The sequence below is a fragment of the Xiphophorus maculatus genome, chromosome 12 (genome assembly GCF_002775205.1).
Source record: "Xiphophorus maculatus strain JP 163 A chromosome 12, X_maculatus-5.0-male, whole genome shotgun sequence".
Taxonomy (NCBI): Eukaryota; Metazoa; Chordata; class Actinopteri; order Cyprinodontiformes; family Poeciliidae; genus Xiphophorus; species Xiphophorus maculatus.
Genome location: NC_036454.1, coordinates 4,153,351 through 4,403,780, shown reverse-complemented (window position 1 = coordinate 4,403,780; position 250,430 = coordinate 4,153,351). Strand labels below are relative to the sequence as shown.

The following is a 250,430-nucleotide window of genomic DNA, read 5'->3' as shown; positions in this document are numbered from 1 at the left end:
CACTAGATCACATTAGTTATAAAAACCAATAAAATTCTTCACAATGATTATCTATGTTCTTTTTATGTGGCTTTCTGTAGCAGGACAGAATGGAGAGGGTAGCATCATGCTACGATTTTACTTTATTATTATTTTTATTATTATTATTTTTGCATTAAAACTGCTCATTCATGCCCACAATGAGTGGCTGTAACCATGACCACACTCGATGCACAGCCTCCTTAAATAAAACAATAACCAATTTCATCTATAAGTTTATTTTCTTCTTGGCATATAATTGATATTTATGGCTACAAGAGAGAGGAGCAATCAAATTAAAACAATGTGGACAATGAACACGTTAGTAACAAATAGTGGTGTGAAAAAAAATCTGATTTCTATCGTTTTTGCTTCTTGTCACACCTAAATGTTACAGATCATAAATAAATTTAAATATTTGACAAAAATAAGTAAAACAAATTCAGGTGAAGTTTTGAAACTAGCAACTATTTTTGTCACTTTGCTTTGTTTTTATTAGTCATTCAGAGGTAGACTTGCTGCTGTGATTTGGATTATTCTCTTCATCTTCATGTTTTCTTTTTGGTAAACGTAACATTGAGTTCTTGTTTCTTTTGGGTCAGCAGTGACTTTGGCCAAAACCGAGGTCTGCCGTGGTTAGATGTTGTTCTAGATTGTTTTGTGACCTCCTGGTTGAATCTTTGATGCGTTTTGGAGTAACTTTGGTTGACAGACCTTTCCTGCAAAGCTTCTCCACTGCTGAATGTTTTCTCCATTTGTGGATTATGAATCTCATTTTGGTTCACTCGCATCCCAAACTCTTGGGAATTACTAGTTAATTATTACGTCTACAATAATCATCAAAAATTGTAAAATTGAGCTTGGATGTCTTAAAGGGAATATATTACGCTTCTTTTTAAGCAAGTTAGGATAGGTTTATGGGCTGTATAAAACATGTTAATTCCAAGTTTTTTTTGTAGAAAATTATTCTGAAATAATAACATTTCACCTCCTCAGTTCAGCCTATTTTGAGCTCCTTTCAGAAAGAGTTGTTTTAGGGCTCTGTCCCTTTTATGCAAATAAGCTGCTACTGGCCCCGCCCCTTCAACTCACTATATTTTACTCACTTGTCTTTACACAGTACATACAGTGGAGAAACTGACGAGTAGGGCTGTCGCAATAAGCAATAAATTAATTAATCACATGATAAATTTAAAAAAAGCTCAATTTCTATTTGCATTTATCTATCACTTTTCTCTCTTTCTTTCAAAAACTGGATGACAAAAGTCTTTCTTTCTGATGCTTTGGTCTCAATCAGCCCCTTTTCTGAAGGACAATAATTCATTTGACTGTTTTTGTTGTTTTATTTATTTTGGATATTTAAAATGTCTTTCAGTAAAAAGGGCTTTGAAACAACATTATTGTCCAGAAAAGTTTTTTCTCCATTGTGCGGAACTCTGCTGGCGTTGCTAGGTAACGGGCTGGGCTGGGCTTGGGTTGCTAAGCAACAGGAGACGTCTATATTGTAAAGTTTTTGAAATGGCTCAAACACCAACAAAACATTAAATTATTGCCAGAAAGCGGATGAATTTTTGTTTTATTTAGCGCTTTGACACTAATGAAAGCACAAAAAAGTGAATTTTGCATAAAAAGTCTCCTATAAAAAGGGGGGGTGGAAGTTGTTCAGTCACAGTTTTCCCAATGGAGCAAGTTTTTTATCCTTTAATTAATTAAATTATCACTTAAAAACTGGTTTTCAGATTTACTTATATTTGCTTGATGATCTGAAACATTTAAGGGCGACAAAAAAAGCAAAAACAAAATAAATCAGTTTTTTTTTCGTCACAGCAGCCGCCCACACTCAATTGCTTATTCACACCACCGTATGACGACGAGTAGAAAACTTAGATCTACTATCCGCCTTTCTCTGAAAACAAATACAAAGAATGAAGAAATGATTCAAAAGATGGCTCCCGTCACAAACCGGAATAACTTTTTAAACCAAATTCTTCGTTTTGTGAATAAAGGGAAACTTGAATACCGGGCAGGAACAGCAGCACTGCCTGCATACCTGAGTTACTGCTGGCTTGCATCTCATCAGTTATATCACTCTAAAAGCTAATGGCAGAAAAACCCAGAGTTTGAAACAGTTGAGGGAAAAAACAACAAAAAACTCAACAAAGTATGAATGTTCTCATCCTTGGCACTTTATCTGTCAGGTAGAATCAGAATCTCACCTGTCAGCGGTCACTGACACACATGTTGAAAGAAGAAAGCAGAACAGAGAACAAATTAAGGATAAAAAACAGAAGCATGGAAAACACAAGAGGTTCAGAAGTCCATGAGTCTGATAGTAGTTTGCTTGTTTGGAAAGTGCAATAATATATGAATTTTCAACACAGTTCCTCTTGAGAAGAAAAAAAGTCAAAATAAACGGTAAACGTGGTCGGCGCTTTTCTCAGTACCGTCCAGGAAAATAAAACGAGTGTTTTCAGTTTCTTCCAGTAAAACACGTTCAGTTCGGTTAAACAGTCCTCGAGTGTTCGGGTGGAACCAGAAGATCACCGCAGGTCCATCATGCTCACAGAGTCGTCCGTAATGTTCACATGTCCGGCGTGCTGAAAAGGAGAAACGCATTTAGAGAACGTCTCTCCACCAAGTCAACCTGCTGCACTAACTGCCTTTACATTGAACTGGAATTACAAAAATGAATTATCTTAATGGTAATTTTGATTTTTAAAAAAAAGGTTTTTACAGAAGGATGTGGTGGTTTTTCGCCTCTACTGCACTGCAAATCTGATCTAGTATTTTTGGTCTGGTTTCTAGTACAAACATCTTAATACACTTGAAATAAGACAAAACTAACTAACAAGTAACATTTCTGCAAACATTAGGAGCTTGTTTAATGTAAATAATTTCTTAATATTGATTAAAAAGCGCTAGTTCTATTGGCAGATTGTTTCACTTGTAACAAGACATTTTTGCCTTGTTATAAGTGAAATAATCTGAACCAGGTTCTTTCGCGATTTTAAGGAATTACGTCCAGATTCACCGCGCTTGGCTTCTTCTGGTGCAGAATTCTGACGCTTGTCTCACATTAACGACATAAAAGTCGGATAAAATGCGACATGACTGTTCAGACTACAGACAGTTTGAAAACTATGGGATGCAACTTAGTTCCACATGTAGAAGTGGCACAAATTGGGTGAAAACATTGAAACTGAGCCTCTCAGACTGTCGTAAAAATTTAAATAGAGGTTGTATCGTGATGGAAATGAATAAATAAAATTAAAGTTTACATTTTTATACTCACTGTGAAGAGAGGAGGATCTTTGCTGTGAGGATGGAAGCCCTTCTGTTTACACGAAGAGATCTCGTCAGTTCCTCGATCGGTTAGCCGGAAGTAGCCGATTCTGACCAGGAAAACAATCAGAAAAGGTTTGAAACAATCACAGCGGAAATTACCAGAAAACTCCAGGGTTTTACCCTCGACTCACTCGTTGAATTTAGGCGAGCAGACGATGGCGATGGCCTCGGGCAGCATGATCTGGTAGGAGCAGTGTGTGTGGAGGTCGACGCTGGACAGGAAGGCGGTCTGCGTGGGGTGAGTCTGGGAAAACAAGAACAAATATTACTAAATATTATTAATATAGTAACTTTTAACATTGACAACATAAACTTCCAGAGCATTTAAAGGTATTTATCGCTCAATAATAAACGTGGATTTTCTCTGATTCATAAAACTAACTTTGATGTTTCCCAAACTTTTCGAGTTGCGATCAAAGACACCAAAAATGTTTGATTCAAAAGTGGCAATGAGACTTTTTTTTAAAAATGGAAATAATGTTTGTAGGAGTGGAACTGATAGAAAAAATGATCAGAACAGAGATGCAAACTGTTCAATAATCAAAGTTGAAAGTTGATCTATTTTTGAGGGAGGGAGAGAGAAAACTTAAGAAAACAAGAAGGAAGGAAGGAAGGAAGGAAGGAAGGAAGGAAGGAAGGAAGGAAGGAAGGAAGGAAGGAAGGAAGGAAGGAAGGAAGGAAGGAAGGAAGGAAGGAAGGAAGGAAGGGAGGAAGGAAGGAGCAAAGAAAAAAGAAAAGGAAGAAAGGAAAGAGAAAGGAAGGGAATCAAGCAAAAAGGGAGGAAAGGCAGGAAGACAGGAAAGATGGGAGGAAGAGAGAATGGAAGGAAGGAGGAAGGAAAGAGAAAAGGAGAGGAGAGAAGGAAGGGAGGAAGGAAGGAAGAAAGGATAGAAGAATGGAAGAAAGGAAAGATGGAGGAAAGAAAGGAAAGAGGAATTATGGAACAAAAGAAGGAAGGAAGGGATGAAAGAAGAAAATGAAAGAAAGAGAGGAAGAAAAAAGAAAAGAAAGAAAGAAAGAAAGAAAGAGAAGGAAGGAAGGAAGGAAGGAAGGAAGGAAGGAAGGAAGGAAGGAAGGAAGGAAGGAAAGGAAGGAGGAAGGAAGGAAGGAAGGAAGGAAGGAAGGAAGGAAGGAAGGAAGGAAGGAAGGAAGGAAGGAAGGAAGGAAGGAAGAATCGACAGACAGAAGGACGCTTCAGACGCATCGGTTGGATGGATTGGTTGATGGTTGGATGAGCTTCCTCTCCCTCAGGACAGAGCGTCTGCCCTGAGCAGAGCAGGAAGTGATGCCAGCAGCTTCCTGTCACTCACATGGATCCATCCCAGGGTGATGAGGTCGTGCTGGTCCTGGATCAGGAACAGCTCCTCCTCGTTCTCAGTGTCACAGTAGTCCGGCCCGCCGCACTGCTTCGGCACGATGACGTGAGTCACAGTGAACGCATTTCTGGTCTGGAACGAACACAAACCAGTCAAAGAATGCTGAGTCATGCTTTTGATAAATGACCAGGAACTTTAATGGATTATATATTTAAGATTTTATGAAGTCAACCCACATAGTGACACATAACTGTGAAGAGGAAGAATAATAAAATAAAATCTGAAAAGTGTGGTGTGGATAGGACATGTTATTGTGCACATCAGAAATTTAGCAAAAAGGCTCTCCTTTTACTTTCCATCCATAGCCGTGCTGGAACAATTCGTTAACAAAATGAATCCTGGAGACGTTGGGATTATTAATTTAGTGCAGAGAACCACAGCAAAGGGAAAAATAACACAGAAAAACCTTTGAAGAACAACGCAAAACCACTCGTATTCTTCTTTTTTCTCGCTCTCTGTGTCGGCTACGCTACACACATACTTGTTGTCATAGCAACTGGCAACATCTTGACTACATCAGGATTCGTGGCGCAAATATTTCTTAAAGTACAGAACTTTCAGTCCGTTACAATTTTATATTTTTTAATGCATTTTTTTTTTTTTACAGTTTTGTCTTAATTGGTGCTCTGTTTTGTTTTTTTAGCAAATGACTGAAAATACAATTAACAATTAATTGATTACTAAATTAGTTGGCTGTTATTCCAATAATCAATTAATCATGATTAATCATTTCACCATTCGGTGTATTTGTTTTTAGCCTCTTGAGTCAATACTTTGTACTTTGTTTCTCTAGAGGACATACCAACAGATTTGGCCTTACAACAGATTTTTTTTTAACGGCTATAAATACCTTCGCAAAGTTCTGTAAACTTTTAAGATGTGCAAATTTTATAGAGAAATTTAATAAAACAAATTGTGTGAGCTGCTGCGTTCCAAAGATTTACCAGTTTTCCACACAGGATGCCGCAGGTTTCCACAGCGCGGCTGGTGTTGGCCTCGGCCAGCCTCAGGAAGCTGCGGCACAGCTCAGCAGGAACGGCCAGCTGCCGCAGGGCATCCACCATTGTACCTGCAAAAAACCACACAGAGGAGGAAAACAGCAGCTGAATGGAGAAGTCTGTCCATTTTGTCCATTTCCAATACCAATATCTGAGGTTCTGCATCGATCAATACCGATCCGATACAGAAAAGCAGCGCTGAATTGACTGAAAACATTTCTTTTTTCTAAACACATACATAAATTACAAATTTATTGACAACGTTGCACCAGTACAGGACATTTTAATACACCAATAGCTTCATCTGCCCTAATGGATCAGGCACATTGTCACAGACACCCGGACTCAAGGCCGGACAATAAATCAATAACAATGTATATTGCGATAGATATGTGATCAATACCAGTAGATAATACAGCTTATAATTCAATATTTAATGGATAGAATATCCACTGAACTCTGACCAAAGGGGAGTTGGTGGAATCTGTGGTTCCCTAGCAACAACCTGCTGGGTAACAAGCAGTTCCCCCCCAACTTCGGTTACCTAGCAACGACTTGTGGAGTAACTGGCGCAGAAGCGGTTTTTAGGTTTTGCTACATTGCCTCATAAATGCTTAAAAATAAAAACGACAACGTGGAGAGAAAACTGGATGAAACAGGAAAGGTCACGCCATCAGATTGGTAGTATTTCAGATATTTAAAACAAAGAACTGATCAATAATTCTCGCTACACCTGTTGCAATAAATCAATTAATCGCATGATAAATCAAAACAAGCTCAATAATTAACATTTTCATGAATTATTGTTTTTCTCTTACTGCCAAAAACTGGATGACAAAAATTTTCAGTTTGCTGCTTTGGTTTCAACTATCATTTTTCAGAAAGATAATTTTGTGTACAGAGACTCCATAATTAATTTCATTTGTTGTTTCTGTTGTTTTGTTTATTTATTTTGGATATTTAAAATGTTTTCCAGTTCCAGTGTCAAAAGGTCATTAGAATTGAAAGTTTATTGGTCTTTGAGAATGTGTTCTTGCACTATTATTCCTTTCATTATATTACTAAAAAATAGTCTCCAAACAACAATATTATTGTTAATCACAATAACTTCTGGGACAATTTATTGTCCAGCAAAATTTGTCACAGTGTCAGGTCTAATTATAGATCTATATGGGACCCTTTAATTGTGAAGCTCGTTCTATAATTTTTTTTCTTGTCAGGACCTCTACAGATATTAATATCAGATCAGTGCATCTTTAGTTTAAACAGGAACTAAAGATGCAAAGCAGCTCAGGGAAAAGAAATGATTAACTCACTGTTGTTCCCGGGGCTGACCAGAGACCCGGGTTTGAGCGAGCGGTCAAAGCTGGGTGGGCCGGCCACTGGCGTGCCCGGCGTAGCAGCGGGCCGATGGTGCTGATAGTCGTTGGCGCCGAAATCGCCGGGGCTCAGCGGGGCGGTGGGGGGCACCAACGGCGGGCCCTGGATGCCAGGAATGAGGGGCGTGTCGGCGGGAGGCGCGGACGGCGTGGCGAACTCCAGAAGCACTCGCTGGCGCTCCTTCTCCAGCTCCTGGCGACGGATCATCTCCTCGAAGGCACTGAACTGCTCCTGCTCCCGCTGCCGCCGTTGCATTACGGCGACGCGTTCCCGCTCGGCGTCCAGCGCACGCTGCCTGGACTGCTCCAGCGCCAGGGCCTCCTCCTCCGCTTTCTGCAGGTATGACAGACCACAGCTGAGTGAAAGGTCTGGTCTCTTAGTTTGTAGTACTGAAATGATTCATCTTATTAATCTGATTAATCACAATTAATCATAATTAATGTACACATTTTGAGTCTGACTATACACACTCAAAAATGGCCTTTTTTTGAGTTTGTATACTAAATAAGTTGAGTATTATTTCAATAATCAATTAATCATGATTAATCATGGTTAATCCTAATTAATTGATTACTGAAATCCTAATTAATCACAATTAGCTGGCTGAATTAGTTGAGAATTATTTCAATAGCTGATTATTCCAATAATTGATTAATAACAATTGATCGTGATTAATCATATTTGAAATCACAATTATTATAACTGATCTATTATTGACAAATAATAGATCTAATTTAGATGTATTATCTAAATTAACTCATTTAGTAATCGATTAATCATTAACTGGAGTATGCAGACTCTCAGAAGGGCCATTTGCTGAAAGAACATCACACTCAGAGCTCTTAGTGGGCCATATGGACTTAAACGTTTTATCACAATATTTTGCTGTATTACTGTGATAAGAATAAAAGTGACACAAGAGTAATTTATTATTTCTTCTTAGGCGATTGTGTGCCACAGCAATTATTAGCCCCACAAACACAAATACTGCTCCTGAAAAGTTCCCATTTGTAATTTGTTTCTTAAGGACACCAGTGTGATTTGTATCACTAAACTGCTCAGAGTAACTGAATTTTCAAGTGTATTGGTGATTATTGATGCTTTCATTCAACACTCAATGGAGAAAATGGTAAAACTATCAATCCTGATGATAAGGACGGTTTGTTTTTTTTAAAAACGCCATTAATTGGAACTTATTGTGACAATGATTAATCAATATTCTTATTATGATAACAAATTAATCATGATAAAGAATACAATAAATGCCCACCCCTACTTAGAGCAGTTGTTAAGACAAAACTAGTCCTGTCACAATAAGCAATAAATCAATTAATCGCATGATAAATTAAAAAGAGCTCAATAATTTCCATTTGCTTTATTTATTGTTTTTTCTGTTTTCTCTCCCCGTTTCTACCAAAAACTGGATGACAGAAGTTAGTTTTTATGTTCCTCTAATCTGGCACAAACTTCCAGAAAACTTCAAAATTACAGAAACACTGAGTTCCTTAAATCAAGGTTAAAACCCCATTTGTTTTCCAGTAGACTGCTTCCAACTGGTACGGTCCCAGTATACCGCAGCCAGATTCATTTTCCATTTGATTCATAATAACTATAACATCTTAAAGTGTAGTTATCTTTTAACTTGGTGTCATTTTCCCTTATTTTGCCACTGGATGTAAAGTTGTTGCTCGTTTGCTATATCGCCATTCTGATAATGTAACGCACTTCGAATGACCCCATTTATTAAAATATGCTATACAAATAAAATGGTAAAATGTAAAACAAAGTTTCAGGGGAATGAACACTTTTGTAATAGACTGGTGCTTCATCTTACCTTTTTGACCAGATACTGTGCATATTCTTGTTCAAATCTTTTTAAAAGAGCCTGTTTGAGAACTTCTGCTTGCGGAAACGCCACATCTTTGAGTTTCTGTTGAGGAATCACAAAGTTAAGCTGTGAGTTTTCCACAAAAAAATTAAAGAAAAGAAAAAAAGACACAATCAGATAAATGGTAAAACACCAAACTCTTTGGGTACCTTTACTGTGTCCTTTTTCTCTGGGATGTTTGCCGTCTTGTAATCCCGATGTTTGGGAAGTTTTTCAATAAAAAGCCTTAAAATAGACATAAGAATCAGGTTAACATCTTTATTTTTAAATAAAACAATCAACAAAATTATGGCGATTGCTGGATGTGGTCTAAGCGACAAGTCTTGGACTTAATTTTTTTATTAAAAACTCACGTAATATATTTATTGTAAAGTACAAAGGCGCGTTCGAGGTTTCCCTCTTCTGTGTAGATGTGGGCCATTCGGATCATCTCCATGCCAGAGCGGAAGTAACGTCGCGGCGGCACGTCGTCGTTGACTTCCACCGAGCTGCCTCGTTGGGTCAGAGCGCGGACTCGCTCTTCCGGCGGCAAGTTGACATCCATGTGATCCGCCATGTCAGCTAACGGCTCAACCTGACAGACTGAAGAAACAGGGCAGCTGCTTGACACAAATATGCACTGATAACGCTGGTTCATATCGACTTACTATTAATGGTTTGTTAGACTAAAATTAGTTCCAATCGATTAATTGATACAGTCTTTTAGTGTTGTAGAAGAGGGCGCCGCCGGTCATCCTGAACCGGAGCCAGTTGATAGAGAAACAAAGATGGCGGCCACAACAGAACCGTAAAGAGAAACGACTCAAATGAAGTCTAGTTTGAGACGCAAAATGGACTTAAAGAACTTCTGTTTTGAAATATAAACACTCACACTCAACAAGCCCCTTAAATTTCACCAGGTAAGTGTTTTATATATTTTATTTTTCATTTTTTATTTTTCTATTCAGCAACCTAAGAGGGGTTTGTTTGGTTATATTTTATAAATATGTCTCAGTTTAACAATGTGAGAAATCCAGAATTTTCAGTTTATTCAGTCAGTATTTAATACAACTGACACAAAATGATGTTAAAATTTAATGATAAGCTTTAAAAAAAAACATTAATGCAAAAATGGTTGACACTCTTGATACAAAAGAAAACTCATATTTCTAAGAAAATGGCCGCTTATCAATTAATCATTAGATTAGATCATTGATAACTTGCATCCCTAATAGCTACGCCTAACGAGGTCTGAGAATTAGTCAAATCTGAAATGAAATCCTTGCTTTAAAAAATAAAAATAAAACAAGTTTCTGAATGCCTTTTGTTACTTCTTTTCTTAAAAATCAGGTTATCTGACCCCATGTTGACCATTTTAGACAACACTCTGTGCTTTTGTCTTGCAGTGAATACAAACACTTAAAAAAAGAGAGGTAAAGGGAGCCTGGCTGTAGATTTTCTAACACCTAACTCATCATGACATTGCTGTCTTAGTGAAAACGGTTGCTCATTCATGCAAGACATTCATGTTTAGTGGAAATACTGCTTCAGTTAGAACAAGGAAGCCAATTCCTGCCACAAAACAAAAAATAAAAGCCCAACAGGAAGTCATTAATACTGGTTTTAAAGTCATGATTATGAGAGACAAAGTTATAAACATTACGCTGGAAAGGGTATATGTAAATATTGACCAAAACTGTAGTTGGAAACCTCATGTAAATGATGGTAGGGGAAAACTGGATCTATAGTTCATTATATACTTCATACAACTCCCTTTTACTACTCCCTTAGTCATATTGTGTAGAGATTTCGGGAAATAACTGTTGAACCGACCTCCAACCTATTTATATACCACACCAATATTTTATTTAGACAATGGGGAGTATTAGAGTTTGCAGAGTTAGCAAAACTTGAGATATATATACAAAGCAAAAATAGCCTGCTTCAAAACATATTCAGACAAACGGGCCAACCTCAATTAGGAATTTCTTTTTGTGTGTCTGAAGATCAAAAACAATAATCCTGTTATGTAAATTTGCTTGGAATCAAAGACAGATGTGAGACCACACCTTCTCCACCTTGACTAAGAATCATCACATCATGAATCTGTCATCATGAATCGTCCGTCAGCAGGCGCAGCTTTCATACTCCCAACTGGTTGAAGGGACGGTTAGTTGTAAACGGTTTAGATTAAGAGGGTGTGGCAGAGATAAAAGGAGCAGTAGAGCACCATTAAAAGCATTCTTTGTATTACTAAACATATGTTTTCGCTATTCTTGGCTTGTACTGCGGCGGACAGAAGTGTGTGGACTATTCCCTCCAGGTTGGGGTTTAAATGTTGCCTCAAGGTGGGGAGGAGTTAAAGTGTGTTGATGTTTTCTACCAGAGTGATGAATTCTTGGATCAAGTTCCTGGTCTGTTGACGTTCCAGCTCTCTCCCAAGGTCACAAACGAGAACTAAATACAAGTAGCTACTATAAGTTTGAGCTCAGACTTATAGTAGCTCAAACTACAATAAGTTGCGGCCTTCTAAGATCCAGAACCAAACTTTTATTGAAAAGGCAGAGGGCTGTTAGTTAGTTAGTTAGTTAGGTAGTTAGTTAGGTAGTTAGTTTCTTGAACACACTTCTGACTTGATTGTTTAAAAAAATGTATATGTAGTTTATTTCCATAAAAATATTAACAAAACAATAACTAAAAATCTCTTACAAATTAGATGAAAGTTAAAGTTGACTTAATCTGATGTTACAAGTTCGAAAAGTGCGTTCAAGAAACAAACCACCTGTTGAACAAACCATTAATTAATTACAGATTTTGGCTCTAAACTAACGTAAAGTATATTCTAACTGCCCAAAGAAAAACTAAATTGGCAGAACTTATGATTTACAAAATCCAAGAAAAGTGGCCACAACGCTTACAGTTGGTGTATTATCACTAATTTTCCACATCAAAAACAGTAAACTGAAGTGGCTTTTGGTGGGGACCACATATCCACTTCTATCCCAACTTCCCTCTTCCTTGACAAGACTCCAAAGGTTTGGGTTAGACCAAGTCAAACACAGTTATGCCATATTCTTTAAATTAAGGAAGTGAGGGCAGGTGCCAAGACCTCCTGGTAAATTCATAACCATTAAATTTCTCAGCAGAGGGAAGCTCTAACACTTCCTGAAAGATGATTGTGTTTATCTTGGACTTAATAAAATGCAGCGGACCAACACCAGCAGATGACATGACTCGCAAAATCTTCACCAACTGTGAAAACTTCACAATTAACAATCAAGAGACATTCATCCTGTGCATTTTCCAAATGAATGTTTTACATTTTCATCTAAAAAGAAAAGATTTGACCATTGAGCAACACTCCATTTTTTTTGTGCCTTAGTCCAGACTTAGTCTGCTGAGATTCACTAGGATTGGCAGAAGACCAAAGTTTATGACAAACTATTATTACATCATACTTTTTTCCTTCCACTCAACTTTCCATCATAATGCTCGGAGATGTCCCACTGCTTAAGCAATGAGCTCTCGTGACTTACTCTCCTTGTGGAGGGAATCAATGACTGTCTGCTGAACTGTCAGTATTTTTCTATTAAAAATGTTTTATTTATTGGTCTTATCTATGTTCAGAGAAACTGAGTGTTGATTTTAATTAGTTTGATCTATAATAATTAAATGAACAAAAGCAAACGTTTGTATAGTGACATTACCTATTAACTAATTTCATTTTCAGTGTTTCCTAGTTTATTAACATGCACCTGTACATGTGGGATATCAAGGTTAACATGAGCTTAAGGACAATATATTTTTGTGTAAATAAAACTCTCATCTACTGTCCTGTGATTTGAATCAAATCAGGAAATCAATCATTGTTTTAAATACTTTAAATGAAATTAGATAATGCATTTAGCATTGATACTGTTTTAACTAGTCTAATTTCATTGGGTTTGTTTACACAATTTATATTAGCATACTTGCACTATGAAGTAGTTTAAAATAAAGAACTGTTAGATTTAAAAACAAACACCAAAAAAATGTAAGTTGAAATAAAATTATAACTGAAACAACGCGTTTCTGTTCCTTTCACAAAAGGCGGTGTCAGTGTCACTAAATGTGAATTGCGGATCATAAATGGTTTTAATCCAAACACAATTGTTTTGGAATATGTTTTTGATATTTTGGGATATAAACAACAATCAAATTAAGAAATCAAAGATAATTAAAGAGAAAAATCGAGAAAGTTAACACATTTGGTCAAAAATAAAGCTTGGTTAGTGAAACAACTTTCCAGAACAAAATTCAAACATTTTTCCAGCCCCACTCTCCTTCCCTTCTCCTCTTCTGGAAAATGTTGGTGCAATAACAACAACACGGGGCCATAAATGTACGTTTCAGCCGTGCACAGCCGGTCCTTGTATCAATCCGTGTCCCTGAGGAGGAGGCGATCAATGTTTCCGAAAGACGTCGCATTAGCTGTGCTAACTTAGCTAACGTCAACTTTATCAACGGTTTGATCAGAAAATAAACAATTATAAAAAAGAAACGGTATTTTTTTTATTCTTACCTGGTCTACCCGAGAACGTGAGCCTCTCAGAAACCTACATAAAGCAAAAATAAATAAATAAACCCTGAACGTTGTAAAGAATCCCAAATGTGATCTCTAGTCAGCTTCAACAACAGCACTACTGTACCACTTCACTTCCGCGATTAAAACAACTTCCGTCTCACGACACTACGTCATCGGAAGACGCTGATTATTTTCTAAATATTTTTTTTGTTCATATAAAACGTATATTACGTAATTAGCAAATATTTTTAAACATATTCCGTTTAAAAGTTTGAAAAACAAGTTAATATAATTTTGTCGTTGTATATTTCGTATCACGCATGCGTCACTCACACACTTCGTGTTCCAAATACCTGAGTTGAGGAGCTGAGTGAAGCTGACACCCCACCCACCTCAAAAAATTCAGCAAATAGTCTGAGTGGTTAGTGCTCCGTTAGTGCAGGTTTGTGCCGTTAAAATTTTCGTTTGTGCAGCTTTCGTTTTCGAGATATTAAAAATTATATTTTAGGTCATCCAGAGTTCACCATCCCCCCATGTTGCTCCAAAACAAACCAAACTAGGCTACTTCGTTAGTGCTCCGTTTGTGCAGGTTTGTGCAGTTAAAATTTTCGTTTGTGCAGCTTTCGTTTTCGAGATATTAAAAGTTATAATTTTGGCCGATGACGTCACCATCCCCCCATGTTGCGCCAAAACGAACCAAACTAGGCTACTTCGTTAGTGCTTCGTTAGTGCAGGTTTGTGCAGTTAAAACGGACGTTTGTGCAGCTTTGGTTTCTGAAATATTAAAAGTTATAATTTTGGCCGATGACGTCACCATCCCCCCATGTTGCGCCAAAACGAACCAAACTAGGCTACTTCGTTAGTGCTTCGTTAGTGCAGGTTTGTGCAGTTAAAACGGACGTTTGTGCAGCTTTGGTTTCTGAAATATTAAAAGTTATAATTTTGGCCGATGACGTCACCATCCCCCCATGTTGCGCCAAAACGAACCAAACTAGGCTACTTCGTTAGTGCTTCGTTAGTGCAGGTTTGTGCAGTTAAAACGGACGTTTGTGCAGCTTTGGTTTCTGAAATATTAAAGATTATTTTTTAGGTCATCCGAGTTCACCATCCCCCCATGTTGCTCCGAAACACACCAAACTAGGCTACTTCGTTAGTGCTTCGTTTGTGCAGGTTTGTGCCGTTAAAATTTTCGTTTGTGCAGCTTTCGTTTTCGAGATATTAAAAATTATATTTTAGGTCATCCAGAGTTCACCATCCCCCCATGTTGCTCCAAAACAAACCAAACTAGGCTACTTCGTTAGTGCTCCGTTTGTGCAGGTTTGTGCCGTTAAAATTTTCGTTTGTGCAGCTTTCGTTTTCGAGATATTAAAAGTTATAATTTTGGCCGATGACGTCACCATCCCCCCATGTTGCGCCAAAACGAACCAAACTAGGCTACTTCGTTAGTGCTTCGTTAGTGCAGGTTTGTGCCGTTAAAACGGACGTTTGTGCAGCTTTCGTTTCTGAAATATTAAAAGTTATAATTTTGGCCGATGACGTCACCATCCCCCCATGTTGCGCCAAAACAAACCAAACTAGGCTACTTCGTTAGTGCTCCGTTAGTGCAGGTTTGTGCCGTTAAAACGGACGTTTGTGCAGCTTTGGTTTCTGAAATATTAAAGATTATTTTTTAGGTCATCCGAGTTCACCATCCCCCCATGTTGCTCCAAAACAAACCAAACTGGGCTACTTCGTTAGTGCTCCGTTAGTGCAGGTTTGTGCCGTTAAAACGGACGTTTGTGCAGCTTTGGTTTCTGAAATATTAAAGATTATTTTTTAGGTCATCCGAGTTCACCATCCCCCCATGTTGCGCCAAAACAAAACAAACTGGGCTACTGCTCATCATGAGATATTACATAATTTTCTTTCATACGCCAACTGACTTCACCTAAATTGATGACTGTGGCCTGCTCTGGACATAACCACAAAGCAAGCAGTTATTAATTTCGTATGTTATTGTGTAAGTTAAATTCTGCAGATTTTCAGCTGTTGTACAATGTGTACCTTCTTTTGTTTTGAACTTCAATAAAGATTTCGAACAAGAAGAAATTTGTCTCATTTCAAGAAATGTTTTTAGATAGTAATGTTTTCTCACCAATATAACTTTCTCCACAATAAATGAATCCTGTCAAGACAGGACATGCGGCCGTGACCGTAACGTAATGTGTGTATTTGTACGACTGTTCAACTGTGCTTTGGTTTCGGAGGTGGTTTCAACAATTATATTCACATTGTTGACTTACTTTCTGCTGATTATGCAGCAAAAGGGTAAAAAACGACAACAACAAAAAATCCATAGCTAACATGCTAGTTTCTTGAGCAAATAAAGTTTTTGCAGAGTTAAACCGGAAGTGCATGGCAGGGTCATTGGTTCAACAAAGTTCATCCAAGTAATGTACTTAATATTTAGTAAATATATTTTAAATGCAACGAGTTTCATTTCATCCAATTGCTGACATTAAATGTATATGCGTGATCTTCAAGGATTTTTAAAAGCACGTAAAATGTTTTGCCAACTTTGACAAAGTTCTCACACAACGTCAACTGTGATTGGCTCCACCCACACTGTAGCGAGTGTTGTTTTTGCGGAAGAGCAAGTGTAATTTCAGCCTCTCGTTGAAATTATTCTAGCAGTTTGAAAGAAATCGTTTTGAAAGAGTCATCTTTGGAATTTTTCCAACCCTGATTTTGATTTTTGAACAAGGTAAGTAAATTAATGTTCAGGTTTCATATAAAATGTTGACTCGATGCAAAGCAGAGAGGATGTATGCATGGATAGCTTACGGCACAAACCTGCACTAACGGAGCACTAACGAAGTAGCCTAGTTTGGTTTGTTTTGGAGCAACATGGGGGGATGGTGAACTCTGGATGACCTAAAAAATAATCTTTAATATTTCAGAAACCAAAGCTGCACAAACGTCCGTTTTAACTGCACAAACCTGCACTAACGAAGCACTAACGAAGTAGCCTAGTTTGGTTCGTTTTGGCGCAACATGGGGGGATGGTGACGTCATCGGCCAAAATTATAACTTTTAATATCTCGAAAACGAAAGCTGCACAAACGAAAATTTTAACTGCACAAACCTGCACAAACGGAGCACTAACGAAGTAGCCTAGTTTGGTTTGTTTTGGAGCAACATGGGGGGATGGTGAACTCTGGATGACCTAAAATATAATTTTTAATATCTCGAAAACGAAAGCTGCACAAACGAAAATTTTAACGGCACAAACCTGCACAAACGAAGCACTAACGAAGTAGCCTAGTTTGGTGTGTTTCGGAGCAACATGGGGGGGTGGTGACGTCATCGGCCAAAATTATAACTTTTAATATTTCAGAAACCAAAGCTGCACAAACGTCCGTTTTAACGGCACAAACCTGCACTAACGAAGCACTAACGAAGTAGCCTAGTTTGGTTCGTTTTGGCGCAACATGGGGGGATGGTGACGTCATCGGCCAAAATTATAACTTTTAATATCTCGAAAACGAAAGCTGCACAAACGAAAATTTTAACGGCACAAACCTGCACAAACGGAGCACTAACGAAGTAGCCCAGTTTGGTTTGTTTTGGAGCAACATGGGGGGATGGTGAACTCTGGATGACCTAAAATATAATTTTTAATATCTCGAAAACGAAAGCTGCACAAACGAAAATTTTAACGGCACAAACCTGCACTAACGGAGCACTAACCACTCAGACTATTTGCTGAATTTTTTGAGGTGGGTGGGGTGTCAGCTTCACTCAGCTGAGTTGAGGTTGAGGTTGAGGTTTGGCCTTGTGGACGTGGCTTGTGATTCTTGCTTTGGGCGAGGTGTAACATGCTGGCACTTTGCAAAATGGGGCATAGTGTGTGTTTATATTTCATAAATGTCTTACAATGGTTGCGCTGTTTTGGAGCTGACTTTAATATTATTGTACGGTGACAATAAATTCTATTCTATATGCATAATGTAAATTGCTTTCATATGATGTGCAATTTAGTAAAAACAAGCAAATTTGTTAACATATTGATATTTACTTTGTATTAAAGAAGGAAAACAGTTCAAATACTTAGATATAAAATAATTAGAAATATAAAATTGTAATAATTTTCAAATATAATACATATGTATATAATTTACAAATTATGAAATTAATATAATTTTACAAGATATATTTATATAAAATATAATACAGATTATATCTAATATATGTATATAAATCCTGTACTATGCATCATTATATATGATGTAATATAATCATACATTATATATAGATAAATAAATATTTCCTATAAATATTAGAGAAACGGATTCCAATAGAGCTGTTCAACTCTGTAGCCATGTAATTTTGAGCTTTGACAACCAAATTTCAACAACAGCAATGCACCTGGAACAAGTGTTATTATGTTAGGATGAGTTTTTCTGTGTGTTTATTAGGTTTCTGTGTTCTGTGGAGTCTCTGTGTTGTCCCATCTACCCCTTCATGAGTTACACCTGCCTCTTGTTCCCCCTGATTGTCTCCCTGACTATTTAAACCCACCTGTGTTCCTTGTTGGGTCAAGTCTTTTGTCAGATGTCCATTGTTACCAGTCGCTACCAGTTTTGAGCCTTTGCTTTCTGCTCATTTTGTGCTGCCTGGACTTTGTATTTCTGACTACATCATTAAATTCATAATTTCCTTCACACCTACCTGGGTCCTTTGTGTCTGCCTCACCACTTCTCTACCGCAAATCGTGGCAGACTACAGCCTAACAACAAAAACAAAAACACTACAAAGACAAAACCTGTCATATCAAACTCACAGATTTCAACATGTCAAAATTGGAATTCAAAACATATTTCCACTATAAACCATATGAAAACATCCAGGACTTTCCTGAAAATACCTTCATGTTAAATATTTACATTCAACTTTTTATGTTGAATTTCACACTACCCCAGAAAAATAGAGATTTCTTTTTCCCCATATTTACAATATATTAAGATGTTTTATTTACATAAATATATGAAGACATAGAATAATAATAGAATACCTAAGCATCTCAATAGAACCATGTAATATTTATTTATTTTGTCATCTTTGCCACTCTGACTCATAAAAAGGTGATTTGTAGAATCCCTGCCACGTCATCCAGCCATTCCCTAAGACTTGAACATGGACAGAATCTTAGCAGGACAGTATATGCATTTCCCTGCCTCAACAGGGAACCCAGTGTGGATGTTTGGGCTGTTGGGAAATTGTTTGAGCTCCATGAGGCAGAAAATGTAAACTCGATCAGATTCGCCTCTCAGCCCAGCTTAGCTCCTGCTGCTCAGCATATCAGCTTCTTCCTGGCCGCTGCCGGCTGCGTCCCTCTGCTTTCATTTAACTTATTAAACTTTGGTTGATACAGTACGAGTTTTTAAAGAGAAAGTGACCCAAATCCCGCTGAGAATAGGTGGAATATTTTTTTTTTATTTCTTCTTTTTTTATTTGAGCCCAAAAGCATGTGCAAACTGGATGTTTTTAAATAACATGGAAAACTCAAAAAAGAAACCATAATTCTTTGGTTGTTTAATAAGAGAGCTAATTTATTGATCCCATAGAGAAATTATGTGGCACTTTGTAGCTCTCATTCATACAAACAATAAAAAACAAAGTATAAAAAATAAAAATAATAATTGATTTATTCTATGTTGAGTTTATTGTTGGAAAGTGAATTTATGTAGTTTTAAAAAAATTTTTTGGGTACTTTTGACTTTACAATTTTGGCCCGCCTGACCAAAAGTTTGGACACCCTGTTCTGCACTAATATATAGTTATTGTAATGTCGTATTTCAACCGCTTGGTGGCGACACAGTCACCAAAATCCATCCGGCTGAAAACTATCGACGTCACCACGGAAACTGAGCCTATCAGGACATCCTCCAGTCCTGTTGTGTTTGGTCATGAAACGGAGGTCAGGGGAGAGAGAGCCAGATAAATGAATGAAAGCAGACGAGGTTTGCCCCCACTGGACATGATTTTTGTCTCAAATGTGAGCGTGGATGTTTGGCGTGGACACTGCGGCTGAGTGGAGCTGACGTCAAAGCCTGCTCTCTTCCATCATCACCACCGGGTAAGCTAACTATCATCAAGGCTAACCGGCGCCGACGACCCTGATTCAAGCTTAATACCGATTTATTAAGACGTTTCTTATTATATGTTAACAAGGCAGACATAAAATACCCGCCTAAAGTATAAAATATACGACAGTAGCTAAACCAGATGTGTTGATTTCGAGCTAGCATACCAAAGCATCACCATTTCTTTTACTTCTATTCTACTATCGATGTTTTTTGCTGAAAAGTGTTTTCAGATTAAAAGTACGCACAGATCTACCAGTCACGCACTCTGACGCTTTTTTGCTGGGAATAATATTTGCATAAATTGCATTATTTGGATTGGTTTGGATACACAGAAGAAGAAAAACAGACTGTTTAAAAAAAGAATTGCTACAGAGATAAACAGTAAGTAGAGTTGCACACAATTAGTCAAACGGGATGACATTTAGCAGAAAAGAATAATATGGAAAAATACTTAAAAATACACAGTATAAATTCAGATTTAATTTACGGTAAATATGTTTGATTTGTCCCAAAAAAAAAAAAAAAAAGAAATGTAGTAACTCATATAATCAAAGTATTTTCAAAGAGTGGTTGTAGATGATGATGCTGGATCTCCAGTAGCAGTCAGTCTCCCTACGAATCAAAAGAGGATTCTGACAGAACAATGCTGCTGTATGTAGTATAAATTAAAACTAACTCAGTAATTACCGTTTGTATTTATTGGTTTTTCCCCCCCCTCTCTTTCTACCAAATACTGGATGACAAAGGTCTTCAGTTTGATGCTTTGGTCTCAATTAGCCCTTTTATTGTAAGACAGTTTTGTTTATAGAGAGGTAATAATTCATTTGATGTATTGTTTCAGTTGTGTTTTTCTTTTATTATTATTTTTTATATTTAAAATCTCTTCCTGTTCCATGGTTAAAAGCTAATCAGAATTTAAAGTTTAATGATCTTTGAGAATGTGTTCGTGCAATATTATCATTTATTGGAATAACTTCTGGGACAATTTATCATCCAGCAACATTAGTTATTGTGACAGACGTAGCTGTACAGGCTCATGACTGCCATGGCAGCCTAACATATTTAATATCAGAGATGATATTTCACAGTTAAATGTCCGGGATATAACTATAATTACATAGCAAACACTCCTAATCCATCTCATTTGCTTTTGGCGCTCCTTAAATGTCTGTCGGTCTGCATGATTAGAAATCCGGGCAGAGACACGTCAAAGTTTTTACTGCTCTGCAAACTCTGGATGCCATTAATATATTTAGATCATTGCATGTTAGGGCTGCAGCTAATGGTTATTTTATTAATCTATTATTCTGCCGATTAACTGGATAAAGAAATTGACACATTGTGCACATTTTTTATTTAACCACTCAAGCCTCTTTTTTTAGTATATCATTATTTGGTGTATGCTTTATCACTTGTTTCAAAGGATGCAGCTACAAAAAACACTGTCCGCTAATCTGTTGATTATTTTTTGGATTAATAACTGGTTGCAAAAGGCACCTTTTTTAGACTTTGAACCAGGAGAAGCTAAAACTGTCCCACTTAAGGAGTTCTTGGTAAAACATATTCACAGACAAAGAAGGTTTTTCGTCTTAAAAGCAAAATGTTTATATTTTTTAACAGATTTGGCATAATTGCTGCTCTGATTATGTTGTTCTTTCAGTCAAATATACCCTTTTTTTTGTTTTCAATTTGTAGCATTTTGTCTTTTGCTTCTAATTTCTATGATTGCAACATTTTTCGTTTGCATTAGTTGTGGGTTTTGCATCATTCATGTGTTTGCTTCACATTTATCGGTGTGCACATGTTGGCCACTGTAGAAAATGTATCTTTAAAATAGGAATGCACGATACATCATTACTGACATTGGTATCAACCGATCTTAGTCATTTTTTTAACATATCCGTATCGTCCCATAACTAAAACTAGGTCAAAATCAACAACTGGTATTTGTTTCCACATTGTTTAAAAAATAATTTCTTGATTCTTTCAAGAAATGAAAGAATAATTTCTTGGCAAGAATCAAGAAATGGTTCTTGTCATTTTTATTTCCAAAGATGTCAAAACGGTTGAGAAATATATTGGTAAATATCGTTTATCACCCAAAACATAAATATTATTATTGGATATTTGAGAAGGTGAGGATTTGCTAGAAATTGGCCGAAATTTTCATATTTGTGCCTCCATACTTTAAAACCATTACCTACTTCTCCCTGTCCCTGTTTTAAAGTAGCTGAAGAATTGACTAAAGTACAAATCAGTGGATATTCAGTGGCTGCCATTACCTGGTTTACTGACCTCAGAGCCAGCCCCGGGGTAAAAGTGAGCGCTTCACTTAGCCGCAGTCATTCCTAAAACCTTTAATTTTCAGCTGTACAGGACTTGCTGTGTGCAGGACGTAGACAATGAGCTGACATCATGCCCATAAACACCACTGTCTCATCTAATGATGGGTTTCCAGGTGGAACAGGCTGAGAAATGGGGGAGGCAGTAATTAGGGGTCTCAGGTTTAGGCTGATGAATCAGTCTGCTCTGCCCTCCAGCTGAATATAAATCAAGATGAGAAACGTGAAATCCTCAGAGGACGAGGCTGATCAGTTTGGTGGAGACGACAGCAGGGAGTCAGGAGGTTTCTGGGTTTCTGTTCCTTAAAGGTAAAGTAACATTATGTTAACAATTATTAGAGGCGTCCAAAGTGAGGCTCCCAACTGTAACACTGCAAAACCACAAAATCTTACCAAGTAGTTTTGGTCTAATTTCTATTTCAAATATCTTAGTTCACTTAAAATGAGACTAAATTAACTTAGAGGTAATTTTTCATCAAGAAATATGATCTTGTTTTAAGTCAGTCATTCCAATTCCAGTGGCAGATTATTTCACTTATAAAATGGGAAAAATGTCTTGTTAGATAATAATCTGCCAAAGTGTCTAGTACTTTTTTAAGTTGACTTAAAAAAGTTAAGTTAAGGAATTATTGACTTAAAATAAGCTCTTATTGCTTGCTGAAAAGTTACTTGTAAGTTAGTTTTGTCTTATTTCAAGTGTACTAAGACATTTCCTCTAGACCAAAAATTCTTGGCAGGATTTTGATTTTGCAGTGTAGGTTGGAATGGTACAAACTTGGTCTAATTTTTAGTTGTTTTCTTTAGTGACCGACTTTAATTTTCTTAAATGAAAAATGTTAGGTACAAGATAAATATTTTTTCCTTTTGTTTTTGTCCTATTCATTTTAATATAGACGGGCCATAAACATGCTGCTTGGTGTGGGCATTTGTCATATCATTTATAAGTTATTGTGATGCATTTCTTATCATTCTAAGAATTTTTTAATTTATTGTTTTCACAATAAATTCCAATTAATGCTTAAAATAGTCAGAATTGCTGTTGTCACTATTTTTTCCAAAGTTTTTCCAGTGAGATCAATAAATATAAATACATTTGAAAATATGATGAAATGCAGTTACTTTGTGTTCATTTTGGCATATTACAGATAGAAACAAAGGAGGAATACATTTCTGGCAAAACATCTCTGAGCTTTTCTAGAAATAACAAGGAAATTTCTGAGTTTGAAAAGAAGATTTGCTAGAAAACAAACACTCAGACATTTTGAGGCTACTTTCAGAAACCTTTGAAAAAACATGGACAATTTTTCTAGCATATTTTTGACATTTCAAACTCATAAATTCTCTTGTTTTTTCTCAAAACTGTCTGGTGTTTTTCTAGCAAATTTTCAACCTTTTAAACTTTAAGTTTTTTGGCTGAAATTTACTCCTCTTTTTTTTCTATCTACCGTCCCTATAATACACTGTTGTAAAATTTGGGCCTTGCATTTACTAGGACTAAGAGTTAAGACTGAGAGAACATTTGCAGCTTGTTTCATTTCCTGTACTTATTTTGATTTCTAGTTATTCAGTCTTGGAGGTCTAATTGTTTGACTTTTGGTCATTTTGTTTGTTGAGCAGCCAGATCATAAAAGCAAAACGCTGCAACAAAATGAATGTAATTAATTTACCAAGAACACTGACAGCACTTAAACAGTTTTAAGTGAAGATTAGAGCACTATTATTACCTAAAAGTAAAGCTGTGTGAATCTCCTCTCCAGCCTGTTTAATTGATTCTTAGTCTCAGTGTTGGCACGGTTGTAGCTGAGATTAGAAGACTTAAAGTTCAGTGAGCTGAAATGAAACCCGATGCAGGAGGAGACCTCGTCTGCAGCTGGGGGTTCTCCCGGCTGCTTTTTAGATAATTTTATGAATCTGCACTTTAGGAACAGAGAGATGTTTAAGCTGCAGCTGCAGAAAGAGAGTTGTGACCACAAGCTGGTTATTCTTGTTCCTGCAGAATGCTCTTGAAACTGGAATGCACAATACATCATTCGTGGAATGCACTATACATCATTCGTGGATTCCACGAATGATGGAAAAACACAAAATCTTAAAGTATTTTTGGTCTAGTGTCCAGTGCAAATGTCTTAGTGCTCTAAGACAAAACTGACTTATAAGTAACTTTTCAGCAAGAAACAGGAGCTTGTTTTAAGTAAATAATATTGTACCAGTTACTCTGGCAGATTATTTCACTTATAACATGAGAAAAATGTTTAGTTATAAGTTGAATGATCTGCCAGTGGAGCTACAAATTTGTAAAATCAATGTTAGGCCTGTTGCAATAAAGCAATTAACTGCATGATAAAACAAGCTTAATAATTTCCATTTAAATCATTTAGCATTTTCTTGCTCTTTCTACCAGAAATTGGATGATAAAGTTTTCAGTTTGCTGAGAGAGACTTCATAATTCATCTTATTTGTTGTTTCTGTTGTTTTGTTTGTTTATTTTGGATATTTAAAATGTCTTCCAGTTCCAGTGTTAAATGTTCATTAGAATCTAAAGTTTATTGATCTTTGAGAATGTGTATATTAATTAGAAAATGGTCTCAAAACAATATTATCATTTATCACAAGACACTTCATCATCCAGCAATATTTATCATAACCAGCCTACTTCACTGAAGCTATCAACGATTCTGTCGCCTTAATTCACAATTTAAAGAGTTTTAAACTCTTCCTTTGTGGGGAAACTTAAAAAATGGGAATTTGTTGGATAGTGGGAGTAATTACAAACCTTTTTTATACTGTTCTTTCTGTGTTCTTTGGTTTTCTGCTTGATGTTTGTTGCTGTGCCTGACCTCAGACATCCAGGTTGTTTTTCTGCTTAGTCAGCTGATGAAGCCGATGACGACTGGAGTGAATTCATGCGTGCTTGCATGTGGGAATGTTGGACTATTTATAATTTGTCGGCTCCTCATTCTCGTTTTCTGGCCGATGAAGTTGTCATTTCCTGCTGGGGGCAGCAGATCTAGTCTGACCGCTCATCACAGTCAGTGGCTTCTCTCCGGTTTTATGTGTTTTTCTGAGTCCACAGCTACTCTGGACTCACAGCGCAATAAAATGTCATAATCAAGTGACTTTCTAAGAATAGAGACTTGAAGAGCAGGTTTGCAATCCAGGAAGTGTCACAACTCGGAGCAGCAATTAAATCAAAACTAGGACAGTCGCAGAAAGCAATAAATCAATTAATCGCATGATAAATTGATTTCCATTTGCTTGATTTATTGTTTTTCTCTTTCAACCAAAAACTGGATGGTAAAAGTCTTCAGTCTGATGTTTTGGTCTCAACTAAACCTTTTTGGAAGGACAATTTTGTTTAGAGAGACTTCATAATTCATTTTATTTGTTATTTCTGTTGTTTTGCTTATTTATTTTGGATATTTAAAATGTTTGAAGTGTTTATTATGATTTAATTTATTGACCTTTGCGAACGTGTTCTTGTGTTATTGTGTCATTTCTATTATATCAGTTAAAAATGATCTCAAAACAACAATATAATTGTTTATTGCAATAACTCTTGGGACAATTTATCGCCTCATTGTTACAGGTCTATTTGGATATTTAAAATGTTTTCTAGTTAACGTATTGAATGTTCCTTGGAAATTATAGGGGTTTTTTTTATCTTTGAGAGGTTATGCTAGTGTTACTATGTCATTATTATATTACTTGAAAATGGTATCAAAATTACATTATTATCATTTATTGCAATAATTTTCAGGATTTTTTATCATCCAGCAAAATCCAGCCTGTCATGTTAACATGACAGGCTTAAAAAAATCATTTTTATTTTCTGTTGCCAGTTTCCAATGAAAATCTTTCCCTTTCCAATCATGTTACTTTTGTTAAGAGGCTGAAAACAAAAAGAACCGTATCGCAGAAGTGAAAGAGGAAGTTATCAGAGTTCCTCTGGATTTTATTTCAGACTGAGCCACGTGTTTCTGTGTTTGTCGTTTCTATCAGATTTTATTTTTTCACTCTGAAGCTGTAGTAAATTTAAAAAATCTTTCCCAACGAGTTCTTTGAAAAACAGGAAATGTCTAAATGAGTGCCAACGTTGGAGTCGGTTTGGTACATTTCATATTAACCAAAGTTAACTGGTTGCATTTCTTCGTCTTGATCTACTTTCTGGAACATGAAATATTAAGCCTTGTTAAAATGGAGGACATCTGATTTATGCTCTACTAATTATCTTTGTTTTGCTTTATGATGATGATGATGATGATGATGGTGATAGACTTGAATTCCAGGATGTCCCAGTCTGTTGTGTAACAGACATTAAAAAATGGATGTGGAAGAGGAAGGAGATGTTGCTTCACTTCTGGCAGCTTATATTGGTTATAAAGGCACTTTGTGTTTATTCATATTAGAAACTCAAGACTGTTATATGTTAAACACAGCAAAAACACAAAATATTAACAAGTATTTTTTTAGCTAATCTTTAGTCCAAATATCTTAGTACATTTGAAATAAGACAAAACTAACTTATAAGTAACTTTTAAGATGTAAAAGTTTGTTTTAAGTCAATAATTCCTGAAAAGGTACTAGTTTCATTCTCAGATTATTTCACTTATAACATTGGAAAAATGTCTTGTTATAAATGAAATAATCTGATAATGGAGTAAGTATTTTTTTAATCAATATTAAGGAGTTTTCAGTAAGCTCATATCTTACTGAAAAGTTATGTGCTGGTCAGTTTGTCTCTTTCAAGTGAACTTAGATATTTGCACTAGAAAACATAAATACTTGGTAAGATTTTGTGGTTTTGCAGTCAATGAGTTCAGGCTGCTTGTTAAATCCAGCATTTACTGGTAATGTGGATTATTTCTACGATATTAAATAGTTAAATATTAGCTAATATATAAATTAGCTGTTGGAGACAAAGTCACCCAAAAGATGATGTCATCATGATCGTCACTTTCTCTCGTTTCATTCACTTAGAGGCGATTAAAAACAGGATTTAGACTTTTTACTTTCAAGGTTTAGTTAGTTGTTGAGATTTTATCTTAAGCTTCAACACCCTTGAATCTCTTGCTTAGTGCCAGAAATATTTAGCCTATTACTCACTCAATGTCCTGTTTGCAGTTTTTAGTCTCTAGATAGATCAATTGTTACAGCATAATTCTCCACCCTTGTCCTTCCTGTTCTCCTGAACAACAACAAGAGCTGCCAGTAACGAACCCTCCAACTCTTTGCTCGATTATGAAACCGCAAATACTCGGAGATACAGAAATAGAAAGTAAAGGATAAAGAGGCTTATGGTGTTTTTTTCTTCCTCTTTGAGTTTTTCTCTTTATTCCCTCTTATTACACTAAGCCTCCATTTGATCAACAGGAGCGTAATGATTTTTGCAGACAGGGTATAGTTTGATTCAGAGGGGTGGACTAATCGAAGACGACAGCCTTGTTGTTGCCTTTCAGCCCAGAGAAATGTGGAAAGGAGTTAAGAAAAGGAAACCTTGTTGATCAAACCCAGTGCAGGATTAATATAGATGAAAACGCTCACATTTAAATGTTCAATGGATTCATACGTTTAAATGTATGCATGTGTTTTAAACGCACAGAATTGGATCTGATTTGCATTTTTTTAATGCAACATTTTAATATTTAGTTCAAAATTTGCATGACAATTGCAGGAATGTGTATTAGGGGCATTTTAGATACAAACAAAAGGGAGGAAAAATTTCTGCCAAAAAATGCTTGGAAACTTCTGAGCTCCAAAAGTAGAAAACTCTAAAATTTTGAGTATAATCTTAAAAAATTTCCAGAAAAACTTGGAAATGTCTGAGTGTAAAAGTCAAAAATGTTTGACTTTTGAAACTTTTCTAGAAAATTTTGGAAATTAATCTAAAACATTTTTTAGTTTTTTTTTTCTAACTTTTTAAGCTCAGCAATTTCCAAGTTTTTTTTTTTTTTTAGAACTTTTTGATTTTTGGAGTTTGGACATTTCTGAATTTTTTCTATAAAATTACTGATATTAATCTTAAAAAAGTAGGGTTTTTTTCTCAAAATTTTCCAATCTTTTCTTTTTTGCAAATCTCTAAGATTAATCTAAAAGTGTTTTAGTTTTTTTCTAACAAATTCTTGACTTTTGGAGCTCAGCAATTAACAGTTTTTTGAGAAAAAAAGTTCTGAGATTTATCTAAAAAAAAAGTTTTATTCTTGAAAATGTTCAACTTTTGGAGCTCAGAAATTTCTCCAAAAGTTCTAGAAATTTTTTTTCTAAAGAATTTCTCAGATTAATTTACTCCTCTTTTTATTTCCTATCTACTCTGGCTTTAGTACTCTGTCGTAAAATTGTTACTTGTTGGTTTTCCTAAACTTGGTGATTACTTTCCAGAATGCACAAGGTGCTTCCTGTAATCTGCAGGTAACAAAGTACTTTCTCGAGCTTTCATGTTATACTAGAACGTGCATTTTAAATTGCTATCCAGAGAGAGGGCAGACAGTTAATGTTGTGTTTTGTTTGTAGAAATATGCTAAAAAAAGAAGCTATTTTTGTTAAAGGAGGCTTATTTGATTGTTGCTTTCTTTGCCCTCTGTCACAGAAATGTGATAGTTTTGCAGTTTACTGTGTTTCTTCACTGCAGCTGAACTGCGTTTTTGTGGCTGTAATGTTTCTCTGTCTGGAGTACAACACCAGGAAACTAAGTGACCTTCCCTTTTAAAATTACTGGGTACAAATCAACTCGGAATGCTCACTACAGTTTTGGAAAAGATCAGGAATGGCTTAATGCTTAACTTTGAACGTTATAGAGGAGAAACAAACTGAGTGGGTCGAATCAAACTTCATGTTTCTTACTCTGCTTTTCCTGTCTAACCTTAATGTTTATCTCTTTTATTTACAGTCCAGCTCTATCTTGAAGACACATCCGCTCCCTTCAGGCAGTTTTTCCGTTTTGGCTAGGAGGTAAACGGAGGGCATCGCTCTGCGTGGTCGCAGCCTCGGGCCAGACGGACTGAATCAAGCACTTTACTACCATCAGGGAGTCCAGAGGAGAAAGGTGAGCATTTCATCCCAGGCACAAACATGAATGTTTCTGTTTGTTTAGCCCAGCTTTACATTTACGTCTCCAGGCAACTCTAAAGTGAATCAGGGTCAGAAATGCTGGGCTTGTATTTAATCTCAACGTCAAACTTGGTGTCAGGAAGTGAATAAAACAAGATGGATGCACCCGTTTATGTTCTGTAAAGATATTTTGGGACCCATTTGCTTTCAGAGCCGCCTTAGATTCAGCAGCGCGCCTAAAACTTCCATCAGGGTTCAACGTCCCTTCAAGGCTTTAAGGAGCGTAATTTGAGCTGCTGTTGCCTTTCTAGCTTTACTGAACCCTGATTATCATCAACTGCATGTCCTGACTCGGTTTGAACCTTTCTGTCTTCCAGTTAATCTAATTATGTTCAACATAATTACATGGTGAAAAATATTTAAACAGAAAAGACATCGCTCTTTATCTCTGATCTTAAAAATCTTGTAATATTTGATAAATTAAATTTTGAATGAAGAAAAAAAATAAAATAAACGGATGCACCAATATAAAAATGTGTCATTGCTGATAACTGATATTACTTTGATTACATATAGGCCTGTCACAATGACAAATTTGAAGATAAATTATCCTAGAAATTATTGCGATGAAGGATAATATTGTCATTTTTAACTAATATAACGATAAAGGCAGAATAATGCAACTTGGCCTTCTCAAAGATCAAGAAACTTTAATTTCTAAAGAACATTTAACACTGGAACTTGAAAACATTTCAAATATCCGAAATTTACAAAACAACTGCAACAATAAGTGAAATGGATTGTGAAGTCTCAGCCAAACAAAATGCAATATATTAGTAATAATATATTGAAAACATATTAATGATCAGTCTCAGATGGGCAAAACTGTCAGTTAGGACCTTTGTAAAAAAAAAAAAATAATGCAAACGAACTACTTATCACAATTAATCCAATTAAGCATTTCTGTTGAAATGGAAATGATTGCGTTTATCTATATTTGAACAATGGGGTGAATTCACAGTGTTCTTCTGTGTCGTGACCGGGTTGTTACTTTTTGTGACGTCACAGTCTCTGCTGTTGGACTTTTTCCGTAGTTTGTTAGTTGTTGTTTGTTTTTTTTTCATCTTATTGGTACAACCGACGGTATGGAAATGATTGTCAGTGTTCAATGACTTTCCTGTAGTGGTCGGACGATCATCAGCTGAATGAATCAAACATTGAATGGAACCATTTAAGTTTCCATTTTGTTTATGTAATGCGTTATTGTGTAATTGCTGTGGATGCTTGAATTTCCATTGGTTCTGCAGCAGCGGTGCATGTCTGCAGTACACATGCTGTAATTCATGGAACAAGATAAATGGCAACAAGTCTACGTTTTTTGGTGTCTGGAAATTGAGCCATTTCAAAAACCTCCTGATTGTTGAGTCACGCTGCACTGTTACCTAGCAACCCCAACGGAGTTCTGTTTGTTACCTAGCAACCCAAGCTGAACTCCAGCTTGTTTGGTCAGCTGTTTTTACCACTTTATGTGCTGTACAATGGCTGCTGGAACAGACAATGCAGAGAATGCAGTAGAAACCACTTGCTGCATTTTTGTTAGTTGTGCAGGAGGCCCCACTTCTGCTTTTCAAAGATGTGAAGAGTTGTTTAATGTGTTTCTATTTGCAGCCATGTTCACGTGTGAGTATAAAGGTTGAGTTGGGGGGGAGGTGGCCAGCAGCAGCTTATTTGGATTTAAAGAAGGGCTGTTCAAGCTTTTAGAAACATGAGCCAGAATCCCAACGTTGAAAATAATTAGCGGGCCATATTGTTTTTCTGACTTGAAACCCAAAATAATTTTTAATTTTTTTTTTGTCTTCCTAGCACAAAAAAGACATTGAAGAATAACTCAAAACTACTCTTTTTTTGTTGTTGTTACTCTCTGTGTCCGCTATGCTATACGCAGACTTGTTTCCATGGCAACTGACAGCAACGCTGCTAATGTGTGATTGCTGTGGTAGATTAGCTACTGGTGCTGTTAGCTAATTGATTAGCTAATTTAAACACTTGCTCTACTGACGATCTATCAGAGTTGGCGTTTACTTTGCTGTTTTTAAAAATTTTTAACTGAACTGAAACACCAAATTCCACAGCAAAACTACATGCTACAATTGTCATAGTCAAGCTAGCATAACCAAACTACTTCCCTCTTCTTTGTTATTTTTTTCTTAATTAAAACTTTTTCCTGACCTTGTTATCTCGTTGCCGTAGTGTTGACAATTAGTTGCAAAGCGCTGCGTCAATTTTTCTTTTATGTATTACACATATAAGATTTAGCGCATTAATTTGATAACTTAACAGCTAAAATCAATGCTAGTCATCATTAGCTAGAAACTCTTTGCCCTCCAGCAGGGAGATGGGGGCGGGATCTTGCACTCGTGACAACACACTGCACTGTGCAACCTGTTTAAGGAGCATAATAGGTCACCTTATAACAGAATATATGTACATTTATGTCTTTCAGTTGGACTGACATAGCTTTAAACGTGTGATTCATTGTTTGTTTCCAGCCTGCAGATAACGCCCGCCATCTTTTAAAGAAGTCATGCCCATCTGGTCTCCTCATGGCAGGGTCACTATGACGATCACCTCCCTCCGCTCCCAACCGGTGTTGCTGCTGGCGGTGGCCATGCTGCTCTGCCCGGTCGGCCAGGTGACGTGTCAGGAGAAAAGCGACACACGGTCACCTGCCCAGGTTCTGCAGGACCTCCTGGCCCGCTACGGAGACAACAGTACCATCACGGTGCCTCAGCTGCGCTCGCTCCTGGCGCTGCTGAGTCAGAGCCAAAGTGAAAGCTCAAACGACGGCCGAGATGAGGCAGAGAATACGACAGTTACGCCACCCAAAACAAACAGCTCCAAGGTACGAACTGTTCTTTATATCTGGTCAGCATATTTACTCAGTGAAGTTTTACGATGTGTCAGGATAATGGGTCACAATGACTCAAAAGATACTTAAAAGGAAAATATTAGTAAGCTAAATATTTTTCAGCGTCTTTGGCGAGTCAGCAGGTTTGTTAAATCTGTTGATACATTTCCAAGACAATATAAACAGTTAAACAGATTCAGGGATTCCCCCAGAAAACCTGCTAAGCCTTTTGAGTGAAAAAATGCTTAAAGTTGACAAGAAATTTGAAAATATGACAAAGTAATTATGTGTTTTTGAAAGACATTATTAACAATACCTAAACACAAATTGTAAGGTCTTAAAAGAGGCATAAATAAAAACAAAAATACAATTTAGATAAATATATATTTTTCACTTTAGTTGTTTCATCTGAATTAAAATATCCGATTTTTTCATCTTTTACATAGACAGATGCTGTTAAAATTTTTAACACATTAAAATCTGCATAATTAATTAATCTAAATTATGGCATTAAAGTCCTTGTAAAAATTCCATAAATGTCCAATTTTTTTATTTATAAGCAACAAATAAATTAATTGCGTGATTAAATTAAAACAAACTCAGTCATTTTAATTTGTATGATTTATTGTTTTTCTCTTTTCTCTCCCTTTTCCTACCAAAACCTGGATGATAAAAGTATTTAGTCTGGTGCTTTGGTCTCAATTAAAACTTTTCTGAAGGACAATTTTGTTTATAGAGACTATATAATTCATTTTATTTGTTGTTTCTGTTGTTTTGTTATCGTTTATCACAATAACTTCTGGGACAATTTATCGTCCAGCAAAATGTGTTATCATGACAGGCCTAGTTAAAGTACCATATTGACTTCTAGTGGATGTAATGAGGATATTTGGAGCCTGGAAAACTTTTTGCTTTTGGAAGATTCTGCATTTTTTTCTCCCAACCTGAAGTTCAGTTTTTGCTTCATGTGGTTCTGATCTGATCTCTGCTTGCACCAATAAGACTAAAACTTCTCCTTCATTTTCACATCTCAGAGGCAGAGGAGTGACTTGTTGCCCAGCTTTGTGTCAGAGCAGAATCAGGCATAGTTTTCATACTTCCCATACTTAGTGTCACGGATGCTGATCTGCTTTTGAATTGATTTAGGTTGAGTTCTTGGAAAAAGAGGAAAAGCTTCGTTTTGTTCCCAGCTGGGTGTTGCTGTAATGGAATGAGATAATAAAAATCAGCAGGTCTTTTGTTTGAACAGGTGGGCACCTCAAGGAACAAGACGTAAACCTGTAACCTTTGACCAAGCAACTCTTACTGCTCTCTTCCTGTGGTGACCCGTAATGCAGTCAAATATGAGCCATCTGCATAGAGTTAAAACATCTGCTAGAAACTATTCTTAAACTTGTTTAATAACCTTCCGTCCTTCTAGATTAAATAATATGGTAGGAAATGGGAACATTTAAACAGGTATGTAATGTTGCAGAGGATTCTGACACATAATAAACTGATGCATGCAGATTTTACTCATGGGTCAAATCAGGAGTCTTCTGTTCGTTTCCTAAATTGCTCTCCGAAAGCTGCAGTGATTTTGTAACTGTTCCAGGAAAAAGGCTGTGTTCTCAAAAAGATGAAGCAGACACTGGAAAACATTTAAATATCCAAAATAAATAAACAAAATGACATAAACAACAAATAAGATTAATTATGAAGTCTCTGTAAACAAAGTTGTGCTTGAAAACGGGCCAGTTGAGGGCAAAGCACCGAACTTAAGACTTCTCATCCAGTTTTTGTCAGAAAAAGAGAGAAACACAAGAAAAACAATCATGCACATGGAAATTATCACGCTTGTTTCAGTTAATTTATTGGATTATTGCAACAGGCTTAGCACAGATAGATGTACGATTAGTGGTTGGTACATTAAAAAGAAACAAAAACCTGTATTTACTTTGAAACCTGATTCCCCATTGAATATATCTAAACGACTGTTAAAAGTCGTATTTGATGAAAAGATGTTAATAAATTAGCAGTAGGCAGGTGGTTTTTTTGTTCTGATTGATTGATTGATTGGTTCCAATGTTTGCTTTCCCAGTGCTTGCCTGCAGACACGCTGGCCATTTACAGCATCAGTGAGCAGTCACGGCTGGACGGGCCGGGTCTCCAGGAGCTGTGCCCCACCATGCTGCAGCAGCTGGACGCTGGCACTTGCAAGATGAAAAAGGGGGAGGAGCTAAACACTGACCCCGCCCCCAGGCCTTCAGATGCAGAAGGTGAGAATAATACTGCAGTGTCTTACTGGGAAACATCATAAAAGTTAGCATGCTAATCCCTCAAGTCGTCACAAGCTGAGATGCTACTTTTTTTATTGTGTTTAGTGATTTAGCATTAGCTTCAACTAATTACCTTAATGTTAATGAGGTTAGTGGTTTTGCGTAATCTGCTGATTCTGTCATGGTTTTAGCATCTTAGCAGTATCTTTTGCTAATGTTTTTAATGGTTTGGCGTTGGTTTGTGCTAAGTTGTTCAGTGTGGTTAGTGGCTTAGCGTAGCTTTAGCTAATTCTTTTATGTGTTTAGCAGAAGCTTATGCTAATTTAATGCTTAGTGGTTTAGCAGTAGCTTTGCTATTTTATTAATGCTTTAATATATTTAGCAGTTTAGTGGTAGCTTCTGCTGATGTTTTTTATGTATTTAGCAGTTTAGCCTTAGTTTCAGCTAACTCTTTATGGGTTTAGTGGTTTAGCATGAGCATAGCTATTTTCTTCTTTTCTGTTATATTTTTTACATATTTATGCATAAGTGACTCTTATGACAGCATATACATTTTGTTGTGTTATCTCTAACTTTTTTCTTACATTGTTATTTTTAGACATTTAAGCACATTTAAAGTGAAATTATTCATCCGCCAAATGTTCTACTTTCTAGTTTTAGAGTGTATTTATCAATAACCTTTCAGCTTCATCAATAATGCTTCCCCTGCTTATCCATAGTATGGTATGGATCTAATCCAGATGAAGTGGGAAAGCTCATCTTTCATCAGCAGCTGAGTCACTGTAACTCAATCCGTAGTGCTGCGTGAACACAGCCTGCAGGCCGTCCTTGAAGGACCTGGAAGTAATTTTTCTTGTAGATACTGAAAATAGAGAGGCCTCTGTCGGTTGTTGTTGATCACACAGACTTTATTTTACTTTTTCAACTGCAAAAGATATTGCAGAGGACATCTGTAAGAGTGAAATTACTTAGATGGTTGTAAAACTGGATCTATTTACAGGTGCTTGAGATCCTTGAAAGTAGGTGTTTTCAAGGTTTGGAAAGTGCTTGATTTTATATAAAATCCTTGGAAGTGCTTGATATTCAAACCGCAAAGTTTTTTTTCTAAATAAAGTGCAATCTATTGTTAGATTAAGAGTCTGAATTTGGAAAGATAATAACATTTATTTTCTCACTCTCTGAAGTTAAATCAAACCACACTTCTGTTGTTTTAGGTCCGTTAGAATTACCTAAATTAAATGAAAGAAACCTTAGCGAGAATATCTCTAGAGATTTCTTTGTATCTTTTTCAGACTAATCAGATGAGAAACAGTTGAGACACATTCCAAGACATACAATTTTGTTATATTTTAGTTTAACTTGTCCCTACTGTAGGATACTATCACAAAATATTAGTAATGACTGTAATAAATTATGTCATATTTGTAGTTCATTTGTATTGTTTTTATCTGCAAAGTTTGAAAACTTACCTTTGAAATTTTGCTGTGGGAAAATGTCCTGTATTTATCATTCAGCAGGTGAGAGAATGAGTTTGGCCTCTCTCTCTGTACAGACAGTTTTGTTTTTCCTCCTCAGCCGCTCTCACCTCGCCTCACCCCCTTAGGAGAAGCTTATTTTGGCTCCTCAGCAGTTTCCCCTTTCAGATCCTGCAGAGATTTCCCAGCAGCACCGAGGCAGGTGTCATGGTTAGATACATGCTTCAGCTATCTCTGCTTTAACATGTGAACATTTTAATTTATTTACAGAACTCTATGTGGAAATATTTTTTTTAAATATCATTAGTTATTTTCCTATTTGGTGTCTTCGCTCATGTTTTTCTGCTTTACCATCATGTTTACCTCACCAACTGTCTTGTATTTGAGTGCTTGTTGGTTGAGTTTCAACTCTTTTGAATTACTGAAAATATTTGTTACAGGACATTAAAAATAAAATACATAAATTCAGTTTCCTAATGCTAATTTCTTTATAAAGAAATAAAGCTATGCAAACAAACTTAGCTAAAAAACAGAAAAAAGGAATTTTTTGGAGCATGGACATTATTCTGATTTTAAGTTTCTTTTTTTCTAAACATTTTAGGGTAAAATAAAAAATAATAATGACATGTTAAATCTTGTAATTCAGAGATAATGTTCAGTTTTCTTCAAATCTAGACAAAATTATTTTTTTTCTGGGAATTTTTTATTTTTACTTTTTGGCAAATGTACTCCCAAAAAGTATTCCTCTATGCTGAATATTGATATAAATTTGAATAATTTACAATTCAAACTAGCTAGACAACATTACAAAAACTGTGACTGTGTAAGTTAAAGTTTTAAAGCGACTGTGTACTTTGTCATCTACATAAAATTTTTTTTTATTTTTACAAGAAAATATTTATTTAATGAATTCAGTAACCTACTTAATAAATTATTTAAGTAGCAGCAAAACTCAAACTCCATTTTTAGCAGCTAGTGTTTAGTGCTGGAACGGTTGCTAGGCAACAGGGCACAGGTGGAAAGAGCGGGAAAATGTCTCAACGTATCAAGTGCATTACTAACACTAACAAATGGGCTCTTTGCACATAAGCGAATGAGCGAAATGCGGCTTTCTTGTTTCCGCTTTGAGTTACCATGACAACTAGAAAAGACAAAGTCGTATTTCAGAAGCAAATAAAACAATACTACAAACATTGTTGTCTTCCTAATATAATGACTTTTAAGTTTTCATGGATTTCCAAATGTCCCTGAATTAAGAAGATGGTGGCTTTTAAAAATTAATTGCTACCAGTTGACGCTAACTCCGCACAGCAAAGTTTGCAGCCTTCACTTCATTCCTGATCAGCTTCTTCAGCCTAAGACTACCGTGGGGAGACGGATGGTAAATATACAAACAGTCCTGTGTTGTTTCCATGGAATCACTTCTGTATTCAGCCTGAAAGCGCGAGTCTGTGGGAACGAGAGAGCAGACCAGAGCCAGACAGCCGAGCAACTGATCCGCCTGTACACACTGCTGCAAACACCATCCTGCTTCACCAGAAGCATGCAAAAGTAACAAAACGAAGTAACACGGAGACCTTAAGGAACACGGCCATATTTTTCTAAAAGCAACAACTTTGAACCTGAACAGTCAGCTGAACCAGAACTCTGACACCAGAGCTGCTCTACCAAAAGCCCGAACCGTAATCTCCCCCGTTACTTGGTCTGTTTGACACTAATGACAATAAACACACGTAATATACTTGAAAATAAATACAAAATAAGGTAAAAACATTGTCCGTTAGAATGGATTAAAATGTTTAGATACTTAAGTAGTACATTTTTATAATGAAAATGTCCAAGAATGCTAGTATTGCCTACTAGCATAAGCTAAAGTTAATGTTAGCCACAAAGTTTAAAGAAAGTAAAACTCACCTTCATATCCATGAATGTATAACGAGGCGAACATCTTAAAACCTTCCTCCAGCTTAGTTGTTGGAGCTTCAGATCGATGTACATCATTAATTGTTACCTTGGGAAAGCCCTGCAAGCACCTAAAATGCCATTTTCAATAGACCGAGTCGCTTTTCCCCGAACGCGGAAGCTGACGTGCAAAGAGCCCATTCACATTTTATTTGAGAAACTTTACAGATGCAACAGCTTTGGATAAAAAAAGTTGATTTTTCTTAATATTTTTGTTGTTTTACAGGTTTAATTATTTTTTTGCAGTTTATATTTAATGTTTTCTGTTTGTGACAACTCTTGATTGTTTTTTTTAACCTTTTAGAAATTGTATTATTGGTATTTTATCATGTTTATTTATTTTTCTTCTACATCCTTTATGTTTAACAGCTAATATTCGAAACCATTTTTAAAGTGGAAAAAAGTGGACTTTCTAAAACACATTTCTGAAAACTAGACGTAATTTCAGTTGGTTCTTCCCGGTGTGTTAATGCTCCTCTTTATTCCACATGCAGTGTGGGGTTTTTCTTTTTTGAGTGTGACCGTGATCAATGCCTGCTCTCTCACCGGAGTTGCCATCGTACCTCTGATGAAGACGAATTGCATGAAATATGCGCTGAACTTTTTCATCGCTCTGGCCATTGGCACGCTCTTCTCCACAGCCGTCCTCCAGCTCATACCTGAGGTTTGCTAGCTGGCTGTATTCGTACACCTTTTACACCTTTCTACACATCCAAACCTTTTCAGAGCACAAACAAAAGCAATAAAAGCTGAAAAATATGTCGGAGTCTTATTTCATTTCATTCTTTGAAGAGACAGTTGTTTCCCCTTTGATCAGGTTTCTAATTGGTGGTTTTCCTCTTCCTGCTTTTGTTTGTTGATGGTGGTTTTTCTTAACCTTACCTGGCATTTGACATGCTTTTTGTATCTATGTGTAGATGTTACATAAACATTCAAAATAAAATACATACACTTAAAATTGATCTGGTCTTCATCAGATTTAGTCTGGTGTTTCACTAATCCACTAAAGACCAAATAAATTGTATTTTGCCCCAATATAAACAGAAAAATTTAGTGTTTTCTAGGGAGGCACCAATCTCCCTAGAGATATCCTATATTAATATTCCTGTTATGACCGATAACTGATATTAAATGCAATATATACATTTCTGAAACCTTTAAATTCTGTGACAAAAGGACTCTTTTCACAAACGGCAACAAGAAGGAAATAAACATTGGTTGTTATTATTGTTATTATGTTAAAAGATGACAAACATCGACCGATGCTGATGTTCAGGCCGACAAATCGTGCATCCCTAGTAAAAAACACACATAGATACATGAAGGATTTCCATTGCCGCTGCCTTAGTGTTCTTTGTTAGAAGTGATGCTGCTCAGGTTTTCCCTGTATCCACACAGTGACATCTGAGCAGCCTGGAACAATGACTGTATATGCATAATAATGACTTCCTCTGTGAAGGAAATGGATGGGTTTCAAACTTCCTCACAGGAAGGTAAATAGTTACCCTCAGGGCAGATTCCCACTGGATAACGGGCTCCTTGTTTAATTCTTTCTCCTACAGGAATGTTTGGTGATCCTTACCTTGATAATCAGATAAGATAATCACCGCACTAACCGGCTGTCTTTGTCTTTCCTTTCTGCTCCGTTGATCAGTTTGGGGTTATGGGCTCCTGTGTGTGACACTGATCTCTCTGTGTTCGCTGATCGGGGCCAGCGTGGTGCCCTTCATGAAGAAAACCTTTTACAAGCGGCTGCTGCTCTACTTCATAGCCCTGGCCATTGGCACGCTGTACTCCAACGCCCTGTTTCAGCTCATCCCCGAGGTAGAGTTGCATACCTCAGGGCTGTTTTTCATTTCTCCACAAAGATTCTCGGTGTTGATTTTACATCATTTAATCCACCTGGAAATTTCTTGGGGGTTTTTCTGCTTCAATTACTATTTGATATTGTTTTCTACTTGAGTTTCTACTATAAGAACATATATTTTTAATTTTTTTAGATTAATTAATCACCAAAAAAAACACCAGTATGAGGGTTAAATCACATTAGACACAAAAATGCTTAGGTAGATTACTTTACAACAATGAATTTATAGAAATAGTTTCATTTGTAGAATGCAGTAGGGCTGAAACGATTAATCGGATTAATCATAATTAATTGATTATTGAAATGATCATAAACTAATTTAGCAATCGATTAATCTTTAACTGGAGTATACAAACTCAAGAAAGATCATTTACTGAAAGAATAAGGCACTATGGGCAGTAATTAAGCCAAAACTTTACAAAATATACATACATTTTGAATTTAGAATTTAAAAAAATATTCGTCTGTAAAACTCCTCACGCAGCATAGTTTTAGCTTCACCTGGTTCAAATTCAGCAAAATAATAAAATAAAATCTCCTATTAAGCACCTTTTACTATGCAGTTATTAATTGGTAAACCTAAAAAATAATCAAAAGCTCAGCCGTACGCTGTATTGATGCTAAGTTTTAGTTGCAGATGCATCCTTTGCTACAAATGATCCCGAGTTCATAAAAGGAATGTTCTTATCGCATTTTAAGCAATAAAATATTCATTTTCCCATCTAAAAAGGAATGTAAGTATTAATTTGCATATTTTGGTATATTTTAAATATTGTATAAAAAGATTAAGTTGTTAAATAATAAATCTGCAGAATTTTCCTTTTTTTAGATTGTCAGAATAATTACTAAAATACTCATTAGTATTCACCCACAGCGATTTAAAGACTAGTTGCCAGTTATTGCAAATAGGGATGCAAACAATTATTCGACTATGAATAAATCTCTACTGTTTATTAGATTAAAATTAGTTCCAAACGATTAATTTATAATGTACGTTTGAACTTGGTGTAGTGTTGTTGTTTGGTCGCCGTCCAGCAGAGGGCGCCGCTGACACAAGATGGCGGAACGAAAAAATAAGAGGTCCGATAAGAATCCCGTGTGGGATTAAAAATGAATTTATTGCGGTTCTGTTTTGAAATAAATACTCAACAACCTGCTTAAATATCACTTTAACAGCGCTCATTCAGTCGAGGGGCTGCATGGTTGCCAGGAAGCATTTCGTCGTTCATTATTACTTAAATGCTAATTTAGCGTTAGCTTCACCAAGGTAATAATTGAGCCCTATGGCGTCCTGTGAGTTCAGGGAGTGGTCAGGTAGTAGACTGGTTCACCATGGCTGAGAGCAGATTGTATTCAGACGGCTAAGCTAAACTAGTGCAGATAAAAGTGTCTCAGAAGATCTGTGAAGGTGTTCTGATCCACGCCATCTTCAATCTGCCTTTAGCGCGTTCACACATGTATTTAACCGAGCCTGGGTGTGATCGGATCAAGCGTCTGAACCGCGCCGTTCAAACATGTGTCGGTTATGATGCAATAAACCGAGTAATAAATGTTACTTTTACCGTTTTATTTGGCGATGACACTGGAGGCTAGCGGCCAGTTTAAAGCCTGTTGTAGTTATTTACTGTCTTACATTAAACAAAAGCTAAGTGAAGATGTCAGAGGAAGCCTAATACTCTGAATTCATCCTCTTTTGTGTGAAGCTTCAAAGCCTCTTTATTGGGCTGGCATTATGAGGCTCCTAATCTGCCTTAAATCCAGCTCAGAGCGTAAAACCAAGACACCTTACATTCCTAAAACATAGTTTATTTCTTTAAGCCAAAAATCAATTGTTGGGCCAGAAATTACTCACAGCTCTGGTAGATTTAGATTTAAATTTGTTTCCTTCAACCAAAATGCTTGCTTCTAGTGGGAAATGAGAGCAAAAAATAAATAAATAAAATTGCTTTAATTCATATTTTATTCTAAAAATAAAAAAATCGATCTGTATTAGCATTACAGTAATAAAATCCTTCCTTTTATTAAAAATCAGATTTTAGTACATTTGCTCTCGTGTTTTGATTATTTACCTCTGCTGATGAGCTCAAAGTCTCCCTAATCTTCAGTTCCTCCCACAGATTACCAATCAGATTAAAGTTTGCAGACACTGCAATAATGTGAAAATCACCTCCAGTTATATTTTTTAAAAACATGTTAGTAAAATTAAAAGCTTAATTTAAACCTATATCTGCCTGTGAATAATTACGGGTTTAACTGTAATTTCTATTATTTCTATATTAAGCAATTTCTGTTACAACTTATGGTATTAGAGTACATTCAGTGGGCGGGATTAAGACTCAAATACTGTCAAACATTTTCTCAACTGTACAGACAACCAACATAATAAGCAGTTGTGCAATTCCTTGAATTCATGTACCTTGAATTATCTGAAAAAAGCACACCTTTAAGCTCAAAGGGCGCCAGATAAATGACTCTGAGCTTTGAATCCGTCTTGAAGTGACGGATTCTTATTGGACTTCTGCCCAATAAAACGACTTGTAAAGAGATTAAAAATTAATTTTATGATATTAAATAAACTAGTTTTCACTGAAACACAACCTTGACACACTAAAGTTTACCAGAAACACAATAACTGAATAAACCTAAAGAAAACACACAGCAGTTTTGACTCCTGTTTACAGAATACGCTCCTGAAAATCTCCTCAAACTAACAGATTATTCTCTGTGTCCGTTAGGCCTTCGGTTTCGACCCGTTGGTGGACTTCTACGTATCCAAATCGGCCGTGGTTTTCGGAGGCTTCTACCTCTTCTTCTTCACAGAAAAAGTTCTCAAGGTTCTCCTTAAGCAAAAGCAAGGGGTGAGTTAATATTAATACTGCTTTTGTTCTGTTCAACTACTGGATACTGCAACCTAAGATGGTTCAAATGTGACAAAACTGGTCCTGAAGTGAACATACTCTTCATAAAAAAATGCTTTTTTTCTTTGTTTTTGCTGTTTGAGATTAAGTCTGACTAAATCTTTCTGTTTTACTAAAATTAGGAGGAGGTAAATTGTTTCTATTTGCTAAATCCCATACACAAGTAGGATGCTGACAAAAATCTAGATCAGGTATCAGTGACAATGTAAGAGTGCCACCTACTGCACCACTTTGCAGACTCTACTTACATGAACCTTCAACTAAGCTCTCACAGTTTTACTTGAATATTCACTCATTTTTCCCAACAGAACCAGTAAAAACGGAGCCAGGTTTGTAGCCTGCCATGTCGCCAAATATTCTCCAAGAGTCTTTGAGATTTGACACTTTAACATTTGTCAACTTTAAGCTACATTTAACTACTTTGACTTCTAACTTCTGTCAATTTGACTTAATTACATAGATTTTAGTCCATGAATTGTTTTTGTTTGTTTGTTTGTTTTTTACGTACAATAGTCCCGAGCTGAAACCTTTATATTTGCATGCTTCTGGTACAACAATTCAAACAACAGTGTATAACAAAGCTGCTTCTCTCCGGCCACTGGATGTTAACTTTTGCTTTGAAAAACGATCTGATGAGACGCTGGAAGAGACTATTACTATGTTCAAGTTGTGCAAAAAGGAGTTAGCCTGTTAGGGAAGCTATTCAAGCCTAAAATAGCTTCTCAATGCACTAGCTAATGCTAATGTCAGTGTCTGCAGTCCACATTTCTAAAGAAGATCGATGAATGATCAGGAACTGAAACACTGGAAAGCTGAACTTTGCACCAATCTGATGGGTGAATAAAAACAATAAATATCTTTACATTATTATACATTACATTATCTTGCAATTATCTTGATTAAACATTTTTAAACAATGCTTCAGTGTCTCTACATAACCTAACTTCAAAGTTTTTGTTGCTTTGTCACACAAAATCCCAATAAAATACACTGAAGATTTTTATTATAACAAGACAAATTGTTACTAAAGATCATGAATCAGTTTGTAAGGCTCTGTAGTTTTATATATTTTCATAGCTGAGGTATATCTATCTATCTACCAGACTAAACTTTTGCCCCAACTGGCATTTCTTGCCGACATGCCACAGAGTGAATACCTTGAACTTGTTCTGCTGATCAGCAGCAGGTTTGACTTGCAGGATGGGATGTTTGCTCTCTAATAACTGAAGTGATGAAAAAGTATGTTCAGAATCTCTACAGGCTGTTTGCATTGCCTTTGTTTAAACGGGGCGTTGCTCCGTTTTTCCACGTCAGTCAAAGTCCAAGATGGTGAATCATTGTTTGTAAAAATCCTCTTCATAATGTAGAGCAATAAAACAAATAAAATGTAACTCAATTTCTTCTTCCTGTTTCCGATAAACAAGCTTTTCTAGTAAATATTTAGGAGTGCTCTTGACAATGGTGGCTTGTTTCATGATTCTTCTCCACATTATAATTTTTTTTTAACCCAAACCAAAATAATTTATTACAGGTTTGTGGCCTTGTTGTAATCTGACAATTTTTAAAAAATAAATTCAGTTTTACTTCATTCACAAAATGTAGTGAGAATAAAAGAAAGGAGTTAATTGTGAAACAGCTGCACCATCTAGTGGTTGCTTAAAGTTACATCCATCCATTCATCCATTTTCTAACACCCTTGTCCCTAATGGGGTCGGGAGGGTTGCTGGTTTCTATCTCCAGCTACGTTCCGGGCGAGAGGCGGGGTCACCTGGACAGGTCACCAGTCTGTCGCAGGGCAACACAGAGACACACAGGACACACAACCATGCACACACACACACTCACACTTAGGGAGAATTTAGAGAGACCAATTAACCTGATAGTCATGTTTTAGGACTGTGGGAGGAAGCCGGAGTACCCGGGGAGAACCCACACATGCACAGGGAGAACATGCAAACTCCATGCAGAAAGACCCTTGGCCGGGAATTGAACCCAAGACCTACTTGCTGCACGGCAACAGTTCTACCAGCTGCACCACTGTGCAGCCCCTCCAGTTACATTATTAGCTAAATAATCTGCTACTGGAACTAGTATTTTAATTTTTCAGCAATATTAAGGAATTATTTACTTAAAACAAGCTCTTACATCTTGCTGAAAAATTACTTGTAGGTTATTTTTGTCTTATTTAAAGTTTACTAAGATTTTTGCACTAGAAACTAAGATTTTGTGTTTTTGTTGTGCAGAAAAACCATCGACGTTAAGATAGTGATTGTTTTTTTAAACAAGGCAAAACTGCGTAATTTTCTGATCTATAATAACTTTTCTATGGAAACCAGACTTCTTTACTGTATTAAAATATTTTGCTATGTTAGTTGTGCCGACTTTTTTAACGTTTTTAAATAAAAATAATTAAAAAGCAATCTTTTGTGTCCCTCAATTACTAAGCTGACAGTTTTGGCTCATTAAGTAAGAAGTTCAGACACTCTTAACCTAGAGGGATTATGTAAAGGTGGGTAGTAACTAGTTACATTTACTTGAGTAACTTTTTGGAAGAAATGTACTTTTATGAGTATTTTTGTGCTGTACTGTTTACTCTTATAAACAGCATATAAGCGTTTTGTATAAATTGATATAGATAATTATTGCTTAGTATTTTTGTTTTAAGTCTCTGAAATAATGCCGATCTGGTGGCGTGGCCTCCCTTTTTATCCGCAGTTTTCTCTCAAAGCTGTCATTTTTTAAATTATTTTTATTTTTAAGCAGTTATGAGGCAAAAGGTGGCAAAGTTACTCAACTGGTTGTTGCTAGGTAACCAGAGTTGGAGGGAACTTGAAACTGTTTGTTGCCCAGCAGGTTGTTGCTAGGTAACCAAAGAGTGAGAGAATGAGTTGATTCCACCAACTCATTCAATCGGAGTTAAGAGAATATTCTGTATTTTGAACATTGAATATTCTATCAGATGTATTATTTATTGGTTTAGGTAATGTGTCTATCGCAATATAATATATATTTTTATTTCTTAGATGGGTACTTTTTACTCCTACTTGAGTACAAACATGTTGAAGTGGTGCGACTCTTAGTTGAGTACAACTTGTAAGTGAAGATTTCTCCCTCTGTTTGCTCTGGGATCTTTATCATAAACATGGAGGGCTTATTAAATGTTGCTGTTCATCAGTTTTTGCTGTTTTTGACATCGTTAATCGTTGACCGTGTTTTGTTTTTGCCTCCTCGACCCCAGAACCACGGCCACAGTCACTACAGTGCCGAAGATCGTTACTCGGCCCCGGACAGGGACGCCGAGGAGGGCGAGAAGCTGCAGCAGAACGGAGAGGCCGGCAGCCTGGCGCAGGGGAAAGTGGACGAGGTCGGGGAGGGAGAGCTCATGCTCAGCCCCGGACAAGCGCCACAGGTGGGGGATTGGACATAAAACAAGACGGATTATTTTACTTTACTACAAACTGTTTGAATCCTCCTGCAAAGGTAACACTGCACAGATTTATTCTAGCTTTGCTATGCTGCAAATAACTAGCAATGAATCTGACCTCATTGTGGAGCAATTTATTTTAATTCAGCCTCATTAGAGGGTTTCACAGACGGCCTTTTTTAGGCCACTCTGCAACAGTCTCAGTCCAATCTTTAAACAAGTCGCTTTCTTTGGTCTGTCTGGTCAGAAACGTCTCGATCTCTTGCTTGAGGAGCAAAGCAACTCGATGAATTTGACTAGCAGCCAATCAGAAAAGAAGTTAAATTATTTTAATTTATATTTTCTAGAAAAAAACTGAGTAACAGAAAACAAAAGTTATGATGAAAAATGTAAGATTAAAAAATACTTCTCTATTTTTACTTCATCTTTCTGAGGCTGCCACTTTGAGAAACACTAAATTGATTTCAGACAAGTTTTAATGTTTTGGCGTTGCTACAGTGGAGGCCATTTTCTCTTTATTATTATTACCGAATCAGTAACTCTGACCTCACCTGATTCCTTCAGAGCTTTAGGAGTTGCTTTTGTCGCCTGCTGGATGAGTCGTTAAACCGTCCTGGAGTCATTTCGGTTTGGTTACCCGGCTCTGCTCCCGTCTCTCCAGGAGTCTGAGAGTCCGGAGAGCGCGGCGCGTTCGGGCAGCCGAGGCGGCGGCTGCTACTGGCTGAAGGGAACGACCTACTCTGACATCGGCACGCTGGCCTGGATGATCACGCTGAGCGACGGCCTGCACAACTTCATCGACGGCTTGGCTATCGGCGCCTCCTTCACCGCCTCGGTCTTCCAGGGCATCAGCACCTCCGTGGCCATTCTTTGTGAGGAGTTCCCACACGAACTTGGTGAGTCTGGAAAACTAAAAGTTGCTTCTTAGCTGTGAAGCTTTGCCATCTGTTGTCGGCGTTTTCATAAAAAATGTGAGCAAATCTTTGTCAATATTCTGCTAGTGTTGAAAAATCACAATTTTGCAATTTCCAATAAACAAGAAATGAAATTTAAAATCATAAGTTTGTACACACAACTTTAGATGCGGCTAAAATAACACCTCAAACTAATGCAAAAAACCTTTTACCAAAAACACAAGCTTTTTCGAAATTGCTGTGTTTCCTTTAAGTAAATTAATTTTTATGATTTCAATTCAGCTGATGATGGTTGTTCCTTTCTCTGCAGGAGACTTTGTGATCCTCCTGAATGCCGGCATGAGCATCCAGCAGGCGCTGTTCTTTAACTTCCTGTCGGCCTGCTGCTGCTACCTGGGCATGGGCTTTGGGATCCTGGCCGGCAACAGTTTCTCTCCGAACTGGATCTTCGCTCTGGCTGGAGGAATGTTCCTCTACATCGCTCTGGCAGACATGGTGAGCTAACATGGAAATCCACATCGAGAGTCGCTACATTCTGCTTTTAGAAGGCGTTTAGGAGAAAAGTAAAACATTCAGCTGCTGCCTTTGGGACCATTAGCCAATTTATGACCCACATACCACTTTGCATTATGGGAAAATGTGCATGTGGTGCGATTTGTAAAGCTACATAGTCAAAAACTAACAGCAATAAGCAAATAAATTTGGGTTCACATTTCAAAGTCATTTTGACCATGTTCATTCATTTATACGTCACAGTTTCAAACAAAATATGTCATTAGAAAACTTAGAGTGCAAGCTAAATATTTAATTAATTAGCAGTTTGCAGTTAATGTGCAGTTTGACAGCAAGTCAACTAAATATTTCGTTTACTAACTATTAAGTTATCAACCTAAATATTTAGCTTCAAACTAAATATTCAGTTATCAAGCTAAACTAATAATTAGCAAACTAAATATTTGATTAGCAAGCTAAATATTTAGCCTCACATTAAACATTTAGCTTGCTAACTAGGTCAGTAGTTAGCAAGCTAAATGTTTAGCCTCACATTAAACATTTAGCTTGCTAACTAGGTCAGTAGTTAGCAGGCTAAATATTTAGCCTCACATTAAACATTTAGCTTGCTAACTAGGTCAGTAGTTAGCAAGCTAAATGTTTAGCTTAGCTTCTCACTAAGTATTTGTTTAGCAAGCTAAACTAAATACATGATTAGCAAGCTAAATGTTTAGCTTCAGATTAAATAGCAAGCGTAACGAAATTTTTAGTTAGTTTACTAAATATTTGGTTCACAAGCTTAATAGTTAGCTTCAAACTAAATATTTAGTTATCTTATTTCATCCTTCAACTGTAAAAAAAAAAAGCCGTATTTGTTAATTGAAAAGTTTGACGTTGGAGTTGATTTTTCTGAGGCATTGTTAGAAAACTGTTTGAATAAACATTTTTCCATCAGATGTCAATCAATCAACCAACTTACTGCTTTTTGTTGACTTCAAATATAAATATGATTTATTTCTTTAATTTTTATGAATGGTATTTGTATTTTTGATTTACATTAAAGAATTAGATTGATTTTTTTTTTTCTGTCTCAGTTTCCAGAGATGAACGAGGTGAGTCGTGAGGAAGAGGACGCAGGTGGCAGCAGGTTCATCATCACCTTCGGCATCCAGAACGCGGGACTCCTGACGGGCTTCGCCATCATGCTCCTCCTCACCACGTATTCAGGACAGATCCAGCTGGGCTAGCGCCGGACTCTGGTAGAAACGGGGCACAGTTCTGCTGCTGGGATCCGATTGTGCGGCGGGAACGCACAGTCCTGTATTTAGAAGAACTGGCTGCTTTTGTGCAGCTCTGACATGCAGTAAAGTTCATGACCTTCTAACTTTTTTTCTCTCTTATGACGGTTTTAAAACATCAACCCAGTTCTCCTTTAACCACATTTTCCTTTTGAAAGTCTCTTTGTTTTCCTCTTGCTCGTTTGTCCTCGACGTTCCTCTGATCTGGGATCGGTTAAAGTTCACGCAGGTGAAAATATCAGTGATTCTTTGTGAAAGCAGATCAAAATAACAGCTGCTGTGAACGTTTTACTTTTGTTTGTTTCTTATGCTTTCCCTATACCAAAAAAGCACAAATCCTGAAGGACTTTGAGGTGGAAATATTCCTTCCATTTGAACATTTTTGTGTGAATTTTGTTTATAACATTTAAAAACTAGAGAAAAGTTTGGTGAAGGGCTACACGATGATCCTGGAACATTATTGCTTCTTTGTCTTCTTTATGCAGTGATGGATCCTTCATTGTGAAGATTATGTTTAATGTCTTTTTTTTCCAAGAGGCCCATGCAGTGGCATTTCTCTACAGTTTACCATCTGTGCCCTTCATTTATAAAAGCTGCAAATAGTTTTTTAGATTTTTTTTTCATTATGTGTAATCCAGGGTGCATATCTGTGGTCTCATGCTTTATTTTATTTTATTTTTTTGTCCTCAAATATTCTGTGGATTTCCAATTTTTACGAGTTCATGATCTTATCTGTGTTTACCTTCCTCAACTTATTGATTAGTGATAAGTGATACCCAATCCTCGCTGAAGTTACCCATCAAATATATTCCATTAATGTTTACGTTATGAATCACCAGGTGTTTAAAAAAACTACTAGATAACTTGAAACTTCTCCAAAAATTTAATTATTTTCTGCTAAATACTTGAGCCTGAAAAAGAAGCACCAGATAAAACTTTTTTCTAATCAATTAAATGTTAAATCAAGGCAATTAAAAAAAAACAATCACCAAATTATCTCAAATTTGAGCCTCTTGGTTGAACAAAACAAAACGTTTCTTTGTGGAGGAAAAATCAAGTTTCAGAGAAATGGCACTAAAGTTGCCAGCTGAAAAGTTGCCGTCCAGCAGGGTAGAAAAGAGCCTCTGTCTTTAGAAATTAATTGCGCACATGACAGAAGAACAGCTGAGTACCTGAGTTCAGATGGTGTGATTGAAACAAACTGATACCATCCCAACAAATTATCTACTTTTCTTCAAAATGAACTCATTGCTATCGCTTCATTTCCAGCTTTTAGATCCCAAAAATCTGAAAATTCTCTCAGAAAAGTGTTTCGTTTTTTTTTTAACTAAGAGGACTTTCATGTTTGAAGGCAAAAACTGCTGTGAAGTGTCACATACTGACTATAACTGATTTTAATTATAGACATGAGTGAAGTTGGTTCTCTGTCTTCTTCAAATCTAACAAAATTGGTGTCAAACGTTTGTGCAGCAAAAATTCCCGTTTGTGCCGCAATCATTTAAAATATGATAATAAATGTTTGCAGAGGTCATGGAAGGTCTTCAAATCAAACTCTACATTTGTGCTGCAAACGTTTTTTGTGCTGCTGTGGCTTTGAGGATATCAATGAAAGTTTAAAGGTCAACCAGCCCCCCCCCCTCATTACCCAAATCTGACTATATTGGTGTTAACACAAAATTTTCATTTGTGCCGTTATCATTTTAAAGATACTAATAGAAAAGTTTCTAAGATCACATTTACAAAATCAGACAAATTTGGTATCAACTTAGCTACATTTGTGCTGCAATTTTTTTTTTTAATATTCATGAAAGCTAAAAAGTCTAAAGGTCAACCAGCCTGCCAACACATTAGCCAAGTCTGACAAAACTGGCGTCAAATATTTGTTCAGCCATTTTTTTGTTTGTGCCGCTCTCATTTTGAAGATGTTAATAAAAAACGTTTCCAGAGGTCACGTTTAGATAAGCAAAAAAATTTGGTGTCAATCAACTCGGCTATGTTTGTGCAGCAAAAATTTTATTTGTGCTGCTTTTCATTTGAAGATATTGATGATGACTTCTGGAAACTTTTTTATTAATATCTTTAAAATGATAGTGGCACAAACACAAATTTTTACTGCACAAACGTTTGACGCCAATTTTGTTAGCTATGGGTAATGTGGGAGGGTTTGTTGACCTTTTAACTTTAATTAATATCTTGAAACCAAAAGCAGCGCAAACATTTGACAACAATTTTGTTAGATTTGAAGAATGTAGGAGGGACAACTTCACTCAGGTCATAGTATGGGGCATTGTAGCCCTTTTTAGTTCTCATAAAATACGTTTCAAAGAGTATGTGATTGTTATTAACTCCAGAGATGTGCAATAATGGCAGCATTATTGATTTTAATGCTGCATTTATTTGTTCTATGACAACAGACACATATGGTTATTAAAAACCTTTAAAGAACAAGTTAAAATAAGTGTTAAGTGAAACGTTTGGCTAATTGGTTTTTATGCCGGTTAATGTAACTAAGTTTATTATTAAAGATGACTTTAGTTGCAAATTGCACCATGGGAATATGTTTTGTTTAGTGTTTTTGTAGAAAATGACTCCCAGTTTGGTGCATCGCTGGCCCTTTAAATATTCCGATATCCTAGAAATAGATTTAAAAATCCAGCAAAACCAAAATGATCTGAGATTAAATCCTTCACATCGTTCCTTAGATCCATTCTATATATTTTTATATATAAATATATATAGTATTTGAAAGAACTGTAGAATATTAACTTAAATCAATTCCTGGACGGTGAAGGTGAGATAGCTGAATAGATAGTGCAGAATCACTGCTGACTGAGGAAGTGTGGGAGTATTTAATATTTTTTTCAAGCCATAAAATATTTATTTTATGCTTTACACTTCAAGCCATGGCAGCAGTGACGTTTCCTGGTTTTGTTTCGTTTGTCTTTGCGTTATTGTTTGGAATAAAACTGGAGACCTGAGTTGGCAAATCATGAAAACTTGCTGTATTACATGTTTGAGCTGTATGTTAAATCTATACTGAAAACGAGTGTAAGAACGCTAAACCAGTTCATGAATCTGCAATCATTTAAAGAAAATCTGTCCTGAAGTTTAACGATTCCAACACTCCTTCATATATGAAGATAATTTGCATAGTATTGTATGCAATGTAGTTTATTGTTAGCCTTCTCTGTCATGACAAACTTTTTATAAAACATTTTCTATGAAAGTCGTGTCTGTCTTTGTCCTCATTGAGTCCTGGTTCAAATCTGATATTTAATTCCATAAGTGAAAATGGGAAATTCTTATTTGAAATTGGTATAAAAAAGTATTTTGAGTACCAATTAACTGAGGTGATACAAATTTTATTTAAAAAAAAGGTTTAGTAATCAGTAAACAGAGGAATATAAAGTGGAATGGTGATGCTTGCCAATATTTAGACGTCAGCATGTCTTAAGTCAGAGGCTTTTCAGATCTGTTGTAAGACTGACTGCTACTGGAGAGCCTTTGACAACATCACCATGCACAGCAGGTCTTTGGAGATACTTCTATGATGACATTTAACTTCCAAATGGCTCTCCATAAAATAAAACAGTTTCGAATTTAATAAAAAAAAGTAGAGAAAATCTACACGAATCCATCAGTTGAGTTTGTAAACTGGAAACGGGATGAGCGACCATTTTGGACGACCGTTAGAGCGCTAACCTACGGACTGAAATTTGTATTATTATTACGGATCTCTTAAGGACCCCTAAATAATAGCACAAGATTTAATATTGCTAATAGGTAAATATATAATTTTCACAAATGAAATGAGGTGTTATGCTAAAACAAACAAAAACAAGAGCTAAAGAACATTTTCGGATTAAAAACACAGAAACAGCAGTTGTTCTATCTTGATTGCCACCAGGGGGCGATCAAGACGTTACGTCAAAGAAAAACAGACGACGTCATTTCCTGGCCAGCGCAGATGTCTGTGAGAGAGACGTTTGGAAACAGAAACTGATGAAAACTGTGTCGACTATGTCGAGATGGCTTGACTGAATCACAGAGTGTCGTGTTTAGAGGTAAGCGGCTTCATTTAGCCTCGTTTCCGGGCAGTTATTTCCGCCGAGTTACGGCCGAACCGCCGGTTAGGCAGCCGGTTGGTTAAAACGTTTCTTCATTGATTAGCAGCTGCTATTTAACAGGTTAGCGAAGCTTTAAACGGCAGCAGCTTTTATAATTAAAACTAAACAAAATGACAGTAAAAGTTTATCATTAACAGGTACGTGTTTCAGACAACGTAAGTTTAGATGGTTGTTTGTGTTGATATTATACAAGTTTACTATTAGCTAAGGACTTTAGGACTTAAATAAAACATGACACATTTGTTTACAGGAATATCTATCTATCTATCTATCTATCTATCTATCTATCTATCTATCTATCTATCTATCTATTAGTCCGACAGACAGCAGTTGGATGGTGTACAATATTTCAAAAATAAATATTTGGTGTAAACTTCTATTAATTGAAAATTTTGCATCAATGTCTGGATAAATTTTCAGAATAAAGCAAAAACATTCAAAATGAAACTGTGTGTTTAAAATATTTTCCCGTTTCCTTTCAATTTATCAGAACTGGCGGTGAGTTGTTGTTTTATTTGATGTTTTATGAGGAAAACTGAGGTCAAATAAGCACAAACTAGGAGGCCATTGTTACTGTTTTGACTTCTAGAACCAACCAGACAAAAAATGTGTGTTAATGCAACCATCTGCCTCTCATTTAGTGTAAAAAAAAGTAATTCACAATCAGCTGTAGTTGGTAAAGGTGTACTTTAGAAGAATACTATTTTCACACTGCAGGTAAATGTGACCCAAATCCAACTTATCTTTTGTTATTTTGTCCAAATGCGACCCATATCCTGTTCACAGGAGTCTGAACGGCCCAATTCCAATCTTTTCATCCAAAAAAGTTAAATAAATAAAATTTATGCTTCTTCCATAAGTGGAACTAAATCCGATACATACCCGACCGAGTGTGTGTGCAGTCTGCATGTCTCTTTTTATCCGACTTTTATATGATTGACGTTAGACGTGTTATAATTCTGCACCAGAAGAAGCCAGCAGGGGTAAATCCAGATGGATGGAAATTATAATTATGAAATTATGAAAGACGTTTGTGTCAGTGAAGCTCCGATTACACATCCAGACAGGTTTCTCAACAGAAGATGCAGTCAATGTTCCACAAAATCACCAGAATCTGTTTCCCTTCAGATCAGAGTAAACCTTAGAGGAGCAGCCATGGCCTGCGCTCGAGTGCCGCTGGATGAGCAGCAGGTGACGGAGTTGGGCCCTTTGGGAAAGGAGCGCACTCTGCCTGCACTGGTTGGTTCAGTTTCCTCATGTTTGTTTGAATGACATTTGACCCCAGCAGCATTTTGACAATTTTCTTGAAGGGGCAGCATTATGTTAAATCAACCTTTTTGAGCTTTCCATCTTGTTATAATTTTATTCCCTCATCAAAAACATACCTGGAGTGTTGCTTCGATTCTTTCATGCATGTTTGAGAAATAATTTAATTTCCATGGCAACCACTCAGCTGCACAAAACGCCTGGGTGGACCTAACCCCGCCTTATAGTCGCAGCTCCTCCCCCACTCAGCCAGCAGCAATTAGCAACCACCTCTGCTGAGCTCATTATAGGAGCGGCTTCTCAGTGAAACGCTGATAAAAACATTAAAGGGTCAATAGAGGAGCCATTTTGTGATGACTTCCTGAAGGCGGAGTTTCAGAAAGAGCAGAAGCTTCTTAAAGAGACAGAGGCCCAATTTCAAAGCATTTAATTATGAAGTAAATTTTTTTTAAGTCATATTTGATATAAGCAGCATTATTATAACAACTGAAGGTAACATAGAAGGTAACGTAGATTGTGCATTAAAATGGCACAATGTGGTTGGGAAACACGATTCTGCCCCTTTAAAGTCTTTGTTGTGTTTTCCACCAGCACCCAGACAGGAAGGAGGAGCGCTGCTTCGTGCCTTACAAACCTCCCCCAGAAGACGGCTCTCCGGCCAAGGTGGAGGAGTTTCTGGAGCACGCCAGGTTTATAGCAGAAGACCTGGAGTGGCTGCTGGCGCTGCCTCACGACAAGTTCTGGTGTCAGGTACGGGACTGATGCCGCTTCCGATCGTTGGAAATTAGTCAATAAGTCAAATTTATTGATTTATCATTTATGCCTGTCACAACAAGCAATAAGTCAAATAATCATACGATAAATTAAAATTAGCTTAATTTCCATTTGCCTGATTTATCATTTTTCTCTTTCTACCAAAAACTGGATGATAAAAGTCTTCAGTCTGGTGTTTTGGTCGGAACTAGCTCTTGTTTTGAAGGACAGTTTTGTTTACAGAAACTTTATAATTTATTTTATTTATCGTTTTTGTTGTTTTATTTATTTTGAATATTTAAAATGTCTTCCAATTCCAGTGTTAAACAATAATGTTAGAATTTATTGTAATAACTTCTGGGATAATTTATCATCATACAGTCAGCAGTTGTGAAAACCAGTAACAGGTGTTATAGTTTGCCAATCATCAGTAAACATCAGATATGTTGGTCCATGTTCCATTTATTACGGTTTAAATGAGTCCAGAGTAAACGCTGTGGTGTCTCCACCAGGTGGTGTTTGATGAGTCTCTGCTGCAGTGTCTCGACTCGTACCTGGAGCTGGCTCCGCGCGGCCTTGACCTTTGCACCTTGCCCCTGTCGCCGGCGGTGGCCGACGTGCAGCGCACCGTCCACAAGGCGGTTTTCCTGACCTTCCTCCGGATGGCCACTCATAAAGAGTCCAAGGTCAGGCGGAGGGAATAATGTACGTTACATTTATCTGATGATTCCTTAGAAAATGAACATTTCTTCTTTCTTTCTTTGCGACAGGAACATTTTATCACCCCGGCTGTGTTTGGAGAGATTATCTACAACAACTTCGTGTTCGACATTCCTAAAATTCTGGATTTGTGCGTTCTCTTTGGAAAGGGCAACAGCCAGCTGCTTCATAAGATGATAGGTGAAAATCTACTTCAATCAAAAATAGAGCTGAAACGTTTAATCGAAAATACTCAATAAAACATAGATTCACAGAAAATAATAGCTTAATAATACCAGATATTATTAGCAGAATATGTGGTATAAACCTGAACAACTTAAGGGTGGGAACTTCCCTATTTCAGGAAATAATAGATGTCTATAAGCCGTCACTGTCCAACACGGTGGAGGCGCTATGATGGTTTTAATTCATCCTGAAAATGACAAAACTTGGGGAAATTTAGGAGAATTTTTTTCTTCCTTGAATAAAAAGCATAAATTAAAAATATTAGAACTAGGATATTCTGTGACATCACAAAGAATGAAGAACTGAAACAATTAATCGTGATTAATTGATCTTTTTGAAAAATAGTTATGAACTAATTTAGTCATCAATTAATCATTAACTGGAGCATAAAGCCTAAAGAAATTAGAGCAACATTTACAAAACTGTTCAAAAAAGATACACATTTAACATAAAAAAAAACTTTTTTATCTGTAAATATGTTCTACCCAGAACTCCTCAAGTGGAAGTTTTTGCTTCACCTGGTTCAAATTTTGTAAAAAAAAAAAAATACATCTCCTATATCCGATTAAATTATTAATCAGTTCATCTAAAAACTATTCAACTGGTCAACCCTACATCATATTGATAAGTCGAGCAGAAAGGGCTGAGATTTTCACACGTTTATCTGTCCTAATTATCTGTTAAAAACTCATTTCAGAGAACATTTTTACTCAGCAGCCGGCTTACTACAGCGACCTGGAGGAGACGGTTCCCACAGTGCTACAGGTGAGATTTACAATCACCTGAGAACATCTGTTCAGTTTTCACCTTTTTGTTTTATTTTATTTAAGTTTGTAATTACTGTTATAACCGTCCAGGTGTTTGACACAATCCTGGAGAAATGTGGTCTGCAGTGTGAAGGAGCCACGGCCATGGAGCCGATGAAGCTGAACGCGCAGAAACATCCGACGGCCATGAGCATGAACCTGGAGGTCAGACAGAACAAGTCCGAACGCCACTGACGAACTGCGGCGCCGTTTAGGGAAAAAATCTGCCAGAAAACTCTGAAATTTTTAGATTTTTCCCAGAAATGTTCCAGAAAGAAACAACTTCTGAATTTTTTCTAGCAAATTTTTTACCTTTGAAACTGAAATTTTCTTTTCTTTTCTAGAAAATTTCTGACATTAATCTTAGATTTTCTGAGTTTTTTTCTATAAACGTTTTGACCCTTCAAACTCAGAATTATTTTTGTATTTTTTGTAAATTGTATAAGATAAACTCAAAATTTCAGATTTTTTTTCTAGAAAAGTTTTATTGTTTCTTTTTACTAAAAAAAATTCTGAGATTAATCTCAATATCTCAGATTTTCTTCTGGCAAATTTATAACTCAGAAATGTCCTTTTCTTAAAATGTTTTTAGATTAAGCTCAAAATCTCTTTTCAAGCAAATTTGTAAATTTTCAAACTCATAAATCTCCACGTTTTTTCTAGAAAATTTCTGAGATTAGTCTCATTCTGAGTTTTAACGTAATTAAAGATCACACGTTTTGTGGTAAAAATGGCATTAAAATCGCCACATATTGAAAACCATAAGTAAAACCTGTTTATATGTATTTCTTCTAATGTAATTTAAATATATGGAAGTATGTTAATCTGCTGTTTTGGGTTTTTTTCCATCACAGGAGCTGGTAGATATAGTTTTGTACTTGTGCGACTCGACCACCACCATCCACACCTTCCTGGACATCTTTCCCTCCGCTTGTTCCAGCTTCCACTCCCACGGCTTCCTCAGCAGGTAAACCGGCCGGCTTGGAGCTCACAGTGAGACCTGTCGGCATTAAAGGACAAGGGATGCGAACAATCAGTAGCATTATAGATAATTGTGGTTTAACGTCTGCAGCGCTTACTTAGACCTTCGTTTATGTTGTAATTCTGCCGCCATCCAGCAGAGGGCGCCGCCGCTCATCTTTAAGCAGAGCAGTTTCAAAAAACAAAGATGGCGGTGGTCGTACATAAGGGAAACGGTCCAAACAGAGTCTGGATTGGGATGAAAAATGAACTTTATGCGGTTCGGTTTATGAAATATAGATACTCTACAAGCTCCTTAAGTTTTGAAATATTAACGGCCGACAAGCTCCTTCAGTTTTCACCGTAATTGCGCTCTTTCAGCCAAGCTACATGGCGCAGCTGTCAGTTTCTCAAGCAAAAACTACTGAAGTCCTACGAAGGCGAAGTAATAACTGGAAAAGGCCGAATAATTTTAACACGATGGAAAAACACGTTGTGCCATTAAACACGGTTAGTTTGAGGGCTGTTTCACTTTTTTTTAGCGTTCCTTCAAACGACACTAGAGACTAACTCCTGTATGAATATCTCTGCTCACAGCATAAATCAACTTTAGATGAAGTCATTAATCGATCATTTGCATCCATAATAAGGACTTTCTGTTTTCCTTCCTATGGCCTCAGGCTGCCGCCGTTTTACGAGGCCACCTTTCCGGATTTGGAGAAAGCCATCAGGAAGAGAAACTTTGACGATAAAAGGCGAGCATCCACATCTGGGATTTTATTTTTTAGAAAAAAAGGCATTTTGTGACACGTAATGAGCTGAACTGGTACTCTGCCATAGTCTGCAGGAAGACCTGTGGAAGAGGATGAGCCACTCCCGCAGGAAGATGGTGGAGACGACTCACCTGCTGCTGCACCACACCTGCCTGCAGCCCATCCTGGAGGGGTGAGTCTGTCACAGGCAGCTCAGTCCCAAAAACACACCCCAATTCTGATAGAGTTTTATTCCAATTGATTTTTCTTTTTTTGTTTTGCGCACGACGACTGTAATTTTGTTTTTATGTATTGTCCCAAAACTTTCACACAACAAGTTAAATGTGTTTCAATGTTTTTGTTTCGTTTCAGTCGAGAAAACATGCAAACGTTTGCTGAGGAACTCCTGCAATATTTTACATCTTTTTTACCTGAGAAAAGGTGAGAAACATATTTATTATCTGACTTTTAGAGTGAGAAGAAGAAGAGGTATTTTTAAAAAGATAATTGGTTGTCAAACTCGATGTTTTTTCTGAAAATTTAGCCCATTTTGTGAAGATTTTATGTTTCAAACCTCCATATTTAATCAGGTTTTTGTTATACAGGGTGAAATGAAAAGTTATTTTCTGTTTTATGGGAAATTATTTATTTTTGGGAGTTAAATCAATGTTCTGATTTAACACCTTAATAACTGAAGCTAATTTAAAACGTTTCTTTTTATGATTCGCAGCTTTTATGATTTACTAAATTTAGCTAAATTAAAAATAATAATTTCAGTAATCGGCCCACTCTGGTGCTAAATTTGACCCGGATTTATGTGTGTGTGTGTTTTTCAGGTTTCTAGTTGATTTCGACGAGCAGTTTCCCATCTCAGACGACATCAGCCTCCTGCAGCAAGCTCTCCCTGTCATGCATCCTTTTGTCACTTTCTAACACATTATGTCCATTTAAAGACTCAAAAGCTCCAGGAGTTTTTTTAATGTCGTAAATATCAGTTTTTATTGCAGCCGGTTTCTTCTTTAACTCTCCCTCAGTGACGAGACGAGGACGTCGTATTTGCTTCAGGGTGTGGAAAGCGCCTGGGACGCCACGGGCCGACGAAGATCACAGACTGAAGGCGCTTCCTCGTCGTCGGCCGATCAGGGCGCGGCGGCGGCGGCCTGTTCGGACGGCTTCGGGTCGCCAGAGGTCAAAGAGTCGAGAGGAGAGAGGCTGGTGGGGGCCGAGGCCAAGATGGCCGCCCCACAGAAAGGAGACAACGTGAGAGCTTCGATCTGCAGCTGCATGACGTCTCAGTGTTTGTTTGCGTTTGTTTTTCATGGGTTTAAATGTTAAAATAGAAACTAACTCAGATCCTCGGAAAAGTATTTACACCCCTTAAATTCTTTATGTCGTTTATTTTCCTACTTCAGCCACAAATTTCAGTTTTAGGATTGTATGAGATGGATCAATATGACACAAAAGCTGAAGGATTTGTGTATGTAGTGATGTTTGTGGTTCTACAGTTCTTCCCCTACAGGACAGTAACATGGCATCAAAACGTTTTGGGTTTCCAGGGCGCCGTGTGTCCTGTGAGCGGGCCGGAGCTCGAGTCGCTCCTGTCCTGCATCAGGGATCTGCTTCCTGACCTGGGCGAAGGCTTCCTGCTGGCGTGTCTGCAGGAATACGGCTACAACTCTGAGCTGGTCATCAACAACATCCTGGAGGACCGACTGGCTCCCAGCCTGGACAAACTGGACCGAACCATGCCGAGGTACGGCCTCCTGAGGCTACAACAGCATCCACTAGGGGGCAACACTCCGCCTTACTGACTCTTCAGGCGCCATTTTGCATTAGATATTTATAACTTTGTATTCGGGCCGTTGTAGAAAAAATAAAAGTAGTAGTGGCAGAAATGTACTCCTTGTTTTTCTTTCTAATAGGACTAATACGCTGCCTCAGATTTCTCATGTGGTGTCACTTTCCAGGTTCTGCTGGAGTTGAAGGGTTTCAAACTAACCACATTTTTATGATGTCTCGCAAAAATAGTTCCAAAGAAAAACGTCATAAAACCTGCAGATCTGTTTTACTCAGAGACATTTTAAGATGACAAGGAAGTCGGCATGCTGAACGTTTTTGTTTGTGCCGTTTTGTGTGATTGGAGCTTACTGTTCGTCTGCAGGCCGGTGAAAGAGGATCTCCCAGATGTCCTGAACAACCGATCCAACGTGTTCGACGACGACGAGTTCGACGTCTTCCGCAGGGATCAGGTGGACATGTCCCGCGTCTGGAAGGGCAGGAGGTAGAGGAGCAGAGGAAGCCGCTGTCGTACAAATCAAAATGTCGCACGACTGGGCAATAAATCGCTTTTATCAATTAATCGAATGTTTGGTTTTTGGAGATTTAATTTTTAGAAAATCTGGATTTTTTTGTCCCCACTAATGCTCTTTTTGTTTCTGTAGTTCAGTGTAGCTTTTGAGCAAGAAATAGGAGCTTGTTTTAAGTCAGTAATTCCTTAATATTGATGAAAAGTTTTAGTTCCACTGGCAGATTATTTCACTTGTAATATTTGAAAAATGTCTTGTTATAAGTGAAATAATCTGCCAGTTTAACTAGAAGTTTTTCACTAATATTAAGGAATTAGAGTTAAAACAGGCTCATAATTCTTGCACAAAAGTTACTTGTAAGTTAGTTTTGCCTTAATTGAAATGTACTAAGACATTTCCGATAAACCAGATAAAAATACTTGGTGAGATTTTGTGTTTTTGCAGTGCTCTGGAGGATTTTCTGTTCTCCGCCTACAGGAAAGGCGAGAGCGCCCGAGAGATGCTGAACGACAAGCAGCACATAGCGGAGCAGCGAGCGCGCTACCAGACGTACGAGACGGTGGTGGACGAAGTCGCCGTCGAGCCGGGAGCGTCGGGCGGCGCCGGCGCCGACACCTACGACCTGGACGATTACGACGACGAGTACGACGACACGTACGACATGAACCAGATTGGAGCCAACGACCTGGACGGAGACAGTTTACTCAGCAGGAGGTATGGTGCTGCCCGGCTCCTACGGGTGCTTGAAATCCCTGAAAATGTTTGAATTTCATTGTTCAAGGTTTGGAAAGTGCTTGATGTTCAGAAATCAAAAATCACCATGACATTAATTCTGATTACGAGTGTGTTTTATATTTCTGACTGGAACTTTAACATCCCGACACAATGGAGGAAAACTAGTAACTGGTTGATTGATTTGTTTTTTCTCTCTGCAGGCCGTTCACCGTCCCACAGGTACTGAGGAAAGGAACCAAAGCAGAGGAAGAGGAGCAGGAAGACGATGAAGACAAAGATGCTTCACAGGTCATAAAGTGACTCGCGTTCCGAAATCATGTTTCCAATTAATTTTAGAAAACTTTCACATTGTAACGAGCAAAGGTGGGCGAGTATTACTACTTTAATATATTTTTACTCAAGTAAAAGTAAAAAGTACAGTTACTTCTAAAAGTACATTTCTGTCTAAAAAGTTACTCAAATGTAATTGAGTAAATGTAACTAGTTACTACCGAACTCTGGTAACAAGATGTAAAAATGTTACTCTAAAAATGCAGATTGATTTTAATAAGTTATAGTTTTTAACATCTTATTTAAACGAGAAAACACTCCTGAATGTATTTCCAAACTCTGACAGTTTAACGTTTCTGTAGTTTTGACTCCAAATGTTGATTTGGACTCAGAATCTGACGCGTTAACTGAGAACCAGAACCAAAGCAAATGGAAAAAGTTCTAACATTTGAGCGTTTTTTTTGATGATGCACTGTAACGGAAGAAGTAGACGTCGGTAGCCGTTTGGAAGCTGCGTCATGCGTTGCATGGTTTTGTGTTTCAGAACCCTGTGAACCGGGACCAGTTCGTTCAGGACCCGGCTCTGCTGAGGGAGAGAGCCGAAGCCAAACGAGCTGCCATGCAGCAGAGGAAAGGGTAAGGACCTCCAGGTTCATCCAGGATGGCTTCCCGTGTAAATAAAAGATTATTTTAGGGTCTTTACACTATTCCCTGTTTAGAGTCTTTATATTAGAACATAGAAAGTTAAAAATAATAATCATCCAAGCTTTTTTTTTCTCAGAAAACAACTTTTTTCTCCTAATTTTAAAACGTTTATTTTCGTAATTATGTACCATTGCCCTAATATGCCATCGTGCAACTGATGGAAGGGAGGATTGAAATAAAAGCCACATTTCGAAATTGTTTTCAGTCATTTGCTATTTTTTTTTCCAAAGAAAAGAAATTGCTTTGGTTCGGTTTGAATGCTTATGAGAAAAGCACAGAAGCCAGAAGAGGACCCAAAGCAGGGCATTCTGGTTAAAAAAAACCAAAACAAACGCGCTAACTAGCGCTGGCAGCAGAAACGTCTCGTGGTTTTTTTTTACTGAAGACTAAAGATAAATCCTCCAACCGCTGAAATCCGAAGCCACTCCATTTTTGGGGAAGAAGGAAGTTTTGCTCAGTGTCTTCAGAGGTTTTTGTGTCATTTCCTGTTGTAGTTCTTGGTGCAGCGCCCCCACAGGTGAGGAGGGGAGCAGGTTTTATAATTAGTTTGGTTCATTCAGTTCAGTGAGAAAGCGAACTGCAGCAGCTGGAAATGTTGAGATTTTGTTCTTTCATCGAACCCAATCTGCTGTGAAATCACCCTGAATTATAATCTCTGGTTGATTCTGCGCTCAGTTTGTGGTTGCAGCTTTCTGACCCTCGTCTCCTCCTTTCCCTGTTTCCTCCAGGTTTCGGCCCGAGCGGCCCAGTAACGTGGTGGGTCGACCCAAAGGCCAGGGACAGACAACGGAGACGTTCCTGGACCGACGCAAGAAGGAGGCCAATAAGAGCCGCGTGAGCAACCACAACCGGCGCTCCATGGCGGACCGGAAGAGGAACAAAGGCATGATCCCCTCCTGACCCGCTCCCCGGCGCTGCTGGAGCCAGAGGAGGTCCGGTTGACCCGGTTCTGGTCTATCACCACAACGTTCTCTGTGGATCTTTTTTTCTTTTTTTAAAAACCAAAACGATTTATTTTAGCACTGATTTCCTTCCTCTGCTCATCACAACCACAATTAGACGTTTTATTTTTGCCAAGTAACAAATTGGTTTATTATTACGATCCAAAGATGTAAACAAGTAAGACATCAAAGAGCGTTCCCTCCATCAAAGAGCGTTCCCTCTCCTGGAAGAACATCTGCCGACCAAACAATCAGAGTGGAGGTGAGCGCCCCCTCCTGGCCGCTCTGATCGCGAGAACCGGGTCAGATGGAAACGTCTGGAAGCACAGGCTGCTCATGTCGCCATGCACAAACTATTTTCTACAAGAGAACTCATCTATCTGTCAGAACATTTTGTAACAAGACAAATTATTACTATTTTGGAGTTGACATGACAAAAAAACAACAAAAAAGCAGATAATAAATAATGTAGTTGTTTTGACATCTTTCAAGTTTGAGTCATCTGTGGTCAAATGCATGAACGTGTAACTTATATAAAAATAATTTTTTACATGCTTGTTAAATTGATCACTGCTGTGACAGTATGAGATAATCTGTGAGAAAATGGCGCTCCTTTCCGTTCTAATTGCATAAATAAACCACGCAGAGGAAAGGGGAGGGTCTTAGCGCTGTCAATCACCCTCATGCTCTTTGCTAATCTACAGCTGGTTAGCTAGTTAGCATAGCATGACGGCAGATAGACGGTATTCCAGTAACAATAAGTACATTTAGCAGTGAGTACATGAGTTGATTGACAGCGCTAAGCCCCGCCTCCTGGCTCTGATTGGTTGGTTTTGGTGCATTTCTTCAGACCGCAGTAATGGCTCAGGGAAAATGTGAAGGGGATTGACTTTCTCACAGATTGTCCGTCACAGCATGGAGCAGCTTTAACAAATGTGAAAAACATTTTTGTAATAAAAGTTACAAACTGAGTTAAGTGATTAGATCTGACCCAGATTTATACAAAATAAGTGAAAACGTTGATCCCACCAAGCAGAAACGTCTGTTTGTCTGGAGTCACCAAGAGCTGCATGTTCAGAAGTCACCAGCAGGGGGCGCGCATGACGTCCTAACACTAATTTCTCCTCACTGCACTTTCCTTTTTTTTTTACAGTGTTGTGCAAAAGTCTTCAGCTTTTAGGAGGCGACCTTCTTTGACCTACATCTGTGATTTGTTTGATTTGTTTTGGTTGAACCCAAAAGGTTTTATTTCCACTCAAACATCGACTGTTGGTCTGATTGTATGACAGAGTGTTGGCGCCATTAGAGGAGTAAATTCATGCCAAAAATAAGAAAAACTCAGAAATTTTAGATTAATTTCACATGGATTTTCTATGATGTCAAAAAATATCTAAATTTGCTGTTAAAAAAAAAAGTAAAATCTACATGATTACAGGTATAAATTTACTAGAGCTGCAGCCAACCATCATTTAAATCGGATGAAAAGAAATTGGCACTTTCTGTTGATATTTCATTTAATCACTAAAGTTTATTTTATAAAATATTAAAAATACATTAAAAGGTGCAAATAAATAATTCCGTTTCTTATATAACAAAATAAACATTTTAGTTCCTAAAATGTAATAAAATATAGTTGTAAATAAGCTGTAAATTCCTTAAATTTAATGACGAAGAGGAAAGATAAGATTTGCAAAAAGGAGCCAAAGTTAAGAGAATAACTATAAAATCTTTATAAACTACACTTAAATATACTTTCACAATAAAATTATTTTTAAAGACTTTTGCACAGCACTTTAACTCTCGTCAGGTCAGTTTGGATCTTTGTTTTCCAGGGTGGAAGGATTATAAACAAACAGCTTTAGTGGTTTTTAAATATGAGATTCTGTTTAAATTTAGACCAAAATTTGGACCAACATTTTTCACACAGTCCAGACATCATTAGAAATAAATCTAAATCAACATTTGAATTTCTAATGCCTTCATTTATAAATATTTAAATTGGTTTGATGTCCTGAAACACTGAACTGTGATAAACATGCAAAAATACTAAATGAGGAAGAGGACAAACACTTTTCCACACCACATGTAACCGCTAAAGAAGCAGTTACATGTTTTACAGTCATCTGAAGTCATCTCGGTGGTTTCCAGGCAGCCAACAATAATTGCCTCTAATAAGTTAAAGTACCTCTCTTATGGAAGTTGGTCCACATGGGAGGGGGAGCTCACAAAGGTGAAATATATACGAGTTATATATTTAGGTATTCTGTACGGATAATTTTGAAAGCTAAATAATCTTTTCACCCTGGAAAAAAAACTGCTAATTTTTCAAACAAGAAGCACAAAAGTGATTTTAGCAGGAAATAAATCAGATGAACATGTTTGTTACTGACATCATTCAGGAGCTAAAGTGAACTGCATGTGGAAGAAGAAGTAGAAGTCGTCGTCCATGGAGCGAATAAATAGTTTTTACACGTCAAAATATTTCAGCGGCCGACTTCAGCTGCAGAGTTCCCACATATTTAACGTAACAAACGTCCCAGGAAGAGCTCAGCAGGGATCCATAACGCAGAGTTTCTGCCGCCTGGAGTCCGGATCCGCTCCCAGGGAGGGCGGAGGAGTCGGGACGAGGTCCGGGCGGAGCAGCGGCTGCTAGCTGTCTCTGCGGACGGCGCCTGCAGGGAGAATCGGAAGCTCTTCAGACGGGTCGGATCCGGGCGGCGGTCGGGGAGGAGGTGGGAACTCACCGAGGATGCTGCGTTTGCACAGAGGGCAGGTGTGCTGCAGCAACAGCCAGGGGTCGATGCAATCCCTGTGGTACTCATGGAGACACGGCAGCACCCGCAGACACTGGGGACACAAGAGTCAGAGTAGAGCAGAGATCCTATCCCCTACTCCAACATCCTGCTAATGTTGGAGTAGGGGAGCTAATGAGGTAGTGGAGCAATTTTATTATGAAAATATTTCTAGTGTGGATGGAAGTTGGCCTGTCACAGTAACAAAAGTTGCTGAACGATAAATTGTCCCAGAAGTTAACGATAAACGATAATATTGTTGTTTTGAGACCATTTTGAAGTAATATAATGGTAATAATAGAAGAACACATCCTCAAAATCAATAAACTTAAAATACTAATAAACATTTAACACCAGAACCGAAAAACATTTTAAATATCCAAAATAAAACGGAAACAAATTTTAAAGTCTCTGTAAATAAAATTGTCCATCAGAAAAAGGTTTAGTTGGGGCGCAGGGGTAAGCATAAGCACAACCGTCATGAGGAGGCTTTAGTCCTCGACGCGGCCGTCGCAGGTTCGATTCCCGGCCGTCGCAGGTTCGATTCCCGGCCTGATGACCTTTGCCACATGTCTTCCTCTCTCTCATTTTCTACTTTCCTGTCAGTTCACTTTCCAATAAAGGCCACTAGAAAAAAAGGTTTAGCTGAGACTGAAACACCAGGCTGAAGACTTTTATCATCCAGTTTTTGGTAAAAAGAGAAAAACAATAAATAAATCATGCAAATGAAAATTATTAACTGACTTACAGATTACTGCGACAGGCCTCGATGCAAACATAGAAATTTGTATATTCATCCATATTGTTTTTCATATATCCCCATTAGCAACATGAGTTTCAAGATGGCTGCTGTTTTTGAGCCTTAAAGGCCAATTATTGCCATAAGCCACTGGACACAGACTGACGGTTATCTAAATGGTTAGCAATAGCTTCCGCTAATTCTTTTTGTTTAGCAGTAACTGTCAGATCAGCTTCCTTTAAAGGGCAGCGAGAAACACATTTTTATAAACTTGTTTTTGCTTAAATTTGTGTTGTTGTTTTTTGTGAAGCACTTTTTTATCTTGAAAGTTGCCATATAAGTTTTACTTGCGCATTTCATCGTTAGCTTCTGCTAATGTTTTGTGTTTAGCAGTTAAAGCATTTTTTATGTGCATAGCAGTTAGCTAAACTCTAAGCTGCTCATTCTTCTCATTTTGATGTATTTAGAAAAGTTGAACAAAATATTTTTTGATTAGCTGTTCCCGCCATTGGCAATTGGCCAATTTCAGTGCAAATTTATATCCTCTACCATGGCGGCCATTTTGAAGAATGTCAACAAGAAAAAGAAAATGCAGGATCAAGGAAACGTATTATTGCTACAAAAAGGTATGACATTCATCTAATACTTAATTTCCCTTTGGGATCAATAAAATATTTTAGAATTTGAATTTTGAATTAACAGATGATTTTTAGTGCAAAATTTATTCTCCATAACGACCATCATGGTGGCCATCTTGAAAAATCAAAATATAATCAGTAAATATGATTTCAGTGGGTCCAATTATGTATAATTTGACACAAAAAAGTATTAACGTGATAAATATGAAATAACGTGGTGCAAAACTAATTTGACAAACATGGCGGCCATCTTGAATTGTTTAGTGGCTGCCCCTGCTGCCCATCTATGCCAAGTTAGGGTTTTGTATCCGCATGTCAAGGATTTTGCTGAAATATTAATATGCCTGAATATTGAGCAGCAATGAAAAACAGCAACAGTCTTCAGTCAGAGGCATCTTCTGGTTCGTTTGAACACTGACTGCTACTGGAGATCCTTCTTGCCTACAGCATCGTCCAAAGCGACTCTTTGACACTTGAATGATGAACATTTAGCTTCCGTTTGGGGTAATATATAAAGTTTTGCTGGATTGTTAACACACCTGGTTGTTGTTGAACGGCTCCAGACAGACGGCGCAGTTCTCCGTCTCGGTCTGCTGGGACGGGTCGCACCAGGGTTTGGGCCGACGATACGTTTTGGTTTTCAGCGACGACATTTTCTTCAGAACGTCCTGCTTGGGAAGAAGCTGCAGCAGAAAATATAAAAACAGATCAAATTTATGTCGTAATGTCAGTAGTCTGTAAAATATGTCTGCAAATTTCTAAAACATTAGAGACCAATAATAATAATTCAACTTTTGTAAGAAATATTACTTCAACACAGTGAAAACTAAATGGAAAAACCAACAAGATGGCGCAGAACAAATGGTACTTTATGTAGTTTCTGCAGGTAAAAATAACAACCTGCAGGAGCTGGTCTGTATTTTCATTTACTACGTTCACCAGAAACACACCAGATGGAGGCTTGGTAAGGTAAAGTGCAACTAAATGCCCTGTGAAAGTGAAACTCCACCCAAACAAATTTAGAAAATTTTAAATTTTTATACATTTTAGAGCGTGGCTCTAAAATTTATAAAGCCACACTCTATAAATGTATAGAGTGTGGACAATTGTCACAACAAATTGTTGATATTGTGATTCTCTGAAAGAGTTTTACCGTTTTAGAGTCGGAGAAAATTTTCCACCTTGGAAGACTAAATAGTTTAACCATATTTTTTCCTATATATAAGACTCTACCAACAAAAAGTCTCAGAATAATATATGTGGCACAGTAAAAATAAAAATGTGAATTCTTGCTTGTATCTGTTTAACAACCCTGGTTATTCATCTGTGAAAATAATTAATTTGTTCATTATTGACTTTTGCTCAATTAAATTTCTTATGTATACATTGTAAATTATATTTTTATTATAGTTGATCATGTTGTTTTTCATGTCTTATTTTTTTTGTTCCTCCTATAATTGATAGAGATATATACAGTAGATATTATTTCTAATGTATAAAGGTATTGTTTATGTCACCAAATTAGCTCTACATCCTGAAGAAAATGGAAAAATATGGTGTTTTAAAAAACAACTGATCTTTTACGTTTCCAGTAATGGCAAAATTAATTGTAAATAATAAAGACTTTGTAGTATTCTAGTTTAGTGACGTAATTATATTTGTAGTGTTACCACCCCACGCCACTAGAGGCAGTGGCAGGCCCGAAAAGATGCGTCTAAGGAGCAGGTTTAGAAGTACACAGAAAGCTACGGATTTTGTTGAAAACTGTGAGCTGTGCTGAAGTAAATAAAAGAGAGAAGTTCAAGTACATGCTGAGAGTGAAACTCCTTCCTAAAGATGAAGATATATCACAGATTTCAAAAGAAAATTAAAACGGCAGGCCACGGATAATATCGGAAGTAGCGCCCCCTTCACTTCCGGAGTGCAATGTTCCCATTTCCAAATCAGGTAAGCGACTGACAGTCGCTTTCTGTTTGCTGCAGCGAGGTGTACTTGCAAAATGTTGGAATTTGACTGCAGTAGCCACTGTTCAACCCACAGAGGGCAGCACTGAGATGGTTTTAAAGTAAAATGTTACAGAATCCAACAAAATTTCAATAAATTGTCAAAATTTCTGCAGAAATTCCACCTGTTTAGTCAGTTAATCAGTAAGAAAGATTTAGTTTTGGGGTTTAGTTACACCTTATTTACACAGAATTACTGGATGGAGCGTTGGGAGGACGGGGGAGACATGTTTTATATTTTAGGAGTTTAAATCTGGAAAGAGGAAGTGACTTATCCAGTTAAATCCATATTTTAGGGTTTTAAACTATTGTTGTTCTGGTTATTTTTTTAAAGCTTTTATAATAAAATATAAGCATGTTACAAACTTCCTCTGACTTTGAAGTGATTTCATTTCTGCTGCAGTGCAGAAATAATCAGCTGTACCTCTAGGTTGTCGTTGAGCTGGCGGTCCTGGTACTGCCAGCGGGCCTGAACGATGACGCCTGTGCAGAGGATCAGCGCCACCAGCAGGACGGTGTCCCACAGCTGCTGCAGGTACTTCTGGAAACCACCAGAGAAGAAGAAACGGCGTCTGAAAAGTTCAACGCTTCTAGAACCCGACAGATCAGACAGATCAGGGCGTGTCGGCTCATAATTAAAAATAACCAGTTAATTAAATACAGACATAACAACAAATTCAGGCTTTTCACAGTTTCTCTTTTTTCTGTAACATTTGCTCTGAATTTTACAGAAAAGAATTAGAACTTTTTTTCTTGGAATTTTGAATTTCCAGTATTTTGCTTTTAATCTCAATTTGTAATTTTTTTTTTTCAGAACTTTGATTTTAATCTCAGAATTCTGAATTTTCCTGACAATTTTGACTTTAATTTTAGAATTCTGACCATTTCTGAGATTAAAATTAGATTTTTATTCAGAATTTTGACTTTTTTTCCACAGAATTTTTACCTGGCCCTAATCCTCTTCTGTAGGATTTCCACAAAGAATGAGACTAAAAATATCAGTACTATGCTTTTAAATTTGCTTGATATTATTGCCATTTTCCATGCCAAAGAATAAAAGAATATCCACATTTTTAAGATTGTCTAAGAAAAACAGTCTTCAGTCAGAAGCTTCTTCAAATTCACAGTAATACAGACTTCTACGGGAGCTCTTTCCTGCCCACAACCATTACAATAACTTTTTGAATAATTTTGAATGAATATGAGCCTAATTTTATGTTCTTTTTTCAAAAAGCTATGTGACATTAGCGGCTCTATATCAGTTTTTTTCTTTGGCTATTTAGAAAGCAAAATATCTTTGGCTAATAAAGGTTGGATTAGACAGAGCTTTAGGAATGAACAGCTTTTTTGTTTTGTTTTGTTTTGCCTCTTCCTCCCCACCTGGACCTGAGAGTTGCTCTCGCCGGTGCAGATGACCCCCTGCCACTCTCCGTACAGGCCGCCTCTGGACCGGCCACAGCTGGACCACAGGGTCAGCGTGGCGCCCTGCCCGGAAAACACAGCAGCAGCTCGGTCAGCCTGTCATCTGCTCACTCACCACTGGGGGCGCTGCCAACCTGGAAACACGCGGCCAGCCGCGAGGAAGAGGCTCACCAAGTTGTCCTGTAGGATCGTCTCATATGTGATTTTAGCCGTCGCCCGAAGACCCCTGCAGTCATAACAATAAAGTAAATGCTATTTAATCAAACTACTAAAATAATAAACAACATGAAGACTGAATTAATCGGACAAATTCAGGATTTAGCGGTTTTTTAGTGCTACTTTAGAAATATTAGGAATTATTTGTGTTTACAATATTTGTGTGCATGTATGACCATGAATGCGACTTTTTAGAATAAAAATAAGACATAAATAACATATTTTAATTTAGTTTCTTTTATTTGCACGTGGCTTTCAAAGTTAGAAGAAAAATAAGTAAGACAATTTAAAAAAAAACAGATTTGAAATACTGGAAGAAAAAGCAAGAATTAAAAAAAATAAAAATCAGAATTTCATAATAAATAAAAAAATGTTATATTTTAATCTAGATTTGTTTTAAATCTGCACATGAAAATGAGAAACACTGCAGGCGGCAGTATTTTTATTTTTTTTTTTTAAAAGAAAGACATTTAAAAAATAGAGAATTTAAAAATAAATCCAAATATAAAACATATCTCAAACACTGTGAGTGGCAGTATTTCTTTAAAAAAAGAAAAAAGCAAGATATTTTAAAAATACAAAAATGTGATGTAGATTTTTTTGCACATGATTTTAAAGTCTGAAGAAATAAATAAGAAGTACTGCAAGTGGCAGTATTTCTTTAAAAAAAGCAAGGCATTAAAAAAAATGTAAAATTAATACAGTAGATATATCTTATACATCTGAAATACTGCAAGTTGCAGTGTTTATTTAAAATAGAAAAAAATAAAGTTAGTTCTCATGGGAATATGGTGGTTCCCATGACAAAATGTCAAAAAATTCAATACTTTGGTAAGACATCATTCATCAGGACTTTGACTAGACATTAACTTTACGTTAGGTTGCATAGCATTTCTGTACCTCAGCAGAGCTCCAATCAGCTTGGTCACGTTCTCTGACGTTTGGATCACAATGATGGGCTTGGACAGCAGAACCTGAGACAAATCCATCTGCAACACAGAAACGAGCCGATCCAAAACGGCCAAACATTTCAACAGAACCAGATCCAAAATTAGTGCAAATCAGCACAGATTTCATTCATATTTATTGTAATATTTACAAACTACTCAGAAAGAAAAATAATACTTGCAGCCAAAATAGGAATCAACAGGTCATATATTTGTTAAATATATATTTTCCATATTTATTTAAACTGTCACCATGTCATGACAGTATGAGACAGAACAGGTTCGCTGGACCATAAATTGTCCCAGAACATCACAATAAACGACAATATTGTTGTTTTGAGTTCACATTCAAGTAATATAACGGTAATAATAATGCAGGAACATATTCTGAAAAATCAATAAACTTTAAATTCTAATGAACATTTAACACTGGAAGACATTTTAAATATCCAAAATAAATAAACAAAACAACAAATAAAATTAATTATGAAGTCTCTGAGAACAAAACTGTGCTTTAAAACTGGAGAACATCAGAACCAGTGTGACGTTTCACCTCGCTGGCTGTGTTTTGGTTCAGAGCCAGGATGATCAGCGCTGACGCTCCCAGGACCAACGCCCGCTTCATCTGCGCACCAAAACAACAAAATTCTTAAAAACTAACATCCTCTCACCATCATTGAGAAACAACAGCTGAAACCTCCTGCAGGTTGGTGCAGGCACCCTCTAACTGAGCTGTACTTGGGATGATTTCTCACTTTGTTAACCATTGCATCAGCAAAAGACTCCTGGTTCCCAGTAGAGGCTTTGCTGTCGTCCATCTCCACCGGCACAACGCCGATCCACGGCTCCTGCCAGTCGCCATTTTCCCCGTCTCTTTCTTCGCTCGGCTGCGTTGCGTCATCTCCAACCTGGAGACAGGAAAACAAACAATCGTTTAATCTAAACTATCATTTCTGCAGGTTTATAGGGGCTGAATCAAAGGTTTTTTAATGGAAAGTTTAGTGGAAGGAAAACGTGTGGAAGGAAAATGTTTAGCTAAAGCAACAGGGTTAGATGTGAAGCATCATTTGAAGAGTTTGGGGGAGATTCAGAAGACGTTAACTCGGGTGGAATCAAGAGTCACAACACAGTTATCCAGAACATTTACCACTACGCAATGTTTTGATTTTCTGATAACCTGAATTTTAGGATTAAAGCTGCAGTATGTAACTTTTATTTAAAAAAAAACATTTTCTTTTATATTTGTTGAAACTGTCACTATTGTGACAGTTTAGTGTAAGACATCTAATCTGTGAAAATAATGGAGCTCCTCTGCCTTCTCCCAGTGATGACTAGAAACAACCAATCAGAGCCAAGAGGCGGGTCTTAGTGCTGTCAATCATGCCCATTTGCTAGCCACTTCCCATACCTCCCCTGTTGTTCTCTGCTATATTACGGCTTCTCCAAGACATACTGCAGCTTTAATCATAAAACTTCGAAAGGAAATGTAGAGCTACATTCAATATCCAACTTTTAGATATAGCATATTTTTGTTAATGAGTTTATTCACATTTATATCTATTTCAAAACAAATTTATAATGCAACAAAGAAAAACAAGAAGCTAAACTCAGGAAAATATATTTATTTTTGCACCTTGCCAAATTTAACTTGAATATTTCTGATGCATGTGTAGATTATAATACATAATGCATGTGTAATTAGTCTTTTGACATCATAAATGAACATTTAAAAGTCTCACCAACACCAGGTTCCCCTCCTGCTCCTCGTTCCGGGTCTCTGAGCTCTTGCTACCTCGGCTTGACACCACCTCCCCCTGGAGCAGAGTGCTAACAGCGGGCTGGTGCTCCAGAAAAACCTCCACCAAAGCGACCTGCTTCGCGGCCACCAGCAACCCGGGCCACCGCAGCAGCAGCAGCAGAACAACCGGCGAGGGTAAACAGAGACAACACGGGCGAGCTGAAGCCATGGTCCCCCCCAAAAAACCCTGCAGGAAGCAACAATAAACACACAAAACTCATCAACTGTCAGGCATTTTGTTAGAAATCCTGCAGCCGATTATTTTAGGCTGTTAGCTCGCAGGCTCCTGGATGTAAACAGGAAAAACCAGAAACTTCCGGTTGTAAACGGAAGTCGGGGAGGGATAATCATCTGAGCGCTCAGATGATTAGATGATTACCATCTCTGGTAATAATTTAGTTAACTACCATTGATCTTTAAATGTGTACTTTTAAAAAGGGATTTTCTTCAACGAAATACGGCAATTCTTCTGTCGATAAACGCAAATTGACCGTAAAGTTACCGGCGCTAACGTGCATTGCCCCAAAGAAAATAATCTTCTCATAGTTCCATCTTGATTTTAAAGCCACAGTTCGTTTAATGAAAACTGCAGAACAAAAAATAAAATAGAAAATAAAAAAAATCATATTAAGCACATTTTTTATCCAGTTATTATTGGGTTAATTAAAAATAAATAAATCAGCAGATCAGCCCTACAATGTATTGACGCTAAGTGCAGCAGAAAGAACTGAGCTTTTCATACATTGATGTCGGTAGCACTTTGTAGCTGCAGATTCATCCTTTGCTACAAATAATCAAGTGTACACAAAAGGAATGCTGTTATTGCAAATTAAGCAATAAATATCTACTTTCCTATCCATTGACCTTTTTTTTTGCATTTTTTCATGTATTGTTAATATTATACAAAAAAGTTCTTAAATAAAAAATCTACAGAATGTGTCACTAAAGGAATGCTGTGTTATTGTATGTTAGATAATAACATTTTTATTTTCCTACTCAAAGAAGAAATTAAATTCTGTTTATTTGTATTTTTTGTATTTGTAATATTGCGGTCAAATGAAAAATCTGAAGAATTAACTACTTTATTTATTTATTTATTATATTTGTGCATTTATTTCCCATGTTGAGTTTTGGTCCTTGGTGGCCTCCATACAGAGAGGCGGATCCTCCATGTTATCTAGTTGCACCTTCTTCCTGCGGCGGAGTGACGTCTCTTGTTCCCTCGCAGATCTTTGGCCGAGTCAGTCGGTTAAAGTGATCACCTGCTGGCGTTGCGTCTGTGAGGGTCGTGTTTACATTTTTTCCTCCTCCTTTTCGTTTTCCACCTCCAGGCCGCCGTCAGCGGAGGGTAACAGGAGACTGCGGCCGCACACGAGCATCACGGGGCGGCGTCAGACACGGAGAACCGGCCCGCAGTTAACGGCGCCTGTCTGTGGATTTGACTGTGAATAAGCGCTGCCTGTCCGCCAGCTTCAGGTCTGAGACATGAGCGGAAGAGTTGGAGACCTCAGTCCTAAGCAGGCTGAGGCGCTGGAACAAGTAAGTTTTATTTTTATGAATTAAAAAGCTCTCCATAATGTTTGTCTCTAGTTTTACTCTTTTTTTTTTATCCTGCTTATTTTAGTTAATGTCAATCAAGAAGTGTGGAAAAATTTAATATCTGCTCACATGCAGTTTACCGCTCCCATAATTTTGATCCCTTATATCGGTTTTGGATGCACTTCCACACTATAAAGGCTTTATAGTATGAAAACACTCAATTTACTACTTTTATAAGAGAGTAATAGGAAGCTACTATAAAAAAAAATTATGGGCATATTTACATCAGCTTATCAATTGGTGGCTCTTCTGGAAACGTCAACATCTCTGTTTTGTCATTTACAACCACAAATTTCAGTCTTTTAAATTGACCAATGGACCAACAGAAGGTAGTTCAGAGCTGAGGTGGAGGTTTTCAGTTACAGCTGCAAGTCTTTTTGGGTATCTACTTACCAGCTTTGCACAGCTAGAAACTGAACTTATTGCTAATTTACAAAAAAGGTCAAATATTTAATCTATGAAGATCAATTTTCAACACATCCGCTCTGTATTTAGGTCCATTCATCTACCTATGAACTCAGATCCAGAATCTATGCCATTGCCATTCTTCTATGGCACAAGTTTAGTGCCAAAATCAAGACTATTACACACATTGTAGTGGCTATTTTTTGTCGCTAGAGGCTATATTCATTCTTAAACGTGCTTTGATTAATGATGGGCTGACTCGACCGAAAAGGTGCCTTACTCATTTGTGTTAGCTTTGGAGAGGCTGGTAACTAGCATGTCTAGGCTGGTCACCCTCTGGATAGCCTACTTCCTCTACTGTCCATTAGCATGGATAGCCTAGTGTTAGCATTGGATAGGTTGTTACCTGAATGAGTAGCCAGCCAGTGGGTGACCCCACCAATGACTAGGCTTGCTAATTGTTAGCTTCTCCAGCATTAGCATATCTGCGCTAATGGACAGTAGAGGAAGTAGGGTAATCCAGTGGGGATGCTAGCCTCCCCAAAGCTAACGCAAGTGAGTAGTCGCCTGCTCACTACCAACACGGTCGCTCATTAATTGGTAGCTAGCTCAAGAACAGATGTAGCTTCCTGTAACAAGGATGTAGTCGTCACTGTATGCGCAAAAGTCTTAATTTTGGCTCTAAAGCAGCACCATATATGGCGTGTGTTCAAGTTGATCAACAAAAATTATTTTGCCTACTTTGAGATTGATTTTGCCACTCTTCCTTGAATTCACAGCTTTGTGTTGGTTTAACCCAATAAAACTTGTGGAGGTTTGTTATTGTCAGATGAGAAAATGTGGGGAAACTTCAAGGATCATGAATACTGAATGAGGTAACAACTAAAATAGACTTTTAAATCTCATAAACCATTTAAAATTCCTAACTTTTTACCAGACGAGAGATAAACAAAATCCCCAGCATGTTTCAGCTCCTCAGGGAGTCCAACAGTTCGTCTTAAAGAGACAGTACACCCATAGGAGAAAGCCACACCTGCAAGGGAATCCTCCAAACGGACATCTAAACATGACTGCATCGTTACAAAAGTAACAGGACACGGTAAACATCATGTCCGACAAAAATGCCCAGAGCTTTAGGATGATGGGAATCGGTTCAGTTTTAGCAAACATGGAGGAAAGCTTACAGATCTTCAGAGGCAGCCTGGAGATTTTCTGGAAACTTCCCAAAGTAATTCAAGGTCTTCAGACGCATCGTAAAGCTGCAGCGTGCAACGACATGCATCGGACCTTTGTTCCAGTTTAGGCGAGGCGCAAGATGAATCTCAACGTCACGCCTGGTGTGAGCCTGAAGCCTCGACCCTGAAACAATAGATCAGTGTGGGAAAACCTCACCAGTCCAACCAGTGCTCCCTCCAGCTCCAGACTGGCTGAGACTAAATGCAGTGACGCTCCCAGACATATGAAGAGTAATTTCAATCTGGGGCGTCCAAACGTTTTGAAATGGAAGCCGCAGATTGTATCTGCTTAGTTATGAAAAATGCAAAAACAATTTTATAGTAAAAGCTAATTAAATACACAAAATCCTGATTTAATGTCATAGCCTGATAAAGTAACTCTGCATTAAAAGTGTCATTATTTACAAATAATAATAATAATTAATCCACATTTTAATGCAACTTTTAATACACTTTCAGTACCAATTTAATGTAACTTTGCATTAAAAGTGTTACTTACCAAATAATCCAAAGTTTTAATGAAACTTTTAATGCAACTTTGCATTTAGTTTCATTATTTGCCAAATAATGATAATTAATTCAAAATCTAATGACATCTATAATACAATTTTGCATTAAAAGTAATATTATTTATCAAATGATGCAAAGTTGACACATTTGGTGCACTTTTAATGCAACTTTCCTTTAAAAGTGTAATTATTTACCAAATAATAATAATTAGTCAAAATCTTAATGGAACTTTGCATTAAAATGTAATTATTTACTGAATGACAGTTGTAAACGTTCATAAAGTCTCCTTCATGTACATGTCAGGTGTCATTTCATGTTTATGACAGTATCATGTCAGTCTTCTGCACTCTGTCAAATAAAGCGTCACTTATTTAGCCTCATTTAATGAACGGGTGCGCCCGATTCAGTTAAGAGTTCCTGGATGTTTGTGGTGTGATGTATTTGTAATAAAGTTTTGTTTTATTTAAAATATACTAAGATATTTGCAGAAGCTAAACCCGACAATATTTGGTCAGATTTTGTGTTTTTGCAGTGTTGAAACAATAAATCTCTGCTCTTTATGAAATTGTAACTGTGAGGTTTGGTTTGAGCTAACATCTACTTCTGTTTATCTGTTTTTAGTTTCGATCGAAGGTACAAGACATTCTTCCTCAACTTCCTGCACAGCATGACCACTTCCTGTTGCGCTGGCTCCGAGGTGAGCTAATCACTCCTCCTGCTCTTATTTATTGATTTTTATTTTTAAATCAACCTCTACAGGAACCTCTACCACGGGAGCACCGCAAAAACACAAAGTCTCACAAAGTCTCTTTTGTCTAGTTTCTTAGTTCACTTGAAATAAGACAAAACTAAATTACTAAATTAACTTTTCCAAAAGAAATAACAGCTTGTTTTCTGTAAATAATCCCTTAATATTGATGAAAAAGTTCTAGTTCCACTGGCAGATTATTTCACTTATAACAAGACATTTTCCCCTGTTAAAATTGAATTAATTGTTGTACTTAAATTAAAAAAAAGTCTCTATCTGCATCTGCAACCTGCTTTTCCCTTTTTTGGGGGGGAATTCATAGGGAAAATCAGCGTTGTTGCTCTTTAAGCGGAAAGCAGAAGCTGCTGCAGTTAATTACATGAAACTGAGATGCAACTCAAGTGAGGAGAGTTTGCAGAAGTTGACAGAGAAACTCTTGATTTCAGCTGAACTTATAAACGCTGATCGATTATCTGCTGTTTGACGTCATTTTGCATCAAGTCTTAACCACTAAATTAAAACATGTTGTTCCGCTGTGAGATGTGCATGAAAAATGTCCGTCGCGCCGTTATGTCTTTTCAGATTTGGGATTAAATTAAAGCTGAGAAAACTGCAGATTGCATTCGATGTGTAAATGATGTTTTATTCGTAGATATAAATCCAGGAAATTTGGTTTCTGTCATTTCTTTGAAGTTGCAAGAGAGGATTAAATTAATTTATTTTATGTATTGGCCACATTTTCCTGTGTTTTTTTTATTATTTTATTTGTTATATTACACAGATTCTGAAAAATGTATAAGGTGCACATTGGCAAGGAATTATTCTGATGTTTGTAATTTATAATTGTAATTATTACTACTATTATTATTATGAGTCCATAGATTTTCTTGTCGTGTTACGAGAGTCAGTTTGTAATCATTTTGTTTATGTATTCTAATTTATTTGTTTGTTCTTAACCCAGTAAATTGAACAGGCTCATGAATACCATAACATGCTTATATTACAAATTTCTGATATTTACTGAGTCGGTAAGTAATACATTTCATTAAATTAAGACAAAGAGTGGGATTAAATAAATGTTAACTTCCTCCTGCTCCTTTTCAAACAAACATCGTGGTAAAACTAATTATTTTGTTCTTGGTTATGCTTGTTTTCTTGTTTTTAAAAAGCAGTTTGAAATAAATAAATAAAAGTGGTTGACTGGACGCCAGCAGTGGTTGATTAGCCCGTGAGCGCCAGGCTGCGCCCCTGCTTGAGGCTGAAGCAGCAGATATGAAATCGTCGTTGTGGGAGGAAACGGGAGGCTAAAGCAGAGATCCAACAATCTGAGTATCGATCTAATCCAGAGCTAATCTCATTAGGACTGGACTACGGTGGCTGCAGGAGTCTGCTGCTCTGTTCAGGGGTTAGAAGATATTGAGAAATTGTTTCTTACCAAGAACTCGGCAGCATTGAAGGCTCTTTGTTCTCCTATTTAAGCTTCGTTCAGTTATGAAATGCCAGCTTTGGCCTCTGGGAAACGAGGAGTCGCAGCTCCGAACATGAACAATAAAGCTCTGTTACTGTGATAAATGCGCTAAATAGTTAAAGTTATGTCACCCTGGCACTTACGTAAAGCTAAATTTACAGTTTAATGTTGCATAAAAATAAGATTTAACACAAAAAGCCTGACTGCACTGCAAAAACACAAAATCTCACCAAGTATTTTTGTCTAGTTTTAATCCAAATATCTTGCTTGTCTTATTTCAAATGTACTGACTTACAAGTAGAAAGAAATAGGAGCTCATTTAAAGTAAATAATTCCTTAATATTGATTTAAAAAAGTAGCAAATTATTTAACCTATAACAAGACATGTTTCTCATGTTATAAATAAATTAATCTGCCAACTAGAACTAGAATCTTTTAACCAATAGGAAGCTATTATTTACTTAAAGCTTTTATTTCTTGCTGAAAAGTTACTTGTAAGTTAGTTTTGACTTCTTCCAAGTGTAATAACATTAGACATTTTGTGTTTTTGCAGTGTAATGATGCAATAATTTGGATTTTAACAACACAGTACAATCAAACGGTTAAAAAATAACATTTTAAATGATTTCCAATGCGCGGTGGCAGTTTGTGCATAAAAGACGCACCAGACAATATTCTGAGAATTTAGTTTCTCAGAATATTAGAAAATTAAGACCAATAGAATATTTTTAAATAGAGCTAATATATGTTCGACAAAGTCATGGGGACAGATTTGTACTTCTACCACATTAGGTCATCACTTGTTCATCAAAGCATTATAATGGAAAGTTGAGTGGAAGGAAAAGGAAAATTTTAGCCTGTTTAATAGTTTGGGGAGATTCTCTGAAGTTGGTCTAATGCTCTGAGTTTCCTCAGAATAAAATCAGAAACAGTTGGGATGGACGATAAGGCTGAAATACTTATTACAATATAAACGTTTCATATCAATCAAATATTGATAATTATTGATTAGTTTTTTGTTTTAAATAGGCGGCGTGGCAAGTCCTAGTTTTCATCCCACACCATTGTTGTTTTTGTTTTTAAGCAGTTATGAGGCAAATTGGAGAAACTTAAACTGCTCCTGTGGCAGTTACTCAACAGGCTGTTGCTAGGTAACCAAGAATGACTGAGTTGCTAGGTAACCAGAGAGCAAGTTAGCTGATTCCACCAACTTTGCTTAGCTAGCTATGAGAGGTTGAGAAGTCATTTCCCACAATGCCGTGCGGTTCTGGATCGGAGTTCATTGTTGAATATTGAATTTTCTACCAGATCTATTGACCATCTATTGATATTGATAATGAATTACTAGGCTAAATATGCTAAATAAAAATCATAACGTTTTATTGCTGCTCTGACACAAAGGGATAAAGAAAGTGATTTCAGAGGAAAATTAGTTTGGAGATAGAACATGCAAAGTCTGCTTGGACTTTACTGTACAAAGAATCACAAGCGGGTTCTGTCAGATATAGCCTCTGTTTGGAGGAGGATTGAATTTATAAAATATCTAAATAAATGCAGCAGTGTTAGCCAACAAACAAACGTGTAAATTGGCTCCATCAGCCAGAGAACCAGGTGACGTTTGGTCACATTCCCACTTACCAATGAGAGCAGCGGCTAACGCAGGTGATGTCTTATCAAGGCCAAAGTGTAAGGAAATCAGATCTGTGCCGGCCATAAAGATAATAAGAGCTTTATGATTAATCGTTTGATCAGTTTCTCTGTACTTGAGTAAACTTTTTTCCAAATACTTTTTACTCTCACTTGAGTAAAATATGTTGAGATAGTGCTACTCTTACTTGAGCACCATTTTCAGGTATGCTACTCACCAATGGGAATTTGCTAAAGTCAAAGATTAGCTAGAAAAAACTGTTTGAGATTTCAGTCAGACTCCAGAAAACCTAAAATCTGCTTTTATTTAATTTACTAAACCTTGTTAAAGCATGCTGAGGATAGGTGGAAAATTTTTGTTTATTTTTATTTTTTATTTGAGCCCAAATAAATTTGCTATTATTTTAATGACGTTAAAAAAACTCTTATTCTTTGGTATCTGCAATAACTTTATCCTTCCTTTCCTTCAAAAAAAAGTATTTATTTGTTTAATTAAAATTATTGTTGGTTTATTGTTGGGAACTGAAAACCCCCAACAATTTTAAAAGTTTTTTTACTATTTATTTTTTTTAGGCCCACAATTACTTTTGACTTGATTATTTTGTCCAAAATAACAAAACGTTTGGACGCCCCTCTAAGTTGTTAAAGGAAGCGTGACACGTCGCCTTTAAAGCTAAGGAAGAGGTGTTAGCGACGCCTCCTCGTTTTAACGGTGGGTCAGTGAATGCAGCATAATCCAGCGCTCATCTCGCCGCGCTGCCAGACGGTTAATCACCTTACAGAGAGTCTTAGACATTGAAGTGTCCACTCTGCTCTCCACCGGTGGTTCAATAACTGGTTATAAAAACAGAAAAGTGGATATTTTTAATTCATTGCTACCTTCTCTGAATTACACAAACATCTAAACTCCAGTAGTTGAAGCTGGATTTAATTATTTTTGCTCTGATTCATTAAAGTACAGTTTATTATTTGTGAAATTTAATTTCTGGGATTTTCAGTTTTCCCAAAAATAGAATGAACAGACAAAGGTTTGACAGAGGAAAACTTGGGTAAATAGAAGAATAAAGTCTTAAAGTACATATGTGTCATTTTTTTTCCTGTAAGACATGAAAAACTGCTAATTTCAACACTTTATGAAAACTCTTTCCATTCCAGCGTTAATCTGTAATCTCATAATCTGCATCGTGAAAACGTCTGAGATTGTTACATTTGATTGTTCAGCATCTCAAAACTGTCTTGACTATTTTTCAGTTTTTCCATAATTATTTTTAGAGCTACAGAAAAATTAAAACCGCAGGATGAGAGTGTAATCCCAGATTAAGACATTTTTCACCAGATTAAACCTCTGCCTCTTCTGTTTCAGCGAGGAACTTCAATGTGCAGAAATCAGAGGCCATGCTGCGAAAGGTAACGCATTATTGCTCATTATTAAATAATCTGCAGCAAATTACACAAAGGAGCTAAAAACAAACTCATCGTTTTTATTAATTAATCTGTGGAGGCGCACCTAGCTGCAGGCGAGGCTCCAGATTATAGCGGGTAGAGGGGGGTGAAGGTTCACAAACTGAGTCATCACTGCACCCAGAGGCAGATAAGACACAGACAAGAGATTAAATAAAGACCTGTGGCAGGTTAAGATTACCGGTTGCATCATTTACAGATAATCTGCCTCCACTAATCTGCAGGACATGTGAAAATCCGCCATGCTAATGCTAATGTTTAAGCTAAACACAAATAAATCTTCTGTTTCAGCACCTGGAGTTCAGGAAACACATGAAAGTAGACGCAATAATCACCGACTGGCAACCACCAGAGGTAAAATGCAAAAAGACAAGCACTGGCTGCTGCGTTTCCATCAGAGATAAAACTGTCCAAATCGAAATTATGATAAAGAAATTAGCTTAAACAACGTTGATAAAAAAGTTTTAGTATTAACTGGGATCATTGGAGATGGAAAAAAATAATACGTGGAGCAATGCATGCAAAAACCTTAGAAAGTTTGAGATTAATCCAAGAAAATAGAAATTTCTTTGTTTGAAAAGTTGAAAATTTTGGGAAAAAAATACTAAAATGCTGAGATTGTCATAAATTTTCAAGAGAAAAACTTTCAAGAAAATTGCTTCAATTTGCTCAAAAATTTTGAAATTAATGTCAATAATTTTCAAGAGAAAAACTTTGAAATTTCTGACTTTAACAAGTTGAAAATTTGTTTGAAAATTCCCCAAAGTATCGATATTAGTCTTAGAAATTTTCAAGAAAAAAAATCAAGGACATTTTTGAGTTTCAAAAGTCAAAAATTAATAAAACAAATCTGAAATTTTGAGACTGAAGACGTGGAAATTTTTGACTTTGGAAACTTGAAAAATTGTTAAAAATAATTTTGAAATTTTGAGTTTAATCTCAGAAATGTTCTAGAAAAAATAAGGAATGTTATGAGCTTCAAAAGTCAAAAATGTCCTGGAAACCTCCAACCAAAAGTTTGACATTTTCTCAGGGAAAGAAATTCTGGAAATTTTTTTTTGTAGAACTTCTTTTTTTTTTTTTTGCTATCAAATTTTTGACTTTTCAAACTCTTCAAAATTTTGGGGAGAAATGTACTCCTTTTTTTCTATCTATAATGGCTTCAATATGCCACCATGGTTTTGCGGTACTATGATGTGGTTTTTCTGCCATATCAAAGGAGATATGGCAGAAAAAACATTCATTTAATTTAAACTTAAATTGAGTTTAAGTTTATTTTCATATATTATTGTTTTTTGTTTGATTGTTGTTTTTACATTAGCAGAATATAGACAAAGATTTGTGCACATTTATAATGGAAACGCAGCTTCAGGTCTTCAAAAATCAGCTGTGTGATTCAAAATGGCTTCCCCCTGTAGGTGATAGAGAAGTATCTTTCAGGAGGAATGTGTGGCTACGACCGCGAAGGCAGCCCCATCTGGTACGACGTGATTGGACCCGTGGACCCCAAAGGACTCTTCCTGTCTGCGTCCAAGCAGGACTTCATCAAGTCCAAGATCAGAGACTGCGAGATGCTGCAGAAGGAATGCAACCTGCAGTCAGAGAGAGTAAGAGCAAAGGATGCTAACGCTAAGGCGGACACTCGGTCCGGAAGGCTGCCAGCTTAAAGCATGGAAACTTCCGACAATATATTAGGGCATAGAAGATGGAAAAAATGAGAAATTTCCACCAAAAAAAATCTGAAATTTTGAAATTAATCTGAGAATTTCTTTAGAAGAAATATGGAAATTTTGTAGCTCAAAAAGTCAAACATTTGCTAGATAAACTCAGATGTTTTCAGATTAAATTAAGAAATAATAAAAAAAAAAACTAAAATATTTCTGAGTTTGAAAAGTTGAAAATTTGCTAGAAAAAATCTGAAATTTATTTATTTGAGAAAAAAAACCCCAAGGAGATTTCAGAGCTACGAAAGTAAAATATTTGAGAAAAAAACTCAGAAATTTTAAAATTAATCAGACATTTTTTTGAAAAACATGGAAATTTTCTACATTTGAAACTCTTAAATTTCCATATTTTGTTCTAGAAAATATCTGAGCAAACTCAAAATGTCGTGAGATCCATCCATCCATTTTCTAATCCCAGTGGGGTCGGGAGGTGCTGGTGCCGATCTCCAGATAACGTTCTGGGCGAGAGGCGGGGTACGATGTCGTTCAATTCAATTCAAGATCTTTGAAGCAAATTTTTGACTTTTTAAATTCTGAAATTTCCACACACAAAAAAAATAGAAAATTCTCAAATTAATCTGATAATTTCTTAGTTTTTTGGCAAACGTTTTATTTTTTTCACAAAAAATTACAATTAGTTTTGTTTGTTAATTTGTACTATTTTCTCCACCATTTAGAGTATCAAGAAATGTAAAAAATATTCTTAAATATGGTTATTGTGTGTAGTTTAATGACACAAACCACACTTCTTTATGTGATTGGTGACCTAAAGAACTGCATTACAAATGAGAATATTTGTCAGAGTAGTTTTTTGGATTCATGAAATGAAGTAATAAGTAGCTTAACTTTTCTCGCAATAGTAACACCATGTTATCCCTTTTTCTCCATCATGTAAGTTTTGTTGTTTTTATTATTATTATTCTGTGTTGTGTTTTAGCTGGGCAGGAATATTGAGTCAATCACGATGATCTACGATGTTGAAGGTCTGGGACTGAAGCACTTATGGAAACCGGCGATAGAAACATATGGAGAGGTGCAAAGCGACACAAACTGCGTAATTCTCTCTTAAGATGAACAATTTGCTGATTTTCTGCTGTTTCTCCTCCAGATCCTCCAGATGTTTGAAGATAATTACCCAGAAGGCCTGAAGAGGCTGTTTGTAATTAAGGGTAAACTTATTTTTTTTTTAAATATAAAAAATTATAAATAATGAAACTAACTTCATGTACCCAATTTATAAATAACAATGTATTTAATTTAGTCTTTGTACACTTGATAGTACAGGTTTAACTGTTCATAGTTTAGGGTTGTAAAAAACACATAAGAACCACTTATTGAAAGTTTTTTTTTATTTTAAATATGTGGATATATTTAACTTTGTTAAACCCCAACAAAGGATTTGAGAAAATCCAAAGTAAAGTCAAACCTGTGCTCCATGTATGCTTGCAACATACTTATTATTTTACATTGTTTTCTATGTTTTTCCTCCTTTAGCTCCTAAACTCTTTCCAGTGGCCTATAACCTCGTCAAGCACTTTCTGAGCGAAATCACGCGACAAAAGATCAACATCCTGGGGGGTGAGATGTGGACACGTCACTCCAGAGCTTCTTTAAATTACATTTTAGGATTTGTGCAGTGATGCTATGAAGTTTTATTGTCTTTTAAATTGTTTTATGTTGTTGAAAGCCCATCTGCATTGCAAATTAGCCAAGGCTGTAAATGTTATAGTGTTCTATTTTTGTTAATACTCAACCAATGCAAATAAACAAAGAAAGAAAGAAAGAGCTGTACAGTGTCTCAAAAATATAGCCAACAATAATATTGCTGCTATTTGAAATTCAATTTCATATTGGCTGGGGATGCTAATAATTAATCAACTTACGATTAATCGATGATTAATGATTCATTTAATAAAAATTTGTACCAATAGATTAACTATTAAAGTCGCATAGACCGGTTTTTTAGTGTGGCAGTGTGGCCTCCATCCAGCAGAGGGCGTCGCTGATACAGAAACAAAGATGGCGGCCGTATTAGAACAACGGGGAACACTAACAGAGACCGATGGGAGATGAAAATCTCACCTTAGTTTTGCAATATAAGCAGTCTACAAGCTCCGTAAGTTTCACAATATTTTTTAATACACAAATACAGCATATTTTGAAAAATTTAGCTCTACAGGTTATAAAAAGATGGCCGACTCTCTGTACAAAAGAAAACTCAGGGTTTTAAGAAAATGGCGGCTTATATGTTAACCATTAGACTATTGACCAGATAAATCAACTTCATTAATCAATACCTTTCATCCCTAATCCTGACCGATTTAATACATTTAAGTTTCAGCCCTCCCTCTTACTTTGGAAAATATATAATCTGAAACTGTTTCTAATTAACTGGAGTTAAATTAATCAGCCACGCATCTGCCAGACTGCGCAACATAACACTGAACTATTACACTTGTGCAACAAATACCATAAATCAAAATGGCGCACAGTGTCAAACCACATGGCTTCACTTAACCGTGGTTAAATGATACCAGCATATCGTTCTCACATTTTTACATCTTTTCATAGACTAAACATGGGTGTTTATGTAAAGAGGACCTGGACGTTTATTTATATTGTGCTGTAACTGTAAACACATGCTATACTGTGGGTTTTTTTTCAGGAAACTGGCAGGAGGTTTTACTGAAGTACATCGATGCAGAAGAGCTGCCGGCCATTTATGGAGGGAAGGCGACGGATCCTGATGGAGATCCTCGCTGTCGGACCAGGGTGAGTCAGCAAACCTGCTGCTGCTGATTATTTCATGCAAGAAGTGGCTGATGAGTTGGAAAAGATAAGTATCTAGAGCAACAAAAATAGATCTCTGGCTCATTGATTCTAGGAGCAGCGTTTGCCCTTTTAGTTTCTGACTTTTGATTACATTGTGGCACTTTTTCCCCAGTTGTACTTAAAACATTTTGATCAGTTTTAGGTACATTTATCATAATTGTAGCATAAATGTTGGCCATAATCTAGCCTTTCCTCAGCAGATTCAGCCATTTTAGCCTTTCAGACCTTTGATACCACCTTATGGGTTTTCTGATCCTGATTAAATATCAGTTCTTAATCACACCTGCAGTAAAACGGCTTTCATCAACTTCAGTAAGGTTATCTTGACCTAAGCTGACTGGTGTACTCTGCTCTGTCGTAGTTCAACAAGCAATAAAAGACAAAAAGTAGCAACTAATAAGGCCATGCGAATGCAGAGATTTCCTAGAAACAAACAGAAACTGTGGAGGCAACTGGTACCAATTTGAACGGCGGGGCCAGTCCAGCAGCAGAGCCCTTGATCAGAACTGGTTGGGGAAAAAAACAACTGGGTGCCGTTTCCGCATGTTTGTCACATTGCAACACAAAGTTCAGCAGGTTTTATGGCGCAACACAAAGTGGAGCATAATTGCAAAGTGAGGGGAAAGTATTTCAAATTACTGCCCAATCCCACCAGGATGTCTTCCACTGAGGAGACTTGGTTGGACTCTCCAATCTCTGGTTCTGTGGTCACCACGGTGGTTTACAGGGAACATATTATGCAAACAGTTTAGATGTTTTTGTGCTTCCATTTGGTCTCTGCTGCTTCTAGAAACAGCTGGAGCATTAAAAATAACCCCACCAAGCAGTTTTTAGGCAAAAGTTGATGCTTTTTGGTGTCTGGAAAATGAACCGTTACAAAAGGTTTTGGAATGTCATAAATCAGCAGGCGCTGCCTAGTTACCTAGCAACCCTAGAGCAGAGTTTCACCCATCACCTAGCAACCCATGCAGAGATCCAGTATGTTTGGTCAGCTGGTTTTGAAAATTGGACTAACCTTGTCTGGTGTGAATGCACCAGTAATCTAAGTTGGGTTCTCTGGTCTCCAGGATTCTGTTTGTTCGCTAATAAACCTTTGAGGCTTTCACAGAACAGATGATTTATACTGAGATTAAATCACATACAGGTGGACTCTGTTTACCAGTAAGGTGAATTTAAAGTAAGCTGTACTGGGTCTGTTGCTGGACTGGGTTTTATTTGAGGAATGAGGGTCCAATATAAGCACATTGTTTACTTGTAAACAATTTAGAAAAACTTGTAGCATTTCTCTCACTCCACCATTTGTGCTGATTTTACATAAAATCCCCAAAAACACATTTAACTTTGGCTGCTAAGTGAGAAAATGTTAGAAAGCTTAAGTGTCTCTAATATGTTTGTAAGTAGCTGTAAATGTAATCGATAAAGATGTAATCTTGACACATTTTGCTCTGATATGTTTAATTTAGGTGAGAATAAATGGAGAAAGCTTGTAGAGCTCTTTAGGACTCTGGGTTGTTTTCTGGTCAGTTTATTTGGAAAAACATCTGGAATGCTGACCGACTTTAACGATGTAATCCGAGACGTTTATGAGTTCAGAGAGAAGCAGATGCAAATTTTAAGTGTTTACAGCAGGCTTCCTTTTCAAACATTAACTCAGTGATGCTTTTACTAATGTTAAATCAGGAGCAGGTATCAATGAGATACAATATGTTGCATATAAAACAAGAGAAATGGTTTATCAAATATGTTGTTACTGGATGCCAGTCTGAGTCCAACTTCAGCCACTCAGCCTGCTGTAGATCTAAAAATATGAAATAAATCAAATAGCTGCTTTGAATTGTTCTGGATATGCATTTGCTTTCGTCTTTTGCTCATGTAGTTTATTGCAGCTTTGCTTTACTAAAGACTGCCTGGTGCACATGAAATATTGCATATTTACATTTGACTTGCAAAGTTTGGTTTATGCTAGCTCTGTAACTGCCAGATTTACCTGTTCTGACCAAGCACCTTAAATAAAGAAATAGATTTCCATAAGCCATCCTGGGGACCTAATCTATGTAAATCTCACAGGATCGCTGAATGTTTGGAGAATATTTAGGCTGTTTTAATATACGATACAACAGCGGTGTCCAAACTTTTTGTTATATGAGCCAAAATTGTCAAGTGGAAAAAACTTTTTCTCCTTTTCAAAAATAAAATAAAATAAAGTGGCAGCACTTGAAGTAAACAAATAAAGTGGTCTGTTATTGTAGATACAAAACTTAGTTTTACATGTCCAGCCTGTAACAATAATCAATAAATTAGTTAATTTGTAAGACAAATTAAAACAAACTCAATAATTTCCATTTGCATTATTTATCGTTTTTCATTTTTCTCTCTTTCTACTAGAAACTGGACAGTAAAGCTTTTCAGTCTGGTGGTTTCGCCTCAACAATTTTGCTTAGAGACTTCATAATTCATTTTATTTGTTGTTTCTGTTTATTTATTTTGGAATATTTAAAATGTCTTCCAGTTAAATGTTCATCAGAGTTTAAAGTTTATTGATCCTTAAAAATGTCTTCTTGCATTATTTTGCCATGATCATTGTATTAAATGAAAATGGTCTCAAAACAACAATTCTTATCGTTTATCGCAATAACTTCTGGAATCATTTATCGTCCAGCAAAATGTGTCTTGGCAGCTCTAGCAAAGCCTGTTCCTGCCTGCTGTATAACAGAACTGTTCAGTTCAAAGCCTGTTCCTGCCTGCTCTGTAACAGAACTGTTCAGTTCAAAGCCTGTTCCTGCCTGCTCTGTAACAGAACTGTTCAGTTCAAAGCCTGTTCCTGTCTGCTCTGTAACAGAACTGTTCAGTTCGCCTTCATGCTGCTCCTCTCCTGCCTCGCTTTGCTTCAATAGGAAAAGCAAATCAATAAAAATCTCCCTGCCAGATCAGATTCTCTGTAGCTGCTGCAGTAAAGGCATGGGCCGGTCTGAGATCCTCAACTGTCATGAACATTACACCATTTCATTTTATTTACACAAACATTTAAAGTAAAACAATATGTTGTCTTTCTGCTTTTTGTAGTTACATGTAACCTAAGGCGTGAAGGGCGGCGCAGTTTTAGCTTCTAATTCGCACCTCGCATGTTTTACGTATTCTGAACGGCCGATATTGTGTTTCTTTCGTTTGCTATGCTGAGTTTAAGAAATGTTTAATATAACAATATTATCTGCCAGCTGTACTACGTACTGACTGAATAAATAGGAAAATCATGGTTTTCTCACATTAATAAACTTGGACATATTTATAAAATATAACAAAACAGAAACCTCTGAGGTTGCTAAATACAAAAATATTAAGTGAAATTTAAGGGGCTTGTTGAGTGTTTCCATTTCAAAACAGAACTTCATAAAGTGCAAGTTTCTTTCCAAATTAGGTTTAAAAAAGAGGATTTGTTAGAAGAAAACTCTGAAAGTTTAACAATAATCTCTGAACTCCAAAGGTCGGATATTTGCGAAGAAAAAAAACTTAAAAACTTTTAGATTAATGTCAGAAATTTTCTAGAAAAATTAGAAAGTTGCTGAATTCGAAATCGAACATTTGCTAGAAAACAAACTGAAGTTTTTTTAGATGAATTTCTAAATTTTTGACTTTTCAAATTTTGATATTTCCATTTTTGTTCTATAAAATTTATGAGATTAATCTCTGTTTTAGTGGAAATTTACTCTTGTTTTTTTGTTCTTCTACGCCATCATACAAACCGCACTCTGGTTCTGGCATGACCCCCGCCGTCTTTATTTCTGTATCAACTGGCTCCCCTTAAGGATGGCCAGTGACGCCCTCTGCTGGATGGCGGTCAAACTACAATTCTGAATGAAAGTTTAAGCAGATGCTATAAGTTAATTGACTGGAACTAATTTCAATCTATCAAACCATTGATTGTGGATTATTTGTTTTCATCCTCACTCTGAAATGCGACTCATTGATCAGGTAACTGCCCATGCCTAACGTAGAGCCAACCCAGTAGAAGCTGCTCTATGAACTAATCGTAAAACTGATTCATGTTTGTGGCTGTTTCTTCAGATAAAAAATTGGGCCCAAGACAGATGAAGAACTCGAAGATTCAAATTGATTTTGTCTTCGTTCAGGATGCTTGGGATTAACTCGGCCTCTAAATGTTTTGGGTTTAGCTTCTCGCCGGTCAGCTAGCTGTGTCCATCACATTGTTCCGTGATGTTTTGCTTAGTTTGGGACCTGACCTCTGTTCACATTGTTCTTACATGATAACGCACCAAACGCAGCGTCGTCTAGTCATTGATCTTACAGCACAAGGAGGACATTTATCAGAAAACATTATCTGTCACAAGGGTTAAATTTAACTTTTAGGTCTGTTAAATACATTTTTATTATCATTTTAGATTGCATTATTAAGCAACTGTACTAAATATGTTCTGTTGCTTTGTTGTTTCATTTAGGTTAGCATAAATCACTTGATAAATAATTGTAAACTGCAGAAATCAAAGTGCTAATATTATTTAAAGTAAGTTCACTGCAGACTGACGTGAAACAGGTTTTTTTTGTGTGTTTGGTTGGATAATTGACCCATAAAATATTTAATTATAATAAAAACACCTCATTGGTTTTTAAAAATTGGCAGAATATCTTTTTTAGAGTTTTGTTTTTGTTAATTTAAGAAGCAGAAAAATATTATTTCAAACAACAAACTATATTTTTAATTGGAAAGTTTCTCCCACTCTAAAGATGAAGAAAAAAAAAACATATTTAGCCTAAGAATATATATTTTTGTTTGTTTCTTAGAAAATGTCAACGTTGCAAATGAATCCAGCCATTAACTTCTTCCTCCTGTAATTATTTTTGAACCAAGGATCACAGTTACAAATTGCAAACATCAGAAATCACTATTTATTTATTTATTTATTTTTTTTAACTTGAAAAACTTTGAGTCTTATGGATTTTTGTAAGGTATTTTATTTATTTTTTATTCTCAGTTGGTTTTAATTGTGCACAGTTTATGTAATGTGAGAGTTTTAAACATGAACAGCCTTCAGTCTGCTGTGCTTTGGTCTGTTTTTACATGGTTTTTATTGTTTTCTCTTTGTAAGTTTCTCCAGATTAGGGTTGGCAATACGGACTTAAAGTTTTCTCACAATATTTTGTGATACTGATTAAAAACTATTTGTTTATTTTTTGTGACTGCATGGCACAGCAGTTCTAGCCCCACAAACACAAATATTGTTTTTAAAAATTTTATTTGCTTCTTTAGGAAACCAGTCACATAAATAAATGTAATTTAAATAATTTAACTTCACACAGTAACTTCATTCAATCATATTTTACAGTTTATTGATATTTATTGATGCTTTCATTGAACAGACAGTGGAGAAAATTGTAAAAAAAAAAAAAAAATACAGACTTTTTTTTAAAATATTATGATTGAGGATTTATTGTGACAATAGACCTGACACAATAAATCAATTGTATAATAAATTAAAACTAGATTAATAATTTCCATTTGCATAATTGATCATTTTTCTCTTTTCTCTCTTTCCACCAAAAACTGGATGATAAAAAGTTTTCAGTCTTTGGTCTCAATTAGCCCTTTATTTTGAAGGACAGTTTTATTTGCAGAAACTTTGTAATTGATTTTATTTGTTCTTTCTGTTGTTTTTATTTAGGATATTTTAAAGTACTTCCAGTTCCAGTAGAACTGAATTTAACTTATTAGAATTTAAAGTTAAAGAATGTGTTCTTGCATTATTATTATAATTTTCGTATTACTTGAAAATGATCTCAAAGGAACTGTATTATCGTTTATAGCAATAACTTCTGGGACAATTTATCTTCCAGTAAAATTCATTGTGAAAGGCCCAGACAAAATGATCATAAAATAAAAATGATTGCTGCCCACCTCTAGTCCAGATTACACTTCGTTTTTACTCGCTCTCATGTAATTACATTACAGTAGGCAGAGTTCGCACCAGGAAACAATGGCCTGTCCTTTTAGTTGGGTTTATGTATTATAATACACTATTCTGGTTTTATTTGATTGATTTTTGTGTGAATAAATGGAAAAAAGAACCTTTCTGTGCTTCGTGTGACCTGCTGTTGAATGTCTAAATAACATGGTTACAAGCAGTCAGACAAAACGGCATCGTAAGTCAAGCCTCGATTTCTTCTAACCTTCTACTTCCCAAGTTTTCATCATTCCCTGTATTTTAACCTTTGGTGAATCTTGTGCAGATAAACCATGTTGGCCCAGTTCCTCCTTCCTACTACGTGCGGGATCACGTCAACGTGGATTACGAACACTGCCTGACCGTCAATCGAGGTTCTTCCCAACAGATGGACTTTGAGATCTTGTTCCCGGGCTGCGTCCTCCGGTCAGTGTGCTAATGGGAGGGACGTCCGTCCGTCCGTCCACCCACCCACCCACCTCCCTCCGTCCCATCACCTTGTCCCTAGTGGGGTTGGGAACTAATGGGACACTTAAAGATCAATTTAAAATTACACATGCATAAAGAGAAACAATCTTCCATCCCTTTGGCTTGATACAAACCGAACAAGCAAAACGATGTTGCAAGTAAAACGGGGAACCGCTATTTACTTAACTGAACTATTCAGAAATGATGTTAAATGGATTTATTTTTATTTACTTATTTTAATTTTTATAGTTTGCTATGCTGGAGCAAACAACATCCCACCCCCCCAGGCGATCTACAAAGTATTATCTTAAAACCAGCTGGCCAAATATGCTAAACTCCAGTTGGGTTGCTAGGTAACAGGCTGGGCGTGGCTGGGGTTGCTAGGTAACGGGCAGAGTTCCGCTGGGGTCATTAGGTGGAGGTTAGTGCCTGTTGATTTGCGACTTTACATTTCCATTTTCCAGATTCAATAAAAATGTCAACTTATTGTCAGAATAGAACCAGGTGTTTGTTTTTAGAAGCAGTAGAAACTCAGATGGAAATATAAAAATGTCCAAAATGTGAAGTTAGCACATTACGTCGTCTTTAAATCAGAAATTTTGTGTAGATTTGGAGTTCATGTTCATCTCGAATACTAACACGTTCAAGTTAAAGATGATCTCATTACACAGTTTGTATAAATGTTTCCTATCTGTGACTCTTTAAGGTGGCAGTTCGCCTGCGAGGGCGCAGACATCGGCTTTGGGGTGTTTCTAAAAACCAGAAAGGGTGAGTGGAAGAAAGCGTCTGAAATGCAGGAAGTGATTCCCAGCCAGCGGTACAACGCTCACCTGGTTCCTGAGGACGGGTCGCTGACCTGTGAGCTTCCAGGAGTCTGTGAGTCGTCCGACTGTTTACCCATAATCCCCACAACTCAAGATCCTCCCCTTTAAAAGGCTCCACTTCCTGTTGAACAGATGTGCTGAGGTTTGACAACACGTACAGCATCTTCCAGGCCAAACGGGTCAGCTACACGGTGGAGGTTCTGCTGCCGGACCGGCTCCAGTCCCAGCGGGAAGCCCAGACCAATGGGACCAGTGAGGGGACCGGCGAGAAGTCCAGTGAGGGGACCAGCGAGAAGTCCAGCGACCAGCTGCAAGACGCACAAACTCGGCTCTGAAGATAAGTTCAGGATGGATTAAACGATGAAACAAGCACAGCCTGACGTACTTGATGTAAATAGAACCTTGCTGCTCTCGCATTTTTACTTGAAAGTCCAGTTTAATGCCACGGCTTGGTACCAACTCTGTTTCAAATGTTTTGTTCAACCAAAAATTAAACAAAAATTAGCTCAAATTATAGTTTTTTTTTCTCTCCTTCTATTATTTAAAAAAACAATCAAAAATGAATCATGAAGTCAGGAGTAACAGTGGGCAATAAATATGCAAAGATAAGCTTTGATTTAAAATCAGAAATGAATTGTTTCAAATCAAATTTGAACTAATAACATTCCTGTTGGTTTGCTAAGAGAAATCAGACTGAATCCAGAAATTGTAGAGCTCTGATTTTTTTTCTTTATGCAGTTCTTCAAACTTTTCACTCCAGTTCAAAGCATAAGATGCATTCAAACCACCCGGCGTTTAAAGCATCGGCTCCTACCAGGACTAGTGGAGGGGTGGCAACAACATTTACATTTCCAGGTAGAAAAACACATTTGTGCTAAACTATATTCCTAGAAAAATATTTACACAATTACAATTAACTAACAACTTCAAAACTAAAACAATCTGGGCCCAAACAAAATCCAAAAACATCCCCCTCCCTCTCAATCTCAACAACGGATTTTCCCAGTGAGGCTGATTGAAAACACCAGGTCATTTCCATGGCAACGCATGACCAGGTGACCTCAAAGAGACGAGAGAACGATTAAAACAAATATTAAATAAAGGTATTTACTTCCTCCAAACAAAAGCAACACATTTACCAGATAAATTAGAATATAGGAAGCAAAAAACAGCAACTGTTGGGGAGGAGATCAATTCCACAGCCACATGTCAAAACGTTCAGTTTGAAGGATTAAATTTGAGATAAAGTGAATTTATTTCATACGTCGGCCATACAAAGAAAATAATAAAATAAAATTACAGGAATAAAGTCATAAACTTACAACTTTATTCTCATGACTTGTATTTTTATTTTCTTAGTGTAGCTCTATTTTGGTGTATCAATTTCAAGAATGCTAATAAATGAAGTTTTTCTTTGTAATAAAATATAATAAGACTTGGTAACATTTATTTAGTGTCTGTTATGTTTATAAACTCCCTGATGTCAAATTTAACTGCATTGATAGACAATCAGTGACATAATATTATGCAATATTCATCTATTTGCCTAAAACTTTTGCAAACTGTTTTTGCAAATTAGATGTAGAGAAATGCAATCGCTGTTAAGAGAATTAAATGTTATTTTCACAAGAATTGATCATTTAATAACAATAAGCTAATTAATATTATTTTTAAGCATCAATTTGACAGAATGGCTGTTTGAACGAATCTTCCCCGTTCCACCAGAGCATCAAAATGTATTAATATATTTGAAGATATGATTCAATGTCATTATTTCATAAGTTTTATATTGAAAGTCAGTCAAGCTCAACCCGGCTACGGACGATGTGATTGGTCTGCAGCTAAATGTCTGTGCATGTTAACCAATCAAATGTCAGGATCTATAAAAGCACAGCTTTCTGATAGCTAAATTATTTAACAATTACCGGTAAAATAACTTGGTTATGTTACGATGGTAATGAAATAATTATAAGATTGTTTTATTATTTAAAAGATATTTTATGTTACACCTCTTATTAAATTTTCACTTGCAGGAAATTTAAAAAAAAAATTTGTAGAAAATTTCTGAGATGTCATAATTTCAGACTTTTTCTACCAAACTTTTGACTCTTTAAACTCAAATTTCTTTGTTTTTTTTGTGAAAATGTATTGTTCCCTTTTTTGTACTCAAGCCAAAAAACTCAAATTTTCTAGAATTATTTAAGTGAAATACATTTAATTAAAATGTATTTTAATTATTTGAGTAATTAATTACTGAAGTTAATTCTAGTTTTAATTATAGGTTTTCATGTTTAATTTGTGTTTCATAAATTTTTCATATTAATATAAATATATTTTTATTTAAAGGTATTATTTTTATATAAACTATTAATTCTATAAATATTTGATAATCATATCTGAATATTCAGACACACTTTAATCATCTCCATTTGAGACATTTTAATTTATTTTGGAGTTTTAATCATCTAACTGTTTTAAAATAAATACGTTTGTTCTGTGGTCTTATTGGAATTGATTTCAAAGTTAGTATAAATATGATTTATGGGTATTTTCCTCTAATTAATGAATAACTAAATATGTTTTCTATGTATAAAGTAAATATTGATTTCTTACCATGTAGCATTCTAGCATTTATCACGACGTGGACAAAGTTAGATTTATTTTTTGTGTACAATGGCAAAGATATTTAAAACAAAAACACTGCAACGATGTTTACATCTTGTCTGAAGTTCCTTAAATCAGCATCTTGATGATTTTTAATTCCTGGACTTCAAGTCAACGGTGACTAACCAACTTTCACAAACATTTCCATAAATACTCAGTATAATCAACAGTTTGTGAGAAAAATAATCTTATTTATGCAACATACAGTAGTATTATACATTCATGTCTTGCCTGTTGAGGTAAATGAGTTTTGTTTCACAATGTTTATGCAGTCAAATAATTGCTGGATGTTGACTGAGGTCAAGATAAAATCCATGTTTCTCAGTAATAATTTATTCCAAATGATTCCTGTCTTTGGCTTTATGTATGTTTATTTTTGCATAGTAATTCAGGTGTTACTGTTTGATTCTGTGTGTGTAATTAAAGCTGGATTCAGATCTTTATACTGGACTGGTCATCATTACTTAAGAAAAAAAACTAATATTGCTCTGAAGAAAAAACTAAATGTTTCATTTCATCACCAGTATTATCCCCCCGAAACCAAAAAGATATTTTTGCTCTCCAAGAGTAAATAAAAAAAATTCTGAAATTTTCTAGAAAATAGAAATTTCTGAGCTCCAAAAATTCAAAATTTGCTAGAAAAGAAACACAAAAATTTGGACATTTTCTCTAGAGAATTTCTGAAATTAATCTCAAAATTTCAGATTTTGTGGGGGGAAATTTTTGACTTTTCAAACTGAAATTTCCTCATTTTTTGGTGGAAATGTAATCTTCCTTTAATTTTTCCGCTTACACAAGCCAAAAAATTAGATTCTCTAATGTTCTAGAAAATTTGGTACCGCAAACAGAAACTGAGATTAATCTCACGTTTCAACAGGCACATTTTTGACCTTTGGAAATTTTCTGAGTTTGAAAAGTCAAAACATTTCAGACTTTTGAAACCCAAATCACCATGTTTTGTTTTTTTTTAAAGAAAACTTCTTAAATCTCTAAATTTTAGTTTTAACAAATTTTTGGCAGAAAACATTTGATGGCGTCACATATTCCCAACAGTTTCATTCCCTTAATTGTCTGGTCAGAATGAGGGAAGCTGTGAGCTTTAGGATTACAAGCAAAATAATTGAATGCAAAGTGAAAGTAGACTTAATAAAAATAAGTCAAAACAATAAAGTCTTTTTGATTCATAAATATTTTATGTACAAAATGTTGTTACAAGTATATTCAACATATGTCACATTGGGAGATTTATAATTACATAAATTTACTCGGTTTCACAGTACATACAGGAAAAGAAAATCACAAATCTAGTGGATCTTGTGTGCAATAAATACATGCTTTTATATTTTTATAATTTTGCTCTAAGCAGAGTGCAAGTGTTCAGCTGTCACTCCAGATGTGGCCAGTAGGTCTTCAACTCACTGCAGACTGTTCGGTTTAATAAGGGCTAGGCGGATTTCGGCAAAATGAGACTGTAGAAAGGCCACATTTGTCTCAGAAAGAAACTGAAACAGAAAAAATGCGACTCGCCATCCTTGGCACGTAGTCAGTGCACAGGATCGCAGAACTAAACGATGTACGTCATTCGGTTTGATCAATGTTTGTTTAGAGAGACCGCAGTGGTAGGCACCGCTACCTAAAAAGCTAGCTGCGCTAACCACAAAGCTAAAATCCTATGATAACATGACGTTTAGCAGAAGCTAATGCTAAACGCTAAATTCAACCATGTTTACGCTCACTCTGTAACATGTTATGTAACCCTGAACAGTCAAATTTATTACACAACTAGGACAGGAAACGGAACTGCTGCCGAAACAGTCTTGACTCGCTTCAAAATAAAAGCATGAATAAAAACCTCTAACTACCTGATCAATTCTTAAGTTGAGAACCAAAAAATTGACCCAGATGTTGAACAACTAAAAGTTTACAAAACAGCCATGGAAATTAGCAAATATACTAAAACGCTAAATGAAAAGTTAGCACTTCTATTAGCAGGTTAGCCAAAGTGTGCCCACCACCGCATGAATACATTTTAAGGTTACACCATCTGAATCGTTCCTCAGTTTGTGGAAACTGTAAATGCAGTTAAAAAAAAAAGCTAAAAGTCTTTCAATGGTGAATCAAACAAACAGCAGTTTACTGTAATCTTTCAAAGTAAACTGAGCTAACCATCTGTTTAAGGCTTTGTCAGAAATGAGAACTTGCTACATCATCATAGTCCTGTATGATTTTCGCACCAGCCATTCAATGATTAAAAGCAACAACGATTGGAGATGACACACTTCCTGTTGGGAACAGAATTAAAACATCTACTTCCTTTAAGACACATCTGGTGCTACGAATGTTGATCGGTGGATTTAAGCTGTAAAATCAGGCTTGAACCCAACAGGGGGAAGAAGAAGAAACCATTTGCTACTGAATTTTCAGACTAATTTCTGGAGATTTTTCTTTCATTATCCCCTCATATTGAGTCCAGTGTCAGAATAAATGGTGGTACTGATGGCACAAGAGATATTTATGAGGACTCTTAAAGCCTCAAAGTAGTCAAAAGGTGCATTCACACTAGCCCTGTTCACTTCGATTGAATCCCACTCCAGTCCATTTGTCTAGATAGTCCGGTTCAGTTGGGAGGTGTGAATGCTAACCGACCAAAAAAAGCGAACTCTGGTCCGCTGAAAAACTTCGGTCTCAGTTCGGTTGAAGTGAACTGTAGTGCGGTTCGAATGCATGTGTGGATGCGAAGCGGACCAGAGACTGCTCCAAAAGCAGGAAGTGGACTGCAGTGCAATGCATTCTGGGTAAATGCAACCAAAACAAATACATTTGTTATTCCAAAAATCAATCATTTGTTGTAGGATTTTAAGATCTTTGAAAATGCGCCCTATAAATTGTGTTTTATAAGTAGCAGGTTGAATTGCCATATACAATCAGTAGCTGCATTTGTATTACAAATGTGTGCAAATCTCTGTCAATTCACAAACAAAATATGAAATTGAAATCACCTGTGAATAAGCCCGTTCAGACGATAAATCATTAAAAAATCACGGATGTAGACAGTAACATGAGATTTGTCGTTTCTGCCAGTAGTAACATCCGGTTGTTGATCATGTGACTCGTGATGCAAAATAAACCAATTTTGATGAAACACCATCTTAGTGCTAAAACCTTTTCATCAAAAATGTGTTGTTTTTTTCCAAAGTTGGCGTGTTTCCATTAAGATAATCTATTTTCATAATTTCAATTTGCACAATTTCATGGTTAATGGAAACAGAGTTGGTGAATATTTTCAAGGGGAAACAGAACAAACCATTGGAAACTTTCCTGGTTTAAGGGGAAATGATTTCTTTTAAAACCGCATCAGTTCTGCATCAGATATTTAGGAACATTAGTAGCCGATGTTTTTTAAATAAATTGGCGTGTTTCCATTAAGCAAATTATTTTTCATAATTTCAATTTGTGCATTTTTCAATGGAAACGCAGCGATCACTCAGTCCTGAGTCAGAATCGGCTCATCTGCCCTCCTCCGCCGGCCGAGTTTCGGACTTCAGCTTCACAAACTCCTTGGCCACCTCGTCGGCCGGCCGCTGGGACAGGATACGCATCACCGTCAGGCCCGTGTCATCGGTGTGGACGCGCGGCCCGAGGGGACACCAGCACACGCAGCTCTTCCTGTCGGCCACGTCTCTCAGCTGCAGCACGGCCAAGCCGACCACGCGGTCCGCCCGGCCGAAGCAGTAGTCCTTCACCGTCGCCTGGAGCTCGTAGCAGTCCGGGGACTCCTTACCCAAAACGCTGCAGAAGCAGAAAAACCAGCAAATAACCAGAAACTAACGTGACGCGTTCATGAACTCTTGGCGGTACTTACAACTGGAACGTCTCGTTGAACTTTGCGGTCCAGCTGTTGTTCTTAGATTTTGTGGTGAACTTTCGCTTCTTGTCGGCCAAAAAGGGGCCGACCATGGAGACCTCGACAAACGGACGAAACATCCCGGAGGTCTGCCACTTCATGTCGTTCACCGCAATGACTGATGGGACAGATTTGAACGCAGAAACAGGAAATTAACAACAAGAAAGCAAACGAGGGAAAGAACTTTAACATCCAGTCCATTGGACTGATGATAAATTATTATTCATGAACCAACGTAACAGCTAGACAAGAACAAATGAGAATTACAATCGTTTTCTCCATCTGTCGTTATGCTGAGCTCATTACATCTTTACAATTCTTTTCATTAATCAAATTTTTTTCATGAGCATTTCAAATAAACTCCAATCGCTGTTACTGAGCTTGTTCCTTATTGACTGAAGCTAAAATTTAGTTGCTTTTTATCCTTTTTTTCTGTTTTGCTGTTAACCTTATCAGGCAGAACTGCAGTCCGTTACCATAGCTACCTCAACAAGAAAGTTACCAAAATAAAAGCATAGAACCTTAATGGTAGTTACAATTAACTTTCTCTACTGTCCATTAGTACATATATGCTAGTGTTAGCATTGGATAAGCTAGCAATTGGCAAGCCGGTCGCCCACTGGGTTGCCTATTTCCTCTACCGTTCATTAGCAGAAATATGCTAATCTTTTATTTAGTTTTATTTAGTCTTTGCTGCTTCCTTCGTTTCAGAGACTTTTCATGTAGTCTGAACTTCAGTAAATACGTTTAAAGTTTCAGCAGGATAAGTTCTCACCCCTGACGTTGATCTTGCGTTCCTTTCCAAGCAGCATGTCGATCTGCAGAACAGCCTCTCCGATTGGCTTCTCCACCCCAGAGCCTGTATCACCACCAACAATATCAATATGAGTCACAACACCTCACAAACTTCATCACAGTTTCAATAATTTCTTATCATGTTTATCATAGCTTCCGGAACCCATTTTATCATCTTCAGTTCCCACTTTAAACTTATTAAATATCCTGTAGTCTCAACAGAAGTTGGTAAAAACAATGGAAAACGATAAAGAAACGCTCCATTTTGAGTTAAAGCTGGAAACTGTTAACCAACTGAACAAAACAAACCCTATGAATCCCCAACACCAATAAGTTGCAGAAAGCCTCACCTCTGTCGGGTTTAATCTTCTCATTACCAGTGATTCTGATGCCAATCCCATCATGCACTGAGACAACAACAAATTAAACAAATAGATGATTTTAAGACAAATAAACCACACAACCAGCATCAGACACATGTGGAGTATGTGTGGGATCACCTTGGGAATGCTGCGTGGTGACGAAGGTTTTGATTAGTGCGTCGGTGCTCTGGGAGTAGAGAGAGAGAGCGTAGCGCAGAGAAGCTAGCTCAGGACTTTTCTCAACGAATGCCTTCTTGAGCCCGTTTCCTCCAGCGTGGAAGTATTGCTGATTTTCAACAGAGGAAGGAAACGTTTCATTATCTTACGCCATTCTGTCAAATACTGTAAATTAGTCTATAGTGGCAGAAAGTTACACAAATAAGCTGGCTATGTTGAGTGGGTAAAAGTATACACATCTCATTTCATTGTATTTTTCTATTGGAATTTCATGTAAAACACCAACTGTGAATACTTTTGTAAGGCACTGTGATTTCATTTTAATAATGTAAAATTTTAGTTTCTACAGTGGCGGTTTTTATTAATAAGGCCAATTTTGTTTTATTTTTGCACTTTTTATTTGTTAAAAAGTTACATCAATAATTGCATGAATAAATTCATGTTAAAAATGGGTGAAAAAAAACTGGGTTTGAAATGTGATCAGAGTGAGACATCTCTGATCACATTTCAGAGATGTCTCACTCAAAGATGTCAGTGAAGAGTCAGAAAAAGGTAAGGTGGACGGCTGCTGCTGGACAACTGGTTTCTCCATCTTTCCTCACTGGTGGTCGAGTTCAGAATGAGGATTTGTGTTACAAAATATCTTTGGCATGTAGAAACTCGACCGAGTGAGTGCTCTTAGCATCAAACTATCTTTGATGTGTACTTGTCCAGTAACCATGTCAACAAGAATTCTGGCAGTTAGGAGAAAGTAAACGGCTCTAGAACATTCTGAATGGACTTTATGGCTTTTTACCTTGAAAACTTTCGACTATTTGAGCATTTATGTGTTTGAAAAACACTTAGACATGTAGTTTATTATTTAGCTAGTGTCAAAAACCCCCGAGACCATCCCATTCCCCCATGATGGAGATTTTAGTTAAACAGTAACAATAAATAAAGTTACCTTTAAAATTAATCACACAAGTGACATCTAGACCCAACAGTAGACTTAAACTTCAATAAAATCAATCTGGTTGTGTGTGTTGTTTTTGTCTCATGCAAACTTTGCTTTAATTCTACGTCTTTTTTCTATCTAATCATAAGAAATCATAATCAGACAGACAGACAGAGACATGAAACAGGAAGAGCAGGTTTCCTGGAAAAAGAGGAAGTAAGTTACCAGCCTGCAGATTTCTAAAAATAGTTGAGATTATTCCTTATTTCAAAGCATGAAAGTTTTAAAGAATTAAATCTAAACATTTTGAGTAATTGGAAAAGACCCAAAGTAAAATACTTGCATTAATATTGGTTTACTTATAATAACACTTACACTTGTGGGAACACTTACAAGTAAAACAAGTAACTGTAACTTTGGTGTCAAATAATTAGAATCATGGATTATTCTTGTTTTTTTTCAGAAAACATCTGTAATAACTCACATTAAGATTATAATAAGAGTAACTAATAAGCTATGGTTATATTATAAATGCATGCTAAATCAAAGAAACTAAAAAAGGGTATGAATGTGATTTTGACATTGAACTTGAGATGGTGTAAAACGGGTAACTGCAATTAAAGATCACTGATATGTTGGAGGTGGATGGTGGGCGAAAGGTTAGGGGAAAAAGGAGAACTAACAGGAGAGCAGAGATGATCAATGCTTCACTTGGAAACAGATTGCTGAACAACTTAAACTTTTCAAAGAAAAGGTTGTGTAGGCAACGGACGTAGGAGGAGCAACCCAGAGCCGAAGACTGTCCTGTGCATGAAGACCAACCCGTCAGCCCCGCAACATGTGGCTTCAAATCGCACTTCTTTTATCAGCTCGGTTCAGACCCCAAAGATGAAGACCAAGACCAAGACAAAGAACTGTGGCCTTCCTTCCAGGAAGTCAGCTCGTCTACATCTCAACGGACCAGAAAGATTGTGAGACAAGATGAAGGGAGCTTCAGAGCCGCAAGACAAGAAGCTGAGGAACGCTACACACATGAGGAAGTCACCCTAAGACTCAAGGCCTGCCGCTCTAAATCAGTACTGTTCCTGCAAGCACCCAAGTCCTGTGTGACCTCACCATCCATGCGGAGAAGAAGCTCATCAGACCTACAGAGATCCCTGCCTTCATCGATCAACTTCTCCTCCTGCTGCAGCACCTTCATCATCATCAGGCCAGGTCTGGGGTTTGAAAAGCCATGCTCCGTCCGTCTCTCTCAAAGGTTCCCTTTTTAGTTCTCGGTGTCAGCATTAGGGAAAGACAGACTAGATGATTGATTTTACTTATTTGATTATTTCTGCTACTGAATTAAGCTGTACTGACCCTTGCAAAAATGCCTTACTAATAAAATATTTAGCATAAAGAAAATCTAAAAGATGTTGACATTCAGTTAATGAGTCACCTTAAAGTTCTTTGATGGTTGTAAAATAGCTCTGATGTTTGATTCTGGAGAGGAAAAAGTGGAAAATATTTTATAGTTTGCTTTTAATCCAAAACTATATGTAAAACAACATCCTTGGGACTCATCCGAGTCACTAAAACTAACCTGGTTCTGTACCAAGTGCAAGTTGTCATAAAGAGAAGAGCGGCCGTTAACAGGTGTGCTCTGTGAAACTAGTTGGCTGTAGGCTGCTCAGTCTGGCTAATTCACAGGGGGAAGAAGGTTGGGACACCTGGATGTAGTTTGTCAGGAACCAGGCGAATCTTTTCTCGAAACCAGCTTAAACAGAGTTTACTTCAGTTCTGGACAGGATAAATCCCAGCAGATTTAGGAAACTCATTTCACCCGTTAGATGGAGAGCTGGTAGCACCTCAGAAGAGGAAGTAGAGAGTGAGAAGTAGAGAGAGAAGTAGAGAGAGAAGGGGGATGTGCAGCTACAACATTATTTAGCTAGTAATTACTTTTCTAATATTTCAGTTTCAAAATTGTTTTTGAGTGCAACAATAAAATGAGTGTATTGATTCACTTTTTCCTCAGCATTTTAAAATAACAATAATAGATGGATAAATAACTAAATTAAATTGTGAACCCTATCTTAGTTACTTAGGAGTGCATGTTAAACCTACCTTGATGGTCTCTAGTCCTGCATCAATAATCACACATTGTTTAGGAGTCAGAGTTTTAGCTTCAGCTCCTCCCTGAAAGAACAAAGGCAAAACGTAAATAAAGCAACATTCAAGATAAAATCACCAGATCTACAAGTTAGAAATGCAGTCAGCAAATTATTTACCAGCGCACAGAATGAGGATTAACAACAGAGGTGTTCAAAGTGTGGCCCGGGGGCCACTTGCAGTCCCTGAACTGATTGTTTCTGGCCCCTCATTTCAGTTCAAGAATGATACAAATTTACTCCAGGTGGTTGACGTAGATGGAGACTTTTTATTTTTAGTTGGGGCAAATTAACACAGACAAATTGAAATGTTACAATAGAAAATGTTAGCAACAGCAATTATTTCTCTGTCCCACATGTGGAAGAACCACATTGAGTTACTTTAACTCAAACAGCTGACTTTGCTGCCCAAATCTGCTTTTACAAGTTATTAAACTTGGCTAAAGCAAACTTTTTTTTTCCAGAAAATTTTTAGGATTAGTGTAAAAATTTATTATTTCTAGCAGGTGTTTGAAAAAAGAGTTGATTTTATTGCTCAGAAATGACTAAATTTTGTTCCAAAGGTTTGAACACCACTGCTAAAGTATTCACACTCCATTTATTGCATTTTAGTTTCTAGCCAATCCAAGAAAATCAGTGTGAATTAAAAATGCCTATTTTGAGGCTTTTTAATTTTACTAATTTTACAGCAATTTATTTTTATACATAATCAGTAATTATTAATAAGGTCTAATTAGGCCCCAGAAACCTGAGAAATAAATGCCTCTGATTGAAGCTTTGCTACCTTGAGATTAGAAAGTCCTTTGGCTGCTGTGAGGAGCTGAGCTCCCTGAAAATAAACAGAGAAAAAGATTTAATCTGAAAGTAATTCATCCCAAACACACAAACAGACACACAAACAACAGAGAGAAAATACTTAGAAAACCTTTGAAATATCCTGGAAAAGCAAAACAGAGATTGAAAGCCACCAGCAGGGGGCAGCACAGCCTATGATTTACACGTCATGCAGGTAAAATGCTACAAAATAGGAAAAGAAACATTACATTTTACTTTTTTACTCACTTTTAATTACTGTTGATAAATTATTACATTCATTTAGCATAAAGCAACTTGATACATTTGACTGGCAGCATGGAAAATAAAGTTTTCCTGAATCTTCGTTTCTGTTGTCATGATGCGTCATTATATAGACATTTTTAATGCAAAGTTGCATTAAAAGTGTAGACTTTGCAATAATTGTCCTTATTTACCAAACAGTCAAACCTTCATGAAGACTTCTTCATGTTCAGAGTCTTCAATAAAGTGTTACCATTTCAACTTATGTTTTATAATAATGACTGAAAAAAGAGATTACATTAATAAAAAACAATCTGATTGATTTTTTCCCCCATTTTTTTCTCATCCTCCCTCCAACGCTCCACTTTGAAAAACAGAGTCTTACAATAAAAACTAATTTTACTGTAAAATTATGAGTTTCATTTAGCTAAACATGGTTCTAACCTGACTTTTATTGTCGTTGTATGAAACCTTTTCTCCTCTTCCTCTACTCTTATAATTGGCAATTTTCCTGGTGCATTGTAGATAACAAGGGAGAAAATTACAGTCCTGCTGCTTTGATTCTGGAGGTTTTTATGTATAATTTTTAAAATAAACCCCATTATCTGAGTGGTTTTGTGACTCTAATTTTCTCCAGGCCAGAGTTTGTCTCACCAGGCTGTCGTTGCTCTGAGGAAGGACGACGATCCGCTCCAGGCTGCTCAGGACGATCTTCCACAGATCCTTCAGGATCCTCTTCAGCACCGTTTTCTCACAGAGGTCAGCAAAAATGCTGAGGCTGGATCACAAAAGAAAAAACATGGGAGTTTAAAATACGAAATATTAAACAGGTCAGCCTGAGAAAATATGCCAAACTAACACAAATTAACAGTCTACATTTTATTTGAAGATATTTAACCTTCATTTTCAATTATGAATGAAATTATTTGCTGTTTTGTCTGTAAGGCAGATGTACGACAACCTACTAGAAAAATCACAGAAATTTTCTAGAAAAATCTCAGAAATTTCTTAGCTTGAAAAGTAGAAATTTTCCTTGAAAATTGTGAGATTATCCTCAAAATAATTTTAGTTTGAGAATTTGCTAGAAAAAAACTCAAATTTTGAAGGTAATATCAGAAATGTTCTAGAAAAACAAAGATTTTTGACTTGAGTCTCAGAAATGTCCTAGTTGTTTTTCTAGAAAATGTTTAGGTCTTTTTCTGAAAATTCACTCCCTTTTTTTAATCTACAATGGCCGTCATAATGAAATGAGCAGGGCCGGAGATAGGAGATTAAGGGCCTGAAGGCTGAGCCAGTTTTGGTGCCGTATCAAAAAAAAAAAGCAAAACAAACCCAAACAAGCAAAAGATTATTTTACTCAGGAAAATTACTGTACATTATTAGTTAGCATACACATCAGCAGGTTTAAAGTGTCACATGTGAAATGGTTCCATCTTGGTCCCAAAAAGAAGTTTAATAAGTTCAGAATTTTCAAATATTTTAGTATTTTATATATCCATGAAAATGGTCCTACTCTACGGTAGATGGTGAGCATCTTGATGACTTACTTCCCATCCAGAAACTCCATTAGGGGCCTCAGCGTTGTGTCGGCGTCCGCCTCTGCAGTGTTGTGGTTGGGTGGGCCTTTCATCTGGTAGAGGATCTCCGCCATCTGTCGCATGCAGCTGTTTATACGAGTCTGGAAACTGGAGTGGATTGAGTTAGCAAAACAGATTTTTATTTTTTTATTTTTACATCGTTCACATTAATTTGGGTTTAGATCCGAACCAGGTCCTGAGGGTTGTTACCTTTTGGCAAACACGGCACTAAAGTTGTCCAGGACGGTGTTGAGCTTCACTTGGAGTTCGTTGAGGATGTTGGCGGCTTCAGTATCCAACTGCAACATGGTTAGAAACAAAAAGGATTAAAGAGATAAGCTAACAGGGCCGACGCAGTTTGGAGTCGGTACCTGCACCCAGAACCAGGCTGCAATGTCACATTCAATGTTGCTCAGTTGCCCCGTTAAGGAGACACTCCGGTGTCAGTTTTCATGGTTTCAATCGTTTTTCCATTTTCAGCTCATACCAACGTCTTTTTTGCTCTTCAGAACATAAATATTGTTGAAAAAGAGCAGAGAGGAGCTACAAGCTAATGTTAGCACAGCACTACAGCTAGCTGCTACAAAGAATTAGCAAGGAGTCTCTTCTAAATTATTAATCGTTGACAATTTTTAAAATGTGACATTTAACCTGGCTTATGATTATTGTACAATGTAGATAGTTATAGCCTTGATAGATAGTTCCTCAGCCTTGTTTCTGTACAAGCTAGCAATGCAGCAATGCTAACTGCTACAGAAAGTTAGTTTATAAATGGTAGGATTGTTGTGATTAGCTTGGCAAACTTTAAAATAAAATGTGCCACTTATTTTGGTATATGATTACCGTTTTTAAACATTGGTTTTGTAAATCTCCTTCTGTTTTTTCTGTTTATGTAAAGCTAGCAATGCAGCAACGCTAACTGCTACAGAAAGTTAGTTTCTTCTTGTTCTTTTCTGTATAGAAACAAATATAGAAGCCAAAACGGGCCAAAAATCGTGGGCACAACATGAAGCTTCTTCATGGAAAAAACCCTTCAACGTTAAACTTGGCCTTGAGCTGCTTGGTAGAAAACCAATAAAATAAATCTAGGAGTAAGAAAACTGCAGCTCATTTGGATGCTTTGCGTTCTCTCTGTGTTACACCAGTCAAAGCAGCAGCAGCTGGACGAATACAAGGCGAATGTCCTAATCAGTCTTTATTAAAAAGCTCCATCAATAACGCAGAAGAGCGTTATTAGCTAGCAGACACTGGGCACGCTGCCACAGAGTCTATATAAGCGGACTAAAGCTTTACCTTCTTGCATTATAATTGATAAATGTTGGAGGTGAAAGGTCGGTCAACAAAACTGTGACCGACAGAACTGTGACTTTGTGTTTATGCAAAGTCACGTAAAACATATTTATGGGCATGTAAACATCAAACTGAAGGTCATGTACAGTTTTTACATCCTATGATAAGATATTTAGGATTTAAACTAGTATATTCTGTTTACCTTCACTGCTGGAAGTTTACTAAATTTAAAGCAGCAGATAATAAGGGCAAAACTGACACTGTCACCCTGCAGCTTCCCTTAAAGGGCAAAATGAACAGGAAAGAAGCTTTTTTAGCATTTACACAAGGGCTGAAACAATTAATCAGATTAATCACAATTAAACGATAATTGTCCACTGCTTTAGTAATCGATTAATCAAAAACTGGGGTATACAAACTCTATACTCAGTGAGGTAATTAAGCCAGAACTGTATACAAATTATACATATTTTACATTTAAAATAAATATGTTCAACCCAGAACTCCTGAGATTTAGTCTCACCAAATTCAAATTCCATATTTAAAAAATAAAATCTCCTTTTATTAATCAATAATAGGACAGCTCAGCCCTGTACTGTATTGATAAGTTGATCCAATGTTGATGTTTGGAGTATTTGCATCCTTTGCTACAAATGATCAAGCATTCACTAAAAGAATGCAATAAAAATGTTGATTTACTTATTTACAAAAGAAATTGAGTTTTTCATGAATTTCTAATATTGTGTAAAATAATCTTAAGTGGTTACATTAAAAAAATCTGCAGACTGCAATGTACACATCTTGGATGGGACGGATGGATCAACCAACACAAAGCAAAGATGTTGAATAGTAAGTATTGAGTTAATGTTTGAAAATTATAACATTTTTCTGTATATGGAAAAAAAAAAAACACAGTTCACATAACTAATCCCTGCTCTGTTAGTATAACAAACTTTGTAACTAAAAGTGCAGCAAAATCATCTTTGACCATTTAGTTTCGTACCTTCTTTGTGACCACAGCAGTGGCTTCAGTCTTTCCAGAAGGAAAAATAACATTTAAAAAATAAGACAAACATAATAATAAGTATCACTTGATGACAGACGGGCACAAAGTGACTATAATTCATTCATGATTAATTCTAATCATGAATTATAATTCATGATTATAATGAATATGATTATAATGGGTGAAAAACTGTCATTTTCACCCCTCAAACTCGCTGGGCGGGATTAAGGGACAGCCTAACGTCTGATTGGGCGCTTCTACAGACACCCTGTGGTCTGATTGGCTGCTTCATACAGCGAGCGAAGACAACGCCTTTGAAGTTTGCTACCGCTCTGAAGTTAATATTTTCACTATTAGTGTGGGGTTAATCCCAATAAATTGCTATAATTTATTTACTACAAACTTTGGGTGAGCAACTCCAGCCTGTATATCTTTAATTTGGTCTGAAATGTCAGCAAGAAGGTCACAAGATAGCGTTAGCCGCTGTTAGCTAGTGGGCGGGGCTAACGTTAATGCAGTCGTCTGTGACAGCTTCTTCGATGCTATTATTATCGATATTTGATATTTCAGATCCAACTAGAGCTGTCGAGGCTGGAGCTGCTCACTAAGAGTTTGTAGTAAATAAAGTACAACAACTTCTTGGAGATATTTATGCACTTTCGAGTGAAAATATTGACCTCAGAGTTGTAGCTAACTTAGTGGAAGTTGTCTCGACTCTGAAGCAGCCAATCAGATATCGGGATCTGTACAGAAGCAGCCAATCAGAGATCAAGGTCTCCGTTAGTCCCACCCACAGAGTTTAATGGGTGAAAATGACCGTTTAAATTGATGTGCTGAAAACACTGAAACATAAAATAATGTATTAAATGATGAAATAATTTTATCTAACTTTTAAAATGATATGAAACCATTTAATGAGTCATTCATTTTAGTAAATGAATGACACATGTAAACAATTATTTCATCAGTTACTAATTAGGCACTCTCCACTTGTTATATTCCAGTACCAACAATCTATATCTATCACATAAAATGGGAAGGAAAGATGATGTTCACTAAGCAAACAAACCTTGTTGACTTCGTCTTTTGACTAAAAAGCAAACCAAACAAAAAATAAAACATTAAACGACTACCATCTAAGGAAGCCTTTTCTCCCCGTTATGCTAGCAACAATCTAAAAGCACACTCAGCAGAGGTAAATAATGGACAAATAGATCCAAAATGGGTTTCTAGCAGCCACTAATGGTAGAATTAAGTGGAAACACTTCTGGGAACTGTGGGAGGAAACTGGGTCAGCAGACAGAACCATTGACCCGGTCGGCTTTAATTGGGTCTCAAAGTCATCACACACAATGTCAACATATAGAAACATGAACATCTTTACAGTTGATTTGTGGTTATTTGATCTAATAATAGGATTTGAATTATGTTCTCCTCTAAAGACATTAAAAACTCTAAAAATCAAGAATAAAAAATGTCTCTTTAGTTTTTATCAATTATTTTAAAGCTGGAAAAAGGAAAACAAGCTTAACAGTTTCAATCAGGATGTACAAGAAGAGCTTTTGAATTCTGTTGTTTTTCCTCTCCATTCACATTTATAGTTTTAATCTACATTTACATTTCCTAATTTTAAATGGAAAGTCTTGGCATAAAAAGAATAAAGTGAGCTTCTTCTGGGTAACTGGTGGTTTGTTTTATCACCTTTTTTTCTTCCACTTAAGTAATTAATAATGTGATTTAAGAACCCACCTCTTTGGTGTTAGACTCCTCCTTTGGCAAAAATGAGGATGAAAACATTCAAGAAAGAAGTTATGCAATATTTTCCTTGCACAATAAACAAATATATTTATGGTGAGTATTAAAGCCAAGACTTTTTTCATTTTGGGAATAAAGTCATAGTTTTATGACAACAGTGCTATATTACCAGATTAACCAGATTAAAGACATAATATTATGAGAATAAAGTCGAAATAATATGAGTATACAGTTATAATTATATGGGACTAAAGTCAGTGTTACAAGAATGAGATAATATGAGAATAAAGTCATAATACCACAATAAAGTTGGAAAATGAGAATAGTCGTAATTGTGTGAGAATAAAATTATTCAACAAAGTCAAAATAATAATACAAGAATAAAGTTGTAAAAATGCAAGAAAAATGTCTATTACCAGAGAAATGTTATAACAAGGTTGCATATTAATGAAGTAGTAACTTTATAAGAATTCCCCCACAAACAAATGATTAAAAATCAAAATGACGAATGTTGACAATCATTTGCAGTTATATATCGGTGTCAGTTTTACAAATGAAAAAATCCTTAATATTTTAATACATCAGCATCAAATTCTAGTCAGTAGCAGGACTTTGAAGCTATTGAGCAAATGACTGAGTTGGATTTTTTAAACTATCAATGCTTTTTTGTGTGTATTTTTCTACTTTCTTCTGGTAATTTTATGGCTCAATTGTCATATTAATAAGCTATATTCTAGTAATAAAAAAACTTTTAGTCTGGCCCCAATAATCATAATGTTTCACAACTAGCTGAGGTGTTTTGTTTCAAGTTAAAACATATACTGTATGTATTTAAAATAAACTAATCATTAAGGGAAATAAGTAACTAAACCTGCCAGTCTAAAGTGTAAAGATAAGCCGGTTCAGGAAGCAATACAGTAAAGAAACGCTAAAAGGAAGTTTTCCCCAGATGGAGGTGAAATGAGATCACAAACCTGCTTTTCTTCATCTTTCTTTTCAGCCTGTAAGGACACGTGTGTGTGTGAGCCAGAGCTTCTTCTGTACATCCTCACACACACTCTAAGCAAAAACAACATGCTGGCGGCCATCTTGTTCTATCACTTTCAGAAAGTTCACTGAACTTCTCCTAAAACAAAAACTAATCAATAATGTTTGATAGACTGATATGAAAAGTTTATATCGTGCAAATTTTTTTCAGCCATATTGTTTACCCCCAAAACTGGCTAAAGATTTGTGAAATACTATCAGGATGAGGAATTAGAAGCACAAACAAACCTTTTCCTTTTTGGTTTCGGTCTGAAAAGAGATTGAAATATATTAAAAAAAAAACGAAATAGAAAATTGGTTCAAATCTTAAATAAAAACCAATAAAGACAAATGTAAATGTCAAGTTATTCTGTTTATGCCTCACCTTCTCTTCGTCAAGCTTTTGACCAAAGAAAGGAAGAACAGAAAAACATGACAGTTTAAATAAAGATAAGAGGAGGGAAATGGATTAGGGAGAGCAACTATCCTGCAGCTTTTGGATGCAATTCTTGCCAAAACGGCTGAATGGAAGCGGCCATTAACCTGATCCAGCTGCAGAAGAGACACATCTGAAAGCTGCAGGACAGCGGCGCACGGAAACAAGAGACCTGGTCAACACAGGAAAAACGAGGATAATAATGAGCCAATGGGAGGATTTCCATGAGCAGTAAAGGTTTGTTAAATAAATGAAGATAGAAATAAGGATGCAAGTTATCGATTAATGAGCAAATGTTATCGATTGACTAGATATTGATTGATAAGCGGACATTTTATTAAAAACCTTTTTACTCTTGTATTAAAAAAATCATGAAATTTCAACATTATTTTGAAATAATGTTGTATTTTCACATCCTCGCCTTCGTAGCAAATAAGTAATTTTTTGTTGAGAAGTTAACGCTGCTCCATCAGGCAGCTCGGTTGAAGGAAGCGCAATTAGGAGGAAAACTTTAATGAGTTTGTCGAGTTTTATTTGAAAGAAGAAAAGCATAAAGTGCCTTGTTATGGAAGATTAGGGCCCCTAAACAGAATTTGAATTTTTTGTCAGACTACTGAGATTGAAGCAAAAATTTGGAGAAAAACAAACAGAATTCAGATAAAAATTGGATTTCTGAGATTATACCCAATATTTGGAGAAGAAAGTGAATTCCGAGAAAAAAGTCAATTTTGAGAAAAAGTCAAAATTGTGAGGAAAAAAAGCTGGAATTAGTTTTTTTTAGAATTTTTTTCCTGGTTTCTGTTCCGTTATGGCTCCGCCATCTTTGTTTCTGTATCAACTGGCTCCAGTTAAGGACGACCAGCGTCGCCCTCTGCTGGACGGCAGCCTAACTAAATACGTAAAGGTCTAAACGGACATTACTAGCTAATCAGTTGCATCTAATTTTAATCTAATAAACCATTAATCGATAATTAATCCTAAGTGGATTAATTGTTTGCATTCGCAGTAAGAGACCAAACAAAGCAAACCTTCTCCTGCTCGTCTTCGCTCTCATCATAAGCTGAGGAGTCGTCCTACAGGAGGGCAGATAACAACTGCTCTTATCACAAAACAAACTAAAATCTATTCAATTCAACCAGATTTCACCAACAGCCATGGGCTCAGTGATAAAACATTAAAAGGAAACTCCTAAAGTCTGGTTTCTTCTACCACTATGGGAGACGTTCTGTGCTCAAAAGAAAAAGTTTGAAATATCTCAAATGTTTGGTTTCCACTTCAGCTCCCTCTTCAGTCATCTGACTGCAGCAGCCAGAAACCCACATCTTTTCTCTGAGATAGAATAAAATATGTCTGGAAACTCCATGTAACAGCAGGAAGCTGATCGTTTTAATTTATTTAGTCTTTTTGACGTCTATAAATGAGCACAGCTGCAGTTTCCTGCTCTGATGGGATTCTTTGTCTTTCAACTCAAACAGAAAGGATCACTATAACAAAGAACAGCTCAAAAAACGTATCGGGAAAAAGTTTAATGCGTTTTCTCACTTATTTCAGAAAGTGAAACTCATATTTTATTGATTCATTACAGAAAAAGACTGCAAAATACAATTGATTATTCTGATTATTATTAAATTGGCACATTCCGCAAATTCATTTAAGCCTTTCTTTATTCAATATTAGAAATCTAACCAAGTCTAGTTTCTAATTCAAATATTTTAGTAAACTTCAAATAAGGCAAAACTAACTTACAAGTAACTTTTCAGCTAAATATACTTGTTTAAGTGTAAGTCAAGTTTAAGTCAATTATTAGTTATTGTTTAAGTAAAAAATTCCTTAATAATGATGAAAATGTTCTATTTCCATTAGTAGATTTGACTTACAGGATGCAAAAAATGTCTTGTTATAAATAAAATTAGAACTTTTAATCAATATTAAGAAAATATTTACATAAAACAAGCTCCTTTTTGTTGCTGAAAAGCTACTTGCAAAACAGTTTTGTTTTACTGTAAGTGTACTAAGATATATTAGAAATTAGACCAAAAACACTTGGAAAGATTTTCTTTTATTCAAATCTGAGTCTCACTTTGTGAAATAAGTTAGAAAAGTTACTGAACTTTTTCACAACATTTAGCATTTTCAGCTGTTTTTGTACACAAAACGCAGCGGCCCGACTGACCTTCTCCTTCTCTTTGTTGTCAACCTGCGACGGGACAGCAGAGCAGAGAGAGCGGCAGAGTTACAAACTGCTCTCTTTAGATCACATGCCACAAATAAAAACATCCGACACAGGCTGGCACAATTCTACAGAACTAAAACAGGACTCTCTCTTTTTTTTTGTTTTGTTAGAGTTATTCTGATATTAAAGTTAGAATAAAGGTCAAACTTCTGATGAAAGTTAAAATTTAGAGGAAAAAGTGAGAATTCTGAGATCAAAGGCAGAGTAATGAGAAAAAGGTTTAACTTTTTCTTTTCAGTAGTCTTCAAAATGTTTCTCCATCACAAACTCCCAAATCCCAGTTTCCAGTTTTCAGCCATTTTGTGTTAAAAAAAAAACTTTTATCACGCAAAAAAATCTAAGAAAATGTTTAACTGGGGGTTTGACTTAATGGTTTGTGCAGTAAATATTTTTGTGTGTATTTATTTATTAAGAAGCATGTGCACTTATCAAAACAACTAAACAAAGTGAATGTTTTAAAGTGGCCTAGTCAAAGTATGAACTTCAAATTAAACTCAATTGAAACCTTACATGTGTCTGAATTAAAACAATTTTGAAAGAAGAAATGAAGCAACATAAAAGACTCACAAACACCTGTGAGTCTTTTCAAAGTTCTCCGTTTGACTTTCACGTTTTTAATGAGTACATTTAAACTAAAGAAATACTCGTATACTAAAATAAATACAAGTAATTCGTTTTGGGGGAATTACTTTTTATCTTAAGCTCAGGTTTAGTTTAAAAACAGAATCTAAAGTAAAAAATAGAGAATATACGGCATAAATACTCTTAAAAGTAAGATTTTTCCAAAAAGTTACTCAGGTAAATGTAACTAGTTACTACCCAACTCTGTTGCCTTTGCTTTAGTCTTACCTCAGATCCCCCAGAGTCTGAGCAGCCAGACTGACATTTGGTAGAATAAAAATAAAAAAAACATTAAGAAATGAAACTAAATAAAATAATCAAAGAAATGAGTCAGTAATTAAAGAAAACGAAGAGCTCAGTGATCTTCTCACCTTAGAGTCCTGAGACTGAAGGCGGTGAAGATTTAAACCAAAAGAACCAAACAAAGACGGTTATTTTAAACATAAAGACTATGAAAGCAGGTTTTTATTTTCTGCTACTTCCTACCCACCATGCCGTCTTCTCCTTCGTTATCGCTAACGGCCTGCTGGCAACAAGCGAATGGGAAATATCGGGGAATAACAGGGAATAACGGGAAATAACAGGAAATAACAGAAAATAACGGGAAATAACAGGAAATAACGTGGAATAACAGGAAACAACGGGGAATAACGCAGAATAACGGGGAATAATGGGAAATAACAGAAAATAACGGGAAATAACAGGAAATAACGTGGAATAACAGGAAACAACGGGGAATAACGCAGAATAACGGGGAATAATGGGAAATAACAGAAAATAACGGGGAATAACGGGAAATAACAACAGAAAATAACAAGGAATAACGGGAAATAACAGGAAATAACGTGGAATAACAGGAAACAACGGGGAATAACGCAGAATAACGGGGAATAACGGGAAATAACAACAGAAAATAACAAGGAATAATGGGAAATAACAGGAAACAACGGGGAATAACAGGAAATAACAGGAAATAATGGGGAATAACGGGAAATAACAAAAGAAAATAACAAGGAATAATGGGAAATAACAGGAAACAACGGGGAATAACGGAGAATAACGGGGAATAACGGGAAATAACAGGAAATAATGGGGAACAGCAGGGAATAACGGGAAATAACGGGGAAGGCAGAGAATAACAGAGAATAACAGGGAATAATGGGAAATAACAGGAAATAACAGAATAATGGGAGATTTAAACAGAGACAAATGAAAACAGACAAAGAAACGTAAATATAGAGGAATGAGTCCATGTGGAGATCTGATGAGTAACAGAAGTTAAATACATCCATCCATCAGTTCATCCATCCATCGCTACATCCATCCTTCCGTCCATCCATCCATCCATTACTAAAAATAAATGGTCTATTTCAGAGAAACAAATATCTATTATTTATAAATTTTATTACATCTTCAGAGGAGAAGAAGAATCTAGATTAGCGCCTTTATAACGAATTAAAACTATTTTATTAATTAGACGGGCAAGAGTTTAATGCAGTAACCAGTTTATGTCACCAGGTGGCATAGTTGAGTCATGAGGGGAATGTAACCTGAACTACATTCATGATGACATGAAATGTTGGAAATACGATGGAAATGTTTAAATAAACCAAGATTGCATCAACAGTGTAGCTGTTTTGATTTAGGTTTTCTGATCTTGAAGCATATTTTCTTCTCATTTATGTAACAAAAACCTTGAACTTGGTAGCGTTGAAGGAGATGTAAAGTTTCCGTTGTGACTGTGTTCGTTCAGAGCACTTGGCTCTAATTTTGATTCACAATGAATAAAAACGTTGGTTTTTCACAGGCGTCCCTGAGCTCCACCTCGTACGTCACCTTTGACCTTATGGAGTAAAAATAGCAACACTCCTCATTATTAATATGCTTCTGGACAGGATTAATATGAAATATATATAATAGGTTTGACCCATGGAGCAAAACGTTTTAGCTTAAGAACAAAGGACGTACATCTTTATCTCTGACTGTATCGGCAATTTAAAAACTGGTTTTAAATAATAAAACAACAAATTTAACATATTTACTAAAAAAAATGATAATAATACATACTGTATATATTTATATATATTATATATTTGTGTAATTTTAAAATAAAACTGCATCTCGATGTTCTTATTGATAAAAGTTGAGTTTTCTGATCATCCTGCTTTGAAAAAAACGATTCAAATAAATAATTAAAACTCCAAATTAATAATTTTATGTAAACGTCTGACAACTGTACCTTCATATAACATTTCAAACACAAAATGAAAAACTCAGTTTATCCATAAAACCCACCTCTTCATCGCATTCGTCAGGTTCCTCCTCCTCATTCTCAAGCTTTTTGGAAAAACACGCAGCAACGGATCAGTTGGAACGGGAAATTTTTTGGTTTGTTTTTTATTCGTAGGGAAAAGAGGAATTGTCAGAAAGAGGAAGAGGAGTCTAAAAATATCCGAACGTACAGACTGCAGGGAGGGAAAAGGTTTATCTTCCCACTGACAGGAGGAAGGAGGGTGAGAGAAAATTCAGACGTACCCTCTCCTCCTCAGCTGTTAACTGCACAGGAGCAAAGAATCAGCATTACTTCTGACATAAAGTTACTATTTTAAACCTCCAGCTTTCATATTTATGCTAACAAGACTTAAAATTATGAAAAGTTTTCTTCACTTTGATATCCGAAGAAGAGATTAGCATTTTCTCTGAACATTCAAAGCTTGACTGCAAAAACACAAAAACTTTCCAAATATTTTCGTTTAGTTTTTAGTTTAAACATCTTAACACATTTGAATCAAGACAAAACTAACTTAGGAGGTTGTTTTAGGTCATTAATTCCTTAAGAATTATAAAAAGTACTACTTCCACTTGTTGAAAAGTTATGTGTAAGATATTTTTGTCGTATTTCAAGTGTACTAAGATATTTTCACTAGAAACTAGACTAAAACACTTGGTAAAATTTTGAGGATTTGCAGTGTAACACCTGCTGACCAGTAGTGGGCACACTTCCACTGATCCGCTAATTTTGCATTTAGCGCTTTAGCATTTTTGCTAACATTGAAAAACATTTAGCGCACTTAGCTTCCCATAATTAATGTTTTCTGGATGAACCCTAAACCGCTAATTTATTTGGCTGTTTTGTAAACTTTCAGCTAAATAAAGTTTGATGTTTTGGTTATCAATTATTAGTAATACATTGTTCCCCCAGGAACCGCCATCTTGGTAGGCTGCATGTCCGTCTTAGCTTGCAGATAAAAGCTACATTAGCTAAGCTAATTTTGCTAGTTCTGCAGTAAGCACTACAGTAAATATCACTGATATTTATCTTAGTATTACACAGATGGAGTCAAAAAAGTAATTTAATAATTCCTCCAGTGAAATCTGGATTTGAAGAAGACATTCAAGTCGTTTCAGATCTGTGAGTTAATGGTAGCAAAGGACTGTGTTGTTACCTGTTTTGCTCCCATTGACTCGAACATCTTCTCCAGCAGGACCCTCATCTGCTGGACGTTGTTCATCAACACACAGGGCTGCAGCAAAACACAAGAGACGACTGATTTAGAAATAAAATAACAAAAACAGACCAATCAAGTGATCAAGGCAAAGGAAAGAGAATAAAATCAGGTTAATTTGAGCTCAAAGAACCACAAATGTTATAGTTTTATAACAGAAGCTACTCACTATCTTCTCCTTCTCACAGTAGGATGGAAAGCTCTTGGCCAGAACCGCACAGTACTGCAGCAGAACCTTGGTGATGGTCTGTGGAAACCCAAAAAACAAGAGAAAACACTTTGGGATATACTGGAGATTCTAAATGTTGGAATCTTTTCCTTTCAGAAAATAATAACGCTGCTTCATGAAGCTTGATTTTTTTCATCCATTCCTTGGAAGAAAAGGAGCCAATCACAAGCAACAAGTCCAAATATTCCAGGAAACGAAATAACAAAACAAAACTATACATAGTACACTAGAATTTTGCAGCCTAATACAGAGTAGTTAAGCAAACAAATACGTTTACTTTGTGCATTTCAGGAAACATTTCTATAATTCTTGATCTTTTCTGTGACGCTGCTCAGTTCTGCCTACTTTGAGCTTCTTTCAGAATGATGATTTTAGGGGATCTGTCACTTTAAATTCAAATGAGCTGCTCAACTCAGCCTTTAAACTTGCACATGAAAATGGCAACAAACAAATGCGCAAACCGTACATTTTTGAAAAGCATAAGTGGAGCCCCCTTCACAGCCAACAAGAATGCAGCAAGCATTTCCTGGATGGTAAGTCGACAACAAAACACTTTTCTTTTCCAGTAGCCATTGTGCAGCGTACCAGCTGTCTAAGCATGCTGGAGCTCAGCTGGGGTTGCTAGGTAACAGACTGGGCTTGGCTGGGTTTGCTAGGTAACGGGCAGTGCCTTCTGATTTGTGATGTTACATTCTAGAGCACATGTGTCAAACTCAAGGCCCGCGGGCCACATGTGGCCCGCTACGTCATTTTATGTGGCCCTCTCCCCCCACCACCGTTTTACAGCCCTATTGATTGACTTAAAATAGGTTTTGAGCACGAATTGACTACAAACTACATCTCCCATAATGCCTTCCCGATTGTTACCAGCCAACATTACGGCTTCTCGCCACTAGAGTGCAGCAGAGTCACCTCAAGCTGATTATTAATTTTCCCAACGAATAAAACTGAAACATCGACAAGCTAACAAGCTAAAGAGCGAAGTTCCGTGATGTTTCAATCGAGGACTTTTACCGTCTCCTGCCCCCTGATTTGATGCCACAGCTTCGACTCCATGCAGCTCGTGTTTTTTGTCCATGTTTGGAAGCACCTATCTGTGCGAAAAGATGTTTTCAATAATGAATTTAAACAAGACCAAACACAGATCGCGCATTACTGACGAAAACCTACACGCCGTTTTGCGGATTTCCTCAGCACAAGAACTAAAACCAGACATGGACGAACTGACCAGGGGAAAACATTGGTAAGCACGAACAAACTGAATTTAAATATGAATGTAAAACCAAAACTCAGTATACTGGAATATGCATATAGTTTATTGATTTTGCTTGTTTTGTGTTTATTTACACAACACAACACAATGAGGATGTGTGAGTTGGTGACAGGGTGAAGAGGATCAGCGTTGTGTTCAAGGACAGGCAACATCACCTCATTGTTTTGTTCTTATGTGAAATACATGTTCGTTGTGTAAGAAATAACGAAAAAGTTTTGTGAATGAAGTTGAGAGTTAATATCAAAACTTGTTTTTATTCTTTGTCTGCTTATCTTTAAAGCAGACAAAGATTAATTTTCCCAGGGAATAAAACTGAAACATCGACAAGCTAACAAGCTAAAGAGCGAAGTTTAGCTGAGCAGTTTAAAAATACTGAGCATATTTTTAAACTGAGCAGTAATTTTGCATCCATGCAAATGTAATATTTAAAACTTGAATACATAAAATCAGTCATTTAACAATATGAGGTGTTGTTTAATTTATTTTTAACATTGTATTTTAATACATTTATGCTAGGGTTGCCCAAGTCTAGTTTTCCAGACCTTTCACTCTGCAACTTTAGATGCGTTCTTTCTCTATCACACCTGGATCATTGACTCATTCATAGGCCTCTACAGAACTGAGTTGCTGCTAATGAGGGAAGTCAACTTTTTGTCTGGGGTACGTTTTAGCAGGGACGCATCTAAAAGTTGCTGCACTTGGGCATTCCTGATTTATACCGTCAATGTGGCCCTTTGAGGGTGGCCAATATGCTGAAGTGGCCCTTGGTGAAATTGAGTTTGACACCCCTGTTCTAGAGGTTTTTGAAACGGCTCATTTTCCAGACACCAATAAGAATTATAAACTTATTGACAAATAAAACCCATGTGGGTGGTTATTTCTAAGTGGTTGGTCTGTTTTCAGAAGCAGTAAAAACCCAAATGGAAGAATTCAAACATGGAAAATGTGAATTTTGCAAAATACACCCCCTTTAAAGACCAACATCTACTCCTTTGATTATGAATTAATTTATGTTTTCTGTGCGTTTTCTTCTTTTCTTTCTAACTACTATAATTTATTTTGTTCTTTCGGTGCATCCTGTTTTAAAATGCTATATAAATAAACAATGTGAACACTGAACTTTTCTAAGCTAAAAAGCCAATATGTTATTGGAGCAGCATGAGGTTATTTTGACTTTTGAACAGATCCAGACTCCATATTATCCCAGAAATTACTCTTAGACAGCAAAGAAAAAAGCTCGGATGCTTATCCAAAGTTGTTTTTTGTTATAAAAATGCAGATTTCAGAATAAAACATTCAAACAAAAGGTCAAGAAAATGTTAACAAGCGAGGTTGCACAGAACACTCTCTCCTGGTGAGAAATCCTAAATGTCACATTTGTTTACGCCCAAACCTCCGTCGGCCACATTTTTAAGAAGTCAGCGGTTTAATTTACGAGTTAAGACGGGAGCTTATGGACAGGAAGGACCAAAGTTGTGCCGTTTTCCCCTCAGAGCGTCCAGAACTTGCTGTGACAGATTTCCCGGCTTTCTGCTGACTCAGCTGGACGGCGGGCTCATGCATTAAACATTTGAGCCGTTAGCAGCCTGCAGTAAGTCCCTCCGTCTGTCTGTCTGTCTGTCTGTCTGTCTGTCTGTCTGTCTGTCCAGTTAGACGTCCCTGCTGCTGTCTCTGCTGTCATAAAGATGAATAACTACTGTTATCTAGATGAGGGTAAGAGAGACAACGCTGATGGAACTAGTGACAAAAAACGTTTGCAAAGCAAATCAGAGACAAAAAGGGATAAACAAACAGGGGGATTTTAAAAAGACATAAGTGGAGCTGAATAAAGAGAGAAGTCATTCACTGGCAAGGGACAGAGCGATGGCTACATTAGCCTTTCTTTACGTAATGAGTCCCACATCGATCCAGCCTTAACGGCCATTAGTTTTAATGGAAATGCCTAAAAGGTGTGAAACTACAGTACATCTGAGTATAACAGAAATGTTAAACTGTTGGTTTACATGAACAACTGGTGTGAGGAGGTGAAAAATGACCATAATCTGCAGCGGGGGAGCAATTTTAGGTGAAAAAATCAACACACCTCTTCGTCAGAGGTGATTGGAGAGAGCCCACTCTTAAAGGGAGCAAAATTCACTTTTTGAAAGTTTTTATGTTTCCATTTGAGTCTCAAATGCTTCTAAACACAAACCAAGCACTTAAAAAAGAAAAAAAAAATGCAGTCATTTTCTGGCAAAAACTTTATGTTTTCTGGTGTCTGGAAAAGGAGCTGTTTCAAAAACCTCCTGGTTATTAAGTCATAATCGAGCATTACCTAGCAACCCTAGCCTAGCCCAGCCTGTCACCTAGCAACCAAAAGCAGATCTCCAACACATTTGGTCAGCTGGTTTTACTTGTATGCACTGTACAATGGCTGCTGGAAAAGACAAGTGTTTAGTTGGTGACTTACCATTCAGAAACCACTTAATGCATTGTTGTTGGTCGTGCAGGAGGCTCCACTTCTGCTTGTCAAAGATCTGTGGTTGTTTAATTGCACAATTGTTTGCAGCCATTTTCTCTTGAGAGCGTAAAAGTTGAGGCCAGCAGCAGCTTAATCGGATTTCAAGTGACAAATGGCCCTAAAGCAACTCAAAATGCCAGAACTGATCAGATTAAAATCTTTTTATCTAATAGTGATTCACGAAAGAATAAAAGGTCACCTTTGTCATCATGTGAGCAAATATTTGCTAAATCGGCACAAACTGTTTAAAAAAGGCGCCTGCATGTAGCAAACATTTGCATCATGTTGACACAGACGTCTTTCATGAGTTCAGAATAATAATTTTCAGCCGTTATTTAAAGATTTACTGTGTCTGGCTTCTTCAGCAGCAGAATTACCATGAATGTTGTAAAAGTCGGATACAATGTGACTTAACAGACTGAAGACACAATGAAAACAATCGAATATGTGTCCATTTAGCTCCAGATGTGGAAGTGGGACAAATCAAACTTTTTGGGGTGAAAAGATTGAAATTGGGCAATTCAGACTGGCACGAAAAAGTCGAATGCAGGTTGAATTTGGGCAAAGAAAAAAGGGAATTGGGTTGCATTTCCCTGCTTGTTATATTTTGCCACAGACAAAAGAGAAATCCTCCAACCACTAAAAGTTGCAATCAGTGTCTTCTTTTGAAGTTTTTGAGTCATTTCCTTGGTGTAGCGCCCCCACAGGCGGGGAGGGGAACAAGTTTTTCAAATGGTTTGGTTCATTTGACACAGAGCAGTGTGAAAGTGAATTGCAGAAGCTGAAAATGTAACAAAAGTTGCAACTTTGTCCCCAATCCTGCTCCAACACAGCTGGATCAATTGGTTGAGTTAACCGTTCAGGGTAGATGCCTGGTAAGGAGCTGGTGATCTGAGCACCGCATGTAAAAGCTGCAGCACTCTATAAGACTGGAGTTGAGCTCAAATCTCATTACCCTCACCTTGGCGAAGCGTCTGTTATACTGGGCCACCACTGTGGGATCGGGACAGTCCAGTTTCTTGATGATCTCAAAGCTCTGGTTGAGCTGAGTGAAGATGTCCACCACTGAACTGGAGAACAGAACGTGCTCCGACGTCTGCTGGAACTGCAGGAAGAGTCAGAAGACGACACATTTCTGTAACTACAGACAAACAGCTGCTCCACATCTGCTCTGAGACAATCTAATCGCTGCACTTACAGTATTGAGTGTCGCTATACAGGAAGTCATCAGATGGGCGGATAAGCTAGCTAAAATGCTAACTGTACCCAGATAATTAGAGAGTCAAATTTCTGGCTTCTGCTGTTGGTTCCTTTCAGTTCTCACAGCAAAAACACAAAATATGACCAATTTCTGGTCCAGATTCTAGTGCAAATATCGTAATACTCTGGAAATAAGACAAAACTAACTTACAAGTAATTTTTCAGCACAATATATGAGCTTGTTTTAAGAAAATAATTCTTTAATCTGACATGATCAATTAAAAAGTAATGATTTCATTGGTAGATTATTTCACCTATAATATCAGAAAAATGTTTTGTAAGTAAATCTACCAACAGGACTGGAACTTTTCATCAATATTAAAGAATTATTGACTTAAAACAAACCCTTGTACCTTTCAGAAAAGTTACTTGTAAATTAGTTTTTTCTTATTTAAAGATATTTTCTCTGGAAATTAGAACAAAAATACTTGGTAAGATTTTGAATTTTTTGCAGTGCTCTAACTCTTAAGACATCACAGGTTCAAAGAAATTGACGAGATCAATGACATAAAAATGGCATCATATTGTTTCACTCAAAGTATTTTTACTACATCATTATTTAAAGATGATAAAGAAATCTGACATGAAAAACAGAGTATCTATTAATTTAAAAGAGGTTTAATATATACATTTTCATGAAATACTTCTTACTAACTAGTGTCATTTGGTAATTATAAATAAAAGCAAGTGAAAATCTCACGCGGAGTCCCTCAGGGCTCCGTTCTCAGTCCACTTTTGTTCAGCATCTACACAATTTGACCAGCTCAGATTATGAAGTTCTACATAATCTCTTGTAATATATATTATATATACTGATGACATACAGTTTTATATTTCCGTGTCACCACTTGAACCAGATATATATACACCAAATAAAAAGACACTTATACATTTTTCCCTCACTGTCTGCAGTTAAACTTGTCTTGTTTTAGGTAAGTTAGAATTACCCAAATCACTTGTATTTGTTAAATATCAAAAAAAATTTTTTTAGAGATTTATTATTGGATCAATTTATTTGATGTGTATTGATCATTGATGATTTCACTCTATAAAATGTAATGTTTGCTCTCTAATTAGTGACTGCATGTTGTTTGATTAACCTTGTTGCTGAAATGCAACAAGGTTAATAAACTTTATTGATTCGTAATGGGTTCAACAAAACAAAATCAAAACCTAAAGTGTTCAGTGTTAAACTTTTCCTTTATTAGAGTGAACTCCAGCCTCTCAATGCCAAAAGGCTCTGGACAAAAAGTGCAGCTTCTGAAGAAACCAAGAGCTCAACAGACAGCGCTTGTCCATCATCCTGTAAAACTGGGTTCTCGGTGGCCAAAAGAAGCGCCGGCTGAACCTGAATCAATAAAACGATCCAGGAGGGAGTCTGTGACCTCGAGGTCATCAGACAGAAGCTGTAAATTAGCTGCTTCTGTTCTGCTGCTGTGCTCAGGGTCCAATTCAGCAATCTGATAAGAAACTCTGAAGAAGACAGTCTCAGTGTCGGTCCAGCTGCCGGAGGCAACGAGAACCAAAACTAACGTGTTTGGTGTGAAAACTGGATTTGCTTTCAGGGAAATGTCCTGGAAGAATCCTGCTGTTTCTCCCCTCTTTTGATTTATATTTTCATCCATCGCTGTCAGTCTGTCATACGTTCACCTTTAGACACCAGCTTCACACTTAATTTTACTCTCACAAATCAAAAACTGAGACCATTTTGAACTATAATAAGATTAATTTTCTAAACATTTAACAGTGGAGCTGGAATACATTTTAAATATCCAAAATAAGTAAACAAAACATCCAAAACAACAGTAATTAAAATGGATTATGAAGTTTCTGTAACCAATAATAACAGGCAAAAGAGGCAGGTAGTGCTGCTGTTTGCAGCGTTTTGCAGACTTTTCAACGACATTAAAAGGAGAGCATCTCTTTAACAACTGTTGTTCTAACGAATATTATCACACTCATTTTAATTTATCATTCCATTAATTGATTTATTGCTTATTGTGACAGGCTAAGTCACAATAAGATCTGGAATGATCAAAATTAGAACTACTTTTTTAAAGTCTGTTAGTGAATCAGTTTTTCTGACCCCTAGATTAATTTATTTGATTAAAAAAGTTGAGTGTTTAAGCTTCACCACATTGAGTTTTGCAGTAAGAAGCGACATGCAAGAGGCCAATCTTGTGGTTCAGTTCGTAGGATGCAAACATTGTTGAATTACAGTTTGTGGAGCAAGTTAAATGTTTTTAATTAGTTATAGTTGATTTTTGTTAAATGAAAACTCACCCCTTCTCTCTTGTCTCTCTCCAGAGCTCCGGACATGAACTCCATCGACACCTCCTCGTTCTCGGCCAACCAGGCCAGAACAAACTGGAGGAACCAGCTGCAAAAACGCAGACAAAACAAATGAAAGACGCCTCACACCTTTACTAATAAAGATGTCCTGAAGAAAGGGGGGAACCTTCCCAACCTACCACCAGGTAGAAAGAAAGGTTGATCCATTGAAAGAAAATTATGACGCTGCAGTGATATTTAGCTAAAGTGGACATATTTTGCAAAATTCACATTATTATACTTCCATCGGGGTTGTACTGCTTCTAATATCAACCCAAGTGCTTAAAAAAACCCACAAAGCCAGTTTTGGTAATAGGTTTATGTTTTTTAGAGCCTAGGAAGTGAGCCATTTCAGAAAACTCTGGAGTGTAAATGCGCCGTTACCTAGCAACCCCAACAGAATTCCGCACGTCACCTAGCAACCCAATCTGAGCTCCAGCTTGTTTGGTCAGCTGGTTTTATCACTGCATACGCTGTACAATGGCGTATGCGTATGTACTGGAAAAGACAAGCGTTTTGTTGTTGACTTACCATTTAGAAACCACTTTCTCCATTCTTGTTGATTGTGCAGAAGACTCTACTGCTTTTCAAAGCAGTACTGATGTACATTGTGCATCTGCTTGCAGCCATTTTCACTACCAAGTGTAAACGTTGAGTTTGGGTTTTTGATTTAAAGTGACCAAGAGGCCCTAAAACAGCTCAAAATGGCAGAACTGAGCAGATAAGTCTCTTTCATAATGATTTTGTGCAAAAAAATGTCTGAACATGATTTTTAAACCCCCATAAAAGAAGTTGTTGAAATGGCTAAAGACTTTAGCACTGTGTGACATCTGCTATTCAGTAGCTCAGTATTTCCTGTAGTTTGGGAAGGAGCATTGATAGGATTGTAGAAAGACAAAAGCTAGTAGGGCAAACATTTGCTTAGTTCAGAGTGAATTCAAACCCAGAACCATCTTGTAGCGAGGCAGCAGCAGTGCTAACAGCCGCTCCACTGTGTAGCTCGATACGCAGCACATTGGGGACAAATTAAACAATCGATCAGAAATTGATGGGGAGGAGCTTCCCTTTGAAATAGGGGGAAAAGAAGAGCGTCTTACGCGGAGTATTCAGGCACAGCGTCTGCGAAGGCGGGCAGCTCCTTCACGTACTCGTTGTACAGCCACTTGACTTTGAAGTGCAGGTTCATGTAGTCTGAAGACTTACACAGCTTATGGTTCTCATGCTCTGAGAAAGAAAAACAGAAAAAATATACTGATTAAACAAGAAAACAGCTTAAAGCTGCAGAAAAAGACCTGTTTTTATCAGAACCAATCCATATAAATGAACCCCACCAGACCTGACGTGATATATTTCTGGGATTTTGTCATTTCAATGATTTTTGATACTGACTAGATTCTTATTAATATTGCATTGCTATGAAAGGTGGAGGAGTAAGTGTCTATTTTCCATCAAAAATATAAATTTAAGTTCATGGCAGCCTATCAAACTTGCTCTTGTGATTTTATATATTTTCAGTGATATTATGTGAAGTTATTTTGAAAGTATTTACCATCATTAAAGTGCAGGATGATTTTAAAAGTTAAATGGACATCAAGAACTGGGGTATATTAGGCAACATTTAATTATTTAGGGTTGCCATGCAAACAAAAAAAAGTATCTATAAACATTTTATAGCTTATTTGTGGTTTCACAATCCTTTTATTTTGTTTCATTTTTTAAATTTTAGATATAAATGTTGCCTTTCTTGAACTGCTTATCATTTTTTTTATTGTTTTTCTTTATTTTAATGCTAAAGTGGAGTAAAAATGTGTTGTTTTTTTTATTTGCTTAGTTGATAAAAATCAGGTTGAAAGGGTTAAACAGGTGTTGTTGCTGGTTGAATTAAAATAGTTCTGCAAAGAAAAGTGGGCCAAAATTCCTCAACAGTAATAGAAAAACTTATTGCCTATTATTGGAAATGCTTAATGGAGTTGTTGCCACCAAGAGTACAATAGAGGAAAATTATTTTTTCAGAGAAAACCAGGTTGGATTTTATTATTTTTTCCCTTAAGAAGTAAAATCAATTTAAAAACAGCCTTCTGTATCAACATTAACTCTGATATAAAATTGGTGTTTGATCATCTAAAACATGTAAATGGGACAAAAAAAGCAGACTAATAAAAATCTGTTTCAGTTTTTCTAAGGCTCTGTAATTACTGGTTTGAACAAACAAGAATAGAGTTTTATCATTTTTAATATAACACTAGTCTGTTTATCTACCTCATTTTTTCTTCAAAACAACATTTTCAAATTGAAATATTGAAGAAAAAGACAAGATTACTAGAATTTCTTGAGATAAATGAACAGCCTACTCTTTAATTCAGATTTGCTCTAAGGTATGTTGCTGTTCAAACAACATAAATCTGATTTATAAACACTGAGAGCTGCTGCAAACAGTAACAGCAAAATAAAAATCACACACAAGTTTTTATTTATAAAGACTTTGTTTTGGACCTTCATTCATCTTATGCCAAACCACCAACACTTAGCCTAAGCTAACCAATACGATTACATTCCTAACTCTAACCCGAGCTTAAAGATGTAAAATGTAACTTTTAGAAAAATATATTTTTTTTAAATATTGAAAGTTTCACCATGTCGGGGCAGTATTATATGAGACAGGTAATCTGTGAAAAGATTTAGCGCCTCTGTTTTCTCCCAGTGCTAACTGGAAATAAACAATCAGAGCCAAGAGGCAGGTCTTAGCACCGTCAATCACCGTCCATGTGCTGCTGCTCATCCCCTAACCTGTTTCTCTCTGCTAGCATAGCTTGTTGTGAATGCTAAGGCTGGATAGCATAGCCACCAATGACGGCAGATAAACAATTTTAGCGTGAAGTTGTTAGCACATTTAGCAGCAAGTACATGAGGTTGATTGACAGCGTTAAGGCCTGTGTCCTGGCTCTGATTGGTTGTTTTTGGTCAGGAGCGGTGCATTTCTTCAGACAGCAATAATAGCTTTGGGAGAAGGTGGAGGAGATCGATCTTTCCACAGATTATCTGTCTCATGGTGACAGTTTTAACAAATATGTAAAAAAATATTTTTTAATAAAGGCTGCATGGTGCAGCTTTAATTCACACACCGATCCCTAACTTTAATTCATATTTAGGACATAACTTTAGACCCTAAAAGGCTTAGTTTCCACGGAGCGGTATGACACAGGTTGGTGTGCTTCAGTACGCCATTTTGTCTGTTTCCATGGTAAAAGCGGCATTTTTGTGGAAAAAAAGGATAAATGCTAAAACACACACACTCACACACACACCGTCTTACCAGCATAAAAATCAACTCTGCGGATGTGAAATGTGGCAGGAGCTGAGACGGCAACAGAACAATGAGTGAAGCAGAGAGAGTTCAGAGAGCGAGAAGAAAGCGTGATGCATTAAAACCCTTTTAGGACTACCATTATAAAAGTCCGCATGAGCATCTTTTTACATTTTTGGATGCTGCAGAGTCATTATTAGGAGCACTCCAATGTTCTTTACATCTATAAAATCCTTATAAGTCCTCCTTTCCAAGTTTGTATGCCATTTATCAATAATAACTGATTAAAAATAGAAAATTTGCAAAACAATAACAAGAACTCCATCCGTTTATAATTTTTTTGACATATTTTTGTAAATATGAAGAGTTTCCTAACTTTATTTACCAAAGTTCCCAATACAAAAAAGTTGCACACAAGCCTTCTAAACCAAACACAATTTATTTGGAGTTTTTTCAAAGCTTCGTTTCAAAGTTACAGCCAATTTTCTAAAAACAATAAAACGAGGGAAAATAAAAAAAATGCTTTTATCAGTGCAATCAGAAAAAAGAAGTGCAGAAGATACATTGCACATTGGACGAGCTCCAAGACTTCGGACGCAGAGTAAAATCTTCTTACTCCGTGTCTTTCCATAATTTTTTTTTTTTGGGTGTTTGCCTTGCAAGAGCAGAGCCAAATAGCACGTGCAGGAAACGGAAATGACTTTTATGAAATCTCACCTGAAGTCATGTGACATTTCATGAAATCTCGTAGTATTTCATTCTGTCAACGTCAGAACAACACAGGAAGTGATTGGCCAGACCCGAGCTGATCTACAAATATAGGGATGGATGCCACATCATGTTTGTGGACCCATCCTTTTTACTATAAATCTGTGAACTCGTCTGCGCGCGCACAGCAACTCGGGGGGGATGTTTAGGGTCGGAAAAGGAAGCGCAATTCTTACAGTTTAATATGCAAAAAAAAAAATTGCTCTACCTTACGTGGTTCGAATTCTACCGGCATTTGAAAAATATGTATGCATCTCAGATCGCCGGCGATCTGGTAGCCCGAATCGGGTTAACAAACAGAGGAGGATGAATTTATAAAATAACACTGAGATCACACAAATTCAGAACCGGAATAAAATAATAATATCAATAATAATAATATCACTATTTATGAATGATCTAATACTTCAGGATAAAACATGTTGCAGGACTTTCTACAAGTCTCAGTAGAGCTACAGTGAAGGAGCTTTACATTTATAAATAATGTAGGTTGAGGAAAGTTTGACTATTTGCTTCAGGAGTTTGAGAAAACACAGGAAGGTTTTATTTAGTCATATTAAATATATGTTTTCATGTAGTTTCAACCCATTACAAGGAGATTCTCAAGACAAAGGCACTTTCACTGTGGCCACATGTTGCTGCATGCTGTTGCTGTCAGTTAGCTGCTAGCTGTTAGCATGACAGCTAAGACAACCTAAAAATCTCTATCGCTCATCAAAAAAGAAAAACTGCCATGACTTAGTAACTAGAGGAAAGCCACAAATCTTGATTTCTAGGCTAATGCTGCTTAGAAACAATTGTTAGCGGCTAGCTACAAAGATTAGCTAGATAAACAAATACTGCTGGTGCGCTAACCCAGTTAGCATCAACTTGTTAAGCTCTCAGAGTGACTTTCCAAAGAGAAAAAACTCCTAAATATTCTGAATATATATTTTATTTTTCTTAGTTTAGTTTTATTTAACCTTTATCTAAACAGGTTGTCTATGACGGCGTATTAGAGCCAATGTACATAGAAAAAAAAGATTAAATCTCCACCAAAAATCTTGGAAATTTTGAGGTTAATCTTAGAAATTTTTGCCTATTCAAACTCAGACATGTTCTTGTTTCTTCTAGAAAATTTGAGAATTTTTTGGCAGAAATGTTCTATTTTCTATCTACAATGGCTTTCATATTCTGTCTCATTTTTTAAAAAACATAAAAAAAATACATATTTAATTTGTTTCAAATTTCATTTTAGGGGTTTAGTGATAGTAGTCCTTAAAGTTTTGATAAAAACAAATTATTACTTTTAATCTTTTCTGACTGGTAAAATGACTGACTTGTTTTTTTTTTTACATATTTAATTGGAATGCCAATAAGAGAGGAATAACAATATTTAATGCTAGTTTAACAGCAAATAGATCAAGTTAAGCATGTTAACAATTTTGTATGATATTACCCTGAATATGTTGCATAGAAATAGAAACAATGATAAATGCAACATGATAATATAAACACCTATAAACTATCAGCTACATTGCCTCTAATCTCACCATTGTTCCAGCGATAGTGATCAACTTTATCCAAAACTGAAGGAAATGATGAAGAAGAATGAGAAAACAGTTGATGGTGTGGATTTAGAGGGAAGGATGGAGATGGTACCAACCACTAACTGTGTTTTTACCTTCCAGAGCATATTTCATGTCCTGAGCAAAGAGAGTCCACATGACCTCAGCGCTGACTTTACCCACGTTGAGTTCCTGAGGAAATCTAAAAGGGTCGGAAAGAAACAGCTGAATGTTGACACGTCTAGGGGTGAACAACTGAAGTAGTTTTTGTGTATCTGTGTCACTTTTTGTTCTGAATAATGTGTGTGTGTGTGGGTGTGTGCGTGCGTGCGTGTGTGTGCGTGTGTGTGCGTGTGTGTTGGGACCAAGGTTGTGGAATTCACAGTGTCCCGCTGATCAGGACAGGGAATGTTGCTTTTACTGTGATGCTGATTCATTTTCTTTATTTATGCCATATTTCGGCATTGACTGAGTTTCTGGAAATATAATTTTAACAGTCCCTACATAAGAATCAGACAGAAGTAGAATTCTTTAAGCATCCAGCATGCCGACATGAGTAACTCATCATCAGAGTAGCCAGCATGGCCGAGAATAAAATCATTTTATGTCATCATTGCTGCCATATTTGAGTTACAAAATAATAATCTAAAGACTTCTGATGTAGTCTGATGGACCAACTTTCTCAATAACAAAGTTGAAATGAATGTCAGAAGAATCAAAATCTTTTACTAAATTTTATGCATTAAAATCTTGATGTGCTAATTTGAAGTGACATTAAAGAAATTGAATTTACCTTGATCATGAAAGTGTGTGTAAACCTGTTCAGGTGAATGAAAATGAAGAAAATGTGAGCGCTACTCAAAGCGGTCGGTACTGACTGGTTGATGACAGGCGTGTATGAGTTTTTATCTTCCTCGATGATGGACACGATCAGCGTGATGAGCTTCGGCCAGAAGTCCAGGTTCTGGATGCTCGGGCCTTGCTCTTCATGTTGACTCTCCTCTTTTTTCTCCTCTTCTTCCTCCTCCTCCTCTTCTTCTTCCTCCTCTTCTTCTTCCTCTTCACCGTCCTCTGCTTCTCCCTCGGCTTTCTCCTTCTTTTTCTTCTTCTTCTTCTTTTCCTGCTCAGGCTGCAAACAGAAAAATCAATTTGAAAAAATTAGTGTAGTTGAAAAAAGGTGCAATCTTTGTAAAGATGAGATGTTTGGTTAATTTATGCAAAATAAAAAGACAGAGAAACAGGTTTCCACTCATTAACAGACACATACTTCAGAGCAAAGTTGTAAAATATTCAGAGGCGCTGATGGTGACTCTTATTAGTCCATTAGTTTGTGGAGCATCCGTGAGAATAAATTTTACTTCACATAATTATCCTTAAATGCATTTAGAAATACTGAAATGCATCAGAAAATTTTCCAAAACCACTGAAGGTTGTAAAAGTGTTTTATTTAATCTGAAAATATAGACAGAAAGGAACAAATTAAGGATTAAAATAGATCATATTATGGATTATAATAGATCTTATTATTATCTTTTCTCTCATTCTATTATATTTTATTTGTATATTTGATTTTTGTGGTAGAGAAAGATATTTGTGATCATAAGAAAAATTATTTATTGTTAATTTGATAAAATAGTATATGTTAATATCAAGAAATATTACACTTTATAATAATAATAATACCAATGTGAACTTACCTTTAGTAATTGACGAAGTATTAATAAAAATGTTACAAAGACTACTAATTATTTAATTTTAATATTTAATTCTCTTCAGCATCACCACTGTAGCCATAATAGTCATAAACATTATCTTAATAGTATAGTTATTAATAAATGTATAGTGTCATAAATTATTAGCCTAAACTCTATAAGTCTGATTTATTTTTTATTTTAACAGCTGTACAACCTTCCGGGTCGTATTAAAAGTCGCTCAGTGCGCTAACGGCTCTGCGGATCACAGATGTGAGTAAATGAAGCTGATCGATTAGAAGCTGCAGACCGACTGAAGCTCACCTGTGGGCCGGCAGGCTGGAACTGGCGGCTGAAGAGCTCCAGACAGTTGTTGAAGATGTATTCGTAGGTGGAGTTCAGGCAGGCCTTGACGCAGTCCCGCACCACGTTGGCGGCTCTGGGCGGACTTGGCAGCTCCAGCACCTGAACATCAGCAGACAGTGAGCGGGAGGACGGGCGGCAGCGAACAGAACCAAACGGAAACACTTCATGAAAAGCAACATGGATGCCCAGGCCTGTCGCAATAACTAATGTTGCTGGAGGACAAATTGCCTGAAATGCACAATGTAAGCATATTTGTTTGCTTAACTTCACTCTATTAGGCTACAAAATTCAAGTGCGTCATGTTCTTTTGTGCTAGTCAACAGAGTCCAGCTGTGTTTAATTCATTCACAGCATGAAGCTTCATATGTCAGATGTTTTTCTGTCACCTTCATCCTGAAGAAGGTGATGCTGGTGAGAAGATCTACCGTCGATTTCAGGTCGCTGAGTCGAGCCTTGTTGCTGGCTGGGAAGTTATTCTGCAAACAAAAACACACAACATCTCTGAATATCACATTTTATTTAACATTAAAACCAACATCTTTACGCTTTTTATAGCTGGTAGTGGATAAGATTTAGTAAAAGTCGGCTTATATCGTTTTAAATAGCCATTAAATTGTCATTAAATGCATTTTGTTGTGTATTTGCAGTCTCCCAGAGTGCAGAAGAAGTTTTTTCTGTCTTGGTGCTCTGCAGACATCTTTGTTTTGATTTGGGTCATATTTTTCAATCCATTCAGTTTTCTCTATTCCCTATTAAGTTTTTTGATAAATAACGTCACAGCATTTCCTGTAGAAGAACTAAATAAAGTTTTGGACTTCCAGCTAACATGTTCTGAAAATCCAAAAGACTTAGAAACAACGGACACAACAAAGCAAATAACCCTAAAATGATAAACTTTATTATGGCTGAATATGATGAAGTGGAACGCTCTGCAACCTGGAGGGGGGTGAGGTGTGAAGTCCCACTTTATATAGACCACAAGAGAATGATTTAAATGTGAAAATTAAGGATTTAAAAGAATGATACGCCCAATTAAATTACCTGAATGCAGGTAAGCAAATGTTTTGGAAGACAATGAGGAACGAGTGGAAACAGGAGAGAAAAAAATTGTAGTTTCCAATTTTATATAGATAATTTCAAACGTATGCATTTTTTTCCCAGAAACTATTTTCCTCTCTTGCATTAAAACCACTTATTTTCATCTGCTAATGATGCCGAGAGCTTCCACTCACTCTGTACATGGAGAGGTCGATTCTCAAAGAGTTGTGCAGCTGATCCAGGAGCTTCACAAAACGATCCCTCTGTTGGAGGAAAACCAAGAGAAATCAGAAATGTTTCACGGATTCTTAGAGTTGTTTAGTCTGCAAGGAAAATCCATGCATGGGAAACATTGCAGAAATGCAAAAACAGAAAATATCATGAAAGAAAATCTGCAAAATGCAATTCACATGTAATATTCAGATTATGTAGATATTACAAATAACTCTTTTCTCTACAGATGGGTAACTTCCTTTAGTCTGTTATTTTTACTGAAAGAATCTTAAACATGCAACACTGAACAGCTGCTACTGATAATTTGCAAAGTTAATGTTTAATCAAACACCAGGCAAAAGATTAATTAAAAGCAATCAACTTATTTCCAAGAGAAAACATAGTAAGAAACTGTTAGAAACTCAATTAGAAGGAAGCTAATAAAGCTAAAGCATCGGTTACACACGCTGTTAATGATGCACATATTAATTTATGATATTATCTTAGTATCACTAATAGTCTGTAGACATTCTCATTATTCCAGATGTAAATAACGCTTAATGAAAAATATACATTAACTTATAAATGTATAAGTTAATGTATGGGGTACAAAAATGCTGATTACTTTTAATAATGTACAAATTTAACGAGTATATGAAAATATTCCTGTAAGCCACAAATTATGTTAGCAAAACATAAAAATAGAAAAAAGTGTTGCCAATTTGGGGAAATCTAACCCAAAAATTATTTATGTTCTATAGGTCTTACCATACACAGCTCATTTCTCCGTGTTCATTATTGTCACAAATGTGTTGCCGTACTGGTTCATTCTTTTTAGCTTTTTAGTTTATTCTTGATTTCAGTTCTTTTCACCTTTGAATTTATTTTTGTTAGATTATTATCAGGCCTTTCTTCTTTTGTTTTGTAGATCACTTAAGTTCATTTTGTGTTTATTAAAGCCTGAACATTAACATGTTATCTTTGATTAATTAATTACATAGTTTAATCTCCATGGCAACCATTCAGCTGTGCAAATGCCTTGGTGGAGCTAGCTCCGCCTACGAGGCACAGCTCCTCCCCCATTCAGCTCCTTCAGACTAGCCACCACCAATTAGCAAACACCTGGTGGACTCATTAAATTTTTCTTTATTATTAATCACATATTTTTGTTATTGTTGAATAAATATAATGTTTATTCATTGAATAATTTAGCAACAAAAAGGGTTTTTGAATTGAAAATGTTAATGTATAGTTTCAGATTAAAATGCGATGACAACCCTGCAATTAACTTGGTTCAAAATTTTGATCGAGTCCTGTTTTTGCTTTTGGGTCCTTTCAAACCCTACATATGACACATACTGTAAATCAATGTTTATTCTGTTCAATTCACCTGTACTTCTGCATCTCACTTACAAAATAGAGCAATGAGGACTGCTCTATTTCTGTGGCAAAGACACAAACTCACAGTTTTTAGGATCACAAACATTAAAGTTTATTTACTCATCTTCAAGTTTATTTACTTGAAGATAATATCCCAAAATGTTCTGATTATGTTTTTGCCATTTGAAAGCAGGTTGATCTCAGTATATGTTCTTAGAAAGCAGGCATAAAGGAGTTGCTGGATCCTCTAACTCGGCTCTCTCGTCTGAATTATGGCCAGCAGCGGTATCCCCAATGCTTATTTTTATCCGCTTTCCTCCACATTGCTTTGGCTGCACAAATGTCTCTGCATGGCATGGGGAAGAAAGAACCTGCTGCTTGGAGGGAGAGATATCTGCCGCAGAGGGAGTCACGACTTGGACAACAAAGTGAGGAACCAGACTGGGTTTTATCTCAGATTACTGGAAAGCCGGGCTTCCACTCTCACTGCTTATGATCTGATTGGTTACAAGACATGAAAAAGATTCCCAAAATGCAGCATTTTTATTATGCAACCATTTAAAATTACGTTTGACGCCTCCCTTTGTGCCATTATAAAAGTGAAAACTAAGGTTTGCAGGCATACTAAGAAAGTTTCTGAGCATAAAAAAAATATATATATATATTTGTATTTTTACAAAAAAAGGCAATAATCCTCAGAGTTTTGGTTTTTGTTATGCTTCTGGAGCGTCCCATGGAGGCAGAAGCAACACAAACAGAAAGATGGAGAAGCGCAGCGCGTGTAGAACGGCTTTGTGAGTCACGACAGTCGTGACAAAAAATAATAAAAAATAGAAGAGGAACAAGTGGAGGAAAATCCACAAGCACCCACTAACACAACTGCAAAGAAATAAAGTTGTATTCTACTCAACCATGTGTCGTTCCTCTTAAAGAGGCGGCATCGTATAAAATCAACGTTTTTTGAGGCTTTACATCATGTTTTATCAAAAATATACCTGGAGTGCTTTGATTCTTTCATGCATGTTTGAGAAATCCTCTAATCTCCATGGGAACCATTCAACGGTGCAAAACCCCTGGGTGGACCCAGCCCTGCTTAAGACGATGAAGCTCCTCCCCCACTCAGCTCCTTCAGACTAGCCAGCAGCAATTAGCAAACACCTGGTGACACTGTGCATCTACTGAGCTCATCATAAGAGCTACTTTTCAGTGAAACGCTGATAAAAACGCTGATAAAAACCTTAATAAACGGTTAATACGGGAGCCATGTATTGATGACTTCCTGAAGGCGGAGCTTCAGAAAGAGCAGGAGCTTCTTAAAGAGACGGAGGCCCAACTTCAAGGCGCTGAAATGTGGAGTCAAATTTCCTTTAAGTCATATTTATATCAACTGAAGATAATGTAGTTACTTAATTGTGCTAAAAAATGGCTCTATATTGCTGGGAAAAAACATAATACCACCCCTATAAAATCTTACCTTAACTAAACTGTATGAATCTGTTCAGATTTTGGAAGTAAAGCTTGTTTTGGACTAGGCTTCAAACAGAGAGCTGGACTTTATTTTGCATACCTGAGTGATTTAAAAGCATTTACTATGTCTATAATTGTGATTTATCCTTCATTGACATACATAATAAAATTCTCAAGTGTCTTAGCTTTCCAATGTGGTATAATATGTATATATGAGCCTCCAAAACTTTAAAGGTTTTTCTTCAACTGAAATATTTTTAAAGCACTAATTTCCTCACACGGCTTTAGGAAACTTTCATTAATAACAGAGAATATGGAGTCTGAATTATGCAAACCTAGTTTTGCTTTTGAGAAACAGAAATATCAGAGAAAGAGAATCCAGGGGGATAAATGTTATTTTTTTATAAGGAACGACAGAGAAGAGAAACTGCAACTCCATTAGGAAATCTGAATGTAACCATTAAATGAGATGAAACCGAGACAGAATATAAAACGGCCTCCCTGCTGTCTCTGGTATTTTATCTGCGGTCAAAAATAAAAAAATATATGGACGAGAAATATGGGATCCATTATTCTGAGAAAATTACAGGCTTGAAAACATGTTTTTGTAAATCCTGAACAATTCAACTGAGTTTCATCTGAAACTATTTCATCAAAGTATTATTGTTTAACTGAGCAAATTTTAAATCACTTTCATCCATCCATCCATCCATCCATCCATCCATCTTCTTCCGCTTATCCGAGGTCGGGTCGCGGGGGTAGCAGCTTCAGAAGGGAGGCCCAGACTTCCCTCCCCGGCCACTTCTTCTAGCTCTTCCGGGGGAATCCCGAGGCGCTCCCAGGCCAGCCGAGAGACATAGTCCCTCCAGCGTGTCCTGGGTCTTCCCCGGGGCCTCCTCCCGGTGGGACGTGCCCGGAACACCTCACCAGGGAGGCGTCCAGGAGGCATCCTGACCAGATGCCCGAGCCACCTCAACTGGCTCCTCTCGATGTGAAGGAGCAGCGGCTCTACTCTGAGTCCCTCCCGGATAACTGAGCTTCTCACCCTATCTCTAAGGGAGAGCCCAGCCACCCTACGGAGAAAACCCATTTCGGCCGCTTGTATCCGCGATCTCGTTCTTTCGGTCATGACCCAAAGCTCATGACCATAGATGAGGGTGGGAACGTAGATCGACCGGTAAATCGAGAGCTTCGCTTTTTGGCTCAGCTCTCTCTTCACCACGACGGACCGGTACAGCGCCCGCTTGACAGCAGACGCTGCGCCAATCCGCCTGTCGATCTCCCGCTCCCTTCTTCCCCCATTCGTGAACAAGATCCCGAGATACTTAAACTCCTCCACTTGGGGCAGGACACCCCCCCTGACCCGGAGAAGGCACTCTACCCTTTTCCGGCTCAAGACCATGGCCTCGGATTTGGAGGCACTGATCCCCATCCCGGCCGCTTCACACTCGGCTGCGAACCGCTCCAGCGAGAGCTGCAGATCACGATCTGATGAAGCCAAAAGGACCACATCGTCTGCGAAAAGCAGAGATGAGATCCTAAGGCCACCAAATCGGATCCCCTCAACACCTTGGCTGCGCCTAGAAATTCTGTCCATGAAAGTGATGAACAGAATCGGTGACAAAGGGCAGCCCTGGCGGAGTCCAACTCTCACCGGAAACGACCCCGACTTACTGCCGGCAATGCGGACCAGACTCTGACACCGGTCATACAGGGACCTGACAGCCCGTATCAAAGGGCCCGGTACCCCATACTCCCGGAGAACCCCCCACAGGGCTCCCCGAGGGACACGGTCGAACGCCTTCTCCAAGTCCACAAAACACATGTAGACTGGTTGGGTGAACTCCCATGCACCCTCCAGGACCCTGCTGAGGGTGTAGAGCTGGTCCAGCGTTCCACGACCAGGACGAAAACCACACTGCTCTTCCTGAATCCGAGGTTCGACTATCCGACGGACCCTCCTCTCCAGGACCCCTGAATAGACCTTGCCAGGGAGGCTTAAGAGTGTGACCCCTCTATAATTGGAGCACACCCTCCGGTCCCCCTTTTTGAACAGGGGGACCACCACCCCAGTCTGCCAATCCAGGGGAACTGCCCCCGATGTCCATGCAACATTGCAGAGTCGCGTCAACCAACACAACCCTACAACATCCAGAGCCTTAAGGAACTCCGGGCGGCTCTCATCCACCCCCGGGGCCTTGCCACCGAGGAGCTTTTTAACCACCTCGGCGACCTCGCCCCCAGAGATTGGAGAGCCCAACCCAGAGTCCCCAGGCTCAGCTTCCTCAGTGGAAGGCATGTTGGTGGGATTGAGGAGGTCTTCGAAGTACTCTGCCCACCGGCCCACAACGTCCCGAGTAGAGGTCAGCAGCACACCATCCCCACTATAAACAGTGTTGGTGCTGCACCGCTTCCCCCCCCTGAGACGCCGGATGGTGGACCAGAATCGCCTCGAAGCCGTACGGAAGTCTTTCTCCATGGCCTCTCCAAACTCCTCCCATGCCCGAGTTTTTGCCTCAGCAACCGCCCGAGCCGCATGCTGCTTCGCCCGCCGGTACCCATCAGCTGCTTCCGGAGTCCCACAGGCCAAAAAGGCCCGATAGGACTCCTTCTTCAGCCTGACGGCATCCCTCACCGAAGGTGTCCACCAGCGGGTTCGAGGGTTGCCGCCGCGACAGGCACCGACAACCTTGCGGCCACAGCTCCGATCGGCCGCCTCGACAATGGAGGCACGGAACACGGTCCACTCAGACTCCATGTCCCCCACCTCCCCCGGGACGTGTTCGAAGTTTTGCCGGAGATGGGAGTTAAAGCTCCGTCTCACAGGGGATTCCGCCAGACGTTCCCAGCAGACCCTCACAACACGTTTGGGCCTGCCAGGTCTGACCGGCTTTCGCCCCCACCACCGGAGCCAACTCACCACCAGGTAGTGGTCAGTGGACAGCTCCGCACCTCTCTTCACCCGAGTGTCCAAGACATACGGCCGCAGATCCGATGAGACGATGACAAAGTCGATCATCGAACTGCGGCCTAGGGTGTCCTGGTGCCAAGTGCACATATGGACACCCTTATGCTTGAACATGGTGTTCGTTATGGACAATCCATGGCGAGCACAGAAGTCCAGCAACAGAACACCGCTCGAGTTCAGGTCGGGCGGGCCGTTCCTCCCAACCACGCCCCTCCAGGTCTCACTGTCATTGCCCACGTGAGCGTTGAAGTCCCCCAGCAGAACAAGGGAGTCCCCAGGAGGAGCACTCTCCAGTACCCCCTCTAAGGACTCCAAAAAGGGTGGGTAATCTGAACTGTCGTTCGGCCCGTAAGCACAAACGACAGTCAGAACCCGTCCCCCCACCCGTAGGCGGAGGGATGCTACCCTCTCGTTCACCGGGGTAAACCCCAACGTACAGGCGCCGAGATGGGGAGCAACAAGTATGCCCACTCCTGCCCGACGCCTCTCACCTTGGGCAACTCCAGAGTGGAAGTATGTCCAGCCCCTCTCAAGGAGACTGGTTCCAGAACCAGAGCCGTGCGTCGAGGTGAGACCGACTATTTCTAGCCGGAACCTCTCGACCTCACGCACTAGCTCCGGCTCCTTCCCCACCAGAGAGGTGACATTCCACGTCCCAAGAGCCAGTTTCTGCAACCGAGGATCGGACCGCCAGGGTCCCCTCCCTCTGCTGCCACCCATCCCACACTGCACCCGACCCCTTTGGCCCCTCCCACGGGTGGTGGGCCCATGGGAGGGGGGGCCCATGTTTCCTCTTCGGGCTGAGCCCGGCCGGGCTCCATGGGTAAAAGCCCGGCCACCAGACGCTCGCCATCGTGCCCCCCCTCCAGGCCTGGCTCCAGAGTGGGGCCCCGGTGACCCGCGTCCGGGCGAGGGAACACCAAGTCAAATGTTTTTATCCATCATTGGGGTCTTCGGGCTGCGCTTTGTCTGGTCCCTCACCTAGGACCTGTCTGCCTTGGGTGACCCTACCAGGGGCATGGAGCCCCAGACAGCATAGCTCCTAGGATCATTGGGACACTCAAACCCCTCCACCACGATAAGGTGGCAGCCCATGGAGGAGTAAACTAAATCACTTTCAGCTCATTTTAAATCACACATTGTATTTGCTTTCTTAATTCCCAATCTAGCATCAGATTATGTTCTAGTCTGGGTTCTGATTGGCCCATTCCCGAATATATTTATCTCATAAAGGTTTTCCACGACAGCAGAAAGCAACAAAAGTTGAAATTTTTTCCAAGTTCCTTGTGTTTTGTTGCTAACCGCATGTTAACATCTGAAACATAAAACAAAATGGCTTCCTTTAAACCTAACTAACTATATAAAAAACAGAATCTTCAGACATGTTTGGTCTGAGACAATAAAACATTTTATGAAAACGTGTTTTGCTGTTTTTTGATATGGGCGACATGGGCAGTTGCCCAGGGCGTCATCAGAAAGGGTTGGGGACTGAAAACTAGAAAACAAAATATGTCTTATGTCTCTGTTGTCCCCTGAACAAGTTTGACATAATTAAAAATAAAAGCAGTAATTCAGAGATTTTGTTTTTCTTTTTTCTTACATGTTTTCGTCAAGAAATGTATGTATTTTGTTTTTCAACAAAGGCTTGGAAAAGGAAAATACAAAACAAAGTATATACATTTCTTGACAAAAACACATCTGTCAAGAAAAGCCAAAAGAAAATATACACATTTAACAAAAACATCTGTCTAAAGAAATTGCAAAAAATAAATGCAATCCATTTCTTGAAGAAAATGCATATATAAGGAAACTGAAAAACAAAATATGTACATTTCTTAACAAAAATGCCTGTGTAAGGAAAAGAAAAAACAAAATATTAAAATTTCTGCTTTTGTATTTATTTGTGTCACTTCTGGTCCTCCATATCCTAAAGGCTGACTTGTATTTACTAATAAAATATTTGGGAATTTTCCACTGATAGTAGTGGAGTAGTGGAAAATACGAGTAGTGGAAAATTCCCAAATATTTTGCAATATTTTGACACTTTTCCAAACGTACTGACTGCTCGACTCGGCGTCCCGTGAGGAAAACACCAGAAATGTTGCGTTTGCTTCCCCGTGACTGCGGCGGTCACTCACCCCAAAGTTGGAGGCAGCGAATCTGGCGGGAGCGGAGACGTTTGTGGAGGCAGTGGGGTGGGCGTAGAAGGCATTGATGTTGGCCAGCAGGGTGCTCATCACTGCTGGCACTCCTGACAGCATGTACTTAGACGACAGGCAGGAGAAATGCCTGGAGGGATGCAGGAAAACTGTCAACGTTTCTGAGTGGCAAAGAAATAAACAACCATATTTTTCCAAAGGGTGACTTTAACCAAGAAGAAAGCAGGGCTTTATTTTGGTTAGTCTGATTGGGGATCCAGAACCAGGGAATAAAAACCTGCTGAGTCATGCAAGAGCCAGGCGTTCTTTGGTTGCCATGGTGATTCCATACTTTTCTAACCAAAGCAAAGCAGAAACCTCTGGAGGTGTAAAAATTAAATTAAGATTTTTCTTACCTATCAGATCCAATTTCCAGTTCTTATTTATCCCTTTTTAATTTAATTAAAAATGACAAAAAACATTTTTAAAAAGTGTTTTTATTTCAATCATTCCCTGTGCGAGTTGAACAACAAAATATTCCCTTAATCAATCAAATTGATTCATCACCCAGTCCTACTGCCAACTTAGGCTTGTTAAGGCCATACTAATATAACTTTTGTTTATTTCTGAGAAAATAGTTATAGTCCTAGAGGGAAAAATATTAATTTTAATAAAAAAAAAACCTTCTAAAAATCACAAGAAAAAAAAAACTATTTTAATGAGGTAATATCCACACTTAATGAGACAAACCATGGATAATTAATTTCTTATTTTTTGTGTTGGAGTTAATTACAACTTCATTCTCTTTTAGTAAAACCTTTGTGTTCCAATCCCAGTTTTAATTTAGCATTAGCATCTTTGTTTTCTCCACAGATTTTTTTTTCACAGGGGTGAAGTTTGGTTCAGCTCTAATTCATCTAATTCTGGGATTATTGATGAAATTATATTGTTTGCTTGTATGTGGTTCTGTGAGCGCGGCGAGTCTTTCTCTCCATCTGATCACACAGGGGGGGAAAAATCAGGCGCGGCAGGTCATACATTCTCATTACATGAGATAAACTGATTTGCATTCTGTTTATAGTTCATGAAAACCTCACACACACACACACCCACACACACACATAGAACTGCTCAGAAACAGTAATATGAAGCATTTCCTGATTTAATTCGGCTAAAATCCAGGACTAATTGGTGAACTGCATCGAGCAGCTAGCTTACGTCATGGCCTGGTAGATGGACTCCACGCCGTAGCGCATCGAGAACTCGTCCACGATTTCCTGCTGAACTTCGTCAAAGTAGACCTTCCACGCATCATCGCCCTGAGCGGACGGCATCTTCACCATCCCGCCTCCCTCGATGTCCGTCGAGTAGTGAAACATGTTCTGATCGCAGAAAGAAAACAGAACTCAAAGAATTAGAAGCTAAATTGGTGATATAAAGTGGCATTTCAATTTTAGCTCAAATAAAACTCAATTAAGTTTATTTACATTACATAAATTAACTACAACAACATATTTTACAACCACTCTGCTGCTTCCCAATGCAACGTTTACACTCACAAGTGAAAATTTCTGCAAACAGATGAGCAATTATGCAACAGCTTATCTTTGAAAAGCAGAAGTGGAACCTCCTGGACAACCAACACATTCTAATAGATCTATAAACTTTAAATTCAACATTTAACACTGGAACTGGAAGAGATCTTAAATATCTAAAAATAAATAGACAAAACAACAGAAACAACAAATAAAATGAATTTTGAAGGTCAGTTTTGTTTAAATTGACCAGTTCAGACCAAAGAACCAGACTGAAGATCTTTATCATCCAGTTTTTGGCAGAAAGGAGAAAATCAATAAATCATGCAAATGGAAAATATGCTAGCTTTAATTTATGATGCGATTGATTGATTGATTGATTGATTGATTGATTGATTGATTGATTGATTGATTGATTGATTGCGACAGGCATACGTGGGCTGAAGCAGCAGAGACACGAACAGAAGTACAAAAATGTGCAAAATGTGATTTAAAAAATATTTGAATTTGAACGAAGCTATTTCGGATTCTGAGTCAGTAACCCTGATTCTTCAGTTCGTACCTCATGAAGGCAGGTGTACTGCACATGGTACGGCGCCACCTTCTCCTCTCCCTCGATCTCCACGCTGATCTGAAGGCGGATGGCGCCGGACACCGCCGACTTGTCAGTTCTCTTCTCTGACAGAGAAGACAAACAGTCACAGTTTTACAGTGAAAATAAAAGCCCTGCTTCACTCAGCATGAGCTGAGCTTGACGTTTTCCTTCATGAATGAGTAGGACTGGTGCAGCTTCATGTTTTGCTTTTCTTCACCTGATGTAAATGAATGGGTAATTAGTACGTTTCTTTATGACACGCTGAGGAAGGAATGCGACCTAATGAGCTGTGTTTATATATTGTTTTGTAGTAATACGTACCCAGGTTGTACCAGACGTCCATTTCTCCACTCAGGGTTCGGACCTCGATGATGGTCTGACCCAGGAAGTCGTCCGACTCTCTCTTCAGTCGCTGCTTAACTCGTGACTTGATGTCGTCGTCCTCGTCCCACACTCGGAGTTTGATCCGGTCCGATGAATTATGACACTCGCTGCAAAAGCAGAGGATGAATTAAAATAAAAATGAAGAGGAAATGTTTCTAGAATTGTTCTGCAGCTAAGAACAAATGTGTTGATCTCAAGTTGACTTGTGGAGCAAAAAGTGAAGGTGCATGACCCAAACAATCTCATTTAAATCGCTTGAGATTTTAACTTCATATGACATTTAATTAGGGCCGTCTAAACTTTTGAATACATACATTTGAAGATTACTTCAGTGAAACATACGGAAATGTAAAAGTGATTTTCTGTGTCTCTAAAGATGAAAGGTGTTAATCAGATGAAGGTAAATCAGGATAATCGTCACTGATTTCCTCAGATATGAGAGGTTTGAACCAAATCATATCACCAACGTGGGTTTGCAGTGTGAGAGATTTTAAAACAAGGTCATAACAAGCAGGAATGTTTTTCATGAAATCCAAAAATCTGCACTCACAAGCTGAACTTTTCCTCCCAGATGGGATTCAGGTTTCCGTAGATGGTCTTTGTTCTCTTCTTGGTTTTCCCCACCTGGATGGTGACGTACGGGTCGCTGGAGCCGGTCCGGTCCTTGGCCTGCAGACCCTGGGCGCTAACCACTGAGGGAATAACGAAAACACACCATGGCTGTGGAAATTGCATAAGAAAAACAAACACCTACTCTTTCTTTTTCTCATTCACACACACTCATCAAAACAGAAGATATCACCCACACTGTTATGCAAAGACTCGTAACACAGTTTTCATGACTCACAGGCAGATGCGGAGGAAAAGCGATTAACTAAAGTTATCCAGTGCAACAAGGCAGCAAGAAAACCTTCACAGAAACACGGAGCCTGAATACGAGTTAGAAAGCAGTGAATGTGGAGTGAAAACACTGGAAATTAGATTTTATTTTAAGACATTTTAAGGCATGAAAATCTCCAAAGATTAGAAATATTCCTTCTGTGTGAGCAAAAAAATGTTTTGATGCTGCTTAAACTTTTAAAAGTTTAATATTTTATGTGACAGAGCCACACAATTAAAATAAAATTTTGTTTTCAAGACTGTTTAGAATTTGAAATCAGAAAAGCAAAATGCGGTGCAGCCATGTTTGATAAGTTAGAATATTATTAAAAAGTTTATTTTAGTTATGATAAAAGTTATGTATTTTCATGCCACACTGTGAAAATAGTTTTACTGGTTTTTGGAAACTGAAATTCATAAATCGTCCATCAGACTTGAACTTGTGACTCTAAATATTCTTGATTTCTATGTGATCTTTTCTCGACTCTTTGACTGACTGACGGTGACTGATAACATCACATCAAAGGGAATTTTACATCAATTGTGGGAGAAAGTCCCAAATTAATTTGTGGAGATCAAAAAGCATATCCTGTCAGTTAACCATCAACTTTAAACACTTTGCAACATCATTTTAGATCTGATTGAATTATTTAAAGAGGACATGTTCAAAAAAATGTCTTTTTTTATCCTTTAAATGCATTTTTTAATTGCAGATGGTAAAGTCTGCCTTCATGCCTTGATGAGCAGGAAAAAGAAAAAAAGAAAGCCTATGACCATGAATTAATTTCAGGACCAGCTTTAAGGTTATCTCTGCATCTTTGGGCTCATCAATGTTGATTGGAGAGACAACCTGTGATGGCTGCCATGGCAACACCGCTGCTACGACACGCTGGGATGTGTCTGGTCGCTTTGGTAACAGCAGTCGCCTTGATGTTGGGTGAACTGGAGGTAAACATTCCCTGATGTTCGTATCTGCTGAAACCTGACATGGAGTAACATTCACACAGCCACAGGAGTTTATGATAACAACCTCAGAGTCACTGAAACGGTTTTCATTTCTCTGAATTTCTAAATATATTTTCCAGAATGTGGCATGAGGCATTTTCTGCACCTCTAACGTATAGATACGTTGAAGTATGACGTCACATGTGCAAAGTCCAGCCCCCATCTCCCTGCTGGAGGCCAAAAAGCTGCTCGCTAACGATGACTAGCATTGGTCTCAGCTATCAAGTTGACAATATATCACGCTAAATCTTAAATGTGCGAATGACAAAAGAAAAAGAGACGTAGTTCTTCGCTACTATTTGTCAACACTACAATAACTAAATAACAAGGTCAGGATAATGTTTTAAGTTTAAAAAAAGCAAGGAAGAGAGAAGCAGGTCAGTTATGCTAGCTTGACTTTGACAACCTCAGCATGTAGAGCTGCTGCAGAATTTGGTTTGTTTCGGTTCAGTTTACAACAACACAGGCGATCAACACACCAGTAGAGCGGGTGTTTAAGGTAGGTAACTTAAACAGAAAAATAGCTAATCTACCGCAGTGTTAGCTTAGCTAATAGCATTGCTAGCTAATAGCATTGGTAGCTAATCTACCACCACAATCACTTATTAACAATCAGAAAATAAACATCAGACCTGAAAACATAAAACTGTAACAAACTAAATGTTCTGTTCTTTGTGTAGGAAATGTTTTTGGTGTTGAATCCCGATACATATAATGCTGTTGTCTGTTTGTGTGTGGAGTCAGAAGGAGATGCAACGAGTTCGCGTGTGGCGCAGTCGACACAGAGGGCGAGAAAAAAGACTACTAGTGGTTTTGAGTTGTTCTTCAACAGTTTTTCTGTGTTATTTTTCCCTTTGCTGTGACAAACTGCACTAAATTAATAAAACCAACATCTCCAGGTCTCATTTTATTAAAAACTGGAGAAATCTACATGCATTGTGGCTTTTATTTGAGGTTTTGACTCCCTGTAAAGCACACAACTTTCACTAAGAGAGGGAAAACTTTGGAGTCCGGTTTGGAGTTCAGTCATACTGCAGAGCAGAAACACCAGTTAAAAAGATCCATGACTTAATCACAGACATGGCACAGCAGAAACAGCAGCCACTGTTTATGGAAGCAGTAATGGACGCCACCGTCTATGGGTCGATTTTAAAGTTGTTGAGTAATGGGAGCTGACAGGATCATCACAAGATCATAACGAGATGAAGGAAGCTAATAAAAAGAAAGCATAACTAATACCAACGACTTTTAGTGGAGCAATTTCTGTAGAGGAGTCTGTTTGGGTGTGGAGTCAGAAGGAGATGTAATGTGACGCAAACCTCTTTCATAATTTCAGAATGTTGAGGAACAGCTTCAAGTTGGAGACTCGGTTTGAGTGGGGACCAAAATGGCAACATTTGTGGCACTGTGTCAAACAAACCAAGCTCTTTGAAAAAACTGTCCCTCTCCTCGCCTGTGGGGGCGCTGCACCAAGAACCACTGGAGGAAACGACACAAAAACCTCTGAAGAAGATTTAGTAGTTGATGGTTACAGTGCAAGTGTAGCTTTACGGACGAACCGCACAATAAAGTTCACATCTTCCCGGTCTGAACAAACCAGACAAAGAGTCTCAGTAAGGAAAGTAAAAGCCCACTTTGGGAACAAAAGAAAAAGCCTTGTGTTCAATCTTTTGACTGACTTCACACAGAGATATGAGTGTTATTAACACCCAGAGGTTCAGAAAGACATCATCCTGATGCCACACGCCCTGCGAGGATCTGTACTGCCAGAGACGACGATGACAGCATGGAGAAAACAAAAGCAGCCATTTTTCTGTCCCCACTTAGTAAAATATTTTCTTTACTTTGCTAAAAATGATCTCTGATCAAAAGGAAAGCTCCTTTCAACACCATTTTAAACAAAAGTTTCTACAAAAAAGACTTTCTTAAATATCCTTTTGCTGTTGCAGGAAGATGCACTACGGTCGTAAAGGGATATAAGAAAGAAGAATCTGCTGAGTCACCAGTTGCTATGGTGATGAAGGAATAGGTACAATGAAGCAAATTTGAAACAAATGTTTCTGTCCCCGTTTTTTCCACCCAATGAAATCTGATCACTCTCTGTAAACATTAGACATAAGTGCTGAAAAATTATCGGCATTCTTCCTAATTTGCATCCCTGTTTTAAAAAACCTAAATAAAGATAAACACTACCTGTGAAATGTACTTCCTTCATACTATTCCTCATGAGCCACAATGTGTCCAGGTATTTCTTGCAGCGTTTTTTTAACACCACAGTAAAAGTCAAAACCAAAAATGTGGAAACATGGCAAAACAAAGAGAGTGTCGTTTAATGCTCTGAAGTTTCTTCAGATTTGCTAAATAAATAAATCACGAGTCAGCTTTTTCTCAGGCGTTTAAGGGCGTACCTGTGATGGTGATCTTGGCAGACCATTTGGAGGTGCCGTCCAGCACACTCTGCTTGATGCTCTTCATGTGTTGAGTATGAATCATCTTAGAAATGACAAACACTTTCCGGATCTCCTCGAAGATCTCAGGCTTGTTTCTCTCGCGGATCTTCATGCGGTCCTTCATAGCCATGATGATGTGCTGCGTCCGATCTTCTGCCCCCGTCTTCGAACTTTTCTCCGCTGCTCCTAAAGACACAGAAACCAGTTACATCAACACATCCTCACACTGTACTATTACTGTTACTATGAGCTACATTTTCTAGTAAGTTACAGGGTATGTTACTTGTCAAATTAAATTGAGATTTTACTTATTTTTTTCATAATAACAAAAAACTGACCATCTATAAATCAAGTTTAAATGCTCTACAATAATTTTTTTTAAAATCTGCAAGTAGGTAATGCCGTCACATTGACTTTCAGTTTCAACCAAACAGCATTAGTGAATCTTCATCAGCGCAGACAAAGTGTTGGCAGGGTGTCACATGAGATTAATTATTGGGTGATTGCTCCAGGATTTGAGTAGCAATTGTGTCAATTAATGTTGTAATTTTCTTTTTCTGGCTTATCTGGTTATTAAAGTATGTATTAATTGCATGAAAAGGCAACACGGTACCGTTATTTAGTAGGAGTGTATCTTCCTACACCATTGAAACATTCAAATATTTAATATAAAGGACTAAAATAATTTTATCTGGATTTAAGAACTTATCAAACCTTAAAAAATACCTTATGTTTCTTTAAATGTGTGAAACTCGCAGTGTTTTGCTTCGTCAAGACACGGTATGTTATTTATCAAATATAATTTATATTGTATTTGTATTTTGCATGACTAACATAAATTGACCATCTGTAAATCAAGTTTAAATGTTCCACAAAAAACTGGAAAGACAAATAGTAAGCATTAGTGAATCTTCATTAGCGCAGACAAAGCGTTGGCATAATTTCGCATGAGATTAATTATTGGGTAATTGCTGCAGGAACTGTTGCAGTACATAAAAAAGCAATGTTTTCCCACACTATTAAAATGTGTGGCAAGTATTCAATAGCACAATGTGACTTAAAATATTTAGTTTTATTCAAAATTAATGACTTAATGACACCTTGAAACATTTCCATATCTTTTAGTAGCTAAACTTACTTTGCAGGCAGTCAGCGTTCAGCAGCTCCTGGCATTTCTCATGAACTTTGACCCCACACTCTGCGCAGCGCATACCCTGCCGAGCGATGCCCCACAGCAGACCTTCACACTCGTAGCAGTAGGTAGGCGTGGTGGCGGTCCACACCTCGAAATTGTGTGGCGTGGTGCAGGAGATGGGGTAGATCAGAGCCTGCAGAGTTTTCTTGTAGACGTGGTTTTTCTGTTGAAGCAGGAGGAAAGAAAAAAGTGATGAAAAGTTTGATCAGAAACAACAACTCTTACTTTATAGACACTAGCTGCGTTTCCACTACAAATGTGTGCAGAACTTTGCTGAAAAACCGCAATTTCCCAACTGCGGCGTTTTTGTTAAATAAGAGACATGATTAAAATCACACGTGAATATGTTTGTTTAAATCATTTTAAAAATGCAGCGTCATCATTCTCCTACTACTTCCTGTCTTCATGGTTTGAGCCAGCGGCAACTTTCGGTTGCTGATCATGTGATTAGTGTGATGAAAAATCTTTTCCATTGCAGTTTTGCAAAATAAACCAAAGAACCACTTGATCCTAGCGCAAAAATGTCTTATTATTTAAAAAGAAGTTTTTAAAAAATGGTGAATGTCTTTGGTTTATGGAAACGCATCTTGTGAAATGAAGGGAAAACGTTACATGGTTTAGAAATAAAAACCCCAAAAATGTGTAATTCTTCAGATAACCCTTAACCAAACTCATAAAATCTCCCAAACATATGGTGAAATTTGGGGTCGTAACATGAAAATCTTCAAAAAACCTTGCATGGTGCTGTAGAGTATTGTGTAAATTCCAATGGGAAATCTTTAGGAACCACGATTTCAGTCCAATCCGCAGGACAACTTCTTTAACCATGGAGCAAATGTGGTTGAAATCATTATTTTCTCCTGTTATCTCCATAAAAAGCAAACAGCTGTCATTGCTCTGCATCAAAATGGTGTCAAATGAAGAGAAAGAACAGTGATGTGCACCACTAAAAACCTCAAAAGGTGAAAGGTCAGCTGCCGGGGTTGAAGGTTCAATGATCTGAGAGTTTCAGTCTCTGAGAAATGTGCTAATGGGAGCAGAGAACGCTGAGCACCGGCAGCCGGTGATTGTTGGCGCCTCTGCACACACAGCGAGACGAAGACTTCTGGACAACGGCGTCGTAGAAAGAAGAACAGCAAAGAAGACGCTTCTGTCCCCGAAAAATATGGAGGACAACATCTTTCTGCTGACAGTTTTGAACTAGAAAATAATTTGTCCTGTGAAGAAAAGGTTAAGATCCACCATGGTTTGTGGATGGTGTGAATAGTGAAAAATCCTTGATAAAATTAAGGTGTTTGGATGCTTCTTATCCCAGTCAACTGGCTTTTTTCTCCCTGACTGAACAGAAACCTGCTGAATGAAGAGCAGAAAAATCAACAGAAATTTCTTCCAATCCAGGAGAAATCTGATGATTATTTCTGGCTTTCAGCTGCGTTTCCATTAAAATTGTTATGCAAATGTTGAAGTTTTTATTTGTTACATTTTTTACACAAAATCATTCTTAGATAATAACATTTTAGTTTGATCTTTTCAGAATGAACTATTTTAGGGCCTCCTGTCACTTTAAATCCAACAAGCTGCTGCTGACCACGCCCCCCAACTCAACGTTTCCACTCGCATGTGAAAATGGTTGCAAACAGACGTGCAATAACACAACCGTACATGTTTGAAAAGCAGAAGTGGAGCCTCCTGCACAACCAACAAAAATGCAGCAAGTGGTTTGTGGATGGTAAGTTAACAACAAAACAATGACCAAACGCGTCAGAGTTCCTCTTGGGTTGCTAGGTAACAAGCTGAACCAGTTAAGAGTTTCATGCCTCTGGTAAGACAGTGGATGGGAAAATTTATTGCATCTGAGATTATTTAGTAAATTTATTTCCAGCTTCCCTTTTCAAATTAATTCTTTTTTGGAAAAACCACTTGAAGGAAGCATAAAACCTTTATTATGAAATTCAGAAAGTTATTTTAAACTAAGAGAGTTAAACTCTGGTTTTTTTGTCCCATATTTTGTTCTTCTCAGTCGATTTCCTTAATTTTGCTCACCATGAACAGGATTAATTATTTACAGAAAATGAAGATTTAAAACTAAGGTTATGAAAGTAAGAATAAGTCTATATTTACCACAAACAAGGACGAGAGGTATAAAAAGATGTTCTTTTATCTCATTTTTATTCCCAGTATTCCCAGTTTCACCTTTAGAACCTTGCAGCTCTCCTCCACTAGATTGTTTTCTCCAACATACCGTAGAGTAACCTACTTTGTGCACCTGAATTATTAATGTTTCTTCCAATGTAAAATGTAATCATCATTATAAATTGACAAATTGCAGCGCTGTCAGCACAAAGCAAACCATAAGAATTATGGAGGCACACTTCGGATCTTTAACGCTGACTCAGCAAAACTGAATTGTCACAATCATTTCCAACAAATGATAAACAGAAGTGGAGCCTCCTGGACACACAGTCAAAATGAAAAACCGAGTAGAAACTAATCACAAAGTGTTTAGATGAGGTAAATAAGATAAACTACTCACAAGCTCTTCGTCTTTTAGGGAGGTCCGAGTGGCCAGAGCGTAGTTTAGTCTGGCCTTCCTGGAATGAATCATGGACTGGAAACAAAATATTAAGACCTTAATTTTAAATAAATGAATGTAAGATTTTCTAGGGATGTGTGGACACCCTGCATTTTCTTCCCTAAACTGTTAGACACAGTCCTCAAGGTTTCCCCCACAATTTAAAAATAGGAATAATTATGTAAAGAATCCAAATGAGCTTGCAAACTTTAACTTTAACACTAGGATGATACAGTTTTCGAGTCCTTCCCATATCGGCTCAGCAGGGCCAATAGGCCGGAGTCCACCCTGACGACTCTGATGGCTCAAATTAGCATCCCTTCTTCAATTGTAAATGTGGTCGTTGACCGTCAGGCCAGAAGGTAGGAATGTGAATAGTCCATGTTGGGGGTGGGTATCTATGATACCAGCAGGAGATCAGGTCTCCTGTAGGTAGTGCTCTTCAGTTTAGTTTTGAAGCATACATGAAGTGTTTTTGGAGAGATGTGACCTTTTGCAGCTGATCCATGATGTTGTGCTGCATTATCCAGGTCATTTTGCCAAATGTACATAGAGTTTGCAAAACATAGAATCTGTTTCAAAAAATATGCAAAGGTTTTTCTAAAAGAAATTAGTAATGTTTCTCTTTGAAATAAAGCTAAGAGGGTATAACATGACAGTTTAGAAATAAACTAACCAAATTAATTGTGTTGATCCACCTCAAAAAAATCATGCAAAAAGTGTAAGCAAAAGAAATCTGGGAGACTTTGCACATGCAAATTTGCATGCAGCCTTTTGTGCTGTGGAGGATAAATAGGTGACTGCTTCACCTATTTAGTTCACAAGAACTAATGGCATTTATTTCAGTCATAATCTTGCGGGGGGTGACCAAGGTTCCATCACTATGTGACAGCTGGTCAGCAAACCTGGCAAACATGATTGACATGGCAGCACTGAATGCACATGTGCTTTATCAGGCATGCATTGGGGTGCAGGAGAGACGGGTGGACTTCCTGGTTGAGCTTGCAAAAGAGTTGGGTAACTCTCATGTGAGTGAGAAGAAGGCACACAAGGAGAAACTGCTTCGGCAACAACCTTCCACACCCAGCTCAGGCAAAAGGGCGAAGTGTCAGGTCAACCATCGATGCAGGATGCGTGTCCTGAGGCCGAATCATCATCAGTGACCCCTCACACCCCCACCATGGACTGTTCTCCCTGCTGCCTTCTGGAAAGAGGTTCTGCAGCATCCGGTGCAGGCCCACCTGGTTCCGAAACAGCTTTTTCCTACTTGCCATCAGACTGCTGAACTCTTAATAGATGGAAAATATATATATATATTACAGGAATCGTATTACTGAGGTTAATATTCGTTAACCTTTTGATGTGCAGTCGGTTTGGAGAGGATCTTGGGAGCTTTTCTTTATAAATCTTTAAGCAACATGAATGAAAGCTCAAAAGCAGTTTTTGATGCTGCAACGACTCTTTGATGCTGCGTCACACCTGTGAAACGCCTCAGACATTTTAAACCCAACAGCACAAGCTGTCAGAAACCATTAAAACAAACTGCCTCATGGGTTCGTAATGAATTTCTGCTACTGGAATAAACATATTATTCAATAATGAACCAGAATCAATAGGTGGCAGAGACTTAAGTTGAGGTTAAATGTGTCATTTTCTTGTTTTAGCAGTTGTGTAAACAGCATGGAAATATCTGTATTTTACAGCTGTAACATATTCTGAAACAGAAAAAATGCCAAGTCCAACTTTTAAACTCAAATGCATTGTTTTTAAATTAATTTAAGACGTTTTAAGGCCTAAATTTTATAAACAACCCTGCAGTATAAGCACCTTCTTTTACCTTTCTTTCTACAATTTTCAGAAAGCAAAATATGTAATAGTATTTGGTATTGTGCTACTGATATTAATTAAAACATTTACATCTAAAATTGAAATCAAGCAGAGGGCCTTTTGCTTTTCTTTGTTATCAGTCCAGTTCAGTTTGTAAACACAACACAAAAAACTGATTTTATTTTGTGTTTGCTTATGGGTCTGCATGCTGGTACAAAATACGATTTCACCACTGAATTTCAAACCAAACCCATCAAACCTGCAGACTAAAGCAAATACAATCTCACTTGTCTTTTACTCACCATGGCCTGAGCGGCGACGAGCACAGGGAGGGAAAGTGAACAAAGAGAGGAAGAAAAGAGAAGAGCTTAGAATCACATCGTTATACGCTTTAACCTTGACAATTGTTTTATTTACTTTTTATTTCAATCACAAAATATCAGCCTGAATATTCTTTCTTTATCTGTATGAAAAAAGAAACAAACAAAAATTCACATTAATTTATGGTGAGCAGACATTTGACTTCCATGATGTCTAATAAATCCTGACACCGCCACTGTTAGGTTATTGTGAAAGTGGTTTTTTTATTCATTTTTCCTGTATCTTCTCTAAAAGGATCAATCACTTTACTTGGGTGCATTATTTTAAGTGTGTAAATGTTAAAAAAATATATTGACTCAGCATAGCATTCATTCTGCAGAGCCTGTAATTGTGCTATTGGCTCCCTAATTAGAGTAACATGCTACATATTAGATGCTGTTGTCATCCACTTACATTGACTAATGTCACTAAAAAGTGTTTTATGAAATTAAACATCGATCTCATGCATGAATGGAGGTATAGTTTGCAGATGTTTATACAGATGGTTGCTATGAAGCCTTCTTCTTACTTTTAAGTATTTTACACCACTTGGTGAGGATATAAACACCCCAACAGGAGTCATTGCTTCATTGTGGTAAAATGACTATTTGATTGGTGTTAAAATAAAGATATTAAATAATAAAAATGTTCTTGTTTTATTTTTATACAGGAACTGCTTGGTTAATGTAAGATAATAATTTTCTGGTCCTTTTCAAGTATCAAAACTATTTGGTTCAAGGTAAGAAATAGCAGCAGTGGCCAAAGCTAACTATAAAAGTCAGCTGCGCTAGCCCTAAAATGCTAATAAATATTAGTTCTGCTAATGCTAAAGTCCAACAGCAACATTGTATTTAGTAGAAGCTAAACTAAAGCTAAAGTGTTAAATTCAACCAGGTTGACACCCACCGACACAACGTGTGTTATATAACCCACAACAATTTCAAATTTGTTACTGCACACGTATCTGAACGTTTACGTTTCAGGAAGTGATTATTGGAACAGATCTTTCACTCATGGTTTCAGTTTTATAGTTGCTGAGTTTTGCTAACTCTGTTGTGGATTGGTAAGGACACGGATGTCAAACTGTATTCAACTGAAAATTTACATAAGAAAAATGTATCTGGAAAATAAATTTAAAGGATGCTAAAAGGGCTAAAGACTTAGACTTACTTTATTATCATTTTGCCTGCACAGGGTGAATACAGAACGAAATTTCGTTGCATACGGCTCAGAACAATGTTTTGAGGTTCTAATGTTATGAGGTTACTCCGGAATATAAATCTAAATATAAAATATAATGTGCAGGAATGACAGTAAAATAGAAGGTTCTCAAAGTTAGCAGAAATGCTAAACCGTGTCTTAAACCCTCTTGGTTAGCATTAGGGAAGATTTCCTGGTGCTGAAATTATTCTTTAATTTGATAAAACATTTCTGGGGTTTATTTAAAAGCTTTTATACAATGGTTGGGATTAGCAATAAAGATTTACATCTTCTCACTTAATGTTGAAATAAATTATTCTCTTTGATGGCTTGGTAAAAAACAAGCCACAGTATAAAGAATTAAATTTAGATTCAATGTCAAGATTTTTCACCAATAATACAAACATTAAAATTAATTTCAAGTTGTTTTCCAAAAAGAGGTTGAAAACACGTTGCTGTCTCTCTTTTCCAACAGTAATTTTTCTTTGCTTAGTACATCTCCAAATATAAATTTAATCAGTGCAGCTTTGACTTAGCGCATAACATTTTTATTCAGTGAATTTCAAAACTGTCAAAGGAAGCTATAAAAAGTATTGATGGGATAACTCACCAGTTCACTAACAAGAGGGATAGGCCTCTTCTTGCGGAGGTCTGGCATGCTGTCAATGCCAAATGGTGTGTTCACCCTTCAATGAATACATAAATAACAGAAAAAATACATAAAAACAGAATAAACTTTGTACCGTTTACCCAAGCAAGCACACATAAAAGCTTTACAGACCCTGGTTTGGCCCACGGCTGCTTGCTGGGGTCACCGTCTTGCGTTTGGCTCTGAAATAGGAGGTCATAGGTCACGCATTAATTAAGTTAAAAGCGAAAGTTTGATTTAAGGAGAAAAGAGCATGCAAATGCAAAAGTATAAGATAAAAGAGAAAGTGAATAGCAAATAACAAGAGAGAAATGTTAAAGTGTGTTGGTTGAGTTTCAGTTCTGCATGCCAAACACCTTTCAATCATCATTTTTTATTGATTTGTGAATATTTACATTGAAGGAGATGATAAAAATGAGATTTGTATAGAGTATCCTATTATGGACAACATTGTGTCCATCAACACTACTTTTAAAAATCAAGTAGGTATAATTATGGGTCTACCAGGATCAGTATAATCATAGCCACAGCAGAAAATGAACCACAGAACAAGAAGATAATTTTAAGACGGTTGGTTTTAAGGTGACCTGATCTCCATCTTGACTTCCATCTGTAAAACAGCGAGACAGAAACACACAGAAGAGACAAAAACAGTCATTGACCGGCTTTATTCATTGCGTAAAAACAACAGCGTTACAGTTTAAAAGCGGCACCAACGCTGAGTTTTTCCACAGATAGGGTCTGAGGTCATAAATGTTTCATTAACATGTATAATTTATCATGAAAAAGACTCCTAATATTTTCCCCGACCCCCAGTCTTTAATGTCCGACTTGCTTTCCGAGGAGATAATTAATGTTTTCTAATTCTGCAAATGGATCCTGCTGACGCCTTGGAGAGGAGCAAGGGAGTCCTGAGTGGCAGCTGATGCATTACTCACAAGTGGGAAGAAATTATCATTCAGAATAGACCATGGTACAATAAAATACCCCAGGGAACTTTAGATAAAAAGCAATAACTGCCAATCTCTAAATGGGTACCAGAGACAGTCCTTTTATCTCTGATAATCTAACAGAAATGATCAAAGAACTGGAGTCAAAACAGGTCAATCAATCACCTATCAGAGCCGCAGACAGATAGCAGTAGATACATGTACAGCACTGTTCAAAAAGTTTTAAACTGATCCTATTTTCTTTGTTTTTCACCTCCTAATAGAAAAAGTTTCTGGTAATCTTTTAAAGTGGTTTTGATCGATAGATTGCCAAGCTTCAGTCCATTCCTGACCCTTTTTAGAGATTTCTCTTTATTGTTAAAGCCCATTAACCCTGACCTAAGAGGCATCCAGGCTTTAAAATGCTTTTATAGATAAACCTATTTTTGTAAGAAGTAACTCTCAGGTACAGTTTAAATGTGATAGATAGTTTCATCTGTCCTTCACTTGACCAGTGGACAGGAATCTGTCCTGATAGGGACTCAAAAAAACTGAAGATGAAATGTGAACAGGCAATCAAAAACTTTAAAAGATTAAACAAAACCACAAAAATTATTGCTCAAGAGTTGTTCACCCCTGCTGAGATACAGAGATGCTAAAGATCACAGAGAGTGGTGGGGCAATTTTACACTTACCTAGTTTCCCTGGTTCAAAAAAGTTACTATAAAGAGGGTAAATACAGCTAAGATTTTTTGCAATCACAAAGACAGGATGACCAGAGGTTAAAACAATGGCTACCTTGTTCCATTTCCTCCTGGGAGAAGGTGGACATGGTCATACTGACAAGGTTGCGTCTGGTCCCCCTCTTCTCCCGTAGAATCTGCTGAAAACTCCTCAGACACTTCAACTTGCGTTCATCAATCTGGGTAACTTCTGTTGATGACTCTGCTGCGTCTCCCTCTGGTTTGACCTCTGAGCCTCCAGAAATGTCAGCTGCAGGCTGCAGTGGTTCCTCCAGTGCTGCAGGTTCATCAGCCTGAATTGAGGCTGGCAAGGATTCTGCAGTGATGTACTGGGAAAGCTGATCCTTATCACTAACATCTGCTGGGCCTTTTGAAATCTTTTCACCGACGCTGTCTCCAGGTAGGTCTATAAGGCCTTTGACTAAAGAGTCAGGATCCACAGATGGTTCTTCAAAACTTGGTGGGCTCTTGTTCCAATAAGGATAACTTTGGCAAGTCTTTAAGGGCTCCAGTGCAAGGCTTTCGCTGGTTTTCACATCTAAAGGCTCCACTGAAAAATTATTATACGTTTGACTAGTACTATTTTTGGAAAGATCATCAAAAGCATGAGCAGAAGTAATATCTTCATGGAATTGGTAAGAAGTTTGTTCTAAATATTCCTCGTAGGATCTTTTTAAAGGCAACTCATCTGAAGGCATTGATAGTTCAAAGTGTCCAGAATTTACGTCAACAGGTCCTTCAAGTTTGCGTAGTGCACCCCGCAAAGCAGACCTGAAATCAAGCACAGCTCGCCCTAAGCGTTTGACGGTTAAACCTCCAGCCGGGACATCTGCAGAACCGGGATCAGAGAGTCGGTTTTCCCAGCTTCGACTACTGTAAGGTCTTACAACACTGTCTCCAGAGGCACCTGAGAGACCCTCTGTCCAGGTCATAGCAGAACTCTCTTCGTAGCTTAAATAGGCTTCGGTTTCACTGTTTGTTGTAAAGGTCAGCTCATTTGTTTGATCAAACTCGAATTCCTCTGCTTCACCATCATGCCCCTCAATCGAATGGTAACCTGAACTTTGAGGGTAGGACAAATCAGTAGAATATTCATGCCCAATAGACGAGCTTCCAATGCTGTTAGCAGCTGGATCGTGACTCCTGGACTGACTTTGAGGCCGTCTCAACCGTGATTGCCGTTCCTTCCTGCTTGAAGCGCTGGCAGGTGAGTTGTAATGCTTTCCAGAGCTAACAGAGAGAGGATCTGAGATTCCTGTGGATGATGAACCATATCCTCCTGCTCCTCTGTAGTGACCCCAGTGTCCAGCTCCTTCACAGTAGTGAGAACTTTTTCTGGCATTGTCCTCTACAGCCCTGAGGTAAGTGCTATCTTTATGCCACTTAGACTCCCTACTAACACTGTGTGGGGGTATAGTGTTAGCCCATTCTCTCTCATCACCAGCTCTTTGCTCCTTTCTTTCAAGACTAGATAATTGCGCTGGTAAGTCATACTCAGACTTTGAACTATGGCCAGAAGACAAAGAGCTAGTGCTTGGAAAATCTTGGCAATTTCCATGGTCAAGCAAGCTTAAGCTAAGATTTCTTGCTGTTGCACCTTCTGGTATATCTGAACTATGATCAGAAGTATCGTCAGCATCCTCCAGTTCCTGATGATCAGCTGTTGAAACAATTTGGGACACCTTCGGCCCTTCTAGACTTGTTGGCAGTCGGACCCCATGTATACTGTGGTGCTCATAACCTGACTGAACACAGTCCAGATCTGACTTTGCTACTGGGCTCCCTAAGCTACCATAAGCACTGACTGGCCGTCTACGTGTGGCTGATCCATCTTTGCTGCTAGAGCGAATGCCTTCGATTTCTAATAAAACAGCATCTACACATGAGGATACCTCCTCAACTGAGCCCCGCACTGAGCTCAGGTAATCCCTGAGGTCTGAGATTTCCTCTTGGATCTTGTTGATGCCTCTTAGCTCCTTCAGAATATGGTCAATGATGGCACTTGACGTCTCTTCTTTATCTTCATCATCTTCCAGAAGTGTATTTGGTAAAGCTCTGTTGAAGTTGTAGTCCAAACAGTCACCAGCAGAATATGGTCTTTTGGGCCGAATGCAAGGGGAAGTAAATTCTCGTGTTCCTGATGCAAACTTTGTCCCATTGATGTCTGGGCTGACTGGACTGTAAAGTGGGATTGGTTGGATGTCCTCTGGAGGTTCCCGGAGTCCACTCTCGAAGGATATCCGTTTTTGACTTCCTTGGCATCTGGAGCTTTTATGTTGTAAAGTGCAAGGTATTCTTATGCAACCCTCTCTGTTCAGCTCCACTTCTCCCACACATGGTGGCCCTGATACCACCGCATGTCGTTTAATGATCGAAGCCTTTGGGGGGCAGGCTTCAGCCCTCGGAGTAACCTTCGGATACATGCTTCGGAGCTCTTTTCGACTGTCAGGTGCCTCCACCTCTTCTTCCTCCTGTTCAGTGCCCGGATAATAGAGCTGGGATTCGGGGGCATGGTGGTCTGCAGACCCTTGCAAAAGACGATGAATTTTGCCACGAATAACTAGTGCTACTTTGGGATTTGGAGCTCTCTTTTTAGGTGGGTGAGTTTTGGATTTTGCCCCACCTTTAGGAGAAACTCCTGCTCCATGTTGTCCATTGAAGCGATTTCTGGAGAACATTTTCTCATGAAAGCAAATTATATTCACCTAGTCTCCCACATTGTTGGTGGGAGATGTAGCCAAAGTTCTTGCAGTACCATAGTTCAATATTAAAATGTTTCCAAGTAGCTAAGAAACAAATGTCAGCAGTCCATAGCTATAGAGAAAAGAGAGAGAGAATAAAATGAAACATTATCCAGGTCACTTTATTACTTTGAAAAAGACAACACCTGAGGTTTAAATTGCTTGCTTGAAGAAAGTCGGCCATTCTTGAAGTTATCAAGTGAACAAATTCCAACAAAGGTGTAATTTGTCAAGCTTATGAGTTTAAAAAGCATTCAAAGTACTGGAAAAATACTGATATTTTGCGGCTTTTACTTGGGTTTGTGCATATATTCTTGTGTGTTCTATTTACAACACATTTCCCATCTTTGCCATGAAAATAAAAACCTACTTTCTAATATATTGATGTAGGTTTTAAGGTCACACGAGTAACTGGCCCTACCCTCCTTTTGCTTCATTGCTTGGGTTGTCATCACATACCATAATTTGAGTTGTTGTCTCATGTCTCAAAGTGTAAATGTTTGCAAAACCATCCAGAGAGAAAATCAAGTAAAGGTTGGAAAGACAATAGACAATCCCTGATTTGTAACCCTGATCATTTTAACTCATGTTCAAGACTGAATAAGCCTTCAGGATGAGAGATGAAATGCCCGGTTACCTTCCATTTAAGCACTTAGGATTGTACTTAAACGTTAAATAACATTACAACATGTAAAGGTCAGGCTATTAACCATCTCCAGGTTGAATTGACCTCTTAGAGCTCCATGACCACAACAGAGCAGATGGGCCATGATAAATTAAACCTAAAAGCAAATTTCATTGGATGAACATTTAAGGCCCTCGTCTTTATGTTCAATGGAAAAAATTTGTTTTGGTCGGGCATGTTCCCGTATCCTCAGATGCAACAAAGAACCTATTGCTGCCCAATTAAAATTGCAAACATTCTTGGACGAACAATGAATTGTAAAATGAAGAATGTAAAACTGCTCCTGGATATCTGGACATAATTACATTTCCAGAACATGGATTCAGGTTTCTGCCTGGCAGGCATACACAGATATTCAGTCGCAGACATAAACGATCACACCTTAAAGTTAAAACACCCAATACAAAACTAAAGCAGAAACTATTGATTTATCTGAGAGGGTTTGAGGTTTATAATCATCAAATTTAACATGTTCAGTCATTTTTAATTTATTTCAATAAGCTTCAATCAGTTTGTATATAAATCAATTAATTGCATGATAAATTAGAACAAGTTCAATAATTTTTATTTGAATGGTTTATCGTTTTTCTCTTTTCTTCAGTCTGCTGTTTTGGTCTCAACCGTTTATCACATTAACTTCTGGGATAAATAAACTTCTGTTATTGTGACAGGCCTATTAAAACATTAAAACATCCCATTTCAAATATCACTTCATAAAAAAGTATCTTCTAACAACAGCAAGTAGATAATATATTTAGCCAACGTGAAGGTTTACACATATTCCAAAGACAATTTAAGTTTAGTTACCAAATAAATGAACATTTATGAAGAAATGTAACGATAGTTTGCTGAGCCTGGTTTCTCTCACAGCAGAGAACCGTCTGCTGGAGCTTCAGGTTGGTTTGGAAAGGCTAACTGGGTTAGCTATCCAAATTCATCAGATAAGCACCGAAGTCTGAAATTTATCCACTGGTCAGTATGATCCAGACTCCACCTCTAATAATAAAGAGCATACTCAGTGAAATCAGATATTCTCTGAGAAACCGACCACTTCAAATCTCTACAACTCTACAGAAACGCAAAAGTATGGAAAAATATCTTAAATATTTAGCAAATATTGAGCTAGAAAACGAGGAATAAATCACCGGAGTGATTTATTGCTCCAAACAACTTCACATCAACTTTGAAAGATGCTCAACTCCACGAAACACATTTACTCCAAGGTCTGTGAGATATTAAAATTAATCACAAACAAATGAATCGGTAATTCCAACCATTTCAAACTTATAAGAAATTAAAATGATAAATATCTCATACTACAGGTTCCAAATTACAGCTAAATTTTAACATATCACCTTAAATGCCATCATCTTCTTGGTTGTATGTTTATTTTTTCTGATGAAATTTGTATCCGTTTTTTTTGGGATAAATTACTGGAAAGCCAAACTACAGGTTTAAATGCCACTTTCATCACCAGACACCATTAAGCAATAATCTAAAAATAGAGAAGTTGAAATGTAACTATTTTCGGCCAAAAGCTCAAAAACTCAAGCGACTGTAAAAACTTTGTTTTCAAAATTGAGGACGTTGTTTTGGATTTTCCCGTTTCTTTCAGTCTCTTCCAACTCACATTAAGAGCGTTGATGGAAACACAGTTAATGTTAAATAAACGAGAAGGATTTATATAAGTGTTTTTATCCATACTGACCAATCAAAGCACTGATTGGCTGGCGACTAGAGGTTATGCGTCTTGCCTAGTTTAATACGGGCATTCACTTATTAGTACGAAGAATAAGGAAATGTAATAAACGGTCTAAAGAACAGTTGTTTAGACACAAACAGAGGCTCTAATAACCAGAACAGTTTATTGTGAAAGGGAGAATAAAACAATTATGTTTGAGTGAAGTTAGCGTTTTATAATATTTTCCAGCTTAAACGGCCCTAACAAAAGCACTTATAGAGTCTATTCCAACTATCTGCCTCTTCACCATGGAAACTGCAGCTCAGCCTGCTGGGTTTAACAGAGCAAAGAGCTCTTCATTAGACCAATAAGACTTAAAAAATCAAGCAGGTGTAATTAAAAATAATGACCAACGCTTGAAAATGAGGCTTTGTGTGTGGTGGAACATCTTGTGCCTGATTTCTAGTGGCTGCTACCGTCAGTCACATTCAATTGAACTGTATCTACTGCTGCCTCAAAAACCAGAAATTAACTGAATAGATTATAAATTATGTTCTGAACTCTTTTAATTTGGATAATCAAAGGGTAAACAACCTTTTCTCTTTCTGAAACTGGGCTCAACACTCATTTTGTGTCAGAATCAGTGACTTTTTCTCACTTCTATCTCCTGCTGGGTCTGGCGGGGAGCAGCTGGCTGATGGCAGGTTAGGAAGCTGCATCATCGCCAACTAAGCCCGGCTGATTAGTGAGCTCCAGGGAGAACGGACCGACCGTCGCGCTGCCCAGGTGCAACGGTCTTTATCCACATCAGCATCACAGACCCTCTGACCCCATTATTAGAGCAAAAACTACAAATCAGGGATGCAAGTTATCGATAATGAGTCAATATAAGGTTGATTGATAAGTGAACATTTTCTCCAAAGCTTGCGTTTTTGCTTGTTTCAAGATGGCCGACCGCCTTTTCATAACATAAATGGATAAATTTCTCATATTATGCCGAATAAAAAAAACCATTTTGACATTATTTTGTGTGAGCTGTATTAAATACTGACTGAATAAAGTGAAAGTTTCGGTTCTCTTACACTATTAAACTTAGACATATTTATAAAACATAAACAGGAACATAAACAGGCGTATTGGAGGAGTAAATTTCCACCAGAAAACTCAAATTAAGGTAAAGTTTCTGGGTTCTCTGCCCACCTCTGATCGATTGGAACAAATTTTAATCTAATAAACAACGAATCGACATTGAATTAGCATCGCTAATACAATTAGAAAGCATATGTCCTTCATATTATTCAGCTCAGTGCATTTTTCCTTTTTATTTACATCTTCTTGGCAACAATCCCCAAATAATTTCAAGTTGGACTCGACCCAAATGGAGGTGCTTATACTCGGGGAGAAGTTCCAAGTGTCTACTTTGGTGCCAAGGCTCATTTTGGAGATTTGCTCCTTCATCTAGTTGAGAACAGAGTAATGCAGCTCCTATGCATTCATGCTGCAGAATAAAAGGAGGAAGGGAGGAATGGGATGTCGGCTAGTTTGGCCGTTTTCCAAATAAACATCTTTAACTTGCTGGAATGAGCACTTCCCAAATTACAGTGGATCAGGTCGATTACTCCCCGTTCTCGTAACCCGTCTATTAATAAAACCCTGTTGCACTGGAAAAGAAAAACTAAATTATCACCTCATGTTTTAAATCTTCTTATTTCATAAGATCTTTCCTTTTCACAAGTGGAAGTATTATAACTTTCCCATGACCGCAAAGCTTCATAGTTTATGATTTGATCCTTGTGGCAATAAATTCTTGCCGATGTAGCATTTAAATAAAAGTATAAAAATTGAAGTGGGTTGGAAGAATTAAGTGAGAAGCTTAATGAAAGCTTGTTTGGCTGTAAGCCTGGAAGACACTGAAGGACAGAGAAAATGTTTGATTAAAACCTGCAGGTCAAGCTTTTAGAAAAATCACAAATCTGCCAACAATCCTTGGTAGACATGATGTGTTTGTTGTTTTTGGTTCGACAATCCCATTATGAGTAAAAGGCAGTTATTATTAATAAACTGTAAGTGTTTGTTTATAGAGTGAAGGTCGTTCTTGTAGATTCTGCCTCAATATTTGGGTTTCAGCTAATGGATAAAAGGTTTGCAGACCTTTATTCAGGTCTGACTACAAGTTGTTTCCATCCACTAACAGCATCTCTTATCATGCAGTCACTGGAAACAGGGAGTCAGAAGATCATGTGGCAGCGACTTAAAGCATCTGGAAGAAACAAGGACGACTTTTTGGAATTTAAACTGAGCTTAAAAATGGAGAAATATTTCAGATTATAAAAAGACAAACCATGTTTGGAGGCACCATCTACAGTTGAGACCAGATATTTAGATAAACTGGATAAAAATACTTTTTTTCTCACTGTCATAAGTTAAATCAGACCAAATTGTTCTTGTACTAGGTTAGTTTGAATTACCAAAATTATTTATGTGTGATAAATGTCATGAAACATAGCGAGAACATTTTTTAGCAATGTTTTTGTAACAGAAATTCAGCAGTTCACAAACATTTGGTCAGTATCGGGGATAATCGTCTTTAAACTGTTTGAGCCACAAACTGGTTAAAGGAAAAAAACGCCAACATTTTGGCCATCACAAAGCTGCAATCTCAAAGGCATGCCCGAGGGTGGCAGGCTGCAAAATGGACTCAGCTCCACCAGTTCCGTCAGGAAAAATGGACCAGAACTCCAGCAGACTATTGTGAGAAACCCGTGGAAGGAAACCTTAAAGTCATCCACATTAAGGCGGCGGCATGCATTTCCCAGGCCCATAGTGCCATTTTATAGCACAATCAAGTAATTATATTACTTCCAATTGTTATAAAAATGCTATATATATCAAATATGACTTAAAAGAAATTTGACTTTGTAATTTACCGCCTTGAAATTGGGCCTCTTTCTCTTTAAAAACTCCTGCTCTTTCTGAAACTCCGCCTTCAGGAAGTCATCACATCATGGCTCCTCCCTTTAGCAACGTTTTTACCACCGTTGCTCTGAGAAGTAGCTCCTATAATGTGTTTGCTAACTGCTGCTGGCTAGTCTGAAGGAGCTGGGGAGGGCTTGGAAACTTGGAAGCTGCATCTCTGAGGAGGAGCTGCGTCTCGAAGGCGGAGCTAGGTCCACCCAGGCGTTTTGCGCAGCTGAATGGTTGCCATGGAGATTAAAGGATTTTTCAAACATGCATGAATGAATCAAAGCAAAACTCCAGGTGTGTTTATGATGAGGGAATCACTTTATGATGTAAAGCTCTAAAAAGTCAATTTTACATAACACTGCCCCTTTAAATATAAATATCCCTGATACTGACCAATTATATGTAACACTTCGCTAAGTGTTCTTGCTTTTAGCAAATAGAAATTATTTTGGTAATTCTAATTAACCTAAAACATGTTTGGTCTAATTTAACTTCAGACTGTGAGTTACACAAATTGTCTTTTTATTTGTGCTGATTTCTTACAAATTAACCCTCTAATCTAAAAGTTGTTCCTCATCAGCACAATCATCATCATCAGATGCTGGTCTGAAAATGTTTGAAAGCGTTTTTCTATAATTCACACGAGTGTGAGAGGCTAATTTTAACAGTCAGGCTACAGTTCACCATTCCCACCATCTGTTTCTTCCCTTTGCGCCTCAGGAGAGCCTGGATTTATCAGACACATATTCTCCTATTGCCTCATTTATAAAAGAGTTTCCACAGATGTCATACTTGGAAGTAAAATTATTAAATCACAATTAATTAAAAAGGTATAACTTGATAAATTACAATAACACATCTACTGTCTCTATAAACTACAAACTTCTCTTTAAATATATTTATCATTTCTCATAGGCCTGTCCTGATAATAAATTTTGCTAGATGATAAGTTGTCTGTGAAGTTGTTGTGATAAACAATTATATTTTTGTTTTGAGACAATTATTGAGTAATATAATGGCATAATAATGGAAGAATACATTCTCAACTTTAAAATTAAATGATCGTTTAACACTATAACTATAAGACATTTTAAATATCCAAAATAAATAAACAAAACAACAGAGACGACAAATAAAATTAATTATTTAGTCTGTAAACAAAATTATCCTTCAAAAAAAGGCTACAAGAGACCAAAGCTGCAGACTTCATTATTCAGTTTTGGTTGAAAGAGAGGCAAAAAAGAGAAATTATTGAGCTTGTTTTAATTCATCATTTGATTAATTGATTTATTACTTATTGTGACAGTTCTAATTCCCACATACTGACTCTGCTCTGACCTTAAATATGCTAAACAAAGCAGCGTTTTTGGCCTGTAACTCCAGATGAATGATGAATTCATAAAGAATTGTCCTTCCAGGAATCAGATTGAGCTCAACAATTTCGTCAAAGCCTTTTTTCATAATGGCTTTCTCTCTGCCTGGTCCAAGCCTTGTAAAAGCTCCGCAGCAGGTTTCCTTTTCAAAAGGCTGTACGTTTATTGATCTGCGTTTTAAATGCACTCTTGTAGCCAGGCAGACAAATTTTGCCTGGTTGCATCCAGACTGTGAATCATAAAGAATCTAAAGTGGATGACAAACTGCACCGTGTGTCTGCATGACATAGTGGATCCATTTAAATTAATAAAACAAACTTGACAAACTTATAGAAACCTGAATTGAATATTAAAATGTACAAACGTGCAAAACAGCAGCTTAAAAAAATCAGTTAATCACAAAGCCCAAAACTTAAATCTATATCCAGGTTTATCTTGTTAAATGCATAATTTAAGTAAAGCATTTATAACTTTGACCATGAGCTGGCATAGAAAACAATTGTAGATGCAGCAGCTATAAAAAGCAAACATTACAACACTCAATTTTTTGTAAAAGTTTCCAATTGTTCTTAGAAAAATAACAATCAGCAGACTTCTGCTAAATGCCAGTTAAATACGGTATCTATGAGTATCAAAAATCAGAAAGTGCATATTTGCTTTTTGTGCAACAAGCATGAAATTATGTTAGTGACAAGGAGTGCCTGATAAAAAGTAAATACCGCCGTTAGGGGAAGGCTTAATTCAGAAGAAAAGAATGACAGCTAGAAGAATAGCAGGCAGCTGGCTGAGAGGGAAAGAAAGAAAGAGCCCAGAAACAAAGACCAACAACAAAATGTTCGACACTGAAGTAAAATTTACTGAGTAAAGAGAAGAAGACAAAAGCGATCCAAAGATTATTTTCTCTCTTTACCAGCAAAAGCTAACGCGGAATTAGTACAATTCAGAAACACGGTGGCTAACAAATGGTGGTTGTGGCTCCGCTTGGCCATTTTTACCAACAGCCTCAGTTTGAATTTCACAACACAAAAAGGAAAAAAAGGTGAACACTCGAAGGTGAGCTAGGCTAACAAAAACAGAACCTTTCAACAGTGCTTGGATAGAATATCCCACATGCTAACAGGCTAACATGCTAACTTGGTTGATCAAGTGTCCCACAAACAGTTAGCAAGCTAAGAAGACAAGCCGTTTCAAAAACCTCCCGAATGTAACGTCAAAAATCAGCAGCCACTGACCCCTCACCTGGTAACCCCAGCCCGTTGCCTAGCAACCCCAGCAGAGCTCCGCCCGTCGCCTGGCAACCCAAGCTGAGTTCTAAGACATTTGGACAGATTTATCCTGGATCCTAAAATCCCATTATTTCAGAATGATTTTATGCAAAAAAAAAATGCAATGAACATGTTTTTATAACTATTGTAACTTGTTCAAGGAAACATAAGCATTTGGTTCTGGTTCTGCAGCTCCAGAACCAGAACCAAACATAAGAAGCAGCATTCAGCGTCTACGCGCCACAAATCTGGAACAAACGTCCAGAAAACTGCAAAACAACCGAAACACTGAGTTATTTTAAACCAAGGCTAATACCTCACATGTTTAGAACTTATTTTAATTTATAAGAACTGGAACATTGATCAATACATTTGATGTATATTTGATTATGATATTTGACAAAATGTAATGTGTATTGCTTGGCTCGTATGTGGTTACTCTGTTGTTTTTATGGTGTAAAGCACTGTTAAATGCCTTGTTGCTGAAATGTACTATAAAAATAAACCTGACTTTCCCAGAAATAAGAAATACCGCCACCTGTAGGTGGGAGTTAGCATCACTTAAACCCAGTTTCATGAAAAAAGCGAGGATTTGATTTATCTTGTATGAACTTCCATAGAAAACTGGAATTACTGATTAATATGTATTTCATAAGTGAAAGTGACACTGAATTCAGTCTAATGTGGCGTCATGCACATCACATCAGTTCAAACAAGCTTCCTGCCAAATTTATGTTTTATATAACGTCTATCTGAGAAATTCATTTCAAGGGTCCTAAAGCCTCACCTTGGTGTTCGGCAACATAAATTCAAACGTGTTAATTTTAAAAACAAAGTCATGAGTATTCAAGTACAAAGTTAATGCAGGCAGATGATCAAAGCACCACTTTAACGGGATCTTGTCTTTGAAAGGAGAACAACCTTAAGTTATCCTGAAGAGCAGGCATTATCCCTGAAGAGTGGCTGCAGTAAAACACCGAGTGGATTGAGTCATGGCTGAGTGGGGCGTTGGGATTGCTGTCACCTTCATTAGCCTAATTCTCCATCACATCACTGTAATTGATTTACCATCACCACTCCACCTCCGTTCAGTCATTTTTCAAACACAATCTGCTTATAAGTACAATAAGAACGTCCTATTTCTATAAATATCACACCTAACTGCACCAATTGGGTGTGATGTGGAAGTAACAACTTTTCTTTGGGATGAACAAAGAAAAGTTGTTCCTGATTGTACCTGATTGAGCTGCAGTCCAGTTATACCATACTTTTTCGACGGGCTGTTTTTGATCCAAAAAGGAATTTCGATGACATTTACTCATCGAAATGTCATGTACTCAAGTACATTTACTTGAGTACTGTACTTTGGAATTACGGCATTGTCGTTAAGTGTTTCTAGCAAAGCTGCTGCTTTCATTCAAACTCGGCAATGGAGACATTTGGAGAAACTCAAGTGGAGAAACTAAAAATAATGAAAATGTAATTTTTTTTATATTGTTTTTTTATGCTTTATTTTCACAGATGGTGTAGAGTTTTTGTAACGGAGCGGTTCTAAACGTTAATGTCAGAAAACTACAGCAATGTACTCATATTTGAAAATATTACTTGTACTTCTGAATATCTGAGTATTTTTAATTTCTCAGAGGTGGGTCAAGTACCCAAAAATTTTACTCAAGTACAAGGAGGCTGTCCAAAAGATTACTAGAATAAAAAATATTCACAAGTACTGAGAAACTGGTCAAAACCTTAACCAAAATATAAAGTTAAGTGGAAATTTGGGTATTTCAAATATCAAAATTAAAATTATCCATATAAACATCATTATAAAATAAAATCAGACACAGCAAACATTTTCCCAAATCAGTTTGTTTCAATAAAAAACTGATGAAACTTTAACAAAAGCTGCATGTGTCTGTGTCTGGTGCATTTTTAAAACATGTTTGTTTTTCATTCAGTGGGAAGAAAATCCAGAAATTTTATTTACATAAGAGTAAAGATACTTTATGGTAAAGTTACTCAAGTTCCCAGTATAGTAAAAAAAACTCAAAAAGTGTGTTTAATACTGAAGTAAACGTATTACTGTCCACCACTGCACAAACCTGCAGTGAGGAAAACGTTGGCAGAGGCGTTCAGCAGCCGCCGTGCCGGAGCGAACGGCGGGAATGTTGGGAAGTGGAAAGTGTAATCACTTTCCGGAGCAAATCGAATGAGCCCGTTCTCTGCCTTCTCCTTCATCCCAACCAGACTCTCCCTCCTTGTTTCCTTAAATGAGCGCCTCTTGCATGAACCGCTGCTGGCCGGCTGCCATCGGTAACCCGATGCGAATGACAATGGGCGGCCTCCTGAGGCTAATTGATTTAGGTTTCGCTCAGCCATTTAAGAGATGCCAAACAACGATGCTGCTTGTTGTTTCGGCCAATTCAGAAAAGAAAAGAAGAAGAAAAAAACTCGGGTTTAAATGGAAAGTTTCCTCCTTTCAGGCGACTGATAAACAGCCTTAGAGATCTCTGCCTGAAGCAATTGCTCAATCTCTTGATATTGCATGTCTTTTTGTTTTGTTTGAGTTTTTCTAATTGCTGTAATTTATTGGACATTATGGAAAACTCTCAGATTTTAAAATTATTCTTCAGGTATATGGAAGACGAGAAAAAGGGGCCGACTCCTTGTTGTGATTGTTGTGCAATTTGCAATAATCTTCGTCATTTTCGCTTTATGTTTGAAGCAGAAGGGCAGTCAACACCACGACTTAGCATCTCAGGGCTTTGGATTCTCCAACAATGAGTTTCCAACTGAAATCTTTCAGTATTCCAGACGTAATCTGTCAGACTTCTGGTAACTTATTGCATTTTTTATATACATTATACATTCAGACATGTTTTTTCTTTATTGTGTGAAAACGTTTGCTGCTACTAACCGTGAGCCAAGTTTGAGTTTATCTTCTTTGGACAACATTTTCCTGTTTTTTCCATAATTAAGCTGAAATGCATGTATTTGTATTGAACCGTTTTAGTACAGTCAGTGTAAAGTGATAACTACTCACCCAGACGAGGAGATGTGATTTTCTCCTCTTCTTAGCAGATTGCTAATCTAAGCTACTATCTAAAGCTCTCCACATCAAACTAATGCAAGAATGGCTGACAATGATACAAAGGGTGTGGTGCGCAGGAGACATTTGACCAGCCCAATAATCATTAGCAGTGGTATGCCAAGCTGTCGTGTATTTATTCTATACACAATAAGCCTTATTTTTAATTACCAGCTCCAATGCCTGATAGTTTAATAATGCCATTAAGCAGGGGCGTTTTAACAAGTGCCACACAATATGAGTAAATGTTGAGCATATGTCACAACATTAGAGGCTGAAATGACTTTTTAAGACCTTCTTAAGACCATTATGAACTAAATTTAAGTCCTGTATCAAGACAGAAATATATATAAATACATACATATATACCTGATAAATATATAAACAACCGTTGCTAAAATTGTATTTAATCATGATAGATGCCAGAAAGCTAGTTAGCTAGTGTATATTAGCAGCTAGCTAGGGGTAGATTAAGCCCTCTCGAGTCACAGAAAGTAATGAAGATGTCAGCAAGGGACTCAAACTTTTGCCTGACAGAAAAGAAAAGAGAAAAAAAACTATGTGGAATATAAGACATTAAATATTCCTCCCACTGCAAAATTTAAAGCCCAGGCTTAAGATGAATTTAAGACTTTTTAAGGATGCACAGAAAATGCTTTCTAAAGTATCCCCACACCAAACTACTGCAAGAATGGCTAATAGTCATGACACACACCAAAAGTGGTGGAAACTTGACAAGACCGACGGTCATATCATGGGAGTACAATACTGGCTTTTATAGTTCATCAAACCAGACTAGAACTGGAGTCTAAACATGTACCACCTAGTGTTCAGACAATTCAAAATGACTTAGTGTTTACCAAGTTACAGCCAATTTATTTTGTTTTTGTCACATTTGGAGAAGTTTTTCAGTTCTGTACCACCATATCATTTGGACAATGGTCCCTGCAGGACACATTAGTCTCCCTCCATCCCTCAACTCATTTAACGCTGCGGTAACACGGCGCACAGTGACCACTGTTCCCTCCGATTCCTTCATATACCTTCAAGGCATTCAGTCTATTAACCACCTGTCATGCTTGGACTAAACCAGACATATTTTTACCAGACTTGTACTTCTGCTCTTATTAGGCCATTATTTATAAGTCTGACTGCATTCATGTATTTATGGCTTGTTGGCCTAGAAAGTCCGGTTTGTTTATGGAGGTGTGAATGCATAACTGGACTCTGATGTGGACCAACAAAGAAGTGAACTCTGGTCCGCCTAAAACCTCGGTCTCCGTTTGGTTGAAGTGAACAATGGTACGGTTTGAATGCATATGTGAACGCCAAATGGACCAAAAACTGCTCCAAAAGCAGTAAGTGGACTACAGTGCAGGGCATTCTGGGTAAATGCAATCATAACAAACATGCTAACTAGCGCTAGCAGGAGAAATGGCTTGTGTTTTGTTTTGTTTTTTTACCAAAGATGCAACAAAAATCCTACAACAGCTAAAATTTGGCGCTACTCCATTTTTGTTAACATTTTGTGTCTTCCTCAGAAGTTTCATGTCGTTTTCTTTAGTGGTTTTTGATACAGCGCCCCCACAGGCGAGGAGGGGAACAGGTTTTTCTATTAGTTTGGTTTGTTTGACACGGGGAAAACAAACCACAACAGCTGAAAATGTAACAGAGTCTAAAAAAACTATCAGGTGTGAAAACACCCTAAAAAACTATATACACATTAGGTTCTCCTGCAAAAACACATCTTACAAAGTTTTTTTTTTAAAACTTTTTAAAATCTAGTTTCTAGTGCAAATCTCTTGAAATAAGACAAAAGTAATTCATAAGTAACTTTTCAGGAAGATATAAGAGCTTGTTTTAAGTCAATAATTCCTTAATATTTATGAAAAAGTTCTTGTTACAAGTGAAATTAAGAATATTTCACTTATAATAAGCCAGTGAAAAAAACAGCCCGTGGAACCAGTACTTTCTCATCAGTATTAAGGAAATATTCACCTGAAACAAGCTCCTAAGTCTTGCTAAAAAGTCACTTGTAAGTTAGTTTTGTCTAATTTCAAATGTACTCTGATATTTACACTAGAGACGAGATTAAAAAAAACTTTGTGTTGGCCGTTACTGGTTCAATTCGCTCCATTACCAATTCATAAATTCTGTATTTTTTTATTTCTGCTTCATGAAGAGAAAATCAAGTCACCAAAACATGCAACATGTTTATTTAACCGGTCGTCGTCTGTCCAAAACAAGAAGTCTTTTCCAGGAGACACTGTCATACACCTGAACAATAACTAAAGAACTACTTCCTGCTTACTTCAAATTAAAAAGTCTCAAGCCTATATCTTCTAGTATATATACTTTATATCTGAGACTTATGAAAAAAGCAGCCTAAACTAAAACTAAATAGTGCTCCAGCAGACAGATTTCACTTTGGCCAGAAAATTCCTGACATTTTGTTACTACTGAGTCCGCATCAGGTGGAAACTGGAATTTTAAATGAGTGTGTCCTATATGTGGCACTTATAAATGTCAGTGTGTCCATTGAGTGAATGCCTGCATAGCTTAGACTTTCACCCCTCCATAGTTCATGCACACATTGTTTGATTGAAGGCATGAAAATCGTTGTGGCCTTTCGCAGTATCAGGCGCCTTTTCACGCACATCTGCAGACAATTAGCGATGTCAACAATGGTGGACGTGCTGGAGATTGTCTTCATTGTACGCCGGTCTAAATGTGAAGAGGTCGAGAGTATTTTCTTAGACTGAAATTATTTGAGTTATCATCTAAACAAGCAGTTAATCTGGAAATGCTGTGTCTAACTCACTTTTTAATTGCTTTTATGCCTTGTAAATCGGCAAAGTGACCATTAGTAGTCTCGTTTTTATAAAGTAATAGTGCTGATTCTGGGTTTAACAGACACAACTGTTAAATATTGTTTCCAAAACCAAATCCATTAATCTCTGATAAAACCTCTACATCCTAAACTGTGATGCAGTGGCTTTGTGATGACTCTTGGTTTTTAATTTTCTATTTTCTGGACACACAAGTAGCCAAATAGTTTGTAATATAACTGATTAAATTACTGGTGAACTTTTAATAACTCTGGGCAAAACATGATGTAATAAATTAATCCGGGAAGAGCTTTACATCCATACTGTGATGATAAACAACCTTGCGTTGAATGTGTTGTTATAGTGTTTTTGAATTTGACTTTACACCAGAGCATGACTGGTAATGAATCACTTTCTATGACCTGATTACAGGTGATTATTTGGGATAAGCATGGGGGCTCATTGTAATCCTGTTTGGACCAGTTGCAGTTAGCGCTGCTGTGATTGGTTCAGGTCAGGCGAGTTTCAAAGGCCTCGTTCAGAAATAAACACACGAGATATACAGACAAATCCTGGAGATCAATATACAAATCAGAGCATTTTCTAAAAGGTTAAATAATTTTTAAAAATTAAAATGTACCTAATTTTACATTATTAGAATTACTAACTGATAGAATAATTCCCGTTGTGTAAGAAATTTTATAATCAATCCATCCTACTGTGAATATATCCATCCATCCATTTTCCATCTATCCTTCATTTTAAAACCAGAAAGCAGACCACAGAACAGGGCATTCTGGGTAAATATGGCCAAAATAAACGCGCTAACTACTGTAGCGCTAGCAATTCTCTTACCAAAGACAAAAGAGAATTGCTCAATCTGACACTACTCCATTTTAGTTATTTTATGAAGAAGGAAGCTGCACTCAGTGTCTTCTTCTGAGGTTTCCATGTTGTTTCTTTCAGGGGTTCTTGGTGCAGCGCCCCCACAGGCGAGGAGGGGAACAGGCTTTTCAAAGTGTTTGGTTCGACACATTGCAGTTTGAAAGAGAACCACATCAGCTGAAAATGTTAAAAAATTGCAGTTTTGTTCCCAAATCGAACCGAATCTACCAAACTACCAAGTATGAAAAGACCATAAAACTGTCCATCCATTGTCTGCAGTCGCTTATCTTTGCAGGGTCAAAGGGCACTGGTGCCTATCAGATTGGGCAAGAGGAGAGGTAGAACCTAGAAGAGTCACCAGTCCGTGACATGGCAACATAGACATTCAGTCACACACTAACCTCAAAAAAAGAGACCAATTAAGCTAAAAGTCATGGAGAGAACGCACACAGTCCTGTCACAGTCACAAATTTTACTGAACGATAAATTGCATAACTTTTGCAATAACAAAGAATCTCAAATACCAAAATATTTAATAATATATAATAATAGACCAAAGAACCAGACTGAAGATTTTTGTCAACCACTTTTTAGGTAGAAAGAGAAAAACGATAAATCATGCAACTGGAAATCATTCAGCCCATTTTAATTTATCATGCCATTAACTGATTTTAGCTTGTTGCTACATCTACATTATGAAATATTTGAACCTCCTTGCTTGCATGAAGGCCATATTTTCATCCATGTAATTTTGATTTCACATTGAATAGGACAACAAACATCCAGAGTAGTTTAATCAAACTTTGGCTTGCTTTAGTTACGCAGAACCTGTCCCATTGCCTCCATTCCACTCCGCATTAATGCAGTTATCCATGTAAAAAACATCCTAAATATAAGTAAACATGAAGTATTGGCTGTATTAGACATACTTTTTTATAGGAGACCCACACTTCTAATAATAAAAGATCCAGCTCACTTTTATTTTTAAAGCCACTGTCCTGACAGCAGTTTTTATTTTATTTTTTTCATTTTGAAGGCTGCTTCACTTCCAAAAAAGAACATTTTAATACCTCTACAAGACTCGCATCGCATCTCCAAAAAAAAGTCCAAACTTACAGGTCAAGTATTTAGCCAAAAAGCCAATAGTACCAATTAATATGATTAATTAATTAAATTATAATTTATGACCCTTCTAGTGAATATCTGAGCTCTCAAACCTCGACTTGCTACCGAGTGAGGCGTCACGATTAGTGAGCAGTTTGCAGAGGCTGCACAGACTTTATTTTTGGTTTCCATTTTTCTTTCTCCAAGCTAAATGCCAAATAAGAGCAGCCGGTGGAGGGAATTAGAAGCAGAAAGAGGACAGTATATAAATAAAAATAGTTTGGAAGTGAAAAAAGAGGTGGCTGGAAGGGAACAGGGGAAAAGTTCTGTTTCGTAACAAAATTACTTTTTAATTGGAGAGTGAGATGGCAAAGAGAGGAAATGTGTTTTGTTTTGATCACACAAAATAGATACAGACTTTTCTAATCGAGCAAAATGTTAATTTATTTGACGTCTAACCAGCTCAAAAGAAGCTCGAAGCTCTTTATTTTTAGTCTCTTTCATGCATTTTCTGAGAGAACACCTACCTGAAATCAGTCAAACTTTCACACAACGATCCAAGCTTCCATAAAAACACTAAAATCCCACATCAATGCCGACAGACCGACAGCGCTTCTACTTAAAAAATGTTGGGGAAAAAGCCTTCAAGATGATCCATAATCCGTTTAGATTCATAATGAATTCGGAGACTTTCGTGCATCAAGTGTTGATGTAGAAAAAGAAGAAAAGTTGCCGGGTTTTCCAGGTCTGGGATGTTGACGGGCGTGACTTTCCCTGCACGTCCTGAACGCTCCTGTTTCTGGATCGCGGCTCTCAGCGTCTCTTCCACCCAGCTCAAACCACGACGTCTCCTCCTCTTTTTTCTGTCGCTGTTTCACTCTGTTGCTCCCTCTTTCTCTCATCCTCCTCTATCTGCTTAATGATTTTTACTCTTTCCCTCCTCCTCCTCCTATTAGCTCCACTGATCACAGCTTGTTGCACAGCTGACAGAAGCGCAACATCTCCAGCGCTACCTCTCCTCCCTCTCGCTCACCGTCTCTCTCTCCCACCTCCTACTGTTCCTATCAGTTTTCACTTTTCACACTCCAGCTGATACACATATGCCAGAGCAGAGGACGCACATGCACATTATGCATCAATTTCTACCAGAAATACAGTTAAATGCTGCTTTATCAGTCCAACTGGACACCATAGAAGAAGACAAGATGGATGTAGCTTCAGCAGAAAAAGGTGATTTGTAACGATTAGGTTAGGTGGGACTTTGTTAAACCAGGGGAAATTATGAGGTAATCTCATGCTGATATACATAACCGTCCATAAAAATATGATATTTAAAACCTTAAAAAATACAATAAAATGCACAATAAATGTGTAAAATCTGGAGTTAGGGGCACTTAATTGAAGAATAATTATAGATAATTAAATAATCACGTAAAAGGATGAAATCTTTTGTTATTTAATTGAATTGTAACCTGAGGATTTATATTCGACTACAACAAATATGAACAATCATGGGCGCAAAAACACAAAATCTAACCAAGTTTTTTCTAGTGGGAATATCTTAGTCCATTTGAAATAAGGCAAAACTAACTCATAAGTAACTTTTCAGCAAAATACAGGAGCGTGTTGTAAGTCAATGATTCCTTAACTTTGATTTTAAAAAAGCATTGGTTTATTGGCAGATTATTTCACTTATAACAAAACATTTTTCCAACGTTAAAAGCGAAATAATCTGCCAATGTAAGCAGCATTTCTTCACAAATATGAAGGAATTACTGACTTAAAGTGAACTCCTGTTTCTTACTGTAAAGTTACTTTTGTTTTATTTCAAGTGAACTAAGATATTTGCACTAAAACTAAAATAGACATACTTTGTAAGATTTTGTGTTTTTGCAGTGAAGGTCTCATCTGTAAATGGAGGTTGATCGTTTGTGCCCATTTTTTATGAATTTCTTTTTACTCCACTGGAGATTATTATTCATAAAAGCATGAAGCTTTCCACTGTTTTGGTCAAAAGGGTCTAAAATGTTTCTTCCTTTGTGGCCTGTGGACAGAGATGTGACTTGTGCCTCATTAAAAAGCCATTAGCATCCAACGCTCCGGCCACTGGATGCTCGGCATTTGGACTCAGGCAATCAACCTGAATGTTGAAGCTCATTCTACTCATAATCAATATGACAAAACTAATATGGCCGACATAAAAAGCACGAAAACAGACAACGACACGCGTGCTGGGAATAAAACTTGGCCCAGAGGAATCATCAGAATAATAGGTTTACAGTTTAATAACAAGCTGCTTTTCTGGAACTGACTGCAAAAAAAACTCTTTGTACATTTTACCTGTGTTAAATTTAAACTGGGCAATAAAAGGCTGGAAAAAGAATAATTTGTTAAGATTACACCCAATTTCAGTGATTTCATTCAGCTACCATGGCAGGGGTTTCCACTCTTCTTGTCATGTGGATCAAAATTGAAAAGGAAAAAAATGTAAAAATAAAAATAGAAAGATTAAATAAAATCAATCAATGATGTTGCACATTTTCATTAAAAGAAATTTAATTTAGTTTTCACATTCTTTTGGGCTTGATATAACTAATTAATCCAGCTATAAGAAGATTTGAGTCACTTCCTTCCAGAAAAAAAAAATATCCAAGATTAATAAATTAATTGTTTGCTTCAAAGTCGGCTGTTCAGTGAAAATCTCTACATAGACGCGGTTCTGCTTATTATGAAAACTTGATTATTAAAATATTTATATTTTGTGTAGTACTTAATAATTTCTATGGTTAGAAATTTACAACCAAATTTGTATCATTTTTGAATTGCATTTGTGGGCCGCAAAAAATCATTCCAAGTGCCACAAATGGCCCCCGGGCCACACTTTGAACCCCCCAGTGCTGTGGGATCAAACGGCTCATGTTTCCAGACAGAGCTGGTTGGTCGCCATGCTTTGTGAAAGATGGGCAAAAATAAAACCAAATTCAATTTAAAACGGCCTTGAATCCTGAAAACAGAGGAAAACACAAATTTGGCCGGAAATTAATTAAATTTTGTAACAATAAAATCGACTGCAAAGATTTTATTGTGATAAGTAGCTCAACTCTGTTCCTAAACCAGGGGTGTCCAAACTTTCTGTCACAGAATTACTTGCGGGACAAAAATGATATAGTTTCTAAAACAATTTGAAATAAAATTTTACCTGCGCAACAATAAAGCAAGCATAAAATAATTAGACATTTTGTAAGAATGGATGCGTAAATCATCGTCTGCTCAAAAATTTAAAAGGATTTTTGCACATTTGCCTTATTTGAAGAAAAGAATCCAATTTTTACATTTACATTCACTCATTTTTTTTTTACTCATTCGTTCATCCATTGGTTCATTCATTCTTTCATTAGTTTGTAAATTTGTTCATTTGTTTGCTCATTCAGTCAGTCATTCATTCACTTATTGGTTCATGAACTTATTCCTTTTTTCTGAATATTTAATTTTAAAGTTCATTCATTCCTTTCCTTATTCATTCATCATCTGTTCATTCCTTCATAGTTTCATTCATACACTTATCAAGAAAGCTTTCATTCATTCTCTCAATTCATTGGTTCATTCATTTCTTTATTTTTCACGTTCACTCATTCCTTTGTTCATTCATTTTTTAATCAAAAAAGTTTCGACCATTTATTCATTCACCCATTCAGTTTATCAGCTCATTCACACATTCCTTTCTTTTGTTCTTTTACACATTCATTCATTGTTTTGCTCATTTATTCATCCATTGGTTCATTCACTCATTCATTGGATCACTAATTTATTGGTCCATTCATTTATTGGTTTCTTTGTTTGTTTGCTTATTTACTTATTAAATCAGGCTAGCATTCATTCATTCATTCATTCATTCATTCATTCATTCATTCGGATTAATTTCCAACCAGCTTTAGAGGTTTTATTGGAGGCTGAGCATTAAAAGATTCACACAAAGACACTAATTTTGACGGTTTGTTTCTGAACCAGGAAGGAAATCTTTCCCCGTCATCATGTGAAAAGATTCTCATCAAGAACACAAATCATAACCGCAGCTTATGAGCAAAACAAAAAACAAAAGGTCCCCCTGGGTTCAGTCAATTCAGCCATAAAACTGTCTCAACCCTTTCATCTACCAGCTGCAAATTTTAACTACCACTTGTGTGAAAAGGCAAACAGCAGAAAAGAAGCTAATAACGGCTCTCAGACACAGCGGCAGGCGGAGCAGAGAAGCACATCCTGCCATTGAGGGGAATTAAAGTGAACATTAAATATCTGATCCCACTTTAGTTAAATTCATACTATTACTGTCTCGTGAGTAATAAAATAAAACAGGAGGAGATTAAAAAATAAAAGCAAAGTTCCCTCGCTAACGTTTAGCAGGAAGGCAAACATAAAGACGCGCACAGGCTTGATTTCCATGGTGACTTTCAGCCAAAGTCAGAGCGGCGGGTCGCTCATGGAGCGGCGTTGTTAGTATGCTGAGCATCATTCGTCATCACCAGAAGAACTCATCCTCCCCTCGGTCTCCAGCTCTCTGTTCAGCCGTTCTGCTGCTGTTATCATGATTGTTTCTGTTTTTTTTCCTTTCTACTTTATAACCTGAATGGAGATCAATATAATTAAGTCTAGCTTGAAAGTCCTTCAAAGCTAATTCGTTTTGAGCCCCTCATCCTGTCAGTTATGTTTAGTGTTTAATTCTTTAAAGGGGCAGTGTAATGTAAAATCGACTGTTTTAGTTTGGTTCCCTCATCAAAAACATACCAGATTGCTTTGCTACCCCAGTCTGCTCCTTCAGACTAGCCAGCACCAATTAGCAAACACCTGATAGAACTGCGTACCTACTGATGTCAACATACGAGCTACTTCTGGTAAAAACGTTGTTAAAGCTACAGTATGTAACTTTTAAGAAAAAAAATATTTTTTACGTATTTTCTGAAACTGTGAATATGTTGTGACTGCATGATATCAGACAGATAATCTGGAAAAAAACCTCCTCTGCTTTCTCCCAGTGCTAACTAGGAACAACCAATCAGAACCAGGAGGCGGGTCTTAGTGCTGTCAATCACCCTCTGTCTTGCCATAAATGCTAAGGCTAATTAGCGTAACGACGGATTACACCGGATAAACAGTTTTCCTGTAACTGTAAGACATTTCTCCATCATTAGCATATTCAGCAGTGCATACAGGAGGCTGATTGACAGCGCTTACACCCTCTTTCTGGTTCTGATAGGTAGTTTTTGATCAGGAGCAGTGTATTTCTTCAGATGGTGGTAATAAGATCATGGAGGAGGAGGAGTAGATCGATCTTTTCACAGATTATTTCTCTCATAAACTGTCACAAAATGGTGAAAGTTTTAACAAATATGTAAAAAATATATATATTTACAAACAGCAGTTTTAATAGAGGAATGACGTGATCACTTCCTGAAGTGGAGTTTCAGGAAGAACAATTTTTAAAGAGACAGAAACACAATTTTAAAGGCGTTGAATTACAAAGTCAATTACAAAGGTGGTACTAAACAAATTTACACAAAAATGTAAAGATTCGCTCGGAAACCTAAAAAAAATCTATGGAGAAAGTTAATCAGGAAAAAACAAAGTTGATGTTAGTTACACTTTACATGTTTCAGAACATCTAACAAGTTTAAATACTAGTTAATGACAGCACAAGTAAAAACAAAATTAACAACATTTTAATTAATTTTAGTTAAATTAAAATGTTAATTATTAAGGGAGACAAGAAATCCAAACGTACATGACCCTGTGCAAAAACAACAAAATAAGTAACTTGATAAAAACATAAATGACGCTAGCATGAAGATTAGAAAAGGCAACTAAATAACTCGCTTGTTCTTCGGTTACCTAGCAACTCACTCATTCTATGGTTACCTAGCAACAACATGTCGAGTAACTAGCGCAGCAGCAGTTTCAGGTTTCGCCATTGCGTCTTCTTATTGCTTAAAAATAAAACTAAAAAACAATGGCGTGAAGTAAAAACTGTCAATAAGACAAGAAAAAAACTAAAAGATCTAGTTTTTTTAAAAGCTAATAGCTTTTTTTTTTTTAATTCTCTTCTATTTTGAAAAAATAGAAGAAAAATTCACCCCAACTCATTACTGATGATTTGAAATTCAGCCCTTCACGTCTGAGCCACTGTAGTCATTTCCCCACCAATAAACTAATCCTGTCGAGTCGCTCAAACAGCCATCCCAGAATATTCATCAGCTGTTTAATAAACCGTCTGCATAATAAGGGAATAAAGTTGCTTTCAAACGTATTTGCTTCCTCACACTGCTTCAGTTCCCGACTGAAGTGGAGCGAAGTGCAGATGTAGTGCGAATAAAACTATATTTAGAAGAGCTAATTATTTATTCTTACGGGGAGAAAAAGGTGTTTCACTCCATAATAAACTGATTTTAAAAGAATATCATAGAATTACCATTATAAAGTTTTGCTGCATCATCTTTGAGTCAAATCAGAATTTTAAACTATCTCCCAAGGGTTTTGTTTGTTTTGAAAATGTCGCCTTCTTGATTTCATACCACTACAGATGATTTTAGTTGCAAATGAACTGCCCTCCTGCTCCCCTTTCCCGGCTTCAGTTTTCTCTCCCCTGGAAATCTGCCAGTCACAGACCACTTAGTGAAACTGACAAAAGATGAAGAAGGATGCAGCTCCTGGCTTTGCTTTCAGAGCATGAAGATTACTCTTAAAAGCTGCGCCGTTGTACACAGTGACGCTGCTTTCGCAGGACGAGGAGCTCAGAGTGTCGGAATGATGGCCTCTCTTTGAGAGAGGAATCAAAATGATCGTTTTCTGGTTGAACTGGGGTAAGATGTTGTTTTCACACAGGAACTGAAGCTCCGGGGATCCCCAGGATTTAATACAGATAAAGGATAAAAGTTCTGCTATAGAAAATGGATTATCCATCCATCCATCCATCCCTCCATTCATCTGTCCTTTAAGGTATCTATCCATCCATCCATTTATTAAAGTATCCATCCATCCATCCATTTATTAAAGTATCCATCCATCCATCCATCCATTTATTAAAGTATCCATCCATCCATCCATCCATCCATCCTTTAATGTATCCATCCATCCATCTCTCCATCCATTTATTAAAGTATCCATCCATCCCTCTGTCCGTCCATCCATCCCTCCATCCAAATAAAATGATAAGTTTAAACTAAAATATCATCCCTCCTTTAGAAATCAGTAATAAACTAATATAAACGCCTGAACAGGTTTCAACATGGAGAATACCCACTGTGGTTTCCACCATCTGCAGCGATCACAGCCTAACCTTACACTAGTTTAAGGTTGTGTTTCCATAGAAATGTAATATTGTTGCCATGCTACATTGCTTTCTGCAGAAACACAGGGACTATTTTTGTCTTTAATGTGATAACTGCTGGCCAGGAGCAAAGCAGCGAGCCATCTCTTTCTGCTGAGCATCTGAAACAGGCAGGGATGTTTGCTGAAGAAAACGAGGGAAGCTAAATTAATGATGACAAAAGTTGGGGAAAGTCAGGAATTTAACGTAACTCTGAAAACTGATAACTGAACAGGGACTGTGGTAAGTTTCACCAACATTTTCAAAAAGTGATTAGACTTTAAAAATGTTGAAGGAAAGGCAGGAAGAAAAATAAATCATAATAAAAATTTCAGTGAGTCAAATTCAAGACTTTTTAAGACCTTTTAATGTCATCTCGAGTTAAATTTAAGTCAGAAAAAACTATAAATAAAATTCTCCCGTATCAAGCATAGTAGTGGCTTTTTCCTCCACACACAACATATGGCTTCTACAGCCTCAGAGCTGCAATATGTAATAAAAAAAACAAAACAGGTTTTTTTACATATTCCTTAAAACTGTCACCATATTGTGACAATATAATACGAGGCGAATAATCAGTGAAAAGATCAATCTCCTCCACCTCCTCCTTAAGCTACTGTTACTGTTTGAAGAAATGAACGATTCCCAACCAAAAACAACCAATCAGAGCCAGGAGGCGGGTCTCAGCGCTGTCAATCAACCTCATGTACTAGTGGCAGAGTGACTTCAACCTTGTTAATAATTTGCGACCTGTGTTTAAAACAAGAGACCCTAAATTTCCCCCCCCAAATAACTAAATAATTTAAATGGACTCCATCCAGACAGAATTATGCCATTAACCCTAACCCTAGCCAGACAATATGGCTGGAAAATGTGCTATGATATAAGCATTCCATATCAGTCTATATCAATAATTATTCATTATCTTTTTGTTTCAAACATCTAAAATACTTTTTCTGTTTTATCCACAGTTTTAAGTTCACCCCGTTGTTTTTTATTTTTAAGCACTAATGAGGCACGGTAGCAAAATCTTAAACAGTTTTGGCTGAAAATACTCAACAAGTTGTTGCTAGGTAACCAAAGAGAGAGGGAGTTGCTAGGTAACCAAAGAGTGAGTGAGTAAGTTGAGTCCACCAACTTTGTTTAGCTAGCCATGAGAGGTTGAGCAGCTAAAGCCATTCCTCTGCCTACAGAATGCTGTGTGGTGTTTGGTAAATATTCTATCAGACGTATTATCTATCGATATTGATCATGTGCCAATCATGACATAAATTGTTATTGATTTATTGTCCAGCTCTAGCTAGAAGCTTGTTAATGGCTAAGGTCCAACTTGATGAGGGGACATTTAACTAAATATTAGTGATAGTGTATGTATATATTTGAGCCTGTAAGTGTAATTTAGATTCATTATGAATAAAAGAAATGTCTGAACCTAATTTCCGATGTTAATGACTATTAAAATCCTTATGGAAAAACATAACTATTGCAAAATCTTTAGGCATGGCCAGAAATTCAGCCAACACACAGGGAAAGAGAGACAAAGCATCATAAAAACACAGAGAACCAGCATGTCAGTGTGTGCAGAGTGATGCTATCATGATCAGGTTTATGTGAAAGATCCAGAGTAGATTTTCAAGAGATTTTGTCTTGGTATTAAGTGTGTAGGAGAAAGAAATGAACCAGGAGAGGAAACCAGTGCTTCCTACCTCATGGAGTTGTAACCTCACTTTGTTGTAAGCTTTCAGCCAGCGAACTTCAGCTGGAGAGCAAGGCGGAGGGCCGTCATCAAAGAGACTGGGAAGCACAAGAATACACCAGTTGTTTACCAGTTTCATGAGCAACATAAATGTTGCATAATCCTGCAATTTTAACAAATACATTAATATTTAAAAAAATTTAATTACAAACCAAGTTTTTGTTAGATTTGTGTCATCATGTTTCTCCAAGCTCGGCTTTGGGGAGATAACTGATGAATCCTTCCGGTCTTTGTTCACACCAGATTCTGGAAGTCCGTTCACTTCCTTCTCCAGCTCTTCCTCCTCAAACGATTTGGGGGCCTCGCTGCGCAGAGGCGTATGGGTGCTGCTGGACTCTGGAGGGTGGCGGTCCTCCAGTTCAGAGCTCAGCTGGGAACTGACGGGGCTCAGGTTCCCCGATGAGTCAAAATGGCTGCTGTCCAACGGACTGTAAAGTGAGGGTTTAGTTAAAATACTGTGGGAAAATAATCAGTGTAATAAATAGAAAGTTTAGAGAAAAGTTGCAATGGTGGGCACATTTCCACTAATCCGTTAATGTGATTATAGAGCATTTTTGCTAGCTTAGCTTCCGCTGGGTTAATTTTCATATAAATTCTAAAGAGCCAAATTACTTGGTTGTTTGTTAGTCTTTCTGAAGAGCAACATTTGACAACTCTGTTAAAGTTTTGGTTATCATCTGTTAAGAATTCTTCAACTAGAAGTTTATATTCATGCTCTTATTTTGAAGTGGTTGAACAGTTCCATTTCCTCTCCGCATATTCTTTGTTTTCTCAACAACTATTCCAACCAAAAGACAGACGGGAGCAAAATATAAACATAAATACAATATCTAAGAGGAATTATTGAACATGTAAATTGTAATGTCAGAATTAAATTGGTGTTTGAGGGTTGTAGTCCTGCAGGGGTAGATATAATTTAAATTGAAGTTCATGTTTAGGATAAGCTTCTGATAAATACTCTGTTGTTGCAGTGCTTTGGGGTTAGTGTAAGTAGCTTTTTAGTTAGCGGTGCCCACCACTGCAATGTTGATTCTAAAAATAATGCCTATTTAAAAATTGATCACTAACAAAGGGAAAAAAGGGAAAGGAGAATAAATATTCTCAACAACTGGAGGGACTAGTAGGGTTCAGTAACAACTAAAACACAGATATTTGAAGTTTGGATTAGATTTGGAAAACAGAAAGTTGTTTTCCCAACTTTTTGGATGGTGTTAGAATACTCAAATATTCCAGTCACTCAACTATCTACTTTGTGTTTTATACAGAGATATGCAACTTTAACGATTCAGGACCCGTCTGATACTAAATAATATACAATTCAAAGTTAAGATAAAACAGGATGTAACACAACTTCTGAAATGTTGAAAATGTTTAGAAACAGAAGCCAAATATATAATTCATTGCTGTGATGTTTACACAATTGATGAGAATGCTGCAGCAATAATTCTATGTTAACGTTTCTTCATGCTATGTTATACTAATCTGCACCAATTTTGGAAAGCTCACTTTAGTATGATGAATGCTTGGTATTCCATTGTGTTATGATCTTTTGACAACACTGTGGGGTCTGAGTAACTTTAAAATCAATCCATTGATGGTTTATTACTACATCGTGACGTCTAAATCCTTCTTCGATGAACGCAGGTCATTTTGGGGTTGTAAACCGTTCAAGCATTAATGCCTGCATCATTCAGTATTATGAACAACCAGACAAAAATGAGTCTTGCTGTATGAACGTAGCCTGAGTGGTTCTGAAAGCTGGCTTTATTTGTGTGAACACACAAAGCTGCAGAACCTTCAGTTCTGTAAAAAGGCTCACATTCTTACCTATGTAATTTGCACATTAACATTGCCAGCATTTAATTCATTGTTATTTCTATAAAATCTTAGTAGTGCAAAATATTTTTTCTGACAAAAATATTACTTTAAAAAGCTTCCTAGATTAACTCAAATAAGAAATAACTCCAATGTAAATGCAGTCTAAGGCCCTACATAATGAAAATAACAAATAACTGACTTTGAAGGGGAGAGAAAGAGAGAGAGGTGTGACTGCAGGTTGATTGAGTTTCCTAACGAGGAAAGTGGCTCTGCGCTTTAGGTGGAATGATTTACTTAGTCTTGGTTGTTTGCCAGATTACTTCTCACTGTTGCTTTTAGTCCAGTGTCCAGTCTGCCTCCACGGTCTTTACTGCAACACCATCATAAATCTACCGGACTTTGATTCATCTAAATTAATTGGCTGAATCTTGGGTGTAATTCAGAGAGCTGCAGGGGACAAAGGAAGGAGGGACTTTGTAACTGCCTCAGCAGTAGAGCGCTAATAAATAAAACCATCACTTTCTGCATTCATTGAACCTCCATCAGTCAGGAAGCCTATAAGTACGACGGTGTAATGTGCCTGCACTATATTTTTACACTTGAAAGAAAACACCTTTTCACATGTGATCATTCGCTAAAGGTTTGGCAATAAAACTCTGAATGAAAGAGTGTTAACGGCTTTGGATACAAGGTTGTAGACCATTTATGAGATCCAAACTATAAATATTTTCATCAAAGTAAATTTAACTATTTACCAAGAACTAAAGTAAAACTACCAGATGGGAAATGGACAAATGGGCAGAAGTACAAAGTACAACACATACTAGCCATAACAATGTGACCATCTGTCTACTTAGTGAATATCCCACTCGTCTGCCAACAAGAGAACTCTTAATATACTGCTCAAAAAAATAAAGGGAACACTTTAAGTGTTAAACACCTGTTTAAGTGTTTCCTTTATTTTTTTGAGCAGTGTAGATAAGGCACAAGCAAAAGATATGTTAGTGTTTTAAAGTAATTGAACATTTTGATGCAAGTCAACAGAAAATAAACATCCTTTATAAAAAAAAATAATGTACATGTATGTATTACATATTTCAATGGTCACAATGTTATGACTGCTCAACAGGAAATAATGGGAAATAGGGAAGGATATGGGTTGCATATGTTTCTACAGAAATATGATAAATGAATAGTATCATTTGTCATACAGATACTAGCCTTTTCGCTGCTTCCTTCATCAATAGATCTTTTGGTTGTTCTGTTTGCAACTCTGTGTGCCTGGTGTCAAGTGTATTTTCTTCGCTCTTATCTAACTCACATGGTGTAAATGTTACCTGAGGCTTATCTAAGTTCTCTGACAGAGAACCTGAGAGAGACGGGATGCCAGATTGTGCCATTTGTGCTAAGGTGTCACAGCTTCCTGTTTTAGATGTCTCTGTTGGTCCTTCAATATCGCTATTGTCTGCACTTTCAGTTTCCCCAGAACCTGGGGATGGTTTGTCAGAGTCTGGCTCATCAAGTTCTTCTGCTGGTTTAGGAGATTCACTCTGAGGCTGGGATGTGATCACAGGAGGGGTGGAGTCAGGTTTGGGAGAGTCGGAGGTGCCAAACACAGAGCTCAGTTTCAAGCCAAACACAGATGACGCACTTGGTGTTTCCTCTTTTCCTGCTGGCTTTTCGTCCTGGAAAATACCAGCTGAAAAGTTTTTAAAGCCTGAAAAGAGACCACCATCTGTCTGTTGAGGCTCTGATGGTTTAGTGGCTGAGGATGTAGTGGAGAAAAGGGATCCGATAGATGTTGTGCCTTCAGTAGCTGCAGACATGAAGCCAAATTTAGGGGTAGACAGAATGGGTATATCAAACACGCCTTTAGTCTCAGGGGCTGCAGATGGTACACCTTTGGAAGACTCTTCAGTAACAGGCTCTTCTGAATGCTCAACGGCCTCCAGACACTCTGTCTTTTGTTCAGGGTTTTCAGTCTTTACTGTTGATTCAATGAGAGAATCATCTTCTGTTTTGTCTTTTCTTTCTGCCTCCTCGACAAGCCCTTTTTCAAGTAGGTCAGAATCCCCTGTGGTTTTAACTTGTTCATCTTCAGTTAAAGTTATATTATTTGCATTTGCCTTTTCAGAGTCCTGAGGGTTTGTCAAATTTGCAGGAGCTTCTGCCTGTTCAGATTTTGTGCCAGTTTGTTCAGGTTCCTCTGGTTTTGTTGTCTCCTGACCTTTGAACATACCAAACAGGTCATTGGTGATGGATTCTTGCGCAATGCTGCTTGGAAGGCCAAAAAAGGAGCTTTTCTGTTGTTGCTGAGGCTGACGAGGAGTTGGTGATGATCCAAAAAGGGATCCTGGTGAACTTGAAAAAAATCCACCAACAGTTGGTGATTTATTTGGTGCACTTGGGGTGGAGAACATAGACATGAAGCCAGAAAAGGAAGATGGTTCAGGGGGTCTCTGTGGTCCTGGTTGTCTTGGACCAGCCATTCTCGGTCCTGCCATTCTCGGTCCAGCCATCCTCGGTCCAACCATTCTTGGTCCTGCCATCCTCGGGGCTCCCATTTGTGGTCCTCCCATTCTTGGTGCTCCCATTCTTTGTCCAGGTGAGCCAGGTAGTCTGACCATTTCTGGTCTATGCTGTTGCTGTGTTGAAGGATCAGCAGGTGCTACTGAACCGTTTTCAAAAGATTTTTCTTCACTTGATGAAACTGCTGCAGAAATTATATCACGTTCACAAATTCTGTCTACTTTATGAACAGGATCTACATTATCTTCTGATTTTTGTTCAGCCAGTTCTTTTGGAATTTCGACAGATGATGCTTTTAATTCTTTTTCACCCATTTCTCCAGTGGGTTTTTCTGTGATTTCTTTGACAGAATCAATGTCAGTTGTCTCTTTATTTAGGTTTTCTAGACCTGTGACAGTGGCTTGTTCCTCCCCAGGAACCTTTAAAGGATCACTAGACACTTTATCAACATTAGACACAACTGTTTGTTGCTCATTGGCGACTACCAAAGCCCCATCAGATGATTTTTTGACATCAGAAATGGTTGTTTTTTGTTCACCGCCGACTAACAAATTCTCATCAGGTAATTTCTTAACATCAACAGCCGGTGGCTGTATCTCAACAGAATTTTTCAAGGTCTCCTCAGTTTGTTTCACATCTGCTACTGAAGGCTGTTCTTCATCCTCAGCCTTCAGAGGCTCCTCAGATGATTTTTCATCAACTGTAACTGCTCTGTTTTTGTCAGACCGTTTCATAGCATCCTCATGTGATTTTCCCACATCTTCAACTGCAGTCTCCACAGCAACATTTAAATCATCTTCATTTTCCTTCTCTGAAGGAATGTCCACATCTTTAGCCTTTGCATCTTGAATTTCTTCCACAGCAATAATATGGCAGGTTTCTACTTTTTCCAAATAATCTGTTATATTTTCTGATATTTGAGTGGAGTCATGTTTTTCTGATAACCGACTGATCCCAGCTATTTCAGATTCATTTTGAGTAATCTTCATTTCTAATATAGCAGTTTCTGGTTGTGCAACTATTTCCTCAACATTTACTGCACCTTCTCTTTCTTGAGGTCCACATGGGATATCTGATTGTGATTCACTGACTTGTTTTACATCTTGTGAATCCACAAATGTCTCTTTCTCAGAAAGATTACTTGTAATGTTCGATGACGCTCCAATAAAAGTTTCAACTGTCTCTGAGGCATTTTGAGAAAGGTTTAACTGTATTGTGGTTTCTTTGTCCACGTCTTCTTGTGAATTTCTTTTAGGAACAAAAGCTTCATTAACATTTTTAGAGACATCATAGAAGGAATTTTGGACATCTTGACATGTCTCCTCTACATGAAGTTCTTTCTGAACTGAAATTTCAAAAACAGGTTCAGTGGGTACATGTTTTACAGTTTTATCATGGTTATTCTCTGCTTCTTCTGAAGGAGCTCCTGCATCTAAAGACTTTAATGGCTCAACTACAACCTCCTCTTTAACAGGAACACTTTTTTCTGGCTCGGTTTTGCTTTCCTCCAAAAAGGACATATTAAATAGGCCAAACCCAGTTTTAGATTTGTTGCTGTCAGTATTTGAACCAAGTGAAAACACAGATGGCACTTTAAAAGTACTGTCTGATTCACTTGTTTTAGAAGCTGTTGGTTGTGCTTCTGGTGGCTGTTGACTCTGTCCACCGAACATGGCAAACAGTCCCTTCCCTGAGATATCTGGACCACTGGGTTTTGGTGGTGTAGCCGTTTGTCCAGGTGTGCCTACTTTAGGCCCTGTTTGGGGCTGACCCCCAAGACCACCAAACTTGGAGAACAAGCCTGTACTAGAGGTGTCTTTTTGCGCTGCTGAACCTGGTAGGATGCCACCAAACAGAGAAGATCCTGGTCCTTTTGGTGGAGGACCAGCCCCTGGATGAGTCCTGGGACTTGGCGCTTGTTGAGGCGCAGCTCCACCAAACATGGAAAAGAGACCCTTTCCTGGAGGTTCTTTGGGTGGTGGCCCCCTAGGCCGCACACCTCCAGCAGTTGGGCCCCTTGGGCCAGATGGTGGCTGACTAATAGAACCACCAAACATAGAGAACAGACCTTTTGCCTGGGGTTCTTGTGGTGCTGACTGTGATGGTATGTCTTTGGATTCAGATGAAGATGGTGCACTTGACCCACCAAACATGGAGAGTAATCCTGTCCCAGGAGTATCTTTAGTAGACGAGCCAGGAATAATGCCCCCAAGTATTGATAGTCCAGTTTGGGAGGGAGTTTGTTGTGGGGATGCTGTAGAACCACTGAACAGTGAAAATATGCCTTTTCCTGCTTGTTCATCAGTTTGTTCAGCATTGGGCAGATCAACCTTAACAGCTGCACTGTCTTCTTTAGAGATAGGAAATTCCTCAGTAGGAGCATTGATAGGAGGTTTCTCAGGCACAGATAAAGTGGCATCTTGTTCACTTTTCTCATGAAGATGTTGGACATCTTCAGGTGATTTAACATCTGAAAACAAGGTTTCTACTTTTAGAGACTTAATGCTCAAGCAGTCAACTTCTTCTGGCAGTTTTGTACTGGGAGATTTGTTTTCATTCATAGTTACTGACTCTTGAGATGACTGAACACATTCTGGTGACTCTTCAACAACCTGACAGGCCAGGTCAGTGAGAGGTTTTACAACTTCACCTGGTGATGTGTCTGACATTGTTAACGCTGTGTTTTCAGAAATCAATTGATGTTTTTCCTCAGGAACCTCGGTAGTCTCTGATTTATTTTCAATCTCTGAAAGAGTAGTGCCTATTGAAGTTTTCTCTGTCACAGTGTGCTGAAAGTCTTGTTCATTTGTAATTATTTGATTTGATGTAGTCAGTGTAATTGGAGTCGCTGGAGAGCCAGTCTTAGCCTCATTGCTCAATGGTTCAACAGATCCCTGTATGGTCCTGTCTTCTAAAGTACTGGTATCCTTAGATACATCAGACTTTACAACATCAACTTCCCTTTGCTCTAGTGCTGTTCCTGCACTTGATGTAGTATCATCAGAAACACTAGCGTTTGGAAAATTAGGTCTATTACTTTCAGGGGTATCAAGGTTGGTATCATTACTCTCTTCTTCTGGTGAACTGGCAGCTGATATGAAAATGTGGGGCAGCCTAACATAAGGCTTTTGCTCCCCTGATTCAATTTCTACCCCAAGAGGAAGTGTGTCTGAAGAACCTATGCCAATGTAGATTGACCTTGGAGGTCTGCTTTTTTCTTGTGAAGAAATTTCTTTGAATTCAGCCCTAATATTAGAAGACTGTGTAGAGATAGCTTGCTTAAGCTCTTCTAAACCTTGCTGTTGTGATTGAGATGGTATTTCACTTATTGCGGCCAGTGCTTCTTTACCATTTGATTTTGATTTAGCCTCTTGCAATGCTAGTGGAAATAGTGGAGAATCGTCAGAGCTATTAAGTCTTTCATGTAGTTTATTATCTATTGGTTTAACTGGGAATGGTTCAGAAGAAGGCAAGTCATCAAGTGTTTCTCTTCCTGTGCAAGAATTTGTTTCCTGTAGTTCTTGACACTTTTGAGAAGGAGATGTGGACTTAACAGTACTCAGCGATGATGAGCCCTCCAGTGTCCCAGTAGACATTCTGTGACTTAAATCACTTGATATTAAACTTATTTGTTGTGATTCAATGCTTAGATTGAGTTCTGGAGGCAACACGGTCTCCAATTGATCTATGGATGCCCCAGATGAATAAGCTAGTTTAGCTTCAGGAGTCGCTGATCTAGATTCAACATAACCCTGTCCAAGAGTTGTTCTGAGTGGCACAGAATCTGCTACAGTAAAAAATTGTGAATTTGAGGACGTTCCCTCTATGTTTCTGGTGTTATGAGTAACTGGGACAAGGCTATCTTGCTTTTGTATTGAAAGAACGTGGTCTACGGGTTTTGATTCAGTCTTGGCATAGCTGAAGATAGCAGATGATTTTATACCAACAAAGGATTGTGAGTCCAAATTACTAAAAAGTGAAATCAAACCCTTCACATTAGAAGATCCTGCTTGTGTTGAAGCCACTTGTGACTCTTGTGACTGAGACGCAAAGCCTTGATTGTGATAACTTCCTTTAACATATATTGTGTCAGCACTTCTGGCAGTTTGGGATACAAGTACACTAGCTTGTGAAACACACTGTATTGGATCCATGTTATTAGAGGGTAAGGTTGGTGTGTAATTATTTTGTGCAGTGATGTGGTGTTGACTTATGCTTGGCGGCTTTGAGAGATGAAGTATTTTTGCATCATTTGCAGGTGAAGTGGTGTATCCTTGTACAGGCTGTGCAATTGTAGGTGCCATAGAATGTTCAGTGCTCACATCACGCTGTGTGTTTAGAGACAAAGGGACAGCAGCTGTTTGGGTAGTGCAAGAAACAAATGAGTGCCTACTGTGTGTCACTGCTCCATTTTCTTCAAACTCTTCTGTACTCCCATAACTATCGACAGTTGCCTGCTTAATAAGAATTTTGGGTCTATGGGTCACATCCTGCTGAATAGCTGTGTCTTGTTTTTGCAACTTTTGTGTCTTTGGCAGAGGAATTGCAAATTCCACTCTGGGGTGTGGACATTGTTGTTGAGAAGCTAAATATTGAGTTGGCAGTTGATGTCTTACCAAAGATATTTGTTCAGGTACACTATTGACCTGTTGATATGCACTATTAAGTGACAACTGAGTAAATCCAATGTCTTGTGTAGCCTGGGGAGTAAAAAGCTGAGGAGGCTGTATTCTCCTTTCAGTTGCAACCAGAGGTGCAAATGCAGATTCAAAATTAAATCCTGTTCCTCCATGATGTGTTCCAGCATGTGTAGTCATGCATGTATCATTTGAATGTTCCATCACTTCTGATAACTTTCGAGTTTGAGAAAATGTAATGTCACTTCTGAAATCAACAGTGTTTGCAGGTATGTATTTTTGCTGAGAATTTATTCTGTGTTGAGATGGGACACAAACTGAAGAAGTGAAATCTGTTGCACCTTGAAGGTCAATTATTGATTTGTTTTTAACATTCAAAGTTAGATCCACAGTACCCACAAATGTTTTCTTTTCTGGGTCCTTTTCACTTTGCCATTTTTTAGTAGTTTCTTTCTTTGCTTTTGCAACAGTGAAGTTCATTGGCTCTCCATGTTTAGGTTCAATTTGATTGTTTGAAAGATTATTTGTAACAAGACTGTCTCTAGCTGAGAAATCTACAGGCTTATTGTGTTGCTGAGGGTCCTTATATGGGGTCCTGGAAGGAGAAAACGCTTCATTACAATGAGAGGTAGATATTTTTCTGTGTAGGGTCTCAGTTGTAAAAATTTCTGTCATGACACGTCTTCTTTGTTGACATACAGGTTGCTCCACGATGAGTGGTACACCACCACAAGGATTCGTTAATACATGTGTCCTATTTCTAACTAGTGGCACAACTTCACATGATAGTAGAATGGAAGCTCTTTCAGACTCCTTCTGTTGGGATTTTGGGGACATGTCCAAAGAGCTTCTGATGGAGTTAGCAGGTGCAGTAGTTTCTTGAGATTCACTATGCACAAGTCTTTGTAAAGGCTTCTGGGATTCTACCAATGCTGTCTGATTTTTTTTAGGCTGCTCTTGGGGAATGTGTACCTCCACTATTAAGGGGACACCAACAGAATCTTTTTGAGAATATGTTAAGCTTGATCGTCTTGAGCGAACCAATGAAATTGGATGTGAAGGCATACTTGTGTCAGGTACAGAGGTCTTTGTTGACATGTCTAATGTGCCTTTAACTGAGTTTGCTGGAGCTGTACTGTATGAATTTGATTTAACAATAGTCTGTGATGCACCTGAGTATTGCATAACTGTGTAGCTGGGAATGGACTGCTGTGAAATACAGACCCCATTTCTGTCTGTGATTTGGCTTTTTTGCCCAGAGATGATATTTTGAGATTGCATTTCGCTTGTTGATTCCATCTGGGTTTGATCAACTATCAGTGCAACACCAACAGAATCTTTCCTGGCAACCGCTCTTGCACTTGACTTTTTAACAAATGAAACTGCTACATCTGTAATAAAATTATCTCCAGGCACTGTTTTTCCCAACATGACTTGAGATGGCTTTGGTGACATATCTAACACATTAGCGGGATTTGACGTAGGACAAGCAACATGTTGTTGTTTTGTTCCCAGTAACTGAGAAGGTGAGTGAACTGATTGCATTACTATGCCATCTTTGCTCTGCCAAGAGTGTGGCTGAAGTGATTCTGAGTCTAACTGACATGGAAGTGGTTGTGCATTTGGAAATAGACAGATATAGTCAGTAAGAGGTTTCCTAGTTGTGATATATTTATTCAGAACCACTTCTTTTGAAGTTAAAGACTTAGAAGTCATGCCTTGTGTGGTTTTTAGCGAGCTTGGGAGTTCCCGGAGAGTTGGTGTATGACTTAAGTCTTTCATCTCAGGTTTATTCAATGATGACACTGATTTACATGTCAGGTCAATGGATTCTTGGTGACTGAAACTTTTGTCTCTCTCATCACAAGCTAATGGTTTTCTATTGGTCAATGACAATGTCTCACCAACAGGATCCTTTGTTGGCACAACAGTTTTCTGTATCAGCTGTGTTTTTGACTTGACAGACATATCTAACGTGGCTTTAATTGAATTTGCAGGTGCAGTTGTCTTCTGAAATTGCTGAGTCTTTTCAAAATACTGATTCGAAACAAGTGCAGATACTGGTCTCTTGTCAGGGTAAACTTGAGTAGAACCTGTTGCAACTCCAATTGAACTCTGTTGTTTTGGCGGCTGTTGTTCCTGACTGTCCACTTGTTTTCTCATAGCAGGGCTCAAAAGCGGTGAAGTTTGTGCTGGTTGTTTTGACTCAGTTCTTGATGTTTTTTGGACAGTTTCACCAAGATTGGACTCTTTACTGGAAGTATAAGACATTGTAGAAATAGTTTTTTCTGATGTAAAATTGGTGCCAGGAATCCTTGACGATACAGGAAATGCACAAGTCAGCTTGGGAGAGTTATCTTTATCTTTCTTAGAAAACTCTGAATCTTTTTGACTAGTCTTTGCTTCTTTGGTTGTACTAGAAAAGGCTTGCATTTGCTGGGCATGGACTATAGAATGAGATTGGCCAGTTTCAACTCCTGGCCTGGATAGATGTCTTGCTGATCGATTTTGCTGGCCAACTGTTTCCCTGTGGCTGGTCTGAAATATGGTCACACCACCCTGTAATGGGCTTACACTAGTACTTTTTGAATTTGGCCATTCAATTTCCTCTTCTTCTACTTGCTTAGTTAGATCTACAGCTGTTGTGGTTTTCTCTGGCATGTTCACATTTGCCTCAGAATCAGCTTGCTTTTTTTCTTTGAATTTTTTTAACTTGTACTTTGTAAAGTCAACAGCCTCATTCCTAGGTGCAGGTTCAACACTATCATCAGTTCCATCTTTTTGTTTGGTAATGCTTTTGTTTATTGTGGAAGAAAAATCTAAAACTTTATGGCACATTTGAGAGCCAGCAGAGGAGGTAAAGCACTTCTCGTTTCTGTTGTAAAGGTAGGCTTCACTATAAACTCTTGAAGTGTCATTCAGTATATGTAGCTTTGGTTTAAATACCTTAGGGATATCTTGTGGCTCTTTAGGAATCTCAGTGACAACTTGGGTCATTGTTGAGGTACTTTTCTCCTTGTTGCATAAAACAGTTACATTACCTTTATTAAACTGAGATAATACTGTTTTATCTGCTTGAGATGGTTGTCTTGTAAGGTGTGGTCTCTTGGAAGAAATAGAAGGCACCGTTGGGGAAGATGCTTTTGCTATAGTAGAAGAAGAAGCTACTTGTCCTGGTGGAGTTGAAGGGCTGGTTATCTTACTATCAATTGGAGCATTAGGCAGTTTCCTTCCCAACTGTATTTTTGAAGTTGATGGGGAAGTTTCTGAATGTCGACTGGAAACAGATGCCGAAATGGTAGATGTTGCTGAAACTGTCTGAGTTTTACTTGTGTTGGTGTTAGAGTTGGCTCTGAATCCTGAAAATGTAGAACTTACTTTTTGTTTTGATTGGTCTGCATTTGTATCATCTACATGTGCAATCCTGATTTCTGGAATAGGACACTGTCTGTTTGGAGAGATTTGTGGCAAGTAATGTTGAGGAGAATGGCTAGGTGTGAGTATATCTTTAAGTCTTTGATCCTTCCAGTAGGGCCCTCCGTGCCCTCCTTTTAGAGACTTCAAGCTAAAATCGGCAGCTTCCATTAGCTCCTCTTGACAAGTGTAACCATTTTGAACAGACTCCACTTTTATCTTTTTAAGCTTATACACACTAAAGTCAATAGGTTGCTCTGCTTGAGATGATACAGACTCTTGAAACATTTGAGAGAAACTTTGCAAATTCAAGTTCATTATTTTTTCACCTTTTCTAAGAGCAGCCGTCAGATCCATGGGTGCATCGTTCGATAATAGGCCATGCTGTTGATTGTCTGAAACGCAGAAACCTTTACTTTCATCATTCAGGGGGATTTTGAAACCACAAAGGGTCACTTTATCAGTTTCTCTTTGCTTCAGAATGTTAGCTATATTTTCAGTGATATTTCCCAGAGTTTGAATATCCTCGTCTGTAGCACAGGCGTAGAGATGCCTTCCAGCTTTATCAGTTAAAAGAGAATAAATGTAGTTTTCATCTGTATAAATATAATATCCACAGTCTCCTGCCTCAGCTGGCCACCACAGCCCTTGTTCTAATAGTGACATCCACTGTTGGTACCACTCAGAGTCCTCAAACAGCATATAATCATCCATATCACTTCCAGTGCCTGCTGACTTGCTTAAATTAAGAGCATTGCGTCGTAAGTCGACAGGTCCTTTTTTTATCGAAAGTCGCTTTAAAAAGTCAGTTGCTGATTTTAAATCACAGTTGTCATTTTTTAAGTAATTATCTACAACACATTTGTTCTCTACTTTGCCAGATTCTTGAACACTGCATTGCATAAGCGACTGACACCTATTCAGACGTGTCTTTGATTTTTCAGTTGACAGATTTATTGCACTACCTCTTGCAATCCATGGTTTACTATTGCTATCAAGACCATTCAAGTGGTCACAGCTGCTCCAAGCTTTCTTGTTCCGGCAGCTCATGTCAAACAACACTAGATCTTCATCTGTTTCAAAAAAGCGGTTTCGGCTCTCAAAAAGCTGGGCGGAAGTGTCCCTCCAAGGATGAGCAGGTATGTTGAAGTCACTGATGTTAATTTCTTTAGGATTTAAAGTAATGCAGTTGTTTAGTTGAGGAGCTTTAGCTGTAGGAGGAATATAGCTGTGGCATGTCTGGTTGTGAATTTGAACATTGGTGGCCAGAGCTTCAGTTTGGACATAATCATTGAGTTGTTGCCACAGCAGAGCTTCTATGAGACACTGATGTTCATATAACTCTGGAGGAATCACTCCATGTTCTGTAAAGTTGTATAACAGATCCTTGTAACCATATTCATCTGATGTCCCATACAGGAGATGCTGGATTTCTTCAAGATAACGCTGTGCTGGGGAAATTGTATCATCTTGCCTAACCTGTGACTGTGGAAGCTGTTCCTGGGTATCAACACCACGAGTAGCTAAATTAGCAGCAGCTGGGAGTGTTTCTATACTGGAGGGAATTTTCTCCTTATTCTGTGGTAATATTTCAAGGAAAGCTTTTTCCTTTTCCTTTCCAGGAGCAGAAGTGCTGATGTCACTAGAATTTGTTTTGAAAATGCTAGATAACAAGCCAGAAGATGTCCCAGTAGAGTTGTTTTTGGGGTCTTCTGTCCCAAGTTTAGAGGACTCCTGCATCTTTGATGATGGCTCTTCCGTGACATTAAACAGACTGGAGAGAAATCCTTTTTGAGCTGGAGCTTTTGTCTCCTTATCAGAGGATGCGTCCTGGAAGGATTGAACTTCCACTGGTTTCGTTCTCTGAATCTGTGGTCTGCTCTGACTTGACCGTGGCTGTTGTTGCTGTTGCTGCTGCTGTTGTTGCTGCTGCTGAGTTGACTGAGGTGCTACCTGGTCAGAAGATGAGGATGACTGTTCTACAGTGGCTGAAATTTTGGTTAATAAACCAGAGAATAACCCCCCAGATTCAGACTGGGGTGGATTTTGTACTGCCTTAACTGCTGCTTCTCTAGCCTGAGGAGGTTTTGCTGATGGTTGTTCTTGTACATTGTCACCAGATGCAAGCTTGAGAAAACCTGAAAGCAGGCCTCCACCTTGATTAGCTTGCTGTGTTGTTGTTTGTTGAGGACCTGCTATTTTACTAGGTGGTTGTTGTACTTGTGGAGGTTGTGATGGTCCAAACAGACCAGATAAAAATCCGCCCTGCTGACTGGTTTGAGACGACGGTTCACTGGAAGGCTGCCCAGGCTTACTGCCCTGCTGAGTACCAGCTTGTTGACTGGGCTGTTGTGATGCATTATCACTGGAAGCTAATTTGTTAAATAATCCTGACAATAACCCACCCTGTTGTGGCTCTGGAGCAGAAGTAGGGGGTTGTGGAGGTACCTGATTTTGTCTGCGCAAAGGTTGTCTGTTGCCTTGTTGGGGTTGCTGCTGATGTTTTCGATTAACAGGAGACTGCTGCTGAGCGGGAGCATTAGACCCCGAGGAGAACAGTCCAGAAAGAAATCCCCCCTGCTGATTAGGTGGTTGCTGACTAGTCTTGGGGCCTGGTCTTTGTGCTTGTTGTTGAGTTGGTTGACTTCCCACTGTTGTCTGTGGCACACCCACATCTGCAATTTTATTAAATAATCCACTAAACATACCTCCAGAACCACTCGTCTGCTGCTGTGGAGGTTCTTGGTTTTGTTGTAGGTTTTGTCTACTGCCTAGTTGCTGATTTGGTTGGTTCTCGGGTTTTATAGTCTGTGGTTGGTTTTGTGAAGGTTGAGGTGGGTTTACAGGAGATTCTTGTGCACCAATTCCAAACAGCCCAGATAGCAAACCCCCTTGACCAGAAGATGGTTGCTGGGGTGTAGATTCTGAGAGTTTTAGTAAGCCCCCAAGTAATCCACCTGATTGAGGTGCTGTTGTTGGTTTTGAAGCTGCACGTTCTGTAATCATGCTACTTTGTTGTGGTTGCTTTGATTGCTCATCTGAGGCCATTAGTCGCCTTTGTTGGTCTGTTTGATCTTTATCAGGAGCAAGACTATCTGTGGATCCTAATTTAAATCTTGACAAAAGTCCAGTCGACTCAGTATGTGAATCTGATCCTTGAGCCAAGTGTTTTTCTGGCCCATCCTTAACCATTGTTTGGTTAGCGTCACTTGGCTGAGAATCTTGACTTGACTGGGCTGGCTGGGTCCCAGTTACTGTATCTGTAGCTTTTTTCAACAGTCCAGAAAAGAGTCCTTGACCTTGAGATGGAGGCTGGCCAGACTGACCTCCTGGGGTTGTTGACTGATTTGTAGAAGCCGAAACAGTATCAGAGGCTAATTTTAGGAATCCAGAAAACACTCCTGATTGTTGCGTGCCAGAACTCTGTTGTGGTTGAGAGGAAGGCTGGGAAGGTGATGAAAATATACCAGAAAACAAACCACTCGGTTGAGACTGTCCATCTTCATGGGTTTTCTTATCAGATGACACAGATTCTGTTGGTCCTAATTTTAACAACCCAGAAAGAAATCCTTGAGGCTGTGAGGTCTCTGGTTGTGATGTGCCTGCTTTGACCTTGGGAGGTTCTTGGTCTTGGGAAATAACATCTATTTCCTGCAAAGTTTGCCCCTCAGAGGACTGCTCTGCACTGGAAGAAGTACCTTTTGGTGTGTCTGGAAATATTTGTTCAGAATGAGGTTCAATTTGATCATTAGGTTTGGTAAGTGTCACCGTAGGAGTCATTTGGTTTTCTTCTGGTTCTTTGGCAGGTTCAGGTGGAGTCACCTTAAAAAGGTTAGAAAACCAGCCGGTTCCTGTGTTTTGTTTTGGAGCACTTTCAAGCAGTGTAGCACGACTTGGAGAGGGAGACCTTGAAGGAGCAGGGGTTGAAGTATTTGAAGTGACATTAGAATCTTCCCCTATCCCAAATTTAAGAATCCCTGACAACATACCCCCTTCTGCTTTAGATGTGGTTGTTGTGGAAACATTTTCTGACAAAAATGGAATTTTCAGTTTGCTGCCTAGAAATGACTCTTCGGCTCCAGGCTTGGTATCACTATGCGAGGGGTTTTCTGGAGGAACCGCAGACATGAGGGTGGAGAGAGATTTCTTAAAAGGACTAAAGAATCCAGTTTCTTCTGAACTTCCCTCAGGTTTTGCTTCAGACATTGAAGATGTTCCTCTTTGCTGAATGTCAGGTAGCTCACCAGAGGACTCAGTCTCTGGAAGAAGTTCTACTGACCCGGTTGCTGTTTCTTGGGAAAGCTCAATTGATCCGCTTCCTGTATCTGGCAAGAGATCAACTGATCCACTTGCAGAGCCTGGTCTTATCTCTCCTGATGACTGCTGCTCTGTTTGTGAGCCTTCTCTACTAGGACTGGTGGCTCTACTTACTTGCCCTTGTTGGGATTCTTTGCTTGCAGCAGATGGACTTCTTTGCTCCGGTGGTTGTGGTGATGTCTCTCTGGGAGATGGTGAACTGGAAAAAAGCCTCAAAGGACTTAGCCTTCCTAACATGGATTCAAACCCAGATGCAGACTGATTACCAGCTGTTGAACTACTTTGTGCCTCTGTGGAAGCTTGGGTAGGCGGCTGGTTGGCCTCCGCTTGTCTACTGGGTTCAGAGGATTGAAAAGGCAAAAGTGACTGTAGAGAGAACTTTTTCTCCGTTGTGGGCTCCTGGGAGGCAGGTGGAACTATGGCCACTGGTGGAGTGGTACCACCACTTTTGGGAATAAATGCAAGCAGCTTGGAAATTCCTGATTCGGTTTGGGGTGGTGTTTGGGAGGTAGGTGGTTCTGTTGCAGATGCACACACAGTTTCAGGGGTTTCGGTATTAGATTTAGGGATAAATGAGAACAATTTTGAAATACCAGAATCAGTTTGTGGTGGCTGGGGAGATGGAGAAATACTAGAGGCTTCTGCCTCAGTTGGAGACTTTGCTCCTGTGATTGTGCTGAACAATGAGCTCATTGCATTTTTCACCCCAGTTATGCCTTGTTCAACAGGACTTTCCTCTTTAAGAACAGGTTTGGCCATATTGCTGTCATTGTCTTCAGGTGGTAAAATTTTTGCATCAGTTGGCAGAGCAGGTAGTTTTCTTCTTGGTGGCTTGGGCATTGATTCATAGCTGTTGACCTCCTCCTCTTTTACTGCCAAGTATTCAGACACTGAGTGGACTAAGCTCCGCAGTTCACCCATTGGATCTATGTATTCATCATCTGGGTCCTCCACAGGAGATAACTGATCTTGTTGATCAGTTGTTCTGCTTCTTCTTGAAAAATCTTGTCCTTCAAAATGTTCCATATACTTGCCAGAGTAGCCGTAACTTTCATATTCAAAATTAGCGTCTCCCTCAGTGAATGTTAGCTCCTCCAGTTCTTCCTCAGATCCAAATGAGTACTGCATCTCATCAGAGCCAAGCGAGTTATAGTCAACACGTCTTCTGACCCTATCAGCTTCTTCCCTAGCAGCCTCCTGCTCACGAAAAACAGCATAGTTCTCCAGAGTGTCTTCTAAAGCGGTTTTGGCCCACAATCTGGTCTTGTAAAGGAGGCTTTCTCTGTCTGTCGGCTGTCTCAGCTGTTTAACTGAGGGAATTATGTCAATTTCAGGAGGAGATGATTCATCCTCAAAGCTGCTGGCTGCCTTGTAAACTAATCGCACTTCCCCACTGCCAAAGCCATGCCTCTGTCTGGGTGCCCTGTCATTTGGCTCCAGCGTGTCCTCTGGGGATAGACCATCACACTCTACCGTCTGATAAAATCTGCTGCCTTTGGACTCACAGTTGTCACTGATTCGGTAGATGATACTTTTATCTTCATCCTCCCAAAGTTTCTGCTCAGTATCTAAATAATCATCCAGTACACTCGAGTTAGGCACATTATATTTGCTCTCCCAATCCTCTACACCCATACCTGAGTCTACAGGAATTATTCTAACGCCTCTTTTGCTGTTTGATCGTCTAGATTGGATAAACAAAAGTATATCATGCAGGAAGAGGTGGAGTGTGATGCAAAGAAAGAAAAATAAAGGGAGGAAATCAAAGAGGAACAACAAAGAGAAGCATTAAACATGATCTAAAAAAAGAGAGAGGCAATGTACATACAGATGAATAAAAGAAGTAAATGTATAAAGCAACAGTAAAAGGCATAATAAGTTCATTTAGCTTAAAAACATCATCTGCAGTTATGCAAAAGAAAGCTAGTTTTTTGTTGTTTTTTTCTTTCAAATATTTAGAAAAGCAACTGGTTGACTAAAACTGTCAACAAAATGTTAGGGTAATATTACTGTAAATAACTAAAGCCATACCAAAAGTGACACAAATGTCTTTGGGAACTTTCTGGCTTCATTTTCTCACATTGGTTTGAAATTATTATGTAATTATCTGCATATCCAATCATTTTGAAAAAGAAAAAGGCTTTTATTAAAAAGTCATGCTTGCTATATGTCTGCAAAACATTATCAATCAACTATTAACAAAAAAGTGTTTCCATTGCAGTTTTGCGAAATAAACCAATTTCAACACAGCCAAAAGAAAAACACATCCTTCTAGTGCCAAAGATTTTCATCAAAAATGTTTTTTCAAAATTGGTGTTTCCATTAAGTGAATTTATTATCTAAATGTCAAACAGTGCAACCTATTGGCAGATTTTCAGATCTTTGCAGAGGTGGATAAATACAAAAGATAAGCTTCACATTTAAGTATCGGCCAATTATTGATCTCCCAAAATTAGGAAAAATTTTGGAAGATCAGCTGACTTATTGGTGCGCAAATATTTTCTTAATCCATTGAATTAGAGAAAAACATCCCAATATAGTCCATGTCTGGGGTTGCTTCTCATCTGAAGACTTACTTACACTTCAGTCAAAAAAATATAAATTTTCAAACAAAACTAATCTCACTTTTGACACTCATCTATGGTAGATCGGGGAATAGTGTAAAAACAAAATAATCTCCACACTTGTGTCACTGCCAAAACTTTTAACCTAGTCTTTGTGTGTCTTTATATACACAGACAAACACAAATGAATGACATTTTTTGCCAGAATGTAATGCTGCTGCATAGGTAGAAAGACATGTCTGTGTTTACCTGTTTGCCCTCGTTTCTCTATTGTCTAGATCGTAACTGTGAACAGAGTCAGACTCCCTACACAGGCTCTGATGCTGGACTCTACGGCCTATGGGATACTGATGGACGGATGAATTTGTCTGGGAAGTGTTGTGGAACCGCGGTGGCCGGTTCCCAGTTTCACTGGGGTAGTCGCTGTCTCGGTCGTCCACGGCGCTGTCATGGTCGTCATACGCTGGAGTGGAAACAAAGCAAATACTTTAACGAAGCATTTCCACTCCATTTCTTTCAATTTGCAATCTCACTATGACATGTAATGTGTTTTAAGGATGGAAAGAAGGCATTCAGGCAACAAAAGTATTTGAACAAATGGCTCCCTCTTGTGGTAGCAGGCAGACAACACAAAATGAACGCTGGTGTGACAGACCAAACAATGTGACTCCACACTAGATTTTTTTTGTAGCAAGACAACAAACCATTCTGCAACATGCAAATATGGAGAGAAAAATGAATCACAGGTGGTAAAAAACAGCAAACAACCTCTTTACATACTTTGCTGATCACTCCATCCAAAATAACTCCAACTGCCTGTTGGAATGAAGGAGAGTTTTCAAAGAAGAAAGGTAAACTGTATTACTGAAAAATTAACTCTGTTGTGCATGGAAGTAAACCAAATGTGTTCGACTGGAGGAAATATGTGTCAAAGTGATGAGATATCTGCTTTCCTGTGAAGAAAGAGGGAAATTAAATTCCTATAATTTTTTGATATGATTATCCTGCCAAATTAGCGCCAATCCATCGGTCATTAATCAAGTTTTTTGTTTTAAAATAAAGACAGATACTCATTTATATGTTTGAGTTCATCAGTTAACTTCTAAAACATAATAAAAAAGCAAAGACATATTTCTAACTGCATGCACAAAATAATGATTTTGTTTGTGGACTTACAGCACTGTGACGGCATCGACGCCATTCTTCTTCTCTGGATCTCTCCTGGTAAAGGGTACTGGGAAAAGAAGAAGAAAAACAACAGGAAAGGTGAAAAAATAAAGAATAAAATTATTTTAAAGTTATTCCTGCATTTGTTCGATGTAGTTACAACCTTTATTTGACACAAGGTGGCAGCAGAGAGCCAAACTAACTTCAACAGAAGAATGAGTTTGATTTTATTTATAAAAGCAAACAAAAAGGAATAGATTAAAAAAAATAGATCTTCTTTTAATTTGATGAAAATTAGTTTGTATTTCTTCAAGACAAAGACATAAATAATATTTAAAAAGTATAAATGCAGCAGACAAAATCAGACAAGGATGCTTTATGGTAAAAATAATGTCCAAATGAATGAAAGATTAACAAAAAAAAGAAATCAGACAACAAGGAAAAACTTTAGTTTCACCTAAAGACAGTGTGTACATTACAATGTGAAACAGGGATTGCATTAAAACTGTGTTCATGTTGTAGCTGGGATTTTATTTTATTTTAAGACCCTCTGAACTGAGTTTAGATAAAACTTTAAACTTTGGCATTTTAGAAGGGAAAAAAAAGTTTTATTTCCTCCACAGTTTAAATTTCTTTATGTAAAAAGCTCTTCACAGAATATAATAATAAAAAAATAAATGATTGAAAAGGTTGCATTTTAAATTCTGTTAAAACTTCATCTGATTGTTCAAATTTTTACATATAATATAGCTTGATAAAAGATGCATTATGCTTCATGTTCAACCTTTGAAACATGCAGATTTACTCTTTAATGCATGCATACAAAACTTCAAATAAAAAAAAATAAGGTACAGAAACTGGTTTTGGCCTTTTTTCAAATTACTAGCAGTGAACAGTTATTGAACCAACCTCGTCGTGGATCTGCATGGTGTTGATCCGCTCCAGCTTACTGGTCCAGTACTCCGCCTCGTCTTCTGGGATATCTGGTCCGAGGAGATGGAGGAAAGCAACAAAGTTAAGAAGAAAGACCAGCAGGCAGGCATGGGGAGGAGGGATATGTCAAGTGATGAGTGGAGAAACAAAATGAGAAAATACAGCAGATAATCCTGGAAAAATCAGAAGTTAAGTCAGCCCAAGTGGAGAAAGAAATGAAGGACATGGGGGCTGGAGCTCCACCCTGATCTCTGCTCTCTCTCCTCCGTCCTCTGGACTCTCTCAACCAAGCAGCTCAATGTGTTCAAACCTTAAAGTCATGCATTTTTGATGGCTAGTAAATGGGAAATTTTCTTTCCAGGCCTCAGAATCAAATTAACCAGCAGCAGCTCACAGTTTCCCTAAAGCCAATGCAGGTTTAAAAAAAGAGAAAACAGGAGAATTTATAATGTCCGGCTGTAGTCTCCAACATCAACACGAACAAGATGTAACACATCTTTACACGAACTAAAGATGAACCGATAGATACATTTTCTTTTACTCTTCCCATGTTTCTACTGCAGGCTCTTATGTTTGGTTTAATGGTCTCAAAACGGCTTTACTCTGAGCGAAAGGAAATCCTCTACCTGTTTCAGAAAATGGCTTAATGACACGGTGTCCTGTATCAATCTGGGAAATCTAACCAAGCTAAAACAAGAGGTGTTTGGTCAAATTTAACTTCAGACAGAGAAAAAAAAATTATATTCAATGTATGTAAATATCTGGTTTCAACATGTAAAAGAAGAAAAATAAAACAGGAACAGATCCCAGAGCAGGGAGGGTTTAATTTGGATAGCTGGGGGGAAAAAAGCAGAAAATAAAAATGAGAAGGTTGTGAAAGATTAACAAAGTGTAACCCATCATAAAAACTTAATGCAGCCTAATGGTGGTTCCACATGTTCCACCGTTTAACAGGAGGTGAAAGTGAATAAAACAGAGCAGGCAGCTGTGAGCAGTGAGCAGCTAAATGAAGTAAAATAGAAGAAATGAAGGATTTATAGTTACTTTAGCTTAGTAATTATGATAAAGTAAAGACAGTAAATCTTTAATTTATCAGTTTAGTGGTTTGCTGTACAATCCTGGTGATTTCATTACTTCATTTTTGCAAAAATCCTGTTCTCTCTCGAGTTTTACATCACTGAATTTGAACTCAATTTCTCTCTAATGAATGAAAAATAATTGGATAAATCAAGCAGAACAGTTGCTCCACAATCTTCTTTATTACCAGTTTGAATTTAAAAAAAAAACATAACTTAACTTTTTAAAATGTTTTCTGGCACCACTAATGTGCCAAATATCTAAACAATATCCCCGTTTTCTATCGACAAATCACAGTTTTTCTGTTGAGGAGATCACTGGGATGGTTTCAGTGATTTTATCAGGACTTTTTAAGGACTATTGTGATCCATCGGCAGTATTTCATTGTATTTTTAACACTTATGTTTTCTAAAAAGTGTTAAATAAAAGCATCAGTTCAATAAGCAGGCAAGAGGAGTACCGCTTTCTGTCTGTAAAGCTACTAGGGCTGCAACTACTTTAGTAATTGATTATTCTATAGTTTATTCTGATGGATAATCGCATAATTGGTCAAAAAGAAATGTAATTTAAGCTTATTTTATAAAATATTAGAACTATTTTAAAAGGTAAAAATAAACAATTTCCATTTTTAAACAAGAAAACATTTTATAACCTATTGACAGCATTCCTCTGATGAAAGCTTGATAATTTTATGCATCTGTAACTAAAACAATTAATATTTCCAACATTGATATGTAAATATCTCAGGTCTTTTTGCTTGATTTAACATCAATACAACCTCAATAAAACCTCTTTCTTCTTAGGCTGCTACCCCCGCGACCCGACCCCGGGTAAAGTGGAAGATGGATGGATGGATGGATGGATGGATAAGATGGATGGACAATGAAAAACTGATCTGCTGATTACTTTTTGGATTAAACGATTAATAATTGGAGTCTTATTGGAGATTTTTTTACAGAATTTGAACCTAAAATTATGCCACTTTAGGAGTTTTGTCTGTAAATGTATTCACAGACAACATGCACATCTATTTTTTTATAGTTTTGGCTTAATTATTGCTCTGCGTGTTCTTTTTTGGCTTTTTATTGAGTGTTTATACTGTAATTAATGAATAATCCTTTACTAAGTTAGTTGATGATTATTTGAATAACCGTTTAATCACGATTAGTCATAATTAATCGTTTCAGCCCGATGTGATACGCACCAAAGGGAAGCTCAAAGCGAGTGTCCAGCAGCACTTGGTGCGGCGTTGGGTTGATGGTGCCGCAGATCTGATCCTCCTTCATCAACACCTCCGAGTCCAAAGCCGTCCAACTTCCTGGTCCCTCCTGGAGAACAGGAAACACTCAGAAAACTGATGGAAACTAGCAAGACATGAAAATACTCATTTGCATTTCTTTAGGTGCGCCTTAAAGCAGCAATCAGGTTCCCATCTGTGCATCAATACAGTTATTGATCCATGTAATGGGTCTCTCTCTCTCTTCCTGCTGATCATCAGTGATGTTAACGTGGTTCCAAACAAGTCAGTGAAAGACTCATTCCTCCCTGTAATTTACTGAATTTATTTATGTTTTCTTCTGAAAACTTCTCTAAAAGTAACAAATACTAGACTCCGTCAGAAATGTCAGTTTTCTGTGTATTTTTAGTTTAAGGTCTCAACTGGAAATAACAGTTAAAAGCGATGTTTGAATTTTATTGTTGACCATAGACCTAAAATGCTATATATTTGTTTATTGAGAAGGAGAATATTATGACATTTTACTTAATGGTTTCATCAAATTAAAAGGCTTTAATTTGCATAACTGGAAAGTCTAGTTTGTAATAGTGCAAAGAATAATCTCCACTGTTAAATTGCACACGACTCTGACCAAAAGGTAACAAATACCTAAAATAATCATCAAACTGAGGTCAGATTTTCAAAAATCAATAAAAATTCTAATGATAAGAAAAAACTGGAGCAAAAAAACATTTTTACTTTCAGAGATTTCTCTGTACAGTAAAATGATGAAACTAGAACTGAAATGATTAATCAGATTAATCGGTTTTTAATTATATATATCATAATTACATATGTATATATTTTTACATATGTCAAATAAGGTGTTTTTTTTATGAAAAACATTTTTTTTAAAGATAAAAAACAAACATTCATTTTTGGTAGATATGTTTTACCCAATTATTAATCAGTTAATCCAAAAACTAATCAACAGATCAGCCCTACACTGCAAAATATTAAATCAAGCAGAAAGGGCTGAAATTTAACATGTTTATGTAAGAAATATTTACTTCAAGATGCATTCTTCATTAAAAATGATCAGGCAATCACTAAAGGAATGTTGTGTAAATAAAATCTAATTTATTTGAATGGAAAAAATGGGAGAATGTGTCATTTCGTTTATTCGATTAATCGATTAGTTGTCAGAATAATCGGTTAATAGCTGACTGAATAAATCGCTACCTCATCAGACTGATGGATGGTGTCCAGCGGTATCAGTGCTGTACCGATCATAGTGTCCCAGATCAACCCTTTGTTCCACAGCTCCACCACCAGACCCGAGTCCAGATTGCTGATCTCGCTGTGGAAATGAGCAAACACAAAACAACATCAATAAAATACAGCAAACACTCTTTACACATGGTCACAACAACAATAAACTCATTTAAAGGAGTCAAGCTGACCCTTTTATCACTACAAACACGATATAAGCAACCTACCAGTAGTACTTGTGCATTGTAGTAAGTGATTTTAGATTTGTTTTGAATTGCATTAATAATTTAGCTCTGTTTTATGTTGCCGAACTGTTTCACCATTATATTCCAACTTCACCAGATCAGATGCTTTTAAAGGCCCCTAAGGCAAAGTGCTGAGGAATACGTCATCAAATATATGTTTTGCTTTTCTTAAAATAATCAAGCAGTAAAAATATTTATTAAGGTGTTCGTCTGCATGAACACCTCAATAACCTTAATGGTCGACAGGTGTTAACGTGCCACAAACGTCAAAACCTGCTGCAAACACATGAATAAACAGGAACCCCAAAACACACAAAAAGAAAAAAAAATAAAAGAATCAGTAAAACACTGAAAACAAGAAAAACGCTCCAAATAAAAAAAGAGCAAAGGAAAAATGTTGCAAAAACAACCGTAACTGCAAACTCTCTGCACAAAACGAAAGTCCTCCAGAACACTAGGGGGAGTATGGAGCAGGTAATATCAACTACATACATATGCTGTTCTAAAATGTGTAAAACAAAAAAAAAAGTATAAAACATAAATTCCGTCTTCCTCCAACTTCCTTTTGGACATCCTGTCCTTATTAAGGGTCTGATCTCACAGATTTGCTAGTCGACTCCCCCTAGTGGTGTGGAGGACTTTTGTTTTTTGGTATTAGCGTTTCATACTTAACATTTTTGTTATTTGCATCGTTTTTCTGTAGCACTTATTTATTGTGTTTTGGAGTTTGCATCATTAATATGTTTGCAGCGCTTTTTGCCCCGTCAGTAACCCAACATAACACAAAACAGGACAAATTGCTTTTAACCTGCAAGTTAATTCTCCTTCATATATGAATTTTATATATAAACACATGAAAGGACCGTTTTCAATAACACCTAAATGTAGTTAAGCTCATGTTAAAATCACAACCAATCAAAAGAAAGCATACATCTGGTTTAAGATGGGATTTATTTTTATTTTTCAGTCCGGCACCAATCTTCTTCCCCCTTAAGGTCACGAGGTTCAAACAATAAGTGCCAAAATGACAGCTGTCATTTTCTCTAAAGAGAGACAGAAGCCAACTGTGTCCCCTGCTCATCTGCATATTCATATTCATATCCTCATTCACATTCATGTCGCCTCAGTTTGCCTGTCAATCATCTCCGATGACTCTCAGCAGCTCAGATGATGGAGAGACAGTGGGTGGGAGAAGCTAAGTTGTGCATATACTTGTTTAAGTTGCCAATTAAGGACATTTTCTGGCCTTATGGGGGACAAAAGTCATAAAATATCTGATGACTCTGTTCATTTGGAGACCAAAGTTGCAATATTGTTTTACATTTTCAGCTGCTGCGGTTCGATTTCATATTCAGTCAAACTAATTCAAAAACTTGAAACGACCTGGACACCTCTAAAGAAAACAGACCATAACTTCTTTTTTCATAAAATGTTAGCAAAAATGGAGTAGCGTCAGATTTTAGCTTTTGTAGGATTTCTCTTGTCTTAGGGAAAAATATCACAAGCCATTTCTGCCACAAGCGCTAGACTTGGTTGTATTTACCCAGAATGCCTTGGGTTATGGTTCACTTCCTGCTTCTGGAGCGGTCTCCGGTCCGCTTGGTGTTCACATATTCATCCAAATCTGACCACAGTTCACAACAACTGAACCGAGACAGAGGTTTGTAGACGGACCAGAGTTTGCTTTTTTGGTTCACGTCAGCGTTTGATTACGCATTCACACATCCATAAACAAACAAACTGGAGTTTGATTAAAGCGGACTAAACAGGGCTTAAGTCACAATAAGAATTTTGCTGATTAATCTCAGAATTTTTTTAGAAAAAAAACTCGGAATGATATTGAATTTTGGATGACGATAAATTGTTCCAATAATTACTGCAATGAAAAATAATGTTTTTTGAGACCATTTTCAAGTAATATACTGGTAATGGCATATTATGCATGTCGAGTAACTTGCGCAGCAGCAGTTTAAAGTTTCATCATAGTTTTAATAATTATTTTAAAAAACATTACTATATAAAAGGGACATGTTGTACCTTTAATTTTACAATTTCTCAGCTAAATCTGAATCTTAAATTAGTCAAAAATATGATTTATTAGCAGTTAAAAATGACATTTTGGCCAAGGTGAGCTACTTTAATCTTATATTACATAAGATGACAGTCTGCGTCTGCTGGGTTAAAGGGAGGGAAATGGAAAGAAAGAATACAGATTTTATTGGTGGCTCAGTTTAATCTATGGGATTATGCAGTTTTATGATTAAAAACATCTCTGGTGTCTATGAATGACGTGCCTGAGTTGTGTCTCTGGTGAAAACAGTCAGAATCAGTGCATTTTTAAACACCCAGAAGGACGCTGTGTGTGTTTGAGCTGAGATTGAGAGTCGACAGACGGGAGATCTGTGAAGTCGGCGGTGAAATACAGATTCAAACATGCTGGGAAAGCTTTGAACAAACACACACGGTTTCAGGATCAGGAACGAGAAAATGGCAATGTTCTTTTTTATGTTATCAGTCTTGTTGAGTTGGTTTGATTTTGACATGAACATCAATATTTCAGCACTTATGTCTGTTTAAACCTTAGAGTCCATACTCACAATACCCAACCCTGCGTCACCGTGTTAACTGACCCCATCGATATTCTTAATTAAATCAATATCTACAACAAAATGATTTTCATTCCTCCAAGCGGTTGTGCATTCACACAAACTAAAGCTGAAGTCGATAGTCCTCTTTAAGTTGACAGAGTGGAGTTAGATTTATGTATGAGATGGGTTTTTAATGCCCACATGTAAATTTATCAATAAAATAGCCTGTTTTACCCATTTCCTGGAAGATGCTTAACAGTTAAAATGAGATTGATCATTTCATTTTATTTATGGTTTTGTGTGCAATGCAGTTGTTTCTGTTTTATTTAATACTTTCAGTGTTTGCTGTTCTTTACGAAGTTAATGTTTTTTGGTTGTTGAGAGAGCAAACTTGTGTTATTATCAATATGTTAATTGACACAATATAATCACTTATTGTCCCAGTCGATATATTGACAACATATCGTCCAGCAAAATTTGTTATTGTGACAGGCCTGGTCTTATAGATTTCTGCCAAAAACTCAGACATTTTTAGATTAATCTCAGAAATGTTCAATAAATGGAAATGTAAAGTTGGACATTTTTGACATTTCAAACTGAAATTTACAAAAAAAAAAAAAAATTAAGTTCTAAATTTATTCTCAAAATTTCTGTTAGCAAATGTTCAACTCAGAAATTTCAAAGTTTTTTCAAGAAAACTTCTGACAATCTCAAAATGTTTTTTTTTTTGGCATAATTCTAATCCTTTCGTTTTATAGAATTAATACATCATGGTTTTCCGTTCAAATGACCACTTCTAGTAAAGTCAGCTGCATTTTCCCCATCTTCTACTCAATAAATTCCAATTAAAACTTTGAATGCAAACAACATGACGATACACCATGAATTGGATTCATAAAATACATTACATAGCACCCAACTATTTCGTCTTATTTAAACATCCCGATGAAAGAAACCTTGCAGATCAAAATCAGAGAGAAGCAGAATGAAGAAGGACAGGAGGAGGAGGAAAAGGTTTCCAACAGACAGACGTTAATCTCTCCTGTTGTTGTAATTTGATAAAGTCACTCCTCAAACACTTAATACAGGCTGATGCAGGCAGAAGGACAAAGGTCACAATTTGTTGATACTTGAGCAGACCTTAATTGAAGGAAAGAGTAGGCGATGACCCGAAACAACAGACAAACCGATCAATAATCAGAAGAGCTTCTCCCCAAACAGCTGAATATATCCTTAGTTGTTGTTCAACTAAAATAAAACGCATACATCTGTGATCTTAGACACAAAATCTTACGAAGTACTTTTGGTCTATTTGTAGTGCAAATTTCTTAGCATGCTTGAAATGAGACAAAATTAGCTTATAAGTAACTTTTCAGCAAGACATGAGAGCTTGTTAACTAGAGCCAATAATTCCTTAATATTGATAAAAGGTACAAGTACCATTATTTCACTTTTAACCAGACATTTTTCCCGTGTTATAAGTGAAAAAATATGTCAATAGAACTAGAACTTTTTCACCAATATTAAGGAATTATTTACTTATTATATATCTTGCTGAAAAGTTACCTGTAAGTTAGTTTGTTTTATATCATGTGTACAAAAATATTTGAACCAAAACTAGACCAAAAATACTTTGTAAGATTTTGACTCATTGATAACCAATCAATCAGTCATATCAATGCAAAGTAAAAATGCTAACATTAGCCTAGCATGTCATCTAAATGATCTGCATAGAAAAATCTATTTAACTGTAATCTGTAGCTGTGTACATTCATCAGGTTATTTTTAAAGCTGTTTAGCATCACCTCCTGCTGCCAGGAGAATCACTGAAGCAGTTCGCTGCAGAAATAAAAACACAGAACTGATAACAGCTTTAAAATGAATGAACTGCTGCCTGACGTACTGAACTACACTGCAGGCAGCAGCTAGATTGAGAAATGATTTGGTCGTCATCATGCGGCTCTGTGGAGGAAGATCTAATTCAGTCTGCAGCGTCATTGAATTTAATCTAATTCCTTTAAGTCAGTTATAAACCTGAAACTTAAAATTAGTTGTTTTTAGTATGATTTAAAGAATTACTCATAAACATCAGCGCTAACCCTTTTTTTTTTTTGCAATACACATATGTTAATGTCATTGTAGCCCACAACAAGATGCTAACCATGTCCAATGTTAACATCATTTTATATTCATAATTTTAAATAACTGATGATAAGAAAATAATCTTTGTTGACAAAGCAGTTCAGAAATGTTCCTCAGATAAAAAGTCACTAAACATTTTTGGGGTTTAATTACATTTTATCATGACTTGAGTTATTAAGTGGTGCATCTTCCATTATTTCAGCATATAGAGCGATAGATTATCTAATAAAGTCTGAATTGTTTTGGTCTGCACTGGATACACAGCGTCCTCCGCTATTATGGGCATCCATGCTTCACATGTGTAAAATGTTTAAGATACTTTGATTGCAGCAGTATAATCTCTTCAGGAATTTTTTTGACAAACCTTTAATTTTAGTATGTTTATTTATCCAGTGAAAAAACCTATAAGGTTTGATATTTTTCAAAGAAAATCACTGGTGCTTTCCCACAGTATCCCTTTAAAATAAGTGTTATCAATCATTTACTTTTTTAAATAATATTAAAACATAAGAAAAAACAAGAATTCTGACTTCTTTCATAAAATTCTATTTTCTTAGAATTCTGACTAATTGTAGAATTGTGACCATTTTTGCACAATTTTGACTTTAATAGTAGAATCCTGACTTTTATCAGAAAAAATTATTTTAGCATAATTCTTATATAATTCCAACTTTTTTCTCAGAATTTGGACTTTCATCGTAGAATTCCGACTTTTGATCTCAGTCAATTAATGTCATGATTCTGAGAATAAAGTCAGAATTGTATGATTAAAGAATTTATTTTTTTCTCCCCCCAGTGGCCCTAATCGTCTTCTGTACTCTAAACACTGAAAAAATAAAATCTGTGAGCAGAAGAGCAGACGAACCGCTCTCTGTGTCATATTGTAGTCCTGTTGGCACAACGGGCTTGGAGAAAAATTAGCAGCCGGTCTGCTAGTAGCTGTGGCACAATCATTACTGGTACTTATCATGAGATTTTCCAAATTAAATCTGGATTTTTCTACTCTTCAGATGCACCATTTTGCTCGTCGAGAGACCACAAAACTTCATTTTGCCATCAGTATTCCTCTGCACAGCTGCCAAATGTGCCAAAAAGATGCAGGATGAGTTAAAAAAACAAATTATGGGATGCCATTCAAACCACCCAACGAGGATGTTTTGTCCATCAGACAATACTTCCACACATAAATTGCTGATTTTCTCCTCACACATTGATTCAAACACCACCACTTACAACAGAACAGGAAGCGTAAAAACAACCCAGCAGATTTCTAAATCAGGTGCATCTTTACTTCTATTCCCTCTGGGATCAGGATGGGCTGGACAATTCATTAGATTTCTAACTGGCTCATCCACTTATCTGGCAGGTAATTTCACTTTCCATCCATCCAACCTCCTTCTGCCCAAATTCCCATTTAGGAGGTCGTGTCAGCCGGCCAGACCAGAGTCCCACAGGCCGCTGCTGTGCACCACTTTCAATGCCACAGAGGCCCATTAAGACCAGATAACAAGTCAGCTTGCAATGGCTACCTGGCCTGCATTCATCTGCAGGCTGCCACAGCATCTGAGGCACCAATTTCTCTCTGCATTTGTCTTAATACATCCCAGGGGTTTGGCAGCGAACACGCCGTTACCACCGCTACGCCGTTAGTGACAACACTTTGCAAAAAAACGCCAGAAAAATAAAGCAAAATGACGATCCAAACTAAAATAAATGAATTTAGGTTTTAAATAGGGCTGAAATGACTAATTGGATTAACTGGTTTCTTTTTAAATAATCGTCAAATAATTTAATAATCGATTAATCATTAATTGGAGAACACAGACCAACCTGATGAAAAAAAAACATATTCAAACCAAAACTATACAAAATATATTTACACTTTGAATTCAAGATAAAAACACCTTTGTCTGTAAATATGTCACATGAAATAAATGTCCCCATAAAATAAAACAAAAGAAAATATTTTTAAAATATATATTTTTAAAATTTTTTCAAGATTGATTGATTTATTTCAAGATTTATAAAAAAAATGTATTGCAAGATTTATTTTTTTATTTCAATATTTACTTATTTCATTGTTTATTCATTTGATAACTGTTTTATTTTGTGACACTTTGATCTTGTAAAACTACTTTATGCATTTCATGGGCTTTTATATTTTAACTCTGTTTTTCTTTCATGGCTGAATACAAAAGTCTTCTGTTTCCCATTTCTGCACTCCTTCATGTTGGTCTGTCACATGAAATCCAATTGAAAACCACAGATGTTTGTGGTTATAATGTGACAAAGAGCGGAAAGGTTCAAGGGGTTTCAATACTTTTGTAAATATAAAGTATTTTACTTACAACATGAAGTCCTGCTCCCAGCATGGCCGATCTCCACGGACTGTGATGGTTGTACTCTTCACATTCTGGACCTTTAAGGTGACGTAGGCGTTGAATTTGTCTGGAAAAAACAGAGAAAATGGAAAATTAGAAACTCAAATATTTAAGATACTGTTTGGGGGTCAGACATAAAAGCTATGCGAAAAGCTAAATGTTATTTTAAACTTTTGTTATCTTTAATTCCAGGAAATATTCAGAAAATCCCAGATCAAAATGAAGGAGAGTTTCTCCTTGTATGTACTACAGCTGGGGTATTATTGATGTGATGAAATGATGTAAAACATTTTATTTTGTTACATAATAAAATAAAGGGGTAAAATACTCTTCAAATCAAATTAATTCCCAATATTAGCTGTTACTGTTTCCTGGTTCAAGTATTTTTCACGTCTGAATAAAAATAAAAGAAGAAAACAGGATGGAAATATTAAATATTTAGATTTTTCCCATGTTGTAAATCCATTCATCTATCTATTTATAAATCTGTCCACCCAAACGTTTGCATGTGTATCCATCCACTAATTCATCTCTCCACCATCCATCAGTCCATTAATTTATCCATCTTTCCATCTACTTATCCATCCACCCATCCATCAACCTACTTATCCTTTAATTTATCCATCCATTCATCCAGTTATCCATCCATTCGTTCATCCTTTCATCTATCTATTCATCAATCTACTTATTCTTTAATTTGTTCATCCATCCATCTGATTATCCATCCATCCATCCATTCCTTGCTGTCTGTGCATTTTGCTGATTCCATAAGAATTGGTTAAACACATAATAACAAGTATATTCACAGTGAAAGCTTGTATTGATGCTTTAAAAAATATCCGTCCATCCATTTTCTAACACCCTTGTCCCTTAGTGGGATCAGGAGGGGTGCTGGTCCATCTCCAGCTACGTTCGGGGCGAGAGGCGGGGTCACCCTGGACAGGTCACCAGTCTGTCACAGGGCAACACAGAGACACACAGGACAAACAGCCATGCATGCACACACACACACACACACGCACACCCACACACACTCACACACTCACACACACACACACACTCACACCTAGGGAGAATTTGGAGAGATCAATTAACCTGACAGTCATGTTTTTGGACTGTGGGAGGAAGCCGGAACTTTAAAAAAATATTTAAAATAAATTAATCAAATGGCCAAACCTCTGATTACCAACTGCTGTTGAAGAAAAAAATGGTCTGAAGAAAAAGCAGAGCATGATTGTGCCTTAACTTTCCCTCTAACATCAAATGCATTTTTCTCTCAGAGCTGCCTGTTAATGCATGTCTGCAGCGACAGCTTCTTTCAGAGAGTGAATCTACAGAGGCTGAGGCACGAAGAAAACAACATAAAAGGATCTGAAACAGAAACAGGCTAAAAATCATTGCAAAACTGAATCCTTAAAGGATCTGCTAGTGTAGATGATTCAGATGTTGTTATTCTGTGTTGTTTTGGTAAGATTCCAGGTGGTTTATACAGAATGAAAAAAAAATCAATGCAAGAACTGGCAACTTCCTACCGCATCAGCTGTTATTAAGGATACAAGTTATCGATTGATGAAAGTTGAGTCATCTTAATTCTTATCGATCAACTAACAATTATTTGAGAAGCGGCCCTGCTGTATGAATTTGGCCATCCATCTTTCCATAACATGAAGTGCTACATTTTCAGAATATGCTGAAGTAAGAAAATAAATAATAAAAACATAGAATTTTGTGTTTAATACTGACTGAATAAACAGAAAAGTTTAGTTTTCTCACGTCACGTTAAAAAGTTAGACTTATAAGATAGGAGCTTCTTAGGTTGTTGAATAGAAGAAAAGGTGGAAAATCTTTTCTTATGTTCATGAGAAGTGAAATATTTCCCATTAACAGAAACATTTTCATGCAGAAGTTCAATCTGTGGTTGATTTTGAATTAATATTAATTTTAACTTCTCTGCGCTATCTCAACCGCTTTATCCTCACCTTCGTAGCAAATCAGTCATTTTTTTGTTGAGATGTTGACACTGCTCCGCCATGAAGCATCTCAGCTGACTCAGCGCGATTAATGTGAAAACTTAAGCAGTTTATCGGGTGTTTAAACAGAACCGCTTAAAGCAGGGGTGTCCAAACTTTTTGCAAAGAGGGCCAGATTTGATCAAATGAAGATGCCCGGGGGCCAATAGTTTGTTCGGACATTTTTTAACTACAAAATTTTACACACTGTTATAAAACAATTTTCATTGTCACAATTATCTTTATTTTTCAAATGACAAAATAACCAAATATAAGCCACTCAGGCAAATGAGAACAACTCTAAAAACACAAATTCTGCCTTTCTTTCATATCTGGAGAGTCAGATAACATTGAACAAACTGTATGAAATACCTTAAATTTACATGAGTTTAAAAATATCTTTGCCTCAAGAACATTTTAAACAGGAGTTATAAGTAATGCAAAGTTGTCTGTTATTATTAAATCTTAAAACAAGTTAATTTTGCTCGTCATTTACAATATCTACAGGTTCATAACCAAATCTTACTCAAGAGTTTAATAAAAATAAGTGCCATAAATCCAGGTGCATAAATGTTCTTTTGGCTCTTCACTGCTGATAGTGACAGATGTTGCCGTTCAAAACACTCAGTTTCATGTCCTCAACTCTCAGTGCCACACTGTTACTGCCAGGCAAACATTTTTCTCAAATTCTTGCTTCTTCTCAGGGCAAAATGTTCTCCACCATTTTCATAACACAGTCTTTGATAAATGTACCTTCAGTAGAAGGTTTGCCATGTTTAGCTATTAACATTAACATCGTAGCTTCTTTGGTGGTATTTTCTTTTGACTCACAGGCCCGCGTGAAGAATCGCTGTTGTGATGCCAGTCCAGCTTGGAGCTGCTTCAGTTTTTCAGCACGGTCACTTCCTGTTAGCTTGTTGTATGTGTTAGCATGTTTAGTCTGGTAGTGTCTCTTTACGTTGAAATCCTTAAACAAGGCAACCGTCTCACAAATTAGACAAGCACAATTGCCTTGATTTTCAGTGAAGAAGTATTATAATTCCCATCTCTCTTGAAAGCGGCGGCCCTCACTGTCAACTTGTTTTCTTTGCAGTGGCCATGGCAGAAATGAGTGGAGAGGGGTTCGCTGCACGGAGGAAGAGACTGATAGTATTAAAGTGGTGCTGCCACCATTTGGTGAAAGGAGGAATTACAGTTTCAAGTTTTATGATTTATTTATTCTGTTTCACAGTGCAGGCGGGCCATAAATAATACATTATAAGACCGAAGCTGCGGACCGTATGAAATCTGACCGCGGGCCGTGATTGGCCCCCGGGCCGGACTTTGGACATGCCTGGCTTAAAGCGTATTTATCATCCCACACCGGACTCTAATTGGACCGTTTTCTTTCCCCGTCTGAAGTGGCGCCGCCGCCATTTTGGTTCTGTAACGGCTCCACTTCAGGATGAACAGCGGCGCCCTCTGTTGGATGGCGGCCAAACTACAACACTCACATGAGGTCAAAATGGCCGTTATTAGTTATTCAGTTAAGTTAATTAGTTAAGAGGTGGGCAGAGAACACAAAAACGGTACTCAAGTAAGAGTAGCACTACTTCAACAAATTTTTACTCAAGTAAAAGTAAAAAGTAGCCATCCAAAAAATTATTCAAGAGTAAAAAATATTTGGTAAACAGTCTGTTCAAGTACTGAATAACTAATCAAATGATCAATTATTAAATATTTAAAAATTACACAGTTGGACAGAACAAAATGTAAAGTTAAGTGGAAATTTTGGTATTTTAAAGACCAAGTAACAAAAAATAACAAAATCGGACAAAAGACAGTTTTCCAAATCAGTTTTTGTCAATAAAAAAAACTAATGAAACTTTATCAAAAACTGAAGATGTGTGTCTGTGTCTGGTGAATTTTTGGCTAAAACATGTTTGTTTTTCATTCAGTGGGTAGAAAATCCAGAAATTTTACTCAAGTAAGAGTAGGAATACTTCATAATAAAATTACTTAAGTAAAAGTAAAAAGAACAGTGTAGTAAAAATACTCTTAAAAGTTTTTTTTCAAAGAAGAAACTCAAGCAAATGTAACTAATTACATTTACTTGATGCTTTGAACAATTGTAATTTAATCTAATTAACCGAGCTGTTATCCTAATAAAGTTATGACAGAAAATGAAAGCTGATTTTTAGTTTACCAAACCTATAAATCATCAAGTCTCCACTTGTTCTGTTGTATTGGTCTCCCATAGGCTTTCTGCACCATAGAATTACTTTTCTTTCTGTTCCTGAGCGAGTTAATCCGAAATAATCCATCATTCACTTTACAGAGTCTCCATGTCTGTGATTCTTGGGACCGACAGGCTGCAGACAGCTCCATTAACTGACTGCTAGCACAAGTGAGAAAAACATACAAGGTCATGACTGTAAGCAAAAATAACCCAACAAGAAACAAAAACACAGCGGAGGGAGCATTAACAATCCAGCATCTGCTGTCTGTGACCCTGCAGAGGTTGTTAAAGTCACAATCAGAACGACGCAAACGTCCATTAACGTTCTTGTGCAAAACCCGCAGAAACACGTCAGAAGCAGACGAGCTTGGGGAGAAGATATCCCAGCATGCAGCAGGGCCTTCTTGGGAGAGCATCCGGCATCATTTATAATTAACCGGCAATGACTTATGAAAATGAATAAGTTATATTCAGTTACGCATGGACGTGCGCGGCGCGGCTGGACCAGATGACATTTACTGGGCTGTCTACAATAATGAATACTCTATTATGGGCACCGAGGGAGATTGGAGAGGTTTTGGAGATGGAGAAGAGATAAAAACATCCAAATCTGTTTATTGTTCACCAGCAGAAGGACAAGATGTTCCCTGTTTCATTACAATTCCTATTTAGTTGTGTCTAATTAATATTTACACACTGAAATTAAAGTAAGTGGAATCTCACAGGAGCTGTCACATATGAGGAATCCAAAGATAACTCCAAATTATTTGGAGAAAATTCAAAAATAATTTTGATTTTTTAAAATATTCTAAAGAAAATGCAGCTTGGGACGTAGAAATACCATGACTCAATGCTACTTGACACCCTGTACATGATTTCCACAAGTCTGAACTGGATCAGCGCCATCGTGGTAGGCAAGTGGAGCACAAAGCAAAGATGAACCATGGCTTCCAAACCAACAAAAATAAAGTATACTGACACTCTTGACCAATATGCAAGAAAAATGTATATCAACAAAATGGCTTCTGTAGGATTGACCCATATGAGACAGAGAAGTAAGACGTGTCAGACGATGTGATCAAGCTGCCTCCGATCTGATACATACAATCAGTGTTTAAACAAATTTATAAAAGACATATAAACTCTTTGTATGAATAACAAGCTCCTGATAGAGTAAGTATTTGTAGTAACTTACATGTAGGCTGTCTTTGTTAGCTAGCAGATAAAAACTACATTAGCTAAGTTAATTTTACTAGTACAGCAGTAAATATCAGTAAATATCAATGATATTTATCTTAGTATTGCACAGAAGTGGGTAGAGTACTCCAAAATTGTGATCAGGTAGTAGTTGTAATGTACTTAAGTTGTTTATAAGTTAGAATAGGAATGAAGTGAGAGCTAGTTCTAAGATTGTGGCTCGTTTATGGTTGTCATAGCAACTCCACAGCAACTGCCTTGACAGTTAATTACAAACACCTACCAAGATGGCTGTCAGCTACAAAGTTCCCAAAAGTGTGATGTCACAAGAACTATTTATCGGCTGGCGTTACAAAGCAGCCAATCCAGGAGCAGTATTCACTTTCCTTCGAACTGATTGGCTAAACCCACAAGACTGGAGACAAGGAGGACCGTGGATGTTAGCTTTAGGGCATCTGAAGTATTTGTGGATTTCAACAATTTGCAGACAGTTGTGGTAAAAATAAACCTTCTAAATACAGGGATTTCATAGAGGTGGACATTTATCGTACCATTTCTCACTTATCATAAAAAAATTTCCTATGAATAAAATTTTGGATTTATCGTATTCATGATAAATTGAAGTTCTTGATGGTAAATAAAAAAACAAAACTGACAGTATTACTGAAAATGTTATTTTTGCTATTTTCTTCACTGTTTGTTCCACGAAAGCGTCAATAAATATCAGTAAATTCAAAAATATGATTAAATGCAGCTACTGTGTTCAGTTTAGTAATGTAAATTACTATTATTTTTTTTTAAGTATGTTGCATTCTGAAGAAACCTATTTCAAATGGTAATATTTTTCAAGAACAATATTTGTGTGTTGGGGGTTTAAATGCTGTACCATTAAGTCACAGCTATACAGTCAAAGAAGCAATAAATAGTTGTTTTTTTACTCACAATTTGTGCAAAAATACAGCGGGATTGGTTAAAATAAACTTTAAGCAAATAAAGGTTTTGCAACTGTGTACTTAATTCTGCATAAAAATGTAAAAACAACTTGAATTTTATTTATTTTTCCATTTATATCTGTTCAAATACGTGTATTGTTTTTCTTACAGTAAAGTGCAATACAACTTTTCTAGTAATTACAGGAAAATGGATCTCCAAAATGGCCACACAGTTCCTGGATGAAGTAAACTGACTCAGAAGAAATTGCTAAAAGACATTCAGCACAACAGTTCAGGCTGTGTCAGCGAAGGCCGCCTCATTACTCCAACACTATCCCTTCATTAAAGCCTTAGAGACTCCTCTGCATTCATTATTCTGCAGGTATAACTAGGACATGACAGGAAATGTGACAGCTTTTGCCTACAATTCACTGCTCAAAATAAATTATATAACAATATGTAGTGTAGATATTTAAGATTTATTTTATTAGCTTAAAGGAAATCCCTAACAAATCCAATCTATTGTCACTTTACACTTGATCTCAAAAGGGAAAACTTCAAGTCTGTGAGGATTGTATGGAAACTTTTCAGTGAAACTTTAACCAGTATTTTAGAAAATCAACAAAGATAGTTTCTTGAAGATCTATTCCAAATGCAGCTGGATTCATAGTGAGGTTAAAGGTATTCTTATACCTCATATTCTGGTAGATTTCCTTTGATTGAGGATTAAAATTGCAACATTTGTTACATTTTCTGCTGCTGCAGTTCTTTTTCACACCACACTGAATGAAATGAGCCAAACCTTTTGAAAAACCTGTTCCCCTCCTCACCTGTGGGGGCACTGCACTAAGAAACACTGAAGGAAACACAAAAACCTCTGAAGAAGACACCAAGCGCAACTTCCTTCTTCACAAAATGTAATGACAATAATAAGTCGTCGTAGAACCTAGACCTGTTACAATATTGAATTTTGGATGATAATGAATTGTCCCAACATTGCGATAAATGATAATGTTGACTATTTTCAAGCTAAATATTGACAATGGCATAATAATGCAACTTTGCCCTCTTAAAGATCAATAAACTTTAATTTAACTGAAAGATATTCTAAATATTCAAAATAAACCCCAACAAAAAACAATAAATAAAACAGAAATAAGAACCACACACAATAGAAATCTTAAATTAAATGAATTATGAAGCCTCTGTAAACAAAATTGCTCTATTTTTAGACTTTAATGAGTCTTGTTGCCCTTTCTGCTCACTTTTATTCACTATTTTGTGATGATTTATCACATTACATACTTAGTAAAATACATAGTCTTGTCACTGTAACCCAAAAGTGGAGGTAATACTTTAAAATCTGGATAATAAAGTGACATATAAACCAATCAGGTTTCGGAAATGTCCAGGGACAGCAGCCAGTTCCCTCTGGAAATAAATCCATCGCTTCTTACTATTAAGCATAAATCAGAGCATGTTTCCAAACTGGGGCATTAGAGTGGGACAAAACCGGCAAATTTTTCCTTGACCTGAAACAAATAACTGTGTCACCTGACAGAGTGGCATCCTGGGTAAAACATTTATCAGTCACATCGCCGGACATCGCAGCCCCAAGGAAAAACAGATCCTGTAAATAGGTCAAGTTTTCAGAGAACTGAAGTTTCCCCATTATGTCTGGATAGCTGTCGATTTATAAAAACTAAGGCTGACTTAAAAACACTCAGGTGTTTCATCTAGCTCAGTCAGTTTTGTATTTGATGACCCCTGACCCCACTCAGATGCAGCTCATTATCCTCACTCTGAAAGAGTGAATCACAGTGCAAGATGGCCAACATGGAAAAGTGTAAAAATAAGTTTCTTGTTCCAGTTGCTGTAAAAGCAAACACCAAATTATTTTAGTTTATACAAAATAATGTTTTTCTGCACGAACTTCTGCATTTTGACTCATTCAAGTCCACTTTTCAGCATCAGCAGCTGCATTTTTATTACAAATATGTGCAAAATGTCGTCTTTTTTCTGCTAATATCAAAAAATCACAATTTTGCAATTGTAGTTTTGCCATTATATAAAAAACACAATTAAAATCACTTAAAAATAAGTCAACTTTTCAGCATCAGTATCTGAGTTTCCGTTACAAATGTGCAAAAAACGTTTTCCATTATTTTCCACTAATGGGAACACCCCCCCCCCCACACACACTCAATTAAATGTGAAACACAATTAAAATTCACATGTGAATAAGTTTGCTCATGCAATAAGTCATTAAAAAATAATCTGTGCCATCATCCCCCAACCACTTCCTGTCGTCATCTGCTTTGTAGTTTCTGCCAGTAGTAACATCCTGTTGTTGATCATGTCACTTGTTTGATCTGAAAAAAATTTCCTTTCCAGTTCTGCAAAATAAAGCAATTTCAATATTACCTCATCCTAGTGCCAAAACTTATCGAAAACAAGTTTATCCGAAATTGCTGTTACGCTAATTTATTTTCAAAATGTCAAATTGGACGCAGTTTTTCCATTAAATAATAAAGATATGACACAAATTCCTCTGATCCACCATAAAATGTCCTTATTTTCTCTCCTTAAAACTGCTCCTCTCTGTGCTGTGAGTTTGTCAGAGTCTCCTAAAGAACTTGAAAGATTTTTCTCTATAAATGAATGGCACATTGTCATCTCAGGCTAGCAGGTGGCCCTTTGTCTGTGATGATCTATTGATTTTCCTTCCCTCCTCCTCCAGCTTGATTTCTTATTCTCCCACTCATTCCCATTGTTCTCCCCTCATCACAGCCTGCAGAGAACTGGAAGAGACAAACAGCTGCAGCCTAAAGAGACGTTTAAGACAAAAAGTGGCTGGAAAGAGGGGATCATTCTTACATCACTTCTTAAAACAGTTTGAATAAGCTTCATGCTTCTTACATGGCTTACAGTAATAGTAAAAATGGACTTCATTGGAAGAAAAGCAGATTGCATAACATGACTAACACTTTGGCTGGTTGGAAGTCCAACTGCGACACAGCTGGACTTCGATTTCTCGTTGAAAGCGAGGTCTAAAATATATATAATGCAATAAGTGTTTAGACATTATATTATTGAATCACAAAAGGTCACAGTTTGTGCCAGAATAGCATGTTTGCTGAACGTCAACACAGCGCAGAACTAAAACATAGAACATTAGGTATAGTTCTAAAGGCAGTTTTGTTTTGTCACTAGCAAATTTTGCTGTAAGATACATTCTCCCAGTAATTATTGTGATCTGTTGTTTTGACAACTTTTTCAAGTAATATGCAATTTTGTAGCAATCACTTAAGACTGGAACTGGAAGATTTTTTAAATATTCAAAATAAAACAAAACAACCAAAACCAATAAATAAAACGGAAATAAAAACCAGACACGACAGAAATATAATTGATTATGAAGTCTCTGCAAACAGAATTTCCCCAAATCTTAAGATCTACAGCATTTTATTGTGCCAAAAACTGTCTGAAATCCCATTATTCATTGGATTGTCTTCATAGCACAGTTCTTCTTCTTCCACTGCATCATGTCATTAGATAAATATAGACCAAAACCTTTGAAGAGTGTTTCTGAAAATGTCTCAACTCTATGAATTAAGGCAGTCTTGTTTGTAAAACAAGATTTACCAAATAAAATAGCCTGTGAATGTATGTATTTAATGTCCAATCCTGCGGTAGTTTGAGGCTTCCTGTGAAGGTAATGTGTTTATTCATACATGTGAATAAAGGAGAACATTTGAATGGGTTCTTACCTGGCGGGCCATGAAGTTTGGCTTTCTTTACTGAAAAAAGGAGGAGAAACATTGAGTTAGTCAACGTGTGAAAAAGAAAACATACTTTTTTGACAGTTTTAAGCATGTCTAATCACAAGAAATATTTATCTTTGCAACATTTAACATTTTAACTTGTAAAAATGTAATCATGAATGTCTTTCAACTTTTATGTAGTCTAATAAAATCCAACAGAATTTCTTTTGATAAATGTTGCCTCACTAAATGTTCATCAATTCTCCTGTGGCAGCAGGAAATTTATTTATTTAATAAAGAAAATTAAAGGGACTGGAGTAAATATTCTCCCAGTCAGTCTACAATAGAGTTAAAAATAATATAAATAAATATTACAAATAATATCAGTCAAGCTATACAGCCATCTTTTTTGCTAATCTAACACTTAAGCTAATACTGTTAGCGCTAACATTTGACAGTTAGCTGTTTTCATTGTTGTCATTTCCTCTATTTTTCATTAAATTAAAGTTAATATTTAGGTTCCACTAGTTTAGTTACAATAACATTTCATTATTGTTTGCTTTTATGGTAAATCGTGCCATTCAAAGTGAAAAATACATATAAATAAAATGTATGTTGCATCAAAATGGCAACTTTGACGCAATTTTAGCAATTAAGTTAGCTGTTCCACAATGTAAAAAATAGTTCACAAAAATCGAATTCCTATAATCATCTTCCATAAAGTCAACAAAAAAATGAAAAAATAATACATTTTAAAGTTTTCTCTATTACTAGAAGAGAAACACAATGAGAAATTGAGACATTGATAAATTGTTCTTACAGACAAAAGGAGCTGATTAAAAACTAATCAAGATTAATCATGGCACAAGATAAAACAAGACTTTAAATAGAGTGCATTGCATTATTTCACCTGAAAATATACAAAATCAACTATATGTGACCAAGTTGATAGATTGCTACGAAGCAAAGACAAACAATTGATCTTAATGCTAATAATCAAAACACTTCAATCAAATTCAGCAGAGAACTTTTCAGACAAAAGACCTGCAGCTTTCCATTTAGATTATGCAAAATACATTACAATATTCTTCTTGTGCAAGCTACTGATTACGTCTTACAATATTTGAGCAAGACGGATAGAAAGATAAATAATTACTACGTCACTCACACACATTGAACATTGAATTATGCCATAATTTGAAATTTACACCCAAATGTTACAGCTGAGAGACATGTTAGAGTTACAGACCTTTTGAAACAATGTGTGTCTGGCCATAATAAGAACCTCTTAACTGGAAAAAAAACCTTGTAGATCATCAACAAATGTATAACATAAGACGATTCTCGTACATAGAACACACCCTAAATTAGCTGATAATGTCTCCTAAACACAGCAAATTGCCTTGAGGTTATAAATTCACAGACATATTGGTGTTAATGTCTTGCAATCTACAAATTAGAATAAATAAAGTAAAAAACAAAAGTTAAATAAATTTACACAAAAATGGGTAAAATAAAACGATGTTTACCTTCTAGTATATGCAATTTTCTTAACAAAAGTGTCAGAAACACATTAATGATGGGTCTGTTACAGCTAAAAGAAAACAGGAGGATCTGCTAACAGAGATAAAGCTAGTAGAGTTAATGGTTTTACAAGTTTCTGGCCATTCAAGTTTAAGAAGGCTGGTGGAATCAACTAACTCACCCATTTGGTTACCTAGCAACTCATTCATTGTTTGGTTACCTAGCAACACCCTGTGGAGTAACTTGCAGGAGTTTAAGGTTCCGCCACTGTTAAAAGTTGTTTAACAGCTTCAAATTAAACAATAATATGGAGTGAAAACTGTGGCAGTATTTCAGATATTCAAAACAAAAAAAACAACAACAACTGGTCAATAGTTATTGATTGATATGCTTATTTCGTGATATGTTTTTCAGCCATATCATCCAGCCCTATAAATCTGCTCAATAAAATAAAATAAAATAAAATAAAATGCTGAGAGCTCAGCAGGTAGACTGCTATCAGGTCATGTCTCTCGGCACAAAGCGCCTTGTGTGTCACTAGTGCCAGGTCCTGCAAAGCGTCACTGAAAACCTGATGGCGACCTGATTGGTGCCGTGCCAACAGCGCTCAGCCAAAACCTGAAGGCTGGGCTTTCACCAAGCAAGCGAGAAAGAGCATTCACAGAGTCCAATCTGCTAGATCTGTATCTGCATTCTTATTTAAAACAAGCAAAAAATTTGTATTTGTCATCTGCTACTAACCCTGAATAAATTAATATAAAGTACAATGTGTTACTGCAAGTTGATTAAAGGATAAATCGTAAACATCCCAAATATTAACTGTTGAAATGTTAAAGTCTTCACCATGCAGCTACTGACATGTGGCAAATGTTAAAGGTAATAAAATTCCCAACAGAAAATAAATAACATGTAATAAAAATGAAAATAATAATTCTAATAATATATGTTTAATAATTTTTTAGCTTATTGTTTCACTCTATTTGACAGTTGAATAATTTTTAGTTATAATTGTAATAATAATAATAAATCAACAATTTTTTGTGCTTTTTTGGACGTGCAATAAATATGACTAATAAATCAATAAGAATAACAATATACATACATATAAACATATACATACATATGTTATTATTATTTATTTAATTCTTTTGTCTTTTGTCTGAGTGTCGAAAAAAGTGCAAAAGATTTATGTATTAATATTATTTAAAATTATACAGCTGTTGAATAAACAATGGAAAAACAAGCTGTAAAATATCAAAACAAATAATAAAAATGAAAATATTTTTGTAATAAATTGAGAAGAGTTTTGACTCTTTTCAACTCCATAGGTCTATCTCCTTGTTCATTTGTTTTGCAGTTTTATGACATCAGAAACATTTCCCCTTGAACTCATCCATGTCTTTCTGCGCAGTACTCCTGCTCCAGGAGCCAATCAGCTTTCCTGCAAATGAAATAAGTGTCACAGCGAATCCAAAATAACCCGACGGTAAAGCTAACGGCCACTAAAGACGGGATAAGTGGATACACACGCTGCATTAATAGCAGCAGACGTGTAATTAGCCCTTTAAGCTATCAGAAATAGCTTACATCTCCAAGCCATGGGCAGTTTACATTTGTTGATAATTGTAGTGTGAATTGTGTTATTGATCCCAAGGGGGCAATTAAATGTTTTCGGTCAAATAGAGATTAGTTTCACTGATTGAGTAGATTTCTTCTCTTGTTTTATTTTAGTCGGGATCTTATAACAAGATGCTTGGAAGGTAATCTTAAAGTCAAATTATATATTTTTTTAAACTTTTTTTTATAAACTGCACTTAAATAAAATGTTTTTTTATATATATAATTAAATATGTAAACACACCAACATTCATGTTTAATTGACAAAATGCAGAGAAAATGCATGCATTTTGCAGCAAACACTGTACCAGATGCCAGACATGGTGGTGGCAGCATCATGCTGTTGGGCTGTTTTAATGTTTTATGAATTTTGTATTTTCACCTGAAATGAGCAGCTGGACAGTCAAAGCACACAACACTGACCCAAAACACTAATTAAAACCTTCCAGAATAAAGAATCTGGAATAATTCTGATGAAAATTAATGGTAACATAACTTTTATTAAAAAAACACATTTAAACAGCCAATCAGAGCCAAGAGGCGGGGCTTAGCGCTGTCACTCAATCTCATGTATTTGTTGCTAAATGCGCTAATGGCAGAGAAACAACTCACCGTTACAAAAAAGCTGCTTATCTGCCATCATTGGCTAACTAGCCTTAGCATTCTCAACAGGCTATGCTAGCTGTAGTGTAGCAGAGAGCAAGAGGGAGGTGATGGACAGCGCTAATCAGAGGTTCTGATTTCTGGCAATCAGAACCTCCAGGTTCTGATTGCCAGAAAAGTTTGATTTTTTCAGAATATTTGTCTCATACCGTACTGTAATGACAGAGTGACATTTCAACAAATATGTAAAAACTATATTATTTATAAAAGTTACATGCAACAAAGTTGCTATAAAGACCAATTTATGCAGTTTAACAACAAAAAAACTGCTGCTTTCAGTTTAGTTACTTTCAAAAGGCAGAAATGATCCAGAAAGGCAAAGACTTGACCAATTTTCCCAAACAGAACTGAAACAAGATGCCAACATAAAAGTATGTCAGCAAGAAATAATGCAGTACAGCTGCAAAAGGTATGACACGTCTCCATGAGTATGGAGGTCTGAATCCCTGCTGGTCCCGGCGACGGGGAGGCAGAAAGCGGGGCAGATGTCAGACACGTGCCAGCTGGAGTGATTGTATGAGAGGATGCGTGCTGCTGGTGACGGTGGGATAATCGCTCTGAGCTAATGCCTTAAGCAGGGCTGAAACCTAGCGGACCCAGCTGCATTGTGCCAGAGGATGAATTACAAAAAAATGACTCAAATTTAAACCTTTCCTCTTTTTTTTTTAAATGAAATGAAGCACAGGTAGCGTTGTGCATGATCGAAAGCTGTTAAAATGCTTTTCCCAATTAGGAAGGTTTTGAGACGACAAGCTATAGTTGCTATTAGTAGAAAACAGAGGGATGTTCACGTGACGACAGATTAAAGCTGCTGCTCACAAGCTCCCCTGCACGGGAATTATTATGTCACACTCACATCTGTACATTGTCTGAAAACAGCAAGTAGAAAAGAATCGCAGCTTTGATTGCAAACACTGAACATTTTTCTGGTATTTATGTTGCAAATCATGTGCAATTTTTTTTTTGACCAACAGTTTCAATAAGCAACATGTAAGGTTTGTTCTTTTTCAAACACAGGTTCTGGGTTTATCGGAAAAGTTTTAACTTAGGTTGAAAAACGTATCACATTAAAAGCATTTTATATCAGTCGATACCAATAATTATCAATTAGTTTTTGTTTTAAATATCTGAAATGCTGCCAAACTTTCCTGTTTTGTCCAGTTTTCACTCCATCTTTTTATTTTTAAGCAGTTTTGAGGCACAAGGGATATACTTGAAACTGCTGCTGCACCAGTTACTCAACAGGCTGTTGCTAGGTAACCAAAGTTTGAGGGGAGGGCCTTGAAACTATCTAGCAACAACAGCAAGTTGTTGCTAGGTAACCAAAGAGTGAGCCTTTTCTTAGCTAGCTGAGAGGTTGAGCAGTTACCTATATGTCCCAGACTGCTGTGCGGTTCTGGAACAAAGTTCAGGGAATATTCAATATATTTCTATCAGATGTTTTATTTATGGATATTGATCACATGTCTATTGCAATATATATTGTTGTTGATTTATTATCCTGTCTTATTTTGACTATCACTGTGGTGTCGATGGAGTTCACTTTGATTTTATAGAAAGTAAAATCACAATCATTCAGTGACTTTTACTCAAAGACATACTACGGTCAATTGCTTTGAGTTGTGTGCCAGTCACACTAAGGAGCCCACTTCTGTCTAAAAGTACAATAACAAAGGAACAAATGTTATCTAAATCAAAAGTAGCAAATAAAAACTGTGATTTCTGCTGGACTTTGAGGAAATAATGATGCTATAACAATAATGCAAAGGAAAAAAAGATTAGACATAATTTTCTCTGCAGAGTTTCCCCCTTAGTCATCCTGCTGCTGAGAGCGTGAGCACTCAGGCCGGAGTGGTGGCTCTGGTTTGATCTCCTAACAGGGATGGAAAAGTGGAGCTTTGAAGCTCAAAGGAAGAACAGACCTCTTAGAGGTGAATTAAAAACATTTCAGGCCACAAACACACAGAGAAACAATCCACCTGCTTGCTCTGTGGGACTCTCCCTGATCAGAGTGAAATCTACTTTGTATGATCTATTAAAATGTAAATATCACATTTTTATACAACATTGGGGAAAATTAAACACAGGAAGAAGACAAAACAATAGTTTAGTTGTAATCCCCATTTACAAAATTGCAGCATTTGTAACATTTCCAGCTGCTTCGGTTCACTTTCACAATGCACTGTCAAACAAGCCAGTTGAAAAATCTGTTCCCCTCCTCGCCTGTGGGGACGCTGCACCAAGAACTACTGAAGGAAACGACAGAAAAACTAACTTCCTCCAAACAAATGGAGTGGCATCGATTTTAGCAGTTGGAGGATTTCTCTTTTGCCATTAGCAAAAGTCCTTAAGCAATTAATCCAGCTCATGGGTTTGTTTATTTACCCAGATTGCCCTGTGCTGCAGTCTGGTTAGTATTTTTGGAAAGGTCTCTGATCAGTCATTTAAAAAAATGTAATTAATTCTACTAAAACATTTTGAGAAAACACATCTACTCGCTTTTCAAAATTTGGGCGCTCATAAAATTGTGGTCTTAAATTTGTACGTTGAACCTTCAATCGTTTCAAGAAAACTGCTTTAAGTGACTATGGCCTACTCACGTTAGCTTCTCTCCCTCCCCGTCCTTACAGTAGTAAAACCCTCTCTGTCGCTCCTGTGTTGTCATTAACGTGTCGGTTAGTTTGACACATTTTTCTGAATGGGCTTATGCGCTTTTTAGCTTTAGTCGTTGTGGTTTTTCTGACCCGCCCCGTCTCCTACCCGCTCACTTTTCTCGGACTCCGGTTAGCAACTAACCGTTAGCTGAAATGACTCTATTTATAACCTCGGTGGAGAGGGGCGGGCCAAGGAGCACTAAGGGATTTCATTGGATAAGCCCAATGTCCGTCAATGAAATCAACCAATGGGTTCTCGCGGTCCATAAGAATTATATTTGATATATTTTTGGTTAAATTATGACAGCCTAGGTCCATCCCATATACAGTATGTGCATCAGTCTGTAGTCCAGTCAGCCACTCCTACCCTGGACAGAAGTTCCTACTGAATTCAGTGTTTTGTTTTGTTTTTTCTGTTCAAATTGTCAACCCGCCACAGTGGCGGTGCGATGCTCCAATTTACACGCCACTTCATAATTTTACCCGCATTTGGCCAGTGGCGGGTGCTAATTTCCACCCCTGCCACAACCCATTAATATCAACAGTGTTGTATAAAGTACTGAAATCTCAGAGTCAAGTAAAAGTACAAGTACCTCTCCAAAATACGACTTTGGTAAAAGTCGAAGTCACTGACTGAAATGTTACTTGAGTAAAAGTCTTAAAGTATCTGAAACTTCTTGTACTTAAGTATGGAAATTACTGTAAAAATGGATGTACTCAAGTAATGTAATGAAAAGTACAAGTAAAAAGTAAAACAAGGCAAGTTTGAATGACATTTCTTATATTTTGGTAAACTTGTCAAATAAACTTAAAATAATGTACCCAACCAAGTGCAGGCAAAATGAAACCTGCTAATAAATTGTTCCAGTTTTAAAGAGTAGCACATGTTAATGGTTTGTGGTTTTGAACTTGCATGCCTTTCCTATATTCGTTAAATTTAGTCTAAATTGCTATCGCTATGGCTTCTGTCCCCCATTGAACTAGGGTGACCAGACGTCCTCTTTTTCCCGGACATGTCCTACTTTTCAGACCTAAAAAGATGTCCGGGGGGAATTTAAAAATTGTCCGGGATTTTGGTCAATTGCCTCAAAACACATTACATAGCTTACAGTGCATTGTAGGGCACTGCGCTGCGTGTCACGTAATCCCTGAGCCGCGTCAGTGCGGGCAGCACTCTTCTCTGTTCGGCCCCCCCCAGCCACCCGGTGCAAGGTGTTCTGATTTCTGATTTCCCCAACAATGGGAGAAGCGAAACAGGTGTATCCTATTGGAGGTGATGAACAAGCCCAGGCAAGCAGGCTACGGACTTTGTTCGGTAGCCTGCTTGCTACTTGCTAATCAGTAGGTGGGGTCAAAACACTTTGTTTCTCTCTCTCGCGTTTTTGTAACGAGTAACTAAACCACACATTGAAAATGTATCGGAGTAAAAGTACGCAATTAAGTTCGGAAATATAGTGAAGTAAAAGTGAAAGTCATCAAAAATTTTCATACTCGAGGAAAGTATGAAGTACTCCAAACTATACTTAAGTAAAGTCGTGAAGTATTTGTACTTTGTTACTATACAACACTGAATATCAACAGCTTTGATCAAAAGTTTAGATAAAATTCTCATACAAAAACAAAACAAATGATGTTTAATGTCTATTTTTTGCAACAATAAAAAAGTCAGTCAGTTAGCTGAGTAGCACTACGGTAAAAGTTAGCAGCTAGCCAATATTAGCTTTCAACTAAATCTTCTAAAAACATTAAATTAAGATTATTTTTGGATTAAGACTTGAATTGAATTGAATAGTGAGGTAGCAGAGCTGGGCAATAAATCAATTACAACATATATTGCAATAGACACATGATAAATATCAGTAGATAATAAGATTAATAGAATGTTCAATAATTCTACTGAACTCCGACCCAGAACCACACAGCATTCTGGGAGATGTAGGCAGAGGAATGGCTTTAGTTGCTCAAACTCTCCCAGCTAGCTAAGTAAAGTCGGTGGAATCAACTAACTCACTCACTCTTTGGTTACCAAGCAACCCACTCACTCTCTGGTTACCTAGCAACAACTTGTTGAGTAACTTGTGCAGCAGCAGTTTCATGTCACTGTGCCCCATAACGGCTTAAAAATAAAAAATGTTGTGGAGTGAAAGGAAAAAATTATCTAAAATATAACAAAATTTTACGTTTGAATCTTTTCACACCCAAAACACCTGACTGGTCTGAGTACAAAACACTAAATTAACAAAAGAAAATAAAAATAATTTCAATAACTTTAACGTGTAAAATATAAGCCAACCTTTATTTCAGTTAAACTGATCAATAAGTCATTGAGTCATTAGGAATAATAAATATTTAATACTTTGAAACAATCCAAATAAATTGTGTTAAGGTAAATTACCTTCACACTCAAATTAAATGCTTAAACACAAAATAAAAGACAAAAAATAAAAAATTGTTCTCACTAATTTTTCTGACTTTTATCAAGACAATTTTAATCTGATTTAACTTCAGGCAGTGAGGGAAAAAGGTTTGTATTTTTATTAGATCTATAAAAATATTTGGTTTCAACAGTAAATAACGTTTTCCACATTTAGGCTGTCAATCAAAACTGCAGTTTGAATATCAAGTCCTTTCAAGGATTTTATACAGAAATCAAGCACTTTCCAAACCTGGAAAACACCTAAATGAAAGGCTTCCAAGCACCTGCAATTTAAATAGCTTAAATATATATGAGTGGCCTAAAACGTGGGGTAGGAGATCCCCGTAATATTTAATAAAATCTGCTGAGCAGCAGCAGCAGCAGTAGACTGTGTCATTACAAGGAGCCAGACTGAGGGTCTATTTTTAGCTTTAGCCCGGTGGCTTTGAGAGTGTACAGGTTGGAAACCTGTTGGCCATGAAATTAACACCCTTTCACTTCCATTAGATCATAAATAACCCCGCAGACCTGCTGAAATACATCTACTGACGGCTCAGAACATGTTGGATACGCTACATTCAGGGTTTTACACATAACTTAGCTGCTCGCTGTGTGGCAGCAGAGAAGTCCTTTAAAAAATCTAATTTCAGCTCAGAAAATAATCAAATTCACGAGAAAATACAGTGAAGTCAGAAGGGAAAATGTTGACTACACTTCTTGTTTGCCGGTTAATTTTACGTTGGCATATTTATCGGCAAAATGATAAAATAACCTTCGTTAGGATTCTTCCTTTTTGGTAGTATTTTCTCATTTTTGGCATTTCAGTATGTTTACGGTATACAGGCATCACAATAATGCCTGTATCACATTAATGTGATAATGTGCTTATTATCACATTAAGATAATAAAGCAGTTTGGATATTGAACCAATATAGATGATTAAAGAAGTCATATCTTCACAGATATCACAAATCAGACAAATTTCTTGGTCTCAATAGCCCTTTTTTTGAAGGACAATTAAGTTTACAGAGACTTTATAATTTATTTTATTTGTCGTTTTTGTTCTTAATATTTTGACTATTTAAAATTTCTTCCAGTTCCAGTGTTAAATATTCACTAGAATTTAAAGTTTATTGATCTTTGTAAGGGTGTACTAATCTATTTACTGACTAAAGATCAGTAGCTGTGACTGATGCTACTGAAAGTTTACTTTGTCCCACTAAGTGTTTCTATCTGCTTACCTCAGACTTCAGGCTATTTAAGGTTTTCATGTCAGTGGCACAAGCAGAAGTGTCTCCTTTAAGTTTCCCTGGAAGCATTGCCAGTTAAGCAGCAAGAAACACACCAGGACCAACCACATACGAACGCAAATATTGCAAAATTCCTTGCAAATATTTCTAAAGTAGCTCCACATAGCTCCTTGATTTTGATTGAAATAAATGTTACAAAAATTCAAAAGTCCTAAAGGAACTGATCTATGATTGCATCTCATAGATCAGTTCCTGCTAAGGCCATTGTAGTTACAAGGAAAAATAAGGAAAAGTACATTTCTGCCAAAAGAATTCAGTCGTTTTGAGATTAATATAAGAAATCTTCTAGCAAGAACTCAGATATTTCTGAGCCCCAAAAGTCAAAAATTTACACAAAAAAATCTAAGAAGTATTCTAAAAAATGAAAATGTCTGAGTTTGAATAGTCAAAAATTTGCTAGAAAAACACTGATTTAGATTAATCTATAAAATGTTCTAGAAAAAACTTGAGTTTCAACAGTGGAAGTTTTTATACTTTTGAAACACAGAACGTTTTTCCAGAAAATTTCTAAGATTAACCTAAAAATTTCTGCTTCTTTTCACTCAAATGTTTGACTTTTTAAACCAAGAAATTTCCAAGTTCTTTCTAGAAAATTTCTGAGCTTAATCTCAAAACTTCTGAGTTTTTCGTTGAAATTTACTACCATTTTCTTTCTACCTAAATTGTTGCCAATGCGCCGTCGTAATGATCAGTTTGAAAAGATGTCTAATATCATTTCATTTGAAAAAGTATTTATTCAATGCATACACAGATATTTATTAATATTTTAGCAGTTTGTTAATGGGTTTAGTTCATTGTAGCAGGACTGCCCCTTTGCAGACATCCATGATCTTGAAATGAAAATGAGTTTGACACTCCAGTCTTAAACGATTACAGAAAATGTCCTGAAGTTCTACTCTGAGCATCCAGGGCAGAAGATCATTCATAAAGTGAGGCAAAAAGGAAACAGCTTCATAAAGGAAGTGAAATAAAGAGTGCAGGGATGTTAAGTTCACATTCCCGTAGGACACGGAGAGAGGACAGCGAGAGCAGCAGATGGCCTGGGGATTACTTCCCCTCGGTTCCCATCCCCCTGATTCCAGGACGGGCCGCTGAAGCTTTACTGCTCTCTCTGCCGATCCAGTCCACCGTGCTGAATGACCCGGTCTGTTCTCACCTACTGCTGGCCCACATTACTGACTCATTTTACAGCTGCAACTATTGATTATTCTGACAATTAATCAGTTATTCTAACGATTAATCGATTATTCTGATGACTAATCAGATTTTAAAAATGCCTTATTGTGCAGATTTTTTTATTTAACCACTGGAGCTCTTTTTATATGAAATGGAAGTTCATTTAGCATATGATTGATCATTTATTGCAAAGGAAGCATCTAGTAGCACTACTTCAGTACAATGTTTGAGAGCTGCACCCACCTCTGGCAACAATCAACTCGCTTTACAGAGAGTTGGGCAGTAACTAGTTACATTTACTCAATTACATTTACCTTAGTAACTTTTTGAAAAAAACAAAAAACAAAACACTTTTAGGAACATTTTAACTACGCTGTACTTTTTACTTTTAATTTAGTAATTTTATTATGAAGAATTTCTACTCTTGAGTGAAATTTCTGGATTCTCGACCCACTGAATGAAAAACATGTTTTAACCAAAAATTCACCAGACACAGACACACACCTGCAGTTTTTATTAAAGTTTTATACGTGTTTCATTGAAAGAGACTGATTTGGAAAGATTTTATTTTGCCTGATTTTGTTATTTTTTGCTACTTATATGAATTATTGTCATTTTCGTCCAAAATTTCCACTTAACTTTATATTTTGGTCTGTCTCATGATTTGATTTTTAAATATTAAATAATTCATAATTTGATCAGTTACTCTGTATTTGAGTACAAAATAAATGTTTACTCTTACGTGAGAAACTTCTTGGGCGGATACTTTTTACTTTTCCTTGAGTAAAAATATATTGAAGTAGCTCTACTCCTACTTGAGTGCAGTTTTTGGTTACTCTGTCCACCTCTGCTTACTGCAAAAATAATTTCCTCTAATCCGAATCTTCATAGCTGATTCAACCGAGTATGATGTAATCCCATTACTGTTTGCATTTACTCAGCTGATAATTGCCTTCCAGAAACAGCAGAGTGTGGATGAGATGTCAGAAAAGCGTGTGCAGGTTTTCCTCTTCCTCAACAAAGCCAGGATGAGGAAAGTGTTTTTAAAATGTCGCCCCACCTGCTCCTCTGCTTTTTCCTGAAGGAAGTGAAACCAGCTTTAGTCAGGCAGAACAACTCTACCTGTCCGGATGTATGAAACTCCTGATGAATTATCTCTCTGAACATTATCTGGAGATCATAGTTAAGAAAACGATCAGAGAAAATCTCCAGCTGCTTGGTTAGGATGATAAAGATCCTCTTGCAAGAATGTTTTAGCAATAGCTGAAAAGTAAATAAGTTTGTCCGTAGCTGTAGTAGAAGTTATGGCAGATAAATCAGACTGTTTACAAGCTATTCACAATCGCAGAATCTTGCAGAGGTTGCTAAAAATTACTTTAGTATTTTGGATTTTAAACATGGCAACAATCTGGACACCTGCTTTAAATGGTACCATCGCCTCATTTTTTCTGTTGAAAAAATTCTGTCTTTACATCAACACAGTAAAGTGTGAAGTTTCCCTGCAGCTGCTGCTGACATATCACAGCAGGACCTTCTTCAGCGAACACGGTCATATTTTCATTAGCATCTGGCTCAAATGCTAATGAGAATGAGCTAATGAGCAGCAACTGTATCGCTAACTGTTAGAGCACCAGGAGGGACTTACGGCATCGCGGCTCTGCCAGATTTATTTTAACTAGAATCATCACAATGGTTATTTATTCATATAAAAGGGGATTAAAGTGGTGCAAGCCTCCAGCCTCATGTTTCTTAAATTTTACAGGACGAGCCTCGACTGCCTGATATAAGATCACAAGATGAAGACGATAAGTCAGTTAAGCTTTTCTCTTTTTTGACCAAAAACTGGATGACAAAAGTCTTCAGTCTGGTGATTTGGTCTCAACTAGTCATTTTTTTGAAGGTCAACTTTGTTTACATTGACTTTATAATTCATTTTATTTGCTTTATTTATTTTGGATATTGAAAGAGTCTTCCAGTTCCAGTGTTAAATGATCATTAGAATTTAAAGATTATTGAACTCTGAGAATATGTTCTTTTGAAATTACCCTTATATTCATTGAAAATGGTCTCAAAATAATATTATCGTTTATTGCAATAACTTCTGGGACAATTTATCATCCAGTGATAGGTCAGGATGATAAATTGTTAAGAAAAACATCTAAAAAATCTAATTATTGTGGCATTTACCAAGCAAAATATTGAATACTTTATTTTGGTTATTTAATCAATCAGTGAGTAAAAAAAGGTTTTGTTACAACTGCATCTTCTGCAAAAACTTTTAATTAACTTGAAAAATATTCAATTTTTCTGGTCATTCATAAGCAAATTTAAAGCAAGACTATTAGTTTTCTGCATAAAGAAGACAGGTGACAGTTGAAAACCTGCCGCAATATTTCAGGTGACAGTCTGAATCTCTGCAGGTTCATCAGTAACAGAACTACACTCTCCATTTCTGCTCAAGAAACAGAATTACTTTTTTTTTCTTCTTTTTTCATATAAAGTCAGCCACCTGAACCCAGCTGTGCTTCACTCCCTCCATCTCTCACACTTCATCAGCGAGTTCAGTGATGGAAAAACGGCCAGAAGATGAGAGAGAGAAACAAAACACCAAAACAAATTTGATGGTGTGAAAATCAATATGTGAGCAACAAGAGATCAATTAAAGCTACGTTCACACTGCAGGCTTTAATGATAAAGTCCGATTTTTTGTGAAATCTTTTTGGGGTTTTTTGACGTGGTCGTTCACATTTCCAATATACACGACCTGTATGTGATCTCCAGTGTGAATTGCAAACGACCTGAAAGTGTCCCGCATGCGCAGTAGAGGGCGCAATAACGTCACATAGCGAGCGTGCTCAGTGTTTTGCCAACTGCCATAGAAAAGACGTGCTTACCGTTTGCAAAAGTAAACATGGATGCTAATGGCGGAGCATATCTTACGATTTTGAAGTTGTTGTCCGACTGGAGCCAGCGCATTAACAACTTAATCCTCATTATGGTTCGCCATGGTCGTTTTTCTTTCCGCTCAGGACGCAGAATAGTGACGTTTTGTCGAGTATCGATGACGTTCAAGTCGGCTGAATGTGACCTGGCTGTTCAGGTTCAGGTCACATTTGATACGTATCGGATTAGATAAACCTATATCTGAGTAGACTGGGTCGTATTCGAAAAAAATCGGATCTGTGTTGTTCAGACTGTCATAAAAAGCTCAACTACACAAGACAAAAAAAGTGAACGTAGTTTAGTGATCTATGGAGGAACCAACGCTGCAGTGTTGGCCACATTCCCGCTATAACCTGAATAGTGAAAATACACAGGCTGCTTTTGTTCTTAATTTATTTTATTTTATTAATTTTTTTACTTCTCCTGCATCACTGATAAGCTCCACACAAAAACCTGCATTATCTGGGCACTTCAACTCAAGGTGCAGTAAAACACATTTGTCATCTGATTTGTACATCAGTTCTGGTAGAAACAGCAAGAAAACCTACATTTTATTTGATGTTTTTCTTAAAACTAATCCGCATGGCAGAACTTTCAAAAAGCAATATTTGCAATATTTTTATTTATGCATCTTAAATACCACATTTAAATTCTTATTTTGTTATCGGTGATAATCTGTTTTCTTAAAAAAATGTTTAAAAAGTCAGACAAAAGTTTGTCTACAGCACACCGAGATGGAAGGCTGCATTCCAATACACTGTAAATGGCTGCAGAAGTGGCATGCAGCCTTCATTCATAGGAAAAGTTATTTTCCTTGTCATTTCAATTTAAAATACATCAATTGACATGAAGTTTTTTCATATTCAACTAACCCGAGTCAACATGGTAGTTTATTTTAAAATAAAATGCAAAGAAATCAATCACTGACTATTCAACAGGTTCCACATAATTGTATTTTGTAAGAAAACACACACACACACACATATATATATATATATATATATATATATATATATATATATATATATATATATATATATATATATAGTAATCTGTTTAAGATAACAATTAACCAAACTTCAAATCACTTCAGATTGACGAGTTAGTTGAACTATGATTTGGTGTTAGTTTACATTTTTCCCCACTAAATGTTACTTTAAAATTTGTTCTCCAGTTTAAAACTTTTTTTAGTTAAACTCAAGTTTTAAGAGGTTCCACACGAATGAAGATTTAATGTAACTTTCTTATATTTAGACTCAAACACTTCAAGGTTTCTGTAAAACAATTTGATGTAGTTGAATCCACTCCTGCTTAAAACGCAGCAATTTTTAAACTAAAAATAGACTTTACAGTTTGAATTATGTATAATTCCTTTTACAGTTTTGCACCAATTCCCCCCCTCAAACCATAGCAAGCATAATATTTAACAAATCTACCCAGAGCGCATACCTCTGACGCACAGCAGGGACATCGCAGCGGGATTTTGTGCAACAGTTTCTCCAAAGCCGAGCAGTGAGTTTCCCCAACCCAGTTGCCTGTTGCTCCGCAGTCATTTATACTCCAGCCAAAATCTCACTCACTTTCCGCGCCATCACACAAATCAATAAAATAAAAAAGGAAGCGCAATGATGTGATGCGGACAATCCGCGGAGCCCTGAGAGGTTTCAGGGTCGACTGTCACCGGCTGAGACCGACAGACTACCGGCTGAAATCCGGTAGAGCGAGGCGGCTCTGCTGCTGCGTTCACGGACCGGAGTGATGAGTCAGAATTTAGAGATTCCGATTCGTAACAGGTGTTTCAGGGAACTTTTAGAAACATTGTATTGGCCGACGTTTCCTTATTAGAAAGTCTAAATTTGGCCAATTTTAAAGCAGTATGAGCATATTATCAGTTTTAACACTTCAATTGTAAATGTAGCCATTTTGTTTATAGGGATACATCTAATGGTGTAAATATTCTCTACAGTTGACTAGCACAAAACTTAGTTTCTGACATCAAGTTTTGCAGCAAAGTTAACATCCAAAGAGTTAGACCAAAGTTGCAAGTGTGTAAACTGGTAACTTTTAGAAAGTTGCCAGTTTACTCAGGCCTCTGTGGTTGATGTTGACTCAGGCCTCTGTGGTTGATGTTGACTCAGGTCTCTGTGGTTGATGTTGACTCAGGCCTCTGTGGTTGATTTTGCTGATAGTTGCTAGGTTCCTGAGGCATAGGGTTTTGTGGGGATGTTCTCCCTTGGTGCCCAGAAACATGGAACTGAAATTTCTGCTGGTATCTTGGCACTTGAGGCTCAGCCTTCTGTGGTTGAGGTTTCTGGTAGTGGCTGGGTGCCTTGGATTGCATTTACTTTTGGTTTGTTGGCTCAAGGCTGCCTCTCTGAGGTACTGCTTGGTGGAATGGTGCCTGGAACTGAGATTTGTGATGATGACCTTGACCCTGGTTCTCAGGCATCCCTAACGGAGGCCTCAGTTGGTGGCCAAGTGCCTGAAACTGAGATCTTTGCTGGTAACCTGCACCATGGAGCCCAGTTTTCTGTGGCTGAGGCCTCAAAAGTGCTTGGAAGTGAGGTTTATGCTGATAGCCTTGAGCCTGCAGTTCAGGCTTCTGTGGGACAGATTTCTGTTAGTGACTAGCTCTTATTTGGTGACTAAGTGCTTGTGGCTCGGTTCTCATTTGGTTGATTAGCGATTGTGACTAGCCCTCAGGGGCTGAGGTCTTGGTTGGCGTCTAGACGCCGGTACCGGGTACTTACTGGCCACATGAGGATGAGGTCTCTGGAACTGACTTGGTACCTTTGGTGGAGGCTTCTGCTGGTTAGTTATCTGGAGTTCAGGCTTTGGTTGTTATAGTTTCTGGAAGTGGCTTGGAGCTTGATGTAATGTTCTCAGATATTGATTGGATGCTTGGGGCAGAAGAATTTCTTGGTAGCTCAGCACCTGGGATTCATGGTAATGCCTGGATGCTTCAGGCGTTGGGTATCTGCTAGGCATTTGGGGCAAAAGCTTCCTCTGGTAGCTTGGCACTTGGAATTCAGGTTTCTGAGCCTGGGGTCTTTGGTGGTTGTTGGATTACATGGTTGGCAGGATCTCAGGACGGCCAGGTGGATTCTGGCTATGGCTAAGGGCCTGGTGACTTTGATAGTTGTTCGGTGCATGGCGCTGAAACCTTTGCTGGTAATTACTGGACTTGACATTTAGTTGTTGCAAATAATTAAGACATCTGGAGTGAAGGTTTTGCTGGTAAACAGGTTCTTGGGATTGAGGCTTCATTTCACTGCTGGTTGGCTGAGGATTACCCCTTGGCTGGTTACGAGGAAGTTGTAACCGCTGATTCACAAAAGGAACATGTGGGTAGTTTTGTTGATGGTTGAGGTCCTCAGGTGGATGGATGCAGGTTCATAACGACCTGCAGGGGTTTCAAGAAAAAAGGCTTCATTTTATGTCTGTCGAGAATTTAAATTTTATTTCAAACAAGTTTTTTTTAAAGACTGACAGTCTAATTTTATGTAAGAAATGTTGCGTTTAGTAACAGCTGAGAAACTCTGAACATTTGACATTTTACAGTTGAAAAAATTCAGTACAAAATGCCAGGTAAATATCTGAAAAGTATCTAATCTCATAACATCCTTAGATGTTAATCGAATATAATGATTTATTCTTTGTAATAAATTAAATATTTGAGCAACTAATGCCAAATAAGGGCAACTTCTCATTTGAGTCATATTATATGCAATATTTACATAAAATACAAAACTTACTTCAACCTTTTCTAGCTGATGTTCTTTTCTGATCTTATGAGAAATATTTTTATTTTTCACATATTCAAAAACATGAATTCAACACATAACTTATACGACTGGTGTATTTAAAACATTTTAAAATGTATTAAAAAAAATTAATAGTGACTATGTGATTTATTTACTCTTTTATAGTTGTTTGAGATTGCTTTGTTGTACTTTAGGTTTGATTTTTTTTACTTTCATAAATAGAACAATATATATGTATATTTGTACAAAAAGGTACAAAAGATGCCAAAAGATCAGACTCTATGTACAGAACTTCCTCTCATGTTATGTAAACAGATCTTGTTTTTTTTTTCAATCTGAGAAAACAGAAACAAACATTATATAATGAACTACCCCGTCAGTAGTGCTGGGATTATGGGGAGATCCTGTATGCACATGCAACTGCCGTTATCCTCATCTCACCGGATGAGGCCAGATCAGAAAACGTAGAAGTTATAGTTCTCAATAAACTCAGAGTTAAAGACACCAGAGCAGGTAAATGATGTTGAATGTATATTAAAATATTTATTGTAGTAGAAACAAAATATTTCCATTCAAAACTTATTGTAAAACTCGTGGATCCTTTGAGTAAGTGTTATATCATCTTTGATTTGGTACAAAATCAGTTGTTTATAATTAATTAAACCAGAAATTAGTATATTTAACCTATATTCTGCAAGCATAAATCCATTACAAGTTGATTTAGATATAAACTAGCTTTTGGCTACTCCTGCAGGAAACATTCTGCCATCTAGTGGCGGAAAAGGGGAGTTTATTGGTCAAGTACAAAAAAGCAGCTAAAAATGAATACATGTGGAGAGTATTAGGATATTAGATCCATATTAAACCCCATACCACTAATTGCATTAGCTTAAAGTTGCCAGTATGGCCCCCCATTCAGCACAGTAAGATGTTTTGTGATTCAGTTAAAAGAGCAAAAAAAAAAATCTAGAAATGTTGATCCATAATGATTATTTTTAATTCAATCAGGACATTCACCAGAATTATCAAATGGAAGCCTTAAAAAAGTTTGCTTTTTGCAGTTGTCACTCTGTGCATTAAACAGCTAACTCACAACTGAACTCAATTTTTACCACTGAAACTACCCATCATTGTCTATACCCAATTAAACCCAAACAAACCACTCCAGCAGTTTCACTTTTGTGACATTACAGTCCAAAACACAACAGATGATTAGTGCTTAAACAAATGATCAAAAATTAAAGTGACGGTGCAATTATTGTTTTATAACTATTTGTACTGTCATTTATTTTTAACTTGACTAAAAACTGATATGTAAACATTTTAACATGGTTTTATTATTCATGCCAAGGAGAAT

The 250,430-nt window shown here is 37.2% G+C and overlaps 6 protein-coding genes across 10 annotated transcripts; 3 read left to right on the top strand and 3 right to left on the bottom strand.

Annotated features, from left to right (window-relative positions):
- Window positions 1-1,747: 1,747 nt before the first annotated feature.
- LOC102229046 (STAM-binding protein-like A) lies at window positions 1,748-13,681 on the bottom strand. The gene is made up of 10 exons (XM_023343585.1): window positions 13,546-13,681; window positions 9,359-9,587; window positions 9,155-9,230; window positions 8,952-9,047; window positions 7,054-7,450; window positions 5,684-5,808; window positions 4,674-4,811; window positions 3,495-3,607; window positions 3,311-3,410; window positions 1,748-2,615 (listed from the first exon to the last, which is right to left on the bottom strand). Exons 2-10 carry the CDS (start codon window positions 9,559-9,561, stop codon window positions 2,559-2,561), a joined length of 1,305 nt encoding a protein of 434 aa, XP_023199353.1. The 5' UTR covers window positions 9,562-9,587; window positions 13,546-13,681; the 3' UTR covers window positions 1,748-2,558.
- Window positions 13,682-19,440: 5,759 nt separating this feature from the next.
- slc39a14 (solute carrier family 39 member 14) lies at window positions 19,441-51,804 on the top strand. 3 transcript variants are annotated; one of them, XM_023343581.1, is made up of 10 exons: window positions 19,441-19,666; window positions 28,902-29,057; window positions 31,612-31,964; window positions 34,051-34,228; window positions 39,320-39,489; window positions 42,268-42,390; window positions 45,689-45,859; window positions 46,536-46,770; window positions 47,099-47,283; window positions 48,375-51,804. In XM_023343581.1, exons 3-10 carry the CDS (start codon window positions 31,647-31,649, stop codon window positions 48,525-48,527), a joined length of 1,533 nt encoding a protein of 510 aa, XP_023199349.1. In that variant the 5' UTR covers window positions 19,441-19,666; window positions 28,902-29,057; window positions 31,612-31,646; the 3' UTR covers window positions 48,528-51,804. The 3 variants fall into 3 exon arrangements, with proteins under 3 accessions (XP_023199349.1, XP_023199350.1, XP_023199351.1); XM_023343582.1 differs by lacking the exon at window positions 39,320-39,489 and adding an exon at window positions 38,160-38,329; XM_023343583.1 differs by lacking the exon at window positions 19,441-19,666 and adding an exon at window positions 22,254-22,327.
- A 726-nt stretch (window positions 51,805-52,530) lies between these two features.
- ascc2 (activating signal cointegrator 1 complex subunit 2) lies at window positions 52,531-63,627 on the top strand. Its single transcript, XM_005813239.3, has 19 exons — window positions 52,531-52,642; window positions 53,834-53,944; window positions 54,563-54,721; window positions 55,237-55,410; window positions 55,495-55,624; window positions 56,367-56,434; window positions 56,527-56,640; window positions 57,330-57,442; window positions 58,116-58,190; window positions 58,276-58,380; window positions 58,560-58,628; window positions 59,024-59,098; window positions 59,222-59,447; window positions 59,744-59,940; window positions 60,349-60,468; window positions 60,971-61,207; window positions 61,429-61,516; window positions 62,043-62,134; window positions 62,932-63,627. Exons 2-19 carry the CDS (start codon window positions 53,861-53,863, stop codon window positions 63,101-63,103), a joined length of 2,298 nt encoding a protein of 765 aa, XP_005813296.1. The 5' UTR covers window positions 52,531-52,642; window positions 53,834-53,860; the 3' UTR covers window positions 63,104-63,627.
- Window positions 63,628-63,715: 88 nt separating this feature from the next.
- Window positions 63,716-74,003, bottom strand: rnf215 (ring finger protein 215). The gene is made up of 10 exons (XM_014474178.2): window positions 73,641-74,003; window positions 72,657-72,809; window positions 72,455-72,526; window positions 71,855-71,943; window positions 70,910-70,964; window positions 70,697-70,801; window positions 69,741-69,857; window positions 67,853-67,996; window positions 65,889-65,991; window positions 63,716-65,816 (listed from the first exon to the last, which is right to left on the bottom strand). Exons 1-10 carry the CDS (start codon window positions 73,866-73,868, stop codon window positions 65,794-65,796), a joined length of 1,089 nt encoding a protein of 362 aa, XP_014329664.1. The 5' UTR covers window positions 73,869-74,003; the 3' UTR covers window positions 63,716-65,793.
- Window positions 74,004-74,889: 886 nt separating this feature from the next.
- sec14l2 (SEC14 like lipid binding 2) lies at window positions 74,890-97,681 on the top strand. The gene is made up of 12 exons (XM_005813241.2): window positions 74,890-75,238; window positions 78,070-78,145; window positions 82,675-82,718; window positions 83,064-83,126; window positions 84,191-84,379; window positions 85,434-85,529; window positions 85,605-85,665; window positions 85,991-86,074; window positions 87,162-87,268; window positions 93,569-93,708; window positions 94,457-94,626; window positions 94,707-97,681. The coding sequence occupies exons 1-12, from the start codon at window positions 75,185-75,187 to the stop codon at window positions 94,907-94,909; spliced, it is 1,287 nt and encodes a 428-aa protein (XP_005813298.1). The 5' UTR covers window positions 74,890-75,184; the 3' UTR covers window positions 94,910-97,681.
- Window positions 97,682-98,424: 743 nt separating this feature from the next.
- On the bottom strand, window positions 98,425-246,978 carry LOC102228331 (protein unc-13 homolog B-like). 3 transcript variants are annotated; one of them, XM_023343565.1, is made up of 51 exons: window positions 246,759-246,978; window positions 231,013-231,042; window positions 220,854-220,953; window positions 213,501-213,618; window positions 212,247-212,370; window positions 209,942-210,015; window positions 209,042-209,099; window positions 208,646-208,681; window positions 208,115-208,328; window positions 188,739-189,014; window positions 188,537-188,624; window positions 159,323-159,372; window positions 159,152-159,227; window positions 157,284-157,289; window positions 155,116-155,190; window positions 152,526-152,745; window positions 151,346-151,573; window positions 147,604-147,745; window positions 146,991-147,160; window positions 146,637-146,752; window positions 145,758-145,921; window positions 144,540-144,690; window positions 136,568-136,636; window positions 135,722-135,811; window positions 135,294-135,434; window positions 134,157-134,407; window positions 133,395-133,480; window positions 128,757-128,883; window positions 127,612-127,708; window positions 125,030-125,173; window positions 120,236-120,313; window positions 120,007-120,084; window positions 119,096-119,116; window positions 118,856-118,897; window positions 117,051-117,083; window positions 116,932-116,946; window positions 116,789-116,818; window positions 115,880-115,903; window positions 114,735-114,779; window positions 113,656-113,670; window positions 113,520-113,540; window positions 108,404-108,492; window positions 108,164-108,301; window positions 107,271-107,394; window positions 106,345-106,389; window positions 105,517-105,588; window positions 102,438-102,585; window positions 102,288-102,344; window positions 101,918-102,001; window positions 101,101-101,260; window positions 98,425-101,027 (listed from the first exon to the last, which is right to left on the bottom strand). In XM_023343565.1, exons 1-51 carry the CDS (start codon window positions 246,778-246,780, stop codon window positions 100,745-100,747), a joined length of 5,145 nt encoding a protein of 1,714 aa, XP_023199333.1. In that variant the 5' UTR covers window positions 246,781-246,978; the 3' UTR covers window positions 98,425-100,744. The 3 variants fall into 3 exon arrangements, with proteins under 3 accessions (XP_023199333.1, XP_023199331.1, XP_023199332.1); XM_023343563.1 differs by lacking the exons at window positions 113,520-113,540; window positions 113,656-113,670; window positions 114,735-114,779; ... (15 more) ...; window positions 231,013-231,042; window positions 246,759-246,978 and adding exons at window positions 111,559-111,579; window positions 159,778-159,800; window positions 160,918-163,676; window positions 180,001-180,445; XM_023343564.1 differs by lacking the exons at window positions 113,520-113,540; window positions 113,656-113,670; window positions 114,735-114,779; ... (15 more) ...; window positions 231,013-231,042; window positions 246,759-246,978 and adding exons at window positions 159,778-159,800; window positions 160,918-163,676; window positions 180,001-180,445.
- Between the last annotated feature and the right edge of the window lie 3,452 nt (window positions 246,979-250,430).

Coding starts and splice junctions, on each gene's coding strand:
- sec14l2 (XM_005813241.2), top strand. CDS start 75,185: ATGAGCGGAAGAGTTGGAGACCTCAGTCCTAAGCAGGCTGAGGCGCTG. Junction 75,239..78,069: donor AGGCTGAGGCGCTGGAACAA/GTAAGTTTTATT, acceptor ATCTGTTTTTAG/TTTCGATCGAAGGTACAAGA. Junction 87,269..93,568: donor ATCCTCGCTGTCGGACCAGG/GTGAGTCAGCAA, acceptor AATCTTGTGCAG/ATAAACCATGTTGGCCCAGT.
- slc39a14 (XM_023343581.1), top strand. CDS start 31,647: ATGCCCATCTGGTCTCCTCATGGCAGGGTCACTATGACGATCACCTCC. Junction 31,965..34,050: donor CCAAAACAAACAGCTCCAAG/GTACGAACTGTT, acceptor TTGCTTTCCCAG/TGCTTGCCTGCAGACACGCT. Junction 47,284..48,374: donor ACATCGCTCTGGCAGACATG/GTGAGCTAACAT, acceptor TTTCTGTCTCAG/TTTCCAGAGATGAACGAGGT.
- LOC102229046 (XM_023343585.1), bottom strand. CDS start 9,561: ATGGCGGATCACATGGATGTCAACTTGCCGCCGGAAGAGCGAGTCCGC. Junction 4,812..5,683: donor GCATCCTGTGTGGAAAACTG/GTAAATCTTTGG, acceptor TGTTCGTTCCAG/ACCAGAAATGCGTTCACTGT. Junction 3,608..4,673: donor TCACCCTGGGATGGATCCAT/GTGAGTGACAGG, acceptor TTGTTTTCCCAG/ACTCACCCCACGCAGACCGC.
- LOC102228331 (XM_023343563.1), bottom strand. CDS start 163,540: ATGTTCTCCAGAAATCGCTTCAATGGACAACATGGAGCAGGAGTTTCT. Junction 159,228..159,322: donor CAGCCGTGGGCCAAACCAGG/GTCTGTAAAGCT, acceptor TATTCATTGAAG/GGTGAACACACCATTTGGCA. Junction 133,481..134,156: donor TACACGCCTGTCATCAACCA/GTCAGTACCGAC, acceptor CGACCCTTTTAG/ATTTCCTCAGGAACTCAACG.
- ascc2 (XM_005813239.3), top strand. CDS start 53,861: ATGGCCTGCGCTCGAGTGCCGCTGGATGAGCAGCAGGTGACGGAGTTG. Junction 55,411..55,494: donor CCACTCATAAAGAGTCCAAG/GTCAGGCGGAGG, acceptor TCTTTGCGACAG/GAACATTTTATCACCCCGGC. Junction 61,208..61,428: donor GACAGTTTACTCAGCAGGAG/GTATGGTGCTGC, acceptor TTCTCTCTGCAG/GCCGTTCACCGTCCCACAGG.
- rnf215 (XM_014474178.2), bottom strand. CDS start 73,868: ATGGCTTCAGCTCGCCCGTGTTGTCTCTGTTTACCCTCGCCGGTTGTT. Junction 72,810..73,640: donor AGGAGGGGAACCTGGTGTTG/GTGAGACTTTTA, acceptor TCCTGTCTCCAG/GTTGGAGATGACGCAACGCA. Junction 69,858..70,696: donor AGAGCAACTCTCAGGTCCAG/GTGGGGAGGAAG, acceptor GGTGGTTTCCAG/AAGTACCTGCAGCAGCTGTG.